Source organism: Saccopteryx bilineata, chromosome 2, assembly GCF_036850765.1.
Source record: "Saccopteryx bilineata isolate mSacBil1 chromosome 2, mSacBil1_pri_phased_curated, whole genome shotgun sequence".
Lineage (NCBI taxonomy): Eukaryota > Metazoa > Chordata > Mammalia > Chiroptera > Emballonuridae > Saccopteryx > Saccopteryx bilineata.
Window position 1 is genome coordinate 352,685,459 of NC_089491.1, and position 246,968 is coordinate 352,932,426.

Genomic DNA, 246,968 nt, shown 5'->3' on the forward strand with positions numbered 1-246,968 from the left:
CTGGAGCAGTCTCTGGAGAAGGAATTGCAGGTTTGAGAGTTGCAATTTTCCCTGGAAGCTGAATGTTGCCAGCTATTGGAGAAACAACTGCAGGTTCAGGAAAGGGCTCGAGAGTCAGCTTCAGGCTGAGAGCCGGCAGCCGCAAGAGCCAAAGCGGGTGCAGAAGATGTAGCAGCATTCCTGCTAGTGGAGCAGCCCTGAGTCAGCGGGAGGAGGACTCTTCTGAGGGGAGGCTCAGGCTGCAACTGCCATCTGCAGACTCAGAGTCCAGCCAGTGGTCGCCAAGAAGGTAAAATCCTAGCAGCAAAGAATCCCTCAGGGTCAACCACAGCCGCCTCCACAGATAGAAGAGCACTCTGTCGTCTGGCCCTACACCCGGACTACAGAGCAAAGCTGTTGGAGTTGGAGGTGCAATTCAGGCAGAAACCCATCAAACCACTGGCATCCTGGTTACTGAGGTTGTGGGACATAAGGGTGGATGGCATCATGCTCTCTGGAACAGAGATGGAGAAATTGGCTGCCGTTACCACACACTCCTTGAGGCAGCATCTTCTGAACTTCATGACAACCCAGGAAACCATACCCTATTTACCCTATTAGAATGGGTGATGGTTGCCATTCGTACAGTCTGGCAGAATGCTGGGGACTTACTGGGGGCAGTGAGTCGGTGGCAGTGCTATAGTGAGCTAGTAAAGGTCCTTCGGGAACTAGGTATGAAGAATGCTGCTTTCTACCCAGGGTCCTGTGGACCAGACGAGGAAGTGTTTATGGTGGGGATGCAGGATCTTATTCTCTGCAGTGCCCCATCAGCCCTTTTTGGGTCACTAGTGGCTATCCGGGGCCCCTATGTGGGACAGCCCATCAATGCAGTTACACAGACGGTGGCAGATTTGGGGGAGCTGGAGGTAACATGGAATCACAAAGCTGTGAGGGCTGCTGCCCGTGCTGCCCCTCCGACTAGCAAGAGGAATGGGCCTGTGAAAGTCACCCGAACACAGATGTGGGTAGATTTAATTGTGGCTGGGGCAGATAGGGAGAAATTGGATGACAAGCCTAATAAGGTTCTTTTGAAGCTTTGGCAGCAGCTTAACCCAGGACACAGATTCTAGCTGCTGAGAGGAACGGCCCCAGTAACTACCAATAAAATGGTTGGCGCATAAGCGGCATGGTTACAAGATTATATGATGAAGACTGCTGAAGGAGAGGTGGAATCCCAAGACCTGCTGTTCCAGTTTGAATAGGAGGAAGGCCAAAGGACCCATCTAGCAGGGACTGTGACAGGAGGGGGGCACTAGCTCCTTCACTGGATGGACACGCTGCTTGTGGACAGTACTCCAGATTTTGAATGAATGACCTCGAGGGGGCGAGGGGATAGCTCTGGTGGAGGCCCTCCTGCGCCGGGCAGCTGCTCCCATCCAGTTGCAGATATGCACAAGGACACTTTGCTCAATCTGGGCTTTGGACAGCAGGGCAATGTGCTTTTGCCTGCCCCAACAGCCCTCCTTAAAGGCCAATGGCTTCAATGGACATGGCCCTGGACTGTACAGGCACCCCACCTATGATGGGTGGCCTTGTTGGCACCGTAGGGTAGGGAGCTGGAGGTGGACCTCCAGTTAACTCCCTAAGCAACCAGCACCTGGCTGTCATGGCCAGGTAGGTTCACATTGAATTCAGGCAGATGGTAGAGAAACTGCAGAGTTGGAAAGTGTGGGGTCATACCCACTTATTGGAGGCTTGCAAAGACAGGCGAGCAAATAAACAACAAAAGGGAAAGAACGAATAAACGAAGGAAAATCTGCTATTCACAGTAAGGGCAAAGGAGCAAGGAAAACTGCACCTCACGGTGGCATGGTGGGAGAGCGATCTGGAAGAATGGCCACCCAGGGGAAGCACCCACAGCCTTACATAGGCTATGCACACGTCTCTGCCATGTGCTCACATACTAACCAAAGTGCTGCAGCTGGTAAACCTGCGAGCAAACTTAATACAGCTGCCCCACATTCCACCCCTTTAGGGTTGCTCGCCTCACAATCTACATGGCAGATTTCTTCAGCAATGGTCCTTGTGTGAGGAGTAAGGTACATCACAAAAACCAAAACAGTAAGTCTACAGCAACAGCACTACACGCACCACTATGGACCAAATGATAGAGTGGTCAGCAGCACCAAGAGAGGCAAATCTTTCCCTTCTGGCAGAATCCAGGCCAGAGTTCTGTCTGCAGACAGAACAGTAGCAATGTGGACCTGCATGGCCTTGGCCACCAGCATTACAGGAACTAATTCCAGGCTCTTTAGTTACAGGAAGCTGATGTGCCTCCTATTCCTACAATTTCTCTAAAACCCAAGCCAGATGCCTTTAGTATGGTAGGTAATACCACAAGACTATTGAAAAGCTGAGATGCTACATGGCCAAATCTCCCCTATCAAAGAGAGATCTTGGGGTGTGGAGAACTCTGGGCTAAAGTATGGGAGGTGATGGTGTCTTCTTGTAGACATCTGGGCAAAGGAAGAACTTCAGGGTTTTCCATTAACCCACAGAAGTTAACAGAAAGGTCAAGTTATGACTTGCACCTGGAATTAAAAATATCAAAATACTGATGCTAGGGATCTATTCCATGTGCATCACATTTTGAAAAACTTTATGTGGAAATAACTTCAAACTTATAAAAAAGTTTCAAAAATAAGAATAGTACATATGCATACCCCTCGCTCAGTTTCATCTATTGTAAGCATTTTACTCAGTTTACGTTATTATTTGCATTTTCTCTTTCCTTTCTCTCTATAATACATGTATGTACACTATATATATGTATACATATCCATATATATGTGTATATCTCCTAGCCTCAGATATAACACTGTACCATTTCTTCTGCATTCTATTACATTTTGTTTCTATTGAAACAAAGTGCTGCTCAGGCTCAAGGGGAAGAGAAATAGTTTCCAGAAGAGAGAAAATGTGTAAAGATACTTTGTTTTTTCCTGAACCATTTAAAAGTGAGTTTTATCAAGGTCTTTCCCCTTGATAACTCCAGTGTGTTTTTGTTAAGAACAGGTACTCAAGGCAAGAGACACTGTATCAGAGAAAACACATCCAAGACACCTTAATCACACCTAGGCCTGATCTAGATGATGAGATCCTAGACTTCAAGTTTGAACCTAATGTCGTAATGGCGATTTTGGAGAAAGAGATGAATGTACAGGCAGGCCTCATTTTACTGTGTTTGCTTCACTGAGCTTCACAGGTGTTGCATTTTTCTTACAAATTGAAGACAAAACCCTACACCAGCAAAAAGATGAAAACTTGCAAAAAAAAATTTATTACAACTTGCTGTATTGTGATTCTCGTTTTATTGTGGTGATCTGGAACTGGACCTGCAATATCTCTGAGGTGTGCCTATATAGTGTGTATGGGAGGAATGTGTAAATTGTTGTGACCAGAGGGTGGACTGTGGCACAGCAATATTTTTCTACATTATTTCCCCTTCCCTTGAACCTGGGAAGAACTTTGTGACTGCTTCAATGATTAGAATGCAGCAGAACTGACATTGTGTTACCTCTAAGGCTGGGTCATAAAAGGTGATACAGCTTGGCTGCTCTCTCTCTCTCTCTTCACCTTTGGAAGCAGGCCACACGTTGTGAGAAAAAAGGAAGTACATTACATGTGTAGTTGTTCCAGCTACAGTTCCAGCTGAGATTTCAGCCAACAGCCAGCATCAACTGCCAGACATGTGAGTGAGCAAGCCTTCCGAGGATTCCCAGCTTCCAAGCTGTTACAGCTCACACTACATGGAGTTAAGATTAGCTATCCCGACTGAATGTTGCCCACACTGAAGATTCAGGAGCAAAATAAATGTTGTCATTGTTTTGTGCTACTAGATTTTGAGGTAATTTCTTGTGCAGTAATAATAACCAGAATCACAGTAGCACCGGTATTCACAACTGCGTGAACAAAAATATACATCCTAGAATGTAATACCAATTAGTGCTCTAGAACTTCAGAAGAATAACAAAGTAAATTTAAGATCAATGAGAGATGGAGTATTGAGGATGAAGAAAACCCACATATTAGTGTTCATAGAGTGCAAGATTGGATGTAGTTAGTAATTGCATACAGTAACCTAGTAACTAGAATTTAACTCTGCTCACTTTTTTGTTCCATAGCTACAGAAACGAGATTTATGTTAACTTATCACCCTTTTTTGTGAAGTTGGCCTATGAGTCTAGTACATGGTTTGAGCTACTAATTAAGAGTTTGTCTGAGTCAGAGAAATTTGAACTCTTTCCCTATGGATGATCTGCTGACAATCTATTGGCTACTCCCTTAGATTTTTGCATAAATTAATTTGGATGTCATTTTCACTTACTACCTTACACAAAAGTACTGGCCTCAACAATCTCTTCTGAGTGACATTCAGGCTGAAGTTCATGCATTGGGAGAGATCTACTTTCAACCATTAATTATCACATCTACATCTTGGCATAATTTATTCTCTTAGATCCAATTTTAAGAGTACATTATTTTAAGGGTTCTGTCCCCAGAATCTCTTGTCAAGTATTGCTCACTGATAGCTCAAAGATATTTAACAGAAACCTGATAAAAACCAACTTGGTTCTTAAAATCAACCTAAAAGCATTCTTCAAATGCTTGTAATTCTTACCAGGTGTTGAAAATGAGGACGATAGCCTTGCCAGTTAATGGATTTTGATTTTGTAGTTGTTTTCGTAGCTAGCTTTGAATCTCTTGGTACAAAGGCATTTCTGATGAGACAGAGCTTCTTCTGAGTTCTACTTTATATCTCTGTGTCTTTATTCACACTTTTCTTTTTTTCTTGGCATGCCCTCTCCTCTTTGTTGCTTTCCGACCTTACTAGCTTCACCTTCTCAGTCTTTTTGCTAGCTTCCCATCTTTGAAATTTTAATGTTAGAATCTCCACTCACCTTGGGAGTGTGTGACGTCCTAGGAAAGTGTTATTCAACCTTTTTCATCTCAAGGCACCCATAAATCAAAAGATATCTTTTTGTCAAGTTGACAAAAAAAAAAATAGGCATAATTTTGATTCATTCACACCAGATGGCTATTGTTGTGTTGGCTATTGTCATTTTTAAATTTGACAGTCTAAGAGAAAAGAGGTCAGTGCCCCTGACTAGTTGGGTATTGCATGTTTTAAAACTTCTGCGGCACACCGGCCGAAAATTGCTGTCCCAGGAGATCTCATCCAGTCTCATGATTTCAAATACCATAAATCTCTCATGACTCCTCAATCTTTTTCTTCAGCATGGACGTTTCTAACTTCAGATAAATATTTAACTCGAATAGGCACCTCAAACAACAGGCCCAAAGCTGAGCACTTGCTCTTGCCCCACAAACATCTATTATCTTCCTCATCTGGGCGAATAGCAATTTTGTCCTTCTAGTGACTTCAGCCACCAACTTTGGAGTCATCCTTGGATATTCTCTCAGACACTTCAATCCAATCAATAAATCCTTTTTTCTCTTTCTTCAAAATATTGTCTTGGGCCCTGACCGGTTGGCTCAGCGGTAGAGCGTCGGCCTAGTGTGTGGAGGACCCGGGTTCGATTCCTGGCCAGGGCACACAGGAGAAGCGCCCATTTGCTTCTCCACCCCTCCGCCGCGCTTTCCTCCCTGTCTCTCTCTTCCCCTCCTGCAGCCAAGGCTCCATTGGAGCAAAGATGGCCCGGGCGCTGGGGATGGCTCTGTGGCCTCTGCCTCAGGTGCTAGAGTGGCTCTGGTTGCAACATGGCGACGCCCAGGATGGGCAGAGCATCGCCCCCTGGTGGGCAGAGCGTCGCCCCATGGTGGGCGTGCCGGGTGGATCCCGGTCGGGCGCATGCGGGAGTCTGTCTGACTGTCTCTCCCTGTTTCCAGCTTCAGAAAAATGGAAAAAAAAAAATATTGTCATGGACCCACCCTCTCATGCCCTTTACCCTGACTGCCAGGATAGCTGCAATAGTCTCCTAACTGGTCTCCCTTTGCTTACTGTTTTATTTCTTCTCTCACCCCAGTTCATTTTCAACATGACAGTCAAAAAAAGATCCTCATAAAATGTATGACAGGTCTCTTCTCCATTCAAAAACCTTCAATAGCATATTATTTTTCAAAGACTTAAGAGCCAAGTATTTAGGCAAGATTTGCCTCTATCCACTTCCCTCATTGTTGCAGCCACACTGTTACTAGAACTTGAATACTAGGTTCTTGAGTCTCAAGGTCATAGAAATGAGCACTGAACTCAGTACAAGATCAAGCAGAGGTTACTACTGGAAAGAGGTTGTGCACAAGGCAGTCGACCTTGTTGTCTCAGTGCCTAAGACACTTTTCCCTTGGATATCTACAATGTTTGTTCTATCTACTTCAGAGTTTGTTTTAAATTTCACCTTTTGCCTGACCAGGCAGTGGCACAGTGGATAGATGTGGACTGGGATGCGGAGGACCCAGGTTCAAGACCCCTGAGGTCGCCAGCTTGAGCACGGGCTCATCTGGTTTGAGCAAAGCTCACCAGCTTGGACTCAAGGTCGCTGGCTTGAGCAAGCCAGCTATAGTCCCACAGTCAAGGCACATATGAGAAAGCAATCAATGAACTAAGGTGTCGCAATGAAAAACTAATGATTGATGCTTCTCATCTCTCTCTGTTCCTGTCTGTCTGTCCCTATCTATCCCTCTCTCTCTCTCTCTCTCTCTCTGCAAAATAAATAAATAAATAAATAAATAAAAATCACCTTTTGCCATTTTTAATAGCAGCCTTCATCTCAGCATTTCCTGTCTCCCTTCTCTGAAATTTTTCTCTATTAAGTACGTGTTACTGACTGAATCACCATCATTTTATTTGGTTTGCTTTTTCTTTTCCCACTAACATGTTAATTTCATAAGAACAAGACTTTTTCTTTGCTAAATTCTGTATCTTCAGTGTCTAGGAACAGAGCTCCAGCGCTTTCAGTATTTGAAGGAGTGAACGAATGGCTGATTTCTTACTCATCTTTCAAGGCTCCCATCCCCCAAGGCTTCCCTCCTTCACCCACTCCTTCAGTTTGGATTTATACCTATTGCTACCTAAGTTTCCCATAATATACTATATTTATCTTGATTACAGTACTTCCCAGAAGCTTTTTAATATTTGTTCATTGTTGTATTTCCTAGGGTCTAGCACATCCCTTACACAGAGATAATGCTTAATAAATGTTAAACTATTTGCGGCATTTATACCAAATGTTGGGGCAGTGTGAAGATTTTAATTGGCATAAGGGACTTCCTAACTTCCTCTTTTTTTTTTAAAATGAATTTCCTTCCTCTTTCAAAGAAAGCCAGATTTGCTTCCATCTCACCCCCACCCCTAGATGATTAGTAATTGAACATAACTCCAAATAACATTTGATCAAATACTATTTTATAGCTTTCAAATCACTTTGAAAGATAATTTTGGGGCCCTGGCCAGATAGCTCGCTCGGTTGGTAGAGTATCATCCTAAAGCCCAGAGGTTGCCAGTTTGAGCCCTGGTCAGGGCACTTTCAGGAACAAATTGATGTTCCTGACTCTCTCTCTCTCTCTCTCTCTTTGCCTCTATTGGGATGACGCTCTGACCAAATGAGCTACCTGACCAGGGTTCAATTAACTTCTGTACAGTAAGAACTTTCTCTTCCATTGCAATTCTGAAACAAAGAAACTATTTATTATAGAGGAGAAGTTTAACTGGTGGTTTTATACTTTATCAATTATATTTTTATATTCAGTTAACTTGGTCATGAGAGATGATTTTCCATTTCTTCAATTTGAACTTTTTGACTAGGTTAATCCATTTGCAAATTTGTATTCTTCTAGCACCTTTCTGAAACTCTCACAAACCGTAAGGTCAGCCTGGCTCTGGGCACACTCCAAACACTGGTTCATCTCATAGTGACATGGGTTAAAATGCTGCTGCTGCTATGCTGGCTGAGTTCCCTGAGGCTCTTGGTAAGTGATGTCGATCTTGAGGGCTCAGTATTACTTCCTCCATTGAAGCCCTCAGTGATGGCACAACCTACCGTGTGGCCCACAGGAGAGCCCACAGCTACACCATCTGCAGTGGTCGCCATCTGGGCCATCAGGCCTTGCTACTGGGGTGCAGCAGCAGGTGAGGCAACAGCAGGTGGTGGAGCCAGTGCCAACATCTGAGCCAGGCAGGAGGTGAGGCTTCAGCTTCCACAAGGCATCACAACTGCGCTGTGGTTTGGTGTCTACAAATATGAAACTCAAAGAAGACCCACACTTTATTTTTTAGAGCAGTTTTAGGTTCACAGCAAAGTTGAGCAGAAGGTACAGAGATTTCCTATATACCACTTGTCCCCACATATACATAGTCTCCCCCATTAAAATAATAATTATTGATCAAAAGGAAATCCAGCCTGACTAGACAGTGGCTCAGTGGATGGAACATCAGATTGAGATGCTGAGGGCTCAGGTTTGAAACCCTGAGGCTGCTGGCTTGAGCGCAGGCTCACCAACTTGAGTGCGGGGTTGCAGGCTTGAGCATACGATCATAGACATGTCCCCATGGTCGCTGGCTTGAGTGCAAGGTTGTTGGCTTAAGCAAGGGGTCACTGGCTTGGCTGGAGCCCCCCGGTTAAGGCATGTATGAGAAAGCAATCAATGAACAACTAAAATTCTGCAACTACAAATCGATGCTTCTCATCTCTGTCCCTGTCTGTCTTTCTTGCTAAAAAAAAAAAAAAAGGAAGCCCACAGTCAAGAAAGGAAGAACAATTAGACAAACAGCAGACTGGTAGTTGAGGAAAAGGTGGGCAGAAAAGAAAGAATGTGTTAATAGCCAGGTAATAAAAAAACTCAGCCTGGACTAAATATAAAACAGATTTGAGCTGGTAAGACAATGTGCATTTCAAGAGATAACAGAATTTAAGAACTAGAAAAAGCCTGGTTGAGTTTGAACCTCTCATCTACTAAATGAAAAAATCAAAGTCAAGGTACACAGCTAGAGACAGCAATTCTCAAACATGTAAGAAACCACATTAGAATGATAAGTGGATTTTAAATGATGACAAAGCTATTTAGAACCTAGAAATTAAAGTAAGCTATAGTCTATTTGTTCAGAGCTGGATTTTGTATTCTATGCTTTAACTGCCGATTAGAATTCAATTAAGGTACTTATTCTTAAACTTGTAGTTTTTATTTTTCTGACAAAGACTGGCCAAGGAGTACAAAACAGTTGCCACATTAGAAGGAAGGACTAAAAAGAAGCTGCTAACAAGAAAAGGAAGCCACTGGTGGTACAGTCCATAAGACCCATTTCCTAACCTTTGTAAACAATTTGCAAGGGATGTAAATACAACTTCATAGCAGTTGGGGTGGGAGAGAGCAATATAGGGATATTATAAAAAGAAAATATTTGCTTTAGAGTGAATAAAAATATAATACAAGTCACCACATTCTCATATTATGTCACTATAAGGTAACAAGTCCACAGTGCTAGAAAATAAATTCTCTTATTGTGTAGTCACACTTCATACACTGTTGGTCTTACTTGGTAGTAATTAAATTATACATAAATCCGGTGCTGTTTCACCCCCTTCTTTATTGTGGTGACCTCTATCTCTTTTTGGCTAAGATTAAATGTTTATTGTGTTGACCTCTCTGTCTGTGTCCTAAGCTTCTTTGGCAAGTACTATAACAACTCTGTCCTTTTCCTGTGTCATTTCTCTGGGAGTATAAACTGGGGAACTGTCACTTAGTTGACCAACTGGAAGTAGAAATTACATACCAATCTCTCATGCTCTAAATCTTCTGATGGGCAACTCTTTCACAGGCATGTAATTATAATTAAAGCAATGGTTCCCCAAGTACAACCTAACATTTAAAGTCAGGTGGCTGACCAACTCCTAAGTGGGTTAAGTGAAATATAATGAAACTAAACAAACTAAATGGTTACTAGAAGCCCTTTCAGCATGACAAATTATATTTAAGATTTTCTACATCATCAATTTTAAATACTGTATCAAATTTAAATTATAGAGGGATATTTAACATTTGACTTGCCTGATACTATGTAATAAAAACCAAAAGACATGTTTTAATCCCAGTTTACCATTTAAATTCCCATGAGACATAACTATCTGCTTCACTGTCTTTAATAATAGGCTTACTTAAACTCAGACAAAGGAGAAATAGTATTTCTTAATTTTACACTTCAACCACAATTTTAAAAGTGGTTAATTTTGAAAAGTGTTTACTCCATGATAAATTCTGTAATGGGGTGAAAATTTTTATGGCTCTAGGGGAAACCAGGCCTAAAACTAAGAAGGAAGTTTTTAAAGTTCCTGGATGTTAATACTGCTCTAAATTTTCGTTATAAAGTTTACATTCTATTTTTTTCCTGAGTATTTTGTAATAATTTACTAATTCAGGAGATAGACTAACTCCAACTCCAGTCCCATCTTTCAAGTCGCACAAGTAATACAAAGAGGTAAAACAGTTTGCTTCCAATTCCACTGTAAATCAAGTGTGAAGATCTATTCTTTGTACTATATTCAAGTCTGTTCTTTGTACACAAACGCCACATTTAGGTACTGATTATTTAGGAGAGGAATTATACCTAGGTATCTGGCACTTGAACTTTCGGGGTCTTTTCTCCCATAGCTGAACCCTTAAGATTCGCTTCCCATTTATTACTTTAATCTAACTGCAGGCTGGGGATAACTGAGTTGTTTTGTCTGGAGACTTCTGTCTACATCAAACTGATGACCTGGAAATTAAAGGCTTTGAACTACATTCCCATGGCCTTATTCATGCCCTTTTAGTAATGAAATTAATCTGCCTCACAGTGAACTGGAAAGGGAAGCACCATGAATAATGCCACGCTGCTAATCTGGTCTACCAGGAAAGATGAGTAGAGAAAACAGAGTATTACCTTCTTGGCATATTATAATCTATTGGTTTTAGGGACTAAAAACCTTTTGCTGGCCTTGCATTACCTGTCTGGCACCTTGAGTCTAATCTAATCAAAATGGTTATTTTTCAGAGTTGTTTCCTTATCCAGAAGCTTTATACTGTGACTTTCAGGGTGAAGACAAACGAAAGCAAGCCAAATAGAGTTCAAAAGCGAGGGACTGAGAGTATTCCATTGTATGTGTATATCACATTTTATTTGTCTGCTGAAATCGGGTTGCTTCTTCCTTTTGGCTATTGTGAATAATGGCCTATAAACATAGATGTGTAAATATGTCTCCCTGATTTAAATTCTTTTGGGTATATACTCAAGGGCATATCTGGATCATATGGTAAACCTGGCAGATTGTGACACATGGTACAACATGGAAGAACCTTGAAGGCATTAAATGAAATAAGCTAGCCACAAAAGAATAAAAAACTCCATTCATGAGGTACTTAGAAAATGGTGAAAATGGTAATTGCTTTGTAGAGGGTGGGGCAAAAGTAGGTTTACAGTTGTTTGTATAGAAAATAATAATTAGTAAATAGTAATACAAGGAAAAAATTGTTTCGCATACTCACTGTAAACTGTACACGTTCTTCGCCCCACCCTGTATATTTTACCATTAAAAACAAAATACTTTTTAAAACAGGAATTCTGTTCTGTCTGGTGACCCTCCCGTTTCTGGTGGGGAGAATTTTGAAGAGGGGTTCAGAGTGGGAGGGGGGCCCCCGCGCACGGGGCCTGTGGATGTGGGAAAAATTGAGTCAACTGAGGTGGAGGGTCAGCTAACGCTAAAATGTAAGATGCTGTCAACTTTGTCACAAGGTTCACTTTCTTCAGGGATTTCCACAATAGGATGAAGAATTCTTTCGTGACAGGAAATCCTTGAGTCTCCTTTCCTTGCACAACTCCCTCCGAGTCAAAATCTGCTGTAACATGAGGAGTCCCTCGCCAGCACGCTCCTTTATCTCAGAATCGTACGGCTCAGACGCCAATCAGCGAGGATTCCACATCTTTTCCAACATGAGTGTCAGAGCCGGGCCAGACCAACCGTCAATGGCTCAGGCACCCCCCCCACCAGCGCCAGATGTGTGGGCTGGAGCGACGTTCTCGAGCGCCCCGGAAGTCGCCGCCCCCCAGGAGAGAGAGGTCCCGGTTTCCCGGCTCCGGATTGGCGGGAAGGTGGGGGTAATGCGTCACGCGCGGGGTCCGGCCCCACCCCTACGGCCCTGCGAGCGGCTAGCGTGGGGGCGGGAAGGAGTGTGTGGCCCTGGGCGGCCATTACCCGGAACAATCCCCGGCCTCGCGGAAGGGACACTGGGGGAGGGAAGTGGGCGTGAGGAGGGGAGGAGAGTCGAGAGGGAGGAGTTGGGGGGGAGGGGGGGAGCGGGTCACGTGATCCAGCATGGAGGCGGTGGCAGCGGCCGGGAGGAGCTCCCTGGGCAGAAGCCGCACTTGTTAGTGTGGGGGGAGGAGGGGTCTGGGGGACGCCGACTCTGTCACCCAGGGACGCTAAAGAAAAGCGGGGGCAGGGGGGTGGGGGCAAGATTAGGCTCCGACCCCCGGCCGAGGGGATGAGGGGAGCATGGGCGCCAAGGAGTCACGGATCGGATTCCTCAGCTACGAGGAGGCACTGAGGAGAGGTGAGGGGGAGGGGTCTGGGCGAGCAGCCGGGAAGGCCAGCCACCGACTGCCTGGAGGGTGGGTGGCCGCGAGAGGGGAGGGGAGGGGAGGGGAGGTTGGGGCGTGTGGCGCCTGAGGCCGGAGGGTAGAGGCCTGCGAGGGTGAATACTATGGGGGAGAAGGGTCGGTGGGAGCAGTGTTGGGAAATTTGGACCTTATAGAAGGAAAGGGTCAAAGCTTGCCCGGAGAGAGAGGCTGGCAGGGCAGTGTCCGTGATTTCTGATGTCGTTGTTATCCTGGGTGGGTCCAGAGAAGTCCTCCTCTCCCCCTTCCCTTGGGTGGCACCAGCCCTTCCAACCCCCTCATCCCTTACTGCCATTTTCTCTTATCACTCCTTCGTAAAAATGTCCAGCAACATCCTAACCTCGTACCTAACAGTCTCGGCTGGAACGGGGAGAGTAGGCGGCTGCAAAGCCCTCTCTCCTTTGCTGGTTGGAGGCGCCTTGCAGTGTGGGGTCTCTGCCTTTTCCGAGGGCCTTTGCCAGTCTCTTGGGGGCTCTCACCATCCACACCCTTGGAGCAGCTGACTTTGCTGAGAACGACCTGAAATTAAGTTGTGTGTGAGGTGAGATGAGCCTGGACAGCTGGTGTTGCCACAGACCTTGTCTTACGTTTCATCCCCTCAGAGTTGGCCAGAGCCTTTTATTGCGTTTGATCGATAATGCTCTCTCCCCTTCTCCCCATAAAATGGCATTCGAAAATCCAGCATTCTGGTATTGGTATAGCTCCCTGTAGAGACTGGCCTTGCTGCCAGCCCCAGCCTGATGCTATTGGCTCTAATGCACAGTATGTTGTTAACAGCCCCAACCCCCTACCACTGACCATGATTATGAAAGCACACGCTAACTGGTAGTGTCTGTTGTACAGTTTATGGCCAGAATGTGACTTAATTTTTCATGACTGAGATTTGAGAGAGTATGTGTGCATGTGTGCGCGTGCGCACATGCATGTATATCTGTGTGTGCTTCTATTTGCGACATTTAATGGATTTTCTTGGTGACAAGTGACAAACATATTTGGTGTTAGGCATTATTTTTAACTGGTTTCCAATTCGACCAGCCATGCTCCAGGTAATGGTTTTAATAGCTAAAGACATAAAATAGAAATTAGATTAAAGGCATTCAAAGCGAGAATTTAGTAGTGAACGCTTGTTAATATGTAGGAAGAAAAGGGATAAATTTAGTGGGTCATCACCTGAAAATAATTACAGAATTTAGAGGTATTGTGGACTGACCAGAATAACAAAAATATGCTTTTAATGTCTTTTCCTGTGGGACAGTATGATTGTTGTATGGATAATCTCACTTGAACTTTTTTCCTTGCCTCAGTATGAGAAATATTCCAAATTCTTGATGTCGTTCCAGCTCTAGTAGGCTAGTCATTTCCGGGATGCTGTTGAGCCTGACAGGTCTGGCCTCAATTAGGCAGTGGCTTATATAGTATGAAAGAGGACATCAGCCAAACTGATTTACAGGTTCAGAAGTGTTTAGTTCAGGTTTGATGGTGATGTATCTGGTACTTACGAATTCTAAAATTAAACTTTTGTCCACATCTAGCCTGCTTACTCTCATATCAAACTAAGACTGTACCTGTGTATATAAATGAAATTAATAGTTGGTGCATTTTAAACTGATTTGACAAGAGGTGTTTGTTCAGTTTGTTGTGAAGTGTATGCCTATTGAATTTTAACACATATATTTGAAGAAGTAGTAAAATATTGGTTCAAATCTTATTTAACTCTTTGAACGAATTTATTTTATAAGTTTTGTTACAGAGGAAAAAGCAAAAAATAGAAGCAAGTTGATAAAATAATACTTCTAAATGTAAACCAGAAACTTTTTTTTAAGTGGGTTAATTAATTCTTTTGAACAGGATACTGTTTACTGTAGTAAATGTCAGACTTTAATATAGAATTTATTTTAGTAAGTTCTAGAAAGAATTTATAAAGCTTTTAATAGAGTTAAAACATGGTTTGAGAACTTTGGGGGGCACTTGAGTAATCTAAGTAGGTACTGAAACCTTCATCCATTAATCTTATCTGCTTGTTTATATTGTATAAGGTGAATTGAGGGAGATGAGGAAGGTGAATTGGACAAACATATACAGTGTGTGTTACATGAATCATTGTATAAGAACAAGGCAGGCTTGATAAACTACTGAAATACCTATCCCCTTGGTTTTACTTCAAATTATTGAGCACTAAAATAATGCCTAACCATAATTAAGTATTAGTATTAGAATGATAGTCAAGCATATATTGCCTTATGCAAAGGGGAATTGGAGGCAGTTTATCTTGCAGAATGGGACCTTGGAAATGAAGTGTTATGTTAATGACAGATAACACTTACTAGACCCAGTGAAAGGGCCATCTAGTGACTTCTTATTTATTTACATTCCTGAGGCTCTAGAAATTAGGAAGATAGGATTTGCCTACTATTTTGGCTTGACTGTATTGTCAATTATATAAATATTAATAGTTTTCTGAAAGTATAACTTAAAATTTTTAAAGGGAGATGTATTAGTGATGGCTTTTATTTTTGGCTTGTATCTGTTTTTCTTGAATATCTTGGATAGAACACAAGCCTTTCTTTGAAGGTTTGATTTGTTTTAGATTGCATTTACTTTCTAAATTATGCCTAGTGCAGTTAATGGGTACTGAGAATATTAGCAGCTATGTTCATTATCTATTCATTTCTAAGTTTGCATCTAAATGTGGCTTATGTATTCTTAAAAATTATTCTCAATGCTTAGAATATAATATAAAAAACATTTAATAATGTCCCTGGCCGGTTCGCTCAGCGTTTGAGCGTTGGCCCAGTGTGTGGAAGACCCGGGTTCAATTCCGTGCCAGGGCACACAGGAGAAGCGCCCATCTGCTTCTTCACCCTTCACCCTCTCCTTCCTCTCTGTCTCTCTCTTCCCCTCCCGCAGCCAAGGCTCCATTGGAGCTAAGTTGGCCTGGGTGCTGAGGATGGCTCCATGGCCTCGCTTTAGGCACTAAAATGGCTCCAGTTGTAGCAGAGCAATGCCTCAGAAGGGCTGAGCCCTTTGGTGGGCATGCCAGGTGGATCCTGGTCAGGCACATGCTGAATAGTCCGTCTGTCTGCCCCCCCCCACTTTGGAAAAATACAAAAAAAATTTAATGAAAGATGAATTACAGTTTCAGAGCATCTCAGAACTTTAAGAATCCTTAAAAATCTCCAGTTAATTCTTCTTTTTTCTTTTTCCTCTCTTTCATCATTCTGTAAGTGGAATTATAAACTCCCCTTCCAAGAATTGCAGACTTAAAATTATTCTTAGCTTTTAAATTGTGGTAGTAAAATACAGTGGCTACAGTTTCTTCTAATCCTTTTCTTAAAGTAGAATTTGGCACTTCTGTTGGATTAAGTAGTTAGATGATGAACTATAACATGTTAATTATGCATGGATTTATATTTTTGAGGTCCCTGTGCTTATTAATTTCTCAAGTTTTTACTGAGCACTGCCTATGGAACAAAGATTGCTAAGACCCTCACTCACTGAAATGTGTATATCTCAAGGTTTATGCAAGACTGTGCAAGGTGGGGAGGTGGGAATAAAATGTTAGAACTTCTATTTAAAGTTCAATTTTGTGTATAATTTTTTTTTAATTTTTTATTTATTTACTTTTTTAGATTTTATTTATTCATTTTTATTAGAGAGAGAGGGGAGAGAGAGAGAGAGAGAGAGAGAGAGAGAGAGAGAACAGGGGGAGGAGCAGGAAGCATCAACTCCCATATGTACCTTGACCAGGCAAGCCCAGGGTTTTGAACCGCCGACCTCAGAATTCCAGGTCGACGCTTTATCCACTGCGCCACCACAGGTCAGGCCCAATTTTGTGTATGTTTGATAATATACATAATATTTTTTAAATGTAGAATATATTTCTTTATAAATGATTAAAATTTAATATATTAGGTGCGACAATACTGTGGAAGGAAATGCTAGTGGAATGCATAGTTTGTGTGGGCGTAGTTGGTGGCCTAGTCACTTAATGGTTGTTGTGTACGCTAGTGGAATAATTAGGCATGTAATAGTTGAAGATTGTAGTACTTTTCATTTTTGCTTATCCACCAACCCTAATATGCTCTAAAACATTGATTTCCCAACCAAGATTTTATTCCCCAATTTTCATAGTATTAATATTAAAATTTCACTAGTATTGCATCACCTATGATGTGATGTAAGCTGGTTTGGCATAGTAAATCATTGTATGAATGAAAATTGAATTCACAGTTGGTATCTTCTGGCATCCACTATTCCCTCTTATTAAAACACTTATTTGCCTTTGTCTGAATTTATTAAATTTACCAGTGTTAGTAAGTTTTGGTTAAGCCTTTTGTGAGTATACTTAGCCAGCTGTTATTATAAGTAAAGGAGAAAAATTTCAACTAGTCTGCTTATATGTAGTCACTTAAGTAGTTACAAAGTTGCTGTTCTTCATAAGCTCTGGTTTGACACTTGATAGTGAGTGTCAGTGATAAAGAGGATATAAATATACCCATGAATCCTGGATTTGGGGGAGATGAGCAGAAAGAGGCGATAACTTGATGGTTAGTGGCCTCCCCATTTACCAAACTTGACAGCTGTTTTCCTTTTTTTTTTTTTCCTTGTTTGTTTGTCCTTGTGATTAGTAAGATTTCAGGGTGAAAGCATTCAGTGTTACTTACCTTCTAGACAGATATGTAAGTAACCTAGTAGTCAGGTGTTTTCTCAGGAAAGGTTTTTTGGCAATTGATTATATGATAGGTCACAGGAAAAATTAGGATGGTAATTATTATTCTTGCTGTGACTATAGAATAATGTGGTTTTGGAGCACCTAGAGATTAATGCTGAGAGTTTGGATTAGAAGCTTTAATGGTTAAACAGCTGCGGGGTGGAGAGATTTTATTTATGAATTAAGAGTTGGTGGTTTGATAGTGGTACAGAGAAGACTAAGATGCAACTGACTGTTCTTTTCATACTGTATCCTGGAAGCCTGGCTTCTCTTTTCAGGGCTTGTTTATGTTCCTGCTTTTACCTTTTGGGCTTCATGGTATTTGTGTTTAATCTTTATTTATTTATTTATTTACAGAGACAGAGAGAGAGGGATAGATAGGGACAGACAGACAAGAATGGAGAGAGATGAGAAGCATCAATCATTAGTTTTTCGTTGTGACACCTTAGTTGTTTATTGATTGCTTTCTCATGTGCCTTGACTGTGGGGCTGCAGCAGACCTAGTAACCCCGTGCTCAAGCCAGCAACCTTGTGTCCAAGCTGGTGAGCTTTGCTCAAACCAGATGAGCCCTCACTCAAGCCTGTGACCTCGGGGTCTTGAACCTGGGTCCTTCTCATCCCAGTCCGAGGCTCTATTGACTGCGCCACTGCTTGGTCAGGCCTCTTGTTCCTTTCATCTAATAAGACAGTGTTCGTGAAGGTCAGAGGTGAATAGTTGATTGCTAACATCAAAACCTGATAAAACCAGCTTTTAGGTATTTACTGATATAGTCAGAGACATCTATTAGAAGACCTATTTATTTAAAACCCTTTGAGTAGTACGAACATGCATGTACGGCCTCACTCAAAGGAGTAACAAAAAATTCACTACTCAAGGGTTAAAAATGAAGGCCTTTACATCCCTCTTTATTAAGGATTTGGTATTAACATAACGCTTCTTTATTTAGGGAAATCCCAAGTTTATCACTATCTTGTGAACAAAGTTTAGGAAAACTGGTATTATGAAATCTTGCTATAACACTGTTCTTGGAATCCTTGATATTGGACTGTATTAAAAGCAAAACTATGGTAACATGAGGTTTTACAGGGGAAGTTTTCCAACTTCTTTCATTTTTATAAAGAAGTTAGATTGTCTCAGCATCTTATTACCCTTTGCGGAAAAAGCCTTATAAGATTTGCTATGGTTTCTTGCCTTTTCCTAATGACTTGTGAAAGAGTCTAGAGAGATTCCAGTATGAAAGGAAGGGACCATTTTATCAAGGTAGGTCTCCCCGAGTCTGTCCCATGATAGTAAATGCCACTACTATTCCAAACCCAATTGTTAAAGCCAAAAATCTAGAGGTATCTCACTTCCTTTCTTTCATTATGTGACCTAACCTTTATCTTCAGTTTGAGTCTGTTACCCAGTTTTGTTTGGTGGCCATTTCAGACTGTTAACTTCTGCTCATCTTCACTGCTACTACTCTAGTCCCAGCTGCCATAATTTCTTGCTAAAATACTGTGCAGTGATTTCCTGTTTTCACACAGCAGCCAGTGGAGTATATATTTTTTAATTCAGTCATTGATTTTTAGAGAGGGGGAGAGAAATATAGAGAAACATCTATCTGTTCCTGTATGTGTCCTGACCGGGATCGACACTGTAACCATCTGGCCAGGGTAACTACAGTAATCTTTTTTTTTTTTTAAATTTTTTTTTTATCTATTCATTTTAGAGAGGAGAGGGAGAGACAGAGAGAGAGAAAGAGAGAGAGAGAGAGAGAGAGAGAGAGAGAAGAGAGAGAGGGAGGAGAGACAGAGAGAGAGAAGGAGGGGAGGAGCTGGAAGCATCAACTCCCATATGTGCCTTGACCTGGCAAGCCCAGGGTTTCGAACCGGCGACCTCAGCATTTCCAGGTCAACGCTTTATCCACTGCGCCACCACAGGTCAGGCCTACAGTAATCTTAAAATCCAAATTAGATACCATCATTTCTTTTCTCTCAGTGTGTATTTTTCTTAGCTCCGAAAGGCTATTTACAAATATTCACATGCCGCCTGACTGGGTGGTGGCGCTGTAGATAGAGCGTCAGACTGGGATGCCGAGGATCCAGGTTCGAGACCCCGGGGTCGCCAGCATGAGCGCAGGCTCATCTGGTTTGAGCAAAGGCTCACTAGCTTGGACCCAGGGTCGCTGGCTCAAGCAAGTGGTTACTCGGTCTGCTGAGGGCCCGCGGTCAAAGCACATATGAGAAGGCAATCAATGAACAACTGGGGTGTCACAATGCACAACGAAAAACTGATGATTGATGCTTCTCATCTCTCTGTTTCTGTCTGTCTGTCCCTGTCTGTCCCTCTCTCTGACTCTCTCTGTCTCTGTAAAAAAACAGCACAAACAAGTATTCACATGCCTGGCCCATTCATCATACCTGAAGTCCCAGATCTGATGGCCTTAGTGAGGCCTTCTTTTATCACCTTATATGACATTGTCTTCTGTCACTGTTGCATTATTTTTTTTAAGTGAGACAAGGGGAGATAGACTACCGCATGCACCCTTACTGGAATCCACTCAGCAGCCCCCATGTGGGGCTGATGCTTGAATCAACGGAGCTATCCTCAGTGCTTGAGGCCAGCCAAGTTATCCTCAGTGCCCAGGGCCAAAGCTCTGGGCCAATTGAACCACTGGCTGTGAGAGGGGAAGAGGGAGGGGGAAGAGAGTGGGTAAAAGAAGCAGATGGTCGCTTCTCATGTGTGTCCTGACCTGGGATTGAACCCAGGATATCTGCTCACTGGGCTGACACACTATCCACCGAGCCACCCGGGCAGGGCCCCTATTGTACTGTTTTGTGTAGTTTATATATGGCCTTTATCATAATATGTAATTACCATGTTTATTGTGAAGTCATGATGCTGAATCCCCATTGCCAGGACAGGTGTAATGTGTATAGAGTACTTCTTTTTTCATTTTTAAAATTTTTATTGAATTTAGGGAGAGGAAGAGAGAGTGTGAGAGAGAGACAGGAATATAGCTCTGTTCTTGTATGTGCCATGACTGGGGATAAAACTGGCAACCTTTGTGTTTCCGGATGATGCTCTCACCAATTGAGCTGTCTGGCCAGGGTGTACATGGTGTATTTTGGGTGCTCAGTAGATATTGGATGGCTAGGTTAATGTATAAATGTATAAATGATGGAGAGGAGACTTGGAGGATTTGTATGATGTTTGTAAGGTTGAAGGGTAAAGAATGGATTGCTGATAAGGATTATATGTATCAATCTCAAAATTTCTTTTAAAGGTTGTGAATGATAGTTAAAAATGTAAGAGCCTTAAATGTAATATGTAATTTTTTCTGTTTAGTTCAATTTAAAATTGACAACTAATATAAATTCCTGAGTAGTCATTGAGAGATTAGTATGAACACTTGAGAATGCCTTTTGGAAATATATAATATTTAATAATTTTGTGTATGAAATGATTTATTTTTATACAATGATTTTCATATACTTTTTATCCATGATGACAAGTATCATTCTACTGCCATATGTGAGGTTAGATTTGGATACTTATATGCTTAAAATGTTGTACAGCGTTACTTTGGAAGCTGAAAATAAAATTCACATCAATAGTCAGAGCACTGTCTTATTGGTTCTAAATAATCCAGGTGATTTTAAACTAAGTTTTATGACTATCTTTATATATATATTTTTGGTCTAAAATTCTTGTTCCCTTATACATCATGGCTAATGCTTCCCTCCTCCTTTCTCAGTCTTTTAGTTTTAATTTTTATCACTGATATATGGATATAATTTAGAATCAAATGGTTATATGGGACTTATTATGAAAATAACAGTGTTACTGTTATCCTTTCCCCCTCACCAATATTCCTCTACCCATTGACCAATACTTTTAGCACTTTAAGCATTAATTTGGTCTTTATATCTCGAAATAATATGCTTATAATATGCTACTTTCTTTCCCATTTAAGGAGTATTCATTGTTTTCCTACTATAAAAGATAAGGATTTAGCTCATTGTTACCTGTTACCAGTCCCCTAAACACTTGTACTCCCCTTGTCTTCCCATTTCTGCATCTTGGTGTATGTATAACTGGTTCAATCATTGTTTAATGTTTACATAATTAGACCTTTCCCCTTGTCCTCCCATTTCTGTATCTTGGTGTATGTATAACTGGTTCAATCATTATTTAATGTTTACAGAATTAGACCTTTCCCCTTGTTCTCCCATTTCTGCATCTTGGTATATGTATAACTGCTTCAGTCGTTGTTCAGTGTTTATATAATCAGACCTTTATAAATGCTGATCAGAGCTAAGCCACTTAATATACCAGGATTACTTTTTCTTTCCAGTATTTGTAATTTGCTCCTAAATATGTCCTTTAATAGTTGCCTTTTATTTTATTTGCTTACATTTCTAATTACTGTAATTCAACCCTGAAAGTTTTCCCCAATTGTTAAATCTACTCCATATGTATATACAGTGTGTCTGTAAAGTCATGGTGCACTTTTGACCGGTCACAGGAAAGCAACAAAAGACGATAGAAATGTGAAATCTGCACCAAATAAAAGGAAAACTCTTGGCCTTGGCCAGTTGGCTCAGTGGTAGAGCGTCGGCCTGGCGTGCGGAAGTCCTGGGTTCGATTGCTGGCCAGAGCACACAGGAGAAGCGCCCATCTGTTTTTCCACCCCTCCCCCTCTCCTTCCTCTCAGCCTCTCTCTTCCCCTCACGCAGCCAAGGCTCCATTGGAGCAAAGATGGCCTGGGCGCTGAGGATGGCTCCATGGCCTGTGCCTCAGGCGCTAGAGTGGCTCTGGTCGCAACAGAGCGATGCCTAGGATGGGCAGAGCATCGCCCCCTGGTGGGTGTGCCGGGTGGATCCCGGTCGGGCGCATGCGGGAGTCTGACTGCCTCCCCGTTTCCAGCTTCAGAAAAATTAAAAAAAAGAAAAAAAAAAAAGGAAAACGCTCCCAGTTTCATACCTATTCAGTGCAGTTCGATGTGGGCTCACACACAGATTTTTTAGGGCTCCTTAGGTAGCCATCCTGTATAGCCTCTACAGACTCGTCACTGACTGATGGCCTACCAGAACGGGGTTTCTCCACCAAACTGCCAGTTTCCTTCAACTGCTTATCCCACCGAGTAATGTTATTCTTATGTGGTGGCGCTTCGTTATAAACGCGCCGATATTCACGGTGCACTTTGGTCACGGATTCGAATTTAGCGAGCCACAGAACATACTGAACTTTCCTCTGTACCGTCCACATCTCGACTGGCATGGCCGTGGGCTGCTCTGCTGTATACATGGTGTTACATCATCATCTACGCATGCGCACATGCTGCCTCATCCTACAGAAACTGGGAGGGTTTTCCTTTTATTTGGTGCAGATTTCACATTTCTGTCGTCTTTTGTTGCTTTCCTGTGACCAGTCAAAAGTGCACCATGACTTTATGGACACACTATATATATCAGATGTTCACTCAGTTCATTGTATTGAAAAAAAATTTCCTGGAGCCTTCTGGCCTGCTCCAACCTGTACCTATTGTCCTGGTGCTCAAAGCATGGCTGCCATCTAGGGATCATCCTTTGTGGCTATCCTGGAGACATCTTGTGTTGGATCTCCTGTTTTCTGTATCCCTTATTTCCTTCCTCTTTCTTGATTAACTCTTCCATTTTAGTGGAGCTCATTCTCTGATAGCTTTCTGTAAAAAGGTGTGTAGGAGGTAAAATTTGGAGACTTTTACTCTTTCAGTTGGTGCTTTCTTTAAAATAATTCTTTTATCTTTACTCTTCTGTCAACTCTTTAGTTTCCAAAACGCTCTATGATTTTACCAAGTAATTACTCTTAAGTTACTTTTTATAATTCTTACACTTGATTGCTGGTCATGTGGGACTTAATTTTGGCCTCAGGGAAGATTCATTGCAGTGATCGGTTAGAGACTGAGACAGGAGGAAAACAAAGCAGTTTTCACGATCATGTACCACTAGATTGTAAAACTCCATGCAGATTGGGGCGTCTGTCTTATTTACTGCTATTTCTCTAGACTTGCATAGTACCTCCCATAGATTAGTTATTGGATACATATTGTTGAATGAGTGAATTGTATATGAAAGCAGTATGTTCTAAAAACTAGATTGAACTTTTATAGGAATCTTGGTTCAGGATATATGTATGTGTGTTCATGTGTGCATGCCCTGAGGTTTAAAACTCATTTTTGTTTCTATATTTAAATGCATCTTTTTCTTTTATTTATTTTTTAATTTAGTGAGAGAAGGGGAGGCAGATACAGACTCCCGCATGTGCCCCCACCAGGATCTACACAGCAAGGGGGTGATGCTCTGCCCAACTGGGCTGCTGCTCCATTGCTTGGCAACGGAGCTATTTTAGCATCTGAAACAGGCTGTGGAGACATCCTCAGTGCCCTGGGCCAACTTTGCTTGAATCATTCAATCCATGGCTGTGGGAGGGGAAGAGAGAAAGATAAAGAGGGAGTGGGGGGAGGGGGAGAAGCAGATGGTCCCTTCTCCTGTGTGCTTTGGGATTCAAACCTGGGACTTTCACATGCTGGGCAATACTTTACCACTGTGCCCAACCAGCCAGGACTTTATCATGTGCCATTGAGTCCTGACTTCTGGTGACTGTGAGTGATATCCTATCCCAAAAAGCCCCGCTCAATTCTTATAGACTCATCCCTATGGTTTCTTTTATGGAGTCTGTTCATCTCTTATTTGGTTTTTATCTTTTCCTCAGTGGAAAGTATTCACATCCTATGGTTTGAAGTTAGTCTTTTTTTTTTTTAATTTAAAAAAATTTTATTTTTCTGAAGTGAGAAGCAGGCGGTGGCAGACAGACAGACTCCCACATGCGCCTGACAGGGATCCACCCAGCATGCCCACCAGGGGGCAGTGTTTTGTTCAATTCCCAGCCAGAGCTCACAGGATAAGCGCCCATCTGCTTCTCCACCCTTCCCTCTCTCCTTTATCTCTGTCTCTCTCTTCCCCTCCTGCAGCCAAGGTGTCACTGGAGCATAGTTAGCCAGGGTGCTGAGGACTACTCCATGGCTTCCGCCTCAGGCGCTAGAATGGCTCTGGTTGCAACAGATCAATGCCCCAGATGGACAGAGCATCGCCGGGTGGATCCCAGTCAGGCACATACAGGAGTCTGTCTGACTGCCTCCTGGCTTCTCACTTCAGAAAAATACAAATAAATCGATAGTACTCTGGATGGTCAGGAGGCATGAGGACATACATGAACGTTTGTACTACTTAAAGGGTTAACATACACACACACACATAACATACGTGTATATACAATACGTATACTGCTCACACAAATTAGGGGATATTTTATAATGAATATGAAGCGATAAAATAAAGCATTTGATTATTTTTTATTAAACAAGAATATCAGAAAAGCAAACGACAAGTCAAAGAAAGTGATTTTGCAAATGAGATGCAAAACCAACTTTTCTTTCATTGGTGAAAATGTACTATACAAATGGCTGAAAGTACTGGAGAATCTACACATTCTCTGATCCCCTAATTTTTGTGAGCAGTGTACATATAATGTTTTGTGAGTATTTAATCTCCCCACAAGATTACAAGTTTCTTGAGGAGGAATCCTTTATTTAAAAAGCAGTTTTTGGCCCTGGCCGGTTGGCTCAGTGGTAGAGCGTCGGCCTGGCGTGCAGGGGTCCCGGGTTCGATTCCCAGCCAGGGCACACAGGAGAAGCGCCCATCTGCTTCTCCACCCCCCCCCTCCTTCCTCTCTGTCTCTCTCTTCCCCTCCTGCAGCCAAAGGCTCCATTGGAGCAAAGATGGCCCGGGCGCTGGGGATGGCTCCTTGGCCTCTGCCCCAGGCACTAGATTGGCTCTGGTCGCGACAGAGCGACGCCCCGGAGGGGCAGAGCATCACCCCCTGGTGGGCAGAGCCTCTTCCCTGGTGGGCGTGCTGGGTGGATCCCGGTGGGGCGCATGCGGGAGTCTGTCTGACTGTCTCTCCCCGTTTCCAGCTTCGGAAAAATACAAAAAAAAGGAGAAAAAAAAAAAAGCAGTTTTTACTGTTTCAAGCACAGATAAGGTGTTCAGCATATGCCTGATGATCAAGAGAACCAGATGGTTATAGTCATTTCTGTCTTTATATGATTGTGATGTGTTGCTTTTAAAATCAGTAGTTATCTCTTATTTACTTTTGAGCTGTACCATTTTTTTTTAATTGAAGTTGACTAAGTCTTTTTATTTATTTATTTTTTTACAGGGACAGAGAGAGAGTCAGAGAGAGGGATAGATAGGGACAGACAGACAGGAATGGAGAGAGATGAGAAGCATCAATCATCAGTTTTTCGTTGTGACACCTTAGTTGTTCATTGATTGCTTTCTCATATGTGCCTTGACCGGGGGCCTTCAGCAGACCGAGTAACCCCTTGCTGGAGCCAGCGACCTTGGGTCCAAGCTGGTGAGCTTTCTGCTCAAGCCAGATGAGCCAGCGCTCAAGCTGGCAACCTCGGGGTCTTGAACCTGGGTCTTCCGCATCCCAGTCCTACGCTCTATCCACTGCGCCACCGCCTGGTCAGGCTGAGCTATACCTTTTAACTTTAATCTCTATCTCTTCTTCTCAAAGTTTAAATAACGTATAGCTAATATCTCAAACTCCTAATTTGCAAGTTTATGGGAATATGACTGATAGTTAAAATTACAGGTATAGGAACTGCACTGCATGGCCGTTTTATATATGTTAGAAGAACTTATCAGAAGATAGACAGTTGTAGGTTGCACTAGAATTGAATTTTGCTTATTTTATGTATTTGTGTCATTTTGAGAATTTGAAAATGCACCTAAGACATCTGCTTCTCACCAGTAACTTGTGATCCTGGCAGGCATAAGCTAAGCTGAAAGGGTAAACTTTTTATGTTTATCTTATTATTCCCAGTCCCTATACCTGGAATAATAGATGCTTATGCAAATCCCTATGCAAGTGAAAACACTACATGTGGATTTTTCAGCTTTTCAAAGTTTTCACATTTATTAAGTCCTTTACAATTATCTCCTAATAATTAAAAACAATTATTTTCCTTAAGCCAGAGCTAAGTTGACATATGCATTTTTGTAAAACCCTTTCTAAAAGTTATATATTTTTCCTAATATCAACTACTGACTATATGTACTTTTCCCATATATATACATGACAGAAAGCAAAAATTGCACTAAATTATGATTTTTTTTTTCTTTTTAAACGAGAGAGACAGAGATAGAGACAGAAAGAGGGATAGATAGGGACAGACAGGAAGGGGAAGAGATGAGAAGCATCAAGTCGTTGTTGCGGCAACTTACTTGTTCATTGATTGCTTTCTCATATGTGCCTTGACTTAGGAGCTAGAGCTGAGCCAGTGACCTCTTGCCCAAGCTGGCGACCTTGGGCTTCAAGCCAGCAACCTTTGGGCTCAAGCCAGCGACCTTTGGGCTTCAAGCCAGCGACCTTTGGGCTTCAAGCCAGCAACCTTTGGGCTCAAGCCAGCGACCATGGGGTCATATCTATGATCCCACACTCATGCCAGCAATCCCACTCTCAAGCCAGTTAGCCCATGCTATAGTCTTATGATCAGTATTATATTTTCAACCATATGTCCTGGATCATTGTAAGGGATTTCTGTAATATTGCATGTGAATTTTTGTCTTGTCTTCACAAACTCAGGTATGTCCATAGTGTTTTTTTGTTTTTGCTTCACCAGTTTATTATAATTGTGGTAAACTATACATAATATGAGATTTACTCCTTGAACCATTTTAAGAAATATAATATAGTGGCATTAAGTACATTCGTAATGTTTTGCAACCATTGCCAGCACTCATTTCCAGAATTTGTTCATTATCCCAAATAGAAACTCCTTATTCATTAATTAATAACCAACTCCCCATTCCTTTCAGTCCTTGTTAACCTTCTCCTTATTCGAGGTTCCTCATATGAGTGGAATTATACAGTATTTATCTTTTCATGTTTTCTTTTCTCATACCGTATGTTTTCAAAGTTCATGTTGTAGCATGTAGCAGAATTTTATTCTCTTTTATGACTGAAGAATATGTCTTTATACATTTCGGTTATCCATTATCTGTTTGTTTTTTCCCTTTTTTCAAGTGAGAGAAGGGGAGATAGACAGACTCCTGCATGCTCCCCGACTGGGATCCACCTGGCAATCCCCATTTCTGGCTGATGCTTCTGCCCATCTTAGGCCATGCTCGCTACCAAGCTATTTTTAGTGCCTCAGCTAGAGGCTCCATGGAGCCATCCTCAGTGCCCAGGGCCAATGTCCTTGAACCAATTGAGCCATGGCTGCCGGAGTTGAAGAGAGAGGGGGAAGAGGGAGGGGTAGAGAAGCAGATGGTTGGTTTTCCTGTGTGTACTGACTGGGAATCGAACCTGGGACATCCACACGCTGGGCCAAAGCTCTATCACTGAGCCAGCCAGTCAGGGCTGTCCATTATCTGATGATGAACATTTGGGTTGTTTCCACCATATTGCTGTTAGTAATGCTGCTGTGAACATTGATGTCTAAGGATCTATTTGAGTCCCTGCTTTCAGTTATTTTGAATATATACCTAGGAGTAGAATTGCTTGGTCATGTGATAATTTGATGTTTAACAAAACTTTGAGACTTTGAGGAACTGCCAAACTGTTTCCTAAAGTGGTAGCACTATTTTATTCTCCCACCAGCAATGTATGGGAGTCACAATTTTTCCACATCCTTGCCAACACTTACCTGTCTTTCTTAATTTTGCCATCCTAGTGGATGTGAAGTGATATTGTATTTATGTAGTTTTATTTTATTTCCCTAATGGCTAGTGATGTTGAATTTCTTTTCCTGTGCTCTGTCATTTATATATATTCTCTGCTCATTTTTGAACTGGGATGTTTGCTTTTTTTGTTTGTGAATTCTAGAAGTTCTTTATATTATATATTTTGGTTATTAATCTCATCAGATATATGACTTGCAAATATTTTCTCCCTTTCTTTAGGGTGTTTCTTATGCTTTTTTTTGTAAATTAAAAATATTTTAAATTGATTTTAGAGAGAGTGAGAGAGGAAGGAAGAGAGAGCAAAACATAGATTTGTTGTTCCACTTACTTATGCATTCATTGGTTGATTTTTGTGTGTGGTCTGACCAGGGATAGAACTCACAACCTTGGCATATTGGGATGATGCTCTAACCAACTAAGGTACTGGGTTAGGGCCTCTCATGCTTTTGATAGTGTCTTTTTATGCTCACAAGTTTTTAATTTTGATATGTACTTAGTTTTGGACTTATAATGTTATAGATTGTTCAGAGCATATAACCACAAAATCATAGAAGATTGACCCCACAACTGTAGAAACCAGAGTAGAAAGAACCCTATGCCTTGTACCCAATAGACTTCCGTAAATAAAGAGAATCCTTTGGAAATAATTTTCAAATAATACACATAGCCTGTGGATGAATTAAAAGCAAACAATACTTGTAAAAGCAGTGCTGCCTGTAATGGAAGCACAGGAGAGCCAACTTCATTATCAAATCTTAGGGCAGAAAATCAGGTTATTCATTGAGGAATTATCAAAGAAAAGGTCAGCCTCTTCATTGAGGAATTATCAAAGAAAAGATCAGCCTCTATTATAGCAAACATGTACAGAAATGATAATAGTAGTCAGTCTTGGCCCTGGCCAGTTGGCTCAGTGGTAGAGTGTCAGCCTGGTGTGCGGGAGTCCCGGGTTCAATTCCTGGCCAGGGCACACAGGAGAAGTACCTATCTGCTTCTCCACCCCTCCCCCTCTTCTTCTCTGTTTCTCTCTTCCCCTCCCTCAGTCAAGGCTCCACTGGAGCAAAGTTTGCCTGGCGCTGAGGATGGCTCTGTGGCCTCCGCCTCAGGCGCTAGAATGGCTCTGATTGCAGCAGAGCGATGCCCCAGATGGGCAGAGCATCACCCCTGGTGGGCGTGCCGGGTGGATCCCGGTCGGACATGCGGGAGGGAGTCTGTCTGACTGCCTCCCCGTTTCCAACTTCAGAGAAAAAAAATAGTAGTCAGTCTCTTCCCTAAGACTGAGATGTGTCTTCATGAATTCTAAAATTTTACCTTTGTTAACCCAGTTGCTGTAGAGGCCTAAAACTTGTTTTATGTGTGCTACTGGATACAAACTGTTTGATCAGTAAGATCAGATAGCATTTTAAAGTTTTCTGGGCAGCAGAGAAATTGAGGCTATTTGTTGGCATCACCATCAGAAGTGTTTGTGTTGCCAGAATTAGATAAAAAGGTCTTGGCCTAGTTGATCAATATAATTGAAAAAAAGTTTTTAAAGAATATAAAATACTTTCTTCAACATCAAAGTTTAGAGGACTGATAGCTATCTTTCATTAGCTTATGAAGAATTGAAGACATTTTGAGTTCATCCTTAAGGTAATCTTGTTAAATTGTGTGTGTGTGTGTGTGTGTGAGAGAGAGAGAGAGAGAGACAGAGATAGAGAGAGACAGAGAGGGCCAGATAGGGACAGACAGACCGGAGGAAGAGAGATGAGAAGCATCAGTTCTTCGTTGTGGCACCTTAATTCATTGATTGCTTTCTCATATGTGCCTTTACCAAGGGTGTAAGGGGGCTACAGCAGAACGAGTGACCCCCTGTTCAAGCCAGCAACATTGGACTCAAGCTAGTGAACCTTGCTCAAACCAGATGAGCCCATGCTCAAGCCGGTGACCTCGGAGTTTCGAACCTGGGTCCTCCACGTCTCAGTCTGATGCTCTATCCTCTGCGCCACTGCCTGGCCAGGCTAAATTTCTAATAAAGGTTTTTTTTTTTTGTATTTTTCTGAAGTTGGAAACGGGGAGGCAGTCAGACAGACTCCCGCATGTGCCTGACCAGGATCCACCTGGCATGCCCACCCGGGGGCTATGCTCTGCCCATCTGAGGTGTCGCTCTGTTGCAACCAGAGCCATTCTAGCACCTGAGGCGGAGGCCACAGAGCCATCCTCAGCGTCCGGGCCAACTTTGCTCCAATGGAGCCTTGGCTGCGGGAGGAGAAGAGAGAGACAGAAGAAGGAGAGGGGAAGGAGTAGAGAAGCAGATGGGCGCTTCTCCTGTGTGCCCTTGCCAGGAATTGAACCCAGGACTCCTGCACGCCAGGCCGACGCTCTACCACTGAGCCAACCAGCCAGGGCCTAATTAAGATTTGATAAGGCCCTAGTCCAGGGATCGGGAACCTATGGCTCGTGAGCCAGATGTGGCTCTTTTGATGGCTGCATCTGGCTCGCAGACAAATATTTAATAAAAAAAAATAACGTTAAAAATATACTATAAAACACTCATGTTCATGGTTGCGGGTGGCTGGAGCCAATCACAATTGTCCTCTGGGACAACACCAAATTTTTATTGGATAATGAGTAAGGTACACAGATCGTTGTATGGCTCTCACAGAATTACATTTTAAAATACAGTGTGTCCGTAAAGTCATGGTGCACTTTTGACCAGTCACAGGGAAGCAACAAAAGACGATAGAAATGTGAAATCTATACCAAATAAGAGGAAAACTCTCCCAGTTTCATACCTATTCAGTGCAGTTCGATGTGGGCTCATGCAGAATTTTTAGGGCTCCTTAGGTAACTATCCCGTAATAGCCTCTACAGACTCATCACTGATGGCCTACCAGAATGGGGTTTCCCCACCAAACTGCCGGTTTCCTTCAACTGCTTATCCCACTGAGTAATATTATTCCTATGTGATGGTGCATCGTTATAAACGCGCCAATATTCACATTGCACTTTGGTCATGGATTCGAATTTAGCGAGCCATAGAACACACTGAACTTTCCTTGTATCGTCCACATCTCGACTGGTATTGCCATGGGTTGCTCTGCTGTATACACGGTGTTACATCATCTTCTGCACATGCACACATGCTGCCACATCATCCTACAGAAACTGGGAGGGTTTTCCTTTTATTTGGTGCAGATTTCACATTTCTGTCATCTTTTGTTGCTTTCCTGTGACCAGTCAAAAGTGCACCATGACTGTACAGACACACTCTATGTGGCGTTCATGGCTTTCTCAGCCAAAAAGGTTTCCAACCCCTGCCCTAGCCGGTTGGCTCAGCGGTACAGGATTGGCCCAGCATGTGGAAGTCCCGGGTTTGATTCCCAATCAGGGCACACAGGAGAAGTGACCATCTGTTTCTCCACCCCTCCCCTCCCTCCTTCTCTCTCTGTCTTTCTTCTCCTCCTACAACCATGGCTCAATTGGTTCTAGCAAGTTGGTCCCCAGGTGCTGAGGTTGGCTCCATGGCCTTCTGCCTCAGGTTTTAAAAATAGCTCAGTTGATTCAAGCATCATCAGCCTTAGGCAGGGGTTGCCCAGCGGATCCCTGTCAGGGCGCACGTGACAGTATGTCTCACTATCTCCACTATCTCCTCTCCTCTCACTTAAAACAAAAAAAAACAAAAACAAAAACAAAAAAGACCTCCCAAAAAGTAGTAAAAGACAAAGATGGAAAAAGGTAAGAAAATTAGAGGATAAGTCCAGGAGGTCCAATATCCAAATAAAAGAATATCAGAAGAAAAGAAAATCGGATAGGAAATGATCTATGAGATAATTAAAGAAAATGTCTCAACTGAAGGACTTCCGCCTTCAGATTAAAGGAACCCATTTTTATTAGCAAACAGGTGAAAACAGAGCCATACTAAAATACATCCCTGTGAAATTTCAGAAGATTGTGAATAAAGATCTTGTAAGTTACCAGAAACAGGAACAAAAACAGTCTTAAGAATCAGAATGTTCACTGGATATCTCAACGGCAACATGGGAAGCCAGGCTAAAAATGAAGCAATAATGTTTTTAAATTTTGAAGAAAAATGATTTCTAACTTAGAAATTTTACTCAAACTTTCAAGTATGATGACAGATTTAAGATATTCAAACTTAGAAATCTCAATTTTTCTCTAAAAAAATCCTGGAGTAAATCATCCACCAAAATGAGAAAATCCTGAAAGCAGAATATATGAGATGGGCTACAAAAGATCTATATAGTACAAGAGAATCCTCAAGATAAGGTTGAAGGGAATTTCCAGGTTCATAATCATGGAGCAGGTTCAATCCAGTTTGAAGCCAGTCCAAAGGCTACATGAAAACACTAGAATGAATTGACATCTTATAATCTTCAGAGAAGACTTGGCAAGTGACAGTGTAGGGTTGAATTAGTGCTAAATACTTCGATTACTAAACAAACAGAAATAAAACCACAGTTATATTAGCTCTGGAATAAACAAAAAATTGTGCTGAAAAGTAATTATAGCTTAACTACATAACTTCAGCTATGAATCATATATACATGGTTATAAGGTAAACACTGAATATTTAAGCTAATTAGCATATAGCCACAACTATAGTGGTAAAATGAAGAAAGAGGAAGAGGGGAAAAGGAAGTGGCTAAGGGAAAAACAAGGGGAAGAAACTAAATTCTCATGCTCAGAAGTGAGAAGTCAACACATAATAAATACCTAAAACTGAAAAAACTATACCAAATACCAAATTAAACTTAAAGAATAAAAAGTGGGCTCTTTCTGGGAAACAAAAAATTCCAAGGAAGATTAGGCAACTGATTCTTATTCAACAAATCTTACACAAACTATTTAACACTTTATACTATATTTATGTATAACACTGACAAAAACAAACATCTCAGAAAAAGAAGAACCAAGATACAAAATTGCATGTGTTATAATTAAAAGAATATAAAACATTTATTTGGAAAAAGAGTAAAAGGAAATAACTGTTAAATGATGGGATTATTAGTGAAATTGCCCCCCTTTTCCAATTTTAGTAATATTGTTATATAGCTTTTATAATTTTAAACAAATTTTATAAAAGTGCTGTTGGTTTTTAGCTGACATTCTTGGTTGCCTTTCTTTCCAGTGCTCCTCCTTTCTCTATAGCTACCACCCTAATTCTTGCATTGCTACCTGAACAGCTAATCCTCTTTGTTTTCTTCTTCCTCTTTTCCGAATGAGAGGAGGGGAGGAGATAGACAGACTCTTCTTTTTTTTTTTTATTTTTTTTTATTTTTTATTTTTTTTTGCATTTTTCTGAAGCTGGAAACAGGGAGAGACAGTCAGACAGACTCCCGCATGCGCCCGACCGGGATCCACCCGGCACGCCCACCAGGGGGCTACGCTCTGCCCACCAGGGGGCGATGCTCTGCCCATCCTGGGCGTCGCCATGTTGCGACCCTCCTGGGTGTCGCCATGTTGCGACCAGAGCCACTCTAGCGCCTGGGGCAGAGGCCACAGAGCCATCCCCAGCGCCCGGGCCATCTTTGCTCCAATGGAGCCTTGGCTGCGGGAGGGGAAGAGAGAGACAGAGAGGAAGGCACGGCGGAGGGGTGGAGAAGCAAATGGGCGCTTCTCCTATGTGCCCTGGCCGGGAATCGAACCCGGGTCCTCCGCACGCTAGGCCGACGCTCTACCGCTGAGCCAACCGGCCAGGGCTAGACAGACTCTTCTTATGCGCCCCGACCAGGATCCATCCCCAGCAACCACCATCTGAGGCCAATGCTCTGCCCATCTGGGGCCATGCTTGCAACCAAACTATTTTTAGCACCTGCAGCCTGAGGTTTAAACTAGTGACCTCTGTTCTGGGACTATATTTTATTCACTGTGCCACCAGTGGTCAAGCAAGCTTAGATAAAATTTTTTCACTTTCACCAGTTTTCATTGGTCTACCTCCTCCCAATCCTTGGTATTGAGTATTTTAATTTTTTAACAGATTGATTTTAAAGAGAGAAGAAGGGACGAGAGAAAAAGAGACATCACTTTGTTGTTACACATATTTATACATTCATTGGTTGATTCTTGTATGTGCTCTGGCCTGGGATCAAACCCACAACCTTGGCATATGGGAACAACACTTACTTGGCCAGGGCCAGTATTGAGTTATTTTAATCTTAGACATTCAGATTGGTGGGAAGTAGTACCTCTGTGTGGTTTTAATATGTATTTTTTTGATGGCTAATGATGTTGAGTACCTTTACTTGTGGATTTGGCCATTTGTATGTTCCTTAAGAGCCCTGCTGTTCTATGAATTTTGTTGACTGGCATCTTGTTTTATTTTTCACTTTTGTTGTATCTTATCTCTTTAAAGATGTTAATAATACATTTCTAAAAGTTTTTTTTCCTACCTTTATAGGCTGTTCCCCCTGCCCCTAATTTTTTTTTTTTGAGAGAGAGAGAGATAGAGAGAGAGGAGGAAGGGGGAGAGAGTGTGAGAAGCATCAACTCGTAGTTGCTTTCGTTTTAGTTGTATGTTGATTGCTTCTCACATGTGCCTTGACCGTGGTGTGCCAGTGTCCCCTTGCTCAAGCCAGCAACTTTGGGCTCTTTATGCCAGTGACCTTTGGGTTTAAGCTAGTGAGCTTTGGAGCCATGTGGATGATTTCCCCACTCAAGCCAGTGACCCCCTGCTAATGAGCACACACACAGAGCCAACGACCTTGGCTTGGAACCAGTGACCTCAGCGTCCTGGGTGGACGCTTTATTTACTGTACTCCACCACCACCTGTCAGACCGCTTTGTCTTTTGCTTCTTTAATAGGGGTTTTCAGCCTGACCTGTGGTGGCACATTGGATAAAGCATTGACCTGGAATGATGAGGTTGCTGGTTCGAAATTCTGGGCTTGCTTGCTCAAGGCACATATGGGAGTTGATGCTTCCTGCTTCTGTCTGCCTTTTCTCTCTCTATCTTCTCTAAAATGAATAAAGTCTTTTAAAAAATTAAAAATATTAGGAGTTTTCACAGGTACCTAATAATCAGCTCATAAAGCTGATTAGAAGTTCTATGTTAGAGGGGCTTGTTGCTGAGCATTTTCATTGTGGAAACCCCCTCATCCCCACACCCAAGTCAGAATCTTTATTTAGAGAGGTCTTATGTCTGGAAGGTAAAGGTTTGGCTGCCAGACTGGAATCTTAGAGGAAGAGGTAAGATGTCTCTATATTCCCATGCGTGTGTTTAATACCTCTGTTTTTAGAATGGCTTATCTAACCTCATTTATATTTGGTGTCCAAGGATATTTTCTGGTGTTCAGAGAAGTGTTTCATATCTTCCAGACAATAAACTTCTAGTCTTTTGCCATGGTTGGGAAGACTTGTTAGGCATGCTCTGTGGATTGGGGTCCAGGATCTCTGAAATGTCATTGCTTTTTAAATAGCTTTGAGCCAATAGCACTACTGCCTCCTTTATTCCCATCTTCCTACACCTTCTAGAGCAGGGGTCTCAAACTCAACTCAGCATGTGGGCCATAGAGCAAGATCACAGCCGTTAGGCGGGCTGTACTAGGTCTACAAAAGGCAACTGTTACGCAACACTTTTCTCACTGCAGTTGAAAACAAAAAAAAATCAGTACAACAAGCACAATCATACATGCAGTTTACTCAGTGTCACAAAACGACCAGAAACTGTAGTTCGCATCACAACTGCTGTTAACTAAGCTAATATCTAGCTAGGATGCTAGAGAAATGAAAAATACAAGTAGGCCTCTAGGCTTACTTAATTTTATCCAAAATATTTTGAACTTTGTGGATTAGTCTGTGGGCCGCACAAAATTGTTTGGCGGGCTGCATGTGGCCCGCGGGCCGCGAGTTTGAGACCCCTGTTCTAGAGGTACTCTGGTCCCACTAATTCTTTTTTTTTAAATAGCCTCCTGTCCCCTAGAACAGAGTTTTTTGTTTTTTGGGTTTATTTTTTTTTTTACGATTTTATTTATTAATTTTAGAAAGAGGAGATAGAGAGAAAGGCAGGGGGGGAAGGAGGAATGGGAAGAACCAACTCTCAGTTGCTTCTCGTGTGTGTCTTGGCCAGGCAAGCCCAGGGTTTTTGAACTAGTGACCTCACTGTTCAGGTCGACACTATCTACCATGCCACCACAGGTCAGTCTTACTAATTCTGAACCTTTACAGGGTTCTGTTGCATAAAAAGCGCACCTTGCCTGACCAGGCAGTGGCGCAGTGGATAGAGCGTCGGACTGGGATGCGGAAGGACCCAGGTTCGAGACCCTGGGGTTGCCAGCTTGAGCGCGGGCTCATCTGGCTTGAGCAAAAAGCTCATTAGCATGGACCCGAGGTCACTGGCTCAAGCGGGTGTGTGTGTGTGTGTGTGTGTGTTACTCAGTCTGCTGAAGGCCCGCGGTCATGGCACAGAGAAAGCAATCAATGAACAACTAAGGTGTCACAACGAAAAACTGATGATTGATGCTTCTCATCTCATCTCTCTCCGTTTCTGTCTGTCTGTCCGTCCCTATCTATCCCTCTATCTGACTCTCTCTCTGTCCCTGTGGAAAAAAAAAAACGCACCTTTTCATATTGGCAGCTTAGGACTTAACTTTCTTACATCTTTTAATATGTGTCTACCAACTTTCCAACTTCCAAAATTTTCTTAGTTTTAGCTCCTATTATAATTTCTTTGTCTTTGGCTTTATAAAGCCATTAAAGAAGGAAACAATCCCTTTAAGTTTTAATGGGTTTTAAGAAGGGAATACAGTAAAATGAAATTATGTTTCAACCTCGTTTATTTTAGTCAGAACTTTGTATACTTTTATCACAGAATATATCATATCTTATTTTTTTACAAATTACCATATTTTCATAATTGTAATTTTTCTTGGTTGCTTGTTATCCCATTGCTTGGATTACTCATAATTTACTGTTGCTTTATTACTAGATACATGTTTCTTCTAATATTTCACTTACTACATTCTATTGAAGTGAACATCTTCATTCGATTCCCCCAATTTTAGGATTATTTCCTTAGAATAGACTTACAGAAATGACAATTCTTTTGATACTCAAGATCTCAAGATATTTCATATAATTTTTAAATTTAAATTTTCAATTACAGTTTACATGCAATATTATTTTGTGTTGGTTTCAGGTGTACCGCATAGAGGCTAGAGGGCCTCTGATACTTCTAGTACCCACCTAGCACCATACATAGTTATTACTACATTACTTACTGACTGTATTCTCTATATTTTACTTAACATCCTCTGAACTATTTTGTAACTACCAATTTGTACTTCTTTAATACCTTTATCTTTTTCACTCAGTCCCTCCAATCTCCCTCTCCTCTGGCAGCCATCAGTGTGTTCTCTGTATTTCTGGGTCTTTTTAAATTTTATTGTTCATTTATTTTGTTCTTTAGATTCCATATATAAGTGAAATGATAAGGTATTTGTCTTATTCTGGCTGACTTATTTCACTGAGCATAATACTCTCTCGGTCTGTCCATGCTACAGAAATGACAGTCTTTTGACTCAATTTTCTGAAAGTGATAATATGAATGTTGATTTTACTAAAATTTGTTAGAAATTGATATAATTGTCAAAAATTCTGTAATTTAATAATCTAAATTGGTACTCTGTTTTAGTTTGTATTTTTTGAATTAGTTGTCAAGGTAGAATCTTTCCCCACATTTTTGGTAGTTGTATTTCCTCATTTTTCTTTTTGACTTTTGTTCTTTATCAACATAACTAGTTTTTAAATTTTTTTAAATCAATTTGTAGAACTTCTTATAATACATGCCCTGAATGTTAACCATCTGACAGATCTGCTACTAATATTTTTTCCAATTGACTTAACATTTTATTGCTATTTTTGTTATTTTTAATGTGCATGAGTTTGGTATTTGTATATAGTTATATATATATTTTTAATTATTTATTTATTCATTTTAGAGAGGAGAGGGAGAGACAGATTTAGAGAGAGAGAAGAGAGACAGAGAGAGAGAAGGGGGGGAGGAGCTGGAAGCATCAACTCCCATATGTGCCTTGACCAGGCAAGCCCAGGGTTTTGAACTGGTGATGGTGACTTCAGCATTTCCAGGTCGTCGCTTTATCCACTGCGCCACCACAGGTCAGGCTGTATATAGTTATATTTGATAGTTGCGTTTCGTATTATTTCAGAAGATTCACATTTTTACCCTTAGTGTATGTTTTAAAAAGAATCTGTAGTAATTTATGACAACATATTTTTAGTATTTAATTTTTTCTTACATTTACCTGAAATTTATTTTGGAGTATGGTAAAAGGTAGGATGTAAATTTATGGATTTCTTTTTTGTTTGTTTGTTTTAATCAGGTAACCTAATATAATCTAATATAGTTTAATCATTTCTATTCTCATTTAAAAAAACTTTAAAATAATTGAATATGTGTAATAACTCCAATTTTGCCTCATACATTGTGTTCTAATTTGTTCCCTGTAGCCTTACATCAGAAACTTGTATATTTCTCAGAGAAACTTGCATTGTATTATATGAAGTCTACACTTCCTCATTTTAAATTATTTTGTTCTGCTTTGGTTGTTTGGGAAGTGTTTGTACACTTTTGCTTTTATGTAATAAAACTTCAGAATGTTGCCATCTTGAAGTTGTTTATAAAACCATGTATGGTTATCTGGAATTGCTGACAACAATGAAGTGTTTATTATATGCAATAAGGAAAATTTACTCCTAGACATATTTTATATTTACTTTTTAATGGCCACATTCAATTCTTGGTTTTAACAGTTTGTTTTGATTTTGGTTTACTATAACCTAAGTTTAAAATTTGTTTTCCCATCAAGTTTTTTTCTTTTTTTAATCTTATACTGGCCCTACAACTAATAGCCTTGTTTCTTTTGAACTAGGGGCTTTTGGTGAAAAGATTTTCCTCTAGTAGAGACAAAGGTCCTTTAAATCTTTATATCAGGATTTCTTGTTAACTGTAAGCAATACAACTCCCCTCCCACTTGATTTCTGTAAAAGTATTATACCTTCAAATAAAAAGCATTATCATCTTTATATTAACTGTATTTTAAATTTTTTTACATTAAAATAAATAAGTAGTCTGGCCTGTGGTGGAGCAGTGGATAAAACGTTGACTTGGAATGCTGAGGCTGCTGGTTCAAAGCCCTGGGTCTACCTGGTCAAGGTACATATGACAAGCAATCAATAAACAACTGAAGTGAAGCAGCTATGAGTTGATACTCCTCGCTCCCCTACCCCTATCTCTCCTCTCTCTGTAAAATCAATAAATAAAATACTAAAAAAATAATAAGCAACAAGTGGTACACTATTCAGTATAGTAGTACAGCATGAGTGCTTTACTATCATTAATTGCTATATTTCTCTTACAACAGGAAGGATGAGATTTTTTTATTTTAAAGAGAGACAGGAAAGGAGAGGGATGAGAAGCATAAGCTCTTAGTTGCATCACTTTAGTTGTCCATTGATTGCTTCAAACTGTAAGCTGGTAGTGCTGTTGTTTATTCTTCTACCTGAATGTTTAGTAGAACAGTAATGAATTTTTTTCCTATGCTTATGGATGAACTGGTAGTATGTTGCCATTTATGCCAGTGGTTTTATGATTAGGTACCTGTCTGAAAGTTGTGATTGAAAATTTAGGATATAAAGTATATCATTGGTATCAGAAAATTTGAGATCAGGGATATCAGGGAATGATATCCAAAATACTCTTGAAAATTTAGTATTTATGGTATATAAATTCTTTCTTCAAATTTGAAGCTGTTTTATTATAATTTTAACTTAAAAATTTCAGATTAGGAGGGGGTTGTAAGGGGAGTTAAAAGGGACAAATATATGGTGATGAAAAATTATTTGACTTTGGGTGATTGGTTTATAACGCAATCAACAGTTCAAATGCTATATAGAAATGCTTACCTGAAACCTGTGTACTCTTATTGATGAATGATACCCATTAAATTTCGTATTGTAAAACAACAACAACATTGATTAAAGCTCCCTTGGATGAGAGGAAGAAAAAATTGAAATTTCGGATTAAGCCTGACTGGTGGTGGTGCAGTGAATAGAGCGTTGACCTGGGATGCCGAGGTCCCAGGTTTGAAACCCTGAGATCACTGGCTTGAGTACTGGCTCATCTGGTTTGAGCACAGGCTCACAGCTTGAGTGTAGTCACAGGTTTGAGTGTGGGATCATAGACATGACCCCTTGGTTGCTGGCTTGAGCAAGGAGTCACTGGTCCGGCCTGTGCTCCTTGGTCAAGGGACATATGAGAAGCAATTAATGAACAACTGAAGTGATGCAACTACGAGTTGATGCTTCTTTTCTCTCTCCCTTCCTGTCTGTCTCTTTTGATTAAAAAAAAATTCAGATTAAAACATCATTATCAGGTTGTTGTATACCTTCTAATTATAAAGCATTGGTAAACATTCGAGAAAATATAAAGGAAGAACTCAGTTTGGGGAGCATTTGAGATCTTGCTTCTATCATATGTAATCAGTTTGGCTCAAACTTTTTTTTTTTGAGACAGAGATAGGGACACACAGAATGGAAGGGAGAGAGATGAGAAGCATCAGTTCTTTGTTGCGGCACCTTAGTTGTTCATTGTTTGCTTTCTCATATGTGCCTTGACTGGGGGACTCCAGCTGAGCCAGTGACCTTTGGGCTCAAGCCAGCGACCCCACGCTCAAGCTGGTGACCTCAAGGTTTTGAACCTGGGTCCTCTGTGTCACAATCCAATGCTCTATCCCAGCGGTTCTCAACCTGTGGCTTTAGGCGATCCTTGTGTTTTGGTCGTTTGACCCCCCGCTGGGGTCACGACCCACAGGTTGAGAACCCGCTGCTCTATCCATTATGCCATCGCCTGGTCAGGTTCAAATAAACTTATAAAAAATTAACTCAACTTGTAAACATGTGAGTTTCTTTTCAGAATTGCTTTTGATATTGGAAGGAGTAACATATGAAGATTTGTCATATGTTATATATTGTTACCACTAATAGTACCGAAAATGGCATTTTTCCTGTCACTTGTTGGGTGTAGTAGTTGCCAATACATCAGTTTGTTTTCAAAGTACAGTGTTTCTTCCTAAATGAAAACAGAAACACATTATATGTATTCTTTTTACCAGTTTGCCAAGACAGATGTTCCAATTATTTCTACTCTATGGAAAGCAGAAATATTTCAGATTTCGTAAATAGGTTTTCTTTTTTTTTTTTTTTTTTACAGAGGCAGAAATAGATAGAGACAGACAGACAGAAACGAAGAGAGATGAGAAGCATTAATCATCAGTTTTTTGTTATGACACCTTAGTTCATTGATTGCTTTCTCACATGTGCCTTGACCGTGGGCCTTCAGCAGACCGAGTAACCCCCTGCTGGAGCCAGCGACCTTGGGTCCAAGCTGGTGAGCTCTTTGCTCAAGCCAGATGAGCTCGCGCTCAAGCTGGCGACCTCAGGGTCTCGAACCTGGGTCCTTCCACATCCCAGTCCGATGCTCTATCCACCTGCGCCACCACCTGGTCAGGCAGTAGGTTTTCTTTTGACAAGTACTTTTGTTTCCAAATTTCTTTACCATATTTCCCCATATATAAGACGCACCTTAATTTTGGGGCCTGAAATTTGAAAAAAAAAGTATTACATAAAGTTATTGAACTTAATTTTTATTCATCATGAAATTCATACAACTCTTCATCACTGTCAAAACTCCCATCCATTAATTTGTCCTCATCTGTGTCTGATGACGAATCACTGTCTTCATATGTTGTCCGTCCTCAGTTCCGTTTGTGGCATTTGAAATGACACAACCACTGTATGAGACGCACTCAGTTTAGACACCAAATTTTTTGAAAAAAGTTGTGTGTTATACATGAGGAAATATGGTAATTAGTTTTCTTCTAAGGTGGTTTTTTTTTGTAGTTCCTGTCAGCAAGGATCTGAGTGACACATAATAATTGGTCAATTCTCATACAACTGTAGGAAAAATTTTATGATTTCTTAAATTAAAAGGCATAAAAATAACTTTCAACTTGAATTATTGGTTCAGCTAGTACTAGTAGTAGAATGTAGGTGATCGGACTTGTAATTCTGTAATCATTTGATGAAGACGTACATCTGTTGTAAATTTCATTGGAGGATGGGCTTTTTTCTTCTTTATAAATATATTAGTGAAATAAAATTTCTGGAAAGGTGACGTTTAGGATATACTGTATTATGTTATAAAAGGCTGCTTTTAAGTAAAATAGGATGGAAGTAATAAATGGTTTTTAATTTATGAATTTTAAGTGTGATTGGCTTAGCAGGTTTTGGGCAGTGAAAGAGAAACTTCACTGGTTCCTTTAGGGAACTTGAATACTTAATACTTGTGTGTGAGCCAGCCTTCCCTCCCTTCTGTTCCCCTTGCCTTTCTGCCCCTGCCTCCCTGCCTTTCTTTTTCTCTCCCTCCTCCTCCCCTCCCCCTCCCTATTTCCCTCACTTTCTACTCCCATCTCTCCTGTCCCTCCTTGCTTTCTGTCCCTTTCTCTCTCTCCTCTCCCAAACAGGGAAGAACTAACATGGAGATGTATGTTATTCTTGTCTTATAAGACTATTGTAAGAATTTTGTGAGATGGCGTCTGTGAAATTGCTTTTCAAAAAATAAAATGCTAGGGTAGCTATTATATTTAATTTAACTTTAAGTTTAAAAACAGTGAAAATAACCTGTCATTACATTTTGGTTAGATTTGCAATGGAATTTGAGCTACTGACACCCTCACCCCCAGGAAGGTACTTGGAAGCATATATTTTAATGTAGTTGAACTGATGAGTGCCATGTTGCTGATTGCTCAGAAGTTTATGAACCAGGAGAATGATTAATTTGAGTGTGATTTGAGAAATTGCTGGAAGCAAGTGAATCAACTAGAAAACTTGTCATCAGCATATGTTAAATAGTCCTTTTGTTATATTGTATAGAATATAAAAAACCCTAATGAATACTTAAAGGCATTCTTCACATGATATTTTTAAGACTCTGGCAGTGTTTATACAATAGGTTTCATGTGACCATAAACTAAGTGGTGCCATTTTTTATTTATATTCTTTTCTTATGGGAAGTTTTCAAAGACACATTTAAAATTTTTTTTTAAAATTTATCTATTGATTTTAGAGAGAGGAAGGGGGGGAGAGAAACATTGATTTGTTGTTCCACTTATGCGTTCTTTGATTGATTCTTGTGTGTGCCCTAACTGGGATTGAACCCACAATCTTGATATATTGGGAGAACACTGTAACCAACTGAGCTACCCAGCCATGGCCAAAAACACATTCTCCCTAGAATCATTTGAAGTTGCTAACTATACTTGACATGTTTTAGAAGGTGAGCGGGTTCTTAGTGGAAGAAAACTTGTACAACTTGCATGTGTGTCTATTTGTACTCTAAGCTTATAAAAGTTACCGGTTTATTCATTAACAAAGGAGCTTTGTTGTCAAACACACAGATTCCATTCATATTATTTTTTCTTCACATTTTCATGCTTGTTAATAAAAAATTAAGAAAAGAGAAGAAGCAAAATTTTTTCTTAGACTAATTTTTTATGCAGTGCAGCAAAGCTCAGGAATACTGGGAACAGAAGTAGTGGCAGATGGTCCAACCTGATGCTCTGCAAAGTTATGGTGGTTCGTTTTGATTACAGTCACTGGCAGTCTGTGAAGTGAAGATATAGAGCCACAATCTACTCTACAGGCTGCACTAACCATGTGTGTGTGTGTAAAGCCAAGAACAACTTTGTATGGACATAATAGAAGAGATAACTAGTTTCTAGGCACACCCACACATAGCAATACTGTCAACATTAAATTTTTGAGCACTAAGGCCAAATGGTATATACGGTGCCACATTATTTTCTACTTGGAATCACAGATAAAAACTGGTATATAAGAGCAGGGAGCTAGATTTATACCTTCTCAATAACAGGGAAGTAGAGATACAGCTACCATTGGATCGGCTATAATGGCTAGATTCTTTTAGAAATTTTTGTTTGAATTACAGAGATTATATATATAAACCATAGTTAAGAAAAGGCAAAGAAAGTACAATTGTAGGAATGTAATGGTACAATGGTAGAGCTAGTTGGAAGGAAGTTTGGCAATGTTTATTCAACTAAAAAATGTGAATGACCTAGTGCTTACTAGATAAGCTTGTGTATGTGTGTGTGTGTATTTTTTTTCTTCTAAGAGGACACGTGAGTTTTCTTGGCAACTGTTTTATGAAGGGAAAAAGGAGAAACAACCTAAATGTCCAGTAATAGGTGAAGAGCTGGATAATTTGTAGTATTGTTATATAATAGAATACTATGTAAGATATAAAGGAATGAGCTAGATTTATATGTAATAAGTTGTGTTATGATCTACGTAATATGATACTATGCAACAGAGCAAGGGCCCCAGATGGGCGGTGCATCGCCCCCTAGTAGGTTTGCCAGGTGGATCCCGGTCGGGGTGCATGTGGAAGGGAGTCAGTCTGCCTTTCCTCCTCTCACTAAAAAAAAAAAACAACCAAAAATCAAAAAACTATTACAGATGATGATTGGATTCATAGGGAGTTGGCTTATAGAAATTTACATAATCAGGCCTGACCTGTAGTGGCGCAGTGGATAAAGCGTCGACCTGGAAATGCTGAGGTCGCCGGTTCGAAACCCTGGGCTTGCCTGGTCAAGGCACATATGGGAGTTGATACTTCCAGCTCCTACCCCCTTCTCTCTCTCTGTCTCTCCTCTCTCTCTCTCTCTCTCTCTCTCTGTCTCTCCCTCTCCTCTCTAAAATGAATTAATAAAAAATAAAAAAAAATCTGTTAAAAAAAAAGAAAAAAGAAATTTACATAATTAATTAGGTGAAATGTGGTACATTTGCAATAAAAATTTAGGAACAATACTGTGGGATTAAGCACAATAATAATAAAATTGAAAAAGTCGTTTAAAAATATATGTAAATACTAATATTTGAAGATATGAAATACCCTCCCTTGCTAGGCCATCCAGCCCTTTTCAGATGCAGCCTTAGAGTATTAATCACTTACTATTAGACACATAGAGGGATAAGAGTATGCTTAGGGGATTTTTGTCAGTTTGTAAGGAGCTGGTGAGTTGTCAGTAAATCAGATATTTGTACTGTCATAGGACTGGTCCTGTGTATCTGGCATAGTTTTACTCATTTTTCATGTAGTAGAGTCTACTCTTAAATCAGCCTTCTTGTGCTCAGTCGAGTATTTGAGTTTCATCAATGTTCTGTGTATCAGTAGCTTTTTCCTCTTTATTGCTGAAAAATATTCTATAATAATGTATCATTTTTTTGTTTACTTGTGCATGAACATTTAGGTCATTTCCAGTTTTTGGCTATTATCAGTGAAGTTTCTGTGAGCATTTTGTACAAGGCTTTGGGATCATATATATATATATTTTTAATAGACTTTTTAAAAAAATTTTTTTATTCATTTTAGAGAGGAGAGAGAGAGGGACAGAGAGAGGGACAGAGAGAGAGAGGAGAGAGAGACAGGGGGAGGAGCTGGAAGCATCAACTCCCATATGTGCCTTGACTAGGCAAGCCCAGGGTTTCGAACCGGTGACCTCAGCATTTCCAGGTTGATGCTTTATCCACTGTGCCACCACAGGTGAGGCGGGATCATATATTTTTATTTCTTTTAGATAAATACCTTAAGAATGAAATTGCTAGGTTATAGAATATGTGTATATTTAACTTAATAAGAAACTGCTAAACCTTTTCCCAAAGCAGATATATCATTTTACATTCCCAATCACAATAAATGAGTTTCCGTTTCTCTATATCCTTGTTAACATTTGGTGTTCTTAGTATCCTTTTTTTTTTTTTTTTTTTTTTTTTACAGAGACAGAGTCAGAGAGAGGGATAGACAGACAGGATCTGAGAGATGAGAAGCATCGATCATTAGTTTTTTGTTGCGCGTTGCGACACCTTAGTTGTTCATTGATTGCTCTCTCATATGTGCCTTGACTGTGGGCCTTCAGCAGACTGAGTAACCCCTTGCTCGAGCCAGTGACCTTGGGCTCAAGGGCTCAAGCTGGCGAGCTTTTGCTCAAGCCAGATGAGCCCACGCTCAAGCTGGCGAGCTCGGGGTCTTGAACCTGGGTTCTCCGCATCCCAGTTCGTTGCTCTATCCACTGCGCCACTGCCTAGTCAGTCTTAGTAGCCTTTTAATTTTAGCCACTTTAATAGTTGAGTGTTAGTATCTCATCATGATTTAAATTTGCATTTTCTTGATTATGAATGTAATTGAACACATTTTCTAATGTTTTCTCTCATGAAATCCTCATTTAATTCTTTTTTCCATCTTTCAGTTGTGCTGTCTTTCTAATATACTGCTCACAAAAATTAGGGGATATTTTATAGCTTCATATTCATCTTGAAATTAGGGAATTTTTAAAGGAAGATGAGATTTTAATGTATAGAACAGATTTTAAGCCAGTTTCCTACCCAACATAAATCTGGTGTTTCCATGTTTCTGTCTCAGTTTCTCCAGACTATCTCTGGTCTTTTGATACATACCTACATCTGAAAGGTTAGTGGGAAAATATGGTTGTGTAGTAGGTGATAGATAGGTGCATGACTATATCATGCTGCAAGGGACCTGAGCGTCTTAACAACTCCTCCTATAAACATTGAACCAATCTCTTTAGTCCTACCTTTTATCCCCTGTCTTGTGGTAATGGGTACCGTCAATTCCCGAGCCATTTTTGAATGCTCTGGACAGGGTAAATTAGTATGCTGTTCACAGTTCTTAACTGCTAGTGCTTAGGTTTCAACTTTCTTTGGTCTCCTCAGGGCAGTTATCACTCCTCCAGACACTTAATGTTCATCAGGAAAATCTGACTCTGTCTTAGCTCCTCAATTCTCTCTTCTCCTATTCTCTATCTTGAATTTATATCTTCCCATTTTTTTTCCTGATAATGCCTTTTCTTTCTAAAACTACTAAAATAACTGCATTAGTATCTTCTGACTTACATTTTAACTGATTAGGCCTGATTTTATTATGTATTCCATCTTGCTGAAGTTTTTATTTTTGAAGTTTTCAAAGTTTAACTTGTACTATGAACACTTTTATGTACTCCTTGTCTACAGATTCACCAAGTATTAGTCTATTTTATTTTTTAAAAAGATTTTATTTATTGATTTTACAGAGAAAAGAGAAGGGGGAATGGGAATGAGAAGTATCAACTCCTAATTGCTTCATTTTAATTGTTCATCGATGGCTTGTCATATCCCTTGACAGGGTTTCAAACTGGTGATCTCAATGTTCCAGGTTGATGCTCTATCCACTGCGCCACCAGAGGCCAGGCAGTCTTTTCATTTTATTTTATATTTTATTTTTTTATAAGTGAGAGGTGGGGAGGGTCCCACCTGTGTGCCTCCACCGGGATCCATACAGCAAGCTCTGCCAATCTGCTCCGTTGCTTTTTAGCACCTGAGGCAAGGCCACAGAGCCATCCTCAGCGCCTGGGGCCAACTTGCTCAAACCAATCCATGGCTGTGGGAAGGGGAGAGAGAGAAAGGAGAGAGATAGAGAGAAGGGAGAGGGGTGGAGAAGCAGATGGTTGCCTCTCCTGTGTGCCCTGATTGGGAATCTTACCCAGGACTTCCATGTGCTGGGCTGATGCTCTACCGCTGAGCTAACTGGCCAGGGCCTGTTTATTTTGAATAAATAAAAATACGGTTTATTTTTAATAAACATGGATTGTGGCAATATTTTAGTGTCTGATATTCTATTATATTTTGAGCATATATAATAACTTCTTCAATTTGTCCTCTATTGATGGACTTTATTTATTCTTATAAATGTTTAAAAAATTTTGTACATTTTCTTGTTATAAATGAATAAATTTATCAGTTATCAGATTGCTGACTAAACAGTTTTTCAAATAATTTGTAACCAACAGTGTTATGTGGTTATTATTTTATGCACAGGGGTTGATTTTCTTGTCTCTTCCACTGTGAGCATCCTAATTTGTTAAGTAAAGCCATTAATGAAAATTAGACATCTTGAAGAAATAGGTATTCCAGTAGCTGAAGTAATTCTCTGTTATTGTAATTTATGAGATGAATTTGGTTGTTTTTCATGTTTGTGATCTAACAAGGAAAAAATGTATTAGTATACTGGGAATATTAATATGAGTCTAATTTTTAATGAATTAAGCATCTAGTTTCACACTTTTCTCTAGCTACTTATTCAAGCATTAGTTCTTATTGTATTATCATTGCTCAACATGTTGTGGAACCCATGAAGTTTCCCTCCCTACCACAGATACTTACTGAATGATAATCTATGTTCCGGGCACTCTTCATCAGTCTTTATCTTTCTAGTCCTTTCTTACTTACTTGAGGCTGTAGACCAGTCCCTCTTCCTGTTGTTTGGAGATCACAGTCTTGTTTTTCCTGTTTCAAGTTTCCCCCTATCAACTTTCTTAAAGTATTTTTTCTTTCTCTGCACACATTTGTAAGAATAGATCTCTTCCTGTTTTGTCTGTCTCTTGGTGCTTCTTAGTTGTAGTGTTAATTGCCATTTATATGTGATGACTCCCATTACACCTTTCCTAAACTTTACACTCGTAATTGTAAAAAGCCAGTGGATCTCTCCAAGCATCCTCATATTTGATATATCCTTACCAGAATTTAACTTTTCTTCATCACATAATTGTTTTTCTTACGTTCCCTTCTATATGATGATACTGTCTGTCCAGTTTCTCAAGATAGAATCCTGAGTATTACATTCTAGCTTGCTTTTACTTTCAGTCAAGGTTCAAGTTCTACTGACTTTTCTTTGCAGATATGTTCCAGATTTAGCTTCTCCTTTTCTTTTTGAAGTAGCAGTCTACTTTTTGCTTCCAGGTTTGTTCAGTTCTCTGCACTACTCGTAGAGTGAACTGAGTTTTATCTGTGTTCCGTTTTCCATCTGCTTGGAGTGGAGTTTGTATCTAAATTGTATCTGACTGTATCTTTTCCTTATTATGACAGAACAGAATCTCCATTACTTGGTCAATGACTGGCTCTCTAGGTTTATGATTTACTATTTCCTGCTTTATTTTGTGATATTATACAATTCTTCATATACTCTGTGTATCACTGTACTTTGAAACAAACTGTTATCTCTGCCTGGATGCCCTTGTCCCTTTTGCTTGTAATCATTTTCTCTGTCTAGAACTCTTTCTTTCAGCATGGTTCTTTCTGGTAGAGTATCATTTTTAAAACTTGTTTTGTGTATGAGAGAGAGAGAGAAAAGAGATTGAGAAGCATCAACTCGTAGTTGCTTCACTTTAGTTGTTCGTTGATTGCTTCTCATATGTGCCTTGCGGGGGGGGGGGCGGGGTTCAAGGAGAGTCAGTGACCATTTGCTCAAGCCAGCAACCCCATGCTCACACTGGTGAGCCCACACAAGCTGGATGACTTTGGGGTTTTGAACTGGGGATCTCAGCATTATTGGTTGATGCTCTCTCCACTGAGTCACCACTGGTCATGCTACAGCAGGAATCTCCAAACTTTTTACACAGGGGGCCAGTTCACTGTCCCTCAGACCGTTGGAGGGCCGGACTATAAAAAGAACTATGAACAAATAAATCCCTATGCACACTGCACATATCTTAGTTTAAAGTAAAAAAACAAAACAGGAACAAATACAATATTTAAAATAAAGAACAAGTAAATTTAAATCAACAAACTGACCAGTATTTCAATGGCAACTATGGGCCTGCTTTTGGCTAATGAGATGGTCAATGTCCAGTTCCATATTTGTCACTGCTAGCCGTAACAAGTGATATGATGCGCTTCCGGAGCCGTGACGCATGTGACCCCCGTCACTGGAAGTAGTACTGTACGTGAGCAATGCCGCGCTTTGTGGCGCCGCCACATACAGTACTCCAGGAGCACAGGATGCGGATGCATCACTGACCACCAATGAAAGAGGTGCCCCTTCCGGAAGTGTGACAGGGGCCACATAAATGGCCTCAGGGGGCCGCATGCGTCCCGCGGGCCGTAGTTTGGGGACCCCTGTGCTACAGTATCATTTCTTTGTCTCCATTGTGATTCTTGTACTGACTGCATAGCATTAAAGAGTGCTTATTTTTCTGTCCTTGTAGACAGAGATTGTTCTATTCAATGACGATGTCTTCAGTGGCTAAAAGGAAGTAATGGCTCAGTAATTTTTTTTGATAGTGGGTGTCTAAAAATTTTAGATTGTTAGAATCATCTTTGTAAATGATAACAAAATCTAATCTAAATTTGGGGCTATCCTCCACATACACTGCTCACAAAAATTGGATATTTTATAGCTTCGTATTCATTTTGGAATATCCCCTAATTCTGCTCACAAAACTTAGGGAATATTTATAGCTTCATATTCATTTTAAAATATCCTCTAATTTTTGTGAGCAGTATAGATAGATGCGTACTTAAGGACTACAAGTATCACTTTCATCTTATAGGAAATGAGTGCATTGCTGCTGAAAACATTAATGCTAGAATCTAATGCCATTTAACTTACTGATAATTTGAAATACATGTTGCTTCTTCCTTGCTCCTGCCTGATTTGTATGCATAAAGTTCTGTTGCTTGAATATAGTGGGTCAAAAATTTTCTTATTTATTTTCTAGATTAGATTTGGAAATATTAGAATTATGACTAAGTATCTTTGGGTTTGGTTTACTTATTTGGGAAGAGAAGTAATATTTGCCAAGTTTTATTAGTAACTGGGTTGAAAAAAATGAAAAGATTTTGAGAGACTGTTTTTCTCTTCTGGTTTCTTATCCAGCTTCTATTTCTGAATTACAGTTACAGATGTAGAGCTGAAACGACTGAAAGATGCCTTCAAGAGGACCTGTGGACTCTCATGTTACATGGGCCAGCACTGTTTCATCAGGGAAGTGCTTGGGGATGGAGTGCCTCCAAAAGTTGCTGAGGTAACCTTAAACTCTGTGTTCTAGGTTTTCCTTTGAGGTAGTTATCCATCAGCCTGAAACTTGAGGGGCCTCCTGATCTTAACACACTTAATCTTCCCCTCACCCCCATTATTCTTCTTTCTGAGTAGGTAAGTACATCTTGTTTTAGATGTTAATATGGCTGTGTTCTTAGCGGCCAAATGGAAGTACTGAGTTGCAATTTTTTTGTACTTCTGAGCTTTAATAGCCACTGATTATAATTATGAAACTATTTGTGTGACTGGCTTCTAATTCTTATAAACTTCATCACTCTGACATTTTTTTAAAAGAGAGATGAGAGCCCTGGCCAGTTGGCTCAGTGGTAGAGCGTCGGCCTGGCGTGCAGAAGTCCCGGGTTCGATTCCCGGCCAGGGCACACAGGAGAGGCGCCCATCTGCTTCTCCACCCCTCCCCCTCTCCTTCCTCTCTGTCTCTCTCTTCCCCTCCCGCATCGACGCTCCATTGGAGCAAAGATGGCCCGGGCGCTGGGGATGGCTCCTTGGCCTCTGCCCCAGGCACTAGAGTGGCTCTGGTCGTGACAGAGCGACACCCGGGATGGGCAGAGCATCGCTCCCTGGTGGGCGTGCCGGGTGAATCCCGGTCGGGCGCATGCGGGAGTCTGTCTGACTGCCTCTCCGTTTCCAGCTTCAGAAAAATACAAAAAAAAAAAAAAAAAAAAAAAAAAAGAGATGAGAAGCATCAACTCATAGTAGTAGCACTTTAGTTATTCATTGATTGCTTCTCATATGTGCCTTGACCGGGGCCCTAGCTGAGCCAGTGACCCCTTGCTCAAGCTAGCAACCTTGGGCTTTTAAGCCAGCGATCCTTGGGCTCAAGCCAGTGACCTTTGGGTTTAAACAAGCGACCTTGGGGTTCAAGCCAGCAATCTTGAGCTTCAAGCCAGCGACCATGGGATCATGTCAATGATTCCATCATGCTCAAGCTGGATGAGCCCAGGTTCAAGCCCATAATCTCAATCTCAGGATGACTAGCAAGTATAGTACTACCACTCCATCCTCCTCTGTAAAGCTGCCTATAACAATTTTAGCCCACATTGTTTTTCTGCCATCTGTAAACTCTGACAGGCCTTAGAGCCTACCTCTGTACTACATAGCACAAGATCTTATTAGATAATGGTCGTTCACTAATTGTTTATTTAAATCTCATGTCTCAACTAAGTTATGATTCTTGATGGGCAGACTTTATGATGTTTTAAAAACTGGCTTGACCTTTGGTGGCACAGGGATAAAGTGTTGACCTGGAACACTGAGGTCACAGTTTGAATCCCTGGGCTTGTCTGGTCAAGGCACATACAGGAAGCAACTACTATGAGTAGATGCTTCCTGCTTCTTCCCCTTCTTTCTCACTCTTTCTCTCTTTCTCTGTCTCCGCTCTCTCCAAAAATCAATAAATTAAAGAAAACATGCCCCAAAGTGTTGTCATGTAGTATAAACGTAGTGAGTATTTGATTTATTAATGCCTTTTGTTTTTAGTAATTATATTATTTTGCAAAATTCTGTTACAAGAATGACCAGGACATGCCTGACCTGTGGCGGCGCAGTGGATAAAGCGTTAACCTGGAACACTGAGATCACCGGTTCGAAACCCTGGGCTTGCCTGGTCAAGGCATATATGGAAGTTGATGCTTCCTGCTCCTCCCCCCTTTCTCTCTCTCTCTCTCTCTCTCTCTCATTCTAATTCTCTCCTCTAAAATGAATAAATAAATAAAAATTAAAAGAATGACCAGGACAGTGACCAGGAAACCGTACTCCTGAAGTCAGTTAGCATTGCTGACTTTGCTGTCTTTGAAAATTTAACCTTTTACAAATTAGGGGAAAATGCATTTTATGGAAAAGCAGTCTTAGAGCCTGGAGTGATTTCATAATAATGATCAAGATGTGAAAACAAACAGCTGATTAGTAGGATGTTTTTTCATTATTATTGGTAAGTTTATGCTGAAATATTTATATTGTATTTACATGTCCCTGGGGACTAGAAACATGGATTTACTGGATAGTTGAGGTTTAGGGGAGTTACCTGACCTTTGAATAATGATTTGTGTTTGTTATCTTGCTTTGATGAGAGTTTTTTTGTATTATTGATTGCATCCCTTTATGTTGGATTTACTAGGATAGGTAACTTTCTTGACAATTTTAGTCATTGATTTTAGCTCTTGATGCAATTGATTGTTGACTGTTGTAATATATTTCATTTTGTCTCCCTTACCCTCATTTGATTCCTTGCACATAGGGAATTATTATCTGAGGTATAATTTTTATTTAGTTATTTGGCTTTACGAATAGTTTGTTTTCTTTTTTTTTAATGGAAAATTCTTGTTTTGTTTATTACTTATTTTCAAATAAGTTCAAGTTCTAAATGTATGGAAATTTGTTGAATTTTTCCCCAGGGTTATTATGCCCTTAGATGAAAAACTATTAAAGCTAGTAGTAGAGAGAAAGTATTTTTTTTAATTTATGGCCAGCCTGACCTGTGGTGATGCAGTGGATAAAGCGTCGACCTGGAATGCTGAGCTCGCAGGTTCAAAACCCTGCACTTGCCTGGTCAAGGCACATATGGGAGTTGATGCTTCCTGCTCCTCCCCCCTTTCTCTCTCTCTCTTTCTCTTTCTCCCTCTCACTCTTTCTCTCTCTCACTCTCTCCTCTCTAAAATGAATAAATTTAAAAAATAAAATAAAATTTGTGACCTGGGCCTTGGCTGGTTGGCTCAGTGGTAGAGCATTGGCCCAGCATGTGGAAGTCCCGGGTTTAATTCCTGGTCAGGGCACACAGAAGAAGCGCCCACCTGCTTCTCCATCCTTCCCCCTGCCTTTTTCTCTGCTCTTCCCCTCCTGCAGCCAAGGCTCCATTGGAGCAAAGTTGGCCCGGGTGCTGAGGATGGCTGCATGGCCTCCACCTCTGGTGCTAGAATGGCTCTGGAGGAAACGGAGCAATGGCCCAGATGGGCATAGCATCGCCTTCCGGTGGGCATGCCAGGTGAATCCTGGTTGGGCGCATGCAGAAGTCTATCTGACTGCTTCCCCACTTCTAACTTCAGAAAAATAAAAAAATTAAAAAAAATTTTTTTAAATAAAATTTATGGCCTGACCTATGGTGGTGTAGTGGATAAAGTGTTGACCTTGAATGCTGAGGTTGCTGGTTCAAAACCCTGGGCTTGCCTGGTCAAGGCACCTATGGGAATTGATGCTTCCTGCTCCTCCCCCCTTCTCTCTCTCTCTCTTTCTCTCATTCTTCTCTGTTCTCTAAAAATGAATAAATAAAATATTTAAAAAAAAGTTACTGATTTTAGAGAGAGAAAGGAAGGGGGGAGAGAGAGAGAAAGCATTAAATTTTTTCACTTTGTTCCATTTAGTTGTGTACTCATTGATTGCTTCCCATACATGCACTAACCAGAGTCAAACCCTTTGGTTTGACTGGTGCCCTGGGTTGGTGCTTTATCCACTGAGCTACCCGGCCAGGGCTGTTACTGATATTTTCAAGGCTAAGTATTGAAAAGCTCTTTGGACTGAAAAATAGTCTTATTACTGATTATCATTGTCTTTTTTCTTCCCTATTAAAGTCAGGGTTATTACTACTTGTTTAGTAATCTCTGAGTACCCCATTAAACCCCCATGAGCCTATTTATTTGAAGGATAATTAAATATATATTTAATATCCTTGAACTCCAAAATGATACTTCCAGAACTGTTTAATTATCATTAGTCTTTTTCTCATTAGGTTATTTGAGAGCATCATGCTCTAATGTTCAAGGTTGTTATTTTTATCCTATGGATAGTTTCAGCTGAACCCAAAACTGACAATATCATAGTTATATATAATAACATAGTATAGGAGATGTTTTATTAGGTACAAATAAAAGCAATTTGTTTATTTGAAACCAAACCTTTCCCTTGGAAATACTATATCACTGTGAGGGACTTTGGTTGTTTATTAATATTATAGGCTAGTTACCTATTAATTGCTTTGCATGTATGTCATATAGTACTTTGAACAACTACCTGTAGTAGTTTATCCTATTAACAGGGATATTAACTTTGAACACTTGGTTAGATTGTGTTTGCCTAGTGAATTCATAAATTTTTATCTGACAACTCATTTAAGTCATATGATATTTGTCATGATGCAAGTACTGATGTTATTATCATTTTCTGAGTGAGGAGAAAAGATCTTCAAGCTTAAGGAAGTTAGATTCCTTCCTTCAAGCATAAGGAAGGTAAGTGGTAAAGCTAATGAGCAGATCCAAGATTCAAGTCTATTTATGTATCCAAATCCATATTAGTTATTGTTCTATGTTGCTTCCCACCGATAATGATAATAACCAGCATTTATGGAGTTATTTACCATGTACCTGGCACTATAGTAAAAATTTTATCTCAAGTAATGCTCACCATATCATGTGAGATATAGATGCTATTCTTATTAATCCCACTTTCTAGGTGAGCAAGTTAAAGTTTCTAAATTGATCTAAGACCACATGACCCCATGCCTTTTTGGTTCCAGAGTTGGTAACCATTTTGTTTCACTTAAAACTCACCTGCAGTTGCATTCACATAACATTGATTTGTCATATTGATTCTTTTACGTTTATAGAAAATTCAAAGCACTGTCTCACTTGGTCCATTGGAAAACTGTCTTGTCTGGTGACCATGACTTTGTTTTTTGCCTTAGTTTGGTCTTCATTGGTAAAGACTGTTAGAAAATGTGTATCATTTTTCTTTCTCTTTATACATTTTAACAGGAGACACATTCTCATAGTACAAATTTTTGAAAAGGACAGTGAAAAGTTTCCTTTCCACCTATTTCCTTAGCCACCTAGTTTTCCTTCTCTTAAGGAAGGATATTACCAGTTTTTGATGTAGTCTATCAGTTAAACTGTATCTTGTAAGTATGAATTATCAATAGATTATTTACTATACTTTTAAAAAATTGCGAATGATGTCATAGTAATGGCAGTGTAAGAGATACTCCTGATCTATCCCCTTGAAATTTCAACAAATTGAACAACTATAACACATCCAGCTGGGCTCAAAGGCATGCCTGAAAGATCTGTACACTGGGGATGGGTTGAAATGGGGAGTGGAATATAACATGTATTTGCTGTGGGCTCTGGGGAGGAGACAGACCCCAAGTGACTAGGTTTTTTGTTTTCTCTGCTGGACTAAGGGGAGGAAGGAAGCTCAGGCTGTTTGGATTTTGTCTGAGGAGTATAGAGAGGGGAACCTGGAGTGACTGGGTTTCCTTCTGCTGGGAGTAATGGTGAGAGAGGGGCAGAGGGGGAGATAAAAAACAACAACAAACCAGAACATGGGGTCACGGCCAGTGTTCCTATGGTCTGCCTGCAGCCTATATTCGGCACAGAGATAACTAAAGTGCACCCCCCCCCAGCTTCCCAGATCCCACCTCCCTTACCTCATGGTACAGTGGCAAAGACAGACCCCATAGTTAGCTCTCCAGAGCCACTTTCCCTTAAGAACAGAAGTGCTCCATGTCTGGTCTCTACGTCTGTTGAGACATGTGACAAGAGTGCCCGGAAGCCGATATCACCATTGCTAGAGTCATAAAGCCAGAAAACTAAAGTGGTAAAAGCCCTCACAACATGCCCCACCCACTGATGCAGCTGCAGCCCCACCTACATCATTGCTATAGCAGAGGACAACCCAGAAGCCTCACAGAGCTAAAAGTTGTAATACAGTGATAACTACTGGAAGAAACGTCTCAAAACGAAAATTTAATTTTTCTTCATTTTTCCCTTTTTCCCTCCTTATTTTTTTTCTCTCTTTCTTTTTTGAATTTCATTTTCTTTAATTTTTATATATTTTAATTTATTTTTCTGGGTGTTTTTTTGATTTTTTTTTTTTTTGGTTTTTGATCTTTTTTCTATGGTTTTTCTTCATTACTTGACATAATTTTTAAAATTTTTATATTTTCATTGTATTTTTTTAACTTTTAATTTTTTTAGTTGTTTTTTTGTTAAGGTTCTTAACAACACTACTCTCAAGTGCCATCGAGGAAGAAGAAATTGAATACCATGGCTACACAAACCAGAGATGTAGTTCAGAAAGAAAAGGAAAAATTTCCAGAAAAAAATCTCAACACATGGAAACCTTAGAATTAAATGATAGAGAATTCAAAATTGAAGTTCTGAAAATAGTGAGATGCGAGAAGACACCAATAGGTAACTTAATGAGCTCAGAAAACAAAATAAGTACCTTATCAAGATGATTGAAACTTTAAAGGCAGAGATGAAATACTCTACATGAATTGAAAACTGAGGTAGCAAGTTTTGCTAATAGAACAAGCCAGATAGAGGAAGGAATCATTACATCAAAGACAGTCAAGGCCTGACCAGGCGATGGCGCAGTGGATAGAGCGTTGGACTGGGATACAGATGACCCAGGTTCGAGACCCTGAGGTCGCCAGCTTGAGCACGGGTTCATCTGGTTTGAGCAAAGCTCACCAGCTTGGACCCAAGGTTGCTGGCTTGAGCAAGGGGTTACTCAGTCTGCTGAGGGCTCATGGTCAAGGCACATATAAGAAAGCAATCAATGAACAACTAAGGTGTCGCAACAAAAAACTGATGATTGATGCTTCTCATCTCTCTCCATTCCTGTCTGTCTATCCCTCTCTCTGACTCTCTCTCTGTCTCTGAAAAAAAAAAGTCAACTAAAGATCCTACAGAGAAGAGGAGAGAAACTCACAAATTAAAGAAACTAAGAGAGTTCTACAAGAATTGTCTGATTCCATCAGAAAAAGTAATATAAGAATAATGGGTATATCAGAAGAAGTAGTGAGGGAGAAGATAACAGAGAGCCTATTCAAACAAATAATTGATGAGAATTTTTCAAGCCTATGAAAAAAGAGCCTCGAATCTAAGAAGCAAACAGAATTCTGGGTTACCTCAACCCAAACAGGCCTACTCTAAGGCATATCATAATAAAATTGTCAAAATTTGAAGACAAAGAATCCTCAAAGCAGCTAGGGAAAGGAAGACCATATCATATAAAGGAAAGCCCGTTAGGTTATCATCAGATTTCTCAGCACAAACTTTACAAGCCAGAAGAGAGTGGACCCAAACATTCAAAGTTTTGAAAAGGAGGAATTACCACCAGCCAAGAGTACTGTATTCATCAAAGTTATACTTCAGAACAGAAGGAGAAATAAAAACTTTTACAGACCTACATACAGAGACTCAGGGAATTTTTTTAAATTTAATTATTTTTATTTATTCATTTTAGAGGAGAGAGAGAGAGAGAGAGAGATTGGGGGGGGGCAGGAAGCTTCAACTCCCATATGTGCCTTGAACGGGCAAGCCCAGGGTTTTGAATTGGCAACATCATCATTCCAGGTCAACACTTTATCCACTGTGCCACCACAGGTCAGGCGAGAGACTCAGGGAATTTATCACCAGAAAACCCCACTGCAGGAAATACTGAAGGGATTTATTTGATGAGACACAAAGAACAAAACAAAACTATTGTATATAAGTAAAAGCTTCAACAAGGTCACAATAAAAACAAGTATAATCTGTGACAACAATAACATAAAAGGGAAAGGGAGCCCTGGCCGGTTGGCTCAGCGGTAGAGCGTCGGCCTAGCGTGCGGAGGACCCGGGTTCGATTCCCGGCCAGGGCACATAGGAGAAGCGCCCATTTGCTTCTCCACCCCTCCGCCGCGCCTTCCTCTCTGTCTCTCTCTTCCCCTCCCGCAGCCAAGGCTCCATTGGAGCAAAGATGGCCCGGGCGCTGGGGATGGCTCTGTGGCCTCTGCCCCAGGCGCTAGAGTGGCTCTGGTCGCAACATGGCGACACCCAGGAGGGTCGCAACATGGCGACGCCCAGGATGGGCAGAGCATCGCCCCCTGGTGGGCAGAGCGTCGCCCCCTGGTGGGCGTGCCGGGTGGATCCCGGTCGGGCGCATGCGGGAGTCTGTCTGACTGTCTCTCCCTGTTTCCAGCTTCAGAAAAATGCAAAAAAAAAAAAAAAAAAAAAGGAAAGGGATAAAGATCTGCAGTAGCAAAGAAGCATGGAGTGCAGGAGTACTCATAAGACAAAGGACTCTGTACATATGAACATTTTTCTCTTAATAACTTAATGGTAACCACCCACAAAAAAGGCCACTACTGAAATACACAGCTTTAAAAAGAAGACACAGGAAAGAAGTATGGAATAAATACAATGGACAGAAACAATAAAAAGAGAAGAACCAAACAAGACACAGCTACCAGAAAACAAAACATAAAATGGCTGTAGGAAATCCTCACACATCAATAATTATCCTAAATGTAAATGGACTGAACTCACCAATAAAGAGGCACAGAGTAGCAGATTGGATCAAAAAGCAAAACCCAACCATATTCTGCCTTCAAGAGACACATTTAAGCTGAGAGGACAAAAGTAGACTCAAAATGAAAGGTTGGAAAACAGTTCTCCAAGTAAATAATATCCAAAGGAAAGCAGGTGTAGCCATACTCATATCTCACAATGCTGATTTCAAGACAACAAAAGTAACCAGAGACAAAGATGGACATTTCATAATGATAAAGGGGACATTGTATCAAGAAGACAAAACACTTGCCCTGGCCAGTTGGCTCAGTGGTAGAGCGTCGGCCTGGCATGCATAAGTCCCGGGTTCGATTCCTGGCCAGGGCACACAGGAGAAGCTCCCATCTGCTTCTCCACCCCTCCCCCTCCCCTTCCTTTTTGTCTCTCTCTTCTCCTCCCGCAGCCGAGGCTCCATTGGAGCAAAGATGGCCCGGGCACTGGGGATGGCTCCTTGGCCTCTGCCCCAGGCGCTAGAGTGGCTCTGGTCGCAACAGAGCGACGCCCCGGAGGGGCAGAGCATCGCCTCCTGGTGAGCAGAGCGTTGCCCCCTAGTGGGCGTGCCGGGCAGATCCCGGTCGGGTGCATGCGGGAGTCTGTCTGACTGTCTCTCCCCATTTCCAGCTTCAGAAAAATACAAAAAAAGAAGAAAAAAAAAAGAAGAAAAAACACTTAATATATATGCACCGAAATCAGAAGCATCAAAATATGTAAGACATCTACTAATTGATCTAAAAATAGAAGCAGACAAAAACACTATCATACTTAGGGATTTCAACACACCATTGACAGCTTTAGATAGATCATCCAAACATAAAATCAATAAAGAAATAATAACCTCAAATGACACACTGTGTACCAAATGGACATTTTGCCCCCAAATATCAGATTGTATACATTTTTTTTCAGTGTTCATGGAACATTCTCAAGAATAGACTATATGTTGGGCCACGAAACTGACATTCACAAATTCAGAAAGATTGAAATTATACCAAGCATATTTTCTTACCATAAGTCTTTGAAATTAGAATTCAACTATGAAAAGGAAGTTAAGAAATACCCAAAACTGTTGAAATTAAACAACATACTTTTGAAATCTACTGGGTCTAAAAAATAAAAGCAAAAATCAAAAGAAATATACACAAAATATCAAAATTTCTGGAATGCAGTGAAAGCGTTGTAAAAGGGAAGTTTATATCATTATAGGTTTGTATCAAGAAACAAGAGAGATCCTGAATAAACAACCTAACATCACATGTTAAGGAACTAGAAGAAGAACAAAGGCAACCCCGAAGCCAGCAGAAGAAGGGAAATTGTAAAAATTAGAGCAGAGCTAAATGAAATAGAGAACAAAAATAACTATAGAAAAAATTAATACAACGAAGAGCTGGTTCTTTGAAGAGATCAATAAAAGCGATAAACCACTGGCTAGACTCACTAAGGAAGAAAGAGGAAGGACTGATATAAACAAAATCTGAAATGAAAGGAGAAATTAGCACAGACATCATAGATATAGAAAGTATCATAGTAGAATATTATGAAAGATAATGTGACATCAAGTTCAACAACCTGGAGGAAATAAATTCCTAGAACTATACAATCTTCCCAGACTGAGTCATGAGGAAGTAGAAAACCTAAATAGACCTATGAGCAGGGAAGAAGTAGAAACAACTTTTGAAAACTTGCCAAAAAACAAAAAGTCCAGGACCAGGTGGCAACACTAGTGAATTCTACAGAATATTCAAAGAAGATTTTGTAGTTATCCTTCTCAAAATCTTCCAAAAGATAAAAGAAGTAGCAATAATCCCTAACACATTTTATGAGGCCAACATAACCCTTATACCAAAACTTGTCAAGTACAACACAAAAAAGAAAACTACAGATTATTATTTTTGAATACAGATGCAAAAATCCTAAACAATACTAGCAAGTCAAATACATCAACACATTAAAAAAATAATATGTCATAATCAAGTGGGATTCATTCCAGGAGTACAAGGATGGTTCAACATACAGAAATTGATCAAGGTAGTACAACACATCAACAAAACAAAGAATGAAAATCATATGATCGCATCAATAGATGCAGAAAAGGCATTCAATAAGATACAACATACCTTTATGTTTAAAACACTCAATAAAATCAGAATAGAAGGAAAGTACCTCAGCATAATAAAGGCCATATATGACAAACCGTCAGCTAATATCATACTAAATGGTGAAAAAAATGAAGGCTTTTTCTCTAAAATCAGGAACAAGACAAGCCTGCTCACTCTCTCTAGTCTTATTCAACATAGTCCTGGAAGTTTTAGCAAGAGTGATCAGGCACGAGAAAGAAATAAAAGGCATCCATATCAGGAACAAAGAAGTAAAGGTTCACTTTTTTGCAGATGACATGATCCTGTATATAGAAAACCCCAAAGACTCTGCCAGAAAACTATATATTAGGAAAAGTAAACCAATACAAGTAAAGTCGCAGGATATAAAACCAATATACAGAAGTCAATTGCTTTCTTTGGAAAATGAACTCAAGAAAACAATTCCCTTTACAATTGCAACAACAACAAAAAATACCTAGGAACAAAGGATATAAAAAGGACCTATATACTGAAAACTACAAAACATTATTGAAAGAAATTGAAAAAGACACATGAAATGGAAAAATATTTCATGTTCATGGATTGGAAGAATCATAGTTAAAATGGCCATAGTACCCAAAGCAATATACAAATTTAATTCAATCTCCATCAAAATCTCAATGTTATTTTTAAAAATAAATAAAACAAAAAATTACCAGGTTTGTGTGGAACCATAAAAAACCACGAATAGCTCAGCAATCCTGAAGAAAAAGAGTCAAGCCAGAGGTATCACACTATGTGACTTCAAGTTATAGTATAGAGTCACGATAATCAAAACAGCATGGTATTGGCAGAAAAACAGACATACACACCAATGGAGCACAATGGAGTACCCAAAAATAAATCCACCTGTATATGGAAAAATCATCTTCAGCAAAGGAGCCAAAAACACACAATAAAGAAAAGAAAGCCTCTTCAATAAATGATGCTGTGTAAATTGGAAAGCCACATGTAGAAGAACGAAACTTGACTATAGTTTGTCCCCCTGAACAAAAATTCCAAATGGACCAAAAAGACTTAAATGTAAGATCTGAAACAATAAATTACATAGAAGAAAACATAGGTACCTTGGTTGTAGATAATAATTTATGAATTTGCCCCTAAAGGCAAGGAAAGTAAAGGCAAAAATAAATAAATGGGACTGTATCAAACTAAAAAGCATTTGCACAGCAAAAGAAACTGACAACAGATCCAACAGGCAGCCAACTAAATGGGAGATGATATTTTCAAACAACAGCTCCGATAAGGGGTTAATATCCAAAATATACAAAGAACTTAAAAAACTCAGCAACAAACAAACAATCCAATTAAAAAATTGGGATAGGACCTGAACAGACACTTCTCCTAAGAGGACATACAGAGGGCCAACAGATATGGGAAAAGATGTTCATCTTCACTAGCTATTTGAGAAAAGGATATCAGAACTACAATGAGACACCACCTCACACCTGTTAGATTGGCTACTATCAACAAGAAAGGTAATAAGTGTTGGAGAGACCGTGGAGGAAAAGGAACCCTCATTCACTGCTGGTGGGAATGCAAATTAGTACAACCATTATAGAAGAAAGCACAGTTGTTTCTCATGAAATTAAGACTAGAACTACCGTATGACCCAGCAATCCCTCTAGTGGGTATCTACACCCAAAACTTGAAAACATTGGTGTTTAAAGACACATGCACCACCCTGTTCATCTCAGCATTATTCACAGTGGCTAAGACATGGAAGCAACTGAAGAGTCTCTCGATAGAGGATTGGATAAAGAAGATGTGGTACATATATACAATGTAATACTACTCAACCATAAGAAATGATGACATAGTGACATTTATGACAACATGGATGGACCTTGAGAACTTTATACTGAGTGAAATAAGTAAATCAGAAAAAGCTAAGAACTGTATGATTTCATACATAGTTGGGATATAAAACTGAGACTCATGGACATAGATAAAAGTGCAGTGGTTATCAGCAAGAGGAGGACATAGAGGAGGAGGACAGGGGTAGGGGTAGGGGGAAGGATGTAAAAAGGACAAATATTGTATAAGGTGTTGGAAAGTGATTTGAGTTTGGGTAATGGATATACAACATAATCAACAGTTCAAATGCTGTTGAAATATTTTCCTGATCAATGACACCCTGTTAAATTTAATTTTCTAAATAAAAAGTTTTAAAAATTGCTTTTGTAGCAGTTTTCTTAATTTTCTAAAATATATTTGTTACCCTGGAGTTTACAGTATCTAGCTCTTCAGGGTTTTTTTCTTTTCTTTACCTTTTTTTTGCAAAACCATCGAAGTTCTCTCTTAACAAGTTTGAGTTGTGTAACAGAGTCATCAACTATGTATAAATAGTTGTGATACACACACACACATATACACACACAGTGGTGGGATTCAAATAATTTAACATCCGGTTCTCTGCCCTAATGAGAGTATTAAAAGATGATATAGCAAGAGGTAGTTTATTATTTCATACATTTAAGGCTTAAATAAGAACAGTAAAAGAGGTAGACAAAACTAGATTATGTTATGAGTTTTAAAATATTAATGAAAAAATATTAAATAATACCTAGCAAAAAACTATACAAGTTGTCACCCCTGGTTGTTTGGCACTTTTTTTCTCTTTACATTATATATTTGTTTACTGAAGTAACATGTGGAGGAAATTAAAATTAGTATTTCATCAGAGGTATAATGAGTTTTATGAAATGAATAAATATTACAAGCTTATTCTGTCAAATATTTTTCACTTGTGGACAGAATGAACATTCCTACAGGTGCTTAGAAAATGCTGTTGCCTAAGAAGTTTTTGCTCAGCAAGGGAAACTGATAACAAAATAAACAGAAAGCCAACTAAATGGGAAATGATATTTTCAAACAACAGCTCAGATAAGGGCCTAATATCCAAAATATACAAAGAACTCATAAAACTCAACAACAAACAAACAAACAATCCAATAAAAAAATGGGAAGAGGATATGAATAGACACTTCTCCCAGGAAGAAATACAAATGGCCAACAGATATATGAAAAGATGCTCATCTTCTTTAGCTATTAGAGAAATGCAAATCAAAACGGCAATGAGATACCACCTCACACCTGTTCGATTAGCTGTTATTAGCAAGTCAGGTAATAGCAAATGTTGGAGAGGCTGTGGAGAAAAAGGAACCCTCATACACTGTTGGTGGGAATGTAAAGTAGTACAACCATTATGGAAGAAAGTATGGTGGTTCCTCAAAAAACTGAAAATAGAACTACCTTATGACCCAGCAATCCCTCTACTGGGTATATATCCCCAAAACTCAGAAACATTGATACGTAAAGACACATGCAGCCCCATGTTTATTGCAGCATTGTTCACAGTGGCCAGGACATGGAAACAACCAAAAAGCCCATCAATAGATGACTGGATAAAGAAGATGTGGCACATATACACTATGGAATACTACTCAGCCATAAGAAATGATGACATCGGAACATTTACAGCAAAATGGTGGGATCTTGATAACATGATACGAAGCGAAATAAGTAAATCAGAAAAAAACAGGAACTGTATTATTCCATACGTAGGTGGGACATAATAGTGAAACTAAGAGACATTGATAAGAGTGTGGTGGTTACGGGGGGGAGGGGGGAATGGGAGAGGGATAGGGGGTGGGAGGGGCACAAAGAAAACAAGATAGAAGGTGACAGAGGACAATCTGACTTTGGGTGGTGGGTATGCAACATAATTGAACGACAAGATAACCTGGACTTGTTATCTTTGAATATATGTATCCTGATTTATTGATGTCACCCCATTAAAAAAATAAAATTATAAAAAAAAAAAAAAAAAAAAAAAAAAAAAGAAAATGCTGTTGCGCAGATGAATGTTTAAAAAGACCAAAAAATGTAAATTTGTGATTTCCACATTGGGCAGCTGCCCAGGCACCCACCTTAGAGTGAACCCTGATTACAAGTGCCATTTTAAGTGATTATTTTTTCATTGATTTTAGAGGAAGGGGGGAGAGAGGAGAGACAGGAATATCAGTCCATTCCTGTATGTGCCCTGGAATTGAACTGGTTGCTTCTGGACGATGTTCTAACCAACTGAGTCATCTGACCAGGGTAACAAGTGCCATTGCCATTTTAACAACTGGTTCTCTGAACTCAACAAAAATTAAGTATCGGTTCTGGCAAACTGGTGCGAACTGGCTGAATCCCACCACTGTGTGTGTGTGTGTGTGTGTGTGTGTGTAATATCAATATATTTTTACAAACCTTGTCCTATTTCCCCCACCTGCCTTTTTTCTACTCTTTTTAAGTCAGACTTTCTAAGATTTCACATGTAAGTGGTGTCATGCAGTATTTATCTTTCTCTGTCTGGCTAATTTCACATAGCATAATGCTTTCAAGTTTTATCCATATTGTCACAAATGGCAAGATTTCCTTCTTTCTTGTGCTTGAATAATAACATTCTATTGTGTATATATACCACATCTTTATCTTGTCATCTGTTGATGGACACTTTGGTTGTGTCTATATCTTGGTTATTGTGAATAATGCTACAGTGAATATTCTGATTTTATTTGCTGTGGATATATGCCCAGGTGTGGGATTGTGGGTCATATGGTAGTTCTATTTTTTATTTCTTGAGGAACCTCTACACTGTTTTCCATAGTGACTGCACCAATTTACATTTCTACCAACATTAACAAGGATTCCCTTTTCTCCACACTCTCACCAGCACTTATCTTTTTTTTTTAGTTTCTTTGAGATGTCATTGACATACCAGCACTGTATTAGTTTACAATGTGTGGTGTAATGATTTTAATGATTTGACTTACATATTTTATCAATGTTACCACAATGAGTTTAGTTAACATTCATTATCTCATATAATACAAAAGAAAAATATTTTTTTCTTGTGATGACAACTCTTAGATTTTACTTTCTTATCTTTTCTATACCATGTTGTCTCTCTCGCTTTTTTTTTTTTTGAACTTGTGCAAGGCAGTATCTTATTGTGGTTTTGGTTGCATTTCCCTGCTGATTAGTGATGTCGAGCACATTTTCATGTAGCTGTTGGTTATTTGTATGTTTTTGGGGAAATGTCTATTTGGTTCCCTGACTTTTTTTTGTTTTTTGTATTTTTCTGAAGTTGGAAACAGGGAGGCAGTCAGACAGACTCCCGCGTGTGCTTGACCGGGATCCACTCGGCATGCCCACCAGGGGGCGATGCTCTGCCCATCTGGGGTGTTGTTCTGTTGCAACCAGAGCCATTCTAGCACTTGAGGCAGAGGCCACAGAGCCATCCTCAGCGCCCGGGCCAACTTTTTGCTCCAGTGGAGCCTTGGCTGCGGGAGGGGAAGAAAGAGACAGAGAGGAAGAAGAGGGGGAGGGGTGGAGAAGCAGATGGGCGTTTCTCCTGTGTGCCCTGGCCGGGAATCGAACCTGGGACTCCTGCACACCAGGCCGACGCTCTACCACTGAGCCAACCTGCCAGGCCTCCCTGACTTTTTTAAAATAAAAATTTTATTTAATTTATTTTCTGCTTTTGAGTTGTATGAGTTCTTTATGTATTTTTGGATATTAACTTTTTTTTTCTTTTTTCTACAGAGACAGAGAGAAACAAATAGGGACAGACAGACAGGAATGGAGAGAGATGAGAAGCATCAATCATCAGTTTTTCGTTGCGACACCTTAGTCGTTCATTGATTGCTTTCTCATATGTGCCTTGACCGCGGGCCTTCTGCAGTCTGAGTAACCCCTTGCTTGAGCCAGCAACCTTGGGTCCAAGCTGGTGAGCTTCACTCAAACCAGATGAGCTTGCGCTCAAGCTGGCGACCTTGGGGTCTCGAACTTGGGTCCTCTGCATCCCAGTCCGACACTCTATCCAATGCGCCACTGCCTAGTCAGGCTGGATATTAACTTCTTATCGGAGATAGGGCTTGCAAATATTTATTCAATTCTTTCTTTTTTTTCTGTTGTTGGTTTCCTTTGCCGTGTAAGGGCTTTTTAGTTTGATGTAGTCCCACTTTCTTGTTTTTCTTTTCGTTGCCTAGAATGACTACGTGTTTGGGCTAGTACAGTGTTTCTCAAATTTACCTGATTTTAATATATCACAGAGTACTATTTATTTGTAAAATGTATATATTTGGTAACTGAGGGAGCAAGTAAGAGAAGAATGCCTTGGCACAAGTTATTATCATTCTTCAAATAGCATTTTAGAGCCCATGGACTGTATTTTTAAAGGTAGTCCTAATGCAGCATCTGGTTATGACCAGCACGTCACTGGCATTCCCTGGTTTCACTGTTGCCATCCTTCCAGGTTTATTATTGTAGTAGCCAATGTGTATGTGTAGAAAGTGTGCTCTATGCTCAGTTGCCTTATTACTTCTTGACCTGAGCTGGAAAAGAAGAAATGAACAAAAGATAGACAAACATGTTACTATCTGCTTGAACAGTCCATCCTTAGAGAAAGATGGTCATGGTTTTAGGAATGTGATTTATTTTTTTATTTTATTTTTATTTTTATTTGTTTGTATTTTTCCAAAGCTGGAAACGGGGAGGCAGTGAGACAGACTCCCGCATGCGCCCGACTGGGATCCACCCGGCATGCCCACCAGGGGGCGATGCTCTGCCCATCTTGGGGTGTTGCTCTGCCACAATCAGAGCCATTCTAGCGCCTGAGGCAGAGGCCACAGAGCCATCCTCAGTGCCTGGGCAAACTTTGCTCCAGTGGAGCCTTGGCTGCAGGAGGGGAAGAGAGAGAAAAAGAGGAAGGAGACGGGGAGGGATAGAGAAGCAGATGGGTGCTTCTCCTGTGTGCCCCTGGCCGGGAATCGAACCCGGGACTCCTGCGTGCCAGGCCGACGCTCTACCACTGAGCCAACCTGCCAGGGTCAGGAATGTGATTTAGAGTAATATTGCCAAGGATATTTTTGAGATGTAGGGACTGGATAATGTTTGGTGCTCCTACTCGGGTTGCTCACTGTGTTTCTTTAGCTTACTTTTGTTCACCTAATTATCTCAGCAGTGGGATGAGTCAAGGACCAAGAAGGGAGGAGAGATGGGAGGAACATATTTATGTTATCTTTTTATTACCTTTTTATTGGATAATGCAGACATTTCCAATTAGAAACAATATTTATAAATTATGGGTTTTTTTAAAGATTTTATTGATTTTATGGGGGCCAGGGGCGGTAATGAATAGTTTCTTCAGTATAGCTGTTCACTGGTTGATTGTTATATATGCCTTGACTAGGCAAGCCCAGGGTATTGAACCAGTGACCTCAACGTTCCAAGTTGGTACTCTATCCACTGTGCCACCACAGGTGAAGCAATTGTTTTATTTTTTTAATTAATTAACTCATTTTTAGAGAGAGAGGGGGAGAGAGAGAGAGAGAGAGAGAGAGAGAAGAGAGAGGGGGAGGAGCAGGAAGCATCAACTCCCCCATATGTGCCTTGACCAGACAAGTAAAGGGTTTTGAACTGGAGACCTCAGTATTCCAGGTTGACATTTTATCCACTGCGCCACCACAGGTCAGGCTGAAGCAAATGTCTTTATTCTTATATTAGCCCTCAAGCTTATTTAGTTCATAATAGAGATGAAATGTATATACTTGTAGTAGGATGCTTTTTATTAATATTCTTTAATATATTGATTGATTTTAGAGAGAGGAAGGGAGGGAGAGAGATGGAAACATTGATTTTGAAAGTCCTTATAATTATTTTTTAGTTTCTCAGTATTTTAATCATATTATGATTTAGGTAGAATTCTGGGGGTTAGCCAGGGAAATCTGATCATTAATTATGAGGGGAAATGCACTCTGTATTCTAAACAGTCATTTTTTGTATACCTGAAACTCTTATTGAATGTCAACTGTAATTGAAAAATTTAAAAAGTGTTATAGAATTGCATACTTGAAACCTATGTAATTTTATTAACCAATGTTATCATCATGCACTCTAATCATATACCCCAATAATTTCAATTAAAATTAAAAATAGAGAAAATTTAAAAGTTAAAAAAATAAACTTAATTTTCATAAAGTATAAATTATAGTTTTTTGTGAATTGGGAGTAATTTCTTTTCTTTTTTTCTTTTTTTTTTTTCATTTTTCTGAAGCTGGAAACAGGGAGAGACAGTCAGACAGACTCCCGCATGCGCCCGACCGGGATCCACCCGGCACGCCCACCAGGGGCGACGCTCTGCCCACCAGGGGGCGATGCTCTGCCCATCCTGGGTGTCGCCATGTTGCGACCAGAGCCACTCTAGCGCCTGAGGCAGAGGCCACAGAGCCATCCCCAGCACCCGGGCCATCTTTGCTCCAATGGAGCCTTGGCTGCGGGAGGGGAAGAGAGAGACAGAGAGGAAAGCGCGGCGGAGGGGTGGAGAAGCAAATGGGCGCTTCTCCTGTGTGCCCTGGCCGGGAATCGAACCTGGGTCCTCCGCACGCTAGGCCAATGCTCTACCGCTGAGCCAACCGGCCAGGGCTCTTTGTTTCTTAATAACTAGAACTACTTGTGAGTTTTTTGTTTTGTTTTTAAAGTGAGATGGTTGAGGCAGAGAGACAGACTCGCTCATGCGCCCAACTGAGATCCACTCGGCAAGCCCTCCTACTGGGTGATGTTCTGCCCATCTGGGGCTACTGCTCCATTGCTTAGCAACTGAATTATTTTAGCACCTGAGTTGAGGCCATGGAGCCATCAGCACCAGGAGCCAACTTGCTTGAACCAATTAAGCCACTGTCTGTGGGAGGTGAAGAGGGATGAAAGGAGGAATGAGGGAGCAGATGGGCACTTCTCCTGTGTGCCCTGACCAGGAATTGAACTCGGATTTCCACACGGGGCCAATGTTCTACCGCTGAGCCAACCATCAGGGCCCACTTGTGAGTTATTTTTAGAGCTACCTGTGGGTTAGGCTTTTGTTTGATATTGCTATTCAGTCTTTGAATTTTTTGAATAATTCCATGACACCACTGGATGAGTGAGATAGGTCAGTTCTCAAGTGAGTCACTATTGTTGCTGTATCCTACTGAGGTGAGAGAGGGCAGAGAGTGTTTGTGGTCAAATATATATAACAAAATTTGATATTTTAACTATTTGAAGTGTATGTTTTAGTGTCTTTAGTACATTTACAATATTATTAAACCATCACCACTTTTCTAAAATATTTTATCCCATACATACAAGCTCTACCCAGTAAGTAAGAATAACCCCATCTTCTCCCCTCCCTAATCCAATGAATTTTCTATTCTGTATATTTCATATAAGTGGAATCATACAATATTTGTCTTTTTTTTTAATATTTGTCTTTTTGTGTCTGGCTTATTTCACTTAGCATGATGTTTTTAAGATTCAGCCATGTTGTAGCATGTGTTAGAACTTCATCCATTTTTATGCTAAATGATATCCCATTATAACTAATAACTGTTAAAAACAATTTTTCACTCAAATATTTTTCTGTTTAACATTTCTCTTACATTGTTAAAGTTTTTGTATCTTGCTGAGTGTTGAATATTATAACTTGATTTGACAAATCAACTCAAAGATCTAGGATATCATGAATTCAGTGAAATTTTTGTTTTTTGGTTCCACCTCATTTAAATTTAGAGGCATTGAAGTACATAGTTCTGTGTATTCACCTGACTTAACCCAGCCTCATTTTCTGGCTTTAGAGATGGGATGGAGCTAGAAGCCACAGGGGATTTTGGCATAGTCTCATGATCACAAAGTTTTTGCTGTCTCTTCTAGAGCCACCATTGGAAATCTGCTACCTCTCAGAGATGGAATTCAGCTATTTGAATTGGGAAACTAGAACCTCCCCTTATAGGCAATAAGATATGAACAGGAGTTTGCAGCAAAGAAAATAAGGATTTATTAGCTGAGGAGGTGGCCCAGGCCCAGAGTCCCAGATGAGTTAATGCTCAAAGACCTGGGTACCTAATGGCTTCTAGGGGATGGGTTAGTTTAATGGGGGGTGGGGGGATCATAAATCATGGTGACAAAGGGAGTTAGGGCCGTGGTCTCTATGGATTGGCTAGTGCCAAGGCAATGGGTAAGTTGATCATTGCCTGTGGTCCTGATATCAGCCATGGCATCATTTTGGTTTCACAAGGATGTGGTTGTTAGGGTCATTCTGGAGTTGAACACAACTAAGGCCTAGATGTTACTTGTAGTTTGACTGAGGCTCTGTCTCTGTGCTCAATAGAACCAATGTTTTGTTCCTGAGATTATTTGATGCCCAACAGAACCTCATTGTTCTAAGGTCTATATATATTTTTTAAGAGAAAATGAATTTTTTAACAGGGTGACATTGCTCAATAAGAATACATAGGTTTCAGCCCTGGCCTGTTGGCTCAGTGGTAGAGCGTCGGCCTGGAGCGCAGTAGTCATAGGTTCAATTCCCGGCCAGGGCACACAGGAGAAGGGCCCATCTGCTTCTCCACCCCTCCCCCATTCCTTCCTCTCTGTCTCTCTCTTCCCCTCCCGCAGCCAAGGCTCCATTGGATCAAAGTTTGCCTGGGCGCTGAGGAGCTGAGGATGGCTCTGTGGCCTCTGCCTCAGGCGCTAGAATGGCTCTGATTGCGGCAGAGCGACACCCCAGATGGGCGGAGCATCGCCCCCTGGTGGGCATGCCGGGTGGATCCCAGTTGGTCGGGCGCATGCGGGAGTCTGTCTGACTGCCTCCCCGTTTCCAACTTCAGAAAAATACAAAAAAAAAAAAAAAAAAAGAATACATAGGTTTCAAGTGAACATTTCTGTAACACTTGAACTGTTAATTATGTTGTATACCCATCACCCAACATCAAATCATTTTCCGTCACCTTATATTTGTCCCTCTTTACACCCTCTCTCCCCCCTCCCCCCATTCCATTCACTCAGGACCCCTTCCCCCTCTGCCACATTCCCTTGTGAGGACTTAATGATTAAGAGAGTGGATGTATAAGGGAGAAAGAGGCAGATGAATCAAGGTGCTGGATGAGGCCTGTTTGAATCAAAAGGAAAGAACAGAGAAAAGGTCATATTAAAGAGATGAAGTTTCTACATGGTTACACATTCAGTTAGAGGATTTCAGTCTTTTAAATTCAAGTGATGTGCATGTGTTCTACAGAAATTGAGGGAGATTCTGTAATCACACAGAATCCTTATCACATTATTGGGGTTATTGAAGGAAAGGACCTTTATCTTCCTGGTTCTTGGTAAGGATTCCAAAGAGAAAGAATAAATATTCAGTGTGTGAGCCAGTGATATGTGTACTTTAGATACAGTATATTCTTGGCTCAGTATAATAACAAGATATAAAAGAGGAAGAAGGGGGAGAAACTTAACATCATTTCACTTAGTTTATCAGGGCTTTGTTTGGAGATAGAGACAAGGTTTGTTTAAGTTATTACCAGCCTTAAATTCCTCAACAACTGAAACATCTAATGTTGGCTTATCATTTTCTCTTAGGTGATTTACTGTTCTTTTGGTGGAACATCAAAAGGACTGCACTTCAATAATTTAATAGTTGGACTTGTTCTTCTTACAAGAGGCAGAGATGAAGAAAAAGCCAAATGTAAGTACTTTTATTATCTCAAAATCATATTGTAGATGTGTGTGCAGAATTATTTTACCTCAAATTTCTGATGACAGGCAAAGGATCTGAATTGGCATTTCTCCAAAGAAAGTAAACAAGTGGCCAATAAGCACTTGAAAAAATGCTCAACATAATTACTTGTTAGGAAAATTAATATTACAGTGAGATACCACTTCACACCTACTAGGATGGCTAAAATAAAGGAAAGATAGTGGCCCTGGCCGGTTGGCTCAGTGGTAGAGCATCGGCCTGGCGTGCAGAAGTCCCGGGTTCGATTCCCGGCCAGGGCACACAGGAGAAGCGGCCATCTGCTTCTCCACCCCTCCCCCTCTCCTTCCTCTCTGTCTCTCTCTTCCCCTCCCGCAGCTGAGGCTCCACTGGAGCAAAGATGGCCCGGGCGCTGGAGATGGCTCCTCGGCCTCTGCCCCAGGTGCTAGAGTGGCAGAGCGACGCCCCGGAGGGGCAGAGCATCGCCCCCTGGTGGGCAGAGCGTCGCCCCCTGGTGGGTGTGCCGGGTGGATCCCAGTAGGGCGCATGCAGGAGTCTGTCTGACTGTCTCTTCCCGTTTCCGGCTTCAGAATAATACAGGAAAAAAAAAAAAAAGGAAAGATAGTAATTAGTGTGGGTGAGAATGAGAAAATTGCAGTCCTCATACATTGCTGTTGAAATTGTAAAATAGTGCAGCTACTTCAGAAAAAACTCTTTCTCAGTTCTTCAAACATTTGCTAAACATTGAGTTATCATATGAACCATCAATTCTACTCCTAGTTAAACACCCAAGAAAATTGAAAATAGATAGTAGACCCTGGAACAATGCAGTGATTAAGGGCACCGTCCCCTGTATAGTTATAGTTGAAAATTCGTGTATAACTTTTGACCGACTTAAAACTTAGCTGTCTGTTGGATTCTGGAAGAGATTGGTTCAAGGACCCCCTGTGGATACCCAAATCCACAGATGCTCAAATCCCCTATATAATGAACTATAGAAATAATCACTGGAAGTATAGTCTTTTAAGTCCCCTATATAAAATGGCATAGATTAATGCATAGAGTTGTCCCTCTGTATCCATGGACTCCCAATTGTGGATCCAAAAACAGTACAGGTATTTCCTTTAAAAAAAATCTGTATATAAGTGGACCTGTGTGGTTCAAGGGTCAACTGTATGCATAAAAAAATGTACTTGAATGTTCATAGCAGCACTGTTTATAATAGTCGCCAGTGGAGACAACCCAACCTTAACATTCATGCAACAAAAATGTGCTATATTCATACAATAGAATATTACTCAACAATAAAAAGGAATAAAATACCAGTATATGTTCCAACATGGACTAATCTGAAAACATTATGCTAAGTAATATATGCCAGTCAGACTATGCCACATATGATTCTAGTCATTATATAAAATTTCTAGATTAGACAAATCCATAGAGACAGAAAGTGGACTAATGGTTGCCATAAGCTAGGGGGAGAGAGAATGGAGAGTGACTGCTAATGAGTATGAAGTTTCTTTTTCGGATAAAAGTGTTCTGGAATTAGATAGTGGTGAAGATTATACTGAATTTCACAATTTTAAAGGGTGAATTTTAAGGAGTGTGCATTATATCTCAATAAAGTTATTTTAAAAATTCTAATGGCATATATTTTTAACAGTCTATTCTTGCTTTTCACAAATACAAATAAACGTTCACTTTATAATTTTTTATACCGTTATTTTTATTTGTTTTAGTGAGAGAGGAAGAGAGGGTGAGAAAGAGTGGGACAGTTAGGGACAGACAGGAAGAGAGAGAGATGAGAAGCATCAACTCATAGTTGCGGCGCCTTAGTTGTTCATTGATTGCTTCTCATATGTGCCTTGACCGGGGCCTCCAGCCGATCAATGATCCCTTGTTCAAGGCAGCCACCTTTGAGCGCAATCCAGCAACCATGGGGCCATGTTTAAGCTAGGGACCTCAGGGTTTTAGCATCTCAGGCCGACCCTCTATCTACTGCACCACTGCCTGGTCAGGCTATACAGATTTTTTTTTTTTTTTCATTTTTCTGAAGCTGGAAACAGGGAGAGACAGTCAGACAGACTCCCGCGTGCACCCGACCGGGATCCACCCGGCACGCCCACCATGGGGCGACGCTCTGCCCACCAGGGGGCGATGCTCTGCCCATCCTGGGCGTCGCCATGTTGCGACCAGAGCTACTCTAGCGCCTGAGGCAGAGGCTTCAGAGCCATCCCCAGCACCCGGGCCATCTTTGCTCCAATGGAGCCTTGGCTGCGGGAGGGGAAGAGAGAGACAGAGAGGAAAGCGCAGCGGAGGGGTGGAGAAGCAAATGGGCGCTTCTCCTGTGTGCCCTGGCCGGGAATCAAACCCGGGTCCTCCTCACGCTAGGCCGACGCTCTACCGCTGAGCCAACAGGCCAGGGCCTATACAGATTTTTGATAAAAGATTTAATTCTTTTTAATGGTTTGCTTTAATTTCAGAAATTAATTTCATTAGGTGATTATCTAAGCCCAGAAAGGCATGACACCTCATCCATGACCTTTAAATCCTAAGCAGGCAGGCCCTGGCCGGTTGGCTCAGCGGTAGAGTGTCGGCCTGGCGTGCGGGGGACCCGGGTTCGATTTCCGGTCAGGGCACATAGGAAAAGCGCCCATTTGCTTCTCCACCCCCCCCTTCCTCTCTGTCTCTCTCTTCCCCTCCTGCAGCCGAGGCTCCATTGGAGCAAAGATGGCCCAGCGCTGGGGATGGCTCCTTGGCCTCTGCCCCAGGCGTCCGAGTGACGCCCCGGAGGGGCAGAGCATCGCCCCCTGGTGGGCAGAGCCTCGCCCCTGGTGGGCGTGCCGGGTGGATCCCAGTCGGGCGCATGCAGGAGTCTGTCTGACTGTCTCTCCCCGTTTCCAGCTTCAGAAAAATAGGGAAAAAAAAAAAATCCTAAGCAGGCAGCAGGACCTGTGGTGGCACAGTGTGATAAAGTGTTGACCTGGAATGCTGAGATCACCAGTTTGAAGCCCTGGGCTTGCCTGGTTGAGGCACATATGGGAATTCAGCTTCCTGCTCCTCCCCCTTTCCCCCACCCTTTCTCTCCTCTCTAAAATGAATAAAGTTTTAAATAAAATCAAAAACTGTTTCTTTTTAAAAAAAGTCCTAAGCAGGCAAATGTTATAATAAGAGGACATCATTTATCCCCTAAATATGAAAGGATGATATAACTTTAGTTGATCATTGTCCATCTATATTTCTTAGAATAGTGGTTTTCAACGTTTTTACACTTGGGGACCAGTGAAAATAGGAGATTTATTTTGAGGACTACTAAGGTAGAAATCTCTTTGAGCATAAGCAAATTTGACTAAGGTCATTGGGTCTATAATCTTTATATAGCATCAGAGTGGTTAACTCATGGATTGGCATGAAATTTGTGGTGTACTGGTCCGCAGACTGACGATTGAAAAACACTGTCCTAGGATATGCATTTATTTCCTTTTTTATAATATCATTATGGTATAATTGACATTCATTAAAATGTATATGTGTAAAGTGTACATTTTGCTAGGTTTGGAGATATATACATATATATGTGTGTGTATACACACACACACACACATTATCACAAAATAATAAACATATCCATAAGTCCAGTTTTATATATTGGAATTTAACTGTGATCCTAGTTTTCAATAGCATTCTCTACCAACATACATAACACTCTGGCTTCAGGAAGCCAGTAATTAAAAATAACAATTTTTTGAGTACTATACACAAACATATTACTTAAATTTTTTTCATTTTTTTAATATAATTTCATTAGTTTCCTAGAGATGCTGTATCAAAAGTAACATGAACTAGATAGCTTAAAATAAAGATTTATTTTTTTTAAATCTCTACAAATTTATTATCTCACAATTCTGGAGGTTAGAAGTCCAAAGTTAGCCTACCTGTGGTGGTGCAGTGGATAAAGCATTGACCTAGAATGCTGAGGTTGCTGGTTTGAAATCCTGGGCTTGCCTCATATTGTCAAAGCACATATGAGAAGTAACTACTACAAGTTGATTCTTCCCATTCCCCCATCTCCCTTTCTTTCTCCTCTTTCTAAAATAAATCAAATCTTAAAAAAAAAGTTCAAAATTAAGATGGTAGTAGGGCCTTGCTCCCTCTGAAACCTATAGGGAAGAATTCTTTCTTCTTCCCAACTTCTGAGGGTAACCATCAATCCTTGGTGTTCCTTGGTTTACAGCTGCATTGCTCCAGTCTGCCTATGTCATTACATGGCTTTCTTCCAATTATATCTGTCTTATCTTATAATCAGTCATATTGGATTAGGGCCCATTCTAATGACCTCATCTTAAATTGATTACATTCACAAAGACCCTGTTCCAAATAAGGTTACATTTATAGGTACTGGAATTAGGGCTTAAACGTCTTCTAGGGGTACATGATTCAACCTGTATCAGATGGTCAGAGCCCTTCAGTAATATATATTCCCCCTAAGGGAATTGGCTGCAGGATGCAGGAAGGCAGACAGTGGAACCCACTGGGCCTTCAGAGGGATGGAGTGTCTCTTCTATCTATCATCTCTCTTTCCAAATAAGGTTACATTCACAGGTACCAGAGGTTAGGATTTCAACATACCTTACATAGGAATGTAGTTCAACCCATAACAGCAGTATTTCAAGCATACATATAATACGTACCTCCACCCAGCTTTATTATTTTTTTAACATTGTATTTGTTCCAGATCTTGTATTTAAAGAAATATAACACTATAGCCAAGTCAAGGTTTTCTCTTTGTATCAGTCCATAGTCCCATCCCAATTCTCTTTAGAGATTATCATTCTCATGACTTTGATGGTGTTTCATTTCTCAAGCAGGGTTTTATACATTTATGATATTTCTGTATCTCCTTAAACATATTTTTATTTTTTTGACAGACAGAGAGAGAGACAGAGAAAGGAACAGATAGGGACAAAGAGACAGGAAGGCAGAGAGATAAGAAGCGTCAATTCTTTGTTGTGGCTCCTTAGTTGTTCATTGGTTGTTTTCTAATATGTGCCGTGACCGGGAGGCTATAGCAGAGCAAGTGACCTGTTGCTCAAGTCAGTGACGTTGAGCTTCAAGCCAGCAACCTTGGGCTTCAAGCCAGCGACCTTTGGGCTCAAGCCAGCAACTATAGGATCATGTCTATGATCCCATGCTCAAGCTAGCGACCCCGCAGTCAGGCTGTTGAACCCACTCTCAAGCCGACAACCTCAGGGCTCAAACCTGGGTCCTCTGTGTCTCACTCTGATGCTCTATCCACTGCACCACCGCCTAGTCAGGCTCCTTAAACATATCCACAACTGTTTTGCAGATTTTAAACTTTTTGAATAAATGATATATTATACAGACTATTTTGCAATTGGCCTTCTCCTTGAATATTTTTGGTATTTATACATCTTGAAACACTTAGTTCCTTTATTCTGTTATATAGTATTTTGTTGTGTGTATGTTTATTTGTATCTCACTTTACCTATTTGCTTGTTTGTAGACATCTTTTTTCCTCCTAAATTCTGCTATTATAAATGATACTCCAGTGAACACTGTTCATGGATGAGCACATGTATGCGAGTTTCTCAGTGGTAGAAGTAGAGTTACCTAGACCTTGAATTTCTAACATACATCTTCACCTTTACTAGATTTTGGCAAGTGATTCTGTAAAGTGGTGGCAGTAAATCATACTCTCATTAACAATGTATATGTTTCAGTTTCTCCACATTATTCCTAACTCTTTGTATTGTTACTCCTAAACATTTTTGCAAATTTAGTAGATTTGAGAAGATACCACATTGCTGTTTTCATTTGTATTGCTAGGGTTTTTTGAGAAATAAATTATGTGTTTATGAAGTGCTTGGAACTAGTTATCACTCAATAATTGTTACTTTTCTCTTTCCTCCCTACTTATGCCAGGGCATATTTAATCTATGATAAGATTAATATATTTTTCCTTTCTCCAAGACATTTTTAGTCTTTTTGCAAGTGAATCCGGAAGCTATGTTACACGGGAAGAAATGGAAAGAATGCTCCATGTGGTGGATGGTAAAGTCCCAGACACACTCAGGAAGTGTTTCTCAGAGGTATATTTAAAGATTTACATTTTATCCCTACCTGTTGACAAAGTGTTGGCTCTTAGTTGTATATTGAGTTTAGCTATAATGAATGGATGCTTATGTACAGCATATTCTTGACATTTTTGAATTTAACATTTGATGTTTCAACTATGTTTTGTACTCAAAGGTCCGTGACACTTACTATTGTTACATTGCTGAATTTGAAACTTTCTGGTTCTACTGTAAAGGCAGCTGTCCACATTTACAGTATAATGAAACATACTTCCATACTCTCACACCAACACACATATATTACACATTCAAGTGGAGTTGTCAGCTATGCTTTTGACATAATAAGTTGGAGTTCAGGGGAAAGGGTTTGTTGGCTTACAGATAGAATACAGATTGGAAGACCGAGTCCTGTATTCCAATGTTTAGAGGTTTGCAAGATGAAGAAGAATCCAAAACAGGAGCCTAAGGAAGAGCCTGTGAGGAGAAACAAAAGTGAATAGCATCCTGGAAGCCAAGTGATAAAAATGTTTTAAGAGGAAGGAATGTTTAACAATGTCAAATAAACTGAAAGGTCAAGTCATTTGATCTCTTGATCACTGGGAAATGACCATTAAGTTTGGCAATGTGGAGTGTTGGTCATTGGTGTGGGTCCTAGAGAGTTAAAAAATCACTGGTAATAAAAACTCAACAATGTAAATGGTCTAATTTTATCTGATGTAGTTACCTGCTGTAATTTCTTAGTCATATGTCTAATTGTATCCAACAATTTAGCTTTTCAAATTACCATGTTTCAATATCAGTTTAATAAGCTTATTTGGACCTCCCATAACAATGCTTTGTAGTGTTTTTTGTACTCCTAAAAATAAAGAAACCCAAAACTATAAAAAGAAGCACTTTAGCTATAACATAGGGACCACGCATCTAGATTTAAGTGACATGAAATGGGTCTCTGCTTTTTCTGTGTTGGCTTTATTAGCCTTGACAGATGTATTATAAAGAAAATCCACATAGGAGTTGTATCGTTTTTTTCTACCTTAATATATTTTTTTTCTTTTGTATTTTTCTGAAGCTGGAAACGGGGAGAGACAGTCAGACAGACTCCCGCATGCGCCCGCCTGGGATTCACCCGGCAAGCCCACCAGGGGCGACGCTCTGCCCACCAGGGGGCGATGCTCTGCCCCTTCGGGGTGTTGCTCTGCCGCAACCAGAGCCACTCTAGCGCCTGGGGCAGAGGCCAAGGAGCCATCCCCAGTGCCCGGGCCATCTTTGCTCCAATAGAGCCTTGGCTGCGGGAGGGGAAGAGAGAGACAGAGAGGAAGGAGGGGCTGGGGGTGGAGAAGCAAATGGGCGCTTCTCCTATGTGCCTTGGCCGGGAATCGAACCCGGGTCCCCTGCACACCAGGCCGACGCTCTACCGCTGAGCCAACCAGCCAGGGCCTCTACCTTAATATTTTTTTGATAGTTGATTTTTAAAGTGGAAATTCATGTTTTATATTGTTCTTTAAATATGTGTCTGTTTTGGGTTCCAGGCAGATTTAATTGACTTTTATAACATTGGAAATTTTTTCCTAGATTACTCTAATAACAGTTTATAAAAGGCTACATCTTTTGCTTCCTTTTTTAGAAAAGATTCATGAGAAACATATAAAGTCAGATTTGACAGATGGGATTTTGGTGCTACCAGTTATATGGAGTAATCCTGATGGGGTGGTGGATGTCAGAGGTTAGTTTATATTTCACTGAGTTGGACAGGCAGTGCGGTATATGGCTTAGGCACAGAAACTTTGGAGCCTGTACTACCTGGGTTCAGTCTTATCCCTGCCGCTGTATAATCTTGGACAGATTACGTAAATTTTTGGTGCCTCTGTTTTCTCATGTGTAAAATGGGGATGATACTCCTATCGAGGGTTGCTTTAAAGATTAATATAAAATGTTTAGAATCAGGGAATTGTATGAATTAACTATATGTGAAGGTGGTAGAAGTACCTATTATAATTGGCAGCTTTTTTCTTTCTTAGGGTACATAAAGTGCATCTTATAACAACATTTGAGCTGCCAGTTGTTATTGAAGGATATTGATTTTAAGACTTCTTCCGATGTCAGAGATGTTGACGTGTAAAAATGAGCATCAGCTTGTGGACTTTATACTGCTAACACTCTTTCTAGACTAAACATGGGGTAGAGAAAAATATGATTATGATCCAAATGTCTAAACATTTTGACAGTGTCTTCACATGTCCCTGAATGGGCAGATCTGAATGTCATATTCTTCCATTCAGAAAAACAACTGTCTTTGTTGTCTTTTTTTTTTTTTTTTTGTATTTTTGTATATTTCTGAAGTTGGAAATGTGGAGGCAGTCAGACAGACTCCCGCATGCGCCTGACCGGGATCCACCCAGCATGCCCACCAGGGGGCGATGCTCTGCCCATCTGGGGCGTTGCTCTGCCGCAGCCAGAGCCATTCTAGCACCTGAGGCAGAGGCCATAGAGCCATCCTCAGCGCCTGGGCCAACTTTGCTCCAATGGAGCCTTGGCTGTGGGAGGGGAAGAGAGAGACAGAGAGGAAGGAGAGGGGGAGGGGTGGAGAAGCAGATGGGCGCTTCTCCTCTGTGCCCTGGCCGGGAATCAAACCCGGGTTTCCTGCACGCCAGGCTTACACTCTACCACTGAGCCAACCGGCCAGGGCCTGTCATTGTTGTCTTGGGTGTTTGGGTCATACTGTTGAATGTTTGAAAACTACTAGGCTAAGCATTAGTAAGATATTATTAAACAATGTAGAAATTATTTCTACCATATCTCTTTTTGGATTAGAGCTATTAGGCTCCAGAATGCCATTCTTCATTGTATTTTCATGTGAGTTCTGTCTCCCTTTTTCTCATAGCAATATCTCGCCCTCACTCAACCTCTAGGTCCTTTTGCCTCCCAAAGAGATTGACTTGCATGGCCATGTATGTGATGTTCTTTTTCAGCCTGGATACTATTTTCTCCAGAGATTTAGTAAGACAAAGAAAGATTTAGCAAGGAAAGAAAGCAAAAAAATAGAAATCTACTTGTTTCCTTTTGTATTCTAGTTGGCTTACAAATACATGTTTTTATTGATGCCTTCTGATTCAGGACTTTTGGATAGGTTTCATTTATTTTTATTAAAAAAATTTTTTTAATGATTTTATTTATTTTAGGGGGGAGGAAGGGAGAGAGAGAGAGGGAGAGAGGGAAGGAGAGGAGAGAGTAGGAGGAAGGAGCAGGAAGCATCAACTCCCATATGTGCCTTGACCAGGCAAGCCCCAGATTTCAAACCAGCAACCTCAGTGTTCCAGGTCAACACTTTATCCAATGTGCCACTACAGGTCAGGCATAGTTTTTAATTGCCAATGAGATTTTAAAGAACACTTAAATTTCATACATATTTAATTAAAATATGCTGATTCTGACAGGTTGAGGTGCTAAAGAAAAGGGATAAGGCAAGTGAAAAATTGGATTTATTAAATATTAAAAGAAATGCGTTTACTGATTTCAGAATATACAGTGTGTCCGTAAAGTCATGGTGCACTTTTGACCGGTCACAGGAAAGCAACAAAAGACAATAGAAATGTGAAATCTGCACCAAATAAAAGGAAAACTCGCCCAGTTTCATACCTATTCAGTGAAGTTAGATGTGGGCTCACACACAGATTTTTTAGGGCTCCTTAGGTAGCTATCCCGTATAGCCTCTACAGACTCGTCACTGACTGATGGCCTACCAGAACGGGGTTTCCCCACCAAACTGCCGGTTTCCTTCAACTGCTTATCCCACCGAATAATGTTATTCCTATGTGGTGGCACTTTGTTATAAACGCACCGATATTCATGTTGCACTTTGGTCACAGATTCGAATTTAGTGAGCCACAGAACACACTGAACTTTCCTCTGTACCGTCCATATCTCGACTGGCATGGCCATGGGCTGCTCTGCTGTATACACGGTGTTACGTCATCATCTACGCATGCGCACATGCTGCCACATCATCCTACAGAAACTGGGAGGGTTTTCCTTTTATTTGGTGTAGATTTCACATTTATATCGTCTTTTGCTGCTTTCCTGTGACCAGTCAAAAGTGCACCATGACTTTATGGACACACTGTACTTTAGCAAATAAAATGTGGCTTATTAGTAGCAATGTACTGCTTTAATGAATTGATGAAATAAGTTGCAATTAGCATATAGATTTCATGCAAATGGAAGTTCTGAAGTACAATTTTTTTGAAACTAGGTTGATTTCCAAGATTACAGCCATTAGTATTATTTAGATAATTCTTCCTTTGTAGGTAAATGTCAACTAATTGCAAATTTCAAGTTTTAAGTGTTCCAAGTACAATACTTTAAATTTTGATTAAACAAATGTTTTCTTAATTTTAGGGTGAAAAGGTAAACTATGAAAAATTTAGAAATTGGCTTTTTCTAAACAAAGAAGCGTTTACTTTCTCTCGTTGGCTACTCTCTGGAGGTGTTTATGTGACCCTCACTGATGATAGTGATACTCCCACTTTCTACCAAACTTTGGCTGGAGTCACACATTGTAAGTAATCAACATTTCATTGTTTTTGGTTCACTTTTTAATACAGTGCCTGGTAAAATATGATAATATGCCTGAAAAGAAATTTATTGTCAGTAGTTTTTTCTTTTAGAGCTGAATAAAATGAAATGCTGTAGCATTAAATACTTAGCTGAAAAGGAAAACTCTTTGTTTTGTCTACTCACTGAATACTTTGTACTCCAAATGTGTGGGTTTTCCCCCACACCAAGCAATTCTCCAATGCTTTGCAGGCACCAGCTGGGTGTCCTATAATTCATTTCAGTTTTGACACTATCTACCTAGGGTTAGCATAGACCCCACAGGTTTAGGGCTCAGTCCCACATGATGGCCCCTTCATCCTCCATTTCAGATACCAAGTCCAGGTTGTCACCGTGCTTCTACCAACCAGCTGTAAATTCCTTGGGTTTGATAATTAGCTAGAACAGCTCAGGGAACAGTTATGTTTACTGACTTCTTATTATAATGCACGCTATGAACAGCCAGATGAAGAGATACATACGGCAGGATCTAGAAGGCAGCTTCTGTTTCTTTAGAGCTGGTATATGCCAATCCTGCTGGCATGTGGATATCTTCATCAGTCTTGAAGCTCTCTGAACCACATACTTTGGGGATTTTTATGGAGGCTTCAACACGTAGGCATGATAAATTATTAACTCAGTTTCCAACTATTTTTCTATCCATTTCATTTGTTGTTACCATAAGTTCTGCCTGATAAATTCTGGCATGATTAGGCAATGAACTTCATTCTACTAGTTTTTAGCGCTATTGAACATTCAGTTTTCTTAAAACTCTCCTCTGGCTTTTGAAGCATTGTATGTAGTTTTCTAGTTTTATATTATTTGATTTTCTTTTATTGCTCTCCTTTTGCTGTCTACATTCAAAATGTGAGTTATTTATCCTTCAGCTCTATTTTATTCTTGACAGCGTGCGTGCTTTGCTTCATTATAGCCGTTTCCTTCATGTTTTTGTAGGTGATAACCTAGATGAAGTTTTTTGGTCTTGAGGTATTTCTCACAGTGTATTCTTGTAAATTAATGCGTCCTGGATATATAAAATCTTATTCTCGTATATAAAACCAAATTCATCGTTCCTTGATTTAACCCATCTAAAAGTAAAAAAAGCAAACAACTTGTTCTTTATATCTTTTCTATTTTGGTTAATAGAATTTGCAATTCCAGTAATTCAGTTGGAGATTATCTTTGACTTTTCCTTATCAAACTTCACATTAGGTCCTATCAATCTTAACTCAGTCATATTTCTTTCTCTTTTTTTAAAAAATTTTTATTTATCAATTTCAGTGAGAGAGGAGAGGGGAGAGAGAGACAGAAACATCGATCTTTTCCTGTACATGCCCTGATTGGGGAGTGAACCAGCAACCTCTTGCACTTTGGGATGGTGCTCTAACCAAACCAAGCTATCTGGCCAGGGCAACTTAGTTATAGTTATTGAGTCAATCTTTCTTGCTGACATTATTGTAATAGTTTTCCTTATTTCCTGAATACATGTTAATAGTAGGAAAGAATTAAGGAAAGTTTTTTGTTTTTTGTTTTTCTGAAGCTGGAAACAGGGAGAGACAGTCAGACAGACTCCCGCATGCCCCCGACCGGGATCCACCCGGCACGCCCACCATGGGGCGACGCTCTGCCCATCCTGGGCGTCGCCATGTTGCGACCAGTGCCACTCCAGCGCCTGAGGCAGAGGCCACAGAGCCATCCCCAGCGCCCAGGCCATCTTCTCTCCAATGGAGCCTTGGCTGCGGGAGGGGAAGAGAGAGACAGAGAGGAAAGCGCAGCGGAGGGGTGGAGAAGCAAATGGGCGCTTCTCCTGTGTGCCCTGGCCGGGAATCGAACCTGGGTCCTCCACACGCTAGGCCGACGCTCTACCACTGAGCCAACCGGTCAGGGCAAGGAAAGTTTTATATTTTAGTTTACATTATAGAAATTCATTTCCTTTCTCAGAAATGTTTAATCATTCTTAATTTTCTGTAGAACAAAGTTTAAACTCCTTAATTTTGTTAGCTCTAAAGTCTCTTAGTTTCCTAGTCTTCAATTTCCAAACCCATTTTTTTTCATGTGTGTTTTCTCCTCAAACTGCAGAGCCGTGGTCAATGTTTCATAACTATATCATGAATTTTTATAGCTATCCTGTATATCATCCCTTCTAATATTCCTTCATTTAAAAATGCCTCTGTCTTTCAGCTCTTGACAGTTGAAATACTAATTTGTCATCAAAACTCAGATTCTGCCTCTTTTGTCTTGCCTTCTCCATTTTTCTTCCATTCAGATTACCTTTTCATTTGCATTCCTGCATACTTGACTTTTTTTTTTTTAACGATAGAGAGAAAGAGAGACAGGAAGGGAGAGAGACAAGAAGCATCAATTCTTCGTTGCACCACCTTTGTTGTTCATTTATTACTTATCATATGTGCCTTGACTGGGGGGCTCTAGCTGAGCCAGTGACCTTTGGGCTCAAGTCAGCGACCATGGGGTCATGTCAATGATCTCACGCTCAAGCTGTTGAGCTTCTGCTCAAGCAAATGACCTCAAGGTTTTGAACCTGGGACCGCAGAGTCCCAGGTTGACACTCTATACACTGCACCACTACCTGTCAGGTCTGTACACTTTACATTTTAAAAAAGCAATTAAGATGCTTTTTGCCTTACCTGAGAGTCTTACTGGAAATGGCTTTGTTTCTCCTCAGAAGTTTTAAGTCCCTTGAGTACAGTGCTCATGTCCTACTCATCTTTGAGTTTTTCTTAATGCATTGGACTAACTGCGTGTTATTGTACTTAACTGTGTTGAAAAAATTGCAGCCACCAAAAGTATACATTCTAAATACTGATAAAATTTTTGATTTGCCCAGCAGTGAGCAGAAGATATATGTTGTTTTAGGATTATAGGACTAACTATATACCAAAAAGAAGGACCTAGGTAAATTATATTTGAATAAGCTTTAACAACTTCATAATATGTGAGAGTTTATATAAAGACATACTATGTTATAGGGGGAAATAAATTATGATATTTATAAATTTAAGGAACTTCTGAAGGTCACAAAGTGGTTCTAAGATCTTCCTTCTACAACTTTTGGTTAATTAAATAATGATAGATACAGAAAACTGATTAGCATTACATTAAGGCATAGGAAGGGTCAGCTCTTACCTGACACTGTATACTCGTATTGATCAATGTTATTCCATTAAAGTTAATTTCTAAAGTAAAAAAGAATCTGGATTCTGAGGTAATTAGTGTAGTACTTTTGGTTTATTTTAGGGCCAGAAGTCATTTTGATGATTGTCCTTTTTATGTCTAATTCAACTTTATTTTGCTCTATTTTAGCATTATCTCAACTAAAAATGTTTATTGTTATATTCCCTTGCCACATTTTAGTTTGCAATGTTAAAACTTTCTTTGAATAAGAAAAAAGTACATTAGTGATTCTTAGACCATAAGCCGCTAGTAAGTCTACATGTCTCTCCTTCCTTATCCTCTTATCTGGTTGTAAATGATGTAAGGCTTACTGCTATTTTAAGTACCTCTCAGAAGGTCATTGCTTTTGAAAATATTGCTTCCTTAAAAACGTTGAAGAACTGTGTGACTGTTTGAAAACATTTGGAGATTTTGCTCGGCTTTTTAAAAAAATGATTATCTAATGCTGGTATTAAAGAACTATTTCTGCAGCTGGAGTCTCTGGTAAGGTGGGACTTGATTAGGATTGCCCAAAGTGCAGAATGTTGAGAATATGGTATGCTGCTGTTGTGAACAGAAGCTATTATACCTATAGATAGGTGATAAATTCATTACTACTTAGCTTACAAAGTAAGTTTGTTATTGATTTATGAATTGAAAATAGATCAAGTACTACAATATTACCTCTTTAAGTGAAAATGAGGTTAGTTGCTGTCTCTTCAGAAATTCAGCTTTCAATTCGTTTAAAATGTTTGAGTAATAATAATACAATACAGTACATATAATTTAGCATAGCAGTTTTTGGCAAATATTTGATTAATGAATTGCATTCTATAACCCAAAAATGAACAAGTCACATACTCTTAAAAGGGAGTTCTTAAGTATGGTTTTAATTGGTAACCATGACCAATCTGATCTTTTTTTTCTTCTAAATATGTTTAACTCATCTTTCCATATTTCTATATCAGTAAACAAATTGTATTTTTTAAGGAGATTAATAAACTTAGTCTTCAAAGGTAAAAAATTTGGGACTTAACTGGTGTGATTTCTCTGTGTACTAAGTTAGTATATTATGTAAACATCAGTCAGAAATGCTGAGCATCCATTACACAGGATGGAGTTGAAAGTAGGTTTACAGTTCATATGGAAAATAATACAGTAATTAATAAATAGTAATACAAGAATAAACTTTTGCACACTCACAACTGTAAACCTATTTTTGCCACATTCTGTATACTCAGTACCTAGAAGTATAGAAATAAGAACATACTGTAGTCCCCCCCTTATCTGTAGGGAATACATCTAAGAACCCCAGTGGATTCCCACACTCCAGCTTGTGACCCTACACTGAAGCTGGTGAGCCCACACTCAAGCTGGCAACTTTGGATTTTTGAACCTTGGACCTCAGTATCCCAGACTGACGCTCCATCTACTGCACCACAACTGGTCAGGCTTGGATCACTTTTGAATATTTGTTCCATAATTTTTTTTAAATTTATTGATATTAGAGAGAGAGGCAGGAGGAGAAAGAGAGAGAGAGAGAGACAAACATCGATTTGCTGTTCCGCCCATCCATGCATTCACTGGCTGATTCCTGAATATGCCATGACCTGGATCAAACGTGCAACATTGGCATATCAGGATGATGTTCCAACCAACTGAGCCATCTGGCCAGGGCCATAATTTTTTTTTCTTTTCTTTTTTGAATGTTAGAGTTTGTGCATGTTGTATGGCTAATTGGATTCTGTAGTTTTCCTCCAAAGAAGACAACACAGGGTGTTTTATTTTGATAAGCAGTTACTTAACTTGGATCAGCTTGATATTTCAAGAATTGTTTTTCAAGCTCTGTTGGGGCAAGTCTGGAGTAATCTTTAGAGTTCGTTTATTCCCTACTATTAATTATGACCCTCTTTAGTCTATGAATGCTTCTAGTGTTCAATAAGGCATCTCCTCTCTGACTGGTCAGGACTTAAGCATCTCCTAGCCTAGCCTCAATGAATTTCACTTTGTGCATATAGAGCTTAGTATTCTGCCAACTCAACAAGATTGCTGTGTAAATTTCTGGAACTCTTTCTTTGCATAACTCTTTCTTCTCTAGCACTGTACCCTGAAAATTTCAGCTACCTTAGCCTCCCTGAACTACAACTTCTTAATTCAGTGAAATCTCACTGCCTTCCTCATACCTTGCCAAGGTCTGGAAAGTGACTGCAGGCAGAAAACCAGGGAAAGGGAAGGGCTCATCTTGTTTGCTTTCTAAATCTTACTTTAGTACCTTGAAGGGGGGGAGCACATATAAAATGTAACCATGGTTAGAGCTTATCTGTGATTCTTTAAAAGATACCTTCTGATAAGTGAGGAAAGAAAAATGTTTATGTTTTCATGATGTTCCTATTACTTGTCATATTGTAAATCCTAACTCCTTTATTGTTTATTGACTTTGTTACTTATATCTTTTATCATATTTTTTCCATTTATTGAATAAGTATTGAATTTTTAAGCAGTTACCATATTGACAGGATGAATCAGACATGAATTTTGTTCTTAGAGTGTTTACAGTATAACTAGGAGAGAATATGTATGTATCTTCAAACCTGAGATAAAAATTGAAAATTATGTAAGTACAGATAAAAACGATGTGGAAAGCCAAAAAGAAATGTCTCAGTTCATTTATTTATTTATTTATTTATTATTATTATTATTATTTTTGTATTTTTCTGAAGCTGGAAACGGGGAGGCAGTCAGACAGACTCCCGCATGCGCCCGACCAGGATCCACTCGGCATGTTTGCTCCGATGGAGCCTTGGCTGAGGGAGGGGAAGAGAGAGACAGAGAGGAAGGAGAGGGGGAGAGGTGGAGAAGCAGATGGGTGCTTCTCCTGTGTGCCCTGGCCAGGAATTGAACCCGGGACTTCCGCACGCCAGGCCGACGCTCTACCACTGAGCCAACCAGCCAGGGCGAAATGTCTCAGTTCTTTATTTTACATATTGGATTTAAGCAGTCTACGTAATGGGAAGTTGCAAATATATATATATATATATATATATATATATATTTATTTATTTATTTATTTATTTATTTATTTAAGTGAGAGGAGGGAGACACAGAGACAGACTCCCGCATGTGCACTATCCAAGATCAACCCAGCAACCCCTGTCTGGGGCTGATGCTCTGCCCATCTGGGGCCATGCTTGACAGAGCCATCCTCAGTGCTGGGGCTGATGTGCTCAAATCATCAAACCAGAGCTGCTGGAGGAAAAGGGGGGGGGCAGCGAGGGACGAGGAGAAGCAGAGGGTCGCCTCTTCTGTGTGCCTGACTGAAAATTGAACCTGAGACTTCCACACAGGGTCTCAACGTTCTACTGCTGAACCAACTGGCCAGGGCCTATTTTTTAATTTTAAAGCCTCTTTTATGTTAATTTGAATTGACTTTTCATGCCATTTTAGATACAATGTATTTGTGTTTCAGAGTGTTGTTTTTGATAATGTTTATTTTTAACAATTGAATTGAGAAATTAGATTATATCCTTAGAAGTTATATTGTTAGGATAACTAACTGTGCAGAAGAGAAAGCTAAGAAGTTTTATAATCTTGTTTGATTTGACTCTCAGTGGAGGAATCAGACATCATTGATCTGGAGAAACGTTATTGGTTGCTGAAGGCTCAATCCCGGACTGGACGATTTGATTTAGAGACATTTGGCCCATTGGTTTCACCACCTATTCATCCATCTCTTAGTGAAGGTAGGAGTCATTCTATTTTCTAGAAATATTCTTTGGTAAACAGGCCTGAGACTGTCTCTCATGCCTACCCAGTGCATCTTTTTTTTTTTTTCTTTTTTTTTTTAATTTATTCATTTTTAGAGAGGAGAGAGAGAGGGTGAGAGACAGAGAGAGAGAGAGGAGAGAGAGACAGAGAGAAAGAAGGGGGAGGAGCTGGAAGCATCAACTCCCATATGTGCCTTGACCAGGCAAGCCCAGGGTTTCAAACCGGCGACCTCAGCATTTCCAGGTCAACGCTTTATCCACTGCGCCACCACAGGTTAGGCCTACCCAGTGCATCTTAACTATGAAAGGCTTTAATGTTACAGGTTTGCAAATTTCTTGCAAATAGCAGAGTTTAGTGGGGGTAAAAACTAAAATGGGAATTACGATTATAGTTTTGAACTTGCTTAAATTACTTTAGCTCTCTTCACCTGAATATCCTCATATATAAAATAAGTTTGACCAAGTCAGTGGTTATGAAGCTATACTCCAATGACGTACCTCAGCAGCTGGTGCAAAGATTGGAGTGGTGGCCACTGAATGGGCAGTGCTCCAGGTTTTTACACATAACTTCACCTCTTCATCTGCTTGAGTGTCTCTACTTTTTTTGCTTTCACATAAGAAATTTCCAGTGTTATGTTCATCACCACCATCCCCAAATTAAGAAACCACTGGACTTGACCGTCTCTGAGGTCCTCACTGGCTTTAAACTTTTCATTGCTATGACTTTAAAAAAAATAGGAATACAAAGAATAATTTTGGGTAATATTACAAAAACGTATTTAGAATCTAAATACTTGAATTCGACTTCTTGTTTTGACCCTTTTAACTTCTCTTTCTTTTGGCAACCCCCTTCTGAGTTTTAATTTTGTACTCTTTAAACTGAGGGCATGGAATTAGATTCTTGGAATATATAATGGGTATTTTCCACATTCCTAGAGTACTTCAAAAGTACTTGTTAGGGGAGCCAGAAAAGATAAGGCTATGGGCTTTCACATACTTTAACAGTGCATTTGTATTTTTACCTTTTTAATATTGGAGATTTATAAATCATTTTATTTGAAGATAAAATCATTTTATTTCCTTTTTTTGTTTGTCACAGAGACAGAGAGAGGGACAGATAGGGACAGACAGACAGGAAGGGAGAGAGATGAGAAGCATTAATTCTTCATTGTGGCACCTTAGTTCATTGATTGCTTTCTTATATTTGCCTTGACGGGGGGGCTACATCAAACCAAATAACCCCTTGCTCAAGCCAGCGACCTTGGGCTAAAAGCTGGTGATCCTTGCTCAAACCAGATGAGCCCACGCTCAAGCTGGTGACCTCGGGGTTTCAAACCTGGGTCCTCTGTGTCCCAGTCCAATGCTCTATCCACTGTGCCCACTACCTGATGGTTAGGCATTTTTCTATTTTTTACAAAATATTTGAAAGCCAGAGGATTGAATTAAAAATCCCCCTTTTATCTGAAATTTAAAATATTTATTTATAAAGTATTAAGTAGTTATAGTTACACCACAAGAAAAATTTTTTCTGAAACAATGGGAACTACTGATAAAATCTTAAAAAAAAACCCAAACATTTGGCCAGTTTATGAGAGACATGCCTTCTTTTATAAACATTAGGAAGTTTGGTTGCTGTGGTTTATGGTGTCTTTTCCTATTTTACAGGTTTGTTTAATGCTTTTGATGAAAATCGTGATAATCACATAGATTTTAAGGAGATATCCTGTGGGTTGTCAGCCTGTTGCAGGGGACCCCTGGCTGAAAGACAAAAATGTAAGTGATGTTAAACATTGTCACAAGATTTGCAAAGTATACATTGAAAAAATTAGCATTCATTTATGTAAAATCATCTGTGGATTAAGTCATGAATTTTCATCACTTTGTCAGATTGACATTAGCAATCTCATGTTGAGGTTTTACTGGTGCTAGTCTAAAAATTCAATCATCTATTCCTTTTCACTGTGGAGTCGTTTTGTATCTTTGAATTTGTATCTGATGAATTTACAGTTTATGATAAATAAAATATATAAGCCATAATATATTTGAAAATGTTAAGCATTCAGAAAATATTTGCTGGTAGTCCATATAGAGAATTCAGTGCATTGCATAATTTGAAATACAGCTCATTTTCTGTGACTTGTATATATTATTATTTTATTAGCAAAGTGAAATTTATGATCAAAATATAATTTTATTAAATACTAAAATGGTCTTTTAAATCTAGTTAAAATGTTATAGTATCATTTATAAGCATATTACATTATTAAACCTTAACCATATTTGAGAAAAAGCAGCAGTTTACATTTAGTTGTTATCTAGTTTTGATATGTTTACTAAAGTTACTATCTTTGTGTATTTCTAAAATACAGCTCATAAATATTGCCTGTTTTGAGTGTGCATTTTGAATATTTTGACCTTTAGTTATATTATACTAAAATGATGTACTCAATTTAGTAGCATGATTATTATGGAGGTGTATGAAATTGGTTATTATTTAATCTTAAAAGTTCATCTTTTGGCCCTGGCCAGTTGGCTCAGTGGTAGAGCATCGGCCTGGCGTGCAGAAGTCCCGGGTTCGATTCCCAGCCAGGGCACACAGGCGCCCATCTGCTTCTCCACCCCTCCCCCTCTCCTTCCTCTCTGTCTCTCTCTTCCCCTCCTGCAGCTAAGGCTCCATTAGAGCAGAGATGGCCCGGGCGCTGGGGATGGCTCTGTGGCCTCTGCCTCAGGCACTAGAGTGGCTCTGGTCGCAACATAGCGACGCCCAGGATGGGCAGAGCATCGCCCCCTGTTGGGCAGAGCTTCGCCCCTGGTGGGCGTGCCGGGTGGATCCCGGTTGGGCGCATGCGGGAGTCTGTCTGACTGTCTCTCCCCATTTCCAGCTTCAGAAAAATACAAAAAAAAAAAGTTCATCTTTTTTCCATGATGATATACCATTAATTCAAACTGGATTTATGATGGATTATATGCTCCCATTAAAGTTATAATATTAAATAAGGAGGCTGAAATTTTTGCTTCTCACTCAATTATTGACTTAAAATTTTTTTTAAAATCTTTTTTAATGATGTACTAATGGAAGTTAACAAACTAGAGTGATTTATTTGGCATTAATTGGCAAAGTGCTTGTATTTCTAATTCTAGTACATTGTGTAAACTTCATTGGAGAGTTGGAATTGTTCTTTAGCAAAACATTGAGTGTGTCACCTGACCAAGATGGTGATACAGTGGATAGAGCGTCAATCTGGGATGCTGAGGACCCAGATTCGAAACCCTGAGGTCTCCAGCTTGAGCACAGGCTCACCAGCTTGAGCATGAGGTCATCAACATGACCCCCTGGTTGCTAGTTTGAGCCCAGAAGTCTCTGACTTGAGCAAGGGGTCACTGGCTCTGCTGGAGCCTCCCCCTGTTAAGGCATTTATGAGAAGCAATCAGTAAACAAATAAGAGTGCCACAACTACAAGTTGATGCTTCTCATCTCTGTTCCTTCCTATCTGTTCTTCTGTCTCTCTCACTAAAAAATAAAAAAACAAACAAACAAAAAAAAACATTTGAGTGCAATGGAGAGGCAAAATAGAAGCAGGCTATTTTAATACCGGCTTGTTACTGATTCTTAATGTAGATGTATGTCAACATTAAAGAATCAACTCTTGGCCCTGGCCGGTTGGCTCAGTGGTAGAGCGTTGGCCTGGCATGCAGGAGTCCTGGGTTCGATTCCCGGCCAGGGCACACAGTAGAAGCGCCCATCTGCTTCTCCACCCCTCCCCCTCTCCTTCCTCTATGTCTCTCTCTTCCCCTCACGCAGCCAAGGCTCCATTGGAGCAAAGTTGGCCCGGGCGCTGAGGATGGCTCTGTGGCCTCTGCCTCAGGCGCTAGAATGGCTCTGGTTGCAACAGAGCGATGCCCCAGATGGGCAGAGCATCGTCTCTGGTGGGCATGCCGGGTGGATCCCCGTCAGGCGCATGCGGGAGTCTGTCTGACTGCCTTCCGGTTTCCAACTTCAGAAAAAAAAGGAAAAAAAAAGAATCAACTCTTCAGTTATCAGTTTTAAATATTATAAATTAATTAAGGGCTTGAACCTCAAAACCTGTGAGGTATTGTAATATTTATTGGCCCTTATTTTTGTTTTTTATTTTGTTTTCAAGGAATTTAACTCTGATTTGAGGGAAAGATAGGGCTCCTCAGCCTGGATAATAATTTTAAAAAATATTTTATTTATTCATTTTTTTGGTGGGGGGAAAGGAGGGAGGAGCATGAAGCATCAACTCTGATATGTGCCTGACCAGGCAAGCCCAGGGCCCCAAACTGGTATCAGTGGTCCAGGTCTATTCTCCATCAATTGCGTCACCACAGGGCAGGTTGGATAATAATTTTGAGAGAGACAGAGATTTGTGAAGTGTGTGCAGTTAGTCCTATATGTTCAAAGGACTCTAATATATTTCTATGTCTGCTACAGATGAGAACTTAATTCAGAATGTACTTGCTTGAGAAACAGTAATTTTACTAGGGCAGCTTCTAGTAAAATGTATTATATTCAGAATATAAAAGTAATTTCCCTCTATAAGAGTTTCTATTTTTTTTTTTTTTTTTAGTTTGCTTCAAGGTATTTGATGTTGACCGTGATGGAGTTCTCTCTAGGGTTGAACTGAGAGACATGGTAGTTGCACTCTTAGAGGTCTGGAAGGACAATCGAACTGATGATATCCCAGTAAGTTCAGCTTTTAAACATCTTGTTGCATATAAACTTCCAATAGGAAAATGGAGTAAAGAATTTTTTAAAAATTGAGAGAGTGAAAAGGATTTGTTACCACTGCTAGTTGCTATATTATGCTACTCAAAATAGTTACAGCTGAAGATGCAAAATTGGGTAGAGAATTGGTTTAAGAGAATTTAATAAACTGAACTGAACTTATTGTATAAATTAAGAATAAAACTACAGGATGATTGCCTTAATTTTTTAATAAATAATAATCTATTTATGGTGCCCTGGCTGGACAGCTTGGTTGGTATAGAGCCCTGGTTGGCAAACTGCGGTTCACAAGCCACATGCGACTCTTTGGCCCCTTGAGTGTGGCTCTTCCACAAAATACCATACCATGTGTGGGTGCTACCTTGATAAAGAATGTACCTACCTATATAGTTTGAAGTTTAAAAAATTTGCCTGTCAAAAGAAATTTCAGTCGTTGTACTATTGATATTTGGCTCTGTTGATTAATGAGTTTGCTGACCACTGGTGTTAGAGCATCATACTGAAGTACAGAGGTTGCTGCTTTGATCCCTGGTCAGGGCACATACAAGAATAGGTTTATGTTCCTGTCTTTCTGTCCATCTCTCTCTCTCTCTCTCTCTCTCTTTTTCTCTCTCTCTTCCTTTCTCACTAAAATCAATAAAAAAATTTTAAGAGAATAAAAATTTTTAAAGAGAAAAATTTTAAAGAATGTTTTTACATTACCAAAAATTTTTAATAAGAAAAAATACTTGATCAAAATATAGTATACTTTGTTCCTGGCCGGGCAGCTCAGTTTTTTAGTGTTGTCCTGATACACAAAGGTTGTAGGTTCAGTGCCAAGTCAGGGAAGATATAGGAACACATCAATGTTTCTGTCTGTCTCTCTCTCTCCATTCCTCTCTCTCTAAAAATAATAAATTTTAAAAATATATAGTAGCCCTGGCTGGTAGGCTCAGCAGTAGAGCATCGGCCCGGCATGGGGAAGTCCTGGTTCGATTCCCGGCCAGGGCACACAGGAGAAGCGCCCATCTGCTTCTCCACCCTTCCCCCTCTCCTTCCTCTCTGTCTCTCTCTTTCCCACCCGCAGCCAAGGCTCCATTGGAGCATAGTTGACCTGGGCGCTGAGGATAGCTCCATGGCCTCTGCCTCAGGCGCTAGAATGGCTCTGGTTGCAATGGATCAATGGCCCAGATGAGCAGATCATCGCCCCCTAGTGGGCATGCCGGGTGGATCTCGGTCAGGTGCATGTGGGAGTCTGTCTTTCTGCCTCTCCGCTTCTCACTTCAAGGGGGGTAAATCTCTCTCTCTCTTTCTCTCTCTCTCTCTATATATATAGTAGTATATATATATAGTTTATTTTGGCCACTGAATAATAAAAATATCTACTCTTTTATAATTGCTCCTTTGAATTTCTGTTTTTAAAGGAATTACATATGGGCCTATCTGACATTGTAGAAGGAATATTGAATACACATGACACCACAAAGGTGAGTCTAGCTAGAACTAATTTATTCTTTTCTAAAAATACTGTTGACTTAGGGAGGAGGGAGGAAAGGGGGCGGTGGCAGCGGTGGCAGCTCTCACTGTATCCGGGCTTCACGCTGCATGCACTCGAAGTGGGGGTCGGGCAGGGAAGAAAAAATAATACTCTGTACTCTTAAATTGGGACTTATAGCATATATCCTAATAATTGAATCTGTTGTGCATCCCCACCAAGTGCTTCTCTGGATCTGTGGTTATAGTACCTCCAAGTTGTGTCTAAAGGTAGTCCATTCCAGATTTAAAACAACTCTGTTAAGTGTTTTATGTATAAAAAACATTTATTATAAGCTTAGGCATTTTATAAAAATTGAGTAGCGATAGCTCTTGTCATCTCTAGTTTATAATCATTATTTCTCCCATGTTAATAAGATATGGTAAAGCTAATCTTACATTGAACAAAAGTCACCCAAAAAAGAATATATGCTGTATGATTCCATTTATTTGAAATTCAGTAACAGAGGCAAAACTAATGAATGATAATAGGCATTAGAATAATGATTTTTGGCCTGACCAGGCGGTGGCGCAGTGGATAGAGCGTCGGACTGGGATGCGGAAGGACCGGGTTCGAGACTCCGAGGTTACCAGCTTGAGCGCAGGCTCATCTGGTTTGAGCAAAAGCCCACCAGCTTGGACCCAAGGTCGCTGGTTCGAGCAAGGGGTTACTGGTCTGCTGAAGGCCCGCGGTCAAGGCACATATGAGAAAGCAATCAATGAACAACTGAGGTGTCACCACGAAAAACTGATGATTGATGCTTCTCATCTCTCTCCGTTCCTGTCTGTCTGTCCCTGTCTATCCCTCTCTCTGACTCTCTCTCTCTGTCCCTGTTAAAAATATAAAAATAAAGGAGGAGAATAATGATTTTTGGGCATCGGTGGATTACCTGGGAAGGACATAAAGATATCTGGGATAAAGGAAATTAATTATTTTTTTTGTGTGTGTGTGTGTGTGTGACAGAGACAGAGTCAGAGAGAGGGACAGATAGGGACAGACAGACAGGAAGAGAGAGAGATGAGAAACATCAATTCTTTGTTGTGGCTCCTTAGTTGTTCATTGATTGATTTCTCATATGTGCCTTGCTTGACCTGGGGGCTACTGCAGACCGAGTGACTCCTTGCTCGAGCCAGCAACCCTGGACTCAAGCTGGTGAACCTTGCTCAATCCAGATGAGCCTGCGTTTATCTGGGTAATACATATAATCCTAAGAGTTTTTTGAAATTAGTAATGGTAAGTTCTTCTGAGTTCTTTAATATGGGCTAAAATAAGCATGTATTTTACAAAGAATAAGCCCTTGAATTTTTTTAATTTGACAACATTTATTAGTAAGTCTATTATAATAGGTTCACTCCTATGTCTTGCATTCCTGTGATTTCTGTGTGCCCCTATGAAATTAAAAATAATTTACATATTGTTAGGCATATTTGAGTTAATTTGAACCTTTCCTGTCAAACATTGACATGTACCAAGTAACAGATTGGTTACAAAGGTTTAGAAAAAATTAGCAAAATCCAGAAGGAATCATCATAACCTTATTAACTGATGCTAAATAGAAACAATATAAATGAATTTTAGCCTGACTTATAATGGTGCAGTGGATAAAGCATTGACCTGGAATGGTGAGGTCGCCAGTTCGAAGCCCTTGGCTTTTCGGGTCAAGGCACATATGGGAGTTGATGTTTCCTGCTCCTATCCCCTTCTCTCACTTTCTTTCTCTCTCTCTCCTTTCTAAAATGAATAAATATAATCTAAAAAAATAATGAATTTTACAGGGCTTGAGCTTTTGTATTTCAGGCATCCTTCTGCCTCATTTACCTCTCTTTGCCATAACTATGGTATCTACTTCTACTTGGAATGTAGGAGAAAAGAAATGTGGGAAAGTTTATTAGAAAATGCCTTATATAGACATAAAAGTTGGAATACCTTTTTTCTGAGTCTTTTAATAAATGTGTGGGGATTATTTCTATTTTTATGTAAAATGGCATGGCTATTTCTTGCTCTGCTGTGAACATTAAAAAGATAATTTAGTTCCTTCATTTACATATAACCATGATAAATAACCAGTTAACAGTTTAGAATAGAACTTGGACCTTTAACCAGGGCTATTTACCATATTCACTTGTGACTAGATTGTGCCAACATTACCCATTATTTTGTACCTTTAGATTAGTATTAGTATACTTAATAGAATTTGTATGCTGAAAGTCAACAATTATAATCATAGTGCTTTAAAATCTTTCCTTATTATATATGGTTACTATATAGTGAAAAGAAAATATGCCAATATCATTAATAAAAGCTAAAAACATTATCTAGTATTATTAGGTTATTGTTGAATATATGAAGTAAGAAATATTTGGTTATATTTTTTTCTGACAGGAAAAAGTATATATTGTCTTCTTGTATGTATATATAATTTTTGGTGCTCTTTGGCAACACAAAAATGTTAATGTATCCAGCTTATAAAAACATAATGTTAAACTGTATTTTGGAATAGATATTAAAACTCTAAGAAGTCTGATAATATTGCTAAATGTCTCTAAGAAGGGTTTAGACTATTTTTTAGGATGAAAGGGCATAATTTGGAGTCTGCTTTTTGTTTTCAAAATTAGTGGATAGGCCTCACATTAGTCAACCTCTGTTCTGGCTACCTTCGTGCTGGGCCCAACTGCTGACATGTGCACACAGAGCCAGACATTAGGTAGTGTTAGTTCACCCTAGCTGTTCCTCTCTATTTGCACGCAGCTCCATGGCATATATCCTAGGTATGACACCAAGGTGCCTACATGGTGTGGTAGGGGAGTCAGGCATACAAATGCTGCACAGGTAGTGAGGCTGAACAGGCATGGACAGCATTGGCTGAAGAAGATCTTAAGCATTTCCTTGTTGGAGTGGAGAACTGCTCTCTGGGTGGAGATATGTGTAACATACCAAATTACTGTTACCTAGGAAAGGCTGCCATGCATGTCTTCAACAAGTAAATGGGTTTAGCATAGTCAAGTAAATGGGTTTGGCATAGTTACAATAGATCTAAGAACCAAGTCATGTAGTAGAGTGGAATTTTCTACTTTTGGTCATGCTTATATTGATACAGGGGAAGTATCAAGCAACCTAGAGACCAAATACAGTGTTTTTAACTGTGGACTTAACGTTCACCCAAAAATGTAACACAGAAAATTCTTTTGGAACAGAAATCTCTTTGGAGAGTAAGTTGGATGTAGGGTTCAAACTGACTCCTGTACCATATTTATACTGAACACAGGAAAGAAGAGTAGGAATTGAAGGCCTCCTATAAATGGGATTGTTTCATTCTTGGCAGTAATGTTGATTTATATTATTCTGGCCAAACCCTCTATAGCTGGGCTATGTTAGCCTTTGAAGGTTGGCTTGCTGGCTATCAGTTGAGGTTTTTTTTTTGGGGGGGGGGTTGTTGTTGTTGTTTTTTTACAGAGACAGAGCATGAGTCAGAGAGAGGGATAGACAGGGACAGACAGACAGGAATGGAGAGAGATGAGAAGCATCAATCATTAGTTTTTCATTGCGTGTTGCAACACCTTAGTTGTTCATTGATTGCTTTCTCACATGTGCCTTGACCGCGGGCCTTCAGCAGACCGAGCAACCCCTTGCTGGAGCCAGCGACCTTGGGTCCAAGCTGGTGAGCCTTGCTTAAATCAGATGAGCCTGCGCTCAAGCTGGTGACCTTGGGGTCTCGAACCTGGGTCCTCTGCATCCCAGTCCGACGCTCTATGCACTGCGCCACCGCCTGGTCAGACTATCAGTTGAGTTTTTACATAGCCAAATCCAAACTATCACAGAATAATTTCACCCTGGGTTACAAAGCTGCAGTCTTTCAGCTACATACTCTTGTGAATGATGACACTGAATTTGGAGGGTCTATCTACCAGAAGGTTAATGAGAAGATTGAAATATCAATAAACCTTGCTTAGACAGTAGGCAGTAACAATACCATTTTGGCAGTGCTGCTAACTACAAGTTGCATTGTAGAATTTATCTGTTAAAGTAAATAATACCAGCCTGATAGGACTGTGTTATACTCAAGATCTTCTGCCAGGAGTCAAACTGACCCTCTCAGCTTTAATAATAGGAAGGACTTCAATGCAGGAGGTTATAGGAGGTCACAGGTTGGGATTTAAACTAGAAGTTTAATGAGGTTTTGAATAAGGCATCAGATTTCTCCCTGAAGGTGAAAAGAAATGAACCCACTATGTTTTGGCCTTAAAATCCTTCTCTGAAATTTCAAAAGTTTGAACTTTTTATTCTTCCAAAGAATTATCCTCTCCACACTAAAGTCTAGAGATTGCAAGTCTATCCTCAGGGAGGTGCATAAAGGCATGCCTGGAAGTTGTCATGTTTATGCCACATTTCAGTACAGTTCCACAGTATTGTTTTAAATGTGTTCCTCAGTGACAATGTAGTGTCATGCTATAAAGAAAGTAACCTGATCCTCCAATTTGTACACTATGTTCATGTCCTACACCACTTTATGACCTTTTATTAATATATTGGTCTCTGTGGTATAGTGAAATCTTGGGTTTTGCATTAGAGTAAAATAAACACATCACATTAAAGAAAGTATGAATATTCCATTTTCCCTACCCAGAGCCTTTTGCGGCTTTCCACAGGTAACCCTTAAAGTAGAAGGTATTGTAAGTTATTTTCCAGGTCTTGTTGAAGGAAGATATTGATGATAAATTGTCCTTATTACCATTGACTGCTTCAACAGAGTTTTGTTACTTTTGAACTTAATTCTAGTTGGCCTATGTGTCAGATGAACATATAAAATCTACTTTAAATTAGTGGTTTGTTTTCAGACAAGTGACATATAAGGTTAATAAACCAGATTTTATTCAAATGCTATAAAAATGAGGACATTCAAAGTATGGTATCTTTTTTAATATTGTTTTTCTTTCAGATGGGCCATCTTACTCTAGAAGACTATCAGATCTGGAGTGTGAAAAATGTTCTTGCCAATGAATTTTTGAATCTCCTTTTCCAGGTACGTTTAAGGTAAATGACTGGTACAAAGGGTAATAGTAGCAGTAATTCCGTGTCTTTTCCATTATTTAGTAGTTAGTATAACCGGGCTGCAAAACCAGATATGATAAATAGAAGAAGTACATTATCCTGTGCACTATTTGAAAGATGGTAAGAGAGCATGAGTGACTATTGAAGCCTCTCAAAATCATGATGTGAGAGATAGGAAAGCAGAATATAGATGACTGTTTATCTTACATAAGTCATAATTGAGAAGCTGGTAGACATAGAGAATAATTTAAATTGTAGAAGTCATCATAATTTGCTTTTTATTTACTTCTGTCATTTTTAAAGGCCCTTCCTAATGAGTAAGAGTGTAAACAGCGAGATGGATCATAAGTAGGCAGCTATAATTTTAAAAATATATACGGTCTCTTTAGTTAGGAGATTATCTTAGTTGCAAGGTTTTTTTTGTTTTTTTTTAATACTTTGGAAGGTTCAAGAAAGATTGAGGGAAAAGAAGGGAAGAAAATCTGCCAGGAGTGAACAATAAGTCATGGAGCTTGCTAGATTTTAACTATTTATTTATTAAGGTAGTTTTCTTGCTCTAATATTTGAAAATTATGATTTCCCATTTTTCATAGTTCATAATACAGTTAAGTTCATGTAATAGTGATTTTTAGATTCTAATTGATTTTTCTTTCCATGTGAAGGTCAGAAAGGTTTCTTATCTTTATATCTATCATGATCTTCCACTGTAAATAAAGAAAAGCTTATCTGTGTGAAATGGCTGTGTTGGACTAAATGGAATAGGACTTTTCCTGACAGTTAATGACTAAATATTATATATCTAAAACACACAGAATCTGAGAAGCCTATGGTATCCAATTAAACCAATTAGTTGTTCCACTGTTCTTTTTAATTTTTAGCAAGAATATAGGTTGTTGGCTTTATAAAATATAAATATGGACAAAATAATTTGACTACTAGAAACATGAAAATTGATCAGCTGTTTTTATCTCATTTAAAGTAATATATTCAACTACTTTATCTCATAATTACAGTTGCTCCTTGACTTACAGTGAGATTCGTCCCAGTATACACATCATAAGTTGAAAGTATAAGTCAAAATCAGCTGTTTTTAAAATTCTATGTTCACTTAATATATGAGTCAACAGGCTGTTATGCTAACTTTTATTTTCTTTGTCTTAAAATTAGTAGGATTAGATGGTAAATTTAGTGATAAAAGCTTGAATTGTGATCTTATTTTATTTGCCAAAATCCTACTCTTGGCTGAGTATAGGATTATCAATAGAACTAGAAAATCATTCCTGTGATAATATCTCTTTCAATCTATTTTATAAACTCAGTGCTCTGTTAAAATATTAGCAGAGGAAGCATGATCAACACTATCAAGCTTTTATCTCAAACATTTATCAAAAAGTATCATTTTAAAGAGTGCGGTAGGGAAAATAGTGCCCCCCCCCACTCCCTAACAGCCATGCCCTAATCCTTGGCACCTGTGAATATGTTATGTTTTATGGCAAAAGGGACGTTGCAGATGTATCAGATTAGAAGGGTTAGCAAAATGCTAAATTGCTGGATTTAAAGATAGAGGAAGGGGCCAAAAGTAAAGGAATATGGTGAATTCTTGAAGCTGGAAAAGACAAGGAAATAAATGTATTATTCCTTTGACCTCTAAAAAGGAATACAGCCCTGCTGACATCTTGGTTTTTAGTCTAGTGAGACCTGTGTCTGATTTTTGACCTACAGAACTATAAGATAATAAATTTGTTTTAAGCTGCTTAGTTTGTGGTAATTAATTATAGCAGCAATAAAAACCAATACAGAGGAAGATTATCCATATTTAGGAATTGGACAGCTCAATATTTTAAAGATGTCAATTTCCCTTATATAGCTTTATAAATTTGGTACACTCATAATTGCAATTCCCCAAAAATTTATTGTTGTTCTTGTGGAACTTGACAAGCTGATTTCAAATACATGTAGAAGTGGAAACAGCCAAAAATAGCCAAGATACTTTAAAGAATACTTAGAGGACTTTGATTATCTAGGATTTACTATGAAACGATAGTACTGAGACAGTGTGATATCTGCATAAAGTTAGACAAATAGACCAATGGAACAATATTGAGAGTTCTTAAACAGACCTCCATATATGTGATCACTTATTTTTATAACAAAGAAGACATTGCATTGCTGATGGGGAGGAGTAGTCTTTTGAATAAGTGGTATTAGAAAAAAGTAGAACCTCAATATAAAAATTGGCAAAAAATTTGAATAGGTGCTTCACAAAAAAATATATACAAATAGCTAATAAGTATTATCAAAAGGGGCTAACCTCTTTAGTTTTTGTGGAAATACGTATTAAACCCCCATTTGTGGCCCTGGCCGGTTGGCTCAGCGGTAGAGCGTCGGACTGGCGTGCAGAAGTCCCGGGTTCGATTCCCGGCCAGGGCACACAGGAGAAGCGCCCATCTGTTTCTCCACCCCTCCCCCTCTCCTTCCTCTCTGTCTCTCTCTTCCCCTCCCGCAGCCGAGGCTCCATTGGAGCAAAGATGGCCCGGGTGCTGGGGATGGCTCTATGGCCTCTGCCTCAGGTGCTAGAGTGGCTCTGGTTGCAACAGAGTGACGCCCCGGATGGGCAGAGCATTGCCCCCTGGTGGGCATGCCGGGTGGATCCCGGTCGGGTACATGCGGGAGTCTGTCTGACTGCCTCTCCCCGTTTCCAGCTTCAGAAAAAAAACAACAACAACAACAAAAAACCCCATTTGTAATACCTACCGACATCCTACAGAATCATTAGTTTTTTAAGTGGTAAGAAGTATTGGTGAGGATAGCAAGTAACTATAACTCTCACACATTGCCAATGGGAATATAAATTGTTAAAAATACTTTGGAGATTGTTTGGCAGAGTTTATAAAAGTTGAACATATGCATACCATATGACCAAAACAAGTCTATCCCCTGTGTACCCTACAGAAACTTAAATATCTGAGCACCAAAAGAGATAAAAGTAAGTTCTTATAATCACTATTTGTTATAATCAAAAACAAGGAAACTACTAAATTATCTATCAATAATAATAAATACAAGCCCTGGCCGGTTGGTTCAGCAGAAGAGCATCAGCCTGGCATGTGGAAATCCCAGGTTTGATTCCCAGTCAAGGCACATAGGATAAGCAGCCATCTACTTCTCCACCCTGCCCCCTCCTCTCTCTTCCTCTCCTGCAGCCATGGCTTGAATGAGCACATTGAACTCAAGCGCTGAGGATGGCTCCATAGAGGGGTCAGGAATTTTTTTGGCTGAGAGAGCCACGAACGCCCCATATTTTAAAATGTAATTCCATGAGAGCCATACAACAACCTGTGTATGTTATGCATTATCCAATAAAAATTTGGTAATGTCCCGGAGGACAGCTGTGATTGGCTCCAGCCACCCGCAACCATGAACATGAGTGGTAGGAAATGAATGGATTGTAATACATGAGAATGTTTTATATTTTTAACATTATTTTTTTTTTATTAAAGATTTGTCTGTGAGCCAGATGCAACCATCAAAAGAGCCACATCTGGCTCACGAGTCATAGGTTCCCAACCCCTGCTCCATAGCCTTGTATCAGGTGCTAAAATAACTCAGTTGCCAAGCAGCAGAGCTGTGGCCCCAGATGGGCAGAACATCATCCCCAAACGTGGTTCCTGGGTAGATTCTGGTCAGGCTCATGCAGGAGTCTATGTCTCCACCTCCCTGCCTCTCACTTGATAAAATTAATAATAATAATAAATACATAAATAAGTTGTGGCACATACATGCAACGGTCTACTTTACAACAATGAAAATAAATACACTAATGCTATATTCAGTAACATGCATGAATCTTACATAATGTTGAGTTGCAAACACTGGAGCAAAAAATTGAAAAGCAGACAAACCAGTTCATGGTTATAGAATTCAGGATAGCTCATTTGTATCAAAGAGGTGCAGTAGTGTCTGGGGAGGAACCCAAAGTGGAGCTTTGGCAGATGTAGCAATGTATTTCTAGACTAGGTAAAGCTTACATATGTGTGTTTACTTGGTGAAAAGACATTCAACTGTAAAAAACAAAAGTCTTACCCTGGCCGGTTGGCTTAGCAGTAGAGCATCGGCCCAGCTTGTGAAAGTCCCAGGTTTGATTCCTGGCTAGGGCACACAGGAGAAGCGCCCATCTGCTTCTCCACCCTTCCCCCTCTCCTTCCTCTCTGTCTCTCTCTTCCCCTCTGGCAGCCAAGGCTCCAATGGAGCAAAGTTGGCCCGGGGGCTGAAGATGGTTCCATGGCCTCCGCCTCAGGCGCTAGACTGGCTCTGGTCTTAGGTGCTAGAATGGCTCTGGCCACAACTGAGCAATGCCCCAGATGGGCAGAGCATTGCCCCTAGTGGGCGTGCTGTGTGGATCCCGGTCGGACACATGTGGGAGTCTGTCTCTCTGCCTCCCTTACTTCAGAAAAATTAAAAAAAAAAAAAAAAGTCCTGGACCAGATGGCCTCAAAGGAGAATTTTGTGAAACATTCAAAGAAGATTTAACACCTGTCCTTAACTATTCCAAAAAACTCAAGAGGAAAGAAGACCCTCGCTCCTTTTACAAGGCCCATGTTATCCTAATTTTAAAATCAGATAAATTACAAAGACAGAAAATTATAACTTAATATCCTTAATCAATGTAGGTGCCAAAATCCTCAACAAAATATTAGAAAACTGAATTCAGCAATACATTAAAAAGATCATAGCCTGACCAGACAGTGGCGCAGTGGATAGAGTGTCAGACTGGGATGCGGAAGACCCAGATTCAAGACCCCGAGGTCGCCAGCTTGAGCGTGGGCTCATCTGGTTTGAGCAAAAGCTCACCAGCTTGAGCGCAAGGTCACTGGTTCGAGCAAGGAGTTACTCGGTCTGCTGAAGGCCCGCGGTCAAGGCATGTATGAGAAGGCAATCAATGAACAATTAAGGTGTTGCAATGCCCAATGAAAAACTAATGATTGATGCTTCTCATCTCTTCGTTCCTGTTTGTCTGTCCCTGTCTATCCGTCTCTCTGACTCTCTCTCTCTCTCTGTTAAAAAAAAAAAAAAAAGATATACCATGCTCATGTGGGATGCCAGGCTGGTTCAATACCCACAAATCAATTGTGATACTCCACATAAACAAAATGAAGAATAAAACTATATGACATATCTAGATGATTTTACTAAAGCCAGCACCCATTTATGATAAAAAAAAAACCCACTCTAATATGGGAATATAGGGAACATACCTTCACATAATAAAGGCCATATATGACAAACCCATAGCTAACATCATACTCAATGGGGAAAAACTAAAAACATTTCCCTTAATATCAGGAACAAGACAGGATGTCCACTTTCACCACTCTTATTCCCCATAATATGGGAAGACATAGCCACAGCAATAGGACAGGAAGAAATTAAAGTCATCCAAATTGGAAAGGTAGAAGTAAAACTCATTATATGCAGATGGCATGATATTACAATATATAGAGAGAATGCAAAAGATTCCACCAAAAAACAATTAGAACTGATAAATGAATTCAGCAGAGTAGCAGGATACAAAATATTTAAAAATTGACTGCATTTTAATACACCAATAATGAACTACCAGAAAGAAATTATGAAAACAATTCCTGTTTACAGTTGCACCAACAAAATAAAATACATTTGAATAAATTTAACCAAGAAGTTAAAAGACCTGTACTGGGAAAATTATAAGACATTGAAGAAATTAAAAAATATATAAGTAAGCAGAAGCATATACTTTGCTCATGGATAGGAAAAAATAACATTAAAATGTTCATAACTACCCAAAGCAATCTATCGCTTCAGTGCAATCCCTATCAAAATACTATTGGTGTTTTTCAGAGAACTGGAACAAATAATTCAAAAATATATATGGAACCACAAAAGACCTCAAATAGTTACAGAAGTCTTACAAAAGTACAAAGTTGGAGGTAACACACTACCTGCTAACAAACTATACGATAAGACCATAGTAACCTAAATAATGATACTGTTATAAAAACAGACACATAGATTAATGGAACAGAATACAGGCCCCAGAAATAAACCCACATCTATAAGGTCAGTATATGGCAAAAGAAGCAAGAACATACAATGAAGTAAAGACAGTCAATTCAGTAAACAATGTTGAAATTGGACAGATGCAAAAAAATGAAATTAGATCACTTTCTTACACCACTTGCAAGAATAAACTCAAAATGGATTAAATACTTAAATATTAGACGCAAACCAAAAAAGTGCTAAAAGGAAACAGGTAGTAAACTCTGACATTTCTCTTAGCACTATCTTTTTCTGAGATCTCCTTGGGCAAAGGATATAAAAGAAAATATAAGCAAATGGGACTACATCAAACTAAGAAGTTTTTGCACAGCAAAGGAAACCAACAAAATGAAAAGATAACCTACTGAATGGCAGGAAATTTGCCATTGATATATCAATCAACAGGTAATATCCAAAATTTATACAGAACTCATACAACACCAAGAAACAGAGGCAGATTAAGGTCAGTTGAGGCCCCAGGCGCAGAAGAAAATATTGGGCCCCTTAAAAAAAAAGAGGGAAAATAAAAATACATTTTAACCATATTTTAAAATAAAAAATATTGTGTACTATTAATGTTAAAATAAAAACAAACTTGGTGTCATCAGAAATATGTGTAAAGTTGGGAATTTTGGGAGCCCTTGGGAAGTTGAGGCCCAATGTGCGCGCCTGGTGTGCCTGCTGTTAAATCCGCCTCTGCCAAGAAAAAAATCTATTAAAAATGGGCAAAGGACCTGTATAGACACTTCTCAAAGGAGGACATTCAAACTGCCAGTAGACATATGAAAAGATGCTAATGTCATTAAATATCAGAGAAATTTAAATAAAACCACAATGAATTATCACCTTAATACTTTCAATACTGTGTTTTGAAAGTAAACTTTTAAAAAATGGAAAATACACACTGAAAAGTGAACAAATCCTAAGTGTACGGTTCAATGACTTCTTTAGTCGTTTAATTTTATTTTCCAATATGAGAATGGGTAAAACAAATGGTGGTATATTTAAACAATGGGATACTCAGCAATAAAAAAGAGCATGGATGAATCCCAAAAACCTAATTTTTATATTTTATTATAATATAAATGTTACCTAAAAGTAAACAAAATTGTAAAACAATATTTAACTTGCCTGACCAGGCAGTGGTACAGTGGATAGAGCACTGGACTGGGAAGTGGAAGACCCAGGTTCGAAACCCCAAGATTGCCGTCTTGAGCACGGGCTCATCTGGTTTGCACAAGGCTCACCAGCTGGAGCCCAAGGTCGCTGGCTTGAGCAAGGGGTCACTCACTCTGCTGGAGCCCCCTACTCAAGGCACATATGAGAAAGCAATCAATGAACAACTAAGGTGCAGCAACAAAGAATTGATGCTTATTATCTCTCTCCCTTTCTGCTTGTCTGTCCCTATCTGTCCCTCTCTCTGTCCCTGTCACACAAAAAAATTTTTTTCAATGATAAATTGTTGAAAAAAATCACATCTTTTGTGATGATATGTGGAGAAGGCAAATAAAACAGATGAGGAAATGAACCTTTAAGAAGCATTCGGGACAATAATTTTTCTCTTAGAGCTGTTCAAATTAACCCCTCCCTCCTTATGTTTCATCTCTTATATACTTTTCATCTCCCCTTGACCACCTTCTCCAAGTGCCATGATATAGTCTTGAGATTTTAGGAAACAAAATATTCTCTGTGTGAGATATATTAAAATACATAGTATTAATGAAATATTCTGAAAAATTATTTCTTCTTTTTCTTTCATCCATCGTCTTCTGCCCCTCTGCCCTCCCTCTTTTCCTCCATTTCCCTTCCTCCCCCCCCCCTCTACCCCCATCTCACATACAGACTTGGGAGTTGGCCTTCACTGAAATGGTTTGCTCAAAAGAAAAAAAAAAGCTGATATTTAAAGTTCAAATTTACTCAGGTGACTCACTGATAATTCATCAATTGAAAGCTCTGCAAATAATGCGAAAAATACTATCGGTCATTGGCACCAATGAAGTTTAATTTACCACTTTTTTCTTTAGGTATGTCATATAGTTCTGGGGTTAAGACCAGCTACTCCAGAAGAGGAAGGACAGATTATTAGGTAAGTTTGTAGTTTCAGTCTGTGTATTTTTCATTGTATAGTTGAATTTGCTAACAAGTGAGATATATCGTTACTAAGGAACAGCGTGTTCCATTTAATGTAATTATTACAGTAACACCATGTTTCTCCAAAACAGTTACATATTGAAATATTTTTAAGTAATTTTCTAATTGAGGGATTGGATTTATTTAGAAATCAAATTCCATTTCACATTAAAATGGCACTGAATACTAAATTTTTTGAAATAAAAAAGATACTTCATAAAATAAAAAGGTAGTAATTTTTCCTTACTACAAAATAGTTCACATTTGTTGCAGAGATTAGAAAATAGACCTAAGCAAAAATGCCCATTTTCTCTCTATTTAGATAATTGCTGCTGACATTTTTTATTAATTGTGATATTATTGACAACTAAATTATAAGATATTGGAAGTGTACAATATAGTCCTGGTGGGACAGCTCTGTTGGGTACAGCATCATACCAATGTGCCAAGGTTGCAGGTTCAATCCCCAGTCAGGACACTTACAGGAATAGATCGGTGTTTCCATCTGTCTCTTTCTCTCTGTCTCTAAAATAAGTCAATCAAGAAATCACTAATAATAAAGAGAAATAAAGTGTACAATATGATGATTTTATAAATGTTTACTATTATGAAGGGATTTCCTCCCCTCCCATTGAGTTAATTAACACTTCCATTACTATCTTTACCTTTTCTTTTTCTGGATGAGAATAGTTAAGTTCTCTCTTAGCAACTTTGAGTTGCATAAGTGTTATCTATTATAGTCACCATATTACACATTAGATCCACAGACTTTATCCATCTTATAATGTAAGTTTGTACCCTTTACCAACCTCTTTTTATTCCTTCCAGCCCCAGCAACCACTTTTTCACTGTTTCTGAGTTTGCCCCCGTTCCCCTCAGCTTTTTTAAGATTTTACACATAAAATGGTACTGGGTCCTATTTAGTCTTATGTATCTGGCTTATTTCACTTAGCATAATACCCTCCAGCTTCATCTATTTTATAGATGACAGAATTTACTTTTTTTTAAAAGAATGAATAACATTCCTGTGTTTGTGTGTGTATGTGTGTGACATTTTCTTTATCTGTTAATTTGTTGTTGAACACTTAGGTGGTTTCCATACCTTTGGTATTATAAATAATGCTGCAGTAAACATGGGAGTATAGCTATCTTTTCAAGATAATGTTTTGTTTTATTTGAATATATACCTAGAAGTAGGATTGCTGGATCATATTGTAGTTCTATTTTTAATTTTCTTGAGAACCTTAATATTATTTTCTATAGTGGCTAGATCAGTTTACATTCCAATTGACAGTGTACAATGTTCCCTTTTGTCACATCCCTACCAGAATGTTATCTTTTGTCTTTTTGGTAATAGCCATCCTAACAGGTATGAGGTGCTAGTCTTTGTGGTTTTGATTTGTATTTCCCTGCTGATGAGTGATGTTGTACACCTTTTCATGTTCCTGTTTGCTATTTGTATGTCTGTGAAAATGTCCTTTGCCCAATTTTTAATTGGATTTTTTTGTTTATTTGGTCTTGATTTATCTGAGTTCCTTGTACATTTTGGATATTAACCCCTTGTCAGATACATGGTTTGCAATATTTCTCCCATTTAATAGGTTGCCTTTTCATTTTATTGATAATGTAGTATCAATACTTTTTATATTCACATACCCACATATGTGTATGCCTCTGATGGAATTAAAAAAATTTTTTAAATGAGAATAGTCTGAATTATTCTTTTATTTTCTGCTTCCATTTTCACTGCAGATCATAGAAATGATACTTTTATATATTAATTAAAGCTTCTTATAATTTAAATAATTAACTAATAGGACCTATTCCTCCCCTATTTATATCTCTATTTTTCTTTAATACAAGCATTGGGACAATTTAGTAATAAAGTCTGTACGCCTTTGGTTAGGGATCTACATAGGCAGAATAATTTGAGGTAAAATATCTAAGTTGATAGACTTGCACATTTTTATATTTATACCTTAAAGTTTTAATACCTTGAGTATCTTTCACTGTGTTAGTATTACCATTATATAATGTTAATATATAAGAAAGTTTCAGAAACAGAACTGAATCTCCACTAAACTTGTTTTAGAATAATCTCTCAATATATAACTTGTCACTCACTTTTTCTTAAAGTTGTAGTGAAATTTTTCAGTAGTTTCTCCTGGCTTTGGACTACTTGATAAAAAGAGTTTACTGAAACAGAGTTGTTTGGAATACCTGAGAACAGGATTACATAGGCAGTACCAATTGAGATTCAGATTATTTGACGTGGCACGTGTATTTCCAACTCTTTAAAAAAATAGATTTTCTAAGTGGTTATTTTTTTTTTTTATTTTAGTTTTTGTATTTTTTTGAAGTGAGAAGAGGGGAGGCAGAGAAACAGACTCCTTCCCATCTGGGGAATTGCTCCGTTGCAACTGGAGCCATTCTAGCACCTGAGGCAGAGGCCATGGAGCCATCCTCAGCACCCTGGACAACTTTGCTTCAATGGAGACTTGGCTGCAGGAAGGGAAGAAAGAGATAGAGAGAAAGGAGAGGGGGAGGGATGGAGAAGCAGATGGGCTCTTCTTTCGCAGCTCGTATCTTAAAAAATTCGTATGTTAGTCTATTCGTATCTCAAGGTCCCACTGTATATAGGTATTTTTATATATAAGGTCTACCGGAAAGTTCTGTCCTTTTCTGGAATAAAACAAAATACAATTTTTTCTTACCGTCAATAAACTTTATTAAGTAATATAATTGCCATTATTATTAATGATTTCTTGCCAGTGTGAGGGCAATTTGTATATCCCATTTTTGAAAAATATTTTATCTTTTGATGCAAAAAATTGAACCAGTGCTTCTTTGATATCTTCTTCATTTTTGAATTTTTTGCCCTTCAAAAAATTTTGTAAGGACAAAAACAAGTGATAGTCGGAGGGTGCTAAGTCCGGGAAATATGGTGGATGCGACAGACATGCTTCTGTAGCATTTCTTCCTTGTTGAAATTCGTAAAAATTACAGTGACATAAGTGAACTTTATCAGTAGCCATGGGTGCACTATCGCTTCACACATAAGACTAACGTGAATCAACTTTGTTTTAGTTAATTTGCTATGTCAGTATGTATACATTAAGTGATAAAAATAGAGAGGCACACATGCACCAAATAAACATGTGCTTACGTGTCAAAACTTGTTGTGATAGAAATGGACAGAACTTTCCAGTAGACCTTATATTATTTATTTTTGCAGTAAAATAAGCATTTTCTAGTCTAAAAAGTTGAAAGCAATATAAAAAATATTTAAGTTGTAGTATATTCACTGGTGAGTACCCATATAGAATATTATATGGTTTTTTTGCCTGACCTGTGGTGGCGCAGTGGATAAAATGTTGACCTGGAAATGCTGAGGTCGCCGGTTCGAAACCCTGGGCTTGCCTGGTCAAGGCACATTTGGGAGTTGATGCTTCCTGCTCCCCCTTCTCTCTCTGTGTTTCTCTCTCTCTCTCCCTCTCTCTCCTTTCTAAAATGAATAAATAAAATAAAATAAAAGAATATTATGTTTTTAAAATTACATATATTTAAGAGTGTAGAAAGTGGCCTGACTAGGTGGTGGCGCAGTGGATAGAACATCGGAATAGGATGCGGAGGACCCAGGTTCAAGACCCCAAGGTCACCAGCTGGAGCACAGCTCATCTGGTTTGAGCAAGGCTCACCAGCTTGAGCCCAAGGTCACTGGCTCGACCAAGGGGTCACTCAGTCTGCTGTAGCCCACAGGTCAAGGCACATATGAGAAAGCAATCAATGAACAACTAAGGTGCCACAACAAAGAACTGATGCTTCTCATCTCCCTTCCTCTCTGTCTGTCCCTCTCTCTGACTCTCTCTCTGTCTCTGTCAACAAAAAAGAAAAAAAAGTGTGGAAAGTGTTTAACAGCATAAGAAGTGTTTATAAAGAGTTTGGCAAAAGTTTATGAATGTAGGGAGGGTTTATAAAGCCTTAAAATATATATAAATAATCAAATAAATATAAGGTCGCTACTTCTCAGGTTTTCACCTATCGCTGGGGGTTCTGGAACCTAACTCCCGTGATAGATGAGGGACCACTGTATCCAGAATAGGTAAATCCACAGGGATAGAAAACAGCTTGATGATTGTCATGGGAAAGGAGAAGGGAATAATAGGAAAAACTGCTCTATGTATAACTGCTTCTTTGGGATGTATGAAAATGTTTTGGAGAAATTTACATAACAAAATTATTTTAAAGTGTACAATTCAGTAACATTTAGTAGATTCAAAATATGCAACCACTTATGTAAAAATCATGTTTTAAAAATCACAATGTGATACCACTAGAACATTTATGATAGAAAACACAGACATATTGGCAAGAATATGTTGGAATTAGAACCCTCAGACATTACTAATGGGAATGGTAAATGGTATACCCATTTTGCAAAAACATTTGGCCAGTTTCAAATTATCAGGTGTTATGTGGCTAAATAAAATGTGGTATATATGTGTCTTTGGAGTACAATTCAGTAATAAAAAAATACAAACTTATGATTACTGCTATAACTTAGATGAACCTTAAAAAATTATGCTAAATAAAAGAGGCCAGATGTAAAAGACCTTGTGTTAATAATTACACTTATATGAAATGTTCACAAAAGGGAAACTTGTAAGAGATAGAAAATAGGCCAGGTGTTTTTGGGTCTAAGGGTGGTAGCACAGACTGACTAAAAATAAGCACAGAGTATCTTTTTGGGGTAATTGAAATACTCTAAAATTGGATTATGGTGACGGTTTACATGTCTGTAAATTTATCAAAATCATTGAGTTGTACACTTAATTCGGTAAATTGTATGTTATGTAAAATATTCCTCAATAAAGCTGTTTTAAAAACATTAGTATAAGGCTTGATAGTGGTGTTATGATTCCCTGAAATTGGCTTATCAGTGTTTCACGAATTGAAATTATAGCATGTTTTTCCTTATAAAAATTTCTAATGATAATTTGTGTTGTGCAGTCATTTGTTTCATGCACCGTTTGATGTACTGAATTTCTTTTGTGTGTACAGAGGATGGTTAGAACGGGAAAGCAGGTATGGTCTGCAACCTGGACACAATTGGTTTATCATCTCCATGCAGTGGTGGCAGCAGTGGAAAGACTACGTCAAATATGTGAGTAAGATTTCTATTTATCTACATTTTTCATAGAGTTTTCAGCTCTCCAGAATTTGAGTAACTACTGTCTAGTAATTAAATGCTCTAACTTAGATAAAGATTTGAAAGGGAAAGAAATGATTACCCATATGATACATGCTATGTACCAGACTCTGCTTATGCTTCCACGTTAGTTTTCTCCCTACAACAACTTGGTGAGGAGGGTAATATTGGGTATGCGGTGAATGTATATCCATCTTACATATCTTATATAATCCTCACAATCCATGTGAAGAAGGGGGTATTATATCCATGTTATTGTGAGGAACCTAAGTATGAGATTAAAGGTTACCTGAATTTTTTGCTCAGAGTGGAAGTCTTGGGACCAAATCTAAGGATAGAATTTAAATCCAGTGGCATCTTAACCACATTGTTTAAATTATCCTTCATTATTTCACTGAAAAGTTGAAAACCCTTTGGTAAGAAAGGGTTTTCAAGAAACTTAATTTTGGCCCTGGCTGGATAGCTCTGTTAGTTAGAATATTGTCCTGAAATGCAGAGGTAGTGGATTCTTTCCCTGGTCAGGGCACATACAGGAACAAATCAGTATTTCTGTCTCTCTTTTAAATCAGTAAATAATTTTTTAAGTTAATTTTGGAATTAATATTAAAATCCAATTTCTAAATGGTAACCTGCCATTGTTCCAAATAAAGAGTTAAAGAAGAAATTCTCATTAGCGAGTATTCTAGTCTTATTGAAAACATAGAAGGGATTATTTTTAGAATTAGAAAACTGATAAAGTAATTCCAGAAATTAATCCTCCACTTTTGGAGAGCTAATTGATATATCAACTCATCATCTGTTGCCAAATGATTATTAACCAGAAGTCTTATAATTTTGTTCATATTTTTCCTATATGTTTTTTTCTGTCATTGTTTATCAGAATATTTGTAGATTATTCACATTACTTACCTCAGTATCTTTCCTGGTTCTTTATTCCCTTTTGCAGAATTTAGTATTTCTTTTCATAAATAAAATACGTTAACTGGAAAGGGTAGACCTTAAGTGTTACTGAAGGAGTGAAATTAGGGAAACGGCTTCAAAGACCTGTAGATAGAGAATGATGGTAATTGTAGATAGAAAAAAACATTGCATTAGGTAATGTGTCAAGCTCTATTTTGAAGTGCTCTTAGTCTTTATATTCTTAATTTGGCCTTAGAATGAATGTAATTAATGTCTTACTGGTTACACACTCAAAGAATAAACTAGCTTTGTGTTTGAAGTATTATTTTTTGCTTCCTGTAGGAACATGACAGAGGTCTTTCTCTAAACAGCATATTTCTTATAAAACAGAAGTGCACTGCTGAGAACATGAGCTCAGTTTGTTCTTCCCTGCCATAACCTTTCTGTGCATTAAAAGAATTAGTGGAGGGTGGTAAGGGAGAGATGTAGAAGGGGATATCTGCACTTAAGTGTCCTATTCCTTTCCTCACTCTGGCATTCTGTATTGTCTAGTATCAGTTTATATGGAGGGAAAGATAGCAGAAACTTATGCAAGTTATTTAATAAGAAGGAGAAAGTGTGAGAGATGTCAAACAGGCTCTACTAGTAAAGCCAAATCTGACAGCAGATTACAAACAACAGCTGATTCCAACCCAAGAAGACCTAGAAATAACACAACTGGAAATTGGAGGCAGACAACACCAACCCTCAACTTAGCCAGCTCTACAAACAACACACCCAAATGAGGAGGGTATACACAAAATGGGAAGACAGAGAAGTGTAATCCAAATGAACCAACAAGAGAAACCTCCATAAAATGAACTGAGTGAGCTAGAAATAAGCAAACTACCAGATGCAGAGTTTAAAATAATGATTATTAGAATGCTGAAAGATCTTAGAACAGCAATGGATGGACACAATATACACATAAATAAAGAGATAATAAGCATCAAAAAAGACATTGAAATAATAAGAACCAGTCATAAATGACAAATACAATATCAGAAATGAAAACTACACTAGAAGCAATTAAAAGCAGGCTGGATGAAGCAGAGGATTGAATCAGCGATTTAGTAGACAAGATAAACGAAAACATGGAAGCAGAGCAGCAAAAAGAAAAGAGGCTGGAAAAATCTGAGGAAACTCTTAAGAGAGCTCTGTGACAACCTAAAGAGAAACAACATCCCCATGATAGGGGTTCCTGAAGAAGAAGAGAACGAACAAGAGATAGAGACCTTGTTCAATGAAATCATAGCTGGAAACTTCCCTAACTGCTAGAGAAAAAAAGGCTATCACCTACAAAGGACCCTCCATAAGGATGAAATCGACTTCTCAACAGAAACACTTGAGGCCAGAAGGGGATGGCAAGACATATTCAAAGTAATGCAGAAAAGAGCCTACAACCAAGACTTCTTTATCCAGCAAGGATATTGTTTAAAATTGAAGAAGAAATAAAAAATTTCCCAGACAAAAATAAAAAACTCAAGGAATTTATTACAACCAAACCAATGCTGCAAGAAATGTTAAGGGGCCTTTTGTAAACATATCAAAGGGAGAAAAGAATACAGCAAAAGAGGAATACAGCTTTAAAGAATAAATTGGCAATAAACAACTATATATCAATAATAACCTTAAATGTAAATGGATTAAATGATCCAGTCAAAAGACATAGGGTAGCTGTGTGGATAAGAAAACAATACCCATACATATGCTGTCTACAAGAGACACCTCAAAACAAAAGATTCACATAGACTGAAGGTAAAAGGATGGAAAAAATATTTCATGCAAATGGAAATGAAAAAAAAAAAAAGCTTGGGTAGCAATACTTGTATCAGACAAAATGGACTTTAAAACAAAGCTGTAGTAAGAGATAAAGGAGGTCACTACATAATGTTAAAGGGAGTAACGCAACAGGAAGATATAAGCATTATTAATATCTACTCACCTAATATAGGAGCACCTAAATATATCATGTAAAGCAGACTTTGTTGGATATAAAGGGCGAGATCAACAGCAATACTATAATAGTAGGGGATTTCAATATCCCACTAACATCACTAGATAAATGTGAGAGGAAAGAAAATTAACAAAGAAACAGCAGGCTTAAAGGACACACTAGATCAACTTAATTTAATAGGTATCTTCAGAACCAACCTTTCACCCTAAAGCAGCAGAATATACATTCTTTTCAAGTGCTCATGGTACATTCTCTAGGATAGACCACATATTAGGGCACAAAAGTGGTGTCAACAAATTTAAGAAGGTTGAAATCATATCATGCACTTTCTCTGATCACAATGTCATGAAACTAAAAATCAACCATAACAGAAAAACTGAAAAATACCCAAACACATGGAAACTAATGGAATGTTATTAAATAACGAATGGGTTAATAATGAGATCAAAGAAGAAATTAAAAAATTCCTAGAAATGAATGATAATGAGCATACAACAACTCAAAATTAATGGGACACAGCAAAAGCAGTACTGAGAGGGAAGTTTATAGCACTATAGGCATACCTTAAGAAGCTAGAAAAGGCTCAAATAAACAACCCTGTATCTAAAAGAACTAGAAAACGAACAACTGAAGGTAGGAAGTAGAAGGAAGGAAATAATAGTAGTAGAAGGAAGCAAAAAATAAATATCAGAGCTGAAATAAATGACATAGAGACTAAAGAAACAATACAAAGGATCAATGAAACCAAGAGCTGGTTCTTTGAAATGCTAACGAAGATAGATGAACATTTAACCAGACTCAGCAAGAAGGAGAAAGAGAGAGGACTCAAATAAATACAATTAGAAATGAGAGTGGAGAAATAACAACTGACACAACAGAAATACAAAATATTTTAAGAAAATACTCTGAAGAACTGTATGCCAAAAAATTAGACAACCGAGGTGAAATGGACAAATTTCTTGAAACATATAATCTTTCCGAAATCAATCTGGAAGAATCAGAAAATCTAAACAGACCGATTACAACAAATGAGATCGAAACAGTTACCAAAAACCTCCCAACAAACAAAAGCCCTGGGCCAGATGGCTTCACAGGTGAATTCTATCAAATATTTAAAGAAGAACTAACTCCTATTCTTCTCAAGCTATTTCAAAAAATTCAAGAGGAAGGAAGACTTCCAAGCTCCTTTCATGAGGCGAGCATAAGTCTGATTTCAAAACTAGGCAGAGAGAACACAAAGAAAGAAAATTATAGGCCAATATCCTTGATGAATTTAGATGCTAAAATCCTCAACAAAATATTAGCAAACTGGATCCAGCAATACATGAAAAAAAATCATATACACATCTTGATCAAGTGGGATTTATTCTGGGGTGGCAAGAATGGTGCAATATTCATAAATCAATCAACATGATTCATCACATAAACAAAAAGGAGGAAAACCACATGATAATTTTAATAGATGCAGGAAAAGCATTTGATAAAATCCAGGACCCATTTATGATCAAAACTCTCAGCAAAATGGGAATACAGGGAACATACCTCAACATAATAAAGGCCATCTATGACAAACCCACAGCCAACATCATACTCAATGGGCAAAAAGGAAAAACAATTCCCTTATGATCAGGAACAGGGCAGGGGTGTCCCCTTTCACCACCCTTATTCAACATAGTACTGGAAGTCGTAGCCACAGCAGTCAGACAAGAAGAAGAAATAAAAGGCATCGAAATTGGAAAAGAAGAAGTAAAACTATCATTATTTGCAGATGATATAATACAGTATATAGAAAACCCTAAAGTCTCAGTCAAAAAACTACTAGACCTGATAAATTAATTCAGCAAGGTGTCAGGATATAAAATTAATACTCAGAAGTCAGAGGCATTTTTATACGCCAACAATGAACCATCAGAAAGAGAAATTAAGGAAACAATCCCCTTTACTATTGCAACAACAACAAAAAATAAAGTACCTAGGAGTAAATTTAACCAAGGACATTAAAGACTTGTACCAGGAAAACTATAAACCATTGATAAAAGAAATCAAGGAACATACAAACAAGTGGAAGTATATACTGTGTTCATGGTTAGGAAGAATAAACATTATTAAAATGTCTATATTATCCAAAGCAATTTATAAACTCAATGCAATGCCAATTAAAATACCAATGACATACTTCAAAGATATAGAACACATATTCCAAAAATTATATGGAACCAAAAAAAACTCGAATAGCCTCAGCAATCTTAAAAAAGAAGAATAAAGTGGGAGGTATCACACTTCCCGATATCAAGTTATACTACAAGGCCATTGTACTCAAAACACCTTGGTCCTGGCATAAGAACAGGCATATAGATCAATGGAACAGAATAGAGTACCCAGAAATAAACCCACACCTTTATGGAGAAGTGATATTTGACAAAGGAGGTAAGAGCCTACAATGGAGTAAAGATAGTCTCTTAAAGAAATGGTGTTTGGAAAATTGGAGAGCTACCTGCAAAAAATGAAACTAGACTATCAACTTACATCATTCACAAAAATAAACTCAAAATGGATAAAATACTTAAATGTAAGTTGTGAAACCATTAGCATCTTAGAAGAAAAGATAGGAAGTAAGCTTACCAACATCTTTCGCAGCAATATATTTACTGATTTATTTCCACGGGCAAATGAAATAAAAGACAATAAGCAGCCTGACCAGGTGGTGGCACAGTGGATAGAGCAATGGACTGGCATGCCGAGAACCCAGTTTCAAGACTCCGAGGTCGCCATCTTGAGCGTAGGCTCATCTGGTTTGAGCAAAAGTTCACCAGCTTGGACCCAAGGTCGCTGGCTCGAACAAGGGGTTACTCGGTCTGTTGAAGGCCCACGGTCAAGGCACGTATGAGAAAGCAATCAATGAACAGCTAAGGTGTCTCAATGTGCAACGTAAAACTAATGATTGATGCTTCTCATCTCTCCATTTCTGTCTGTCTGTCCCTGTCTATCCCTCTCTGTGACTCTCTCTCTGTCTCTGTAAAAAAAAAAAAAAAAAAAAAAGAAAGAAATAAGACTATATCAAACTAAAAAGCTTTTGTACAGCTAAAGACAGTATGAACAGAATAAAAAGACAAACCACACAATTGACAATATGTCTGATAAGGGGTTAATAACCAAAATTTATAAAGAACTTGTAAGACAACACCAGGAAGGCAAACAATCCAATAAAAAATTGTGCAAATAAATGAAGACACTTCTCCAAAGAGGACTTATGGATGGCCAATAGACAAATGAAAAAATGTTCAACATCACTAATCATTAGAGAAATGCAAATTAAAACCACAGTGAGATACCACCTCACACCAGTCAGAATGGCGCTCATTAACAAAACAACACACAATAGGTGCTGGCGAGGATGTGGAGAAAAGGGAACCCTCCTGTACTGCTGGTGGGAATGCAGACTGGTGCTGCCACTGTGGAAAACAGTATGGAGATTCCTCAAAAACTTAAAAATGGAACAGCCTTTTGACTCAGCCATCCCACTTTTAGGACTATAACCCAAGAACACTATAGCACTGTTTCAAAAAGAGAAATGCATCCCCATGTTTATGGCAGCATTGTTCACAGTAGCAGAGATCTGGAAACAGCCCAAGTGTCCCTCAGAGAATGAGTGGATTAAAAACAGTGGTACATATATACAATGGAATACTAAGGGGCCGTGAAAAAGAAGGAAATATTAACTTTTACAACAACATGGATGGACCTGGAAATTATTATGTTAAGTGAAGTAAGCCAGGCAGAGAAAGAAAAATATCATATGACCTCACTCATTTTAGGAATCCAAGAAACAAAGAGAACTGAAGAACGGAATTGAGACAGAGGAGGGATCAGAGGTATCAGTGGAAAAGAGGACAGAGGGAAAGGGGATGATAGGATGGGATAAACCTGAAGGGAAGGAGGGAGGGAGATGTTGGGAACAGGGTAAGGGAGATATTGAGGGTAATATGGAGGAGGGGGATGCATTCGGGACAACACTAGAATCTTTTTTTTTTTTTTTTTTTAATTTTTTAATTTTTTACAGAGATGGAGAGTGAGTCAGAGAGAGGGATAGACAGGGACAGACAGACAGGAACGGAGAGAGATGAGAAGCATCAATCATCAGTTTTTCATTGCGCGTTGCAACACCTTAGTTGTTCATTGATTGCTTTCTCATATGTGCCTTGACCGCGGGCCTTCAGCAGACTGAGTAACCCCATGCTGGAGCCAGCGACCTTGGGTTCAGGCTTGTGGGCTTTTCCTCAAATCAGATGAGCCCGCACTGAAGCTGGCGACCTCCGGGTCTTGAACCCGGGTCGTCTGCATCCCAATCCGATGCTCTATCCACTGCGCCACCGCCTGGTCAGGCGACAACACTAGAATCTTATGTAAACACAATAAATTAAAAAAAAAGTAAATGGAATAATAGCCTTTTTTTTTTTTTTTTTTTTTTTTTTTTTTTTTTATATTTCTGAAGCTGGAAACAGGGAGAGACAGTCAGACAGACTCCCGCATGCGCCCGACCGGGATCCACCCGGCACGCCCACCATGGGGCGACGCTCTGCCCACCAGGGGGCGATGCTCTGCCCATCCTGGGCGTCGCCATGTTGCAACCAGAGCCACTCTAGCGCCTGGGGCGGAGGCCACAGAGCCATCCCCAGCGCCCGGGCCATCTTTGCTCCAATGGAGCCTTGGCTGCGGGAGGGGAAGAGAGAGACAGAGAGGAAAGCGCGGCGGAGGGGTGGAGAAGCAAATGGGCGCTTCTCCTGTGTGCCCTGGCCGGGAATCGAACCCGGGTCCTCCGCACGCTAGGCCGACGCTCTACCGCTGAGCCAACCGGCCAGGGCCATAGCCTTCTTCTTTGAAGAGAATTATTCTTTACCAAATAGAGAAGTGTTCTTTACTAAATAGGCAATTCCTTTTAAATGCAAATAACATTTTTATAAAGTGACATTCTGGGACTTATTTTTCCATATCTGTAAATTGAGAGTAATAACAGTAACATAGGCTGTTATGAAAATAAAGGAGTTGATGCTAGTTATGTGTTTTAAAACAATGTCTGGTACATACTACATACTCAATAAGTATTAGCTAATATTATGAGAAACCAACACAGGATAATAGTGAGCTTGTACTTTCTATGTTGGAATTGTAGTCTTGCTGCTTGCTGTATCTTTACCTCAGTTTCCTCATATGAACAACAGGATTAACAATAATACCTTTTTCAATAGGCTTGTTGTCAAGATTCTGTGAGTTAATAATATATTGATACAGACCCATGCCTAAAAAGGAGAAAACACCCTGTATAAAGTTAGAGGTAATAACACAGTAATAGAAGAAGTAGTTGTAGCAGCGGCAGGAGTAGTAATAATAACTTATTTAAATTTACCTTTCCAACATACTTAGCAACTTTGACAAATCTCTTGCTTTAAGAAAAGCCAGGCCCTGGTTTTTTTTTCTTTATTTTTTTTTGTATTTTTCGAAAGTGAGAAGTGGGGGCAGTAGATTACCTCATGCACCCCACCCGGATCCACCCAACATGGCCACCAGGGGGCGATGCTCTGCCCATCTGGGGCGTTGTTCCTCTGCAACTGGAGCCATTTTTGCGCCTGAGGTGGAGCCATCCTCAGCGCCTGGGCCAACTTTGCTCCCATGGAGCTTTGGCTGCAGGAGGGGAAGAGAGAGACAGAAAGGAGAGGGGGAAGGGTGGAGAAGCAGATGGGCGCTTCTCCTGTGTACCTGACCGACGCTCTACAGCTAAGCCCATCGGCCAGGGCCCAAGTTGGGCCCTGTTTAAAATCATTTCATTGAAAAATCTTGTCAATATATGTTAAGTGAAAGAAAAAGAAACAATGTGCTGTGTTTAAAATATAATATCTACTTGGCTGGACCTGTGGTGACATCAGTGGATGAAGCATTGACCTGGATGGAATTCTGAGGTCACTAGTTCAAAACCCTGGCCTTGCCCAGTCAAGGCACATACAAGAAGCAACTAGTAATTGATGCTTCCCGCTCCTCTGCCACTTCTTTCTCTCTCTTTCCTCTCTTAAAAATCAATAAGAAAAAATTTTAAATTAAATATGGTATCTACTTAACCAAAATGATAGTTCATATTTCTTAAATTCCAGGCACTTTACGTGTCAATAACTCGAAGGTAGAGTATAGTATTATCCTAATTTTACCCATGAAGAAAATAAGCTTAAAAATTGACTTAATGTGAAAGGTCACATAGCTGGTAAGTCAGCATCCTGCCCTTAATTCTAACCATATCTTCCATGCTACTTATTTTTTATACACATATATTTTTAGTTAAAGGAAACATCAAAATGTCAACTATAGTTAATGCTAAATGGTGGGACTGAGTACTTGTGATAATAGTCTTCATTTTTTTCTATATTTTCTACAATGATGATGTACTGTCATAATAAAAAGAATAAATATAATATACAAAAAGCCTCTTATGATTTCCAATATTAAAATGGAATAAAGTCTGGCAGCAGGAAAATAGTTAGACCTAGTATAAGATGGATTGACTCCATAAAAAAAGCTATAGCTATGCCCCTCCCCCCAAAAAAAGAAAAAAGCTATAGCTATGAATCTGCAGGAACTGTATAGGGCTGATATTCACTGATTGTGAACATCACTTATTCATAGGGTTGCCAAGTGTTAGAGCCCATCAACAGAATGTAACAACAAAGTCTACATTACTTTATACAGCACAGAGCCCTTTGCAGTCTGTTCCCAGTCTACCATTACCAATTTTGTTACCAGCGAAATGACAAGACCTCAATTCTGTCGTCTTGAAGGAAAGAATTCAGTCAAGATACAGTGCAGCAAGTAAAGCAAGAATTACAGGAATACACTCAGAAGAGACTGAGAAGGCAAAGAAAAGGGGCCCTGGGGAGACAGTTTCAGGGGATTGGCCCAGATGAGATGCTGCTGCCCACTACTCACCTGGTTGCACATCTCATAGGGTCCCTTAGAGCTTAGAAGAAAGAGGCAAAGAAAACGCACCTGGGGATGATGGAGGGGGGTGGGGACTGTGTGCTCCTGGAAGGTGGGAAGGGTAAGAGTGTGCTGCTGGATCCTCCTTCCTAAGGGCTTTTGAGGATGGAGATTTTAGGGGAGATCCCAGGGGAAAATCTCAGTAGACTATGCATCAGCTTTCCAGGTATGTCCTTTTAGGGTCATGGTCTCCACTAATTGGAGATCCCCTGTCTGGTTTTGCTGCTTTTCTTGGCCTGCAAAACTGAAGTCTACATGTATTTGATGCAACTCAGAACCTCATTCATTGTTCTGGGATTTAATATTTAAGGACTGTTCTCTGGCCCCTGTGTTTGTTTCCCCTCTAAAGGGGTATAACCCACATGACTAGCAATATGCCAGGGGAGAAGAGGTTGGGAGGATCCAAATCACATGGCCAGTGATATAAAATCAGGGGTTCTAAATCTATGATCAGCAATATGCTAGCAGAAGAGAAAGGTTACCCTGTGGGCAAGATCCTTCTTTCCTCAGTTTTTCCATTGCTGGGCACGTGGGGCTTTCTGCCCTGGTGACCTGTGCCTGGCCTATTCTTACTCTGCTCATGTCTCTAACTGCCTACCACAATTTTATTTATACATACTCTTCCCTTTTAAGACATTTAAATTTAGGTATACATTATAATATTTAAATATTTAAATGACTAGCCAACCACAAGATTACCATAAATAATTTTGGGATTCATGTTTGAAGGCTGCATAGTTGTCAGATTATTAAATTTTGCTTCCTACTGTTTGACATGGTTTTTAGGATGCCAGCCCTGTTGTGATTGAGCCATCTGTTCTGAATGGAGGAAAATTTTCATTTGGAACAGCAGTACATTCTGTAGAGCAGAGTGAAGATAGAATCAAAGGGGGCAGCTTCAGTGATGTGAACACCACGGAAGAGAAATTTTCAGACAATATTTCTACTGCATCTGAAGCCTCAGAAACTGCTGGCAGTGGTAAGTATGACTTGTTTCCCATGAGGTTAGTCGTAGTCAGTTCTTTTTTTTTTTTTAAGTGAGAGAGACAGGAAGTGAGAGGAGCATTAGTTCATAATTGTGGCACCTTAGTTGTTCATTAATTGCTTTCTCATACGTACCTTGACCAGGGACTTCAGCTGAGCCATTGACCCCTTGCTCAAGCCAGCAACCATGAATTTTAAGCCAATGACCTTGGGCTCAAGCCAGCGACCATAGGCTTCAAGGCAGTGACCATGGGGTGATGTCTTTGATCCCATGCTCAAGCTGATGAGCCCACGCTCAAGTCAGATGAGCCCATGCTAATGCCGGTGAACCTGGAGTTTCAAACTTGGGTCCTCAGCATCCTAGGTCAACTCTATCTACTGTGCCAACACGTGGTCAGTCAGTCAGGGTCAGTGCTTAAAGGAGTAAACTTTGTCAGAGCATACTTGATAGTAGGATATTGCCTGTCAGGCTTCCATTCATAGGAATAAGTTTTGAATGAAATGTTTATTTACCGTATTTCCTTGTGTATAAGACGCACCCTTTCCCGAAAAATTTGGGCTCTAAAAACTGGGTGTGTCTTATACAGTGGTTGTGGCATATTTCAAATGCCATAGATGGAACTGAGATCAAAGCAATATATGAAGACAGTGATTCATCATCAGACACAGATGAGGACAAGCTAATGGATGGGAGTTTTGACAGTAATGAGGAGTTGTATGAATTTTATGTTGAATAAAACTTGAGTTCAATAACTTTAGGTAATACATTTTTTTAAGTTTTGGGCCCCAAAATTAAGGTGTGTCTTATACTTGGGAGCATCTTATTCATGGGGAAATATGGTACAAGAGTCTTGAAAATATTTTCACTGATTAGGCCACATTTCTCCATATTACTACTAAATTTGTGAATAAATTTAGATTTTGGAATTAAAAATCCAAATTTCTATCTTCAGGACTAAGTGCACCCTCATATCAAATTCTAGACATGTCAGGCTAGAATTTGGGATTGTTTTGTAAAAATATTGAGAAAGAATTTGTAATGATTCCCATAATTCCCCTCAGTCTTTGATGCCTCAGACTCAGTAGTTCTGTGCTAAGTTGGGGAAAATAAGGAAGATGTCTTGAGGTTTTTATGGCCCAGCTGAATTGAGTTGATCCTTGTTATTCTTCTGATATAGGAGAAGGACTCTCAATTTTATGCTGTTATTTTATCTTTGAGATCTTTTTTCCATTTCCATGGAGGGAGTAGGCAAATTAGACAGAACTAGCATTTTCTCTAGAAAACTAGAATTTATTGCTTCTCTCTCCCCATCTAACGTTACAAAGATAACTCAGCAGTCCTAGGAGTGCTCTCTCTAATTGTCTTTAACATCAAGATTATTTCTTTTTTTTAAAAATTTTTTATTTATTTATTTATTCATTTTTAGAGAGGAGGGGGGGGAGAGAGAGAGAGAGGGAGAGGAGAGACAGAGAGAGAGAAGGGGGGAGGAGCTGGAAGCATCAACTCCCATATGTGCCTTGACCAGGCAAGCCCAGGGTTTCGAACCGGCGACCTCAGCATTTCCAGGTCAACGCTTTATCCACTGCGCCACCACAGGTCAGGCAAGATTATTTCTTAACCCTCTCTAAAGTTCTTTTGTATATGCTCACTGTATAAGCTGTGTTACCTACAGGCTAAGCAGTGCCAGTTAGAAGTTTCAAAATGACTGATGGCTAGAATGTTTATCTGAGATTAACGTGTAGTTGAGAATTGAAATTTCTTAAAATATCATTGAGATTGCAACTCTAAGTCATCATTAATATTTTTTTCTGTGTATATTTCTATTGTAGCATTAATACCTTTCAAATAGATTTATTAGGGAACAGTTTCTTCCCCCAGCATTCTTCTGTTGAAGTTCTTATTTTAGCTCTTTCTTTTTGATTTAGACTTATCACCATTATCTACCAAGAATATTTGGGATGTGTTTACAGGTAGAAGAGAAGAATTATGGAAGGGTATGTGAGAGCCCAGCTACTTGGCTTTACTTCTTCCTTTCCTATCAGAGGACATGTAATTCTTGTTGTGAATTATCAAATATTCTAGAAGGCTGGCCAAATGTTCATTTGGTAGCAATTTTAAAAAAAATTTATCCACTTTAGAGAGGAGAGAGAGAGAGAGAGAGAGAAGGAGGGAGGGGAGGAGCAGGAAGCATTAATTCCCATATGTGCCTTGACCAGGTAAGCCCAGGATTTTGAACCGGCGACCTCAGCATTCCAGTTCAATGCTTTATCCACTGCGCCACCACAGGTCAGGCGGTAGCAGTTTTTAAAGTTTTTATTCTACCTACCATTGTGCTAGGTTTTGTCCAGAAAGAAATACATCTGTATTTCCTGTCTTCTATAGATTATCAGAATCTAGTGGACTGACATGCCAACAGGATAACAGCATTAACCTAATACATGGACATTGAATTCATATCTTCAAGCCTACTTATGATAATAACTAAAAATACAGAGATTCTGTCCTCTATTTCCTTACAGGATTTTTGTATTCTGCCACACCAGGGGCAGATATATGCTTTGCTCGACAACATAACACTTCTGACAATAACAACCAGTGTTTGCTAGGAGCCAATGGGAATATTTTGTTGCATCTCAATCCTCAGAAACCAGGGGCTATTGATAACCAGCCACTAGTAACTCAAGAACCAGTAAAGGTAAATAATTTGACATCTACTTAAAATCATTCTCTTTCAGATGGCTAATAAATTTTATTCTAGAGTTTTGAACACATAGCAAAACATTAGTGGTTCCTTTAATTAATCTGTTGTGAATGGAAATCCATTTTTCATAAGTATATTGCTGTGAGACTTTTTTGATTCAATACTTACATACTAACATTATAGTGATTCTTGGAAATGTTTATTCTTACATAGAACAGCTACTGTGAAAATGTAGTTTGATATGTATATGACATATATATGACATTATTATTATTTGTATTATTTGTATTTTTCTGATGTGAGAAGCAGGGAAGCAGAGAAACAGACTCCTGCATGCGCCTGACCAGGATCCACCTGGCATGCCCACCAGGGGGCAATGCTCTACGCATTCAGGTGTTGCTCCGTTGCAACAGAGCCATTCTAGTACTTGAGGTGGAGGCTATGGAGCCGTTCTAAGCTCCTGGGCCAACTTTGCTCCAATGGAGCCTTGACTGCAGGAGGAGAAGAGAGAGATAGAGAAAGGAGAGGGGGAAGGCTGGAGAAGCAGATGGGTATGTGCCCTGGCCAGGAATAGAACCTGGAACTTCTACATGCTGGTCCAACAGTCTACCACTGAACCAGCCAGCCAGGGCCTAAAATATTTTTTATTGTCAGAGAAATCTTTGAAAACCAGTCTTACTATTTCCAAATGTTCTGATGATTTTTTTCGAATGATTTGCTTTTAGTTCTCGTTCTTAGTTTATTTTGAAAGTTAAAAATAAAAATCTTTTAGGAAAGGTTTTTTTCCAGTAACCTGAAACTGTATAATGACATGTGTGTTTGTTCTTCTGTCTAGATTTTGTTAAAACACAAGAGACTATAATCTTCAAAATCAATATTTACATTTTACTCTTTTAAGGCTACATCATTAACACTAGAAGGTGGACGATTAAAACGAACCCCACAGCTGATCCATGGAAGAGATTATGAAATGGTCCCAGAACCTGTGTGGAGAGCACTTTATCATTGGTATGGAGCAAACCTGGCCCTTCCTAGACCTGTAAGTATAGCCAATAGTGTCTTATATAATGAGCAGCCTTATATAGTGTCTTATATAGATGGGGTCTTCTGTTAACATTTATATATGAACCTCACTATACACAAATTAGTTCTTATGGTAGCAGAGTACTCAGTACCTTTTTAAATCAGTTAAAAAAATTTTAGGTTCCTTCTCATTCATTCATGCATTTATTCATACATTTATTGAGTTCTATATTAGGTACCAACCATATAATCATGTGCCTATGGAAGTGGATGGCCTTTATGGAGTGCAGGGAATAGTCATTGGACCAAATAAAGTCAGGGAGTCATGAGGCTAGGCTATTAAATAAGTTATCCACATAAATGCAGACATTAGGATAATGCACAACCTGGATTGGAGCAGAAGTCTGAGAGCCATAGCCAAAAAGTTTAGTGAATAGAAGGAACGTGGTACATAGTTTACTTTTGATTTTGAAACTGTTATTCCTGCCTGACCAGGCGGTGGTGCAGTGGATAGAGCGTCGGACTAGGGTGCAGAGGACCCAGGTTCGAGACCCTGAGGTTGCCAGCTTGAGTGCGGGCTCATGTGGTTTGAGCAAAGCTCACCAGGTCGCTGGCTCGAGCAAGGGGTCACTCGGTCTGCTGAAGGCCCTGGGTCAAGGCACATATGAGAAAGCAGTCAATGAACAACTAAGGTGTTGCAACGAAAAACTAATTGATGTTTCTCATCCCTCTCTCTCTCTGTGTGTCTCTAAAATAAAAAAGAAACTTATTCCCATTAACCACATAGGTATCCAGTGAGGGATCAGGTTCATCTTCTAGCTGTTGGTGAATTTTTGTGGTTAGTCTTTTTGAAGGAAGGGCATAAGAAAGATCACAATATGTGATAACAGGAACTCAAAGCCAGTGAATGAATTTTTATTGTTGCCATTACAATCAGAAGAGCCGTTTAGAGCATGAGTAAAATCCTCTGAAGTAATTTAAAGGATTTAGAGAATATAACATCCAATTTTAGTAGGTTAACTATGCATCATCATTTGTTTGCTTACACAGCAAATAGCCAGATCATTACCCTGAATTCTCATTACGTTGTCAATGCTATAGAGTACTTTATAAGATCTTTTGGTATATCAAGAAAAACTGTCCCTTATATATCCAAGCTAAAACTTTCTTACACCAGTAAGGTTTTTCATAGATGAGATACAGTAAGATACATTATAGTGGTCCTTCGTCTATTGAGGGGTTTAGGTTCCAGAACCCTCTGTGATAGGAGAAAATCTGTGAAGTAGTGGCCTCATATTTATTTGATTTATATATTTTAAGGCTTTATAAACCCTCCTGTGCTGTTATTAACCTTTCCCACACTCTTATAAAGATTTCCTATGCTCTTAACCACTTTCTACACTCTTAAACCTATGTAATTTTAACAACATATAAAATTTTATATGGATACTGCAACCTGAATGAAGATGATGATTTAATATTCTTTTAATGTTTTAATTAATATTTTAAATAATTTTAATATTTTCAATTTTTCAGGCTAGAAAATGCTAATTTTACCACAAAAATAATTTAAATAATATACTAAAATACCTATATACTGCAAAATCCTGAGATATAGCAAAAGCCCACGATACAAAATTAGACACATACAATTTAAAAATCCACCATACAGTGACACTGCAAAAATTGAACCTTGATATGGCGAGGGACAACTGTACTTCCAAAAAGAGTAAAAGTCTGCTATAAAGCCTTGGTGTATAATTTTGATATTCACTTTGAGTTATTAATAATTAATGTTTATTTAAAGTTATGTTCAAGTAGCCTGACCAGGCAGTGGCGCAGTAGATAGAGCATTGGACTGGGGTGCAGAGGACCCAGGTTCAGAACCTGGAGGTCCCTGGTTTGAGCATGGGATTATAGACATGACCCCATGGTTGCTGGCTTGAGCCCAAGGTCTCAAGAGGTCATTGGCTTTGCTGGAGCCCCCTGGTCAAGGCACATATGAGAAGCAATCAGTGAACAACTAAAGTGACACAATTACAAGGTGATGCTTCTCATCTCCCTTCCTGTTTCCCTCCCTCCCTCTCTTTCTCTCACAAAAAAAAGAAAAAACAAAGAAGAAATATGTAAAAATGATAACGTATACTAGTACTTAAGAAATAACCATTAATATAAAAAAATAAGAACTAACCATTATTAACATTTTGTGTGCATCTTTCCAAACATTCCTCTGTACCTATTCATATACAAATATAGATATGTGTGGATAATTTAATAAGATTGAATCATATTATATCTAATGTTTTGTGATTTGCTGTTTTCAATCTAACACAGGTGCTATTGATATCTTTCTAGGTTAATAAATTTGTATCTATACTATTTTTTATAATTAGTGTTTATATACATTGCATACATATACAAATGCACAGATATGTACATAAATTATAATTTATTCACTAATCACCTACTAATGGATATTTCATTTGCCTTTAGCTCTTAGTGTTTAAAACAATTTTCTGGTGAACATCCTCTTCCCAAACCTATGATATTTTTAAAATAAATTCCTGTACATGGAATTGCACTTACGATTTGCTGGTTGTCATTGAAATTGAACAAGTTCATAGACAAAAATAATTAAAATATAAATAAATATGTTTATAAAAATTTATTGGCCCTGGCCAGGTTGCTCAGTTCCTTGCAGCATTGTCCCCATAAGCCAAAGAAGTGGTTTTGCATTCCTGGTCAGGGCACATACGAGGGTCAATGAATGAATGCATGAAGGGGTGAAACAACAAATCATTGTTTGTCTCTATCTGTCTTTCTCAAGTTAATTTTTAAAAAGTAAAAAAAAAAAAAAATTGTATAGGATTTTATGTTTTAAAGAGTTTCACTATTAGCCTTATTATCCTTTTAGAATTCTAAATGAACAATGTACTACTCTTAAAACTCTTGAAGCAATATTTTGATAATGAAATGTTTTCATGTATCTTTAGATCGACAAATAGGTTATTGGAGGGGGTTACAGAAAAATCCTGAATCTCAGTTTTGTTTTTTTGTTTGTTTGTTTTTGTATTTTTCTGAAGCTGGAAACGGGGAGAGACAGTCAGACAGACTCCCGCATGCGCCCAACAGGGATCCACCCGGCACGCCCACTAGGGGCGAAGCTCTGCCCCTCCGGGGCGTCGCTCTGCCACAACCAGAGCCACTCTAGCGCCTGGGGCAGAGGCCAAGGAGCCATCCCCAGCACCCGGGCCATCTTTGCTCCAATGGAGCCTTGGCTGTGGGAGGGGAAGAGAGAGACAGAGAGGAAGGAGGAGGGGGTGGAGAAGCAAATTCCCGTGGGAATCGAACCCGGGTCCCCCGCACGCCAGGCCGACGCTCTACCGCTGAGCCAACTGGCCAGGGCCCTGAATCTCAGTTTTGTACATCTAAGTTAGTTGTTTTAATCATAGACAAACAACATATGATCACACCAAATACACAGATAGTAATATTTAGAACACAGATAGTAAATATTTAATGGAAATTTTTGTTATTTTTGCTACTAATATAGGAAATAAAATTTTAAGTAAATGTATAATACTCTTTATATGTATTCAGCCAACAGGGTATTTTTTAAATGATATTCAGTGATAAGATTTTGTGAAGAGTAGTACATTCATACATTTTGGGGAATATTGTAAATTGCTTCACTTTGTGTGACAGTATTACCGATAGTAATGGCATGAATACTTCTACACTTTTTGACTTGTAACTTCTAGCCCTAAGAATTTATCTTTTAAAAGACCATCATTTATATGCATGATATATGTAAAAGTGAAAAGAGTTATAGTATGACGGTAGTAAAATTAATATTTAAGTTAAAAAAAATTTAATATTATGTAGTTTTGATATTACTGCTTTTCAATGAAAGGGGGAAAATACCCAACAGGAATTCTTAGAAGATGTAGGAGCCGAAACTTGGGTATATGTAAACTGATGTAATTTAAATTTATTAATTGTTGTAGTAACTAACTGAAATACAAGTAGTGACCCTATTGAACCTTATAGTTTAAAAAAAAATCTCAGCTTGACCTGTGGCGGCATAGTGGATAAAGTATCAGCCTGGAATGCTGAGGTTGCTGGTTCGAAACCCTGCACTTGTCTGGTCAAGGCACATATGGGAGTTGATGCTTCCTGCTCCTTCCATCTTCTCTCTCCTCTCCAAAATGAATAAATAATGACCTTTAAAAATTTTTTTTTAAATAATAAAAATTAAAAAATAAATCTTAGAAGTTAGATAAAAATTGCGAGTTTTGTTTTTCCTTTACTTTGATCACTTTATATCTTTTAAAACAACAGGTAATCAGGAATAGCAAGACAGAAATCCCAGAGCTGGAATTATTTCCTCGGTATCTTCTGTTCCTGAGACAGCAGCCTGCTACTCGGACTCAGCAGTCTAACATCTGGGTGAATATGGGTATGATGAGCCTGAGAATGTTTCCTCAGCATTTACCAAGAGGTAACTTAAGAATGCAGCAAGAATATCATGCATTTCCTTAAAAAAAAAACAAAAACAAAAAAATCAAGTTGTTCAAAATCTGGTGCTAGTATACCAGTAAATCAACTTTGGGGCTTAAATCTATGGTCATGCGCAAGAGTAGACAGGGTTAGAGGGAAACTCTCAGTAGCAAATTGAAAGAGTGGTTTCCTTGCCTGGTTTGTAAAAATACAGCCATAATAAATAGAAATAAATTTTACATACTTTGTTTCTTTGAGAACAAGCCATTATGAATTATTTGCTTGACCTAAGTTAAGTCAGCCAATCAATCAATGAATGATTTCTTCAACTCCAAATTTTTAGAAGTGATTTCTTTTGCAATTTTTTTTTGACAAAACATTATAGATTTTTCATACTCAATCCAAGGAGCCTGTCTATTTTGAATACAAAGGAAAGTATATATTTTTAAAAATGAAAGTGGCACATTTGCTGTGTAAAGCATCAAACCTGCCAGAATGACAAAGAAGTTCCCATTTTAATGTATTACATGTAAAAAGTTCCCCTTTGATATCTCTATGAAGTTAAGTTTTATTGATGGGCAGGGCTTGCTCTGTTTTTGCTTTGCAAATATTTGAAATTGTTCTTCAACAGAAGTAATGAATTCAGACTTTGTGTTAACAATTCCACAATATTATTATAATTAATATAACTTAGTATGCAAGAACTATCTATAAACTCAAACCCTAACCTATCATCCTACCTGTGAAGTCAAATAGGCTTAGTTTAATGTTTTCCTTAAAGGTTATATTCAGGTAATTTATGGAGATTCTTACACATGTTGTTTGACAAGAATTGTAGCAAAGTAGTGGTCTCTGCCTAACCAAACTTTGTCTTTGGGGAAAACATCAAAATCAAGGAACAGTTAGACAGAATCTATGAAACTTTCTTGATTTAATTTTCCACTAAATAAAAGTATTTGCCTAGATTCCTTGGCACCCATAGCACATATCTTTTTTTGATTCTCTTTGAAAGATAACATGAGAGGCAAGATGTGTTGTTGCGCTTTTAGTAAGTATTCTTTGCAACTCTTGTGCTGATCCTAGATTTTTGCTGCTCTGTAAATTTCACAAGATCTGTTGATGCTATTTAAGAGCACAAAATTATGTATAATAAGTGGCTGCCTGCTTAATGAACTGTGCTATAAAAACTGTCTAGAATTCAAATAAATTTCTTACATGGCTTAGAACAATAGAAATTGACTTGGATACTACATTTGCAAATGCTTCTGAATCCTAGAACTGGTTAGTTATTATGCTCCAAATTTGTTCATAATTTGACATTTTATTTCTTACTAATTAGTTGTGAAATCAATCATTAATCATTTTGAAGTTTATAAAAATATGCTTTCTTGCTGTAATCTTATAACTAATCCTCTGATGTATAATTAGAGAAATTTTCTCTTTTGTTTTCTTTTAGAGATTATCTTTCGCTTTCTGATAGTAAAAGATTTGCTTTGCTATGTGTTTAAAATTGATCATGGCCCTGGCTGGGTAGCTCAAGCGTTGTCCCAGGGCACCAAGGTTGTGAGTTTGATCCCCAGCAGGGCACATACTAGAATCAACCAATGAATGCATAAATAAGTGGAACAACAAATTGATGTTTCTCTAAACTCTCTTTCTCAAATTAATAATTTTTTTAAATTTAATAAAATAAAAAATTTAAACTGATCATGGTTGGGATTTGTTCTGCCATAACGTCGTTTTCATCTTTTTCATTACTCAATTTATTACAGTGGTTTACTAGGCTCTTAGTCTTTTTGTAGTGGCAAGTATACAAACCTTGACACAGTTATGACTTAAAAGTAGCCTTTTTGACAGAAAAGTCTACAGAAGTCATTGTTTCTTAGATGATTTTTTAGCCTGTTTTAGGGGAGTGAATTCTTTTTGAAAGCTCTAAAAAAGCAGATGATGCCGATACTTTTTCCCTCGCTTTATTTAGTAGGTAAGGACTCAAAGTGCATTTAATAGGAGGACTAAAACTAAGTCACTACTGAAGGGGTGGTGTAAAGCCAGTAGCCACGGCCACCATCACAGCCGCCTGGCCCATGCAGGTTCATATTTGATTCGGACAGATAGTAATGAAACAACGGAGCCAAGAACTGGTGGGCCATTATCTTTAATCCTAGCTTGCACCCGGCAGGCAGGTAAAAACACACACAGGGCTCCAAAACCCACTCATTCAGATCTCAAAAAATTACTGACTTACTAAGTTTCCTAGAATCAAAGTTTTCTAGCTCACCAGACTTATTCGCCTCTGTTCCCCATCTCCTCCTCTCTGCACAAACTGGCTTCTCCTTCAGCACTCCACCATCTTGGCTACTTCTCCTCTCCTCCCTGCTCTCTGCCCTCTTCCTAGAACACAATCACTCTTCTCCCGGAACAATGCAATCTTTCTTCCTTTTAAAACCTTTTGGCATGAAAGCCCTCCTCAACACATATTAACATAATCACACTTATCCCAAGCAATCACCTGGGTGATGGGCTTCCACATGGGCAGCGCCATCTTTAACAAAGTGAGCATAATATATTTTATCTGCCCAACAGGTGGAAAACTACCTGGAATGTATAATTATACACTAGATGGATTATATCCATATAGTAAGTTTATTTTGTTTGGGGTTTCTCAATAAACAATAACCTCCCATATACGAGAGATGACCATTTTAAGCTATAGCTTTGTCTGGATTTTTGCCTGAATAGTTTAACCAGGTTGTTTGATTGTTTTAGTATCCTATCTTTGATTTTCATAATCTCTTACTATTTTAGCCCCCTTCTTTTTTGAAGTATGTAGTTAGACTTGACATATTCTTCCTTCACTCTTTTCCCCCTTATTGCCGTTTTTATTGTTTCCACCTTGAGCCTTTCAGGAATTCAAGGTCATGTCCGCTGCCATCTTAATGGGCAGACAGGCCCTGTGATTTTTACCTGCTTCTACCTTTCAATGGGGCAACTTATTTTCCGGGAAACTTCTTGACTTTACTTTAAAGCTGTGTGTGGAGCACTGGCTGGTGACTCAGTGGATAGAGCATTGGACTGGCATATGGATGTCCTGGATTCAATTCCTAGTAGGGCACACAGGAGAAACAACCATCTGCTTCTCCTCCCCTCCCTCTCTTTCTTCTCTCTCTTTGTCTCCCACAGCCTGTGGCTGGATTGGTTCTAGCATGGCCCTGGGCACTGAGGATAGCTCCATTTGAGTGCATCAACCTGAGGTGCTAAAAATAGCATTGACCCCAGGTGGATCCCAGTTGAGAAGCATGCTTCACTGTCTCCCCTCCTCTCGCAAAATAATTAAATAAATAAATAAGCTGTGTTTGATCACATAGAGTGTATGCCTACTTAGAATTTTAAGTAAAATTTTTTGTGTAGTAGTACCAGTGTTTGAGGTGATTAGGCCACTTAATGACTGAGAGTGATGGGATTAGTAATTCAAAGACAGTTTATTGGAAGAAAGTGAATCAGGTAAATCCAATTATGTATCTGTGAATTTCAAATTCAATCCCATTTTACCTTTTCCATTTATATACCAGGTTTTGGTTTTGCTATTGAGTGTGACCCAGCTGAGAGCAACGAAGATACTATTGCCTATCTATGGTTTGTTTCTATTTGCCACTCTTCTGGGATCTGAGCCCTGCCCGTTATTTGGGCCTCTTGTGATTTTGTTGCTTCTTTTTAAAGTTAAGGCTTTGGACTCACTCTGATACTTGGGTCTCCTGTCTTCATTTTAACGTTTTATTTTAAAGCTTCTTAATTTATAAAATTATTAAACCTCTAAATCTCATTTTTTCATCATTACTTCCTAAAATAGTATGGTCCCCATTGCTGAGGGGTGCTTTTTATTAACATGTCTTTTCCCTATTATTATGATTACTATAACATAGGAAATGTACCTTCTCCAAATGCTCCATTAAAGCGGGTCTTAGCCTACACAGGCTGTTTTAGTCGAATGCAGACCATCAAGGAAATTCATGAATATCTGTCTCAGAGGCTGCGCATCAAAGAGGAAGATATGCGCCTGTGGCTATACAACAGTGAGGTAAGAGGCATCTCAGAGTCATGAAGGCATCTCCACTCAGCACATGTTAAATCGATATTTCATGAATATGCAGTTGTTGTCTGCAGTAATTATGCCAAAAACCATTCTGAGGGGCTCAGTGAAAACTTCATCTTTTAAAATACTATATGCATACATATAGGTATGTGTCACCTGAAATCCACAATACCACTTGATCATCATGGACAGTACCATCTTATAAAGATTATTGTTATGAAGTAACAAAGTATCTTTCTTTAACTAGTTTTTGTTTTGAAGTAACATACACATTAAAAAAAATTCAAACAATACAAAAGTATATAATTAACATTCTTCCTTTTCATTGTCTGACCCCTAACTTTTGTTTTCCTCAGAAGTTTTGTTAATTGCTTAATATGCATTGTTTTCTGATTACCGTATTTCCCCATGTATAAGATGCACCTTAATTTTAGGGCCCAAAATTTGAAAAAAATAAATGTATTACATAAAGTTATTGAACTCAAGTTTTATTCATAATAAAATTCATACAAGTCCTCATCACTGTCAGAACATCCATTCATTAGCTTGTCTTTATTTGTGTCTGAGGACAAATCACTGTCTTCAACTATGAGCACAAAAACAAGCACCAAAAAGCAAGAAATGCAAATAAAAAAATCTACAACCACTGTATACGATGCACCGTTTTTAGACCCCAAATTTTGGGGGGAAAGGTGCGTCTTATACATGGGGAAATACGCTATAATCTGAAATTGAATCATAAGTAGTTTTAATCATTCTCTATTCCCTAGTTCCTTCTTTTTTATATCCTCCTTTGGTACCACTAAGACCACAGCTCCTGGAGCCACACAACCAGGGATTAAATCCTAGCTCTGTCACTTGTTAATTATAACCAAGAGAAAGTTCCTTGATTCTCTCTCTCTCGGTTTTCTCATGAACAAATGGGAAAAATAATAGTATCTCCCTTTGGGAAGTTGTAAGGATTAAATGAATTAATTATGTGAGTATTTTAAGGTGAGCATAAACAAAAATGTATAATTTTACTATGTGACATTTGGTTTTATGTTTTTAGTGCCTAGTAAGATCCATCTTGATCACAAACACATTTACTGCATTTCATACAATTCAATAGATACTAAAGAACATTTCTGAAGGCTCTTTTGAAAATCTAAATCTCAATGAATTTGGTTTGATGTGAGATGAGTCTTATGTACCCCAAAATTCTATGTACCGGTAAATGTTTTAAAGATATGAAGTACACGTTTATGAAGTATACATTATTTTTCCCTCGTTTTACCACCTAAATTGTAAGAATTTCTGAACTATAGTATGCCTAATATCTGTCACATGGGTTATGTAACTACAAGGGCATTATTAATTGTCACTCATTTTTATTTCCATATTTGTTTCAAGTTTATTAATCAAATTAACAGAAAAATTTCCTCCTCCTTACACAGAATTACCTTACTCTTTTGGATGATGAAGATCATAGATTGGAATATTTGAAAATTCAAGATGAACAGCACCTGGTAATTGAAGGTACAAGAAGGAAACATGCATGTACATTAGATATATGGGGGGACAATTTGAAGATTTAGTTACTAATAATCCATTTTATAATTTTTCAACTTTTGTTTTATCATTATATTATTTATGGTAAAGAAAACCCATTAAGTACTTCTATAGTCCTACATATTATTTAGATTACTTTAAAAGAAAAATATGTCTACATTTATTATCTGGCGAGGGGTGAAAATAGTAAATAGAAACTAATTTAGTTATTAGTCTACAAAGTTCTTAAAATTTTCAAGCTATCTCTTTGAGTTTGAATAAGGAGACTAATTTTCTTTTATAGATATTGGCACAGCCTCTCATTAGTTATCAACACTGGCCACTCACCAACAGAGTTTACTTGTATATTCACACATAGATTTATAAACTTGTCTTTGAAAACTTAAACTGTGTCTTTTCCCATCAAGATTTATGGAAACACTGTAGCTGCCTTTGTATTAAAATGAATAGATTACTCTCATAAATTGTCTCAATTTAAGAAAATTGTAATAGTTCTAATGTATTAACTTTAATTAAGAGTTTTAATTACTTCTGTAGATTATTCAGTATAATTTTACTTCAGGTAACTAATTGAAAGAATAGCTTACTAATTCTAAATAAGTGTGTCAGAACACACCTGCTCCACAAGGGATGATTTTGGAGGTGAAATCCCCAAGGTGAAAAAAAGCCAGAGGGCAAGTCATGCATGCTTCAAGTCTTCGTTCTTGCTTCATTTTTTTACTCCTAGACTACTAGTGCAGGTGCGGGTATACAGTGTGTCCGTAAAGTCATGGTACACTTTTGACCGGTCACAGGAAAGCAACAAAAGACGATAGAAATGTGAAATCTGCACCAAGTAAAAGGAAAACTCTCCCAGTTTCATACCTATTCAGTGCAGTTCCGTGTGGGCTCACGCACAGATTTTTTAGGGCTCCTTAGGTAGCTATCCCGTATAGCCTCTACAGACTCGTCACTGACTGATGGCCTACCAGAACGGGGTTTCTCCACCAAACTGCTGGTTTCCTTCAACTGCTTATCCCACAGAGTAATGTTATTCCTATGTGGTGGTGCTTCGTTATACGCGCCAATATTCACGTTGCACTTTGGTCACGGATTCGAATTTAGCGAGCCACAGAACACACTGAACTTTCCTCTGTACCATCCACATCTCGACTGGCATAGCCATGGGCTGCTCTGCTGTATACACGATGTTATGTCATCATCTGAGCATGCACACATGCTGCCACATCATTTCACAGAAACTGGGAGGGTTTTCCTTTTATTTGGTGCAGATTTCACATTTCTGTCGTCTTTTGTTGCTTTCCTGTGACCGGTCAAAAGTGCACCATGACTTTACGGACACACTGTATATAGGACGTACAGACAATATTGGCTAGGTACTAATATTTCATCAATCATTACATGCGTGCAGTGGTGTCAATTTGCTGTGTCAATCTCGTGCCCTAAAAGGCAATATTCTGGGCGCCTGACCTAGAAGCACCTAGGAAACAAGGCTAAGCTAGCCAAACATTTGGGGAAGCTGGCCCCAGGAAAGGCTTGCCCAGCACAGGGAAGCTGGTGCTGCTTGCAGTTTCTCATGAAAACCAGAGTTCATATCCTGACTTTCTCTGAGGGTCCTTACAAAGTGACTATGAAGTTCCCAATATAAAGAGTTGGAATGGTTTCAGAGTCACTTACTAAAAATAACTTGATTTTTTTCCTTTTTAGTTTCTGGTTTAGAAATAACTTTTTTTTTTTAACAGAAGCTGTTGAGTGGGTGTGATTTCAGTGGATAAGAAATTAACACATTCCTAACTCTGTTTTTCCAGTTCGAAACAAAGATATGAGTTGGCCTGAGGAAATGTCCTTTATAGCAAACAGTAGTAAAATAGACAGACACAAGGGTAAGTCTTCAGTGTATTATTTATAAATAGATTTTATCTTAAAGTTATTTTTTTAACCTCTCAACTTTTGAAGTGTTAACAGTTTTTGGCTTTCTAGCCCCCCATCCTTATTTTTCTTTTTACTGAAGCATCAAATTTCTTTCTAATTTATGCCTGACCAGGCGGTGGCGTAGTGGATAGAGCATCAGACTAGGATGCGGAGAGCACAGGTTCGAGACCCCGAGGTCACCAGCTTGAGTGCGGGCTCATTTGGTTTGAGCAAAGCTCACCAGCTTGGACCCAAGATCGCTGGCTCAAGCAGGGGTTCACTTGGTCTGCTGAAGGCCTGCGGTCAAGGCACATATGAGAAAGCAATCAATGAACAACTAAGGTGTCGCAATGAAAAACTGATGTTTGATGCTTCTCATCTCTCTCTCCGTTCCTGTCTGTATGTCCCTATCTATCCCTCTCTCTGACTCTCTCTCTGTCTCTGTAAAAAAATAAATAAATGTAAATTTCTTTCTAACCTTGCAATTAAATAATTTATATATATTTTATATATATATTTAGCCCTGGTCGGGTCAGTGGTAGAGCTTCAGCCCAGCGTGTGGATGTCCTGGGTTTGATTCCTGATTAGGACATACAGAAGAAGCGCCCATCTGCTTCTCCACCCCTCCCCTTCTCACTTCTCTCTCTCTCTCTCTCTCTCTCTTTCTCTCTTTTCCCCTCGTACAACATGGCTTCATTGGAGCAAGTTGGGCCCAGGTGCTGAAGATCCCAGTTGGGGCATATGCGAGAGTCTGTCTCTGCCTCCTTCTCTTACTGAATTTAATATATATATATATATATATATAATTATTATATATAATTATACATCTACATGTATGCATATATATCTCTCTATATATGTACACATGTATATTTTCAATACAAATAAACCTTTATTGAACTCATGCTATATAAGAAATGGTTAAGAAATATCCCTCCCCCAAACTGTCCAATTTCTCCACTCAGCCCAGGATCAGTGCCTTGCTGTTTCTTCTGGATCGAGAAGGTTATGCGCTGTTTCACTAGTTTTCTGTGTTATGCTCTGTTGTGTAGTTGTAGTTGTAGGCTTGTTCTGAAGCTCAGAATTTTCTTAGAAAGCATTGGGTAGCATGGTGGTAGATGCTGTCAGTGGAACATTTGTTCCCTTTTAAACAAGTACTGAGATGAACTTGTTGCTTTTCGTGGAGGTACTGAACTCATCAAATGCTCCAGTCATGGGCTATTCTGAGTAATCACCAGTGACACCTGCTGTGGCTTCAGTGGCCTCTTCCACAAAGCTAATGGTGTTTGATTCCACATTAGTAAAGAAGTCAGAATCCAAGGGGCTCTCCAGATATGCATCTGTGGTCAAGTGTGGGGCAGTTATTGACTCTAGGTCAGTGTTAATGTCTAGGTCATTGATGTTGTGTGGGGCTCATGCAGGGACAGTCACAGCTGGGACAAACCAAGTAAAGACGATGAGGGCCTTCTCTATCATGGTACAAGTGATCATTAAGAGTTTTCAAAATCTTGAGGGATCAGGTATGGTTAAAAACATAAGTGTCTTTATACCACTTACAAAGGTATAATTTACCACATTGCTTTAAGACAAGTAAATTTCCTTACATATTAAATAAATTTTTTTGCTTGACCAGGCGGTGCCGCAGTGGATAGAGCGTCAGATTGGGATGCGAAGGACCCAGGTTCAAGACCCTGAGGTCACCAGCTTGAGCGCAGGCTCATCTGGTTTGAGCAAGGCTCACCAGCTTGGACCCAAGGTCGCTGGCTCGAGCAAGGGGTCACTTGGTCTGCTGTAGCCCCCCGGCCTAGGCACATATGAGAAATCAATCAAAGAACAATTAGGGAGCTGCAACGAAGAAATTATGTTTCTCATCTCTCCCTTCCTGTCTGTCTTTCCCTATCTGTCCCTCTCTCTGATTCTCTCTATCTCTGCCACAAAAAAATAAAAAAATTAATTTCCACTTTATTGGGAACTCTGTAACTTTCTCTCTGCCTTTTCATCTTATTAGGGGTTTCTTAATGGATAGTTATTATACCAATATGAGAGCTCTCCACAATTTTCCAACCCAAAAGTTTTTTCAATTCACGACATCCACTCTCTGGCCAGTAATGATAGGATTTGTAACGACTGAACCAATTAACTTTTTATGGCCTAACTAGGGAAGCAAAATGCTTTCATAAAAAGCACAAAGAAAAGGATTCAACCCTCATAGATCCAACAGTTCATTCTCAGAGATAGCCTGAGAAAAATCTAATTTATATATGTTTAAAGACATAACACTAGGAGAGAATTGTTTGAGTTAAAAAAAACCCTGTCATAGCAATTAAAGAGAATCATTGATGCTTCTAGATCACAAGTGAGCATCGATCATCATGATTGCCAATTACATGCAATGATAAACCTCCTCTAATTTATTTATTTATTTAAATTTTTATTTATTGATTTCAATAAGAGAGGAAGAGGGAGAAAAAGCGACAGGAACACTGAGCTGTTATCATTTGTGCCCTGACCAGGGATCAACCTTTGTACTTGAGGATGATGTTCTACTGAGCTATCTGGCCAGGGCCTCCTCTACTTTATTTATTGCAAGACCAAATAGAGAAATATTAACTCCATTTAGCTGGTTTAAAATGTTATAACAAAAATCCTATTTTTCAGAAATGTAAAAATTCATCCTTAAATTCATTTGGAATTGCAAAGAACCCCAAATGGCCAGAACAATATTGACAAAGAATATAGTTGGCATACTTAAACTTCCCAATTTTATAACTTTTTACAAAGCCACAGTAATCAAAACAGTGTGGTTTTGCCATAAGGATAGACATATATAGACCAGTGGAATAGAGTTGAGATTCCAGAAATAAACCCATATATCTATGATTAATTCATTTTTTTGATTAGGATGTTAAATCTATTCAATGGAGAAAGAATAGTCTCTTTTAACAGATGATTCAACTTTAACTGGGTTCCCACATGCAAAAGAATAAAGTTTAACCACTACCTCACATATAAATTAAATCAAAATTGATCAATAACCTAAAAATCATAAAACTCTAAGAAGAAAAAAACATAGAGGTAAATCTTCATGACCTAGAATATGGCAGTGGATTCTTAGATATGACGCCAATATCAGGAACAACAAAAGAAAAACAGATAAATTAAACTTTATCAAAATTTTAAACTTTTTATTTTATATTTTTATGTGAGAGGACAGGAAATAGGCAAACTCCCGCATGCACCCTGGCCAGGACCCACCCAGCAACCCCGTTGGGGCTGGTGTTCCAGTACTGAGCTATTTTTAGCACCTGATGCTGATTTGCTCAGACCAACCAAGCTATCTTCAGTGCCTGGGGCCATGTTCAAGCCAGTCAAGCCACTGGCTGTGGGAGGGGAGGAGGGAGAGAAAAGGGAGAGGGCGGGAGAGAGAAGCAGATGGTCACTTCTCTCTATCCACTGAGCTACCTGCTAGGGTCAAAATTAAAAACTTTTGTATATCAAAGGCATTAATAAGAAAAGTGAAGACAACTTCCACACTGGGAGAAAATATTTACAAATAATATATCTGATAAAGGTTTATTATCTCTAGTATGTAAATAACTATAGAATTCAACAACAGAAATGACGATTCAATTTTAAAATGAGCATCAGACTTTCATAGACATTTCTTTAAATAGGATATATACAAATTGGGAATAAGAACATAGAGATGCTCAACATCATTATTCATTAAGGAAGTGCAACCAAAACCACAATAAGTTAACACTTCATACCTACTAAAATGGTTATAATCAGTAAAACAAAAAATGGCCCTGGCTGGTTGGCTCAGTGGTAGAGCAGTGGCCCAGCATGTGTATGTCCTGAGTTTGATTTCCAGTCAGGGGACACAGGAGAAGGGACCTTCTGCTTGTCTACTGCTCCCTCTTTTCTCAGTCTCTCTCTTGCTCTCTCTCTACTCCCGCAGCCATGGCTCTATTGGTTTGAGTGTATTGGCCCCAGACACTGAGGATGAGTCTATCAAGCCTCAGCCTCAGGTGCTAAAAATAGCTCAGTTGTGAGGTTGGCCCCAGATGGGCAGAGCATCAGTCCCAGACTGGGGTTGCCGGGTGGATCCCGGTCCTGACACATGTGGGAGTCTGTGTCTCTATCTCTCCTCCTCTTACTTGAAAAAAAAAGAAAAAAAGAAAATAAAACAAAAAAATAACAAGTGTTAGTGAAGATATGAAAAAATTGGAACGGTCATAGATTGCTATTAGAATGTAAAATGGTTCAACCACTATGGAAAAATTAGTTTGGTGGTTCCACAAAAAGCTATACAGAGAATTACCACATTCCTCAGCTATTTCACTCCTAGGAATGTACCCAATAGAATTGAAAATAAAATCTCAGGCCTGCCCTGTGGTGGTGCAGTGGATCAAGTGTCTACCTGAGTCACTGAGGTTGCCTGTTCAAAACTCCAGGCTTGCCTGGTCAAGGCACATATGGGAATTATGCTTCCTGCTCCTCCCCACTTCTCTGTCTCTCTCTACTCTCTCTCTAAAAATAAATAAATTAAGTCTTTTAAAAAAAAGAAATGCAGGCTCTGGCTGGTTGGCTCAGTGGTAGAGCGTCGGCCTGGCGTGCGGAAGTCCCGGGTTCGATTCCTGGCCAGGGCACACAGGAGAGGCACCCATCTGCTTCTCCATCCCTCCCCCTCTCCTTCCTCTCTGTCTCTCTCTTCCTCTCCCGCAGCCGAGGCTCCATTGGAGCAAAAGATGGCCCGGGTGCTGGGGATGGCTCCTTGGCCTCTGCCTCAGGCGCTAGAGTGGCTCTGGTTGTGACAGAGCGACGCCCCCTGGTGGGCGTGCCAGGTGGATCCCGGTTGGGCGCATGCGGGAGTCTGTCTGACTGTCTCTCCCCATTTCCAGCTTCAGAAAAATACAAAAAAAAATAGAAATGCAGATATTTGTACAACAGAATCTGTTATAGCATTATTCACAAAAGCCAAAATGTGGAAACAACAGTGTCCATTAATAAATGAATGGAACTTGACCAGGTGGTGGCGCAATGGATAGAGAGTCGACTGGGATGCAGAGGACCCAGGTTCAAAACCTCGAGGTCACCAGCTTGAGCACAGGGTCACTGACTTGAGCGTGGGGTCATAGACATGATCCCATGGTCACTGGCTTGAATCCCAATGTCACTGGCTTAAGCTCAAGGTTGCTGGCTTGAAAAGAGGTTGCTTACTCTGCTGTAGCCCCCCCACCCCTTGTCAAGGCACATATGAGAAAGCAGTCAATGAACAACTAAGATGCTCCAATGAAGAATTGATGCTTCTCATCTCTCTCCCTTCCTGTCTGTGTGCCCCTATCTGTCCCTCTCTCTGTCTCTGTCAAAAAATAAATAAATAAATAAATGGATACACAAAAAGTGCCATATACATACACAGAATATTATTTAGCCATAAGAAGGAATGAAGGTCTTAACAAAAAAAGAAGTTATAAAAATATTGCATCAAATATAAGAAACTGTTTAGCCCATGACATCTTACTACAGCATATTGTTTGTTTCAGTTCCCACAGAAAAGGGAGCCACAGGTCTGAGTAACCTGGGAAACACATGCTTCATGAACTCAAGCATCCAGTGTGTTAGTAACACACAGCCACTGACACAGTATTTTATCTCAGGGAGACATCTTTATGAACTCAACAGGTAATCTTTCTTGAGTCATTGGCCTCTTTTTATAACTTTGATAGGAACTCATTATCACCTAAATTTCCTTTTTCTTTATCATGGGAGAGAAAAAGCTTACCTTATGTGTTCTATTTAGTATTAAATAAGGGCAAGAGCATAATTTCCTTGTTTTAAAAAGATTTTTGTTGTTAGAAAACTGATGCTAGGCATTTTTTTGTGCTCATATGATTGTTATTTACGAGAACCCTTGGCAACAAATTTTTCTCTCAAATTTTTAGGACAAATCCTATTGGTATGAAGGGGCATATGGCTAAATGTTATGGGGATTTAGTACAGGAACTTTGGAGTGGAACTCAGAAGAATGTCGCCCCATTAAAGCTTCGGGTAAGCAGTTAAAATAATATTAAAGTATTAAGTCCTAAGTAGTTGAATAAGCAGTTATTTTCTCTACATGGTTTTTATGTTTAGTTTAATGTTTTTGGATGCTTCATTAGGTATAAACTCAATGTCAAATACTTTTACTTGTTTAAATATATGCAAAATATAGCTATGGATGTAGTGAATGGGTGGGAAAGATCAAAGGCACAGTCTATATTTGTTATGTCATTTATTTTACTAAGTGGTCAAATCTCTTCTGTATATAGTAAATCTTGCTCTGTTAACCATCATTATTAACAATAGTCTAACTACATGGTAAGCCTCTGATTTTAATTAATGATACTGAATATATTTTTAACATTCCTATAAGTTTTGTCTTTAGAATTTTTTTAAGTAGCAGAAAAAAATGTAATTAATGAATAAAATTTTATATTATTATCACTTGTAGTGAATTTTAGTGAAGTTAGGGTTATTTTTATCTTTAAAAACAAGGCAAAGGCTGACCTGTGGTGGCGCAGTGGATGAAGTGTCGACCTGGAAATGCTGAGGTCGCTGGTTCGAAACCCTGGGCTTGCCTGGTCAAGGCACATATGAGAGTTGATGCTTCCAGCTCCTCCCCCCTTCTCTCTCTCTCTGTCTCTCTCCCCTCTCTCTTTCTCTCTGTCTCTTTCTCTCTCCTCTCTAAAAATGAATTAAAAAACAAAAAAAAAACAAGGCAAAATTGCCTGACCAGGCGGTGGCGCAGTGGATAGAGCGTTGGACTGGGATGTGGAGGATCCAGGTTCGAGACTTCGAGGTCGCCAGCTTGAGCACGGGCTCATCTGGTTTGAGCAAAAAGCTCACCAGCTTGGACCCAAGGTCACTGGCTCAAGCAAGGGGTTACTCAGTCTGCTGAAGGCCCGCAGTCAAGGCACATATGAGAAAGCAATCAATGAACAACTAAGGTGTCCAACGAAATACTGATGATTGATGCTTCTCATCCCTTTCCGTTCCTGTCTGTCCCTATCTATCCCTCTCTCTGACTCTCTCTGTCCCTGTAAAATAATTAATTAATTAATTAAAAAAAAAACAAGGCAAAATGTTTTAGGTTAGAAATTAATATTTATCATAGCTAAAAATTTGACTACCACTTACCAAGCACTATTCTCATTACTTTATGTGTATTAACTCATTTAATCTTCTGTGTGGCCCTATAATATAAAGTAATATTATTCTCCCCATTTTATCACTGAGAAACTAAGGCTAAGAACAGTTAGCCGAAGGTTGCAAGTTAGTTAATAAGTCCTCACAGTTAAACATGAGGCTGTTCTGCCTCTAATAATAAAAATTAGGATATAACAAGACAAGAAAGATTACCTGTAAAAGAAACCCTAAGATTGCCACTTGAGCCCAGGGTTGCTGATTTGAGTGTGGGATCATGGACATGACCCCATAGTCGCTGGCTTGAGCCCAGAGGTTGCTGGCTTGAAACCCACAGTCACTGGCTTGAGCCCAAGGTTGTTGGCTTGGCTGGTACTCTCTAATCAAGACACATATGAGAAGCAGTTAATGAACAGTTAAGGTGCTGCAACTATGAGTCGATGCTTCTCATCTCTCATCCTTCCTGTCTTTCTCACTTAAGAAAAGAAAGAGAGAAAGAAAGAAGGAAAACATTTTAATGTGAGAAAATGCTATTTTAATATTTCTTTGTTACCTGTCTTAAGTAACACATAAGTACCTAAAGAACTGTTTGCTTTTACGATGCTGAATTAGGATACAGTATTGGCAAAAATACTTTTTTTTTCCTATTAGAGATTAAGATTAGAAATTTTTCATGATTATTCCAAGTATATTTGAGGAAATAGAGACAAACTAAATACCACACTATGTACCTTCTTATAATGCTTCTGATTGAATTATGGGGCATGTCTATTCGAATGGGTTTTTTTTTTTAAGATTTTATTTATTGATGAGAGAGAGAAAGCGGGGTGGAGGGAAGCAGGAAGCATCAACTGATTATTGCTTCTCATATATGTCTTGACAGGGCAGGCCTGGGGTCTCGAACCGACAACCTCAGCCTTCTATGTCAGTGTTTTATCTACTGCACCACCACAGATAAGGCTCATTCCCAATTTTATGGAGTGACAAATAATGAGTTTGATTTCTCTTTTATTTCTAGTGGACCATAGCAAAATATGCTCCCAGGTTTAATGGGTTCCAGCAACAAGACTCGCAAGAACTTCTGGCTTTTCTCTTGGATGGACTCCATGAAGATCTCAACCGAGTACACGAAAAGCCATATGTGGAACTGAAGGACAGTGATGGCCGACCAGACTGGGAAGTAGCTGCAGAGGTTTGTCAGGTTTGAGTTTCTAATGTAAGCAATAGATTAATGTGTGTTGCACAGCTTAAATTCTGTGATCAGAATTTTACTGTGAAAGTATAGGAATTTATTTCTCTGCTTAATTTTTGTGAGGTAATGCCAAAACAAAGCATCTTTACTGAAAACAGAAAAATGTTACCTTTTCCATTGTATACTTCTGGGAGAGGATGTAGGAATATTTAAGTAGAACATCAAGAGTCTCCATAATTGCTAAAGTAATGTATATAGTGACCAATAGGTATATTTTGCCTGCTTTTAATGGACAAAGAACTTTATTATCAGTTACCATGGTGAGAACAAAGAAAAAGTTTTATATTTTAAATAAATGTTAAGGATTATATTCTTGATATTTAAGCCTCATTTATTTGATTTCTTTGAATTTTGTAGAAATACTATTATTTTGAATTTTGAAAAAAATATTATTTTCATTTTTTTCCTTGATAGGCCTGGGACAACCATCTGAGAAGGAATAGATCAATTGTTGTAGATTTGTTTCATGGACAGTTAAGGTCCCAAGTCAAATGCAAGACATGTGGTCATATAAGTGTCCGATTTGACCCATTCAATTTTTTATCTTTGCCACTACCAATGGATAGTTATATGCACTTAGAAATAACAGGTAGGTCACAAAACTCTGAAAAATTATTGAACTCCATTGTATTTCAATTTATTCAAACAGCCTGAATATGTAGGTATGATCATTTGTTTATAACATGTTCTCACAAAATTGGTAGTCAGCATGTTGTAATCTAGCAATCTTCATTTCAGACATAATCTGAGATTTGAAAGACTTAGAACGTGGGTCATTTTTGTCCCTATTGATTACTCTGTTAGTTTAAAACATGCAGAAAACTCTCTTTAAAATCTTGCAAAGCCACTCACACTTCTATATCAGATGAACATTTTAAAAAATGTTTCCATCTGTTGTATTTACATAAAAAATAAAACTTCTAGATTGGAATGTTTGCTATTTCCAAGTTTAAAGCTTTCAGTGAAATCTACATTTTTACTGATAAAAGATCTTTTTATCTTGACTAGTTATTAAGTTGGACGGTACTACCCCTGTGCGTTACGGACTAAGACTGAATATGGATGAAAAGTACACGGGTTTAAAAAAACAGCTGAGTGATCTCTGTGGACTTAAATCAGAACAAATCCTTCTTGCAGAAGTACATGGTTCCAACATAAAGGTAATATTAACTATTCTTTCTAGGAAGCCCTTGATTCCATCCTTCAAAGAGTACTTTTCTTAGTTAATTATGATATTAAATGACCAAGGGAGATATTAAAATGCAACAACAGCTGAACAAAAAAAAATTGTCAAGTTTTCCATCCCAGAAACTTAAAAGGGTTATCTGCCAGAATAAAGGAGTAATAAAGATGGTGGTATTTTTTTTTTCTTAAGTGAGAGAGGGCGAGAGAGACAGACAGGAAGTTAGAGAGATGAGAAGCATCAATTCATAGTTACGGTGCCTTATTTGTTCATTGATTGCTTTCTCATATGTGCCTTAACTGGGGGACTCCAGCTGAGCCTGTGACCCCTTGCTCAATCCAGCAACCTTGGGCTTCAAGCCAGTGACATTTGGGCTCAAGCCAGCAACCATGGGGTCATGTCTATGATCCCACACTGAAGCCAGCAATACCACGCTCAAGCTGGTGAGCCCGTGCTTAAATCAGCAACCTTGGGGTTTTGAACCTGAGTCTTCAGATAGAGCTGATGCTCTATCCACTGGTATTTTTAAAGAAGGGAATTACGTAAGCCCAGGACTACCTGTATGGAGTGACCTAGGTATGGTCACTGTAGTATAGATCTCCCCCAGTGACTGCTGCCACTGTACACTTAGCAGCTCTTTGTGTTACCATGGTCACTAGAATTATTCCTAGGTTAATGTATTTTATGTATTTATGAATATGTGTACCTGGCCTTTCCACACACTGGGAGTCTAGAGAATAAAGACAAAGTGACACAAATCACATCTTCCTGCATACCAGCTGGAGAAACAAGCACTTTAGTAAATAGCCAACCCTAAATTGAACTCCTGCTATTGGTATTATTTATATTCATCTTTGGGTTTCTGAACAAACTCCCTTAGCTTATTGACATTTTGTTCATATGTAATTGCAAAGATGAGCTCTCTGAAGATTTTGGTTTTAGATGCCTGGAGTAAAGGACAAAACTTAAACCAATTATACACAATGTGCTTGCTTTCTACGAAAAGGTAACAATTTTGTTAGTGAAGTTAATTTATCAAACTTTCATCTTTTAGTTATTTGAGAAATGTTACTCATTCATCTTGTTTGTTTAGTGATGAAAGTATCTAAGATATTGCTTCAAGTATATCACAGAGTTCATTTTCCATTTTTATCTGAAACATATTCTCTTCTCATCTTTTGTCTTTTTCTATAGAATTTCCCGCAGGACAACCAAAAAGTACGACTCTCTGTGAATGGATTTCTGTGTGCATTTGAAGTTCCAATCCCTGGATCTCCAATTTCAGCTTCTAGTCCAACACAGACAGGTATGATAGAACTAGGGCTTCTTTTCATGATTTTAGCTTTAAATATTGGTCTAAAGCCCATTATACTTTTCATATTTGTTTGGGCTAAAGATATTAGAGCAAAAGAATTTTAGATGCTAAAGGAAACCTTTGTGATGATTTGGCTCAAATTCTTCATTTGGTAAATGAGGAACCTAAAATTCAGAGAACCTAAATAACAAAGCTAAATAGTTTTGAGTTAATGTACCACTGGAATTCAGCTCTCTTTTTACTCTTTTTATCTAATACTAACATGGGAACAGATGGTGTGAGAACAATATACTATCAGAAAACATGACAGTAAATATGACTAAAAAGGAATTTAATATCTCATGATTCAATAAAGTTATCTAATGAGTCCTTTGGCCATTGATATGGGTTTTTTTTTATACTGCTGATAATTAGATTCATTCCTCAATTATAAAGGGCTTCGGAGAAAATGAGACTCCTTTATTGGCACTGAATAGATAGGACTGATGGGTTGGTGGGTGTTTTAATATTGCTTTTCTGTTTAGGTCTTCACTGACCAATAGAATTCTGCAGTGATAGAAATTTTCTATAATACTTTTTTCTTTTTTAAAAAAATATTATTGATTTAGAGAAACAAAGATAGAACTAAAGAGAGAGAGATTGAGAGAAGCATTCATTTGTTATTACAGTTAGTTGTGTATTCAGTGGTTGCTTCCTGTGTGTGCCCTGACTGGAATCGAACCCACAACTGTGGTGTTTCAGGAAGACACTCTGAGCTAACAGGCCAGGGCCTGAAATTTTCTGTAATCTTTCCCATCCAATACAGTATCCACTAGTCACATAGACTGTTGAGCACTTGAAATGTAGCTAATGAGACTAAGAAAGTGTATTTTATTTTAATTTAAAAAGCAACATCTTTCATCAGTGGTAGCAAATATACCACTCTGGCAGGGGTTGTTAATGGGGAAGCCTATGCATGTGTGGGGGCAAAGGGTATGTGGGAAATTTTCTGTACCTTCTTTATTTTGTGAATTTAAAACTTCTCTAAAAAATAGCCTGACCTGTGGTGGTGCAGTGGATAAAGCATCGACCTGGAATGCTGAGGTCACCAGTTCGAAACCCCGGACTTGCCTGGTCAAGGCACATATGAGAATTGATGCTTCCTGTTCCTCCCCTGTTCTATCTTCCCCCCCCCCACCTCTCTATTTCTCTAATAAAAATGAATAAAAAAATATCTGAAAAGAAAAAACGTCTATAAAGAATAAATTTTAAGTGAAATAATAAAAATGGAAAAACAGTATCTGATTAGAAACAACTATATTGGACAGCACATTTTTAAAGAAATGGAGAAATGAATTTTTAGAGGAGAGAAAAAATAAAACAAATGGTTGAACTGCTTGCATGTCACAACATGGTTCTGATAAAAGTTTCCTGCAAAAGGTCTACTTATACTTTCCAGAGTTATTCTTGCTTTGTCATTTAGTCTTAAATGGGAGTTATAGAAGTAAAATCTGAAAGCAAAATCTTCTAATCTAAAATTATTATTGAACTATAACTTCTCCTTGTTTTTTATTAAAAGAGATATGCTATCAGTGATCTGGGTCCTCACAGTAAGAAAAGAGCAAAGAGAGAAGTACCACAAGCTTATGATGCTGTACTTATCTTTGAATTTCTAGATTTCTCCTCTTCCCCATCTACAAATGGAATGTCAACCCTAACCACCAATGGGGACCTACCCCGACCATTATTCATCCCCAATGGAATGCCAAACACTGTTGTGCCATGTGGAACTGAGAAGAGCTTCACAAATGGAATGGTGAATGGTCATATGCCATCTCTTCCTGACAATCCCTTTACAGGTTACATCATTGCAGTTCACCGAAAAATGGTTAGTTTAATGTTAGGCAAGTTACTGCTGGTCTTGCCAGTGTCATTTGTGAAATTTCTGCCTTTGCAACATCTTCACTATATTATGCACTTTCAATGTGTTATGTGTGCTATTTATTGTAAGTGATCATAGCCTGTGTATGAAATGACATTTCTCACTCATATATATCTGAATACTTTTTTTATTTATAAGTTTGTGTCTCTCACATGTACATATTCTCTGCCATGTAAATGTGAATGCCTTTGGAGAAGGTTTTGTATATTTGTTTGCTTGAGGTAGGGTAGGGCACCAGAAATGTTATTGGGTAAGACAAGTTATTTCCTAGAACTGTTGTGACAAATTACCACGAATTTGATGGCTTAAACAACAGAAATTTATTCTTTCACAGTTCTGGAGGCCAGAAGTCTGAAATCAAGGACTGTGCTCCCTTCAGAGGCTTGCCTCTTCCAAATTCCTTTAGGAGGAAGGAAGAATTGGTGAGGGGAGGAAGCAAGAGAGAGGCTTTTGGAGTGCTGGTTGTATTTTGCTTGTTAACCTGACTGGTGATGACCTAGCTATTTGCTTTGTGCTAATTCTTTGAAATGTACTTCCTTGTCCCCTTTGAATTAGTAACTCTTGACTAAAGTTAGTTTCTAATCATGTGGATGATGTTCTATGGACCATGTTTTGGACAGGATTGTATGAGTGAACAGCCTAGAGAATGACAACATACATATGTGACTTGAAATTTTCTTTAAGCATAGCTCCTACTGTTCCCATCAGCTAAAATAATGGACGATTTATGCATTTCCACATGGCTTTTTTTACTGAGCACTGTCAGATCATATATTAAGAACTCTGATGTACCTTTAAAAATATTTTTTAGAAAACAACTCTCTTTAATTATTGTGTATATGTTGTACAAAGTGCATGGTAATTTATCTAAAGCATTATGTACAGGTTTTTGTAATTATTGGATCATAAAGCCACAGTGTCAGCTTTAAATTTTCAACTTTTAACCAGTCCCCTATTTCCAGTTTCCTTGATGATCTAGCCAACTGCTTTGGGAATACCTAAAATTGATTTTACCATCTCTCTGTCCCAAGTCAGCTCATTTTTTCCTGTTATTTCTGTGAAAGGCAGCACCATTCATTCTTCCAGGCTAAAGGCTAAAGGCTAGAAATATGCATAGCCCATTTCCTTCTAGATACTATGTTCAATATATTGCTACGCCCTTTAATTCCTTCTTTCAAACTACTACTTGAATTTATCATTTCTTCATTTTTTGTGTGTGTGACAGAGACATACAGAGAGAGACAGAGATAGGGACAGACAGAGAAGAAGGGAGAGAGATGAGAAGCATCAGTTCTTCGTTGCCATACCTTAGTTGTTCATTGATTGCTTTCTCATATGTGCCTTGACCAGGCGGCTACAGCAGAGTGAGTGACCCTTTGCTCAAGCCATTGATTTTGGACTCAAGCCAGCGACCATAGGATTATTTCTATGATCCCTTGCTCAAGCCAGCAACCCTGTGCTCAAACTAATGAGCCCATGTTGAAGCTGGATGAGCCAGCACTCAGGCCTGCAACCTCAGGGTTTCAAACCTGGATCCTCTGTATCCCAATCCAATGCTCCATCCACTGTGCCACCCCCTGGTCATGACATTTCTTCATTTTTATTGCCATCTTTCAGGCTTTTCTTCTTTTCCTTTTTTTTCTTTTTTAATTTTGCAAGAGAGAGACAAGAAGGGAGAGAGATGAGAAGCATCAACTTGTAGTTGTGTTACTTTAGTTGTTCATTGATTGCTTCTAATAAATGCCTTGATTAGGGGGCTCTAGTCAAGCCAGTAACCACTTGCTCAAGTCATCAACCTTTGGGCTCAAGCCAGTGACCCTAGGATCATGTTGATGATCCCACACTCAAGCTGGTGAGATTGCACTCAAGCTGGATGAACCTGCCCTCAAGCCAGCGGCCTCAGGGTTTGGAACCTGGGATCTCAGCATCCCGTGTTGATGCTCTATTCATTGTGCCACCACTGATCAAACAGTTTATTTCCTTTCCTTAATAATTTTTTAAATTTTCCAGTTGTAGTTGGCATACAATGTTACATTAGTTTCAGGGATACAACATAGTAACTAGACATTAATATTACTTACAAAGTGATCACCCAATAAGTCTGTTACCCATCTGATATCATAAATAGTTATTACAATATGCCACCTTCTTTTAATCACTTTTGATCTCTTGGTTGAACTATCTTGAAAATAGCTTATTTTTCTTTACTCTTTTCTGCAAGGTAGAAAAGAGGAAGAATACAGCAAGGCAATGTAGGCGAGAAAATTCAGAGTAAAGGAAGAATTAGAAAAACAGTGTATTAACACAACTAAAGGACAAGTCAGCTTCAGATAAGAGGGAATTAGGAAGGGAGAGAGGAATGGAGGGAGGAAAGAAATACATGGAGAAGAGTAGAGGAGAGAGATTATTGTTTAAATTTAATTAAAATTTTTAATAAAAATATAAATAAAATAAAACTTAGTAAAGTAAGTTAGCTCCTGAGAGTTGGAGTGGAGTAAAGTAGAAGTTTGAGGAGAGAACATTTAATCCAAGTTTATAGATTAAAAAAAAAAACTGTTCTGAATGCTGTCCACATTTCTATGGGTTTTATAACATACCAACACATGAAATGGGATCTTAGAATCATGTATTTAAGTAAGCTTAATTGAACAACAGCAAAATAAAATGCTTGAGAATCTGAAATAAAAGTGCCTTTTCACTTAGAAACTAGTTACTTAGTGAGTTTTTAAGTTGTTAATTTAGCTTCTCTACTAGATAAAGACCAGCTTAAAGGATTAAATGTCTCATTGAATATAAGATGTCATTGATTCTTAGTGTCCCATTATTTTATGTACAGCTGAAAAAGAAATTAAAACCCTGCCAATTAAACTAGCACATCTTGTTGTTTTAAAAAACAACGAATTAAATGTCCAAGTGCTTAGCAGATTTTTGAATAATCCTGAACTCCCAACAACCTATTGTTCCACATTTTTGTCTTATTAAAGCAACCATTTCCAAGCTAATTCCATGCAAGAATTTTTGAAAATCATCTTAATATACTTAAAGGTATAATTTAAAATTTTACCTTTTAAATTGTTACAAAATTAAATGACTGGTTTCATAAGTCTCCAGAAGTTTGGGAAATGCTGCTATAACAACAGTTGTTAACATTATTTTTTGAAAATTACATTTTGAAGGAGTTTTGGTTTATTGGCATACTTTCTAGAGAAAGGGTTTTAATTGTTTAAAAGCCTTGAGCTACAAAACTATTACTATATTTTACATATGAATCAGTGTGTGAAATGTTTATCAGAGAAAATGAGTTTGAAAATAGTAAATGCTGAAAAATCCAAGTTTGATAGACAGTAACTCTGAAATTGGCAGTACCTCAACCTTCCAGTGATTCCATTGTAACAGTTCTCTTCATGTTAATAAAGAGTGGTAGTGACTGATTTGAAAATGGTAGAGTGATGTGTGTTATTGGCAGCCATAGAAGAACAAAAGGGAAGAATCAGAGACCTATCTTCTCAGTTCTCTCTTCTCTTGTTTGTACCTATAGATGAGGACAGAACTCTATTTCCTGTCATCTCAGAAGAATCGCCCCAGCCTCTTTGGAATGCCACTGATTGTTCCATGTACTGTGCATACCCGGAAGAAAGACCTGTATGATGCAGTTTGGATTCAAGTATCTCGATTAGCCAGCCCACTCCCACCTCAGGAAGCTAGTAACCATGCTCAGGATTGGTGAGTTCAGGGGATCGGCCTAGACCTATGGTTTCCAAACTCCAGAAGAATTTATATGAATTCTTTGTGATTTATAGGACCCATTTCATGTAAGTTTAATCACTCTTTGAAGAACCATATATAGGAGCATATAATTCAACCTTTTGAGTAGGCAAGACTATACACCTTCCTTTCATCATCTTCTAGTATCTAGTAAGCCTTTCATTTGCTAATCCGTCCTGCTCATACTTTAAATCAGGGGTTCCCAAACTTTTTACACAGGGGGCCAGTTCACTGTCCCTCAGACTGTTGGAGGGCCAGACTATAAAAAAAAAAACTATGAACAAATCCCTTTGCACACTGCACATATCTTATTTTAAAGTTAAAAAAAAACGGGAACAAATACAATATTTAAAATAAAGAACAAGTAAATTTAAATCAACAAACTGGCCAGTATTTCAATGGGAACTATGGGCCTGCTTTTGGCTAATGAGCTGGTCAATGTCCGGTTCCGTATTTGTCGCTGCTAGCCCTAACAAGTGATATGACGCGCTTCCAGAGCCATGAGGCATGCGTCCCGCGTCACCAGAAGTAGTACTGTACGTGAGCGACGCCGCGCTTTGCGGTGGTCTCACTGACCACCAATGAAAGAGGTGCCCCTTCTGGAATGCGGCGGGGGCCGGATAAATGGCCTCAGGGGGCCGCATGTGGCCCACGGCCGTAGTTTGGGAACCCCTGCTTTAAATGCTTCAGGTAATATCCTTGACTTCTGTTACTGTGAAAGTAGAGAGTAATTCACCAGGAAATTTCTATCATCTCAACCCTCTGAAATTCAGAATGGGAACAATTGTGTGCATATATCTACATTAACTCTGAAGAAAATCTCATGCCATAACAACTAATTCAGTTGGATTGTTTCCACACAATGTCATTTTAATGTGGAATATTTTTTTTTATAAATCTAGTTAAACATTTTTTGTTTTCTTTCCATTCCTCTTAACACTGTTCTGTTGGATTGCTAAATGTATTTACTTCTATGAATCAAAATTGGGATTGTGATACCTTGTTTATATCTCAGTTGAATAGCAGATCATTATTTTGGCTATCATGGAACAAATGAGAGTTCTGCTTCTGTGTGAACTGTGTAACTGATTAAAGAAGTTATGTTAGCTAGTAGGTTATTTGTTATGATATGGAATCTTTTGATGATGAGATAAGATATAAGGTAAATAAATCTTAAAGGAAAAAGTCAAATAATAGATAAGCAATTTAGTTCATGACTATTTTAGTAAAAATAATAGTGCAAGATTAAATTGGCAGTGGAACTCTGAAGACTTTCTAGGGCTTGCTAATGAATTGGATATAGAATATGAGGGAAAGAGGAGTCTAACCAATTGTTTGTGAATGGTGGTACCATTTAATGAAATGAGGAAGACTGGAAAAGCAGGTTTTGGCTAGAGAAAATCAAATTAAATTCAAGATGTATGTTATATTTTCAACTGGGAAATAGACTTTATTGTCCTTTGCTGGAAATACAAATACAAATATCATCAATAAATAGTTGGTATTTAAAGCCCTGAGACCAGATTATACCATTTAGATCAGTGGTAGTCAACCTGGTCCCTACCACCCACTAGTAGGCGTTCCAGCTTTCATGGTGGGCAGTAGCGGAGCAACCAAAGGATAAATAAAAAGATAGATTTAGGCCCTGGCCAGTTGGCTCAGTGGTAGAGCATCGGCCTGGCGTGCGGGAGTCCTGGGTTCGATTCCTGGCCAGGGCACACAGGGGAAGCACCCATTTGCTTCTCCACCCCCCCCCCTTCCTCTCTGTCTCTCTCTTCCCCTCCCGCAGCCAAGGCTCCATTGGAGCAAAGTTGGCCCGGGCTCTGAGGATGGCTCTGTGGCCTCTGCCTCAGGCGCTAGAATGGCTCTGGTTGCAGCAGAGTGATGCCCTAGATGGGCAGAGCATTGCCCCCTGGTGGGCGTGCTGGGTGGATCCCGGTCGGGCGCATGCAGGAGTCTGTCTGACTGCCTCCCCATTTCCAACTTCAGAAAAATACAAAAAAAAAAAAAAGAAAGAAAGAAAGAAAAAGATAGATTTAACTATAGTAAGTTGTTTTATAAAGATTTATTCTGCCAAACTTAGCGAAAATCTGACATAAAGTACTTGGTAAGTAATTATTATTATATGCTTTAACTTGCTGTAACTCTGCTTTATAAATTTTATAAAGTAAAGTTACTTCCCTACTTTATAAATCACCATTACTGTGGAACCAGTGGGTGGTTAGAAAATTTTACTAACAGAGATACAAAAGTGGGCGATAGGTATAAAAAGGTTGACTACCTCTGGTTTAGATAGTAAAAGTTAGAGAAGATGCCCAAAATCTAATTCCTAATGCATTTCAACATTGAGAGGTGGAAAAGAGGAGGAAGAGGTAACAAAGGAAATTGAGGAGCAGCCAGTGCTGTAAGAGGAAGAACTGATCAGTTTCAAATGCTACAGAGGTTCTGAGTAAGAGGAGGCCTGTAGCCTGACCTGTGGTGGCGCAGTGGATAAAGCGTCGACCTGGAAATGCTGAGGTCGCCGGTTCGAACCCTGGGCTTGCCTGGTCAAGGCACATATGGGAGTTGATGCTTCTAGCTCCTACCCCCTTCTCTCTCTCTGTCTCTCCCTCTCCTCTCTAAAATGAATAAATAAATAAAAAAAAAGAGGCCTGTAAACTGACCACTGGGTTCAATAAAATGCCAGTCCTTAGTGACCTTTGTAAAAGCTGCTTCTAATGGAGCGATGGAGATGAAGGCATGGAGGTGGGAGTAAATTAAAGAGAAAATGGTTGTACAGATATTTAAAAGATAATAAGAGACAAATAATAATAATGAGTATATCTTTTAAAAGGCAAAAGATTTATACGATATGAAGAGAAACAAGAGTATAATGAGTATATCTTTTAGAAATAACACATTGAAATATTAATGGATGGAAATGTTTAAAATGCCTCTGATTTCCTTCAAAAAAATCTAGTAGGTCATAATAGCCAAGAAGTAGAAATAACCCAAACGTCCATTAATAAAACAAAATGTAGTATATACATACAATTATTCAGCCATAAAAAGGAATGAACTGCTGATATATACTCAAAATAGATGAACCCAGGCTTCAGTTAGAGCAGAAAGGTCAAGAAAATGTTCAGAAAACAGGTGCTGGGTGCACACTTCTCTGCCCGAGTGCTGCCTGGTCAGTTTGTCCCTTTATTTCTCCTTTGATTTCTCATTTATTATTGACCTAACTTGACAGCATGAGCTATCAATAATCATTCACTTAACTAGTTATATAGGAAAATGGGACCTTTCATGACAGACATGACACTTTGTCCTTACAGTCCTTATCAGGGCTTTATTACTTTCAGCAGCCATCTAGTAGCCACTGCCAATTGCCAAATGAGCCATAAAGTATACTCTTACATTATAGTCCTTGCATTGCTTCCTATTGAGGCAAGGATGAATAAATTTTTTTGTTAAGTTGTAGAGCAGTTAAAAGTCATTATTCTACACATGTTATATAGTTTTCAACTTGAAGTAGTTAAGGGAAAAGGGATACCTAGCATGTACCACATCAGCGGTTCTGATTAAAGAAAGCTTCTAAAATACTTGAACTGTATGAACAGCCATTGCTCCGGTGGGTTGCTCGCTTGGTCTTGGTGGCGTCCCTTGCCCTTCAGGCCCAGGGGTGCTTGTGTGTAAAAGACGGCTTCCTCAGGGTTCTCAGCAATCCTGGGTGGGCGGGTGGGCTGGCCCAGGCTGTGGCCAGTTGGTGAGAATAAGTGCATGCTGCTTGGCACTGCAGGCTTATCCCACTGTGTTCTCCAGAGCAGTGATGCCGGGTTGCTCTGTGGCCTCTCGCACTGCTAACATTACAGCAGATGGCATTCCAAGAGGCACAGCAGAACATCAATCCCAAGAAGGCGTCACCCGCCCAGCAGCCCTGGACTTGAGCCAGACCGGTGGTACTGAAGGCTGGGAACCAACAAGGTCTAGCGGCGCCACCAAGTCCCAAGATGCAACGCATTGTATCTCTTAAGGATTTTCCTATAAATGATGAGCGTGTCGTCATTTCTTTCTGGAAAGCAAACAGTAAACAGCCTGTATTCACTGGTCGTGTAGATGAAGCAGAAGAAGAGACAGAGAAGAGACCAGGTGAATCTAAAAAACAGAATGTGAAGCCTGATCAGGCGGTGGCACAGTGGATAGAGCGTTGGACTGGGATAGAGCCGAGAACCCAGGTTTGAGACCCCGAGGTCGCCAGCTTGAGCGCGGGCTCATCTGGTTTGAGCAAAAGCTCACCAGCTTGGACCCAAGGTCACTGGCTCAAGCAAGGGGTTACTAGGTCTGCTGAAGGCCCATGGTCAAGGCACATATGAGAAAGCAATCAATGAACAACTAAGGTGTTGCAATGTGCAACGAAAAACTAATGATTGATGCTTTTCATCTCTCCATTCCTGTCTGTCTGTCCCTGTCTATCCCTCTCTCTGACTCTCTCTCCGTCTCTGTAAAAAAACAAAGGAAAAAAAAAAAGTGAAGATGTCCTGACATTTAATTCAACTATTACTTTACCTGAACCAAGGAAACTACTGCTACTTCTTAATTAGCTAGTGGATGGTAGTTTGGAGTCACCACACACTATTGACATGTCAGTTGTATTAAAAGATAAAGCCAGTGAGTATTAGTGAAGTCGTAGACTACCATGAGGACATTCACACATCCCTTAGGGCAGTGGTCCCCAACCTTTTTGGACCACGGACCGATTTAATGTCAGAAAATATTTTCACGAAGCGGCCTTTAGGGTGGGACAGATAAATGCACAAAATAAAATTATGCAACTGGTGTAAAAACTGTGGTATTTTTTTTTAATTTTTTTAAGATTTTATTTATTCATTTTAGGGAAGGGGGGAAGAGAGAGAGAGAGAGAAGGGGGAAACAAGGGGGAGGAGCAGGAAGCATCAAGTCCCATATGTGCCTTGACTGGGCAAGCCCAGGGTTTCTAACCAGCAACTTCAACATTCCAGGTTGACGCTTTATCCACTGCGCCACCACAAGTCAGGCCTAAAAACTGTGGTATTTTTAAATATAATTGTCGGCCCTGGCTGGTTGGTTCAGTGGTGGAGCGTCGGCCTGGTGTGCAGAGGTCCTGGGTTCGATTCCTGGCCGGGACACACAGGAGAAGCACCCGTCTGCTTCTCCACCCCTCCCCCTTTCCTTCCTCTCTGTCTCTCTCTTCCCCTCCCACAGCCGAGGCTCCATTGGAGCAAAGATGGCCCGGGTGCTGGGGATGGCTCCTTGGCCTCTGCCCCAGGCGCTAGAGTGGCTCTGGTCGCAACAGAGCGACGCCCCCTGGTGGGCAGAGCATCGCCCCCTGGTGGGCGTGCCGGGTGGATCCCGGTCAGGCGCATGCGGGAGTCTGTCTGTCTCTCCCCGTTTCCAGCTTCAGAAAGATACAAAAATAATAATAATAATAAATAAATATAATTGTTGAACTTACGATATTTATTGGGCTAAGTTAAAGGAGGAATGAGCATGTCCTCATTATTCAGGCTGTATTTAAATTTGTTATTCTGACATCAATATGTAATATGATAGGTTCAGGATCACTACTAATCATGAACCTACGACAATAAAAATAAACATGAATCCACTGTGTACTCATATGGAACTTTATTAGAAGTATCCTTTTTTTTTTTTTTTTTTTTTTTTTTTGATTTCTGTCTTGTTTTTTTTTGTTTGTTTGGGTTTTTTTGTATTTTTCTGAAGCTGGAAACGGGGAGAGACAGTCAGACAGACTCCCGCATGCACCCGACTAGGATCCACCCGGCACACCCACCAGGGGCGCTGCTCTGCCGCGACCAGAGCCACTCTAGCGCCTGGGGCAGAGGCCAAGGAGCCATCCCCAGCGCCTGGGAAGAGAGAGACAGAGAGGAAGGAGGGGGGGTGGAGAAGCAAATGGGCACTTCTCCTGTGTGCCCTGGCCGGGAATCGAACCCGGGTCCCCCGCATGCCAGGCCGACGCTTTACCGCTGAGCCAACCGGCCAAGGCCAGAAGTGTCCTCTTAACATCACACCAACCACATAACATGAGTAACTTCCTCTCTGCCTCCAAACACTTTCTAGTCGCTATGGTAACGTTTAAACATGCCTTAAAAATAAGATACAACACAAAAACAAACATAAAGTGCATGAAAAATACAACTCACCATTATAAATATTGTAAGTTAAGGGTTATTTGTTATAATGTTTATATAGAACGAGAGATCTCTCAACTGTCATAACGCTAAATCAGTGGGAGCCCTGAGCTTGTTTCTCTGTAACGAGACGGTCCCATCTAGGGGTAATGGGAGACAATGACACCCGAAGTGTGTTGCCTATGTCCAGTCTATACCGTAATTTTGTTTTGTTTGCTGTCACTGCAGAAAATCCCGCTTCACACAAATAGGATGTCAGAAATGGCAACAGGGATTTTAGTGCTTTTGTGGCGATCTCGGGGTAGTCTGCTATGACTTTAATCCAGAACACCGGCAGAGTTGTAGTCTTGAACATATTTTTAAGGCCGCCGTCATTTGTGATCTCCAGTAGTTGATCCTCTTCTTGCATAGACACTCTGAATTCACCTGGTTTGTTGACAAATGGATCCCGGATTCATTCCTTGGCAATTCGTGAGTCTTTTGTGGTTGGGAAGTAGCGTTCAAACTCTTTTAAAAGCAAATACAGGTGATCGTGCACCAGCTGGGACAATGAAGGCTTGGGCTCAGTCTCTTCCAAAATTCCTGCAAATGTTTGAAACATGTCAATTATACCCCTGTTCACGCGTCGTCCCCACAAATTCAGTTTGGCTTTAAATGCAGCTACTTTATCTGCCAATTTGAAGACAGTTGTCATTTTTCCCCTGAAGTGACCGAATGAGTTCATTGAGGAGGTTAAATATGTCACACAAGTAAGCGAGTTTTGCAACCCATTCCTCGTCACTGAACTGTGCAGCTAGCGGTGATTTTTTTTCTGAGAGAAACCTCTGCAGCAGCTCTCATAATTCAAACACTCGGGCCAGGGACCTCCCTCGGGATAACCATCTTATTTCTGTGTATAAGAGAAGGTGTCTGTGCTCCGCGTTCATTTCCTCACCAAGCTGCTCAAACAGGCGGAGTGAAGGACGTGTGCTTTGATGTGGTTAATAACTTTAACAACATCATTCAGTTCTCTGTTAAATTCCGGTGGTATATTTCTGCTAGCCAGCATTTCCCTGTGAATGACACAATGCGTAGACTCCCATTCAGGTGCAACCTCCTTAATCTGAGTAGTTAAACCAGACATCCTTCCAGTCATGGCAGCAGCTCCATCTGTGCATATGCAGACACAAAAAGACCATTTCAGTTTTGGTTGGCAATGATAGTGCACATAACATATCCTCATGCATATCCTCTTGATAAAGATAACGCACGTAAACAAGTAGCATTGCCTTGTCAGTATCTATAGATTCGTCAACCTGGAGAGCATACCATGGTGATTTATTAATCCTTTCCAGCAATTGTGATTCTATGTCATCTGCTGTTTCCTCAATGTGCCATGTGATGGTGGTAGCCGAAAGAGGCATCTGTGCTATCTTTTCTTTTTTTTTTTTTTCTTTTTTTTTTCTCTTTTATTCATTTTAGAGAGGAGAGGGAGAGACAGAGAGAGAGAGAGGAGAGACAGAGAGAGCGAAGGGGGGAGGAGCTGGAAGCATCAACTCCCATATGTGCCTTGACCAGGCAAGCCCAGGGTTTCGAACCAGCGACCTCAGCATTTCCAGGTCGACGCTTTATCCACTGCGCCACCACAGGTCAGGCCTGTGCTATCTTTTTAATCGCAGCCTCTCCTAGAAGTTCATAACAAATGTCTTTAGTGGCTGGAAGGATCAATTTTTCACCAATGCTGAATGGCTTCTTAGCCTTAGCAATACGATTAGCCACCAAGTATGATGCTCTCAGTGCACTCGCATTTATTGATGTAGTGGCCACCAGTAATTGTTTCTGTCCTTCTTGTTCGTGCTTTTTTCTTTCGAAATACTCAGAAGGCTTATCTTTTAAAGTAGGGTGTTTGGTCTCCAAGTGGTGAAACAGTTTTGAAGGCTTCGTTGCCTCATTACTTAGCCGGTCGCCACATATTATTGCAGAGTGGCCTTGGTGCGCGAGAATCACCAGTTGCAATAAATCCATACTTCAAGCAGGACTTCTGGTATTGTCTGTTAAATGAAGCCTTCTTTTTCTTCAAGGTCGTAGGTTCTTCTTCTGTCTCCTCACTGGCCCTTTTCCACTTCGCAAAAAAACTTTCGATGGAATTTTGTTTTTCACTCATTTTGCTAGTTTATGTGTTAATTTTAGCAGCAACGTATCACGTGACCAAGACAAGCATCAAGAGTGAGTCTTAGATAGATGTAACAAAGGGAATCTGGTCATTTTTTAAAAATAAAACATCGTTCAGACTTAAATATAAATAAAACGGAAATAATGTAAGTTATTTATTCTTTCTCTGCGGACCAGTACCAAATGACCCACAGACCAGTACCGGTCCCCGGCCCGGCGGTTGGGGACCACTGCCTTAGGGAAATGGAGATTAAATGTAAGCCTGAAGTGGGTTACATGAAGAAGCAGCCAGATATCACCAACAGTATAAGGGCTATCTTCATGGATTGCTTAGTTGAAGAAGAACATAAACTATAGAATGAGACCCTGCACTTGGCTGTGAACTATATTACTGGGTTCCTTTCACCCATGTCTGTGTTGAGAGGAAAAACTTCAGCTTGTGGGCACTGCTGTTATGCTGTTAGTATCAAAGTTTGAAGAAATATACCCCCTAATTTGTATACATTACAGATAAACCTATATACCAAGAAACAAGTTCTAAGAAGGGAGCACCTTGTTCTGAAAGTCCTTGCTTTTGACTTGGCTGCACCAACAGTAAATCAGTTTTTCACCGAGTACTTTCTGCACCAGCATCCTGCAAACTGAAAAGTTGAAAGTTTAGCAGTGTTTTGGGGAGAGTTAAGTTTGATAGATGCTGACTTATACCTTAAATATTTGCCATCAGTTATTGCCATATCAGCCTTTCATCTCTAGCTAGGGACAAAGCTGGCCAAAATCCTGGGTACAAAAGACTGGATAGATCCTGGAAAGTCTGAAGGCTTGTCAGCTGGATCTTCACCAAACCTATCTCAGAGCAACACAATATGCACAATAGTCAATCAAAGAAAAGTACAAGAATTCCAAGTATAAAGATTTTTTTCTCTTCATCCCACCAGAGACACTACACATGTGACAGTGAAAGACTGCCTTTGTTTTCTAAGATTTAAATCACTCATCATATATGGTGTACAGCAGGGGTCCCTAAACATTTTCCACAGGGGGCCAGTTCACTGTCCCTCAGACCATTGGAGGGCCGCCACGTACAGTGCTCCTCTCACTGACCACCAGTGAAAGAGGTGCCCCTTCCGTAAGTGCGGGGGTGGGGGATAAATGGCCTCGGGGCCGCATGCAGCCTGTGGGCCGCAGTTTGGGGATGCCTGGTGTACAGTTTTTATCTTAGTTTTTAATTTTACAATCATTTCTGAATACAAGTTATGGGCAAGTACAAGTAATGGGTCTCTATTATTTTTTAAATGGTGGTTTTCATTTGTATACCTTTTGTACATGTAACTGTCTTAGATACGTGGCTAATTTTAGGGGTTTTTTTGTTTTTTTTAAAGTATTAATTATGTATTAAAGTATTAATAATGCCAGCTGTCAGGCTAATAAGAATTAATAAATTGATTTGGAAAACTTGGTGTGTAAGTAAAAAAAATGAAAATAAAGCTTCTAGCCTGACCAGGCGGTGGCACACTGGATAGAGCGTTGGCTTGAGACGCTGAGGACCCAGGTTCGAAACCCTGAGTTGCTGGCTTGAGCCCAGAGGTCACTGGCTTGGCTGGAGCCCCCCCCCCCCAGTCAAGGGACATATGAGAAAGCAATCAGTAAACAACTAAGATGCTACAACGAAAGAATCAATGCTTCTCATCTCTCTCCCTTCATGTCTGACTGTCCTGTCTGTCCTTCACTCTCTTTTCTCGCTTTCGCTAAAAAAAAAAAAACAAAAAAAAAAACACCACAACTGTACTAAATACACAGTTAGTCAGCCTTCTGTAGTGTGTCAATATTCTTGTCATGTAAAGATCTAATTATTTTAGTTTAATGTGAATTAAATCTTCTAATAAGGTTAAGGCTGAAAGATAATTAATGTTTGATTAGCTTACCTTGTACAGTTTGCATGGACCATGTGGACTCTCCCAGACATCTGGCAGTCCAGTATGTCTACACTTCTGTAAGCAAGGATACAGCATAGGAGCCCACGGTGTGGTTGGTATAGGGCTGAGCTGATAAGGATGAGCAACATAGAGCTGTAAATGTGAGCATACTGCTATGACAGATGCCCCTTCTTCCTAGGGTTACTTCACAGGATGATGAAAGAATTGAAATCTCAAATCACAAATGTTTCTTATACTCTTTGGTTTATGTTCTGTTTCAGTGATGACAGTATGGGCTATCAATATCCATTCACTCTACGAGTTGTGCAGAAAGATGGGAACTCCTGTGCTTGGTGCCCATGGTATAGGTAAAGTGACCTTCTGCAAAAGAAAAATTTTAGTGGGATTGCAGCTCCAGATATTAATACCTTTTTCATAAGATATCCAGGTTTTAGACATAATAATGAATAATGAGAAGCTAGAAAGAAACCTGAGAATTGCTCATTGATTTCTTTCTTGTGAGATCTTAAGTTTTACTCTTGAGGTATAGCTGGCTTTGTAAACTCTATTATCAAATTCATAGTTTATAACCAACATTTATCATTATATGCCTTCTTTTTCTTAAATATAAATTAATTTAGCAATTCTGAGCCCAGTTGAACATAGTCTACTTACTAGACTTGCTGGAAGTCTGTTTCAGTTTTTAGAAGGGTTAGGAAGATTGATTGGTCAGTGTTACTCCTGGTTGGAAAATGCCTAAATACTGAAGTCAGCCTTCAGAAAACTGTAATAGACTTAGCAAACTAACTTTAAAATAGGCATTGGAACTGTGGCTTTGTCATGGTCCTTCTCCCACCCCGTAAGTTTTTATATACATTTATTTAACATGCCATTTTACAAACAAGGAAATAGGTGTGATTATACCATGTTAATTGTCCTCAGAGCATTAAGTAACTGAATTTAGTATTTCTTTAAAGGTGTGTTATTTCAAATATAAAATTCTCATATTATTTCTTTGGTACAAAGCTCATATGTTTATATGAATTAACAAATGGTTATCAAGTGCTTTGAAAAACCAAAGACTGAGAAGTGATAAGCATGATTCCCTGAAATACTAACAATTATTAATACATATTCATGCATTTATCAGTCTGAAGTAAGAAGGCTATGACAGATTGTGCAGCCCAAGAAGGAATGTAGAAAAAGGAGAATGTTTCTGATAAAGAAAATTTTGATTCCTCCATAATTACTCCTTTCTCAATATATCTTTTTCCCCCTTAGATTTTGCAGAGGGTGTAAAATTGATTGTGGAGAAGACGGAGCTTTCATTGGAAATGCCTATATTGCTGTGGATTGGGACCCAACGGCCCTTCACCTCCGCTATCAAACGTCACAGGAAAGGGTAAGCGTACAGGGTCTCCATAGAGGGTGGTTTTTAGATGTAAATTTTTTTTTCAATTTAACTATATCATGCCATTTCTGTTGTAGACAATTTAAGTACAACCAGAAAAACATACATTGACATTCTTTGTAGCATTAATATAGTGACTTGATTACATGAATGTTTTTGTTTTCCCACTTCTAGAGATAATTGTATTGCTGTTTAAAGTTCAAAAATACTACTAATAAGTAAATCCTGTAACAAAACCCTAGGTGTAATTAAGAAGTTCTATTCTGCCTGACCAGGCGGTGGCGCAGTGGATAGAGTGTCAGACTGGGATGCGGAAGACCCAGGTTCGAGACCCCAAGGTCACCAGCTTGAGCGCGGGCTCATCTGGTTGAGCAAAGCCCTCCAAGGTCGCTGGCTTGAGCAAGGGTTTACTCAGTCTGCTGAAGGCACATATGAGAAAGCAATCAATGAACAACTAAGGTGTTGCAACGAGAAACTGATGATTGATGCTTCTCATCTCTCTCTGTTCCTGTCTGTCTGTTCGTCTGTTCCTGTCTAACCCTCTCTCTGTCTCTGTAAAAAAAAAAAAAAAAAAAGGAAGTTCTATTCTCTGGCTATGACATATACCAATCAGTAAATATCTCACTGCCTATTTATTGATTATTATTGAAACAGCAGCATTTGGTAACCACAGTTAGTCAAATGCATTCCCAGTTTATAACTGCTACCATTAATGGGTATAATGAGTAAAAACTTAGAGAATGTTTCAGAACTGGACAACTAAGAGTACATCTCAATGGCTGTTCACACTTGGCATTCCTCTATTGCCACTCTCTGGCCAGAGCAATTTTTTCTTTTTTTTCTTTTTTTCTTTTTCTTTTTTTTAAGGAGAACAAGGGAAGGAGAGAGAGAGAGAGAGAGAGGGAGAGAGGGAAAGCATCAACTCATTGTTCCACTTCGTTGTGCCATTGACTGCTTCTCATATGTGCCCTCACCGGGGCTTGAACTGGCAACCTTGGGGGTTGAGCTGTCACACTTGGGATCCAGCCGACACACTTGAGATCAAGCCAGTGACCTTGGTGCTTCTGGGATGACGCTTTATCCACTTAGCCACAAGCCAGGGACAGAGCAATTTTTAAATTTTGAAAATGTTACTTAAAAAAATAATATTTACTCCATACGTAAAAATATTTGCCAAATGCTATTTGAGGGGTAGATTGGCTAGGTAGCTTGTGGACAGAAATAAGAATAATATAATAGAGAATAAAAAAGCAGTGACTCAAAGGAATTTTTTAGTCACATGAAAAATTATAGTGGCTTTTGCATTTATGAAGCTCTTGATGGAATTTCCTTTACTGTTTCTTACAGTGTTTTCTTTAGATAGCTTAGTAATGATCGTTGACTTTTCTGTCTTATTGTGCTATTAAGGAGTGGGGAAACTACCAATTCTAGACCTAGTTCCCTAGTTCCCTGTTGGATCTCTCACTATGCACCCACACACCCCAGAGCTCCTGGCAGTTCTCACTAGCCAAGGAGGAGTTTAATTTGTAGATACTTGCAAAATAAAGACCATTGGACTAAAGGAAGTTGAAGAGAAGTTGATCTAGTAGGTTGTGTTCACTGTAGCAAGGTAATTCAGTAACTTCAGCCAAGCTTCATTTGAATAGGGGAAATTTTAGCAATTGATAAAAAGATTTATTTATTTATGACAGAGACAAAGAGAGGGACAAATAGGGGCAGACAGACAGGAACGGAGAGAGATGAGAAGCATCAGTTCTTCATTGCGGCACCTTAGTCTCCTTAGTTATTTATTCATTGATTGCTTTCTCATATGTGCCTTGACAATGGGGCTACAGCAGACTGAGTCAATCATTGCTCAAGCCAATGACTTTGGGCTCAAACTAGCAACCTTGGGCTTCAAGCCAGCGACCATGGGGTCATGTCTATGATACCACACTCAAACCAGCAACTCTGTGCTCAGGCTGATGAGCCTGTGCTCAAGCCGGCGACCTCAGGGTTTCAAACCTAGGTCCTCTGAATCCCAGTCCGATGCTCTATCCATTGCATCACTGCCTGATCAGGCAGATTTCTCTTTTAATTGAGAGGAAGGAAGACAGACAGACTCCTACATGCGCCCCAACCAGGATCCACCTGGCAAGTCACCTAAGAGTGATGCTCTGCCCATCTAGGCAGTTGCTCCATTGATCAGCAGCCAAGCTATTTTTAGTGCCTGAGTCAAGCCATGGAGCCAGAGCCAACTTGCTCAAACCACTGAGCCATGGCTGCAGGAGGAGAAGAGAAAGAGAGAGGGAGAGAAGGGAAGAGGGAGAGGTGGAGAAGCAGATGGTCCCTTTCCCTGTGTGCCCTGACTAAAGATTGAACCCAGGACATCCGTATGCTGGGCTGAAGCTCTACCACTGAGCCAACTGGCCAGAGCTGATAAAAAAATTCTTAAATCTTTGTCAGCACAAAATCTGACAGGACATTTTAACAAAACATTCCTGTCAAAGATGAAAAATTATTTGGCTTTATGCCTGACTAGTGGCAGCACAGTGGATAGAGCATCAGGTGGGAACACTGAGGTCACTGGTTCTAAACTCAAGGTCACCAGCTTGAGTGCAGGTCACTGGCTTGAGTGCAGGTTGCGGCTTGAGCCCAAAGTTGCTGATCCAATTCCCGGTCAAGACATTTATAAGAAGCAATCAACACACAACTAAAGTGAAACGAGTTGGTGCTTTTCTCTCTTCTCTCCCTTCCTGTCTTTCTCTCTATCAAAAAAAAAAAAGAAAGAAATTATTTGGCTCTGGAGATGTCCTGCTTATAGGAAGAAAGGCCTATGTGACCTGTTAAATCTCATCTTATTTTTACTTTCAGTAATGCTCTTAGGATACCATAGAAACCAATTTATAATTGAGACATTTTGCCTTGCTGGAGAGTTGGGCCACATGACTAATTTCTTCCTACGTAATATGTCTTCCTACTTGTGGTTTCTGCATCTGCTTGCAGAGTCACGTAGACAAAAGAAATACACTGTTTTAAAGTTGAGATTATGCCCATATGTTTAATACTTTTTATTCTAGTGATTTCCCTTCTAGGAATTTATCCTAGGGAAATACTCTTAATTTGTCAACAAATCTTCATCATAGCATTTATTAGAATAGTAAAAAATTAGAAAAAAAAGAAAAAAAAATACCTGACCTGTGGTGGCACAGTGGGATAAACTGTCGACCTGGAACACTGAGGTTGCCGGTTCGAAACCTTGGGCTTGCCTGGTCAAGGCACATATGGGAATTGATGCTTCCTGCTCCTACCCCTATTCTCTTCTCTCTCTCTCTCTCTGTCTCTCTAAAAATCAATAAATAAAATTTAAAAAAACTAGAAACAACTTATTTTTGTCCCACATTAAAGGAGTGATTAAATAAAGCATGGTACAGTAATTGGATAAAATATTATAGTCATTGAAAATTATGATTACCAGGAGGTTTGCTGACATATATGGGAGGATTGGGAAAATACTTATGATACTATGTTTTTTTTAAAAAAGGTAGAAAGTTGCATGTGCAGAAAAATCTCTTCAATATAAAGAAAAATACTATTTAGGAAAAGGACACAATGTGCCAATATTTTGACAGTGTTTGCCTTTGTATTAAGAATATAAAAGTGGCCCTGGCCAGTTGGCTCAGCGGTTGATCGTCGGCCTAGCGTGCGGAGGACCCGGGTTCGATTCCGGCCAGGGCACACAGGAGAAGCGCCCATTTGCTTCTCCACCCCTCCGCCGCGTTTTTCTCTCTGTCTATCTCTTCCCCTCCCGCAGCCAAGGCTCCATTGGAGCAAAGATGGCCCAGGCACTGGGGATGGCTCTGTGGCCTCTGCCCCAGGCGCTAGAGTGGCTCTGGTCACAACATGGCGACGCCCAGGATGGGCAGAGCATCGCCCCCTGGTGGGCAGAGCATCGCCCCTGGTGGGCGTGCTGGGTGGATCCCGGTCAGGCGCATGCGGGAGTCTGTCTGACTGTCTCTCTCTGTTTCCAGCTTCAGAAAAATGGGGAAAAAAAAAAAAAAAAAGAATATAAAAGTGGCCCTGGCCAGTTGGCTCAGTGGTAGAGCGTCGGCCTGGCATGCAGGAGTCCCAGGTTCGATTTCCGGCCAGGGCACACAGGAGAAGCGCCCATCTGCTTCTCCACCCCTCCCCCTCTCCTTCCTCTCTGTCTCTCTGTTCCCCTCCCGCAGCCGATTCTCCATTGGAGCAAAGTTGGCCTGGGCGCTGAGGATGACTTCATGGCAGAAAAACTTTTATACTTTCTTTTTTTTTTTTGTATTTTTCTGAAGCTGGAAACGGGGAGGCAGTCAGACAGACTCCCGCATGCGCACGACCGGGATCCACCCAGCACGCCACCAGGAGGCAATGCTCTGCCCATCCAGGGCTCGCTCTGTTGTGACCAGAGCCACTCTAGCGCCTGAGGCAGAGGCCACGGAGCCATCCCCAGCGCCCAGGCAAACTTTGCTCCACTGGAGCCTTGGCTGCAGGAGGGAAAGAGAGAGGCAGAGAGGAAGGAGAGGGGAAGGGGTGGAGAAACAGATGGGTGCTTCTCCTGTGTGCCCTGGCCGGGAATCGATCCTGGGACTTCTGCACGCCAGGCCGACACTCTACCATTGAGCCAACCGGCCAGGGCAATTCCTTATGTTTTCTGTTAAGGGAAAGCTTTCAGGCAACTAAGAAAAAAAGGAAAAGGGTGCTAATAAGTAATTTGGACTATTTGAATAATAGTAGAGAATCTGGCAATGGATCCCAAAAGGAAAAGAAAATTTTTGTCATTTAGGGAAATTTTGTTGATAAATAAAACTTATTGTTATTCTACAAATATATATATTTTTAAAATCAGTCTTGCTTCCTATTTCCATCTAGCTCTATAACATGTGTGATCCATAGAAAATATAGTCAATAAAAATCAACATTGTTTACTAAGTTACTATAATTCGTGGTTGGCCATAAGTATCCTTGGTAGAGCTAATAAAGTTAATGTTTAACAGGTTATGAGAAAAGAAACACCACTGTATTTAATACACCTCTTTTCCTACTCTGATTCCAACAACCATGATACAGCATGGGTTTGGGGTTTTTTTGGTTGGTTTTAGGGGTATTCTTTTTTAAGAGTGTCAGCTTTAAAAAAAATAGCTTTATTTCCCTTTCTGAAAGAAAGGATTTTCCTCAGTTCCTCTTTTTAAATGAGTTCTTTTGAAATGGATGGTGATACAAAGTTAAAACCCATAATTGCATGATCAACCCCAATGTTGGTAGTATATAGAAGCATTTGGCAACCTGTGACTCAGCCATTCTCTCAGGTAGGGAAAAAGTCGCCCCTGAAACTTAACCTAAACTACATGTCCTGAGATGTGTTGGTTTGTAATTTAGGGAGCCCACTATTCCCATTGCTTGTTCAAGAAGGGTAAGGTGAAGGAAATTGACTTAGGCAAAGAGAACCAATTCACCTTTGACAGGGAGAAGTAATAACCAGAGTGAGGAACATGTGTGTGGCCTGTGCCAGAGGAGGCATTCATTGTTGGACTTGTATTCCAGACTCCACCCCGGATGAAAAGATCCCTGTGTAGCAGTCATAGCCCTCAGACTATGCCCCACCTACCATGGTTCTTGATTGCTTAGCAAGTGACAGCCATGTATCAGGGAGGGAAAATTCTTTTTCTGTTGCATCCTCTACGCCTACTTCTCTTTCTCCTCCTGATCCCACACCACCTCCAACACGCATCCTTACACACCTACCCCCTTTGCTGTCTCTCTTTTCTTACTGTCTTCTTGCTCCAGAGCCTAGCATGTTGGTTAACAGGACTACAGAGGTTTGGCAGGTATTGGGGGGCTTCTCAACAAAATCTGGCTCCTTTGAACCTATCGTTTTTCATTGCAACCTCAGATAAATAGGCCCCATGAGACAGGAGATAGATTATGTTATACATGATATTCTGATGATTCTGTGTTATTGTATTGATATGCAAATTAGTTGTGTCCTGTGGAGTTTGACGCTCTGGTGTGTTAGAGTCTTACAATAAGCTTTTCTGTACCTTTCATTTGAATTCAGATTTGGTGTCTGTGTTTCAGTAATATCTATTATTTCTTCTAGCCTCTGTAAAGCCTGCAATATATAAGGTCTACCGGAAAGTTCTGTCCATTTCTATCACAACAAGTTTCGACATGTAAGCACATGTTTATTTGGAGCATGTGTGCCTCTCTATTTTTATCACTTAATGTATACATACTGACGTAGCAAATTAAAACAAAGTTGATTCACATTAGTCTTATGTGTGAAGCCATAGTGTACCCATGGCTACTGATAAAGTTTATTTACGCCACTGTAATTTTTACGAATTTCAACAAGGAAGAAATGCTACAGAAGCATGTCTGTTGCATCCACCATATTCCCCGGACTTAGCACCCTCCGACTATCACTTGTTTTTGTCCTTACAAAATTTTTTGAAGGGCATAAAATTCAAAAATGAAGAAGATATCAAACAAGCACTGGTTCAATTTTTCACATCAAAAGATAAAACATTTTTCAAAAATGGGATATACAGCCCTGGCCGGTTTGGCTCAGTGGTAAAGCGTCGGCCTGGCGTGCGAAAGTCCCAGGTTCGATTCCCGGCCAGGGCACACAGGAGAGGCGCCCATCTGCTTCTCCACCCCTCCCCCTCTCCTTCCTCTCTATCTCTCTCTTCCCCTCAAGGCTCCACTGGAGCAAAAGATGGCCCAGCGCTCCTGACAGAGCGACACCCCGGATGGGCAGAGCATCGCCCCCTGGTGGGCATGCCAGGTGGATCCTGGTCGGGCGCATGCGGGAATCTGTCTGACTGGCTCCCCATTTCCAGCTTCAGAAAAATACAAAAAAAAAAAAAAATGGGATATACAAATTGCCCTCACGCTGGCAAGAAATCATTAATAATAATGGCAATTATATTATTTAATAAAGCTTATTGACGGTAAGAAAAATTTGTATTTTGTTTTATTCCAAAAACAGACAGAACTTTCCGGTAGACCTTATATTAATAATGTTCTGTCACACCTGGCTTGAGGGCCAGCTCACATGTAAGCTGTTTTAGGTTTTCAAAATTATAAAATAAATAGGCAGTTCCTTGTTTGTTTTTGTCATTTTGGACCATTCAGAAGTTTTTCAAGAAGAGGTATGGTCATCTGACCAGGTGGTTGCGCAGTGGATAGAGCATAAGCCTGGGACACAGAGGACCCAAGTTCAAAACCTTGAGGTTGCCAGCTTGAGCGTGGGCTCATCTGACTTTAGGGCAGGCTCACCAGCTTGAGCACAGAGTTGCTGGCTTGAATGTGGGATCATAGACATGATCTCGTGGTCTCTGGCTTGAACAAGGGGTGACTGGTTTGGCTGGAGCCCCCCAGTCTAGGCACATATGAGAAAGCAATCAATGAACAACTAAGGTGCTATAACAAAGAATTGGTGCTTTTCATCTCTCTCTCTTCCTGTCTTTCTGTCCCTATATGTCCCTCTCTGTGTCTCTGTCCTGTCTCTTGCTAAAAAAAAAAAAAAATAGAAGAAGAAGAGATACGGTCATATAAATAAAAATTTGATCCAGGATGTTATTGATGTAATGTTTATGAATAAATGTGCAGATACTGTATTTGCTCAAAGACTTTTAGCATGGGTTATATTTTCTTTTTCTTCATATAAAATAAAATGAGGGTGAATCACCTAGAGGATGATACATATAGCAGATGACCATTTTAAACCCCTCCTTCCTTCCTTCCTTCCACCTATCCTTTCTCTCTGTCCTTCCTATTTCCTCTACTTATAGGTTGTAGATGAGCATGAGAGTGTGGAACAGAGTCGGCGAGCACAAGCGGAGCCGATCAACCTGGACAGCTGTCTCCGTGCGTTCACCAGCGAGGAGGAGCTAGGGGAAAACGAGATGTACTACTGCTCCAAGTGTAAGACCCACTGCTTGGCAACCAAAAAGCTGGATCTCTGGAGGCTTCCCCCCATCCTGGTATGTTCCAGTCCTACTTGAGAGAGTGAGAGTCTGGCAAAAAGGGAAGAAGCCAGGAACAGATAGTTTTTGTTATTTTTGAGAATAAAATCCTCCCCACACAAGTGCTTATTAACATGTTGGCTGTGTCAGGTTTTTATGTTGTACACAGAGATGAATTTTTCTACAGATAGTTGCTAGTGCCTACTCTACAGGAAAGAGCATACAGCCTAAAAGGAAAGAAAAGTCATATTAGACCAGTAACTGCCAATCATTACAATATGTAAGAAGGGTCACAAGTGGCTCTGGCCAGGTTATTCAGTGGGTAAAGCATCGTCTCAGAGTGTGGAAGTTGCGGGTTTGATCTCTAGTCCGGGCACATACAAGAGGTAGTCAATGAGTGCTCAGCTAGATGGAGCAACTAGGTGGAACAGCAAGCTGATGCTTCTTTCTTTCTCTTTCAAATCAATGGAAATTTTTTTAAAAAAAGAGGTCACAAGTAGTACAACCTGGTAAATTTGAACTTTGGAAGAAAATGAAAGCACTCTTTAGGCTCATCCTCAGTGGACTATAGAAAAGCAACTGAGCCTGGAGCCTCAGCTCCGCTTTGCTTGCTCACATGGGCCCCGCACACTGCTGAGCTCAGTGTGTACAGGAGCACACAGGTGCAGTGGGGCTTATGTGTTCTTTTGAATTTGGTTTACTTCTGCCTTCTCCTTTCATGGATTAGGGAGGTTTATTATTTTTCAGGAGAGTTTGAAGTGGCAAATCTTCCTGTTCACTTAAGAAAGCTTTTTCCTTAAGGGTGGAAATATCATAACGGGCTCATCTGGTTTGAGCAAAAGCTCACCAGCTTGGACCCAAGGTTGCTGACTCAAGCAAGGGGTTACTCAGTCTGCTGAAGGCCCACGGTCAAGGCACATATGACAAAGCAATCAATGAACAACTAAGGTGTTGAAATGCGCAAGGAAAAACTAATGATTGATGCTTCTCATCTCTCCATTCTTGTCTGTCTCTATCTATCCCTCTCTCTGACACTCTCTCTCTGTCTCTGTAAAAAAAAAAAGAAAGAAAGAAAGAAAGAAAACAAAACAAAACCCTGGCCAGATGGCTCAGTGGTAGCGCATTGGCCTGGTGTGTGGATGTCCCAGGTTCAATTACCGGCCAGGGCACACAGGAGAAGCACTCATCTACTTCTCCACCCCTTCCCCTCTCCTCTCTCTCTCTCTCTCTCTCTCTCTCTTTCTCTCTCTCTCTCTATCTATCTATCTCTTTCTCTCTCCACCACCCCCACCCCTGCAGCCATGGCTCAGTTAGAGCGAGTTGGCCCCAAGTTCTGAGGTGGTTCCATGGCCTTCGCCTCAGGCACTATGAAGAACTCGGTTGCTGAGCAACGCCTCAGATGGGCAGAGCATTGCCCCTTAGTGGGTGGGCTTGCTGAGTGGATCACAGTCGGGGCACATGCGAAAGTCTGTCTCTGCCTCCCCTCCTCTCACTGAATTAAAAAAAGAAAGAAGGCGTCGCAGCGCGAGGAGCAGGCTAACGCAGGTGAGGTGGAGTCGTTATGGCCCTGAATACAGGGATCCCCAGATTGAAAAGGAATATTACTGCAAACCCTTGGCAGAGCTAACGGAGGAGGAGAAGTTTGAGCGGGAGCTCAGGAAGACTCAGCGTATTAAGGCTGCCCCAGCAATGAAAACAAGCTCTGTGTTTGAAGACCCATTGATAAGTAAATTCACCAACATGATGATGAAAGGAGGAAACAAAGTATTGGCCAGATCCCTCATGACACAGACTCTGGAAGCTGTGAAAAGGAAGCAGTTTAAGAAGTACCATGCTGCTTCTTCAGAGGAACGGGCAACCATTGAACGCAATCCCTACACCATCTTCCACCAAGCACTGAAAAACTGTAAGCCTGTGATTGGGCTGGTACCCATCCTCAAGGGTGGCCATTTCTACCAGGTCCCTGCGCCACTAGCCAACCGACGTTGTCACTTCCTGGCCATGAAATGGATGATTACTGAATGCGGGGAGAATAAGCACCGGCGGACACTGATGCCAGAGAAGCTGTCACATGAGCTGCTGCAGGCTTTCCACAACCAGGGCCCTGTGGTCAAAAGGAAACATGACATGCACAAGATGGCTGAGGCCAACCGTGCCCTGGCCCACTACCGCTGGTGGTAGAGTAGGGTAGAGGCTTCAGGAGCCCAGGGCTGTGTTGCAAGAAACCAGTGTACTGCTACATTGAAAATACCTGTGCTTAAGGATGTAGTTCCTTTATAAGGGTGGGTGGCGGGCGGGCGGGCAGAACAACCAGCTGATCAACCTCAAAAGGAGGATGGAGCCATGTTTATTGCTTTAATCCTTTGTGGGCTAGAATTTGCTCTCCCTGCCCCATCCCCTTGCAAAGAGGCAATACATGGACTTGGATTTCGCTCAAGAAAGTTAGGGCCCATCCAGCCTCCTCTTTCCTTTGCTTGGGTGGACCTTTAAGTGAGGAAAGCATTTTAGTATCAGAAAGAAAATTTTCACCCTGAACTGTAGTATGTGATGCAGTACTGCCACTCATAAAAACCAACTGGAAGAAATATGCCTGTTTCCAAAGTGGTCCTTATACAAAATGTATAAAAAAGTTTTTGGTGTGAAAGGAAGGAGAGGGAGGGAGGGAGGGAGGGAGGAAGGAAGCCAGCAAGCCAAAAAGTAGGGAGATTCTTATGCTCTTCAGCGTTCCCTGGTAGCCATCAGGATATGGTAAGAAAGGAAAGCCCTCTTATCAGAGATTGGGTAAGTTTCATCTAGAAATCATCCTGCCTCTCAAAAAAAAAAAACCTCCTCCATTTTTCTTCAAAACATTCAGGAGAGTCTTCTATGAGAGTATTTATTAATGAATTTTTTATGATACTGGAGAGAGGTAGAAGTCAGTGTGGGTCACAAACCCAGAAAGCAGAGGAGTACATGCAAGTATAGGTTCCAAGAATGTTGAAACTTAGAGAGTTTTGGATATACAGAGGCTATGAAATTAGGGAGATTACCTTTAGCCATATAGCTAAAGGGCGGCGGCACTGCTGATAACTGTGTTTCATAATAAGATATCTTCTTTCTAAAAACCTGTTATATGTTCTTGGATATTCACATGTATTAGACTTGGGGTTTTTGAGGTTTTTTGTGTTTTTTTATTTTTATTTTTATTGATTTTAGGAAGAGAGGAAGGGAGTGAACAAGAGAGACAGGAATATTAGTTCCCTCCTGTACATGCCCTGACCATGGATCAAACCAGCAACCTCTGCTCTTTGGGTCGACACTCTAACCAACTGAGCTATCTGGCCAGGGCAAATTGGGTTTGGGGTGTGTGTGTAAATTTTGTATCTTCGGATCCTTTTAACCCAAGTGTGTTCTACCTTTTCTTCCCCAGATTATTCACCTTAAACGATTTCAATTTGTAAATGGCCGATGGATAAAATCACAGAAAATTGTTAAGTTTCCTCGTGAAAGCTTTGACCCTAGTGCTTTTTTGGTACCAAGAGACCCGGCTCTTTGCCAGCAGAAACCACTCACACCCCCAGGGGATGACCTCTCTGAGACCAGGGTTCTGGCAGGAGAGGTGAAGAAAGTGGAAGCCCAGAACTCAGCTGGGGACGAAGACATGCTCCTGAGCAAGAGCCCGTCCTCACTCAGCACAAACATCGTCAGTAGCCCTAAAGGTGAAGAAGCCCAGTTGTCACCCGAGGGAGCTTTCCTCGGAGCCCTGTAGACCTCATGTTTCCCTCTCTTCCACTCTAGAACGACAGCTCAATGAGATGAAACAAACTTACCTAGAATCAGACCTATCTAGATTTGAACTGTGTGACTTATAGCAACAGATGCAGCCTCCCTAGATCTGTTTTTTATTTGTAAAATGGAGATAATACTGAGTTCACAGAGGAGGAGGATTTCATATGTCAGGAGTGAAGCACGCCATGTAATGCCTGACATACGGTGAACATGAGTGGTAGTTGTCATTTTGTTCTCTTACGGCGCAGCTTCTTAGTGTGTGGTCCGGGAACTCCTATAGAGTCCAGGAGACCCTTTTTAGAGACCTGGAGGATCAGAACTATTTTCACAAAAATACTAAGACAGTATTGACCTTTTAACTGTCATTCTCTACACTTGTACAGTGAAGTCGGAGCCAGCATGATGTGATGATATGGTCAATGAGATATGTGCCTGTAGTTTTAGATTCCTCAGATTTAATTTCTTATATAGTAAATATTGATATAACACATACAACAAAAGTTCTAGAAGTCATCAACCTAAATGATTTGACCTAAATCACCTTTCTACTATTTTCTAAGTTTCTACATAATAATTTACATTTTAGGTCATTGCTACATTTTCAGGACTTGGCATTGAGGAAGACAAGAATGTAAATTATTGGCTACATAATAGGAACTAAAAAATAGCCAACCAGGACTACTCAGTCTTTACCTTCATGTATACACTTGTGAAGGGAGCCTAAGAGTTAATTAACACTTGGTGGCTGGTTTAACTTGTGGCATTTGGATTTTATGAACCTTTCCTTCTCCCTTTGACAGGTTCACCTTCTTCATCAAGAAAAAATGGAACCAGCTGTCCCTCCAGTAAAAACAGCAGCCCTAACAGCAGCCCACGGACTTTAGGGAGGAGCAAAGGGAGGCTCTGGCTACCCCAGATTGGCAGCAAAAATAAACTGTCGAGTAGTAAGGAGAACTTGGATGCCAGCAAAGAAAATGGGGCTGGGCAGGTTTGTGAGCTGGCTGATGCCTTGAGCCGAGGGCACTTGCTGGGTGGCAGCCAGCCTGAGCTGGTCACCCCTCAGGACCATGAAGTAGCTTTGGCCAATGGATTTCTTTATGAACACGAGACATGTGGCAATGGCTACAGCAATGGTCAACTTGAAAACCACAGTGAAGAAGATAGCACCGATGACCAAAGAGAAGAGATTTATGTTAAGCCTATTTATAATCTATATGCAATTTCGGTGAGTGGTTTGTTGTGTGGTTTTCAGAATGATCAGCATTTTTCAGTGGTTTGTTTGGTTGGTCATCTTTATTCACCCATCATTTTTTTTTCCAGGGCCTCTTTATTTACTAGGCATTGAGCTTGGTGGTAGACAAAGTTAGCAGTACGTATCTTGACCTTTTGGATAAAACCGAAGATGCTCACAGTTATATAGGAGGTAGTCATGTAATCATTATAACTGAGTCACAGGTTCAGGTTATTCACAATTATGTGTTCCTAAGGAATGTTTGCTTTCTAAAAAACAATTACAGCCTGACCTATGGTGGCCCAGTATATAGACCATCAACTTGGAATGTTATAGTCACTGGTTTGAAAGCCTGGGCTTGCCCAGTGGAGGCACAAACAAAAATAATCAATGAAAAACTAATGTGAAGCAACTACAATCTCTCTCTCTCTCTTCCTCTCCCTCCCTCTCTCTCCAATAAATAAAATCTTTTTTTAAATAAATAATAACTACAACGATAAAATATTTAGATTTGGAGCTTTTGCATTTTAAATTTTGCTTTTTGTTTTGTTTTGGGGAAAAGGTAGATGATTCTAAAACTTTCCTTCTTAACTAAGTGATTAGTGTTTTCTTTCAGATACTAGTGCTATCTCCTGGCTAGAGTTCTGTTACCTCCTAATATACTTTCACTTTCTTCTCTTACAGTGCCATTCAGGAATTCTGGGCGGGGGCCATTACGTCACTTATGCCAAAAACCCAAACAGCAAGTGGTATTGTTACAATGACAGCAGCTGTAAGGTAAATATCCCCAATATTTGAATTAAAGAAATGGAAATGTCAACAATTCTGGGGGGGGTATATGTTGAAATAATGGACTTTCTCCTAAAGGAGAATAGATATGTCTGTTAGAAGCAGTATATAGATGCCTCTAGTGTAAAGGAACAGAAATGATGGGCAGAGGAGAAACTGAAAACTTGTAGTAAGGGGAGGAAAAGACTGGTTAGTGAGACAGTTCTTGTTTTTTGAGCTATTGGAATTTGATGTGGGTTTTTGGTCATTTTTTTTTTTAACTTATCTGTAGTCAGAATATTTTCCCTAAAACAAAAACTGAAAATAATGGGGCTTATTTTAGGGGTAGGTGTGAGACAGCCAAAGTATTAAGCTAATTGGAAGCAAATAGTTTTAGTAATTAAAGAGGGTTGGTCTTCCCCTTCCTGGTAAGGATTAAGAGCCAGCAGAGTGATGGCTTTTTTATTAATGGCTTTTCTTGTCCCTTCAGGAACTTCACCCTGATGAGATTGATACCGACTCTGCCTACATTCTTTTCTACGAGCAGCAGGGGATAGACTATACACAATTTCTGCCAAAGATTGATGGCAAAAAGATGGCAGACACAAGCAGCATGGACGAAGACTTTGAGTCTGATTATAAAAAGTACTGTGTGTTACAGTAAAGCTATCACTCTGGCTGCAAGACAGGCTGGTGGTGAGGGAGATGACTCCCTGTAGCTAACATTTGGCAAAAGCATCTCTGAAAGGCAAGCTAAACATAGTTATTTTATCCCGCGAACATGAAGCACAAAGTAAATCCTAATTAAAATGGCAGTTAACATAAGAGGAGTGATAATTTTGTTTGAAAGTGTCTCACACAAGTTCTCTGGGAGAGAACTTTCAGGCAGAGTCCACCATTAGCCTGTAAACAAAAAGATTTGGCACCAGCCACCTGGGACCAAATAAGAACTAAATTGTGCTTGTCCAGTTGTGAACAAACATGTAGTGAGTATAGTGTTTACCAATAATCATAACAAAATACTAAGAAGTTCCTTGGAGTCAAAACAAAAAATTATAGTGTTGTCTGGGGACGACATGATATGCTACCTCCTTTTTCCTGAAGTTTTATTCCATTATATTGACAAGATGGGGAAAGCAAGCTCCTGAAGGTGTGCAAAGGGTTCTATGGCATGGACACAGATGTTTCCAGTTATTTGTTAACTCATTTCCCCACTCTTTATGTCTTTCTTGGTTTTTGTTCTTGTCTTCTGTTCTTGTTTGAGACACAACCCGCCGTGGTGGCAGAGCCATGTGTAGTAGTCGGTCAGTCTGAAAGGGAGAATCTCTTCAGAGCTGTGTGCCTTCTACCCTGGACCTTGGTTGGGAGACCCTATAAAGAAAAAAAGCATCCTGGGAAATCCAGCTAAAATGGCCCTCCAGATAAAGGCATCTTACTTTGGAGGATACTGTAAGTGTCCTCGAAAATGTTTCTCCCTCAGAAAGAATGTTTTCCACCTCCACTGCCGAGTCTAATAGGGTAGTTGCCATTGTTTGCACCATCCTTACTAGCACATGTTGCACAAAGAGCTTCTGAGAGGGAAAATGGCATCAAAGCTAAATGGTGTTTCACAGTGAGTGGTTATTTTTCTTTGTTTTGCACTTTAAAGAAAGAGACTACATACAAATGAACTTTTTCAAACTTGTTCATATTTGATGGCTATAAGGGCTATAAATTAACCTGAATGGGGTATTTTCCCCCGTCATATGAAGTTTAAAAACAAAACACATCCAAAACGATAGTGTGTATTTTTAATGAAATTGGTGGTTTTAGAAGTAAGCTTCTCTTTTGTTTTGTTTAGTTTGGTTTAGTTTAGTTTTGTTTGCATGTCCACTTATTTTTTATTTTGGTGTTTGTCTTTTTAATTTCACAGTAGTGGTCATCAAAAGTTATGTTTCTTTACTCACTTTTTCTTCTGATAATTCAAGACTGGAACAAAAATATAAATGTTATTTATTTCAGGCAGGATTTTTTTTTTCTTATGTTGTTTTAAAATATATATTCAAAGTAAATATATTACTTTTTGTTCAGTGTTTTTGTATTCATCTGGACTCTGGAAGTTGGTTCTCATTAATTGTCAGATCCTATTACCTTTCCTTCCTTATAGACAATAGGTACCAATGTAATTAAGCATTTGTGTTCTGATATCTGAGGCCAGTTACTATTTAGTTCTTCTTATAGCACTTGAAAAGGTTGTCTTAAATGGCTTCCTAGGTTGAAACCCTATTCAGAACACTATAATTGCAAGTAGGAAGGAATGGCCTAAATAGTATAATGTGATGAAGTCAGACAAATGCACACATTACAGTTTCATGATTTTCAATATATAAAATCTGTCCATTCCTACCTGGACAAGTCCCATGAAAAAATGGAAGATTTCAAATCATTTCTTTACAGATGTCTTATTTAAACAGGTAGCACAATCTACTAATATTATTTGATCTATGTTTGTTATATTGGTTGTAATTAATTTTTTTCATGACTAGCAGAAAATTTATTAAGTTAACTATTTACTACGTTCACCTTGTAAATTATTGTATAAACTTGTTGACAATGCACTGACTTTAGAAAGATGTTAATGTACATAAATAGAGTGTAAATAAAATAGTGTTGATGTACTGAAATATGAACTGTATAAAAAAGTATTGGTAATTATATATGGAGTGTACCTGTTTATCTGTAACTATTATCCAAACAAATTAAACACTGTGGATGCATCTATGTGCTGTTATTCCTCTATACAAGTAAACACTGAAAAGGTCAAATTATTTAGCCTTTCCCTCTGTGATCCTGTTTTAATTCCATAAACTGAATAATACCTAGTCAAAGTATTGTTCGAAACTGTTGGAGATAGAACAGGATACCTGCACTGACCAGGTAAATTGGCTTAAACTTGGCTCTCATCCCTGTTAGGAAGTTACTATTTGAAAGGCATTGAAGGGGACAGGGGAAAGGGCAGAGAGCAGGTGGCAAACTGAGAATTAATGAAGGAGGTCTTACAGCAGTTTCATGCAGATTAGGAGATAAGGTGAAAAAGAGTTAAGACCTCTCATTTCTAGGGAGTGCTGAGAAACTAGGATGTCCCTGGTTGTCTCTCTGGGAGGTCTCCAAAGAAGCAGGCAGCAACATTGAGGAGGGTCAGACATTGAGAACTGTGAGTCCTTCACCCTCAGCCTCTGTTTACCTTTAAAATTAGAATGCCTACCTGTCAGGCTTATCTTAAATGAAATATATAAATGCATGGCAGTTTCATGGGAAGTGCTCAATGCATGTGAAATTCTATTCCAATGAGATTCAACCCTCTTTTGCAAAGAGGTGGGGTTTTTTTTAATTCCCTTGTTATACTGATGCTTAAAGAATTTAATAGTTCTCTGCTGACGTTCTCCAAAGACAGGAATACACATTAAAAATGTGTAGACTGAAACACATTGAATCAGCAGCAATTGTAGCTTATTTAAGGAAACAGAAAAAGGATCCAAAAAGTCATCAGGAAGTACATCTTCTAAAGTACAGCCTGTGTTTCTGGCTTCTTAAAAGGCAACCTTGCCTGACCAGGCGGTGGCGCAGTGGATAGAGCATCAGACTGGGACAGGGAGGACCCAGGTTCAAAACCCTGAGGTCACTGGCTTGAGCAGGGGCTGACCAGCTTTAATGGGGGATCGCATAGACATGACCCCATGGTCACTGGCTCGAACCCAAAGGTCTCTGGCTTGAGCAAGGGTTCACTCACTCTGCTGTAACACCCCAATCAAAGCACATATTAGAAAGCAATCAATGAACAACTAAGTTGCCACCATGAAGAATTGATGCTTCCCATCTCCCTTCCTGTCTGTCTGTCCCTATCTGTCCCTCTCTCTGACTCTCTGTCTCTGTCAAAAGAAAAAAAGAAAAGCAACCTTAGACCCTGGCAGGTTTGTTCAGTGGTAGAGTGTTGACCCAGTGTCCCTGGTTCAATTTCTGGTCAGGGCACAGAGGAGATATGACCATCTGCTTCTTCCCCCTACTCCTTCTCTCTCTCTTTCTCTCTCCCCCCCTTCTGCAGCCATGGCCCAATTGATTTGGTCACTAAGGATGGCTCCCCAGGCACTAAAAATAGCTTGGTTAAGGACATGGCCCCAGATGGGAGTTGCCAAATGGATCCCTGTTGGGTCATATGTGGGAGTCTGTCTCTCAATCTCCCCTACTCACTAAAAAAATGGGGGGCCAGCTTATGGAGATGGGTAAGCATTTTGTTTCTTGTTTCTGACTGGCCCTATAAATTGAGAGAGGTCTTCAGTCTCCCAACCTCTCAGGCTAAGGGTGGCAGTTCTACATGGAATCTCCACCACTTGGTGGCATTGTTCACTGTGGCTTCCTTAATGGCAGATCCCATTGAATTGGAGCAAGTAAATGAATTGCCACATTTCTCCCACTATTTTAAAGATGAAATAGAATTTTCCTAGGCCAGAGCCAGAATATGTAGCTTAAGAAACAAAGATCCCAGTTTTCCTTGATGTTGTACTAGGAGGTTCCTTAGTATTAAAATCACAAAGTCAAAATGCACATACTTTTATGACCAGAGACCCATACAAGACAATGATTAAAAGGCTCTCTTTAGATTTAGCCAACTTCCTGAACAATGGAAAGCAAGATATTAAATAAGAGTGCAAGAGCTGCAAACTCAGAGGTTTGTAGGGACCAGGCTGGGAACAGTATAAGAGAAGCAGATCTAGCCGTGCAGGAGAATGGGGACTAGAAGAGATTGGTGAGTTCTAGGGCCCACATTCATCTAAAGGCTCCATCTAATCATTGCCATACAGGAGTGTGGACACCAGTGCTACCGAATCTTTTGTCCCCTTAAGAGGAACTGGAAATCCAGATATTAATACAAAATACCAATTTAGAAATGTTGGCAATTAGCTTATTTTATTTACTTATAGATTTTATTTCTTGATTTTTAGAAAGGGAAGAGAGAGAGAAGAGAGAAGCAGGAAGCATCAACTCATAGTAGTTGCTTCCTGTATGTGCCTTGACCAGCCAAGCCCAGGGTTTTGAACCAGAGACCTCAGCATTCCAGGTTGATGCTCTATTCACTGCACCACTTCAGGTCAGGTGGCAATTAGATTTTTTTAAAGGTTAAACATTGCACTGTCCAAATAAAACTATCTGCAAGCCAGATACAAGCCACCAGTTTATGCCCTCTGGTAAGTAAAAGGGACATGGACTTTGAGCCCATTACTTCAGAGGTCAGATTATAGCTCTGCTGTTACAACAGTTGTTAGCTAAAATAACTTCCTTAGACTGAGATTTCTCATGCCATTTCAAATGCCACTTCAAAAGGATATAAGGAATAGGTAATATGTGTACATAGGCACAGAAACCACAGATCTATTTGTACTCAATAATACACCTCTTCGGTACTCAACAGTATTCTCCCTCATCACTTAGGGAAACAGCACAGGTATACTGTAACAATATTGTTATGATCAAGTTCATTATTACCCAGAAGGATCAGGAGATGCCTGTGGTCATCAAAAGCTGTTATAGCCTCAATTTCAGGGCAGCCATGACACCCAGAAGGTATACAGTTAACATGTGAGCACGTTACAAGTAAAAACTTTGTGCTAGATTCTCTGGCAGTAGCAGTTCCTAACCTGACAATTCATCAGTATCATAAAATGTGCTTGTTAAATGTGCTGTTGCCAGGGTCCCACCCATCATCATATTACACCTATGTTCTGTACCCATCTACACCCAGATCTATGAGCTCATCTTTTCATGAAGCCCAAAAATCTGCATTTTAATAAGTTCCTCACAGGAGAGCTTTGGTAACCAGCTTGCATTTATGGAAGCCACTGCTCCAGGGAATGAGTTCTTCCAGTCCAATTAGGGATAGATGAAAACCATATGCACACATGTAAGGAGGAGTCATAGTAATCAGAGCTCCCCCGATATAGTTGCCTCTAATGAAGTGCTGATTGAGGATATGAGACAGTAGGCTGTTGACTAAGTACTTAGGGAAAACCAGACGGGAAGGGAAGTGAGCTGCACCAGGAAGCAAGATCAGAGTTTTGTTGTCAGAAGCATGCAGAAGAGTCTGGCAGTTTAAACAGACATGGGAGCAGAGGTGGTGCGGTGCAGGGACTGTGTAGGCCTGTTTGAGCTGAGTTGAAGGTGTACAAGGAGCAGAGAAGAGAACAAGCAGGCCGAAACCCTGTTGTGAAGGCTTTTGGATGTCAGACCAGTTATAATGGAAGTGTTTACATTGCCAAGTATCTTGGTATGGTGGTGAAACGTTTTCATATAGTTTCTATAACTACACGCTAATCTGAGACCATTTTATTATAAACAAATTTTTGTTTGTTGTAAACTTTTTCATGCACACAATCCACATTTGCTAAAATTTCTCTTGGTAATGAACTTTGGGTATTATCACAAGCCCAAGAGGAACACAGATGGATACCAGGCTTAAAGTACTCCAAGAAGATCAAGTAAGTGGAGGAAAAAGAAAAAAAAGGAATCAGGCAGGAGGTGGGAGAAAAACTAGAGGGCTTTGGAAAAGGAGCAAGTGTGCCAGGTGAATGTGGCCTAGACTAGAGAACGGGGTGGGGGCTCTCCAAGGCACAGGGGTGCTGCGCTGCTTCAGTTCACAGCAGGACCCTCTGCTGTTAATGGCTACATCTTAGTGCTCATTAGGACTATAGATCCAGAGGAAGGGGACTTTTGGGGAGGAGCAGGGAGTCTCCCAGAAAGGATCAGGAGATGCCTGTGGTCATCAGAAGCTGTTATAGCCTCAATTTCAGGGCAGCCATGACACCACAGAAAGCAGTAGACTAGAAATCTAGTGTGCAATGTTTGCTCTACTTCTTGTACAATTGTACGACCTTGAGTGGGTCACTTTTCTCCTCTGCACCTCGGTTCCCTTTATGACCTAATGCAGGGTTTGCATTAGGTCAGCTTTTATTTTCTAACAACATTGGAACTGGATTCTTTTTTTTTTTTTTTAAGATTTTGTTTATTGATTTTAGAGAGAGATGAGAAAGAAAGAAAGGGGGTGGGGGTAGGGAGGGAGGAGCAAGAAGCAGTTGCCTTGACCTGGCACGCCCGGAGTTTAATGCCGGCAACCTCAGCATTCCAGGTCGATGCTTTATCCACTGCGTCACCACAGGCCAGGCGGGACTGGATCCTTTTTTCCAACACTTTATCTGAAGGACCTATACCTAAAGCTAGGTTGGGGTTGGAGTTGAAGTAAGAGTGGAGGGTGGGGTGCTGCTTGATCAGCCTGTGAGGGGTTCTGGATCAAATGTCTACTGTAGTACCTTTGACCTCTAAGCATCCGGAAAGTTGGCCCTGCAGTGCTACTGCAGAGCCTGAAGAGCTCCCAGACAGCCAGCTGTTCCAGCAACAGGACAGCCTGTCATCTGGTGTGGCGGAAATCATGGTGGCAGCAGAATGAACCTTTCTGAACCCATTTTCCTACTCTCAGTACATCTTTGTGCAGAGGAAATCCCAGCCATCTAGGGTGAAGGCCAGTCGACCTTCCTGCAGAGACCACAGGGAGTCCCTGAGCACCTGTGGCTGGGTACCTATAGGGAGCTAGGCCCAGGGCTTGTGGTCTTTCGTTGTGCCAGCTGGAGAAGGTTGCTGCCGCCACTCCTTGTTTGCAGAGCTCCCTGCAGCTTGGAGCTGTAAAATAAACATCCTCTCACTTTGGGAGAGATGGAAAGCTGTTAGGCAGAGTTTATCACTCACACATCAAACGTTTGTTGAGTCCTGTCAAGTAAGAATGTTCAAACGGTAGAAAATTTTTATGAGTTTATTTGAGCCAAGAAGAGTATATGTTCAGAGAATGAGTGTTTGCAGTTTCTTTTATGCATTTGGACTTAAGGAGGGAATGTAAGGAAGATTACAGGAAGGTGGAAGAAAGCAAAGTAGAGATTGGATTACAGGATAATTAATATTAAGGTTTATGTGCTCTCTTGAGCATGGTTACACGTCTAAGGGTTTTAAGAAGAGGTACTTCAGCCTGACCTGTGGTGGCGCAGTGGATAAAGCGTTGACCTGGAAATGCTGAGGTCGCCGGTTCGAAACCCTGGGCTCGCCTGGTCAAGGCACATATGGGAGTTGATGCTTCCAGCTCCTCCCCCCCTTCTCTCTCTCTGTCTCTCCTCTCTCTCTCTCTCTCTCTCTCTCTCTGTCTCTCTCTCTCCTCTCTAAAATGAATAAATATAAAAATAAAAAAGAGGTACTTCAAAGATATGTTAACCTAGATGCACAAAAACCATGGACAGGATTGCTTAAGGAAAAGATAAACCTTCTGCTAAAAAGGTTGTAGGCCTGGTATGTGACTATTCACCATGACCTGCCCAGTTAGGAATTTATGATCAGATCACCCTGTGAGGTTACTTCCAGTCATATTTATTACAGCTCCCCTTCTTCATCTACAGTACCTACTACATGAAGTAAAGCTTAGTCCTGCACTTGGAACTAAAAGAAAAGTTGGAGAGGTGTCCTGGCCAGTGGCTCAGTGGATAGAGCATTGGCCCGACATATGGATGTCCCAGGCTTGATTGCTGGTCAGGGCACACAGAAGAAGCGACCATCTGCTTCTCCTCTCCCCTTCTCTCCCTCTTCCCCTACTGCAGCCAGTGGTTCAGTTGGTTCCAGTGTGGCCCCAGGCACTGAGGATAGCTCTGTCAGAGCATGATGAAAGCCTCAGGCACTAAAAATAGCACAGTTGATTTGAGCATCAGCCCCAGATGGGGGTTGCCAGGTGGCTCCCAGTCAGGGACACATGCAGGAGTCTGTCTCACTGTCTCCCCTCCTCTCACCTAAAACAAAAGTTGGAGAGAGCACTTAGGCATTGAATAGACATCTATTTGCCAGACCCCATACTATGCATTTTTCATTGGTTATGTACTGCTCACCCCAGCTCTATGAGAGTGCATAACATCCCTTTCTACAAATGAGAAAACTGAGACTCAGTAAGATGGTTCTTGCCCAAAGTATCACACAGATACAAGTTGGATTTAAACTGAAGTTAATCAGGTTGCTTCTATATGCCCAGAACTGAAGTCTGTAATCTACAATTTAGCAACTCCAGTCCAGACAATATATCACTGTGAGTCAGTGACCGATCTTTGATAGGGAATGAGAGTCATGATGACCCTGACTGACTACCTTATAAGCACTAAATGAGAAAGCAAACATGGAACGGATTTACAACTGATAACCCTTATGCTAAGGAGAGGCAGGGTGTGTCCTGCTTGCTCTCCCCAGCAAGATGAAAATCTTCCATTTTGGGAGCAAATGGTCAAGCAGTGACTCTACAAAGACTGACATCCTAGGTTTGTTCTCTTCAGTTCTGGTGGCCCAGGGACCTTAGGGGCTGGATAGAGGGAGGAGAGGAAGTGCAGATGGGGAGGTGGGACTAGGGAGGGTGAGAGGAAGGACTCTGAGTCAGGTCAAGGCCTCCAGCTCCAAACTGGACTTTGAAGTGTCTGATTGTATCTTATCAGAGATTTAACACGGATGTGATTGTTTCAGAGGCAGGATAGGAAAGACAAGGACTTAATGAGCTGTTCTTGGGAAGGCAGCCACCAGTCACAGCCGCCATGAGGCTCCCTTGCTCCCCACTGGCGCCCTGCCAGACCGGGCTACCTGCCGTTGTTTAACCCACAGAGGACAATGCCTCCTCCCTTAAGCTGAGGACTTTTCCTTCCTCGCCTTTCCTGGGAAGGGAGGGATAACAATTGAGTCTGACTGTTTATACCCAGGTGTTTGCGCCAGTAAACCCAGGCTCTAAACAAAATACCACATGTCCATCCGGCCGACATCACAGGCCCATCACATAGCAGGCTGACTCCTCGGCCGTCTTCCATTCGTTCCTGGCTGAGCTGAGACCCAAGGAGGCAGTCCAGGCTTTATGAACCCAACTTTGGTTTTCTCCTATCTCTTTTTTGCTGATAATGGAAATGCTAGGCCTCAATCCAAAACTTTAGGCCCTGGCCGGTTGGCTCAGTGGTAGAGCGTCGGCCTGGCGTGCAGGAGTCCCGGGTTCAATTCCTGGCCAGGGCACACAGGAGAAGAACCCATCTGCTTCTCCACCCCTCCCCCTCTCCTTCCTCTCTGTCTCTCTCTCTTCCCCTCCCGCAGCCAAGGCTCCATTGGAGCAAAGTTGGCCGGGGTTCTGGGGGTGGCTCTATGGCCTCTGCCTCAGGCGCTAGAGTGGCTCTGGTCGCGACAGAACGACGCCCCAGATGGGCAGAGCATCGCCCCGTAGTGGGCATGCCAGGTGAATCCCAGTCGGGCGCATGCAGGAGTCTGTCTGACTGCCTCCCCGTTTCCAGCTTCAGAAAAATAAAAAAAAAAAAAAAAAAAAAAAAAAAAATCCAAAACTTATGTCAAAAAAAAAAGAGAGAGAGAGAGAAAGGGAAAGGGGGAGGGAGAGAGAGAGAAAGCATGTCTAATTTGGATTCTGCAGTATAAATTTGGAGGGAAATCTAAACTCCATAACTGATTTGAAAAGAAATGCTGAAATCAAAGGACCTACTCCACTGCCCAGGTAACACCCTTCCGGAGTTGAGTTCTACATGAGCTCTATACCTGGCAGAGACTTGGATGCAATATTCCGTCTGGAATCCCACTGGCATTGACCCTTTTCTCATTTTAGAGCCCCAGCCAGCCTTGCCCTACTCCCTGAACTTAAACTATCACCAGACTCCACATAGCACCTTCTCAGGAATCAGCTTTCCGCCGGCTCTGCTGCTCTGGCCACAGGCTCAGCAAAAGGTCACCCACTGTGGGGACGCAGGTTTCATTGGATCTTACTCTCACCCCTGCCACGTCCCACTATCCCTGTATATATTGATGGCAGCTTCCAGAGGGTAACTCAGATGTACTTTTATTGTTTGTTTGTTTAGAAGATTACTCTTGCCTGACTGGGTGGTGGCTCAGTGAATAGGGCATCAGACTGGTATGCGGAGGACCCAGGTTCGAGACCCCGAGGTTACCAGCTTGAGCTCAGGCTCATCTGGTTTGAGCAAAGCTCACCAGCTTGGACCCAAGGTCGCTGGCTCGAGCAAGGGGTTACTTGGTCTGCTGAAGGCCTGCGGTCAAGGCACATATGAGAAAGCAATCGATGAACAACTAAGGTGTCGCAACGAAAAACTGATGATTGATGCTTCTCATCTCTTTCCATTCCTGTCTGTCCCTGTCTATCCCTCTCTCTCTCTCTGACTCTCTGTCCCTGTAAAAAAAAAGTCTTATTTGTCTTTTTTCCCCTAATTTTTATTTATTGATTTTAGAGAGAAAAGGAGAGAGAGATAGAAACATTGATCTGTTCCTAGATGTGCCCTGTCTGGGGACTGAACCCACAACCTTTGTGTATCAGGATGATGCTTCAACCAACAGAGCTATTCGGCTAGGACACAGATGTTTTAAGTGAGTCCTTTCAGCTTTCAAGTGGTGTCTGCTGGACAAGACCACCCAATTTTCTGGGTACCCTTTATGTAATACTACCACTGCCTCCCCAACTGGGCACCAGGTTGGGAAATGTTCACTGACTGGTCCCTCATACTCCAGCATTCTCAAAGGACTGTTAGTATTTTGGTGAAATCACTCTTTCATTTTCTTCTTTTTTTTTTAGTAAGAGAGGGAGAAGGAGAGAAAGACAGGAAGGGAGAGAGATGAAAACATCAAGTTGTAGTTGTGGCACCTTAGTTGTTCATTGATTGCGTTCTCATATGTGCCATGACTGGGGAGGGGGGCTATAGCCGAGTCAGTGACTCCTTGTTCAAGCCAGAAATCTTGGGCTCAAGCCAGCGACCTTGGGCTTCAAGCCAGTGACCTTTGAGCTAAAGCCAGCAACCAAGGGGTCATGTCTGTGATCCCACGCTCAATCTGGTGACCCCCACACTCATGCTGGTGAGCCCATGCTCAAGCCAGTGACCTCAGGGTTTCAAACCTGGGACCTCAGCTTCCCAGGCTGACTGTCTATCCACTGTGCCACCACGGCCAGGCTGCTCTTTTGTTTTTGTATGCTACTTCTATTTCCATCTGACCTCAATGTGAATCCCAGAGGCTGACTGATAAACGCCACTCTGAACTCCAAGTCCCCCTTCCCCTATGACTCTGAACCCTCCTTTGGACCTAGCATGTCACACCTAACCCCTTTCCTTTAGGAAAGGTGTCTCCCAGGGGCTCCTCCAGTGGTAGACCTAGGCAAGTCTGTCCTACATGCTCCAAGCAGCTCCTGATATTGCTCAACCCCATGGCTGGACATGAACCCACAGCTTAGACTAGAGTGAAACCCCAGTTTGACCTGTAACCTCATGGAGATCATTGCCAGGCCAGGCCCAAGGATTGGGAAGCAAGGACACGATGCCGGGGAACAGCGGAAGCTGAAGATCAAGCACCTTGTATACCCAGTCCTCACATGTGGAAACAGCTGTTCAAACTGTAACAAGACCAGATTGATTGTATCAGTCACTGAAGGAAAGTTGGCATAAATAGAACTTGGAAAACCAGGCTTAGTCTCCCAGGATTGCCCAATGGACAAGGTAAATATTTAGTTCCATCCCTGGAATGGTGCCTGCTAATTCCATGCTTTGTGATCATTTTTCCTCTTATTCATTCATTCTGCAAACATTTGCTTCCACCTCCCCTCTGCACAGACAGTCCTGGCCTGGCACTTCTACACTGTGATTACTTCAGATGTGATCCTCCAGTCTTCCTTCAGAGGGTCTTGGTGGGGAAGGAGGAGGAGAGCAGAGATTGAGGAAAGTTGCTGGGTTTTGGTTGGTCTGTAGACCTCTTGAGAAAAGCCACAAGAGGGGTAGGGACAGGTCTAGGGGACAGCATGTGTCTCCAGGATCTCTGGGTGGCTTGGTGATTTTTACATCCAAACTCCCCAGTAAGTGAGGACTCCCTAACGCACTTTGAGGCCAGCAGCCCTCCATTTAAGAGAAGCAGCAAGGAATACAGAGTTCATAGGCCCCTTGTTGGCTGGTGAGGAGCAAGTTCCTTTACCTTTCTTAGCCTCAGTTTCCTTCAGAAACATGGCAGAGGCCTGACCTGTGGTGGCGCAGTAAATAAAGCATCGACCTGGAACACTGAAGTTGCCAGTTCGAAACCCTGGACTTGCCTGATCAAGGCACATATGGGAGTTGATGCATCTTGCTCCTCCCCCCTTCTGTCTCTCTCTCTCTTCTCTCTAAAATTGTTGTAGTAATATAAGATTATAGTAATTAAATATATAGAAATATAAAAATGTAGAAGATATCTAAAAGTAATTAAAAGGATATTAAAAATAATTATTAAAATTAAATAAAGTTATGCCATTTGGATAGGAATTAATATAGTGACTTAGTGCCATAACTCTGTAATATGATACACAGTCTCTGACTTACAAGCAGAGCCCAGTTAGTATGTGTGTAAGTTATACATAGATAAGAAGTAACTTGGTGCCATAACTCTGTAATGTGATACACAGACTCTGACTTTCAAGCAGAGCGCAGTTAGTATGTGTGTGAAGTTATACATAGATAAGAAATGGCTTGGTGTTATTTACATTAACTTTGTAAATTAATGAAAATAAGAACATCTTAAAATGTGGTTTAATGTAAACATTTCAGTAGATTGACATAAATGGGATTCCCTGCGAGAAACTCCCAAAAAAGTGGTTTGAGGTGATAATCCTGTAGATTCAGACCTATTAGAAGGTGTTGGCCAGAAAGAGTACTAAAGCTGAGGGGCCCCCTGCTGCAGTAGTCGTCCAGACTCCAACGTTGATGTGGACTGTCTCCACGGCACTCTGAGCTCTGACCAAAGCCAGCCAAGAGGAGCATGCCGACAGGGCCCCCTTAAGCTGTACCCAGGCACGCCAAAAGGATTTGAGTAATAAATCGCCTGTGTGATTATTGCAACTAATTTGTGTGTCAGTCATGTCTTTCCTCCGGTGGCATTTAACAGTAACATCCTCATAGCTGCCTCAAGAGTAGTCTCGAAGAGGCTGCCAGCCCTGCTGATAAGCAGGAGTGTCCCACAGCATGGGGAAGTCGAATCAGGGACGCCTGATTGATATAGAGCTTGGGCTCTACTGGGACAACAATGAATAAATAAAATATTTTTTAAAAAAGAAAAAAGAAGCCTGACCAGGTGGTGGCACAGTGGATAGAGCGTCGGACTGGGATGTGGAGGACCTGGGTTTGAAACTCCGAGGTCACCAGTTTGAGCGCGGGCTCATCTAGTTTGAGCAAGGCTCACCAGCTTGAACCCAAGGTCGCTAGCTTGAGCAAGGGGTCACTAGGTTTACCCTAGCGCCCTCCCCTCATGTCACATATGAGAAATCAATCAATGAACAACTAAGGTGCCACAACGAAGAATTGATGCTTCTCATCTCTCTCCCTTCCTGTATGTCTGTCCTTATCTGTCCCTCTCTCTGTCTCTGTCACACACACACACACAGAATTTAAAAATAAATTAATTAAATTTAAAAAAAGGAAACATGGCAAAGGATGGTGACTATCAGAGGATGGGCTTGACTATCTAATTTTGGGTCCAGCCTGACCAGGCAGTGGCGCAGTGGGCAGAGAGTCAGACTGGGATGCAGAGGCCCCAGGTTCAAGACCCTGAGGTCGCCAGCTTGAGCACAGGCTCATCTGGTTTGAGCAAGAGCCTACCAGCTTGAACCCAAGGTCGCTGGGTCCAACAAGGAGTTACTTGGTCTGCTGAAGGCCCGTGGTCAAGGCACATATGAGAAAGCAATCAATGAACAACTAAGGTATTGCAACGTGCAGTGAAAAACTAATGATTGATGCTTCTCATCTCTCTCAGTTCCTGTCTATCTGTCCCTTTCTATCCCTCTCTCTGACTCACTCTCTGTCTCTGTAAAAAATACAAAAATAAATAAATAAAATTTAAAAAAAATTGGTGGGGGGGTCCAAATTCTACTACTTGCTAGCCTTGAGTCCCCTGTATTCCATTTTGTCATCTAAATGGAGAAAATAGAAATGCCTGTTTGAGACGCTTGCTTTACGGGTTGAAATAGAAAGCATGTTGTAGGCCAGTGGCCAGGCCCACCATCACAGCCGCCTGGCCCATGCAGGTTTGCACTGGTTTCAGACAGTTGGTAAAGAAACAACGGAGCCAAAAAATGGTGGACCATCATCTTTAATCCTAGCTTGCACCCGGTGGGCAAGGAAAACACACACTGGGCTCCAAAACCCACTCATTCAGTGCTCACAAAGCTACTGACTTATCCAAGTTTCCTAGAATCAAAGGTTTATAGCTCACCAGACTTATTCACCTCTGTTCCCCATCTCCTTCCTTCTCCCTGCACAACTGGCTTCTCACTCAGCACTCCACCATCTTGGCTGCTTCTCCTGGCCTCATCCATGTGGCCTTTCTCTGCTCTCCTCTGCTCTCTCCTATAACATTAATCTCAGGAACCAAGAGAGAGCAAGCTCCTGTTCTGCCCTCATTTTATAGTGTAGAAATCAAAACCTTTAATCCAATATACAAAACAAGGAAGTCTCTAATACAAAGTCACTTATCTGAGGCATGATGGGATTGCACCACCCCACATCAGAAAAGGGTGGAAAAGGCTTAGTCCTAAAACCAAGCCCCAAGCTACAAGGATCCTGCCTGCCCACAGCCTGCCCCCAACACACATTAATATCACCTGGGCGATGGCTTCCACGTGGGCAGCGCCATCTTTAACAAAGTGAGCATAATATATTTTATCTGCCCAACACATGTCAAATAGTTTTAACCTGAGTATTGTTATAAAGTACTGCATCCCAGGTTCTGAAAGGCACTGTACCTCACTTCATCGGGTCCACGTAGAGACACCCAGTCCGGATGAATTTTGAAGAGTTTTATTGAAGGAGGAGATTTGTTAAATATGCTGGCCACATATGGCTAACACGGGGCAATTGCAGACCCAAATCGTGCGTGCTGAGTATATTTCAGAGGCTGGTTATATACCCTTTGACTACATACAGGTGGGGGGGGGGGGCATGACAGCATGACACAATCATTAACAAGATTAACATTTAACAAGATTTACATCACATTAATGAGATTAACATTTGTCTAGACTCTAGGGGATTTATAGAAAACAAAAACGTTCAAGGTAATACAATCAAAAACATTCACAAATCCTTTCAGTATCTATCTCTCCTCCTATGCCTAGAGGTACATGTTAATCTCAGGATTTCAGGAAGGGAGGGAGAGCTAAAATCAGTGTAGGGTGGTACGTTAATTCTGCTTCCTATTGAAAGGGAAGAAGTTTCTCGGTTAACCTTAATCCCAAAACCAAGCCCCAGGCTACAACAATCCTGCCTGCCCCCAACACACATTAATATCACCTGGGCGATGGCCTCCTTGTGTCATCTTTAACAAAGTGAGCATAATACATTTTATCTGCCCAACATGCTTACTTTGTTAAAGATGGCACTGCCCACGTGGAAGCCCATCGCCCAGCTGATATTAGTTGCCCTTCTTGCTTGAAATGGGTATGATTATATTAATGTGTGTTGGGGCGGACTGTGGGCAGGCAGGATCCTTGTATCCTGGGGCTTGGTTTTAGGACTAAGCCTTTTCCACCCTTTTTGATGTGGGGTGGTACAATCCCATCATGCCTCAGATAAGTGACTTTGTCTTAGAGACTTCCCTATTTTGTATATTGGATTAAAGGTTTTGATTTCTGCACTATAAAGTGGGGCAGACCAGGAGCTTGCTCTCTCGGTTCCTGAGATTTGCATTAGAGCAGAGAGCAGGGAGGAGAGCAGAGTAAGACCACGTGGAAGAGAGGAGAGGCAGCCAGTATGGCAGAGTGCTGAAAGAGAAGCCAGTTAGGGAAGAGTTTGTGTAGAAAGAAGATGTAAGGCCAGGAGCCGCCATCGTGGCCATTCACATGCAGGTTCCCATTGGATTCGGGCAGACGATAAAGAAATGGCGGAGTCAGAGGATGGGGGGCCATCCTATTTATTGGTGTCTCATCAAGACAGGCAAACCACAAAAGAAGACAAGGGAAAAGCAGAAAACCAGCTCTTCCCATGAAGGGCAAGGGATCAGGGGAGCCCCTGCAATTGTGATAGCAGGAACTGTGTCCGAGCTCCTGGTCTGTCCCACTTTATAGTGTAGAAAACCAAAATCCCTTAATCCAATATACAAACAAGGAAGTCTCTGATACAAAGTCACTTATCCAAGGCATAATTGGATTCCTCATGAGAGTGCACCACCCAGATCATACAATCAGTCAAGGGTGTGGGGAAAAGCTTAGTCCCAAAACCAAACCTCAGGCTACAACAACCTGGCCTGCTTATAGCCTGTCCCCCACACCCATTATAAGTCACAAGCGAGCAAACATATATATCATGTTTACAAACTTATTTGACCAACAGAAGAAGATGGGGAATGTTGGGCAGATAAAATATATTATGCTTGCCTGACCTGTGGTGGCACAGTGGATAAAGCGTCGACCTGGAAATGCTGAGGTTGCCAGTTCGAAACCCTGGGCTTGCCTGGTCAAGGCACATATGGGAGTTGATGCTTCCAGCTCCTCCCCCTGTCTCTCTCTCCCCCTCTCTCAACTCTCTAAAATGAATAAATAAAATAAAATTAAAATATATATATATATATATATATATATATATATATATATATATATATTGGGCAGATAAAATGTATTATGCTCACTTTGTTAAAGAGGCCGTTGCCCAGGTGATATTAATGTGTGTTGAGAATTGTAGCCTGGGGCTTGGTTTTGGGATTAAGCCTTTCCCACCCTTTTTTGATGTAGGGTGGTACAATCCAATCATGCCTCAGAGGTGACTTTGTATTAGAGACTTCCCTACTTTGTATATTGGATTAGAGGTTGTGAAGCTACAGTATAAAGTGGGGGCAAAACGGGAGTTTGGTCGTGCTTGGTTCCTGAGGTTAGCATGAGAGAGCAGAGAGAATAGAGCCAGCAGCAGGAGGAGGCCACGTGGAGAAGGCCAGGAAAAGCAGCCAAGATGGCAGAGTGCTGAGTGAGATGCCAGTTTGTACAGAGTTTGTATCTGGGATAAGGAAGGAGATGGGGAACTGAGGAGAATAAGGCTGGTGAGCTAGAAACCTTTGATTCTAGGAAACTCGGATAAATCAGTAGCTTTGTGAGCACTGAATGTGACTGGGTTTTGGAGCCCAGTGTGTATTTTTACTTGCCCGCCGGGTGCAAGCTAGATTAAAGACTATGGCCCACCAGTTTTTGGCTCCGTTGTTTCTTTACCGACTGTCCGAATCCAATGCGAACCTGCATGGGCCAGGCTGCTGTGATCATGGTGGTCCTGGCTACTGGCTTTACACTTGGATAAGTCAGTGGCTTTGTGAGCACTGAATGAGTGGGTTTTGGAGCCAGGGGAAGCAACCAATAGAGAGAGGCCAGGGGAAGCAGCCAATATGGTGGAGGCAGAAGCCAGTTTGTGCAGAGAGAAGGAGATGGGAAACAGAGGTGCATAAGTCTGGTGAGCTAGAAACCTTTGATTCTAGGAAACTCGGATAAGTCAGTGGCTTTGTGAGCACTGAATGTGAGTGGGTTTTGGAGCCCAGTGTGTGTATTTCTTGCCCACTGGGTGCAAGCTAGGATTAAAGATAATGACCCACCAGTTCGTGGCTCTATTGTTTCATTACCGACTGTCTGAATCCAGTGTGAACCTGCACAGGCCAGGCGGCTGTGATGGTGGCCATGGATACTGGCCATGCAGGGAACAAAGGAGAATGAGGTTAGTGAGCTAGAAACCTTTGATTCTAGGAATCTCAGTGTTGGGCAGATAAAATATATTATGTTCACTTTGTTAAAGATGGCGCTGCCCATGTGGAGGCTGTTGCCCAAGTGATATTAATGTGTGTCTCCGTGGGCAGGCAGAATCCTTATAGCTTGGGACTTGGTTTTGAGATTAAGCCTTTCCCACCCTTTTTGATGTGGGGTGGTGCAATCCCATCATGCTCCAGATAAGTGACTTTGTATTAGAGGCTTCTCTATTTTGTATATTGGATTAAGGGTTTTGATTTCTACACTATAAAATGGGGGCAGAATGGGAGCTTGCTCTCTTGGTTCCTGAGATTAGCATTAGAGAGCAGAGAGCAGAGAGAGGCCACGTGGAGGAGGCCAGGAGAAGCAGCCAAGATGGCGGAGTGTTGAGTGAGAGGCCAGTTTGTGCAGAGTTTGTGTAGGGAGAAGGAAGGAGATGGGGAACAGAGGTGCATAAGTCTGGTGAGCTAGAAACCTTTGATTCTAGGAAACTCGGATAAGTCAGTAGTTTTGTGAGCACTGAATGTGACTGGGTTTTGGAGCCCAGTGTGTGTTTTTACTTGCCCGCCGGGTACAAGCTAGGATTAAAGATGACGGCCCATCAGTTTTTGGCTCCGTTGTTTCTTTACCGTCTGTCCGAATCCAATGCGAACCTGCATGGGCCAGGCTGCTGTGATCATGGTGGTCCTGGCTACTGGCTTTACACTTGGATAAGTCAGTGGCTTTGTGAGCACTGAATGAGTGGGTTTTGGAGCCCAGTGTGTGTATTTCTTGCCCACTGGGTGCAAGCTAGGATTAAAGATAATGACCCACCAGCTCATGGTTCTGTTGTTTCATTACCGACTGTCCAAATCCGATGAGAATCTGCATGGGCCAGGCTGCTGTGATGGTGACCGTGGATACTGGCTTCACAGGTATTGACTGAGAGCCTACTACGTGCTCTCTGCTGTCTGGGCACTGATGTACCTCGGTCATACAGGCTGGCTTTCCAAGGAAGCTGCCAGAGTTCAGCATGCTGGATGTTTGTTAGGGGATGCTTCTGAGAGCAACACGTGTGGAAGGATGCAGGACTGAGAAGGGGGAGGAGTGGAACCGCCATGCAGGCCCCATGCTCACCTCCACTGGTCCTACAGAGAGCTTGAAGCTGGAATGGCCCCTGGGAGTCCCACAGGGGTCAGTCATGGGCCAGGGCCTCCACAGAATGGAGTGTGACCTTGAACTTGAGTAAAGAGGCCTCCTTTCCTGGGAGAGGTGAACAGCTGAAGACAGCTGCACTCTGACAACTAGGATAAGGGGGCTCTGAGCTCTGCATCCACTGTCCACCATAAGCGGTGAGCAAAACATGACAATCCCTGCTGTCCTGAAGAGCTTATCAAGGTTGCTGTCAGATTAAATGAGATAGTAAACATTTAAATTACCTTATAAAGGGTCTGGCATGACAGAGTAGGTGTGTAAATCATGATAACCAAAGGTAGTAAAACAGATCAGGGAGATTACAAGGTGAAAGGGATTGGAGAGAGAGCATGGATCTGGACCAGGAGGCCTCAGCTGCCGGCTGGCTGGCGCTGGGTCCCGCCCTTCCTGCACTACAGGCTGTGCCCTGGGCAGCACTCCACCCCGCAGGGGCCGCACTTCTCCATCCCTCCTCTGTTTGTAAGTAAGACCCTGGCATCAGGAGCCCTCTTGCTCCACCTGGGGCAGCGGCCAGGTGCCTCTGAGGGCTCCCTTCTGCAGGAGGGGGCTGGGATGATGGGTTGGGGTTGGCAGCAGGAAAGGAGCCCTGGCCCCTCCAGCTCAGGGAGGCAGGAGGCAGGAGGCACGTGGCAGGCAGACACCCAGGGAGCAGGAATAAGAGATTTCCTTGGCAAGGGCTCCTCCTCAGTTGTTGGAAAACAGGGAAGGAAATCCACAAGCAGAGGCCCTGCTCTGGCACATTCTCTGAGGGGGGCCCAGCTGCCCTCCCTGCAGGAATCGCCCATCCTGGGAGGGGAAACCCATTGCCCAGCTTACTGTCAGTTCCTGGAAGGCATGGCAAACTGAAGGGACAGGGAAATGGCCAAGAGGAGGAAGAGGTGGTGGCAGTTTTGCCCTTCTTTTCCACCTTCTCCCTTGGTCTGTCTCCCTAAGGTAGGTGGGATAGCAGTAGGGTCCCCAGACCTAGTAAATACAAATGCAGGACACCCAGTTACATTTCAATTTCAGATAAACAGCAAATAATGTTTTAGTGTAAGTTTGTGCCATGCGATTTTGGGGCTACACTGACACTAAAAAATTTGTTGTTTATCTGAAATTCAAATGTATCTGGCAACCTTAGGCGGGTACAGACTGTGTGTTAGACAGAGGAAGACCCCAGCAAATCCAGACAGCTAGGGACAGAGCCGTGAGGGAGGGGAGTAGCCGTAATGGAGGGACACTCTTTGGGAGGAAAGTGAAGAGGGAAACTGGTCCGCAGTCCAAACAGTCCCCACAGCAGGAAGGCAGAAGGGGCCCCGGGCAGTCTCAGCCTGACTCCAGCCTGGACCCCCACCCAATAACACAAGAGACCTGGAAGCGGCCGGTCCCCTTGGCTCCCCTGATGTCCTGGGTGACCTTAGGCTACTCTGGGCAAAGGTTGGGTTGGGAGGCCTACCTCGGTGGTCTGTTCTGCGTATGGGGGGAAGTATCCGAGAAGGATGGTGGGCTCCATGAGGGGTCTTGCAGTTTCTTCTTCGCATAGGAGGACTGCCACTCCACCACGTGTCTGCCACTTACCACAGAGGTAACCCAGTGTGTCACTCCTTGGAATTCCAGCCTCCACCCACTGTTCCCTACCATCCTTGCAAGCGGCCAGTTTCTCCCCATCTGTAGTGCCTCCCTGACCTTCAGTGCTCTCTCTAATAAACTAAAGAATCATAATGGTAACTGCAAATTTTTGGGTACATCCCCTTGGCCAGGCATCTTGCTTCATCTGTACAGTAACACTATGAGGTAACTGAGGTTCGGGTGAATTAAATGACCAAAGACATCTCACTAGCTAGTGAGCAGTGGAAGAGGACTCCAGCCCAGGTCTGTGTCGCTCTGGGGCGCATGCCCCAAGTGTCTGTGTGCCTCTCTCACAGCCTGTATTTTACAGGCCTGGTGCCTTTGTGCCCTGTGTCTGCCCTTTGGTCAGGAGTCTTGGAGGAAAGGCACAGATTGGGTTTGTTTGTTTTTTTGCTTTGAATCCTCAGCCCCTGGCACAGTGGAAATAATAGTATTTGTTGAAAGACTAAATCTTGTTTAAAAATATACCCCGATCCCTTCCCTGTCCCCTGTCCCTCTTCCTGTCCTCCCAGGCCTTGCAGCAGCCAACACTTGGAATATGAAGAGCCTTCTACGTGTCCTGTCTCAGTTGGGGCTAGGGTTCTGAGGAAGGAACTACCTTGTAACTTCGTCTGTCCTGTAGCTCTCTTCTAAAGGAAGCCCCTCTCTGGTGGGTGCCTGGGCCCTGGGACAAGTCCTTGGTCTCTAGAGGAGATAATGCTTTTGTCCCTTCTCAGTTAAACAAACAGAGCTGGCTTGAAGTTTGAAATGCAAGGTGCAGGAGCAGCGCCCCACCCATGGAGATAGGCCTGCCCTTCCTCCCAAGGTCACCAACAGACCAGGGACAGCTAGGCCCAGTTAGATGCAGAGGCCAAGCTTAGCCCATTTTGCAGGGAAGCCATGCCTCCACTCCTGCAAGGCTTCCAGCTTCCTTGCCTCTGCCCACCCATAACCCATACAAAAGCACAGAGCCTCAAGGTCACGCCGCACGGGGTACCAGTGCTGTGCCCATTCTGGCCGCACAGCCAGGTTTATTATTATTATCATGGGGTTGGGGTGGGGAGGTCCTTCTGCCACAGTGTGGTCTCTGTAGAGGTGTCCCCTGGAGCTTTGTGAGACAGCAGCTTCTATAGGGGGGTGTATGTGTGTATGCTCGCGCGCACGCACGCACCACCACTACCACCAGCCTTGACCCTGGGCCCCTATGACCCTTATGCTCTTCCCTTCCCTCTCTATCCCCCCCGCCCCCCCTTCACTGGTGACCACACAGCTGTGGGTGGTGGGGAGGAGATAAGAGCCACAGGAAGCAGGGCCAGCAAGTGTGCAAACCAGGAGCCAAGATGGGGAAGTTTATTTTCCAAGAATCATCTAAACACACAGGGAGTATTTTTAGGCCCTGGCTCCCACCCGGATGCCAAATCTAAACAGGGGGCTAGAGATTGCCCTTTGGGGACACAGAGTAGCCAGGGTGAGACAGGGCACTGTGGACCCCACCTTGCCCCTGATCCAGATAACTACCAAAGGAAAACCCTGGCCATGGGAGCTAAGGAGGGGCAGGGAAGTGCCTGGGGTGGGCTGGGCCCTCTTTCTGACTAAGGGCCACTGTAGCCCCTATCGTCCCTGAGGAGCAGAGGGGCTCCTCTGTGCAGGGTGGGGCGGCATGGAGAGAGTCCATTTTCTCAGAGAGAGGCTCTCAAGAATACACACAGTGCCTGACCAGGTGGTGGCACAGTGGATAGAGCGTCAGACTGGGATGCGGAGGACCCAGGTTTGAGACCCCGAGGTCGCCAGCTTGAGCGCGGGCTCATCTTGTTTGAGCAAAGCTCACCAGCTTGGACCCAAGGTCGCTGGCTCGCGCAGGGGTTACTTGGTCTGCTGAAGGCCCACAGTCAAGGCACATATGAGAAAGCAATCAATGAACAACTAAGGTGTAGCAAAGAAAAACTGATGATTGATGCTTCTCATCTCTCTCCGTTCCTGTCTGTGTGTCCCTGTCTATCCCTCTCTCTGACTCTCTCTCTGTCTCTGTAAAAAAAAATAAAAATAAAAGAATACACACAGTGAGAGGAACTGCCTGTCAGTGTTGGCCTCCAGGGTGCAGGGGCCAATTTCAGAGGGACTAGCTGCCCACTCCTGGGGTGACTGGCCAGGAGTGACCTTGCTTTGAGTGCTGTGCGGACAGAACCTGCTCCAGCCTCCAGGTGCAGGGAGGGCAGGTGGAATGCTGGAAGGAGGCTGGATCCCCGGGCCCTGCACAAGCTGGACAAGCTGTGCCCATTCTGGCCTGCACTGGCCAGGTTTATTATTATTATCATGGGGTTGGGGTGGGGGGGTCCTTCTGCCTGGGGTTGGAGAGGCCAAGCCTCCCCTAGTCTCTTGCAAAGAGCTGGGACTCCCTGGTTTGCTACCTTGTTATTCACTGAATGTTGCCTTGAGGACAGGGGAGGGAATGGGAGGTGGGGCATGCAGTCGGGGGCGGGATTGTTTGAACTTTTGAGAGCCCTGAGTTGGGGGCGGTGGTGCTGCAACTTAGATCTTAGATCCCTTGCGGGCTACGTGGGAACCAAAGAGAACAGATTCAGCTGTCCACATACCCTCTGCTGACACAGGCTGCCTGCTGTTGCCATGGTGACGATACCAATCTCCTTCCCACCACCCAAAGCTTTGTGGTCACAAGGGAAAAGGGGCTGCTTATTCTTGGTCACGAAGGGGACAAAGGAGGGGGAAGGTAGTGTGGAAGGGGAGCAGCTTTCTCCTTCCAAGGCTTAGCTGGAGGTGGTCAGGGATTCTGAGGTTATCAGGGTGGGAGGAGGCTTAGAACAGTGTTGTTCTTTTTTTTTTTAGTGAGAGTAGGGGAGATTGAGAGATAGATACCTGCATGTACCCAAACCGGGTTCCACCCGGCAGCCCCTGTCTGGGGCTGATGCTTGGATCAACTGAGCTATCCTTAGTGCCCAGGTTCGATGCTCAAACCAATTGAGCCACTGGCTGCAGGAGGGGAAGAGGGATAGAAGGGGAAGGGGTAGGAGAAGAGAAACAGATGGTTGCTTTTCCTGTGTGCCCTGACTGAGGATCCAACCTGGGACATCCACATGTGGGGCTGACGCTCTATCCAGTCAACCAACCAGGGCCAGAACAATGTTTTTCAACCACCAGTTTGGACTTGTCTGCCAGAAATTTTGTGCTGGTCCGCGAAACAGTTAACCACCTTAATGTTGTATGAATATTATAGACCCAATGATCCTAGTCGTATTTGTTTATGCTCAGGGTGCTTTCTGCCTTATCAGTTCCTGAAATAATGCTCCTAGTATAAACAGGTTGAAAAACCACTAGCTTGGAGGTCACCTCTAACCAGCTCCCCTCCCAAGACCACAGCAAGCCAGGGCTCCTCGCACAGGTCAAGGAACCTTGTGTGCTGTCCAGCTCACATGTCTCCCTGTGGGAAAGCTCACCCCCTGGACAGTGGAGCCCATTAGAGAGGTTGTCCCCACACTGCCCTGACCCTGGCCCTGTGGGGTACCTCTTCACCCAGCAAGGCCCATTCTAGTTCCCTTCCCCTGTGTCTCAAGGCTCATGCTCCTCCAAATCCAGCCCTTCCCTAAACGATGAGGCCTGAGGGCCTCATTCCCTGCCAGTGTCCAGAACATAGATGCCTAGAAAATATTTCAGCCAATAAATGAGCTTCTTGTGACTCACCTCGCCTAGGCTGTACCCCCACGTAATCCACACTCTGCGCCCCTGGTACAGAGGAGAAAGCACTGGCTAGGGTCTCAGCCAGCTCTGCCGTACCTCTCTGTGTGGCCTCCCCCAGCCTCTCTCCTGTCACTGTGTTGGAGCTCCAAAGTGCCTTCTGCCTCTCTCCAAGCAGGGTGTAGACAGGGAGTTCACAAAGGTAGGGGTGAGTAACTTGTGCTCCCTGTTCCAAATAAATCTTCAGGCCTTAAGGTCCCTACAGTGGAACAGAGGTAGGCTGAAGGGAACAGGGCAGGGGAAGTTGTGGGAACTAAAAACAAACCTGAGAAAAGCTTTCTCCAAAAATATATCTATACTTTAATCATCAAAGTCCAACCTGGGAAGCGTGAAGAAGGGAGACCCAAGCCCTCTAAGGGCTGAGGTCAGAAGTCAAGTGTCCGGAAGTGAGTCGTTATCAGAGGAAGCCAGCCATCAGGTAGGTAAGAGTGGGGACCAGCAGAGCGGGCAGTGTCAGGGCCAGCAGCCGTCCTGGGGCTTGGGACTTGAACACCAGGCGCTGCCCCCGGTGCTGCAGAGGCCTGATGTTGTCCGTCATCTTCAGTTTCTGCTCACGGTCATAGTACAGCTTCTCAGAGAATGCAAGGATCTGCAGAGGAACAGGGCTCAGCTGGGATGGGGCCCAGGTGAGCTGTACTCCCTGCTTATGGGGCCCAGGCTAGTTACTTAGCCCCTCTGAGCCCTCATTAGTGAAGGGGCTTGGAATCCCTACCTGTCTGGTTTTTCGTGTTGATGAAAAGAACACGAAATGGGTTCTGGGCATCGGTGGCGCTCATTTCCCATTAGCTTCCCTTAGCCGAGGGGACAGCTTTGGGAGCCTATGGTTATAGCTATTGCTACCACTGTTACTATATAGAACAATGGTCCTCAGACATGAGCATGCACTAACGCCGCGCGGGAGGGGCGGGGGGCTGTTGGGCCTTATACTGCCAGGTCCCACCCCCAGAGTTTCTGATTCAGTAGATCCGGGGTGAGACCCAAGAATTTGAATGTCTAGCAAGTTCCCAGATGATGTCGATGCCCTTAATCCAGGGACCACTCTCTGAGAACCACTATCTTGGAACAAAATACCACGAGGACAGGGACTGAGGCCCTTTTGACTCACTGCAGTGTTTCCAGAGTCTAGTGTATTATAAGGTCTCAAAGACCATTTGTGGGATGAATGACCTGTCTTCCTGCTGTGGCTGCACTGACCCTCTCTCAGCTGTTCCTGGTCAGCCCAGGACAGGGGCCCTCCCTGGCAGGTGCCTCTCCCCAGGACACAACCACCTGACCTCAGCTGGCCAACCCCCACCTACTTGTCAGGGTGTAGTTTGGAAACTCTTTTTCTGAAACCTCTGCCATGGCCTCCCCTCCGGCCCTTAACCCAGAGATGGGACAGCTGGGACCTTTCTTGTCTGTTTCCTGCAGGGAGTGTCTATGGATTCAATCAATGCTCTCAGCAACCTGGGGTGGGGGTACCACACCCAGGCTCAGGGGACTTTGGGGGGTATTCAGAGGGACGGTTTCTGGGGAGCTGGGCAGTGGGAGACTATACCCTCAGCTGGGCCCTGCATACCTGATCCTTGTGGAGCTGAATGGGCTCCTCAAACACAGTCCAAATAACCTTCTCCTCACAGCCCGGTGTGGTGAGTGAGCCCAGGTAGCGGAAGTAGTGCCTGAGTTTCTCCTCCTCGGGGAGCAGGTCTAGCAAGCTGATGCTCTCTTGCATTGTGGTGTTCATCGCTGATGGGGGTGGGTCAGTGGAGGGGGAAGAAGGGGATCTCTGAGACGCTGATCCCCCCTACTCACACCTCACTCTGAGAGCCCAGCCCCCGCTTTGTAGGAAGAAGTCTCCAGACCTCCCATCATCCCGCCAGCCTCCCCCTCCTGGTCATCGTGACTCACTGGGTCTGGGAATGGCAGACAGTGCCTCCACCAGGGGCTGGAAGCCATCATTCTTGGATCCTGCCTGGAACAGGAGGGAAGGGGCTTCAGAGGGGCTCGTGGGGAGCTGGTAGTGACCACCAATTCATTCTCCTGGTCGGGGAGGGAGGGTGGGCAGCTTTGGGACCGAGACCTTGAGAGGCTCTGAGCTCCCCACATGAGTATGCAAGTCACTGAGAAACAGAGGTTGGTGCCTCCCCCGGCCTGGAAACCCAGGTTTTTGGATCCTAAGGAGCAGCCCCTCAGACCCTGGGGGGCGGGGGTCCCACCTCCACCAGAAAGGCCAGCACTGCAAACTCGTCTTTGGGGTCCTGGGCCTCTTTCTTGTTCTCTTTCTCATGTACTATGTGCATCTGGTGGGAATAAGAAAGATGGAGCGAGAACTTGTGGGGGACTGGACCACCCCTCTTGCCTAAGGCAGGCACAGAGCCTGGCCAAGGCACTAACCCAGGAGGGGGCCGCTCACCTCCATGGCAAACTGATCCCCATTAAGGCTGTGCTCCGAACCCGCATCCAGCACGCTGGACCAGTGCAGGTGCAGCTGCTTGGCCCGGTATTGGGAAGCCAGTCCTCCTCCAGCGATTGTGGCCTTGTCCCCCAGCAGTACCATCACTGAAGGGAACAGGAAGGAGCAGAGTCCTTGTACCCCCTCCCCTGGCCTGTTCCAGCCCTCTTCCCAGCTTCCCCCAGGCAAGACCTCTCCTCCCTCCCACCCTTCACGGGCCTGGGCCTGGGCCGGAGGGAGGGGACAGGATGGGTGGTACAGTCCCAGGGCTCTCCCTGGCCCCTTGCTGGCCTCCCTCTCCCTCTGCACACCCCCCACTGCCCCAAACATGAAACTCAGTCTGTCCCTCCCCTGTTCCAACCCCCCTCCGTGGTGCCCTGGTGTCCTCAGGGGAATGTCCGACTCCTCGGCCCTCCGTGACCTGCCCCTGGGCCCAGCTTGGCTGAGCCTGGGCTGGCTCGGCCCCTCCCAGCTTCACTCTGTTCTCCTTCCACACGGGAGCCACGTGCAGTTCCCTGAACACCCCAAGCTATTTCATGCCTCTACACCTTTGTACATGTTGTTCCTTCATCCTAGAACACCCCCCCCACCCCAACCCTAGACTAATCTGATGAAAGTATTGAAAATATTGCTGAGTGTTCCCAGCTTTCCGAAGCCCTTCCTGTTCCCCCTATCCTTCCCCCACTGGGCTTTTTTTTGTTTTTGTATTTTTCTGAAGCTGGAAATGGGGAGAGACAGACTCCCGCATGCAACCAACCGGGATCCACCCGGCACGCCCACCAGGGGGCGACTGCTCTGCCCACCAGGGGGCGATGCTCTGCCCTTCCCCGGGGCATCGCTCTGTGCAGCGACCAGAGCCACTCTAGCGCCTGGGGCAGAGGCCAAGGAGCCATCCCCAGCGCCCGGGCCATCTTTGCTCCAATGGAGCCTTGGCTGCGAGAGGGGAAGAGAGAGACAGAGAGGAAGGGGGGGGGGTGGAGAAGCAAATGGGCGCTTCTCCTGTGTGCCCTGGCCGGGAATCGAACCCGGGACTTCCACACGCCAGGCTGATGCTCTACCACTGAGCCAACCGGCCAGGGCCCCCCACTGGGCTTTGCAGTTCCTCCTCAGCAAAGGTGGAACTGGGCCTGTGTACCCTCCTAGTAGTCTTCAGGGAACTCAGGGCCCCCGGACGCCTGCCCCCCTGAGACCCACCTGAGTGCCCGTTGTTTTGGACGGTCCACTTTTGTTTTTCGTCATAGCCGGAGAAGGAGAAGGGTCCCAAGTTTTTGTTCAGCTGAGCCTTGGTGGTGACGATGTTGATGGGGGACTGATGGTCCTTCTGGCAGTCTCCACCCCACTGGGCCGGCGCTGAGCAGGGACAGGGCGGGCTGAAGCAAGGGTGCCTGGCACCAGGGTGCGGCCTCCTCTGCTCCACAGAGGTCAGGCCGAGCACTCGGCTCACAGGCAGCAAGGTCTTGGGATGGCTGCCAGGCTGTGCTGCAGGGACCTTCCTCCTCAGATACGCGCACGCTCACCCACTCACACGCACGCACTCGCGTGCAAGGACAGCAGGTCTGGCAGTGATGGCAGAGTGGGAACAGGGGCGCCAGGTGGTGGCTGTGAGCTCTGGGCTAGGAGACAACCTCCTGATGCTGGGCTGTGAGGGGGGGAATGCAGTGGTAACCTGCTTCACAATCTGTGTGATGAAGGTCAAAGGTGAATGTGAGAGCACTTGAGAGGCGCAGAATGGAGTCCCCTGGAAGGGCTGCTTATGAAAGGACACACCGACTGGAAACAAAGCATTGTCCGAGGCCGGGGGTGGCGAGTTAACCCCTGGAGGAGCCCAAACCCTGGTGACTCCTCTTCCCAGCTGGGCGGGGCTCAGGAGTGGGGCAGCACCCTCCAGTCACCAGACAGCAGAGGCAGGAAGAAGCAGGCTTCGGGGAAATCGGTCAGCATTTGAATAGAAAGGGCAAAGGGTCACCCTCCAGGTCCTCTTTCAGTGGAACAGAACCAAGTTTGCATTTTGTCATGAGAAAGAGTAAAATATGTCTCTCCATTTGATGCTGCTGATGACTTATCCCATAGGCGATTTATGCTCTCCATGACGATGATGGGTGGTGCCAGGGAAGGCCCGAGTCACCCCACGTTCCCTGTCCCCTGAGCCCCAGGAGTGTACGTGTACATACATGAGTATGCATGTATGTTAGGAGTTGGTACCATTATCCCTCATCCTTCCCACCCTCTTTGCGTCTCGATGTCAACCTGGATAGTCTCACCAAGCAGGAAGGCCTGTCTCCAAGACCCGCTGTACTTACCTAAGCAGTTGTTGAAGGCCTTGGCTTGAGTCTCGTAGCACCAGTGTGACTCTGGAGCAGAAGGGAAGGATGTGAGGCCTGTGTGTGCGTGCACCAGCATATCTGTGCACGCACGTCTCTGTGAGTACATGCAAACTGTGTGCACACCCGACACACAGCAGGTCAGAGGCCCGGACTCTCCCTGGAGTCAGAGGCCCCCTTGGGTTTGGGTGAGTGTTCCTGCGGTGTGGGATGCCGCAAGCAGACAAAGATCCTGGCAGTTTCAGACTTAAGCCTAGAAGCTAAAGCTCTTTCCCACAAACCTCTGATTGTCTGATTAAGTTGCTGAAGGCTATGCTCCCCCCACCCTCCATGTTAGCTGTGAGGCTGCTGGTTTCTACTGGCCTCATCCCCCATGTCCCTCAAAGAGACTGGAGGCAGTTTTCTTTTTACCCTTTGTTTTGTGAATTTAAGATGTTATGCATGGTGGGTTTTCTGCACTTGGGAGAATTCTTGGTTTGCCTCAGAAATGTGACTTTGTATCTGCAGGGGACTTTTCTTCACACTATAAAAATAAAGCTTTTGGGGGTGCAGGCTCACTCTTGCAAGCCATCAGCTGTACAACGGGTCGTCCCAATCCCATCCTTTTTCTCTCTGTGTTTATTTTCTAATCCTCCGCCGTTCCCACCGGAGACCTGCAGAATTACGAGTTGCACTGGTTTGCTATACTAGGGTCTGGGAAAGGAGACGTAGGAACAAAATGTAGGTGTGGGGGAAGAAGGCAGCACAGCAGTCAGGCCCCGGCCTGTGACTGACCCTGCACACAGCGCTGCTCCTCAGGCAGGGCAGGACAGCCACTAGCCCTTGAGGGGCTCCTCTGAGGCCACACTAGGGCCTGGCCTTCGCACTCTCCGTTTGTTGTTCATTAGCCTCTCCTCCTCCCTCCTCCAACCCCAACCTGGAAGGGTCTGGAGGCAGGGGGGGAAAAGGATTAGGGCCTGGCCTCCCTTCCTGGGACAACAGAGCCAGGTTCATTCAGCCTGGCTGCCTTCCCAGAGCTGGTGGGGGAGGGGTGATGGAGGAGATTCGGCTGGGCCCTCCCTCTGTGCTATTCAGACCCATCCTGGCTAAACTTTCACAGCCCCACAACCAGGAAGGTAGACAAGCCTTTTCCCCTGTCCTACCACCCCTCAGTCCTGGTGTTTGGGACAAGACACTCAGGTTCTAATCCTGGCTCTGCCTCGGGGTAGTGGAGGCGGCATCCCTGAGAAGAGGCTACCCCACAAACTACCACACTAATGCAAGATGTTAGTGATGGGGGGGACTGTGCAGGGGCAGAGGGGGCACAGAGGAGCCCTCTGCTTTCTGCTCAATTTTTCTGTAAACTTAAACCTGCTCTAATTAAAGTCTACTGATGTTTTTAAAAGGCTGTGGCCCTGGCCGGTTGGCTCAGCGGTAGAGCGTCGGCCTAGCATGCGGAGGACCCGGGTTCGATTCCCAGCCAGGGCACACAGGAGAAGCGCCCATCTGCTTCTCCACCCCTCCGCCGCGCTTTCCTCTCTGTCTCTCTCTTCCCCTCTGGCAGCCGAGGCTCCATTGGAGCAAAGATGGCCCGGGCGCTGGGGATGGCTCTGTGGCCTCTGCCTCAGGCGCTAGAGTGGCTCTGGTCGCAACATGGCGACGCCCAGGATGGGCAGAGCGTCGCCCCTGGTGGGCGTGCCGGGTGGATCCCGGTTGGGCACATGCGGGAGTCTGTCTGACTGTCTCTCCCTGTTTCCAGCTTCAGAAAAATGGAAAAAAATAATAATAATAATAATAATAATAATAATAAAAAAAAAAGGCTGGACCAGAAGTAGACAAAGCATTTGATCCAGAGATAGAAATCTGGCTGAGGAGCTGTGGCATTAGGAGCAAGTCACTTAATCTCTCTATGCTTCTGTTTTACCATCTGTAAAATGTAACTAATACCACCCACCTCGCTGGGCTGTGGGGAGGGTGAAATGAGATGGTAGGAGTGTTCCAGGTAGCCTGGACCTCAGTCAAGTCCCTGATGAGCGCTTCCCTGCCCGTTGCTTCCCTCCCTCCAGCCTCCTATCAGTGCACAGATGGCCAACGCCAAGTTGAAAAGAATTCAGGGATGAGGAAATTCCTAAGAAAAGCACAGCTTCCCACTCAGCTGAGTGCAGACCTCTGAGCATACCCACCTTCCCCCCACCCTCTTGTCTGGGCTGCCCCCAGACAATCCCACCTCCTCTGGGGGTCCTTGGAATGGGGACAGGATAGGGATGGAGCCATGAGAAGGTCAGGATCTTGGTAGGGGGTGGGAGGAATAGTCTGAGGACAGGAGTGAGCACCCACCAAAAACTGGGCACCCTCTTGCTCTGGGCCCCTCAGAGCTACTTTGGGTGTCTGAGTTTCCCAGCTCTGGATCAAATGCCTCACCTGCCTGCTGGCATAGCCTGTTTCAGAGATGGACAGCCCCTGAGAGTCTTTCCCACGACAGCCCATCCCCTGGACACGGCTCTGATGCCCTAGGAGTTGCTGCATCTAGGAACCCCATATGGGTCAAATCTGAAAAGGAGAGTGGCCCCTTCTTCTCAGGCCCCTCTCTGCAGGTGGGAGGCGAGCCGAAGCTGGAGCCCGTGCACCTGGCTTCCAGTCCTAGCTCTGCCTCTTGCTTAGTAAATCTCTGCAGACCAGTTCACTGACTTTTCTGAGCCCTCCATTCTTCCTCAGGCAGAAGGAGCTAGTGGTATCTGAGGAAACAATGAACAGGAGGTCACTTGCACCTGTGAAATGTTCCTTGTTCCACTCTTCCTGTGTCTTCACCTCTCAGAGGTCCTGAAGGCAGAGGGGCCTCCGAGGTCAGGCTGGACTGGAGGCCCAAGGAAAGCCCTTCCAGGGAAGCCTTACTTAAACCAGAGCGCTGGGGAGCCAGTTCTGAGGGGCAGAACTCCCTCTGCACCTCCCTAGGGCCTATTTGGTTCAGGCTGTGCTTTTCTTAGGAATTTGCTCTTTCCTGCCGGCTATGGCTCCTGTGTTTGTAATGGTAACCTCTGATCCACTGTCCTAAACGTAGAGACTTTTCACCTGCTTGGCTGAAGGCTCTTGTAACTACCCTCTTCAAGAGGCAGAAGCCAGGAAAACACAATGTTGATCAGGCCAAGGCCAGAGGTCAGGTGTGTCTGTGGGCTAAAGGTAGGGGGCTGACTTTCAGACAAGAAGTGGCACGTCACCAACCAGCTCAGCTTCCTGTATTTGTTCATGCAAGGGCTGCCCTTGCAGATGGTAACCAGCCCTCTGTCTCAGGCCACCTCCAAGAGAGCCTGGGAAGGACAGAAGCTCCCCATATATAGGTCTTGGCTCCATGCTTCAGGTTCTACCTAGTCCACCTGCCCTAACCAGAAATGGAATGAGAGACCTAGCAATCATTGCCCATCACCCAGCCGCTGTTCCCCACCCTTGACTTCCGCATCCTCGACCTCTCCTCTTTAAAGATGCCTGAAGACTCTCTCTCTGATGGACCTTGCTCACCCTACCCTCCCACTCTGGGGGGGGGGGGGGGGAAGGAATCTTGAACACCAGCTCAGCGAAACCCAAGTATGTCCTGGGCAAAGTCTCGGCAAGTCCTGGCCCCGGTTTGAGACTCTGACGGAGCCCAATATCCTCTCCCCCTCCTCTCTCCATGGCAGCAGTTGCTCTGGGGACTTTAATGTGCAGCCCAGTGTGTCTCCAGCCTCAAGTTCCCTAGGGGATGAAATGTGGAGGAAGGCAGGGCTCTTGGCAGTACCCGGTCAGACAGTCCCAGGCCTTAAAAAAAGGAGCCCAGCTGGTGTGAGGGGCAGCTGGGATGAACTCCTGGTTGGCTGTTCCCAGGCCAGTGGGAGAGCCCTCATAGCCATCACATAGGCTGCCATGTGTCACACAGCCACTACAGTAAGCACTCACACCCTGTATCTTATGTGAATCCTTAAAACAATACCTGAAATGAATATACTATCCCTGTTTTGTAAATGAGCAAACTGAGAGTGATTTACCTAAGTCCATGCAGCTACAAAGCAGCCAGATTAATTGCAAAGTTTCTCTTTCTAGTAAGTCCTAGGGCTTAAATAGGTTTCAAATGTCCAACTCTACAAATAAAAATGTTCACATCCCACTGGGGAGGAGGGGGTTTACTCATCTAGGATCTTTCTTTTCGGCTATCTAATAATCAAATAGATATGAGACAGGTTAACAACAGAAAATGACCAAATTTAATTACGTATGTATGTGTGGAAACCCCACATACACGAGAGCTGCAGAGACAGAGAGGGGAAAGGAAGTATATATGGCATTCTGAGCTAAGGACGAGGTAAGGCGCTTGGTTGGCGCTTCGGAGGGGAGGAAGTTCATTCATAAAACAGAAGAGCAGATGCTCAGTAATTAGAAGTGTACCCTTACTTATGGATAGGTCATCAAAAGGTAATTCTGGTGATAGCTCTTATTGGCAAGGCCCCCAATTTAAATTCTTTAAGGCAGACTTAAAAGTTGTTCCATTGCAAACAACCAAAAAGCCCATCAATAGATGACTGGATAAAGAAGATGTGGCACATATACACTATGGAATACTACTCAGCCATAAGAAATGATGACATTGGAACATTTACAGCAAAATGGTGGGATCTTGATAACATGATACGAAGCGAAATAAGTAAATCAGAAAAAAACAGGAACTGTATTATTCCATACGTAGGTGGGACATAATAGTGAAACTAAGAGACATTGATAAGGGTGTGGTGGTTACGGGGGGGAGGGGGGAATGGGAAAGGGAAAGGGGGTGGGGAGGGGCACAAAGAAAACAAGATAGAAGGTGACAGAGGACAATCTGACTTTGGGTGGTGGGTATGCAACATAATTGAATGACAAGATAACCTGGACTTGTTATCTTTGAATATATGTATCCTGATTTATTGATGTCACCCCATTAAAAAAATAAAATTATTAAAAATTAAAAAAAAAAAAAAGTTGTTCCATTGCCTTCAGCTTGAAATAACTCAGAAGCCAAGTGACACATCTGGGGGAGGCCTGTTCTGAACCTCTTTCACTGCCTTTTCTCTTTCCTCCTCTCCTGAGAGTTGCTGCAAGATGGCCCTCATCCCACCCACTCACCAGACTAGCTGTCTGTCCCCCAGGGGACACGCACTCTCTCCTCTGCTGCTGAGATACCCTCAACCCTCAGTCCATGACTCCAAGGGAGGAGCATCTAGCTTTGGAGAAGAGGTTGGTCAGATGGACCCCGAGGACCGTGGGAGGGGTAGCTGAGCTGTACTGGCAGATGGGGTCTTCCTGCGAGGGGCATGGCCCCAGCGAGGTCTTGGAAAAGGTGCTCCCGGATCATTGTGCCTAGCCGCTGGAAAGCACCTTCATTCAGTTCCTTATCAAATATTAACACGCCTCTCCCGCCACCTCCCATCTAGGAAAATAATTAAGAGCTTAACCATTAATCTTTAAACGAAAATCGCCCTAGGCAGAAAAGACCGGGATAAAGAACCCTGGATGGGAAGCGGGGATGCCAGAGCCCCACCATACCCAATGTGTTGCCCCCGCTGTGGGCAGAGGTGGAAGGGCAGCCACCCAGCACGCAAGCCCAGAGGGGTGGACAGCGATCTACGGACAAACTGGGGAGAACCAGAAACCGCTCGAGACGCCAGAAAGGGCATGAAACGGGGGCGTGCGGCCGAGCGGGTCAGAGGAGCATCCTTCTCACGGACTCGCCTGCTCCTCTCTCCCAGGGTCGCCGCGCACACGCGGGTTCGTGCTCCCCCCGCACCGCACGTGGCCATTAGTGTGCGCACACGAGCTCGCTCACGCCGTCAGCCCGCAGCCTCACCGCCCCCGATGCACAAGCAGCCGCGGCCGCAAGCGGGTGCGGGCGCGCGCAGCCTGGGCAGGGGCGGTGGGCTGGGGGCGCAGAGCGGGACACCCGGGTGGCTGGGGGCTGCGGGCGCAGAGCGGGACACCGGGGTGGCCGCGCGCTGGGGGCGCAGAGCGGGACACCCTAGGGGCCGCGGGCTGGGGGCGCAGAGCGGGACACCGGGGTGGTCGCGCGCTGGGGGCGCAGAGCGGGACACCGGGTGGCTGCGCGCTGGGGGCGCAGAGCAGGACACCCGAGGGGCCGCGGGCTGGGGGCGCAGAGCGGGACACCGGGGTGGCCGCGCGCTGAGGGCGCAGAGCGGGACACCCGAGGGGCTGGGGGCACAGAGAGGGTCCCCCGGGGGGGCGAGGGGGACGCGGGGCCGAAGCCCAGACGTTCACCTGCGCGGGCCCAGGGCTGGGAGGCGGCGAGGACCAGCAGCGCCAGCAGCAGCCGCATCCTGAACAGGAGGAGTAAAGACGCCGCCAAGCCGGGGATCTCGCACAGAAGAGGCCGCCGAGGATGCGGCGGTCATACCGGCCAGGATTTTATAGTGGAGCCGCGACGGGAGGGAGCCTCGACAGAGGGACGCGGGGAGCGGCTCCTCCCCCTGGCGGAGCCTCCCCTCCTTTCGCCCTGTCCCTGGTCTGAAATACACCACTACTACCCCCCTTCCGCCCTCTCGACGCAGGAGGCCCCCTCACCAAATCCGCGTCCTCTCTCCTCAGAGGAGTGCCCCCCCACACACTGATTTTTCCCCAGTCCCCATTCCATACTGGTCTCTGGTTTGGGAACAGGGTAGCAACATCGCAAGGTACTTGAGCCACCTAAAGTAGGTGCCGAGATTCCTGACTTCGATCATCTTGGCACAGACCACTGAACCTCTCGCCTCGGGAGCAGCGTGCCGGGGCCTTGGGAGGGCCTAGAATCGGGGTGGGCGGTGGAGATACAGCCTTAGAGGGATGACGGAGTTGAGGGATACACGATGGTGTTTGTTGAATGCGGTGTCCCCAGAAAGAGGTGCTTCTCTTTCTCAGGCAATGGCCGCTGATTCTGTCGCATTTCTTTTTCTGTTTCCTCTCAGGCTGCTCCAAACTTAATTTCCAAGCAGACCTAAGACCCCTCTTCCAACGTAGTGAAGACGCCCCTAAATTACTGTGTGAGTGTTTATGTCATGGTCAGAGCAGGGAGGGTTGAGGAGGCAGAGTTGAGAAATGAATTGCAAAGGGGATAAGTGAGAGAGAAACTTGGGGGTCAGCAGGGAGGGGCTAGGTCCTGCTGAGTCGCCCCCTCTACCTCTGAGATGAGATGGGAAGAGATGGGGTCTGAATGGACCCCTAGTTCTCTCATTTGCCAGGATTTTCAGACCAGTTTAGGAAAAATCCCTTTGAAGGAGGTCCTCTCATTTGGGCTAATGGGGTGGGGGTGGGGCCATAGAGAGGAAGCTGCCTCTTGTCTCAGGAGGGGTGTTGAGCTATGCCCCCTCCCCACAGGCTGCAGTGCTTCTAGACTCCTTCATGACTCTAGGTATTTTGTGTCCCACATGCGGTGGGGGCTTCCACGGGAGTTTGGGAGGCTCAGATCCGGGTAAGGGATGGAGAAGGATGGAGATTTGGGCAGTGGGCCTGCCCCCCTCCACCCCCCAGCAACAGGAAGCCCCCGTTTTCTGGTCCAGTCACTTCACCATCTGCTGCCAACCTCTCAGCTCCCGCCAGACTTTGAACCTAGGCTAGCGACATCTGAAAAGGGATTGCCTCCCCAAGAACTACCGTGGTAAAGGGGCTTCCTCCTTGGTTAGAGCCCTGCTGACTCCCCTCCACGTCCCACCTCCTGGCCCAGGATCACACAGCCCAAGGAGCAGCTTTGATCTTACAAAGGCAGGAGAGCCCTCTTCAGGCTTAGGGCCCTACTGTCTACACAGCTTCAGACTTTAATCACAGGTGAGGAATTCACAAGGCTGTAAAATATATCTTTCAGAACTGGAGAACTGTGGGGGAGAGGGGTGGAAGAAGTCTATTCCTGGGAATGAAGTCCACTTCAGAGGGTCCCTGTGGCCCCTGGTCAGCTCCCCTCAGCTGGCAGAAGAGAGACTTGGAAACCTTTGGTAGGGTTAGGGGGCTATTGATCAATGACTTGGGTCCACTTTAAAGTCCATTGCATTGGGGCCCCCAAAGGGAGAGGATTGTGGGAGGGGGAGCTGTCCCCTGAATAATCCTGCCCTTTCTAGGTTAGTGCACCCCCTAGTATGTTTGGGGGCCAGTAAGATGGGGGAGGAGAACTAGCCCCAGTGTTGGAGGACTCCCTGAGGCTTGGGCCAGGGGAGGAGGTTAAGGTTGGGCCCTTCTTTACGATGCATCTTAATCAGACCACAGAGGTTTCATTTTGAGATGTAGGAGGGAAGAGTGGCTCCTGCTCCATCTGCCATCTCTGACTCCAACGTTACCCAGGGTTAGGGGCCCCCACTCCCGGTCTGAACATTTCCAGCCTTATCTCCCAGCCTGGACCCCTGTCCTGGACTGCCAAAAGCTAGTTACTTGTCACTGTTTATCTCCAATGGAGAGGACAAGGTCCTCATCAGAGCAGGAATCATAAGAGCAGGATGGTCCTGACATATCAATGGGACTTACAGAGCCCGTAAAGCTGCCAGCCTGGGCGGCAGCCACAGCCGTGACGCAGCCTCCGTCCTCTCACTCTGCGCAGGCTCTCTAAGACCCTGCATTCAAGTACCTACTTTTTTCTGACACAGAGATGACCTTGGGCAACTTTCCTACTCTTCTCTTTTTGCAACTTCCTCATCTCTAAGGTGGGTATGACCTTGTGACCTCTGCCAATAAACAGTTATTGGGCTGCTGTGAGCCAGCCAATCCTGCCCTGCCCAGACTTTCACAACCGGCCTCACAGAGCCTGGGTGTCACACCGACCCGCTGCGGACGCAGAGATGATTCATAGTTCTTATCCTCTGGGGAATCTGAAGCCCTTCCTAGAACAGGAGGGAGGCAGTGGGCAAGCCAAAGGGCTTGGAGGTCAGACAACCCTGGGGTCACTTCTATTTCCACCCACTTGCTCTATGATGTCAGCAAAGCCTCAGTTTCCCTCATCTGTAAAATGAAAATCATATCCCTATCTTCCACATTGGTTACTGTGAGAATTCAGTGAACTAAAGCCTGAGGAGGACTGGTCCAGGCTGGCCAGGCACATCAGTGCACCTGACCATGACCTCTAAGTGGAGGTCATTTCACCTGGATTATTATTATTATTATTATTATTATTTTATTTATTTTTACAGAGACAGAGAGTGAGTCAGAGAGAGGGATAGACAGGAACGGAGAGAGATGAGAAGCATCAATCATTAGTTTTTCATTGCGCGTTGCGACACCTTAGTTGTTCATTGATTGCTTTCTCATATGTGCCCTGACCGCGGGCCTTCAGCAGACCGAGTAGCCCCTTGCTGGAGCCAGCAACCTTGGGTTCAAGCTGGTAGGCTTTTGCTCAAACCAGATGAGCCGGCGCTCAAGCTGGCGACCTCGGGGTCTCGAACCTGGGTCCTCCGCATCCCAGTTCGACACTCTATCCACTGTGCCACCGCCTGGTCAGGCCATTTTACCTGGATTAAACCTGACCCTCGACAGATGTGTATGTGGCATCAAGTGGCAGGGGATGCCAGGCTAGGCTCTGGGAGGGCCCTAGCATCATGGCTCTTCCTAGATTCCCAAGACCTAAGGAGGGGCAAACAGGCTGAAGGGCAAGGGGGAAGCCCCAACTGCAGGGGCCCAAAAAGGTGAGATTCGGCTTCAGCCCCTTCTGGGACTCCAGCTAACAGAGCGAGGTGGAGGCACATATCTCAACACTGCACTTCTGGTGTCCATAGGTCAGAGGAAGGCCTGGAATGTGTCTCTGCACAGAAAACTGTGTTCAGGGTGAGGTGGGCAGGCAGTATATGTAAGGTGGCCAACTTTTTTACAATAAAAAGGAGGACAAAAATAAATGGAAGAAAACAATATCATAAATAAAAGAAACATTTTATTCATTGCAATAATAAAACACTATAATATAAATGCATAATAAAACATTTGTAATATTTTATATTGTAATTATGCTTACATGACTATTTTTAATAACAATTGTAAGAAAAAAGTACTCATTTAGATACAACTACGTCACATCACACGCAATGGATCGCCTCTGCATCGATCGAATACGGACATTTACAGATTAGTCTTCCAATATCAAAAGGAGGACATGTAGGAGGACACTTTTCGAGGGAGAACGGAACTTACAAAAGAAGGATCGTCCTCCCTAAAGGAGGAAGATTGGTCACATTAGTATATGGCAAAAGCTTCAAGTGGGCTTTGGAATAGCACTGCCCTGGGTTCACATCCCAACCTCAGCACTTACCTTGCCTGACCGGGCGGTGGCGCAGTGGATAGAGCATCGGACTGGGATGCAGAAGACCCAGGTTGGAGACCCCGAGCTCGCCAGCTTGAGGCATGGGCTCATCTGGTTTGAGCAAAAAGCTCACCAGCTTGAGCCCAAGGTAGCTGGCTTGAGCAAGGGGTTACTCAGTCTGCTGAGGCCCGTGGTCAAGGCACATCTGAGAAAGCAATCAATGAACAATTAAGGTGTTGCAACAAAACTAGTGATTGATCTCATCTCTCTGTTTCTGTCTGTCTGTCCCTGTCTATCCCTCTCCCTCTCTCTGACTCTCTCTCTGTCTCTGTAAAAAACAAAACAAAAAACCCCACAAAAACCAACCTCAGCACTTACCTTTCTCCTCCCTCAGGCTCAATTTCCTGATCAGGAAAATGGGGATAAAGACAGCACCTCCCACCTGACGGTGGTGGCACAGTGGATAGAGCATCGACCTGGGACGCTGAGGTCCCAGATTCAAAACCCTGAGCTCACCAGCTTGAGCGTGAGATCATTGATGTGATCCCATGGTCACTGGCTTGAGCCCAAGGTCACTGGCTTGAGCAGGGGGTCACTGGCTCAGCTGGAGCCCCCTGGTCAAAGCACTTATGAGAAGCAATCAGTGAACAACTAAAAGGACGCGATTATAAGTTGATGCTCCTCTTCTCTCTTCCTTCCTGCCTCTCTCTGTCTCTCTGTCTCTCTCTCTCGCTAGAAAAATAAATTAAAAAAAGAGATAGCATCTCCCTCCCACCACCCTCCCATGGGTGTGGTGAGGATTCAACACTAGATGATGTAAAGGGCTTGTTCTAGGACCAGGCTCTTAGTAAGTGCTCAATAAACCTCAGCCATAATTACTAGACATTACAGGAGCCTAGGGGAGTGGTACCTAACCCAGCCAGTAGGTGGGAAATCGAAGAAAGCTTTCTGGAGGAGAGAAGCTGAGAATTAGAAGACAAATAGTTGTTAATCCCAAAAATGAAGGGAAACCCAGGCAGAGGAAACAAAATGAGAAAAGGCATAGAGGTGGGATGGGCAGATAGGAGCATCAAGTGAGAAATGAGTGTTGAGAGATGAACCTGGAGAGGTATTTGGCACTAGATGGATAGGCTTTGTTTGTTGCAATTAGAAGTTTGAACTGAGGCCCTGGCCGGTTGGCTCAGTGGTAGAGCATCAGCCCAGCATGTGGATATTCCGGGTTTGATTCCCAGGCAGGGCACACAGGAGAAGCGCCCATCTGCTTCTCTACCCTTCCCCCCTCACTTCTCTCTCTCTTTCTCTCTCTTCCCCTCTTGCAGCCATGGCTTGATTGGAGCGATTTGGCTCCAGGAGCTTAGGATAGCTCCATTGCCTCTGTCTCAGGTGCTAGGAAGAGCTTGGTTGCTGAGCAATGGAGCAATGCCCCAGATGGGCAGAGCATCACCCCCTAGTGGACTTGCCAGGTGGATCCCAGTCAGGGCACATGTGGGAATCTGTCTCTGCCTCTCCTCTCACTGAATTTAAAAAAAGGAAAAAAAAGAAAGAAAAAGGTTGAACTGATCTTTCCTTTGGTGAGGAGTAGATATCAATATCCTGATTTTATAGGTCAGGAAACATCCTCAGTGACTTGGCTCTAGAAAGGGACAGGGATCCTCAAATACTTCTTTGAGTTACAGAATAGAAAATTAAGGCTCGGAGAGGGCAGTGACCTGCCCAAGTGGCCCAGCAAGGAGAGAGCAAAGCTGGGATTTGAACTTTGGTCTCCTCCACACTCCCATACCATCTCATTCCCTGCAGCACACACTCCTTCTTCCCATTGGGACCCCCAGCCTCCATCTACCCTTGCTTTTTGCAGAGTCTCCTCTTTTTTTTTTGTTTTTTTTTGTTTGTTTGTTTGTTTGTATTTTTCTGAAGCTGGAAACAGGGAGAGATAGTCAGACAGACTCCCGCATGCGCCCGACCAGGATCCACCTGGCACGCCCACCAGGGGACACGCTCTGCCCACCAGGGGGCGATGCTCTGCCCCTCCGGGGCATCGCTCTGTTGCGACCAGAGCCACTCTAGCGCCTGGGGCAGAGGCCAAGGAGCCATCCCCAGCGCCCAGGCCATCTTTACTCCAATGGAGCCTTGGCTGCGGGAGGGGAAGAGAGAGACAGAGAGGAAGGAGGGGGGGTGGAAAAGCAAATGGGCGCTTCTCCTGTGAGCCCTGGCCGGGAATCGAACCCAGGACTTCTGCACACCAGGCTGACGCTCTACCACTGAGCCAACCGGCCAGGGCCTGCAGAGTCTCCTCTTATTAGTAGATGAGTAGGTTTGCAGAGACTCCAATTTTTGTATTCCTGGATATTGAGATTATACCCACATGCAGAACAGCGTTTAACCAATAGCCTCAGCTCTGCTACTCCCTAGCTGGATCTCTGCCATAATCTAGCCAAGACGAGAAAGCTCCTTTCCTGCCAACATCTGTGGAGGCTGCAGTCCCTCTTTCCTCACCTTCACATCTACCCTATTTCTCTGATCTGTAGAGAGGATCTTGGAGGAATCAAAAGAGGTGGGCAGAGAGAAAGAAAGCTAGGGGTTGTCATGGGGACAGGATAAGGGCTTCCTTATTAGAGGGGTTGGCAGGAACTTCTCCTAAACATTTTGAAATAATAACAGCAGGAAGAAGCATGGAATAATCCAGCACTGGAGACGACATATGTTCTGTCCCTGCCCTGCAGAGTTCAGGAAAACTCCCCATGGCTCTCCCCTCCCCTCTCCATGTCTCACCTAGAGGAGCCCAGGCTCACTCCACTGGGAGGCTGAGATCATCGGACAGAGCTTCCTTGAATTTTCCAAGTGTATTCATTTCCATTCTGGCTTTGTAGTGGAAGGACATCTAAAGAGAGTGATGAGGAAAGAACAAGGTGGGGAGAAAAAGGGAAAAGCTACAATAATAAAAACAGTATGGGCTTGACCAGGTGGTTGCACATGAATAGAGCACTGACCTGAGACGTTGAAGACCCATGTTTGAAGCCTGAGATTACAGGCTTAAGCACGGGCTCATCCGGCTTAAGTGCAGGCTCACCAGTTTGAGCACAGGGTGGCTGGCTTGAGTGTGTGATCATAGACATAATCCAATGGTCGGTGGTTTGAGCCCAAAGGTCGCTGGCTTGAGCAAGGGGTCACTGGCTTAGCTGGAGCCTCCTCAGTCAAAGCACTTATGAGAAACAATCAATGAAGAACTAAAGTGATACAACTACAAGTTGATGCTTCTCATTTCTCTCCCTTCCTGTCTGCCTGCCTCTCTCTTTGTAAAACAAAACCAAACCAAGCCAAACAAAACAAAACAAGAAACCAGTATGGTACTGGCATAAAAACAGATATACAGGTAAATAAAATAAAATAGAGAGCCTAGAAATAAATCCTTGCTTATATGGTCAATTAATCTACAACAAAGGAAGCAAGTATATACAGTGGGGTGAAGAGTCTCTGTAATAAGTGGTATTGGCAAAACTAAACGGAGACAAGCAAAAAGAAAAATGAAATTGAATGACTTTCTTATGCCATATACAAAAATAACCCCACCTGGCTTTGTGGTGGCACAATGGATAGAGCATTGACCTGGAATGCTGAGGTTGCTGGTTTGTTCTTGATTTTTTTTTTTAAGATTTTATTTATTTATTTTAGAGAAGGCGGGGGAGAGGGAGGGGAGGAGCAGGAAGCATCAACTCCCATATGTGCCTCAGCGTTCCAGGTCGACGCTTTATCCACTGCGCCACCACAGATCAGGCCTGAGGTTGCTGGTTTGAAACCCTGGGCTTGCCTGGTCAAGGCACACACAACAAACAATCAATGAACAATTAAATTGAAGCAATTATGAGTTGATACTTCTCACTCCCCTTCATTTCTCTGTAAAATCAATAAGTAAAATTTTCAAAAATCAATTTTAATTAACCTCAAAATGGATTCAAGACTTAAATGTTAGACCTGAATCTATAAAACTCCTAGAAGAAAACAGGCAGTAAATTCTTTGACGTCACTCTTAGTACTCCCTTTTTAGATATATTTCCTTGAGCAAGAGAAAACAAAAAGAAAAAATAAACAAATGGGCTACAACAATCTATAAACTTTTTTTTTTTTTTTGTAGTTTTCTGAAGCTGGAAACAGGGAGAGACAGTCAGACAGACTCCCACATGCGCCGGACTGGGATCCACCCGGCACGCCCACCAGGGGGCGGCGCTCTGCCCACCAGGGGGCGATGCTCTGCCCCTCTGGGGCGTCGCTCTGTTGCGCCCAGAGCCACTCTAGCGCCTGGGGCAGAGGCCAAGGAGCCATCCCCAGTGCCCGGGCCATCTTTGCTCCAATGGAGCCTTGGCTGCAGGAGGGGAAGAGAGAGACAGAGAGGAAGGAGAGGGGGAGGGGTGGAGAAGCAGATGGGCGCTTCTCCTGTGTGCCCTGGCTGGGAATCGAACCCGGGACTTCTGCACGCCAGGCTGACGCTCTACCACTGAGCCAACTGGCCAGGGCCTCAATCTATAAACTTTTTGCACAGCAATGAAAACCATCCACAAAACCAAAAGAGAGCCTACTGAATGGGGGAAGGTATTCACAAATGATACATCTGATAAGGGGTTAATATCCAAATATATAAAGAACTCATAAAACTTAACACCAACTCCCCTACCAAACAAACCAGTTAAAAAATGGGCAGCCTGACCTGATCAGGCGGTGGCACAGTGGATGGAGCATCGGACTGGGACGCGGTGGGCCCAGGTTCAAGACCCTGAGGTTGTTGGCTTGGGCATGGGCTCATCTGGTTTGAGTGGGGCTCACCAGCTTGGACCCAAGGTCGCTGGCTTGAGCAAGGGGTCACTCGGTCTGCTGTGGCCCCCGGTTGGGGCACATGTGGGAGGACAGTCGATGGGAAACTGGGATGCCGCAACGGGGAGTTGGTGCTTCTCATCTCTCTCCCTTCCGGTCTGTCTGTTCCTGTCTGTCCCTCTCTCTGTCTGTCTCTGGCTCCGTCACACACAAAAAAACAAAAAACAAACAAACAAAAAAGGGCGGCCTGACCTGTGGTGGTTCAGTAGATGAAGCGTCAGCCTGGAATGCTGAAGTCACCAGTTTGAAACCCTGGGCCTGCCTGGTCAAGGCACATATGGGAAACAACTACTATGAGTTGATGTTTCCCATTCCTCCCCACTCTTCTTTCTCTCCTCTCTCTAAAATCTATTAAAAAAACAACCAAAAAAAATTGGACAAAAAAAAAAAAAAATTGGACAGAGAACCTGAATAAGCATTTCTCCCCAAAGTACAAACAGATGGCCAACAGACATATGAAAATATTCTCCATATCAGTAATCATCAGGGAAATGAAAATTTAAACTCCATGAGATAGTATGTCATACTTATTAGAATGGCTATCAATAAATTAACAAGTAATAAGTACTGACAAGGATTCAGAAACCCTCCTTTTTGTAAATTAGTGCAGCCACTATGGAAAACAATATGGAGATTCCTCAAAAATTTAAACATAAAACTACCATATAAGCCGAAATGATTCTTCTGGGTATTTATCCAAAGAAGGAAAGATATATATTCCCCTACACTTACTACAGCATTACTAGTAATATCCAAGATATGGAAGCAACGTAGATGTCCATCAATAGATGAATGAACAAAGAAGAGATCATATGTATATACAATGGAATATTACTCAGCAATAAAAAAGAATGAAATCTTGCCATTTGCGACAACATGGATGGACCTAAAGGGTATTAAGCTAAGTGAAATAAGTCATACAGAGAAAGACAAATATGTACCATCTCACTTTTATGTGGAATATAAAAAATATATAAATAAATAAAAATCCAAAACAGGAACAGACACATAGAGACAGAGAACAAGCTAATTGTTGTCAAAGGGGATGGGGTATGAGGACTTTTTTTTTCTTTTTTTTTCATTTTTCTGAAGCTGGAAACAGGGAGAGACAGTCAGACAGACTCCCACATGCGCCCGACCGGGATCCACCCGGCACGCCCACCATGGGGCGAGGCTCTGCCCACCAGGGGGCGATGCTCTGCCCATCTGGGGCGTGGCCATGTTGTGACCAGAGCCACTCTAGCGCCTGAGGCAGAGGCCACAGAGCCATCCCCAGCGCCCGGGCCATCTTTGCTCCAATGGAGCCTTGGCTGCGGGAGGGGAAGAGAGAGACAGAGAGGAAAGCGCGGGGAGGGGTGGAGAAGCAGATGGGCGCTTCTCCTGTGTGCCCTGGCCTGGAATTGAACCCGGGTCCTCCGCACGCTAGGCCGATACTCTACCGCTGAGCCAACCGGCCAGGGCTTATATATATATTTTTTGATGCACTTGTAAATGGGATTGTTTTCTTAATTTCTTCTGATTGTTTGTTATTGATGCATAGAAGTGCAGCAGATTTCTGTATATTGATTCTGAATTATCCTTCAACTTTACTGAAGTAACTTATTAATGCTAAGACCTGAGAGTTTTTATCATAAAAGGATGTTGAATTTTGTCAAATGCTTTTTCTGCATCTATTGAGATGACCATATGGTTTTTAAAAAGATTTTTATTTTATTTTTTAATGATTAATTAATTTTAGAGAGACAGACAAAGGAAGGGAGGGGGAGGTAGAGAGGTAGATAGAGAGATAGAGAGAGAGAGAGAGAGAGAGAGAAAGAGAGAGAGAGAAGCACTCATTTGTGTTTCACTTAGTTGTGCGCTCATTGGTTGCTTCCCATATGTGCCCAAACCAGCCATCAAACCCACAACTTGGCCCTGGCCGGTTGGCTCAGTGGTAGAGCCTCAGCCTGGCGTGCGGGAGTCCCGGGTTCGATTCCCGGCCTGGGCACACGGGAGAAGTGCCTATCTGCTTCTCCACCCCTCCCCCTCTCCTTCCTCTCTGTCTCTTCCTTCCCCTCCGACAGCCAAGGCTCCATTGGAGCAAAGTTTGCCTGGGCGCTGAGGATGGCTCTGTGGCCTTTGCCTCAGGTGCTAAAATGGCTCTGATTGCGGCAGAGCGACGCCCCAAGATGGGCAGAGCATCCCCCCCTGGTGGGCATGCCGGGTGGATCCCAGTCGGGCGCATGCGGGAGTCTGTCTGACTGCCTCCCCATTTCCAACTTCAGAAAAAGAAAAAAAAAAACAAAAACCCACAACCTTGGCATTTCAGGATGGCACTCAACCGACTGATCTAACTGGCCATGGTGATCAAGGAGTTTTTATCTCTTATTTTGTTAATGTAATATATCACATTATTATTATTATTTTTTCATTTTTCCGAAGCTGGAAACGGGGAGGCAGTCAGACAGACTCCCGCATGCGCCCAACCGGGATCCACCTGGCATGCCCACCAGGGGGCGATGTTCTGCCCCTCTGGGGCGTCGCTCTGTTGCATCCAGAGCCATTCTAGCACCTGAGGCAGAGGCCACAGAGCCATCCCCAACGCCCGGGCAATCTTTGCTCCAATGGAGCCTCAGCTGCGGTAGGAGAGAGACAGAGAGGAAGGAGAGGGGGAGGGATGGAGAAGCAGATGGGTGCTTCTCCTGTGCCCTGGCCGGGAATCGAACCCGGGACTCCTGCACGCCAGGCTGGCGCTCTACCGCTGAGCCAACCAGCCAGGGCTATATCACATTATTGATTGATTTATGGATGTTTAACCATTCTTGCATCCCTGGGATGAATCCCACTTGGTCATGAGGTATAATCCTTTTAATGTATTGTTGAACCTGTTTTGCTTATTCAGTGTGTCCATAAAGTCATGGTGCACTTTTGACCGGTCACAGGAAAGCAACAAAAGATGATAGAAATGTGCAATCTGGCCTGAGTGGCGCAGTGGATAAAGTGTCGACCTGGAAATGCTGAGGTCGCCGGTTCAAAACCCTGGGCTTGCCTGATCAAGGCACATATGGGAGTTGATGCTTCCAGCTCCTCCTCCCTTCTCTCTCTCTGTCTCTCTCTCCTCTCTCTCCCCTCTCTAAAAAAGGAATAAATAAATAAAAAAATTAAAAAGAAAAAGAAATGTGCAATCTGCACCAAATAAAAGGAAAACTCTCCCAGTTTCTGTAGGATGATGTGGCAGCATGTGCGCATGCGCAGATGATGACGTAACACCGTGTATACAGCGGAGCAACCCACGGCCATGTCGAGATATGGACGGTACAGAGGAAAGTTCAGTGTGTTCTGTGGCTCACTAAATTCGAATCCGTGACCAAAGTGCAACATGAATATTGGCGCATTTATAACGAAGCGCCACCACATAGGAATAACATTACCCGGTGGGATAAGCAGTTGAAGGAAACTGGCAGTTTGGTGGAGAAACCCCGTTCTGGTAGGCCATCAGTCTGTGATGAGTCTGTAGAGGCTATACGGGATAGCTACCTAAGGAGCCCTAAAAAACCTGTGCATGAGCCCACATCGAACTGCACTGAATAGGTATGAAACTGGGAGAGTTTTCCTTTTATTTGGTGCAGATTTCACATTTCTATCGTCTTTTTTTTTTTTTTTTTTTTTTTAAACAAACATTTATTTATCACAGTTCTGGAGCCTGGGAAGTCCAACATCATGCACTGGCAGATTTAGTGTCTGGTGAAGACATGGATTCTTTTTTTTTTTAGATTTTATTTATTCATTTTAGAGAGGAGAGAGAGAGAGAGAGAGAGAGAGAAAGGGGGGAGGAGCAGGAAGCATCAACTCCCATATGTGCCTTGACCAGGGAAACCAGGGTTTTGAACCAGCAACCTCAGAACTCCAGGTCGACGCTTTATCCACTGCGCCACCACAGGTCAGGCTCTATCGTCTTTTGTTGCTTCCCTGTGACTGGTCAAAAGTGCACCATGACTTTACGGACACACTGTATTTTGTTGAGAATTTTTGCATCTATATGTTCATCAAGAATATTGGGCCTGTCCGGTGGTGGTGTCGACCTGGGATGGTGAGGTCTCAGGATTGAAACCCCGAGGTCGCTGACTTGAGAGTGGTCTCATTCAGCTTGAGTGCTGTCCTATTGAGCTAATTGGCCAGGTGGGATCCAGCTGATTTTGAGAGTACATTTATTAAAGCTGGGGGCAGTGAAACAAAGGAAGGGCTTAGGGTAGAAGAAGCAACAGGTTATGCTCTGCTTTGGCTCTCTAGAAGCATTATAGGAAAGAAGTGAGCCAGACTAGGCTTCACGGATCACTGAGAAATAAAAGTTACAGTGAAAGAAGTGAGCCAACATGGGTTGCTTTTAGCTCAATGAAAACTCTAGTATGGAAGAAGCAACAGGAGAGAGCCTAGGAGGTGCTCTGCTTTGGCTCTCTAGAAACATATCAATAGGAAAGAAGTGAGCCACAGCGGGGCTGCTGACAGCTCTCTGAGAAGTTAGAGAAAAGGGGGCCTTGGAGACAGGTTCAGGGGGTTACCTCAGGATGACCAGCTGCTGCCTGTTGCTCCTGTGATTGCAAGTCTCATGGGGACCCTTAGAGTTTAGGAGAGGAAAGTACAGATGCCTGCCTGGGAGGGAAGAAGGACGTGGGTGTGCTCTAGAGCAGTGGCCCCCAATCCCCCGGGCCGCGGACCGGTTTAATGTCAGAAAATATTTTCACGGACCAGCCTTTAGGGTGGGACGGATAAATGCACAAAATAAAATTATGCGACCGGTGTAAAAACTGTGGTATTTTTAAATATAATTGTCGAACTTACGAGACAAGCGTCAAGAGTGAGTCTTGGATGTAACAGAGGGAATCTGGTCATTTTAAAAAAATAAAACATCGTTCAGACTTAAATATAAATAAAACGGAAATAATGTAAGTTATTTATTCTTTCTCTGCAGACCGGTACCAAATGGCCCACGGACTGGTACCGGTCTGCGGCCCGGGTGTTGGGGACCACTGCTATAGAGGGAGCCTGCTCTGGCTCTTTGTCTTGAGTGTTCTTATCTGTTTCCTAAAAGCAAGAAGGTCTTTTTTTTTTTTTTTGTCCTAAATTGTTTATTAGGCAAGATTTTTACAAACATGACTTATTAGCGGTAGCGGTGGAGCTGGAGAATATTGCGCCTTCTCCAGGCTGCACAGCGAGAGCCACCAATGGTGTGGTGGAACTTGTGGCCCTTCCCAAGGCCACAGCTCTTGCGGCCTGCAGATGTAAGCCCTCGCATCTCCCTGTGCTTGTGGACAGGTTTGGTGATCCACTGGGTGTCAGGATTCCTTCTGATAGCCTTATGGAATGGATCAATGAGGATAACCTCAAAGAATTTGTATGTGGAATCTTCACCAACCCAGTAAGAATTCAGGACTCTCAGAGCCCCACAGTGGCGTCCAGCTCGCTCCTCGGCAACAGACTGGAGGCTCCGAGCGAACTTGAGCTGGTTGACACCGTGGTGGACAGGCTTGCCGTAGGTGGCGCCCTTAGGAACAGGGCGTTTGCGGCCACCGCGGCGCACGCGAATCCGATAAATGACATAACCTTGCTTGGCCTTGTAGCCCAGCCTGCGCGCTTTATCGGGCCGGGTGGGGCGGGGGGCCCGGTGCAGCGCGGAGAGCTGGCGGTACTGCCAGCAGCGCACCCTGAGAAGGAAGCGCATCACATCGGACTGCTTCTTCCTCCACAGCTCCTGGATGTACTTGTAAGCGCCCATCCTGGCTTACCAGATAGCTGCAGCCAGACGGAAAAGAAAGGCCCTTCTCCAAGAAGGTAAAGGGGAGGTCTAAGGAAAGGATCCCAGTAGAATATTCATAAGCTTTATGCTGATATGCTAAAATGAGATTTATTCTCCTGACTTCAACTGTCCTTGGCTGTGACTGGCATTGGTTTTCTGTATATATCTCCCTGAGTAGGGTGATCTAAGCTATTTACCCTCTGGTTGGAGAGAAATGTAAAGCATTTACTCTTAAGTGCTTTTAGTTAGGGACGATAAGATTTTGCAGTTTACTAGAAGGTTGTAAATTAGCCTTTTAACTGTTTCAGTTTTTCTATTCCACTTGTCATGATTTATTAACCTGTCTCAGAGAGGGTGTGAATGCCTTTGGGTGCCTCCTCCCATGATTGTATTTGCACAGTGGTGCCCTCTGCTGTCCTGTAAAAGGTTCAGGACCTTTTACAGGAAGTTCTTCCCCCAGTCTGCCCTTCCCTAGTGTTTCAGTTATGGGAAGGGCATCATTTAATGACAATAAATTAGCATTCAGAGAATTAAAAAACAACTCTTTAGGTCCACCCCATATCTGCTACCCAGAACTTTAGCTTGCTTCCAGAGATTTTCCTATATTACTACCACATGCAACCTCTTTTTTTTTTTTTTTTACATGCAACCTCTTTTACGACTTGAACTACTGTCTCTTAGATATCAGATGGGAAATGGAGACAAGCAATTGAGAATGTACCAGAAAATTCTCTAATGATCCCACCCAGCTACTTCTTTCAGATGTGACCCTGGTCCCCCATGCCCTGGGGAAGGATGGAGGGTGTCGGAGCTGCAGAAAGAAGTTAAGATTTGACCTGACCTGTGGTGGCGCAGTGGATAAAGCGTCAACCTGGAAATGCTGAGGTCACCAGATCAAAACCCTGGGCTTGCCTGGTCAAGGCACATAACATATGGGAGTTGATGCTTCCAGCTCCTCCCCGCTTCTCTCTCTCTCTGTCTCTCCTCTCTATCCCTCTCTGTCTCTCTCTGTCTCTCTCTCCTCTCTAAAAATGAATACATAAAATTAAAATTAAAAAAAAAGTTAAGATTTAGCAAGGCTGCCTAGACAGCTCACTTCCTGCCTGTGTGGGATGGCGTGATCAATCTGCCCTGCCTGCTCCCTTATTCTGGCAAACCAGTAGGTAAGGGGCAGTGGCTCTGCCACAGTAAGTAACCCCAAAGTTAACTCTGAAGTGTAAAGTTTGAATGAGACCTATATAGGATTGGTGAGCATCATTGGTGTGGAACATATGTAACCTCAGAGGTTCAGGACTTGGTTTAATGTTCTGGTGTAACTATCTTGAAGTGCTTAACGACTTTTGAACAAAGGGCCTTGCATTTCAATTTTGTAGAAGATAGGGAGTGAGAGTAGGTGAGGATGTGCTGTCTTCTCCACCCACCCAGGGCTAACCCAGAAGCAGCTAGGCAGTGGTGCTCCAGAGAACAGCCATGGACCAACAGCCCCTTGTGGAGCCCTGGGCTGACTCAGGGTCTGCCTTCTCACAGGAAATACTCCTTCACTAGAAACCCAGGGCACTGCACTGCACCCTCGCCTGCCCGTCAAAGCCTCTCCTTTGCAGCACTGCCTGACAGCCAGCTCTTTGGGACGTGGGCTGCTGAGGCCCTATGGGCTGTGCATGTAGTCCAGCACAAGCGCTGTTGCCACTTTGGTCATCCTGGGCTGGGAGCCTTCTCTGGCAATGCTGGCCACTGGCAACTTGCTGCAGGCTCAGCTCACCTGGAACATGCTGGGTAGCACCTGCCAGCCCTGCTCTGCAGACTTCTGCCACTACTATCTGCTGTCCCTTTGGGTCTCACAGTATGCCCTGGGTTGAAGACAAGAAGGCAGGAGGAGGCCCTGGGTGGTGGCCCTGGAAGAATGAGTAGGAACACAGCTGGATGTGAGATGTGGCAGGTTCTCCGGGGCCCTGGGAAGTGCATAAGTGTGGCCTTGTGGCTGTTCAATGGCCCTCTTTTCTGAACTAGTCCCTGCTGTGAGGAGCTGTGTCTGGCTTCTTTTATTTATTTATTTTTACAGAGGCAGAGATAGACAGGGACAGACAGACAGGAACGGAGAGAGATGAGAAGCATCAATCATCAGTTTCTCGTTGCGCGTTGCGACTTCTTAGTTGTTCATTGATTGCTTTCTCACATGTGCCTTGACCGCGGGCCTTCAGCAGACCGAGTAACCCCCTGCTGGAGCCAGCGACCTTGGGTCCAAGCTGGTGAGCTCTTTGCTCAAGCCATATGAGCCCGCGCTCAAGCTGGCCACCTCGGGGTCTCGAACCTGGGTCCTTCCGCATCCCAGTCCGACGCTCTATCCACTGCGCCACCACCTGGTCAGGCTGTGTCTGGCTTCTTCATGCTTCGTAGCATCACCACATTACAATCTCACTCCATTCACTGGGGAACCTCCTTATCCAGTATACACGCTGGGTTCAGTGCTCCTTGTGACAGATACTTGGACACCGCAGGCCCAGGCTTGCAACCCTCACCTCTCGCCCCAGATTACAAGGAGAGGAAAGGGTGCCTCTGAGGGGAGATGGAGGTGGGGAAGGGCTGTTTCAGGGGAGGGAAGCTAAGTGGTTTGGCTGCACTGACCTGATGACAGTGAAGGAAATTATAAATTGTTTCTAGGAATCATGTGTAAATGGCCCTTTGTAGGGTTCAGATTACTTGCCTCCGGGGGGTGGAGCCACCTCTTTGCCAGGGTCTCCTCACAGCTGCCTTCCCTAGCACCTCTGTTGTGGGTCTGGGGTGTCCCTGTCAGACTGAAACTGGGGAGGGGGAGTTAGAGGGGTTGAACAGAGAAAGGCAGAGGGGAGGCACTTAAGGTGGGCAGCAATTTATGGCTCTTGGTAGGGCTAGCACAGGTCGTGTGGGAACCCTAGACAGGATGAGGCCTGGGGATCCCGTTAAACATGACTTCATCTATACACACCTTATCTCCTGAGCTTACATTTGAGGCCTGTCACACCTCACCTGTCCAGCTCTTCTCTGGCTGTGTTCAGTCCATAGATAGTACCTGTGGATCCCACTTCTTAGCTATTTCAGTCTCTTCAAATTTATGGTCCCACCTACCAGGAACACTTTTCCTAGTCAAACTTGTACATCCCCTTGGGCCTGAGATGTCCCAGTCCCAGCACCTCTAACTGGGCCATGTCAAGATGCCCCTCTCACTCCTTCAGGTACCCGCTGTTATCATTAAATCCCATCTGTGTGTCAGAAGCTATGTCAGGCTGACAACAGAAGACAAGCCATCTCTACTCTCACATCTCACAGTCTAATGGGCTACAGCAGGCATGCCTGGGACTGGGTATACACAGGGCACTCACTGAGCCTAGGTGTCCGGAGAGATCCTGCTGTGGCAGCTGCTGCTGAAGCTGTGGTTACAAGGAGAAAGAATAAACTAAGAGTGGCCTGACCTGTGGTGGCGCAGTGGGATAAAGCGTCGACCTGGAACACTGAGGTTGCCGGTTCGAAACCCTGGGCTTGCCTGGTCAAGGCACATATGGGAGTTGATGCTTCCTGCTCCTCCCCCTTCTCTCTCTCTCCCCTCTCTCTAAAAATCAATTAAAAAAAAAAAAAAAGAATAAACTAAGAAAGTGATGTGGAGGGTGGGACTGAGGGTAGAGTTGGAGGGGCAGTGATTGAAGAGCATTCCAGAAGATGAACAGCACGTGCCCAGAAAGGCTCAAGAAAGGAGAGAGTGTGGGATATTGGAGGAATTGATCTGTATCAAGGAAGAGTTTGGGGAGGCAGCTGAGAGGTAGGCACAGACCAGATCACAGAGGTTCTTACAATTAGTACATCCCAATGACTACTCCACCAGCAGTGGGCAAGGGCCCTCACTGTGTGTAACCCACAGTCCCTTGAGATCAGTTATACCTAATGGTCTATTTGCATGTTTCATGGGCTGTGCCCATTCATTATTGGGCCTTCTTGCTTGCTCTGGGCTCACAGAGGGGGCAGAGGAGGGGATGGGACCACCTGGGTATGTGTAAAAAGGGGAGGTAATTGTGCTGCACTGTGCCCAGCCTCATGTTCCCCAAATTCATCCCTAGGCACCCCAGGGGTGAGTTTCTTTGGTTCATATGTGGACACTCAGGCTGCCGGTCTTTCAGTTTGGTGAGAGGACTCCCACCTTGGCTTTCTCCTGGTGGCTCCGCAGTTTCCCTCATTCTCCTAGGCCTGCTGCATGAGTTTGGATCCATGTTCTTCTCCACCAGCATGGCACAGCTATGGCTCAACTCTGTGATAGAAGCTGAAGCAGCACTTTCGGCTCATGGCCTGAGGCCCAGCAGGTGCAGAAGGCACCTGAGCTTCCTTCAGGCCTCCACTTCTTCCTGTCTGGCTGGCAGTCCTTTCTTCACGGGGTATTATTGTTTATGTACTTGCAATGGCTGTTAGGCAACCCAAAGGGTAGCATGTTGATCCTAAGGTCATAAAAATCCTTCTCCTGTCACCCAAGGAGAATTTTGTTGTAAATCCTGGAATGATTGTTAATTACCAGAGCTGTTGCATCTTACAAAAGGGGACCTCTATTAGCACTAGCTCTTTTTTTTTTTTTTTAACAGAGATAGAGTCAGAGAGAAAGACAGACAGGGACAGACAAACAAGAAGGGAGAGATATGAGATCAATTCTTCATTGCAGCTCCTTAGTTGTTCATTGATTGTATTTTCATATGTGCCCTGACTGGAGGGCTATAGCAGAGCGAGTGAACCCTTGCTCAAGTCAGCAACCTTGGGCTTCAAGCCAGTGACCTTTGGGCTCAAGCCAGTGACCATGGGGTCATGTCTATGATCCCACGCTCAAGCCAGCAACCCCGCACTCAAACTGGTAAGCCCGTGCTCAAGCCGGCTATCTTGGGGTTTCAAACCTGGGTCCTCTGCATCCTGGTCTGATGTTCTATCCACTGTGCCACTGTCTGGTCAGGAAGCACTAGCTCCTTAACGAAAAAAATAGAGAACAAGGAAAGATGATGTTGGAGTAAGCTGAACACCAGAAGTTGGTTTTGGGCTTTCTCTGGGGCTTTAGTGACTTTCCCATGCCTTCTTTCTTTCTCTCTCTTTTAAAACTTTATTTATTCATTTTAGAGAGGAGCCCTTCACTGGACACATCTGATCTTTCCTGCCTGCCTGGACATTGGGGTAGGCATGGGAGCAGTTGTGGGCATCCAAGGAAATTGGGGGGTCATCCATAGTGGGGAGGGGCATCTTTACTGTGAGGAATGTGTATGGAAGGAAACCCAGAGATTATCTTAGCCCCTACTTCAGGTAAATGAATCTGCTGGTTTGGATGCAGGTGGGAAGAATTGAGTTCCTGGAAAGTGAGTGACCGCTTCCCAGTTTCTCGATACAACTCATAGGACAAGTCTGGAGGGAGCAGTGGAGATGCCCATAGTGTGTGAATGTCTACTGCTTCCAGAATGGAGCACAGGAATTGAGTGCTATCCACTCTCCTGTGCCTCGTGGGCCCTGGACAAATATCAGCATGCCTTGGGCCTCCTCAGGGAAGCGCAGATCTCCAAAGCAATTCCGGTTTAAATTTGCTGAGGCACACAAGCATCCTTGAGGATTATTAGGCCAGTCTGGACGATGACCAGGTTGGAAATAGCAGCTGCAGGCAGTACTCAGGACGCTTCAGCACCGCGGGATGGACAGCGCCTCCTGGGCGTGCGGGCGGGCCGGCGGCTGGCCTCTCAGCTGGAACTTCTGACCACCACCATGGGCGGATGTCTGACTGGACAAAGTAAGGGAGGCATTTAGAGAGAACGGCGATGTCTGGCCCTGAGAGGGCGGGCGGAGGTGGTGCGACTATCCTTAACAGGTTGGGATCTCCTATGGGGCCGGGATGAGGTGCAGGGTTGAGTTAAAGCGCGACTCGGTGTCCATGTAATGCCCCGTCTCCTGATTCTGGCCGCTCAAGACTTAATCCATGACCAGCCCACGCCCCAAAACTCCTGGACCCAGAACCTCTTGAGCTGGGTCTGCCTGACTCGGCGACCCTTATTCTGGCCCCAATTCCTTGGTGCAGAGGTCACTGGTCTCCGCCTGCTCAGTCTCCCCACCCCCACCCCACCCCACTCCACCCCACCCCCACCCCCAGGAAAGACACCGGATCGGCTTCTCTCAGTGGTCCCAGCGCCTGCTCAGTAAAAGCCGGGCACACAATGAAAGCAGCTCATAACTTTTGTCAGGGGACGAGCCTTATCTTTCTCTCCTCAGCGAGGAGGATCGCCTGGACTGGAAAGCAAGGCGGGAGGAAACTACTGCACGAAGTAGGGCTGGTAGTGTTGAGAGGTGTGTGCCTCATAACCCAACCTGAGGTGCTGATCTGCCTTGGCCGGAGCCAGAACTGACGCGGGCTTGCAGAACCCCTGCTCTTCAAAGATGCTGGATGTCTGTCGCATAAGCCACCCTGTCTTTGCTTGCACGCATTGTCCTGATGGGCTACACAGGCTCAGCGGACTTTGTGACTGTGGTCCTCAATGATGCTTCTTTGCTCCCAACTGGAGCTGCGAGAAGTTATGGACACATTTAACCGAAGGCTCAGAAACTAAAGTGAAATATAGAAGAAAAAAGAAAGAGCCTCACCTGTGGTGGCGCAGTGGATAAAGCGTTGACCCAGAATGCTGAGGTTGCCTGGGCCTGCCCAGTCAAGGTACATATGGGAGTTAATGCTTCCTGCTCCTCCACCATTCTCAATCTCTCTCTCTCTCTCTCTCTCTCTCTCTCTCCTCTCTAAAAAAAAATGAATAAATAAAAAAATATTTTATTTATCTTTTTTTTTTTACAGAGACAGAGAGAGAGTCAGAGAGAAGGATAGACAGGGACAGACAGACAGGAACGGAGAGATGAGAAGCATCAATCATTAGTTTTTTGTTGTGCATTGAGACACTTTAGTTGTTCATTGATTGCTTTCTCATATGTGCCTTGACTGCGGGCCTTCAGCAGACCAAGTAACACCTAGCTTGAGCCAGCGACCTTGGGTCCAAGCTGGTGAGCTTTTGCTCAAACCAGATGAGCCTGCGCTCAAGCTGGTGACCTCAGGGTCTCGAACCTGGGTCCTCAGCATCCCAGTCAGATGCTCTATCCACTGCGCCACCGCCTGGTCAGGCAATAATAAAAAAAGATCTTTTAAAAATTGAAAAAAAGAAACAAAGAAAGAGGAATGGGGAGGCAGACAGAAAGAAGTAGTTTCAGCCCTGGCCAGATAGCTAGGTTGGAGCATCTTCCTGATATGCAAAGGTTGTGGGTTTGATCCCCACCTGGGACACATACAGGAACAGATCGATGTTTCTGTCTCTCAGCCTCTCTCCCATCCTCTCTCTGTAAAATCAATAAGTAACTTTAAAAAAATACTTTCAAAGGTGCAGCAGAACCCCTTCTGTTCCCACTGTGTCCTGTTCCCACTGAAGCCTGGGATGGAAGGTGAGACTCTGCTGAGCCCTCAGACAGTCCCCGTTCCTGCTGCCTTTTAAATGTGTAGGAATTTCTCCAAGTTATAAGTTGTGTGAGGGTTGTTTTTAAAAGTAATTTATGAGCCTGACCTGTGGTGGCGCAGTGGGTAAAGCCTCGCTCCACCTGGAAATGCTGGGGTTGCCGGTTCGAAACCCTGGGCTCGCCCGGTCAAGGCACATATGGGAGTTGAAGCTTCCTGCTCCTCCCCCTTCTCTCCCTCTCTCTCTCTCTCTCTCCTCTAAAGTGAATAAATAAATAAAAATAATTAAAAAAAAAAGTAATTTATGACTCTTTTTTTGACTTTAGAATTAAACGTTTATGAACAAGGATAATAGTATTATATTCAAATGTTTACAGTAATGCTGACATCACTACATGGACAGGTTGCTAACAGCTTTAAAGACACTTTTAGGTTTTTTTCCTTTTTTAGCATGAAATGATTAGCAAGTAGTTCCTGGTTAACTCAGAAACTCACCTGGAGGCTGCACAGGGCTGCTGCCCTCACCAAGCATGCATGGCAGGGTGGAGAGTATCAGACTGTGTGGCTTGAGAAGGCCGGGAAACAAAGAAAGGAGACTCAGCTGTGTTTTCTTTCTTTGTGTGTGTGTGTGTGTGTGTGACAGAGACAGAGAGAGACAGAAAGAGGGACAGACAGGAACAGACAGACAGGAAGGGAGAGAGATGAGAAGCATCAATTCTTTGTTGCAGCATTTTAGTTGTTCATTGATTGTTTTTTCATATGTGCCTTGACTGGGGGGCTACAGCAGAGTAAATTGACCCCTTGCTCAAGCCAGTGACCTTGGGCTCAAGCTGGTGAGCCTTGCTCAAACCAGATGAACCCGCGCTCAAGCCAGCGACCTTGGGATTTCAAATCTGGGTCTGCGCATCCCAGTCTGATGCTCTATTCACTGGGCCACAGCCTGGGCAGGCTACTTTCTTCCTTTATAGACATAAAAGTGGTGGCGCAGTGGATAAAGTGTTGACCTGGAATGCTGAGGTCACCAGTTTGAAACCCGGGACTTGCCTGGTCAAGGCACATATGGGAGTTGATGCTTCCTGCTCCTCCCCACCTTCTCTCTCTCTCTCTCTCTCTCTCTCTGTCTCTCCTCTCTGAAATGAATAAATAAAATAAAAAAATTAAAAATTAAAAAAAATTCTTTGGGGTGAGGACAGTATATTTGAAAATTATGAATCCTAGAGAAATTAATCAAGTCTTAGGCAGGACTGGGATAAATTGAGCTGCAAAAGTGTTAAGTACTATTAATACCTATCTCCCCCTAAAAAAAAAAAATTAAATCCTCTAATTACCAGTCTTAGCTGATGGCATAGCAGAGGTGAGCGCTAGGAACCCACTCACTGCTCCAAGTCTCCAGCCCTCTGATGGGCCAGTAAACTAGGTGCTCTGTGCTTTCAGCATGGGCAGAAGCTGGTAGCACTGCCTGAACCCCCATGGAAGTATCTCAAAGAGCAGAAATCAGTCCTCCCCTTGCTGTGAATGTTCAAGACCTCTTTGATGACGCCAGGAGGGGCTTTCAGAAGCTGATGAAGCCTGACCTGTGGTGGTGCAGTGGATAAAACATTGACCTGGAAATGCTGAGCTTGCCGGTTCGAAACCCTGGGCTTGCCTGGTCAGGGCATGTATGGGAATTGATGCTTCCAGCTCCTCCCCCCCTTCTCTCTCTGTCTCTCTCTCCTCTCTCTTCCTCTCTGTCTCTCTCTCTCCTCTCTAAAAATGAATAAAAATAAATAAATAAATAAATAAATAAATAAAAAAGCTGATGAAAAAAGAGTGAAGATAAGAAAAATACACACTGGAGTCACTTGAACAAAGCTGCTGCTAAATTATGAACATTATGAAGGTTCAGGCATGATAAAATGATTCCATTTCTTTTCTTCTTTTTTTTTTGTATTTTTCTGAAGCTGGAAACGGGGAGAGACAGTCAGACAGACTCCCGCATGCACCTGACCGGGATCCACCTGGCACGCCCACCAGGGGCCACGCTCTGCCCACCAGGGGGCGATGCTCTGCCCCTCTGGGGGGGGTCACTCTGCCGCGACCAGAGCCACTCTAGCGCCTGGGGCAGAGGCCAAGGAGCCATCCCCAGCGCCTGGGCCATCTTTGCTCCAATGGAGCCTTGGCTGTGGGAGGGGAAGAGAGAGACAGAGAGGAAGGAGGGGAGGGTGGAGAAGCAAATGGGCGCTTCTCCTGTGTGCCCTGGCCAGGAATCGAACCCGAGTCCCGCGCACGCCAGGCCGATGCTCTACCGCTGAGCCAACCGGCCAGGGCCTGATTCCATTTCTTGTGTTAACTAGCCTGGGAAGTTAAACTTCCAGCTTGGAACTTTCCAGCTCTGTGTCAATGTCTGGATGTGTATTTACCTGCAGATAATGCTCTCACTACCCCCAAAGGACTCAGGATGTGCCCGTCCTCCAGACCACCTGATATCTGATGGATAAATGTCCTGGACAGTCCAAGGGTTAAGAATACAGGGCTGTTTATTCTCAAGGATGTTATTTTTTATTGTAAGAACCCAACCTTTTTTTCTTCTTTGGAACATTGCTGGGCTTTTGCTCACTGTGTTTTCAGTTTGCAGACACTAAGACCATTGAATAAATTTATTTCTAGCAAAGCCTCTAGACTTTTTAGATTTTTAAAATTTATTTTAGTGAGAGAGAGTGTGTGAGAAAGAGAAAGAGAGAGAAGGGGGAGGAGCAGGAAGCATCAACTCCCATATGTGCCTTGATCAGGCAAACCCAGGGTTTTGAACCAGTGACCTCAGTATTCCAGGTTGATGCTTTATCCACTGCGCCACCACAGGTCAGGCCTAGACTCTTTTTGAGTTTATTTGACACTGGTGTAGTGCATGACACACAGGAGCTATTAAAGAAAGCCTAGATGGACAGAGGGATAGATGGACAGAGGGATAGATAGATGAATGGATGAATGGATGGGATGACAGCCCACTACCACTGTAAACTGTGAAGAGCCCCCAGCAGCAGCAAGGTCTTCTAAGCTAAAGGCAGCCTCCCACCTAGGCCCAGCTCATGTGAACTGACAGATCTGACCAGACCCATAGAGGGAGACCCAAAGCTGTGATTGGAGAAGACTCCCACCAGTGGGTTTACCACTCACCCCAAACCATACCTATCTCCTTTGTCTCTTCTGCCACCTGCTCCTATTTTTCTTGTCCCAAACAAGACCTTCAGGCTGCTCTACATCACCTGTGAGACATGTGCCCCCACTCCTGCTGCTCTGGGCTAAGGAAACTGCTTCTCCCTAATAAAAACATGCTTTTGACTCCCTGCCACAGTCCAAGTCTCCTTTCCTTTTAACTTGTTCTATCTGAAACCCCTTTCAAAGTTTGCTCTTTTGAAGTCTACCACCCCACCTTTGTTTTCCACAGGCTTTATAGTTTTTGCAGTAGCAGCTGAGCTTATTTTTTTCTCAACAGGATGAATTTCAAGATTTGCACTGTTCTGAAAGAGACACAACCCTCAGAAGCTCATCACCTCCATTTTAGTGACAAGGCTGCACCTCCCCAGCAAGCCAGCATCTAGGTGGGAAGCATAAGCCTGGAGTAAAGGATGTGGGTTGGCCTGACCAGGCAGTGGCGCAGTGGAGAGCACCAGACTGGGATGCAGAAGACCCAGGTTCAAAACCCCAAGGTCGCCAACGTGAGCACGGGCTCACCAGCTTAAGCGCGGGGATGCTGGCTTGAGTGTGGGATCTTAGACATTGCCCTGTGGTTGCTGGCTTGAGCCTAAAGTTGCTGGCTTGAGCCTAAAGTTGCTGGCTTGAGCAAGGGGTCACTCGCTGTGCTGTAAACACCCCTCCCCCCCATCAAGGCACATATGAGAAGGCAATCAATGAAGAACTAAGGTGCTGCAATGAAGAATTGATGCTTCTCATATCTCTCCCTTCCTATCTGTCTGTTCCTCTCTCTGACTCTGTCAAAAAAAAAAAAAAAGAAGAAGAAGAAAAGAATGTGGGTTGAGTTGGAGATGGATGTGGAAGAATACCAAAGATCAAAATCAGGGCCACTATTAGGGAAAGCATGAGATCAAACTGAGACTGGCAGAACGTCAAGGGAGGCTGAGCTGATGCCTTCCCCAAAGGGAGAAATAGGAAAGAAAAGGTCACAAAAAAGCTTCTGAAAGTACGGTTAGCCTGACTAGCCGGTGGCGCAGTGGATAGAGCATCAGACTGGGATGTGGAAGACCCAGGTTCGAGACCCTGAGGTCACCAGCATGAGCGCAGGCTCATCTGGTTTGAGCAAAAGCCCACCAGTTTAAACCCAATGTCGCTGGCTCCAGCAAGGGGTTACTCGGTCTGCTGAAGGCCCACGGTC

The 246,968-nt window shown here is 42.0% G+C and overlaps 3 protein-coding genes, 1 long non-coding RNA gene and 3 pseudogenes across 9 annotated transcripts; 5 read left to right on the forward strand and 2 right to left on the reverse strand.

The window, feature by feature from the left end:
* Window positions 1-12,433: 12,433 nt before the first annotated feature.
* On the forward strand, window positions 12,434-186,920 carry USP32 (ubiquitin specific peptidase 32). Of its 4 annotated transcripts, none has more exons than XM_066262748.1 (35): window positions 12,434-12,579; window positions 50,954-51,081; window positions 73,009-73,114; window positions 79,118-79,236; window positions 83,617-83,776; window positions 90,591-90,722; window positions 92,412-92,519; window positions 95,336-95,451; window positions 96,897-96,959; window positions 101,943-102,026; window positions 110,155-110,216; window positions 115,322-115,424; window positions 126,172-126,364; window positions 128,296-128,364; window positions 128,890-129,065; window positions 129,970-130,110; window positions 134,436-134,595; window positions 138,515-138,669; window positions 140,121-140,202; window positions 142,044-142,118; window positions 147,696-147,834; window positions 148,095-148,200; window positions 150,353-150,526; window positions 151,001-151,175; window positions 151,595-151,746; window positions 152,964-153,075; window positions 154,740-154,951; window positions 158,544-158,728; window positions 169,286-169,372; window positions 170,286-170,406; window positions 178,224-178,415; window positions 181,807-182,095; window positions 182,966-183,390; window positions 184,081-184,173; window positions 184,655-186,920. In XM_066262748.1, the coding sequence occupies exons 1-35, from the start codon at window positions 12,522-12,524 to the stop codon at window positions 184,826-184,828; spliced, it is 4,926 nt and encodes a 1,641-aa protein (XP_066118845.1). In that variant the 5' UTR covers window positions 12,434-12,521; the 3' UTR covers window positions 184,829-186,920. The 4 variants fall into 4 exon arrangements, with proteins under 4 accessions (XP_066118845.1, XP_066118846.1, XP_066118847.1 ...); XM_066262749.1 differs by having other exon boundaries at window positions 134,436-134,553; XM_066262750.1 differs by lacking the exon at window positions 128,296-128,364.
* Window positions 99,910-101,176, forward strand: LOC136324756 (voltage-dependent anion-selective channel protein 3 pseudogene; annotated as a pseudogene).
* On the forward strand, window positions 162,604-168,043 carry LOC136324768 (cyclin-A2 pseudogene; annotated as a pseudogene).
* On the forward strand, window positions 179,856-181,010 carry LOC136324780 (small ribosomal subunit protein uS7m pseudogene; annotated as a pseudogene).
* Window positions 186,921-209,792: 22,872 nt separating the features above from the next.
* CA4 (carbonic anhydrase 4) lies at window positions 209,793-220,882 on the reverse strand. The gene is made up of 8 exons (XM_066262752.1): window positions 220,514-220,882; window positions 214,241-214,291; window positions 213,135-213,290; window positions 211,902-212,047; window positions 211,705-211,788; window positions 211,397-211,460; window positions 211,068-211,234; window positions 209,793-210,098 (listed from the first exon to the last, which is right to left on the reverse strand). Exons 1-8 carry the CDS (start codon window positions 220,569-220,571, stop codon window positions 209,907-209,909), a joined length of 918 nt encoding a protein of 305 aa, XP_066118849.1. The 5' UTR covers window positions 220,572-220,882; the 3' UTR covers window positions 209,793-209,906.
* On the forward strand, window positions 219,768-224,974 carry LOC136326586 (uncharacterized). 3 transcript variants are annotated; one of them, XR_010729479.1, is made up of 4 exons: window positions 219,768-220,124; window positions 221,197-221,271; window positions 222,090-222,915; window positions 224,893-224,974. It is a non-coding gene; the product is annotated as an uncharacterized lncRNA (long non-coding RNA). The 3 variants fall into 3 exon arrangements; XR_010729478.1 differs by lacking the exon at window positions 224,893-224,974 and having other exon boundaries at window positions 222,090-224,297; XR_010729480.1 differs by lacking the exon at window positions 224,893-224,974 and having other exon boundaries at window positions 219,768-220,009; window positions 222,090-224,297.
* A 9,509-nt stretch (window positions 224,975-234,483) lies between these two features.
* On the reverse strand, window positions 234,484-235,162 carry LOC136323485 (large ribosomal subunit protein eL15-like). The gene has a single exon (XM_066255331.1). The coding sequence runs from the start codon at window positions 235,111-235,113 to the stop codon at window positions 234,499-234,501; it is 615 nt and encodes a 204-aa protein (XP_066111428.1). The 5' UTR covers window positions 235,114-235,162; the 3' UTR covers window positions 234,484-234,498.
* Window positions 235,163-246,968: the final 11,806 nt, after the last annotated feature.

Coding starts and splice junctions, on each gene's coding strand:
- USP32 (XM_066262748.1), top strand. CDS start 12,522: ATGGGCGCCAAGGAGTCACGGATCGGATTCCTCAGCTACGAGGAGGCA. Junction 92,520..95,335: donor CCTGGCTGAAAGACAAAAAT/GTAAGTGATGTT, acceptor TTTTTTTTTTAG/TTTGCTTCAAGGTATTTGAT. Junction 102,027..110,154: donor TTTTGAATCTCCTTTTCCAG/GTACGTTTAAGG, acceptor TTTTTTCTTTAG/GTATGTCATATAGTTCTGGG.
- CA4 (XM_066262752.1), bottom strand. CDS start 220,571: ATGCGGCTGCTGCTGGCGCTGCTGGTCCTCGCCGCCTCCCAGCCCTGG. Junction 213,291..214,240: donor GGCCTTCAACAACTGCTTAG/GTAAGTACAGCG, acceptor GTCCCTGCTCAG/CGCCGGCCCAGTGGGGTGGA. Junction 212,048..213,134: donor CCAAAACAACGGGCACTCAG/GTGGGTCTCAGG, acceptor TGTTCCCTTCAG/TGATGGTACTGCTGGGGGAC.
- LOC136323485 (XM_066255331.1), bottom strand. CDS start 235,113: ATGGGCGCTTACAAGTACATCCAGGAGCTGTGGAGGAAGAAGCAGTCC.